The sequence below is a fragment of the Pseudopodoces humilis genome, chromosome 6 (genome assembly GCF_049639895.1).
Source record: "Pseudopodoces humilis isolate 2021_Gansu_Grassland_sample_001 chromosome 6, ASM4963989v1, whole genome shotgun sequence".
NCBI classification, from domain to species: domain Eukaryota; kingdom Metazoa; phylum Chordata; class Aves; order Passeriformes; family Paridae; genus Pseudopodoces; species Pseudopodoces humilis.
The window spans coordinates 11,976,831-12,261,986 of record NC_142205.1 but is presented as its reverse complement, the minus strand read 5'-3'; the positions used below and the strand labels follow the sequence as shown (position 1 = coordinate 12,261,986).

The 285,156-nt window shown below is 37.8% G+C and overlaps 4 protein-coding genes and 1 long non-coding RNA gene across 7 annotated transcripts; 2 read left to right on the top strand and 3 right to left on the bottom strand.

Moving 5' to 3' along the window:
* Positions 1-48,467: 48,467 nt before the first annotated feature.
* On the bottom strand, positions 48,468-83,853 carry C6H4orf50 (chromosome 6 C4orf50 homolog). Its single transcript, XM_088056557.1, is given in 19 exon segments — positions 48,468-48,857; positions 49,963-50,008; positions 50,010-50,197; positions 58,656-58,838; positions 59,232-59,288; positions 61,514-61,690; positions 65,977-66,123; positions 67,888-67,992; positions 68,757-68,836; positions 68,839-68,966; positions 68,968-69,025; positions 69,028-69,287; positions 69,289-69,805; positions 71,589-71,829; positions 71,832-72,683; positions 77,760-78,455; positions 79,951-80,089; positions 81,310-81,461; positions 82,909-83,853. Coding segments are annotated over 18 exon segments (4,293 nt in total). The 5' UTR covers positions 81,339-81,461; positions 82,909-83,853.
* A 681-nt stretch (positions 83,854-84,534) lies between these two features.
* On the bottom strand, positions 84,535-229,048 carry JAKMIP1 (janus kinase and microtubule interacting protein 1). Of its 2 annotated transcripts, none has more exons than XM_088056484.1 (23): positions 228,914-229,048; positions 174,535-174,729; positions 163,206-163,480; positions 155,143-155,637; positions 143,420-143,629; positions 142,653-142,772; positions 140,742-140,888; positions 139,991-140,131; positions 136,819-136,878; positions 128,942-129,070; positions 127,588-127,716; positions 125,637-125,720; positions 121,941-122,003; positions 120,657-120,755; positions 117,534-117,635; positions 114,632-114,685; positions 113,621-113,686; positions 111,251-111,319; positions 108,022-108,099; positions 106,268-106,471; positions 90,229-90,294; positions 87,408-87,452; positions 84,535-84,952 (listed from the first exon to the last, which is right to left on the bottom strand). In XM_088056484.1, the coding sequence occupies exons 3-23, from the start codon at positions 163,332-163,334 to the stop codon at positions 84,920-84,922; spliced, it is 2,523 nt and encodes an 840-aa protein (XP_087912610.1). In that variant the 5' UTR covers positions 163,335-163,480; positions 174,535-174,729; positions 228,914-229,048; the 3' UTR covers positions 84,535-84,919. The 2 variants fall into 2 exon arrangements, with proteins under 2 accessions (XP_087912610.1, XP_087912611.1); XM_088056485.1 differs by having other exon boundaries at positions 84,934-84,952; positions 87,408-87,483.
* LOC148184110 (uncharacterized) lies at positions 108,251-112,563 on the top strand. Its single transcript, XR_015772671.1, has 4 exons — positions 108,251-108,376; positions 108,527-108,649; positions 111,060-111,204; positions 112,440-112,563. It is a non-coding gene; the product is annotated as an uncharacterized LOC148184110 (long non-coding RNA).
* LOC148184109 (uncharacterized) lies at positions 133,036-133,215 on the bottom strand. The gene has a single exon (XM_088056486.1). The coding sequence runs from the start codon at positions 133,213-133,215 to the stop codon at positions 133,036-133,038; it is 180 nt and encodes a 59-aa protein (XP_087912612.1).
* Positions 229,049-249,365: 20,317 nt separating the features above from the next.
* WFS1 (wolframin ER transmembrane glycoprotein) lies at positions 249,366-282,675 on the top strand. 2 transcript variants are annotated; one of them, XM_005517851.3, is made up of 8 exons: positions 249,366-249,523; positions 251,367-251,558; positions 268,849-268,931; positions 272,670-272,814; positions 273,637-273,807; positions 274,388-274,468; positions 278,188-278,333; positions 279,996-282,675. In XM_005517851.3, exons 2-8 carry the CDS (start codon positions 251,372-251,374, stop codon positions 281,802-281,804), a joined length of 2,622 nt encoding a protein of 873 aa, XP_005517908.1. In that variant the 5' UTR covers positions 249,366-249,523; positions 251,367-251,371; the 3' UTR covers positions 281,805-282,675. The 2 variants fall into 2 exon arrangements, with proteins under 2 accessions (XP_005517908.1, XP_014118673.1); XM_014263198.2 differs by lacking the exon at positions 249,366-249,523 and adding an exon at positions 249,606-249,866.
* The last annotated feature ends 2,481 nt before the right edge of the window (positions 282,676-285,156 follow it).

The window sequence follows — 285,156 nt, the reverse complement described above, 5'->3', positions numbered from 1 at the left end:
GACATATAGGAACTGTCAGGAATCCAAAACACAGCTATGAGCCAGGGATGGCTCAGGTTACCCACTTCATGAGCAGTGATACAGCCCATAGTATTCTGCTAACTCATATTAATGCCACTAACTCAGCAGAAGCTGAATGGAAGCTCCTTCACCAAGAGGAGCAAGAGCTCGGGTGTAACAATTTCCTTACCCTGTTAAAAGATCAGGTTCCTCAAAACTGAGACTTCCTGGGTTGCTATCCATGGATACAGCTGTATATAAAACTGTATTTCAGAAGCTCTGTCACCATTTTGAAGTTAAAATAAGAAAATTATAATGTTTTTAATTTAAAATATGCATACATTTAATATACAAAATTATACAAATTATACATGTAATTAACATAGAAAAATACATCTTGTTAACAAGATAAAATGTCAACATATCTTACATAATCTGTGAGAGTTACAAATCTGTGATCATCAAGTAGACTTTGTGACTTCATTACAATTCTGTATCCTTCTAGTTACACTGAATATTAATACATATGTACATTTGATAACAATGGAAAATGTCTCAGAGTGGAAATCTTTGCTGAAGGTTTTAATGTAACAGTTAAAATATGAGTGGCCTCTTTTAAACTATTGAAGCTTCTCACACAGCCAAAACTAATGTGACACCCAGTGACAGGGTGGTCATGGATCAGAGTTTAAACTTTTTGCATTTATTTACAAACACCCCTCCCTCCCCAGTCTGCTACACCTGCTTAATAAGTATCACACCATAAATCCCAGACTTTTTGTGCATTCTTTGGTACCTCTTCAAATGGATCCAAATCTGTGGCCCTAGCAACTGCTCTTCATGACTTCTGGTTACCACTCCACTGTTGGCTGTGCAAAAATGTTAAACAGCTTTACAGCACTAGAGCTCAAAAGGCAGAATCTCCGTACGTTATTCATCCCAGATTACTCATAAATACCTCAGGAGGTGGGGAAATATTTTTGTTTCAGTCAACAAATGTGTTAAGTAAGTCTTCACTCCTTATTTAATTTACATGGTTTCCTTTTCCAATTCCAAACAAAAGACAGAAGCGTATTTTATAAATAAGCTATAAAAATCTGTTCCATGCTGGGCCTTGTCTTACATACTGTGAGCCACGTAATGATTTTCTTTTAACTATTTACAAATTATTTAAAACTTGCTTGTCATCACAGGGAGCAAAACAGAAGACCACCACCAGTCTGATTTTCAGGCCTTTTTCTTTTTCTTCTTTTTTTTTCTTTTTAATTTAACTCTTTATCAACAAATTGTTCTTAATTCCTAGAAGATAAAATTCACTCATGAGTTAAAAGCTTATTCAGCTTTTCCTAAGAGCTGCTTAGGACCACCAGTGAGTGATACATGAATTGCCTCATGCAGGCTTTTTTGGCACTGGAGTGGTTTTCATGTTAGTTACATTTTCCCTCTTTTTGAAAAAGACCACAGTTCAGAGAGTAGAGAAATGTAGTTGTTTGGCATTGGTTAGTGCACACTGCGCAGTAACCTCTCACATTGGAATTTACATTTGCATATTCATATTCCCAAAGCAAGATTCTATGTTACACAGAGAAACAATAGTGAACAGAGATTTATACCACAGATCCCAGCAACTCCAAATCAAGTCAGGTCTCCAAAACCAGTTATCTCTCTTTTCCTCTCCTACAACACTAAAGAGAACATGATGCCCACATATCTACCACGTGTGAGAATTTCTTAAGCCAAGTAGAAGCAAGCATGAAATCTTGGTCCCAAGAAAGCCTGTGGAAATTTGCCAATCACTTCAATGATACAAGCATTTAATCCAGTATATTTAAACTTTCTTCTTTTTTTTTTTTCTGCCTTTAACTGCAACTTGCAACTTTCCTAGTGTGAATGGGTCCCAATGATAGAATTTGTTAGCTATATTTTTAGATGATATCCTATACAAGAAATATTATACTCTCTTTCCTAACATTTCTACAGTGGCAAAAATTCCTGTCCATAATCCCATGGCTACTGATTTCTAATGCAAATATATTTAGAGCCAAAGGCACAATATATTTTAAAGGAATTCTTCTATAAGCAGGAAAGAGGTTTGAACAACTTTCTGTAATCCTAGGGCCTGTTACCCCTCTGCCTCCTTAAGGCACTAAAGGATTTCCAAAGGATTAGTGGCAAAACCTAGCATGCACATATCCCTCCCTCCACCCCATAACCACAGTAAATTCAAATATTAAAAACCTTCATCTGCAAGTGAGAAATACAGGTAGATTTATGAAACACAAAAATCAAAGTTTCCACTTTTCAAAAGGCCACAAGGACAAAACATCAGCCATGCTTTAGCAGGTGGTTTATCCTGGGAACTCTGCTGTGTACGTGACACATTTCCCAGCAACTGCATTATTCTGAATATAACATGATTATCACGCCAGAGTCAATCATTGTACTTGCAGCATTTGCCAACCATAGTGGTGTGAAGAACAAAATTTGGGATTTAAAGGTCGCCTAAGGAGCAACCTGTAAGCTGTACTTTCAATATCCTCCAATGCTCTATACAGTAAAATATACATAAATAAGTGAACTGCCAAAGAAACCATATTTTCCATGTAACACTGTCCATCTTGTCTATTTAGGGTGACAGAAGGAGATTGCATTTCCTTACAGAACTTAGCAGCATCTTAATTTTGACTAAAGAATTTGGCCAAAACAACATTGTGCATATAAAACAATCAGAACAAAGCACCAAATTTTTCATTCTCTGAAGGTTTACCATGAAATTACAACACATGTAAAGCATGTCCTGGCAACTCCACCATAGATAGCACATTACACAAGTTAACTTCTGCTTAGTGAAAGAAACTCAGTCTCTTTAACAAGTAGACAACACTTTTCACCGTAAGGCAACAAGAAAATAATATCTAGGCTCTCTGTCTTAGCTAGCAATCTCACATTAGAAGTTTACTGCTTTCTTCCAGTGATTTCAGGTAAAGTTGGGGTTTTAATTCCAAATCCTCAGCCACATGAAACACATCCACTTGTCTATTAATGTAATTTACAAGCAGACTTTTCCAATATTGGTTGGCCAATTTTTGTATGAGGAGGTAGTAGAATTTCAAGGAGATTGATGTGGTACAAACCACAAAGAATGAAGAGTGCTTTACATTCCTTACACTAATTGTTCTAAAATGAAACCAAAAGGTAGAAAGCTTAAGATGTTACAAAATGGACATCTTCATTATCAACATTCATCATTTATGGTGGGGGATTTTGCATAAATACTAGGAAAGAGGCCTGATATTTTAGTTCAACATTTAATTCAGAAGAAAGAAGTAGGGTTTAATTGCCTGAGTGTTGTAGAAATTATGTATGTTTTCATGTAGATAGTATGCAAATGGTAGAAACCTACACATATGTCATTGCTTTATTTTAGGAACTTGTAGTTAAGCTTCACGTTACCATGACAACGTGTCATCTTGTTACTAATTGTAATAGAAATGCACATTACATTAATCTGATTTGGGATTCCATGGTTTATTCTTCTTCTGCTTTCTTTTAAAGGATATCTGTAATTAATGGGCAACTACGCATTTTAAAGACAATGCATCCTAGGGGTTACCTCAATGTTAAAAAAAGAAAAAAGGGAAGTGCAAGTCATAAAACAGTTACCAAAACTGAAAGTGCATCACAAGGTAAGAGTTTGGAAGCAGCTGCTTCCATTCAGGTCATCACAAGTTTTGCCACTGGCTCAACAGTGCTCTGTGCCTTTAGAGGTACAGAATGGAGGGAGGCACCCACAGGACTCCTTATGTACAGGTCTGGTGCCTGCATTCACACCTCCCTGCCTTCCCAAAGGGAACTCAGAGGTGAGTAGCAGGGGTTGTGGTGTGTAATCTCTATTGTGCAGCATGGCTGCAAAATGTGTTTGTGTCATGTGTGCTGCTACCAACCAGAGTGCACAAATGTGCCTGTTTCAGGAGAAGCCTGTGTGCCTGCAAGTGTTTTATCTGAAAGTTAAATTCAGTGTGGCCCATTCATGTGGTTGAAAAACTCAGATTATTAGGACAGAGCACTTTGATGTTCCAAGTGCCTCTCAGCACACATGAAGATCATTCCCAATTCCAACTTACCCTTGTAAAAATGCCATTCTATCTCATTTGCTAAACAGTTTGTACCCTCAAGTATCACATCCTCAGATATACTAAACATCCCAACTCAGATCAAAGGCTCTTTCAGGAATGCTCAAAGCCACACAAGGCTGAAGATATCACATATCCACATAAGCAGACCCATGAAGATGGAGATTGTGCTTAACTTGGTAATTGCTTTAAAATGTGAATGCTGAGATCCCAAGAAAACAAAACGAAAAACAAAACTCGGTCTCAAACCACACATTGGGTTGGCGTGCATGGCCAGCTTCCACTACAGCAGGTGGCTAAAATGGTGCAGATGGTAACTTAGGGCAACTTCTCACTTTTTCCCATAACGGAGCAGCTGCAGTCACCTTCAGGCCAAACCACATTTCATCCATCCTTCAGAGCTCTACTGCTTCTTCTGTGTGACTGATACATTCTTCCCTGGACAAGAGGAAGGAGGACAAAAAAAAGGAAGGAAAAAAAAAAGACAAAAGCATAAGGTAAGTATCTGGATTTTCACAATTTAAGGAATTGTGTGTTATTCATCCAAGGTCAAAATAAAGCATTTGGGAAGCAGTGGGCCCAGCTGTTTCCATACAAACATAGCATAATGACAGCACATTGTAGAAATTGAACTGTGCAAAACATGTTGAGACGCTCTCCCATGATTTACTGCTTTAGGTGAAAAGCACATTCCATGCTTTTCTCTTTTGCTAGTCCTCCTTGTACACAAAACAAACTTCCATTCATCAATATGATGATTCATTCCCTGCCATCTTCCCAATACCATTCCATAACCCACTTGGCAGTGATCTATAGAAGGCTCATGGATAAAGTTCAATTCATGGGATGACAGCCATCACAAATCCAACTTTCCAAGTCCTATTTCTATGACTCTTCTCAGACAAATACTCACCATTTGTGTCCTTCCTCAGATAATAAATTTCAAAGCCTGCAAAACATTTTATCAGGCTTTACAATTTGCAGTGAGGCTGTCATTATTACTGTTAAACTTCACCAGTGATGCACTGCCTGCATACTTAACTCTGGATAAAACTAGGTATCTACTGGAGAAGCACATATCTTAGTACAATAGGAGTACAGGAAATGTACAAGGAAATTATAATAACATAGAGTTTTGTTAAAAATATTATATTGCAATTAATATTATAATAAATGGCTGGTGACAGTAATTAACTGTCATTACTAAAATGCATCCCAGTCACCAATACACCCCTCAAAAGAGAAAAATTAAAAACTAGGAAAGATGAGAGCCTTTATGGCTTATACATTGGGATGGAAAGATTTTTTCCAAGCATGAAGAACAGAACTGAAAAAAAATCCTGCAGAGTGAGGAAAAGTAATAAAGGGAAGGTCATTATTTTTGGAGAAACAGCTAGATGGATTATTGTAGGACACAAAACCAATGAGATATGCAAGAGTCAGTCACTGATACAGAAGAGTGTCAGCTGGGCAGGAGGACATCAAGGATTCCTGGTGATGAGAGGCATTTAAAGCCTTTGCATACTCCCTAGTTCAGCTCTCCATCTTGGATCAGAAACTGGTAAATGTTCAGACTAGGTTTTCATTCAAAACACCAGAAGCTTTCTGCAACCTTCTTAAGACATTATACATTAATTCTGCTTCCTCTGTAGGTGCATCCAAACAAAATTGGTTTTGGAATTCCTTCTCTTTGCACCATCTAGTAAGGTCCAGGCTGTACTGCAAACTAAGAAAATCCACTGCAGTTCATTCTTATCTCCAGGCAAAGAGAACACTACTAGACTCTCCATAGATCATCTTCATTTTGATTATGTCTTTGTAGCCTACATGCAATCAAAACAAAACCCAACAGAACACACTTTCAGCCTTTGCTAGCCACACCTTCCAAGGATTTTTCAGGACATCAGGTACTTTTTCATTTCTAATTGATATTACAAAAAGAAGTATGACTTCGTACCAGCAGAGCTGGCCTTGTATTTCGGGATGGTCTGAAATACATCCCTGTCTTTCCTCTTCTAATAGTAGATGAAGTCTCTTTTCTGTGATCCTATTGCTGTGCATAGGCTCTGGGGAGGATCAGGAGGGTGAGTCTCTAGGTCCTCCTAAAATTTACCTTTATTTTAGAAGACAGAGACGTTGCCAGTCTTGTTCCTCAACTGGTTGCAGAGGAGCTACCCACTGCTACCAGTTGTCAGTTTATTAACTTCTTCAAAAGAAAGAATGTCCCTAAAATATCAGGGATAGTTGTCATGGAAAACTATGCTTAAAAAAACTATCACTGAAAACTGGTGTGGTCAGAATAATGGAAATCTGATTCAAACTTCATTAATTCAATGAACTTACGTTTTTTGGACTTTAGTGATCACATCTTTTGTTATCCATCAATTTGAATTTAAACTAAGTTCTCTAATTTTCCAAAATTGGGGTTAAAGAATATTTGTCAAACATGCACTGCTAGACTAAGAGCATTTACAAATGTAAAAGTCATTATTTGCATAATATTTCCTTCAATTTATATTTTATTTTTCTTGCGACAATAGCTGCCAATTATTGTCTCATTTTGTCAGACTCTTCACTTTCACATTCTTTTCATCCTCTTTGTCTGCCCTTGCTCCTTCTCATGCAAATTATTCACCCCCTCCTTTCATTGTCCACCTGAAGCCTGTATGAAACCTTGTGCTCTTTGCAGTTTTATTTCCCTGACAAATTTATCCTCCACCCTTCTCTTACTCTTTTTCTTCATACCATCTACCTAACTAAGAAGTGTGGAACATAAACCACTACTGAATTGTTTTGTAATTGCTCTGGTCAGGGAAGAATTCTCTCTTGTGAAATGCTTGTGAAAAATAAGAAATATCTTCATGATGATACTTTACCAAAGAAAAGTATCAACCAAGCATTTCCAGGGCTAAAGCACAAAGGTGGTATTTCCAGCTGTGTATCACAGAGATTAAAAACCAGCTGAGTCTTTATCAATACTGTACCTAAGAGTTTCAGCACAGGTATTTCTGTTGCTCAGAAATTTGCTGGCCTCCCATTCTTTGGTAGGACTAAAGCACATGCCTGAGCAATGATGTGGAGGCTGGGCTTGTGCTCCTCCACATCACAAGCAAAATCAATTTCAGTCACCAACACAAAAAACTGCTAAGGTAGAAGGTCATTAAACAAAACTGTTTTCTCTGTGACATTGGAACCTCAAAGGAAACCTTGAAACATAAATGTGATGACTGTGCACTGCTCTCTAAGCCAGGACCAAGTACTGTCCAGCATAACAAAGATCAGTGATCCATATTCATGCACTCACTTGATGTTCTCTAATCTTTTACCACCTCTGAGAGCCACCAGCATTTATTTGTTCTAGCTGCTCCCAGTCCATCACATCTGTACTTGTTCATCATATACTAAGTACCAGGAAATTGTAAGACCACGGGAAAGAACCTCAGAAGGTCATTTAGATCAACCTACTCAGAGCAGAGTCAGTTCCAAAGTCAGAGCAGTTTGCTCAGGGTTTACCTAATTGAATCTTGAAAAACTCCTGGGATGGAGAATGCACAGCCTTCCTGTCCCACTGCTGCGGTGTCTTCATGAGGGAAATGCTTTTCATATATCCAGTCTGAACTTCTCTTGTTTCATCTTATACTCACTGTGTCTCACCCTCTCCCAGTGCATCACTGTGAAAGGCCTGTCTCTGCTCTGCTCTGTGGTTCTGTTTCTCCCAGAAAAAACTCTTCTGAGTTGCTTCTTCACAGTTTCAGGAAGGCTGGTATGAGGTGCCCCCACAGCCAGCTCTTCCCCAGGGTGAACCAGCCTAGGCCCCTTGGCCTCTTCTCACAGGACAAGTGGTCTGCTCCCTCAAGTATCTAAACTACCATTTTTAAGAAAGCTCAGAGAACTCATTGGTGGGAAAAACCTAGCGCTGACCACCTCCTAAAGAGGACTCCTCTACTCCAATCAGCTCCCTGGAGAGCAGAGCTCTGTGCCCACTGCCAAGGGTCCATGGTCTCCATCCCCTGCAGAGCACAATGTGGATGGAAGTCATCTTCCTCCCATTAAAGTACAGCAGTAAAAACTTTGCTAAATATTTCAGAGTGTGCACCGAAGTTGGAAAGGAATGAGCCAATATAGAGATTTTAAAGACAAACAACATCTGGAAGGAAGAAAACTAAGACCTGCAGAACTGTACACACAATCCTAAAATCTCTATGGCATCTTCAGAGTGCCTGTGCACATTTAGGTTGGAAAAGACTTTTCAGACCATTGAGGCCACCTCTAATGAACGCACACAAAGGATTTGAAGTTAAATAGTTCCTCCCATTTAGAAGACAGAGATAGTAAAAGGAGGATGTTATTTTATTTTGGTCATCTGAAAGAAGATATGAAACATGGTGATACCACTGTAAAAACATATTTTAATTATGCCTGATTCTGAAGTGGGTTTGGAAGGTGGACCATCATGCATTTCCAACTACTCAAGTTTGGCTTCAGAATATCAGTCAATTTCCGCAGTGTGTAACCCAGCATTGAAGATCTCAAGTCAGCAGTATACAGTGACTGTTCAGTACCTCAGCCCTGATATGCAGGGCCAGACACACCATTATTTCCGTTGGTTTGTAGCACTGGAGGTATTTAAAATGAAAAAATTGCAAAATTCAAGGAATAAATAATATTTCTTTATATCCAGCGAAGAAATGCATATTTTTCTATTTGTGAAAAAATATTTGAAGAAGATCCTATGCAACACCTTAGAAGAGTTTCTGCTGCAAACAGAAAAGAAGTACTCTGCTGTGCCTCTGCCCTTAGCAAGGGACACAAATCATCCTTTCTTTAGAACCACTGAAGCACCACTGGTTTCTATCACTATGCAGGAGCTACAGTAGCACAAATGAGAGAAAATTCCAGGCAAGAAGGCCTGTGCTACTCTTTAACATTTTATAATGAAATGACAGATATTTTACTTGGTCTAATTTATATAATCATGAGCATCCAGTCATTTTATCATTTCTATTAATTACAGAAAATCAATGTGTCTGTGGCAAGCACACACTTTAATAGAAAATTATCTATCCTAAATAGTTTAATATGTATTTTACAGTACCTTGTTTTAAATATAAACATCTTCATTTAGAAAAAAATTTGGTTACTTGCAAATAGAAAAACTAGGAAAAAAAGAAAGTGATTACAAGAAAGGAAAGGTTGCAAAGCTGCATTTTGCCATAACACACATGGGATCCCTCAGCTGTTTGGTAAAGAAATGCTATATAACTAAGAGCATGACCTGTGCAAAAACATTTGATTTCTGTGCTTGGTAAAAAAAAAAACAAAAACCAAATGGTATTCAGTGTAGTCTTCTCATTCACAAATTGCTGGTTCTAAAATGCACTTTTACTTTGCAGCTCAAGAGGTGTGAATCTCATTAAACTCTCAATGAAGACACATCGATCCCAATTATAACCAATGGTCAACAGAGCTTGCCTATATCACAGAGGAACAAAATTGCATCCAAGGGGAAAAAACCCAGCAACCAACTAACCAACCATGAATGCTGAAAACCACAAATAAATTATATTCTCTTCTGTTAGAAAATTATTATGCATCTCTACATTCTTGTGCTTAATAAAGGTATTAAATACTAGAAAAGATTACATATATAGATCTCATTCAACATAATTTCTCTGGCTTCATGTCAGTTTCTTTCTTATGAAACTAATGGTGTAATTCTGGAAAAATGAATTAATGAATGATAAATGAGCCTTGCCTTTCTCAGCTCTACAGAAAATACATTATTTTCATTACCAGTAGAATATGGGCAATATACAACAATACAAGCAGTGCTGCTATTTAATGTTACAGAGCTCCTCATAAAAATGTCACACACACACAGGCACTCATTTTCACATTGCCTGGAGAAGAACTTCGGAGTCTTAATTAAGGTTGGATAACTATAGTGAAGAGGACTTGCAAATGTGAATCTTAGAAATGTGCATGGACAGTTGTGCTGCACCTCATTCTGGGAGTTAATTTCTTCTGTTAATGGCCTATCTATATATATATAGTATATTTGCTTTTAAAAAATGTCTTCTAGAACCATATCCCTGAAATCCTCTGCAGCTCTGAGATGCAAATGCTTTCAGAAGCTCCCTGATGTCTAGCCTCCCGCTCATCAAATATTCCACAACTTTGCAGGCAGGGAGCAGTAACATACATACACACTTCTGAGATCAATTGCTAACCCAAAATCTCCGACATGCAGCCAAGGATAGCTAGCTTGCCAAAAGGTTTAGGGTGAAACGTGCTGATATGACGCAGTTCAGCAATTTAAAATGACAGACTAGGAAACCTTGAAGACTGATCACAGATTGTTGGAACACACACATAAAATAGGAAAAACCAGCTGGATTTTTTTTTTTTATTTAAGATAGTGTTCACCCAGTGCTAGTCCTTATTAAAGAGTGGCCTTATTCCAATTTAAAATAAGAAACAATTAAAACACCTTTGTATTCAAAGGCACTTCCACAATATTACATTTACTTTGCTGATTTGATTTTCCTGTAATGGCATTGCCTCATTTAGACAGCTCCAAACCTTTATTAGCCTGAAAACCTAACAGCATTTATTAAGCACAGGTGCTTTTTTGTGGTAAATTATGCACATGAACTTAATGTTATTTACATTTCCCTCATTAAGACAATCATAATGGATTTAAAGGCTAATGTAAATGAGTTATGTAAATAAAATATAAATACATAAATATATAAATATAATGTAATATAATGTAAATCATACTATAGACACAATAACAGCCTGACATACAATGGCAGAGTAGTACCTGGTATGTATCAGGCACATTGCTTTGAGAAGCAACTCACAACAATAATGCAAACCAGTACAAGGTAAAAGCAAATTCCAGAAGGATTACCAAGTCAAAAATGGAGAAAACCTCCATTGTATGCATGTTTTTCTGAAGTTAAAGAAGTGAGCATTATCAAGAAATTACCTACAGTAACGGAGAGTAGGAACAACCCACAACAAGTACTTCACATCTAATAGAATTCACTGTGTACTTTAGTACTATAATGCATCCAGTTACAACTGGGACATGCAGTGTTCCTTCCAGTGCTGCAAATTAACAGACAGATTGACCCACAAGAGTCCTACACCTTCCCTCCCCTGGAAAAAAAAACAACAAAAAAACAATAAAAGTGTGTTCAACTTGGTTAATTTCACATCCTTCCCCTTTCTCAGGGAAGCACCCTTAATACAGAAATCATCATGATTAGATTCTGCTGGCAATGTGAAATATATGCTCGCAGAGCAGCTGTAGACCACCACTGGAACAGATATATTTGCAATAGGCAGTAGCCATGAACCTTGAAAGTACAGCCATGAAAGACCAGCTGGGATTGAAGAGCACACATTGTGAGCAGGACAAAGTAAGGCCCTTAGAAGTGGAGGCTGTTTGAGCCCCTCAGTCTCTGGAACGTGCTACCTCCTTCCCAGATGACCCTCCCAGGCAGTTCTGTTCACATTTGCATGGTAACAGCTGCACACAAGACCAAGGGCTGTATTCATCTAAGGCACAGCACCCTTTGGGCCAGAGGGGCTTTGTCCTGGGGATACCAGTGATGCCTGCAAATGCAGACCTGGACATTGTCCTTCAGGAATAGTAATGATCTGAAAAGAACTGCAAATATCCTACAGAAAACCATTAATTTAAATTATTTGACTTAGGGGAAGTCACAGGTTTTTTTGTTTCATTTTTTTTTTTAAGTCAAGGTCATTAAGAATAGCTCACTCAATATGAGACAAGATTTTATGACTCAGAGGAGACTGGAAAAATCAGCAGCAACACTGCATATTTAGAGTATAATGTTTAGTCATCAAAGACACTTTCAGAGTTATTGCCTCCTCCTTAGACACATTTTTTTAATTGCTACAGCAGAGCTGCAGCAGTAACAAAGAAATATCTTCCCCTAAAATGCACAGTCATAGGAGTAACTGATCAGCAGGTCTGCCTTGCTGCTATCAGCCTAAGAAAAACAGGCAAGTGAATTCACATTTCAGCAAAGCAGTATCATTACAAGTCTGTGAGCAAATTGTAGGCTTTCTGTTCCCAGATGAACCCACTGCAGCTTCGTGTATGAACCTGCACAGCCCTGTCAGACAGAGATAGAGGATGCACAGCTGTGGTTCAAGGATCAGGAGGGTGATGGTACTTCTGAACACCCCGTGGCAGAGCCAGACACACCACTTGTCACCTCCAAAGCCTCCAGACTAACAGTGCATCTTGCCCAGCCACAAAAATCTAAAGACTGCAGAGTTTAATAACTGCAACACATTGCAGTTGAGTTGCAGTTATTGCAACATATTTTAATGTACCACCAACAGTAAAAGCCTAGATGGTTTTATCACCAATCAAACTCCTTGGAAATTATTCAGCAAAAGAAAAATATCTGCTACTCCCACTGATATTGACAGAGGAATCAAGTTTCCCTGGTCCAGCTTTATCCCTGTGATGCATGCAGCATATGACCTACATAGAAGGAATTCAAACTTTGTTATAATCCTGTCCCCCTGAGCACTGAAAAGTTTGGAAATCAGACAAGATGAACGCAGTGGCCCAGATTCTCTCTGTCATTTGGACAATTTTGCATTGCATCATTAGTCCTAATTCACCCTGCAGGGGCCACAGTCATGACAATGAGCCACAGGGCCCATCATCCTCCAGCTCTATGTCTAGGAAAAGCAAGAGGATGCTCACCTTCCAGTGCTCCCCAGCTGCTAAAATATCCCTCTCTATCTGTAGATTATAAATACAAATTGCAGCAGATTTTAAGATGCTGTAACTCACATTAGCAATATCTACTGAATTTTGAGTACATGCTTAGGGCCCATGTGCCCAGAAAATTCTCCTGTGCACACTGGACCAGTATCTCTACTCAGACACAGACCTCAGGGTCAATCCTAAAGCAAGCATGGGAAGAAGGGAAAAAACACAGGTAGCAAAATGTATTTCATCTACTTTTCCAGCACTATCATTCTAGCCACTATGTCAGTCAAGAGACTTCCTGGAATAATCACATCTTCCAATACCTTCAGGACAACTGAGGTTTGTAGGCCATCTGACTACAGGCAGGCTAGTGCTGTGTGAAGAGCTGCTGGTGACCCACATCCCAACTACAAAGATAATGGAGTGGTGTAAATATTTCTTTGTCCTCTCTTCTGCCTCAGTGAGCTTTGTATGCACAATATCTGCAGCAAAGGGATGCAGGAGCTTCAGGACCAGGTGCTGACATGTTAGGATTTCTGCATGGGGTTACTAAAAGTGTTCAGAAACATTTTTAATGGCACATTGGCCTTTGATGACACTGCAGAAATCACACCCGATTTTCTGCCAGGCCCTCTTCCCTGTTCTTCAAGTGTATTCCTGACAAGTTGACAGAGAGTGGGAGTTAGAAAGAAGTTATTGCTCCAGGATTATCTCAGAGATTGCAGAGCTCCTAAGCTGCTGGCTCCTCTACAGATCTCATTAGGCAGGATGCCAAGAAACTCAGAGCAGAGTATCTCTGCCCATAAACTCCAAGGCTGCCAGCTCTCTGTTAGCTCACCAGGCAGAAAGAAAAGAAGCAAGAGCCTGGAAGCTCTGGAAATGTGCAACTCCTTGGCACCCTAGGCAGCCAGAGGATCCAGACAGAATTCCTCAAGCTGGGGACCCCTTAGCCTGCTGTCTCTAGTTCTAGATAGCATTACCTTCAGACTAGATGATTATCATAGGTCCCTTCCAACTGAAAATATTCCATTTTATTCACTAAGAATGGGGAAAAATACAAATTTTCATTTCAAATCAGAATATGATCAAATTAAACAAATCCATCAAAAACCTCTGCAAATTGGCATGAACTTTTTTTCATGCTGCACCACTTCAATAATAGGGTGTTATGGCTGGTGTACAACACATCTTGTGATCCCATTCCCCGAAGGTACAGACTCAGACTGTAGCATTAGTCAGCAGAGTCATCTTGCCATATTAACTGCCCCTTCTCCCATCCTCTGTCCCAAGTATGTGAGCTCTGCCAATTTAAATACCAAGCCCCTTAGGGAATAATATGTTTTGTGGAGTTTCCCATTGTAAACATACCTTGATTTTCTATCTTCACGTAACCTAAATTGAACAGGATTTATTTTTCTGAAACTCCACAAAGCTCTATATGCAGGTCAGCAGGCTTATGTAACAGTGATGCATCTGGCTCTCTGTCCCACATAAGTAAGACAGAATATGCTGTGACTGCTACCTAACCTTGTGCACTGCCCAAGGCTCATATCCATCTTTTTTTTTCCTGTTAAGGGAGACCCAAGCTTCCAAACCTCAGTCTTCCAAAGACCAACTTTTCCAAAGACCTGTAATTGTTATATGTTCCCCACAGGGCACTTCCAAACAGACACACTGGATCATTTTCATGAGGCTTTTTTTTTTTTTTTTTAAATTCACTAGTGCTCATCCATGCAAGTTAGTTTTGTTTCTGGAAAGAAGGTATTCTGATTGAATTCATATTAGTTGTATTTTAATATAATCTATTAAAATTTGCTGTTATCTTGTGACTTCACTCCAGCACATATTCTAGCAGCTGTTTCTTGCTCTGCATTTTCCTTTTTTCCTTTGACCTTTTCCATTTTGTCACACATTCACCAGTCACCCCAGTGAAATGCTCATGGAAGTGGTCAGGGATTCATACATGTATGTCCACAGGGCACAGCATGGAATAGTCTATCCAGTCTCACATCTTGTAAAAATCTCTCCATTAAAACTAGGTCAAGGTATCTTGCAGGGAACAGAACACAAGTCAGCATAAGTGCCCAGCTGTCATGCTAAGAGGAAGCATGCACAGATCCACAACACACTCATACATAGTTGAGAACAGCAAATTTGGCCTGCTGCAGCAGGCACAGTGATGTGTTTTATTCAGCTATCAAACACATGTAGACATCTATGTACATCCCAAGTCTAGACCAAGCAGGTAACTCTAACTTGTAACTCTAGCCTCCAGCTAGTGTGGAAATGAAATCACTGACTTTCTATAAAGATGCAAATATGGTTAAAATGCAAAGTGATCCACCAGGAACAAGGAGTGCAGCCCACACCTGCAGAATGGTGGATGCATCCAGAATGGCCCTAAAGAAAGACCAGAGGCTGTTCTAACAGACAAGTCAGCACATCTAACAAGCACAAACCAGAACGACCAAACAGGACTTGGCACATAAACCAGCAGGCTGATTGACAGACAAGCCTTTGACACCTCTCAGGGACACCGATGCTAAGGACCGTATGTGAAGGAGGATTTCCCTCTCATTACTCCCAGGTCTGAGACTTTTCAGAATATATGGTCTGCTCTGCAGATATAACTTTACACTTTTTTTGTTTGATGGTTTGGTTGGTTTTTTGTTTGGTTTTTTGTTTGCATCTAATTCCATTTCTACAAGTAAATTATTGTCACATGACCAGGACAGTAATTCAATATCAAATTCACCAAAAGCAATGGTTTTCTCTGCAGAAGTGTAACTCCCTAAATCCACATCTGTAATAACATCCAGACCATGGCCTGTTCAGTTCCTGCACAGAGCAGGCTCATCCACTGAGCAATCTGATGCTTAGTTAATATATGCAGTGCTATACTGAGCCCAGTTAATCAACACCATCTATTCTAAAAGCAGGAGAAAAAAATTCTGTATGTCTATCACACCCCATCAGTTTTCCCCACTCACTTTAAGCAATTAGTTTCAAAGACTTCCTGACTAAATTTACATAAAATGCATCCTTCCCTCCTACACTTTGTTAAAGCATTAAGCTGTAATTTTATAAGGTGTTCTTGGAGATTAAGTACCAGAGATTACACTATGCCTCAAGCACAGACCCAGGAATTTATAAGAGCAGCAATTTATGATTTCCTGGATCACCTCATCACCTTCAATCGACTTAAATGCTTGTGGAGCAAGAATGTTATTTATTGTCAGAGATTTTCTGGGTCTGTCTGCAGAGAGATGGCTGTGGTTGCAGATGGAATAGGCAGATGAGAACAGCTATCAATGGACATAAAACTGCAGCTGAAAGGTCAGCAAGACTCTTTGCAAAACCTATGAAAGAACAAACTTCAGTCTTTTGCAAGGGGAGAAGGTGAAATGACCTATCTGGGTTTGAGGTCCAGGCTCCTGATGGTCAAAATGTTTGGTTACCAGGGTTTTGGTTTTTTTCAGCCACAACTCCAGCTGGCACAACTTCATGAGCTAGCTCAGTTCTAGACTGATGAATTAAGCAGGTGGTGATGTATTTGTGGCTTTCAGTTAACGACTTGGTCTTGCAAAACCTCCTCACATGGATCTGTTCAAAGTGTTGGAAAGGGAACAGCAAATTCAGGAGACTTACAAGATGAATCCCAAAGTTCTAGGACACAACAGTTGTGCTGGCAACAAGTTACTGCAAACAGTTGCATAAGCTGAAGAGAAGCAAAAGCAATAGTTCCAAGCGTCTGCTTTTAGCATTATATTTACAGCTTCTCCCCAACTGTGCATATATTAAGCAGATTGCAAACTTGTAGTGAGTAGAGGGAACAATCTGGGTATTTATAAGGCAGTTAACCTTTGGGAATGACCTTTGTATTAAGATTAAACAGGTCTGCTTTACATTCAGAGGACCAACATTTTCATCATTTGGAAAAAATGAGAAAATATCTCATAGCTACCTGTAGAGATAGCCAGAAAGAAGCTTTTATCCTGAAAGATCTTGGCTGATACCACTCCATGAAGTCAATGCAAACCTGGGACAGCAACACAGCACAGACATTGGCAGAGATCAGTGACTCCAGAACACACACCAGGCTGAGACGGTTCACCATGTAATATTCCCATTGACCTTCTTATCAAAAGAAATATGCCATACCTAACTTTGCTCAGAAACCACCTGCCAGTATCAACTATCAGCTGGACTCCTCAGCCACAAAACTTATCTAGCATTACAATGGAAACAAAGAAACAGAAACAGTGGTTGGTGTGACACTTATTTTTCTGACCTAACTTCAGTGTTTTCTTGTTTCTAGGGCAACTCACAAAACCCATGAAAGAAAATCCCTGTCATGATGGGAAAATAAGATTTTATTTTTACATTTGGTAAACCCATCCATTAAGGAAAGGAAATGAAATGAAATTGAGAGCTGCAGTAACACTGCCATAGGACAAACACAATGTTGTCATTGACTACATCTGTGGAAACAATTAACTAGAAGTACAAACCACTGCTGTTTACAGAGGTACAGGGCTGATTTACTTGGGTTATTTCCAGCTTAGCAAGCAATTTAATGAAAATATTTTAAATATACTGTGCATACTATACTCTCATGATGTGTACTTTAATTTTATTGGCTGATTCAAAATTTTCTTTCTGATAAAGTACCACAGAAGCCAGAACTTGCCTTCCGCTCATCTTCAAATACTAAAAACAAGTAAAGCAACTTTTTGGTCTTCTCCAGGGAGAACTTACGATGGTCCCTAATTGTGTATTAATACCATGAATCATTCAAAATCACAGCAGGTAACAACAAACATTTCATTAAGCATAATGATACAGCTAAACATGAAAAACCATACAAGGAGTATAATTAACAACTAGAAAAGCAGAGTTCAATTAAATAGCAAATCCCACTGTTGCTTATGCACTTCACTGGTGGATGGTTAATGCCACTAACTTCAGAAGTGAGAACTGCTCTTGCTCCTTGAGACACAAGGCTTCAGAGATTCCCTGTTGCTCCATGGGAAGACAGACCAGGAGGTTTACAAGGACACCACTACAGCCAGTCCCACTTCAACAAGAGAGAGAAGTCTACATCAACTTTCAGTTTGCTCTTCTCATTGGGAGTATTTGGAGGGAAATTTGAGGCAGGCCATACTCCTCTCCCTCCAGCACATTTGTCCAGTACTTCTTGCCCCAGATGATCAGAGTTCACTACATTATTCACTGTAACCATCAGTAATTCCAGCCCTGTTTTCTAAACGTTAAAAATGAGGCTCAAGCTTAAGAAACATGTCCTCTTGCCTTTTGGCAAAGCACAAGGGGCACTTCAGGGACCAGTTAGTATCTCCCCTACACTGCTGCCTGACTTAGTGTAATTTAAGGTGAGTTGTAATGATGTATCTAGAAGAAACGAAAAAATCAATTCCAATCCAGAAACACAAAAAATGAGGCCTAATATTTTCGGGGTTTGACTTGTTCAGATACAAATTTCAAAAAGTGAGATTTTTTCAGAAAAGAAAGCAAAGGGAAAAATATCACATTTCCAGAAAACTAGTGAAGATCAATCATTCAGCAAAGTACAGATTCTCTGCATCCTCTGTCTCATTAAACTACAACAAAATAATATAATAAAGGCAATATAATTAGTCATGGCACATGCTTCCTAAGAAGACTGTTGCAGTGGTTATGAGGAGAAAATTCAACTCAAAAAAGAGGAAAAGTTAAAATATAAGTGTCCGCTGCAGTGCTCTTTAACGATTACAGATGACCTTCTCTTTTGACTGAAGGCCTCAGGTTGGAGATAATGCATCTAGCATATTACCAGCTATACCTCATTCATTTTCCATTTATATTTCCTATCTCCCCAAGCAACCATTATTTAGTGATACAGAAAAGACAATTCAAATCTTCCTTGCACCCAGAAGTCATTTTATTCTAAGTGATATGAATTAAGGGATGTTGGCAAGCTCACAGGGAAAACTAGACCTTCGCTGAAAGCATGAACTAATTTTTAAACAAAATGATTTGTTCACACTTTATTTCTTCCCACCCTTCCTCACTCTGTTATAAATAGATTTTTATGTGATGTCTTTTGAAGATTCAGCAGCAGCCCTGGGATGAACCAGTCCAACTGGTATGTTCCTCTGATAGAAAGCAGCTCCCCAGACCACAGCTTCTTCCATTTCTCACATCTGTGCACAGGCTGCAATGAGGAACAGAATGTGCTTTCTCTCCAGTCATCCCCAAGCCAGCATTTAACCTGCAGTATCTGACACCAGCAGTATCAAAGGTCAGTTCTCTGAGCCATTTTTAGCCAAAAAGCCAGAAGTAGATTGTCGCAGGTAACCATGCAGACATTCTGTATCCCATACCTTTGCTTGAGCATACCAAATCATTGGGATTATGTGGTGATAATCCTGCAAATTCCATAGGCCTGAGATTGAGAAAGGGCACCAAGCCCATGAAGAATGACACTGGGCAACTTGTAGGTACCCTCACTTCACTGACACTTCCTAAAGAGGCATTACTGAGAAGTAATGAGAGACATTCTGTGAGAATGTGAATGAGTAATGTGAGACATTCCGTCTTCACAAATATGTAAACCAACCTCTTTTGCAGAAGCAAAAGAAAATACACAAATTCCTTCAAGCTTCCTCTATCATTGCCCAAGGGATTTAGTCACAGAGTTGGACATTCAGTTACTCATCTGATTTAGTGCCCAACTGCCTCAGATAGGGGCCATATCTATCCTCTTATTGCTGGAGCCCAAACCCTGAAATGAGCTCAGCAGTGCTTTGTGCAAGGCTACATTTTTGTAAGACTAATACACAGAAAAACTCCCTAATCTCTGACAGGAAGAAAAACAATGTGGATACTTCCCTGATCCTGCAAATCCTTGGTTACACAAGAAACAAGCAACATGGATAAGATCTTTTCAGGGGCAGAACATATTTTATCAGCAGAGATTGATACACGATACACTATACGAGCATACATCGGGGTTTACACCAGTGGGAACTATTGGGAGAATTTTTATTGCCATGGGTTTAACATTATTCAGTCTGCTGAAGTAATGCCCACCTTGAGAAGCCTAATTGGGTGTCAGCTGCAAGGAAAATGCTTGTCCCCTCTCCCACTTTTGGCAGCACCAAATACTCTGAATTGAAATAAATACCAGTGCAAGCAAATTACAAATACCAAATATTCCCTGTGTCCTACCAACAAGGGGAAAGCACTTTTTTTTCCAAGTTTCCTTCTATCTAATTAAATCAGAGAACAAGAATAGAATATTCCAACTTATTAAATTACTTCTTCAGGGATTCAAACCAGCAACTGCTGTCTCATGAGCTGCCCTGCAGCTGTGCAAAGAACACAACAACCAGCTAATGCAATAGCCATCTCTAGCCCATGACCTGGAGGAGGGAGCGGGTACAAGTTTGTGTCTGAAGCTGTATGCTACATGTTCCACCCCTTCCCCTTTCTCCAGAGGAGAGCTCATTTCACGGCCAAACTTTTTAGCTGGTTCTTGAGCACAAACAAAACCACCTTTGTGCTGGGAAGGAGGCAAGGAAAGCAATACAAGTGGAATTTCTGATGCAGAATCTTTCTTTCCCTTGTTCTCCCTGCAGAAAGCTGCCAAGCCAGCAGCAGCCTCTCGGCAGGAGCGGGCTGACAGCCTCAATAAAGCAAGCAGCAAAACTGATCTGGCTTTTCAGGGCCAGACAAAAAGGAAAAGAGTTGGGACCCTTCTAAAGAAATGAGAGGTTTCCTTTGTAGGACTGAAGGCTGAACAAAGGCTCACAGGAGACTAGAATTTTAACTCTTCCCTTATTTCACTGGTATAGGCTCAAGTGGTATTTTATAGGCTTAGCCAGCAAATTCAATTAGTAGCACAGATAAGCTGTGGCTACAGGAGTATTTTTAGGGTTGGTTTCCAATGAAAATGGAGTAATCATCATTACTCCATGATGTCTGCACTCACTATTGCCATTACCTGCATTCCTGCATTACGTTTGAACCCAGTGGCCATACTTAAAAAAAAAACAACAAAAAACAGCCTCAAACTTCCTACAAGAATTTCCCACAAGAAGGAAATGCTTTCTGAAAACTCAGAGGCATAGTAAAAGCAAACAACTGTCACAGGAAACCTCCTCACTGTACAAAAGAAGTACAAAAGTTAGGATTTTCCTACCTGTAGAGTTCACATGGGTCCTCTACCCATGTGAACCAAAATACTGCAAAGCTTTTTCAGGGGTTGAAGCCCATGGAGTAACTATCAGAAATATTCAACTCACAGGCAAATCTGATTTAGAATTTTTTTGCTTCTCACTTGAAAATTCTCATCCCTTTTTCACCAAGACAGGTCCCCATGAGAGACTAGCACTAGCATTTAATAATGCCTGTAACCAACCTCTCTGTCATCAGGTTGTTTCTCCTGTTAGACAAAGTGTCTGGTCCCCACTAGCACCGAGCTGTGTCTTCAACACTGCATTCAACAACACGGGCTTACCTCGGCTTCACAGAAAACACCTTTTCTTGGTTTTCAAAGTATCTAAACAAGATCTGCATCTAGAGAGCAGGTTCCACACACAGGATCCATAGCAGTCTGTCTTTTGACAGTGTGACTGACGACTGGAACAAATGAACATCATCTGTGATACAAATCATGGGCCTTCCTGTGAAGAGCATCGGTAATTACTAACCTGTTTCACAGGAAATTGGCTTCAAGTGCCAGCCTTTCTCATACTTCTCAAACCAAGGCCCTAATCCACACCAGACCAAGTGTTCATTCAATGGATCTAAGAATTACATTTAGCAGAACGCTGTTGCAAGCACCCCTCAATTATTTTATTTATCAAGATAGCCAGATCCTTCACTGTCTTTGCATTGGTAATGCAAGGTTACTATAGCAACATCTGCGACCTGCATGATCAAGATAGCAGAGAAGAGCTGATGCCTGGATTAATGTATTTGTAGGCTTAAATAGGAACTCTAAAGATTAAAGACTAATAGTCTATGAAATTCATATGTACTCTACTCATGATGTTACATTTATCCCATTTCCTCTCCTTTTCCAAAAACACTTATCTCTAAATACTAGAGTATGTGATGCAATATATTATGACAACACTATTTAAACTTGCTGTTTATATTCTGTTTTCAGTTCAGTACATAATTAAAGTTCTTCATCAGGTCCTAAGACTAATGTATATTTTATATGATGCTTGGCCAATTTATTAGCATCTTGTAGAAGCTAGAGTTCTTGCCCAGATTTGCAGATTATTTACATCTCTACAGTATTTCAAAAAGAAAAACATTAAGAACAAGTTATCCAGCTAATGCAACATTAAACACATAAATCTTCAATTTGCTTTTTATTTTCCTGTACTTAATAGGTTCTTTTTAAGAGTCAATGACTTTCATTCAGCTAGAGACTTACCTGCCAGCAGTCTGCCACAGGTTCGTAACAGATCAACACACATTTAAATGTTTCCTTGACAGCTCTTGTGTAGACAAGAAAAGACATTTCTCCTGAATCCAAGGCTGGATGAAAGCTGCTCACACAACCAGGATGGTGACATGAAGGAGGTTAGACATGGAGGGAGATACTGGGGAACTCAGGTATTTTTTTTTTTTTATTTTATTTTTCTGGTTTGTCGTTACAGGCTTCGCTCCTGTAAGAATTTCAGCCAGGAAATATAGTTTTACTCTGTGTGTTTTCCATTCCTCCAACTGCCTGAGTGGGCACACATGATCATAGATCAGAAAAACATGAGTAGTTCTATCCAGTTTTAAGTGCTTCAGGTGCAGGACAGGCAAAGAATTCTTATTCTAAGTAATCATTCAAGCAAAAGAGACAAAATTGTGGGCCCTCCAGTGAGACTTCAGCAGCATATAAATCATATGGTGATTTTTCATAGGGTCACAAAATGTCACCATGAGACAGCAAATGAGTGCTCATTGTTCTCTCTCAAGGAAGTCTCTTATTTTTATTTTTTTTAAATATTTCATGCTAATATAATTCTTCTCTGAGACAACTTATTCTACCAAAGGCAGCAAGATTACTTTTCCATTTTCAGGAAGGAGAGGAACTGAGCTTCAAAGTGCAGTGCCTCAAAGCCATGCAACATAGAAACCTCCACCATTATCAGTGGAAGAACTGATGGGGATGAACTAAATCTACTGTAAGAATATTCCATCACTGCAGTCTTGATACAAAATGCAGACTCCATTTTGGCCTTGGAGTCTCATAGAGCAGACAGCTTAAGGGATTCTTAGACTAAAAAGCTCTATCATAATATGGTCAGTTGCATTTGGGGTTGGTTTTTTTTTTTTATGCTTGTTTTTTTTTTTAGTTTTAATTTCTTACTGTTGGTGATTCAGCTAACAAAGAGCTTTTTTATCTCCTGCATTTGGCCTTTTCTTTCTCATTGTTTCAACTGCAGTCTGTAGACAGAATAGGAAAGATAGGCCCTCACAAGTCCAGTAAAAAATGTTGTTAGTTCACAGCCATTTTCCAACAAAAGCATTTCAAAGATACCCAGTTGAGACTGCAGAGGGAAGAAGCTGATTACATTGGGTCCATCCACCTGGTTTCCCATTATTGTTAGAGTTCTACTTAATTCCAATCAACCTGCGTAATTGACACCAACCCAAAAATCATTGCACCATATGTCAACTTCACACTTCTAACTTCTAGACTTACTTCCCTTTGATATTTTAAGGCTTTTGGCTAAGATTTTAAAAAATCACCTTCCCTAACCTCCTAGCTATAATTAAATGGCCTGGTTTTATAAAAGTGCTGAGTGTGTCACACTGTCACAGAGGCCTGAATGGTACTCAGTGTTTCTTGGTTTCAGTTTCACACGTCACAAGTTAATCTTCAGAAAGTCTTAAATGCATTTTCTTGCAACACTCACATCAACCACCAAGGAAAAATCTTCTTATGCTCCCAGTGTAACAGGAAGAGAGAGGAGGTTTTTTTATCCCCTCATCATTGTATTCCCTTGTGTCTTTGCAAATGAATATTACACCTCTCCTGCTAATATGACCATACATCATCTCACCTCTTTGCACCCTCCTGTGTTCTAAGCCTTTTATTTTAATTGACTTAAGAAAAGGTTTTATCAAATAGGACAGCACACTATCTATTAAAATATACCAACATAATTTCTGAAAACTCTCTTAAAATCCTAGCCTTTCTCAGCTTTTGTAACAAAGTGTCAAATAGTCTCTAAAACCAACACAAAGACAAGGAAAAATATACATAAATGTATGGAAAGGGATGACTGAAACTATTAAAATTTATTTTTGTGTTAAAAGTTTCCCTCACTTTCATTGATAAAACTAGCCTAAAGTATCTTATTCAAAACACCCATCTAAAAAGATGCCTAGTAAAAGCCCCTAGTGGTACAAAGACTGGATTTTTTTTTCCCCATTCTACCAGGATTTGCACCAATAGCAATGTTGACATCATCTGCATTCTAAGGTGATTTTGTAGGTCACTCTTGAGTCTAATCAGGGGTCTAAAGCACAAGAAAATTTGGTTCAGTTTCTTTCTTATCCCCAGACTTCTTGGAAACTATTGGAGAAATCACTCAGGCTCTCTGTGTCTTGACTGTCTTCTTGTAAAAACAATGATGTAACAACTACTCCAATGTTTAAACACCTGCCTAACCCCTCAGTTTATCTGCACCTTTAGTGAACTGTCTTCTGCTACTGAAGTTCATGGAATTTCCTTGAAGATACACTCAAGCAGTTTTGCTGATATGGCACTGTAATGTACAGAGCATTACCACCTCTATGGTTATATTAAAAATATCTGAGGCTATATAGTAATTTATATTTTATACTCATGAACCAAGTCAGTATTTTCTTTCTTAAATCCCAGGCAATCATGTTCTTCCTTTGTTAGAGAATCCATGTGGCCCCGTGTGTTCAAATTGAAGCCATTAATCTCTCCTGTTTGTCACCTCCAGATTAAAGTAGTTTTGCACCCAGAGACAGTGTAGTGTGCTCCTGATGCTGGAGGAAAGCTCTCTCTCAGGAACCTCTACTTATGTACAAAGGGTGAAAATTGAATGTTTTATGAAGAGCATCACAAGTAAGACGGAAATAATGTATTCCTTCAAGCTTTGATCCTGCCTAACTGAACTGCATTTCACTATTGACTTTAACAGGAGCTATTTTGTGCTACTAAAAACATGCAAGTAAGTATTTAATATACTGTTAGTATCAAAAACTTATTTGACTTAAGTTACACCAGCTTTTTCAAGATTGTATGATTATCTCAACAAAGACCATATGTTTGCAATTGTCTAAAAAGTATTTGATTATGAAATTATCTTTTGTTTTGTGTGTTTTTTCCCTTAGAAAATGTCTGCTTTTAAAGGCATTTCATATTTTGTGAAAAATATTTGGGAGAAAGAAAATATTTTCTTTGGTAATTTTTAAATATTTTGTTAGAGAGCATTGAAAACAAGTTTGTCATCATATAGCCCGACCTTCTGAGGTGTTTGAAATTACCTCTTGTGAAAACAGCTAAAACACAGTAAAAATGTAAAATTATCATTAATATGTTGTGTTTTGTCTAACTCAGCAATTAATGAAGTGCAATAGGAGCACAGAGAACAGAAAGCTGGTATTAAGGACTCAGTGGACACAGTGAACAAGTTTTGGGGCTTGATTTTGGAATAGCTTTAGTCTGATCTGATGAACTGAAAACTATCAGAATCTAGAAAGCATTTTTCAGCATAGAGTCACTTAGAAGAAATTAGTTTTGCCTACTGCACTATTTTGTCTATACTGCAGCAGAGGGAATGACCAGGGGATTAATTTCAAAAGTATAAACTAAACACTCAGGGTAACACATGCAATCTGAGTGCAATTTAGGGATTAGAATGTGAGTCAAACACTTGTTATTAAAAAAAAAAAAAGCAGCACCATCCATCAGCACTTACAGAATTTTTGATTTTAACCAACAACTAGTTTTCTTCATGATTAGCTTTCTCTTATATTCACTATAGTATTGGCCAAGGCGGTTTTCCTTTTTACCTGAGCCAGATCAAAAGATACCTCTATCAGAACAGGTAGGTTGTTAAACTATATTAAAGATGTTCTGAAAATATTAAATCTCCATCTGTTCAATAGGCTATGGAATATAGTCAGAGACTAAAGATTTTGTGTGAAAAATTTAAATTTAAGCTTTGCATGCATTAATTAAAAAAAAACAAAAAAAAAATTAAAAATAAAAACAGGAAACATACATAATCTACTGTATGGAAAAACACATAAAAATCACTGCTTTGTCATTTAGGTGAGTAAAATTATTTTGCCTTGACTAACATACAGCATATGGAAGTATGCTTCCTTACAGCAAGTAAGGAAGACACGCTTATTAGTCTGGATCAAGATTATTTCCTTTTACTTTTTCATATCCGTCATCAAGACTAATCCTTCCAGAAACTGTGTGAAATCAAGATTTTACAATTTTTATTTCAAAGGTAAAAAAAATTAAAAATCACAATTCAAAGAAAGTTCTGTCTCAAATGTATAAATTAGTGTTGTGTTTGTGATGTAACAAGCTGAGTGACTGCATTTTTGTGGCAATGGACATCACAGCCTCTGCCCTCCCTTGGACACATTCTGTGCAGAGACACTTGATGTGGGATGCATATCCTGGAGTAATAAATTTGCAGATCTCCACCCTGGAGACACAACAGCAAAAAGGGAACATTACCAAGAACATGAACATTTGTCACTCTGATCTGAGTAAAAAAGTCACCTTTAGACCTACATACTTACGTTACAATATCATATTTATTGGTTTAAGATGAGGGATGTGCCACAGCTCCTGTGCTGAAGGGCTGGCTTGGTCGTTTGTCAAAACCACTACAAAGCATTTCCAAAAGCAAACCAGTAACAGCATTTAAACAACTATCATTTCCTACTAAGGTAGGAAATGTGCATGCAGGGGTCTGTAACAGCAGGAATTTATTTCCACTTGCATTCTAGGATGTGTGACATAGAACTGCTCATGTCAGGGAAACCTCTGGGTAGCCAGCACTGTATAATGCCTTACCCAGCCAAAGCCTTGCTATCACACCTTGCAGAACAGGCATTCTTGGTGAGAAACTCTTCCTTCATGCAATGCCTGCCTTTTAAAGACATTTACATTACCATAGAAAGACCTAATGAAAATCTTTTTATCAGAGACCTTCTCTACCAGGCCAGCATTTTCTTCACTCTTCAGCAAGACATAATGTCTGCCTCTTACTTTCTTCAGAAAGAGAAATTGCAAATTTCTTCATCAAGTTTCAGAAGATCCTCCAAACTTTGAACTCCCTGTATTTCTAACCCGAAAGTCCCTGCACACTAGTTTTATTAAATCCTCAAAGCAAACTTTTCCATAGCTGGGTATTCTTTCACAGCGTCCTTCCTAACGGGTTTTCATGTTACAGTGAATAAAATCAGGTCCTAATCAGGTGATCTGAGGTTGCTCTTTATCTCCCAGCTACAGTAATCTTCTTATCAATCTGTATCAAATCCAAATACCTCAAGAGTTAACTAGGGCAGGAAGTTTGATTCTTAAAACTGAAACAAAACACCCTCAGCTCTCACTTTCCTTAACAATTAATCCCAGCTCCTACTCCATCTGCTGTCACTTGGAATTTGGGTTTAATGAGGCACTGAAACTCTGTTCTAGTCTGATACATGATATCTACTCAGGAATCACAAACAGATGCCTCAGTTAAAAAAAAAAAAACCACAACAAAAAACAGCACTAAATTACTTTGTGCATTTCTTCTGAATAACCAATAAATGAATGTAGTACTGATCCTTTACAGGCTCTTTGGCATGAAAGTGTCTCCATATGAAAATGTGCCTATATTTAAATTAAAGAGGCTTTTGCTACAAAGACAATAGCATGGACCCAGCACAGAGATGTTGTGGGGATAAACACTGGCATTAACTTTCCCATGAAGAGCACAACTGCTGCCTTACAAGAGCTGGCGACAGGCCAGTGCTTTTCAGAGCAAAACTGAACCTCAGATCCTGGGGCTGCTCTCCTACAACTGCGCTGGACATTTCTGGCTTCTCAGACAGCAAGCCAGAAACACCAGCAGTCTGAACACTGATTTGAAATGGACACAGAGAGGCTGAGTTTTCTAAGACAGCCGGGAGAGAAGAAATATTAATGGCAAAATAAATGAGTTTTTTACCGTTTCTACAGTCTTTTTAGCAATACTACTCACTGCACAGATTTTTCTGATACAGTGCTAGACCCAGCTAGTAAATGAGTACTGTTCCTTCGCCCCAAATTACTTAATTGCAGCAGCAGAGATTGCAGTACTTTGTCTGCTATGTAGTATGTTATATGTGGTATATGAAATGAGAAAGGAAAACACTGGGTTTTCTTTTAATCTATAATACAAGAGTGTCAGAACACTTGTGAGTAATGCAAGTTTTCTTAAATCTTTACCATTTAAAGACTTTATTATCTTCCTTAGAAATATTTGAAATGTATTTTTGGCAAAGTATTTCAATGCACTACGTTTTGGTATTTGGACACCTGCTAAAGACCTCACTAATAGTCAATAAATTATTTGTAAATTAAATTAGTTATTTAATGCTAAACATTATTATGGTTTCAAGTTTATGATCTCAATCATTTAGGGACCTAAGTGTTAAGGGCCTTGAAAAAAGTTCTCTCTTTCCTGTGGGAGAGAACACTATAATATCCTTGACATAAAAACGCTTGTATTTAACAGCCCCTGAGAAAATCCTACTCCCTTCACAGCACCTGCAAAGGAGCAATTAGTAACTGTGAGAATTTCACATGACACAGAAAGAAATGATCCTGCCTGTTGTAATTTTTAATGCCAGCTCCTAGGTCACTGGTGTGGGGTGCTGGAAGAGACCCCTGCAGCAGAGATCAGATGGACTGGGGGAAGGGGAAAGATAAACTCATTTTCCACATGGCTATACAGTTTTCCCTATTTTTCCCATACTTGTATCACCCACACATACATTTGACAGAAAAAGGAACCAGTATCTGCAGTGGAAGAAGGTATGCTACTGAATTTCCAAGGATAGATGCAGGGTGTTGACATGAGAAACAAAGGGTCAAATGAGCATTTTTAGATCACAGGCTGAATCGAACAATTCCAGATGATGAAGGGGGAAAGGACACACAGGCAAAGCAGCACAGATGACTTCACAGAATTTGTTTCAAATAATATTCGGATTTAACTCTAGCTCAGAGAAATGAACCTAATCTTGGTGTACTTAGAGTAATAACTGCAAATGATGATCTTAGAGAGCTGTCATAAGAGACTCAGAAGCTGCCTCAGCATTCAGAGCCCACAAAGCACAGAGAAGGCTGAGCAGGAGCAATGCTACCACAGGCAAACTGACCGAGTCTCATCCCACTGCTTAGGATGAGTAACTCCATGTCTGCAGGGGCTTGCTGCAGGGAGAACCACAAATGGCAGCAGAAGCTAAAGTGTGCCTGAGCAGGCACATCACATGCTGTGTGCTGGGAACCCACCTCAGTGTGCCAGGAGAGCCCCTGAGCAGCCAACCAGCTCAGAGACACTGATGAGCCCCCAGAGGAATTTCATAAAAACAGAGAGGAACATTTATGTGCAATACCAAGTACTCTTGGCTTGTTTCACACCTTTTTTCCATAACCCAGTATTTGATGTTTATTTTTTACATTCCTCCTAAGAAGTGAAGAAAGCATGAGAGCATTAGGGGTGTTCAGGAAGCAGCTCACCAATCTCTATCAAATTATGCAGGTCAGTGGTGTCTCCAGATTAAATATTAATAGAATAAATAATGTCTTTCAGCAAAGACTTGGGTTACCTTAGTACTTGCTGAACCCATGGCAGACTTCCCCAGCTCCTCATCTGGGTATAACCATGGCAGAAAACAAGAGCAGTTAAAAAGGGGATGTGAAAAGCGTATGTTTATATGATTTAGTAGAGGATAGATAACTACCTTTGGTGGTCATGAAGTTGTAACTGGTTATTAAAGGGTGATCTATGTTTCACAGCATTTGCTTTATGATGATTTGATTAGATGGACTCAACAGCAAGTCTGACTTGGAGACAAACACATAAAAGCCTCTCTGACCCTAGCACAGCTGTGGTATTCACATGGCTGACTAGAAATTGTCCCATTAAAGCTTTCTAATATCTGGTTTCAAGCTTATTCTCTGATTCATATCCACCAATTGCTGCAGAAAAGCTACAAAGTAATATATATGTAAACAAAGATGGTAATATATATGTCAAAATTGAAAAACCCCAGCTAAGTATATTAGGCCAAATCCTATAGTCATTACTCTTCTTCCCCTCCTCCACACATACATATTTAGGTAACTGACTTGCTTAAGCATCTTTGAATAATTAAACAACTTTAGCATTCAGGCAACTCTCAGGCTAATTTCAAACAAAAGAGAAATTTCTAGGCTTTCACAGGAAGCTGCTAGCTTGGTCTGCCTGTACCTGTGCTACAGAAAGCCACAGAAACCCCTCCAACTTGACCCAGTGTTCGCTGCATAAATGAAGTGGCACATATTCATGCCAGCTCCCCCCTGCTCGGGGCTGTGCAGATATATCCAAGTTCTCTTTTAAGTTGGTGTGTACATCTTCAGTGCATACAGCTAATTTGGATCATTTGGATTTAATTTCAGATTTGCATGGCAAAGTGCAACTTAATCATCAGGAAGCAGTGGATTTCAAAAGGACTGCTCAAAGAATCAGCTTAGTTGATGCTGATCAAGGGCTTCAGCCATGAAACTGAAATTTCTGTTTGCAAAAAATTCTCCTGAGTGCCACTGACCAAAAAAACTGGACACAAACAAACAGCAACTGTGAGGAAAAAAAAACTTCAACTACTACCTTATTGTGATGGAACACAAACAATTGAAACAGCCTAAAGTTCTGTTCCTAAATGTGCATGTCTATACTGACATCTTAACCCACAAGTTAATATCACATATTATTGTATGAATAATAAAGAAAATGGGACTACTATTATCATTAATGAGGCAGGACCAAGGCCTCGATAAGAAGATGGAAACAACATCCCTTTGAAAGTTCGTAAGTCATTTCAGGTAACACTTGCATAAATCCAAATGACAGGGTGACCAGGAGTAGTGATGTTACACTCATGGGGACTGTGTTTAGAGTACTGGAAAGGGCAGCAAAGACACATATTTAAAATTAATGTGCCCAGGAAGATGTTGAAGAATTGCAAAGAGTACATAATTTTAAACTAGAGGTAACAGTAGCTGAACACCCTGTGTACCCTTAATATTGCATCTACACCAAAACAGTATAAAGAAGAGAATATACTAAATTTATATATTGATAATATAATGCATTTTCAATAATTAATCAGAAATTTATTTAAATTTTCATAACAAAAAGAAAGTCAAGTGATCCTGACTAAGCACAGATGTGTTGGTTAAAATGAGCACATTCCTAGTCCCAAGTGAGCTGCAGCAATCACTGTCTCCTGGCCAGCCAGTTGCCAGGAGCTGTGAAAAATGGTTAACAGCATTGCAGGTCTCCAGAGGGAGTAAAATGTAGAAGGGGCATAATGGGGCAGACAGAGGAAACACTGAAAGAGAGAGGAAACTCTGATTTGTGAAAGAGGAAGATGGAGCAGCAGGTAAGTACCTGGAATCTCATAAGGAATCCAGTAGCATGTTTCCTCCATGAATAGTGATCTAAGCATTCAGGCAACCAAAGGGTCAAAGTACAGACTGTGAATTCTCATTTTTGTAGAAAACTATTTCTCTCAGGCCCACACAAGCTTTCAGTAGCTAGATCAATGTAAATTATTGTGACTATTAACGAATATAGGACTCCTGAATGTCACAGGTTGGAAAAGACCTTTAAGATCATCAAGTTCAACCATTAACCCAGCACTGCCAAGCCTACCAGCAAGCAAACCATGCTCCTAAGTGTCACATCTACACATCTCTAAAATACATTCATGCTCCACCATTTCCCTGAGCAGCATGTCCTTGACAACCGTTTCCATGTAAAAATATTTCCTAATGTCCAAACTAAACCTCCTCTGGTGCAACTTTGAGGCCATTCCTCTCCTCCTGTCAGTTGGTACCTGGTAGAATAGACCATCCCCCACCTGGTTACAACCTCCTTTCAGGTAGTCATACACAGTGATAAGATTCCCCTAAGCTGCCTTTCTCCAGACTAGTTAATACATAAATCAATCTCCTGTTAAAATTACATGTCAGCTTTTAATACATTTATTTGTATTGGGTAAAAGTGTGCCAACTCTTCCCTCTTGACGTAAAAACATCCAGTGCTTAGTGCACTGCCCTTGGGTTTACTAGATTTTGATAACCCTGTTTTGCTATAGACTATGTATGACTTTGGACTTAATCTCTCTGTACCTCAGTAAAGGATAAATGTGCTGTATTTCAAGGGCATGGTGAAGTGTGCTAGGTTAAGAGTGTGTGGATCCTGAATGCAATCAAAGGAAGCATTACACAGCTCAGAGAGACAGGTAAATAGCTGATACAAATTGGCTGACTCAGCAACACTGCACAACCCAAGTCCTGGCCAAATCCAAGTGAGGGACCAATGAGAGCAAGAAACCCAGCCTTCTAAAGTGAAAAGGAAATATAAATAAACATATTTTTTTCAGCTAAAAATACAATAATTACACTAAGACCAATTTTAAATAGTTTATTTTAAAATTATTATGATGACATATATTTCTACTTAGTTTTCTGGCTTAATTTTTTTGGTTTTTGGTAAGGCAACAGAATAGATTATATGTCAATGACCATTGTGCAAAAAACAACAGATGTGGGTTTGTCACCAGAAATGGTTCTATTGACTTTATTGAGTGTTTCAAGATCGATGTGCTGTATTTGAAATTCAACACTCTTAAAAATTAGCATAGAGTGTTTTCTCTGTCTAAATGAAACTAAAGAAAAAAGCATAAAATTTAAATAAAACTTATTTACTGTTGAGATAAAACTTTAAATGTTCATTTTTATTGAACCTACCTTGCATTCTGCATTGTAAGTTATTGCAACATCCTAGTTCATCCTCATCTCTGAATTGAACATCAGGATGCCTCTCTCCACTGTTAAATAATACAGACCGAACCAACTAGTAAACTCATCCCTGGAGAGAAAACAAAAATCATAGCACAAGAAGAGTGTTTTCATTAGCTTTTTCAATCACTGACATAGTGTAAAAGCAGGCACTGGAGCTTTTGTTTTAGTGAGGAAAGTCAATTTAACAGCATCCCCAGCTCAGCATGACATTTCATCTGAGTTTGTACTGTTAAGTCAATTGTTACCCCCCTGGCCAATACAGCATTCCAGCTACAATGCAGTTTCAGATAATGCTTTAAATGCTTTGGTTCAACAAGGACACAGCTTTCTAGTATCAACCAGCCCTGATCAACACTGTGATTTTTCCCTACTAATTCTATATTTTGGTGATTAGCAAAACATTACTCATCTCAGTCACTGTCTTCAGCATTCAGCAGTCTAATAAAATTTGCATTAAAATATGTGGTGGTACAATTTCTTTAATAAAAGGGGGCATACAAAATAGTGAATGAAAAGAAGCAGGTATAATGGAATGGGATTGAATAAGAAGACAGTATCTGAAATAAATAGCTGCTAAATTCACAAGGCAGGAATGTGAGAAACACAACACTTCAAGTAGAAAAGGTTGACTGTCTTTCTTAATATTCAACAGTAGAACAAGTGAGAATTTGGGATAGAAATGTGGCTTAATGACATAAAGACTTTGGCTTTAAAAGTTCTATCAGAATGGATAGCAACTGAAAAGGGAAGAGGAAGCCTGGAGAAGTTAATTGTGCATACACAGCTTAAAAGGGTTGACAACTAAAGACCATCCCACTATTTATCCTATGTTCCTATGACAAGGAACACAACACAGATTACCATATTAGTTGTACCTGCAAATTTTTCCTGTGGTCTGGAATTGGCCCAGTGAGCACTCCCTCTTAATTAAAAAAAATAAAAAATAGTAAGCAACCATTTACAATAAAGACTGCAATGTTGAAGGTTTTAGGACTTTTCAAAAATGTTTACCCTATATATGACATGAAACGCCTTTTGAAATTTGATTTCAAAAGCTAAGAGTAAACTAAGATGCTGTTTGCTAGATAGATTGCTATGCAAACTTTCTAGTGAAGCTGGATTCTTGGGTAAGAGTACGCTTAAGTGGAAAGGGAAACCAGGAGTGACAAGACCCAGGATGCACGGACTGGTAACAAGTTCATAACAAAGTGGTTCTTAACATGTAACTAAGTAGTGGGACTCCTGTCCATGGGATACTGCTAAGAGAAAAAGTTTATACGGGTTCAAGAGAACCTTGACAACTTAAAATCCATCAAAGTTCTGAAGGAATAGAAACCAACTCTGCTTCAGGAAGTCCTTGAGCAGACAATGATGAAAACCCTGGAGAGAACCAGTCTGTCCCCATCCTTTCCCCAAGGTATCTGCTTTCAGCTGCTGGCTCATTTTTTAGGAATCTTCCTTTTCTGACAATAAGCATATTTCTATCCTATTCCCAAAAAGTTTCCCTTCTTTAAGCATAAAAAACAACAGAACAATCTGGCTATCTGACTTCACTAGCTATGTTCTAGTATATGCCTGTAAAATACATGAGGAGGTAACTTTGCAAGTAAGAATGAAGCCAATTTTTAGGAAATTATGCCTTACTGTAATTTGAATGTTGTAACTTATTTGCTCACAGGACATCTATGGCATGTGAGGGGATAGCACACAGGCACAGCGTGCACAAGCCTGTCCTGCCACGACCCCGCAGCAGCAAAACCACTTTTGGCAGCAGTAGCCACTGTCATCTTGTAACTAAAAGACATGAAAAAGGCCTAAAATTTTATGATGCCACCCACTTTAATAATGCATTAAGGACAGAGATATTAGCCAGATCTAACTGTTACACATCACCAGGACTGAAAAAGCCATGATCTGTCTGGATAAAACCTTAGAGTGCACAAAGACGGCTCTAAATGCTCTGGCAAAGGAAGGAAATTTCAGCTGGCTGTTTAATTTCCATTAGCTAACCAGACACTACTTCTGTCTCACTTAAAGATACTTTAAGAAGAAGAAAAAATGAAAATCCACAACTGCAGCTGAAGTGACATGAAAGTAACCAACATCAGCTCTCTCTATGGAAACCAGGTGTTGCGTTTGTCACAGCTCATCTTATGACAAGGCTCTCAGCTGAAAACACGTTGTCATAGGGTTTCCGTCACAGCCAGGTGACCACACAAAATGAATGGGAATTCCAGCCTAGAAAACATCTGTTTCTTCATTCTGACCCATTCTCTCCCTCTCCCAAGAAGTCCTTCAGCACCTGGGCTCAGCCAGGCACAGGTGCTTTCCCATCTGAGTCAGCCCATCTGAAGATTTCTACTTCATTTGTAGAGGGAAAAACGCCTCCAGCATGGTGAGACTGAACTTCATATGAAAAATGTTTACATTGTTATTGAATTCTTGAAACTGGGGAACAGAAGGAGGCTCCATTCTTCCTCCTCCTCTCCCCATATTCCCCTCATTTTTTCTTCTCCCCTAATCCCCATAAGAAGAACAGCCTAATGCATCACATTACATTTTCTTCTTCAAATGCATCTCTAAGAAATTTAATAAAATCTTGTTTTTCTCCCTTTCAATTACTACATGAGCAACATATACACAAGACAATCAAGAACTACGGTTCATCCTGAATATTATTTCACCTATTTTGCTGAAAATGCTTCATGTAAATCCCAGTTTGGAGAAAGACAAGCAATTACAGTACTTATATTTTTTTCTGATATAGGTCATTTAGCAGTATATAAAGCCTTCCAGCCCTGAAGGAAGCTGTTCATATCCTCACCATGAATGATAATGTTTCTGGCTTTAACTATGTTTTACTGAAGAATTAAATGTGTGCTAAGGAATTAAGTATATATATGATTTATAAAACATAATTGTCAGAATTTTCTTCTTCCTTACACACACGTGCCTGTTTTTCTCTTAGTGCTTCTGCCTCAACACAAGTTCATCTTTTTCCACCAGCCTCCACTTCTGTTCCTGGATAGATTCTTGTTTCCATCATTTCTTCTCTTAAATATTTTTTCCTCTCCCTCCTCACCTCCTTTAAAACGAGTGTGAAAGAAACTTCTACCCAACTCGGCCCACCAGTCTTAAATCCCTCATAATTTCACTGTGGCTTGTGGAATAATGAAACTCCCTGTCCCCAGAAACCTGACCAACACTCTTGTTCACCACCTCCTGTCACTCGACTCCTGAAGAAGACAGAAAGCCAAGCCAGCATGGAATCCTTTTTTCCAGCTAATCCTTCATTTCCAACCACAAGAAATTTCAAAACTTTTCAGCAGAGAGAAGATCTGAATCACCTTAGTGGGAAAACCTTGTGTTTGGGGCACTGGTAGGTGAGGTTTGGCAGGGCCCCCCATCCCCACATCAGATGCAGACTGTGAAAGAGGCAAGAGCCTTCCCACCAGCTGCCTGTGACATGGCTCAGTTCTGGTGCAGATTGTTAAAGGTCAGAACATGGAAAAAATCCTGTTTTCTGCAAGTTAGGAATTGTCTTTTGGATTGCACATCCCAAACATAAGTATTATGGCTTGGACTCACTTCGAGTCACCACATAAGCAGGCAGAGCTTGCTTTCTCTCAGGTTACCAACAAGTAGACTGGACAAGGGAAATTAAAAAAAAAAACAAAAAACATTGAAATCCAAAAGCCGTAATTCACTGTTTAAATATGTGATTGACAAAGCACTGAAATCCTCTGAGGACCAGACCATGACTGAACTTTAACTGAATCAGAGTAAGCCTCTGGCTTCTGTTGAAATTGGAGTGTAACCATCCTCAAACTTCTTTAGACCACAAGTACCTGCAAGCTGGAGGTCTCAATTTACAGCTGTTTGATAAATGTGAAAATTAGTAAAAATTCCAGGTGCAAAATGCTAAGGAGCAATTGCTGCTAAAATCACAGCTCTGGTACTGAATTAGTGCATTTGGAAGCCATCTGTGCTCTTACAGATCTGATTACAGGTGGCAATTTTGCTGATAGTGGCATATGATTATCAGTGGCAGGAAAAGAAGGCAGTTTTAACTCTGAACTGTTCTGTGGATGAATTTGCAATCAAGCTGTCAGGGCACAGCTACCACAGCAGACCAAAAAAGAGAGAATAAACAATATCCATGGCTTACTAATAAGAAGAGGATGAAGGAGGTGTGGCCCTAAAACACCAGGCACTGATTCATACCCTTTTCCTATGTTTTGCACCTTTCCTCAGCTCCAGGCAGTCACACATTATCCCATTTCTGCAGGATTCCATCATATGGGCTTGGCAAAGGAGAAAAAAATTCCACATTTGTTTTTCATGAAGAAAATAGGGTTGTCCTCTTAAACTACAGTTGTTCCTGCTTTTGTGTGCAGGGATATTGGAAAGAGATTTCTACGCTTCTCCAAAGGTTTTAGACACAAGCACTTCCAAAACAAAATATGATGCAGAGAACAGAATCACTTTTCAAATAAAAGTATTTCAAGGAAAAAGCATCAACGCCTACATGCTTACTGCACTTGTGTACCTCATGACATTTTGGGAGGGAGGAATTCCTGCTGGAATGACTGTGCTCACAGAGGGGAGCAGGGTACAGACCCCTCTGCCTGCCCAGGGTGCCAAGGTAAAGCACCTCTGATGTTTTGCCTCTGATACACAAGTCTTATCAAAAGCTAGCGAAAAATTATAAAAAGATCCAGTAAAAAAAATATCCAGGATCCAGTAGTCCCAGGGCAGAGGCGAAACCACAGCATTAACCATTGTCACCTCATTGTACTAAAAAACCAGTTTCTCTTTGGGTAGCCACAATGCCATTATGATTACAGTGATCCTCTTAACGTTTAGAATACTTGACTGATCCAGAGGGAGAATCCTGAGGTGGAATTTGCTTAATTTAAGACAGAGACTGCATGACTTGGATCCCACAACAGCCTAGAGTCACGCTTGCAGACTTCCATTCCTCCAGCATGGTCAGGCACAGAGGAACAATGATAATTCCGGTCTCATTACAGCTAACTTGCTTTCTGCTCCAACAAACAAGGTTTCTTCTGGTTTAGGAAATAAATTAGTAGCTATCTATACAGAATAATGGGAGTCAGTCTTTCCTCTCTCTTACTGATTTCTGGGGAAAAAAAACCCACAAAAAACCAACAACAAAACAAGAATATTTGACCCATATCCCAACCCACCTAGAAATAAAGGCTTCTTAGAGGATCCAAAAAGAAAAGGAAAGATGAACAACATGTTTGTAAGTGTAATAATATATGTCCATATGGAAGGAAAAGCTAATCTGTCCTTTTCTGTGAAAGAAACTCAATAGATTGCCTAGAAATAGGCAGCTCCCATTCCCCTTACTGAGGGAAACAAATGCCATCCAGATGGAAATTATCAAATGGATCAAACAGCTACATTTTATTCCCAAATGATCTTTGTTCTACTTACCACTCATTATACCAGGAAAATTATTTTTCCTATAGCCCAAATATAGTAAAAAGAATATTTATCATATGCTAGTTCAAAATGCTCTGTATTGAAAGTTTCCCTGATGAAATATCGATCTTGACACACAAAAAGGGTGAGAAGAAAAGTGTCCTTCCTAATGAGAACACTCTTTAAGATCTGTGGAATCTGTTAATTCCCATTAAGCCCACACTGTCCTGGCAGCAGTTGGATCTGCAGCTGCTTCCTGATGCCCAGGGTGATGAAACACCCCTTCAGCAGCCCTGTCACTTGCCAGGTTTTAAAAAGGGAAATGCTCCCAAGTCCCAGTGAAAACACATTGAGGTCCTTTTTTTATTAGTTAGTTAGTTTTATTCTTACTGCCCAAAGAGTAAATACTTCAACTGCCAATTTGCATTGAATAAAATCTAAATTTAAAAATTACAAAGGATCCTCATATTTGGCCCTAAGTCATTATGTAGAGCATGTATAATCAAATTCAATATTTTATGGGGCATTTTCAAGGACATAAGAGGCATTCATTACCGCCTAAAAGAAAGAAAATGAAATCTGAACTCCTAATTTTTTCTTATGACTTTGGAAAAATTCTGTAGCATTTTATGTGGTAAAAATCCTATCTGTTTAAGCATGTCTTCCTATAAATTTATGACTATATATATGGATAACAACCATAGTCTCTTATATAAGCTCTAGCTATTTAATTATAATATGATCTTCCTTTAGCCTGAAAACCTACAGCAGCACAAGTACAGTCTTATATGAAAACATAAAATGTTTAACAGCTGTGGCTGACTGACAGGATTAGATCACGAGCATCTAATCTAACTGGGCCATGTAACACTACCTTTTATGTCACATTAATCATTGAACATGAGCTCAATCGTGTCATAGCTTGATCAAGTGGGCCTATAAATTAGGCAATAAATTAGAAGTTGATTTTTTAATGGTGTGGTCACTAACAGATAACACTGGGTTCAGGTGCAGCAATCCAAAAATACAAAGTATCCCACAGCTCCCTAAGTATTGATAATCAAGGAGGACTTCAACCAGCAGTGTCAGATATTTTGTACAACTCTGTGACTTGGTAATTAGTCCCAAAACAGTCATTCTGAAGTGGGAAGAAGCCCCCAATATTAAGCTTCCAGAGTAAACAGTTGAGACATTCAGAACAATGTATTGCTACAACCTCTATTCAACTGAGAGCTCAAAAGTAGTAATTCATAGTAAGTTGTATATCATGACATTTCTAATAAAACTTACAGACAAGACAACCTCTTCTAAGGGAAAAGCTAGGCTGGAATAATAAAATACGAACGTTTTTACATTTTAAAAGGGTCTGATTTATCCACAACAGAAGTTATTACTCCTAATAAGACTGCTAAGGCAATTGTCTTATTCATAATCTGTTTATCTATAAAATTTACAGTGTAACCCAGTACTAAAGAAGACAGTATTTTTATTTCAAAAAAAGGAGTGTTTGCTTTCATGCTAGAGTTTAGAATTTCCCTCCCCCCCAAAAGGACCACTATTAAATCAAAGCAAGGCCTTCATTTCAAAATGGTTTATTAAAATGAAAGATGTCCTAACAATCACATTATTCCTTCCCAGTTATCCAGTTTGCCAGTGCAGAGAGCAGCAGTCACTCTTAGCTGACATGTCACCTTCTGTAGACTTGCAGGAGTCTGAGCAATTGCTTTTAATTTAGGAGCAGCAGAAACCACCTCCCTCCTGTGCACTCTGCAAAGCTCCCAAGGAAGCATACCAACAAGGAATAGTTTTAATATCACCTTACTTAGGCCACAGAAATTATGAAGAACAACACAAAAGAGGTCAGAAGCCCTCTAAAGGAAGCACTTGTGCTTAGGTGATTTCCCAGGAGAATGGCAGTGCTGCAGCCACTAATCCACTGCAGAGAATTCCCCATAGCTCAGGCTGCATCCATGTTTGAATACAATATTTTATAAGCTGCTGCTGTCTGTTCTGCATTGTCCTCTTCTACACTATTCAAGAGGAAGCATGCACAAGTGAAAAGGAGTGCACAGTTCACAAATAAAGAACAATGAATCTCGGTTATTATCACGCAAAAGCTCCCCAGTATTAGCACTACACCCGGCATATGCTCAATGCCTCCCTTGATAAATGCTGCCTCTGATCTCCTGGGGTCCTTTGGAGAATCTGTCAGGTCAACAAGGCTTCAGGTATACATGTTCATTCTATTTCCTGTATAATCTATTTATAAACTGGTACCTAAACATCTTACAGTGAATCCAGAATTTGTGGCCATAAATCAAGACAAAACTATACAGTTAATCCAAGATGTAAGTACAGAGGAAAAGTCCTCAGGCAGAACATCAAAAGAAAAAAGAAACCCAGATAGAACACCACAAAAGATAGGTTCACAAGTATTAATGTCCCTTTTCTCTTCTATGGAGACTGCTCTGGTGTTCAGAGAAGCCGCCTAGGACTTAGGAGGAAGACTGTAAGTCTTTCTCCTGCTAAGCACAACCAGGTCACCGCAACCGAGCAGCACATGACTGTGGTCACTTCACTACTAAAGTATTTTGGGCAGGAATCTCCTCTCCTTTTTCCTGCAGTGTAAACTTGACATCTGAGGTAGTTCCATTCCACTCATCTTTAACGTCAGCGAGTTGAAAAGGCACCTCTACAGTGCAGATCATCTTACCTATTTTACACTTTGATTATGATGAAGCCTGTCCTGCAGACCAAGAGATGATTTCTCTTCATGACTGCAGGCATGCCAGAAGACTGACTCAGACTTACACATGTTCCAAGGAATCCCACTCCTTGGAGCATGACTTAAGCTTAGTTCCTGAGCACATGGTAACCAACTCCCTTCCAGGGAGACAGACACCTGACAATCACTGCTCAAAGGTCTGCTGTGTTGACTGAGATGTAAGCTTAATTCTCTAGTTTAATAAAGGCATCTTGTCTCCAGAGAAGAGCCAGGAAACGTTGAATCAATTGTCTGTTCACATGAAAAAGTCAGTGCAAATGGCAGTCTCAGAGTCATCTCTAAAGGGGACAACAGGAATTGCTGCTTTGGGAAAGATGCAGATGTCAGATATAAAAGAATCACAGAATTACACTATATTTTGATTTGGAAGGGATCCAGCAGGATCATAAAAGTTTAACTCTTGGCCCTGCACAGGACAGTTCCAAGAATCACACATGCCTGAGAGCATTGTCCAAGCACTTCTTGAACTCTGTCAGGCTGCTGCTGCAAACACTTCTCTGGGGAGGCTGTTCCAGTGCCCAGCCACTCTGGGTGAAAAACAATCCAATCCTAACTGTCCCCTGACACACACCTTCAGGCCATTTTCTGAGCTCCTGTCACTGGTCACCACAGAGCAGAGATCAGTGTCTGCCCCTCCTCTTCCCCTCACAGGAAGCTGTAACTGCAGTGAGGTCTCTCCTCAGTCTCCTCCAGGCTGAACAGACCAAGTGACCTCAGCTGCTCCTTGAGGTTCTCCTCAAGGCTCTTTGCCATCTTTTAGCCCTCCTTTGGACACTCTAATAGCTTTATATCTTTCCTATATAGTGGTAACCAAAGTGGCACACAGGATCTCACTTCCACTGCTCATACACCTTCCTTTTTCACCTTATCTCCAAAGGAAAATCCCTGCTCAGCCAAGCCAGCCTTCTGCCTCATCTGCTTGGCTTGAGACATTTAGGAACTGCCCACTCCTGAGCCCTTAAGGAGATGGTGCTTAAAAACTGACCAGCAGAGATGGACCCAATATCTGCAAAAGATTTTTCTCAAGGGACCTTACTCACTAGTTCCCCGAGCAGTCTGAATTTTGTTGTCCTCATGTCCAGGGCTGAAGTTCTGTGGGCACTTTTCGTCCTGTTTAAAACAAGTTATTTTAAACTCAATCACTTAATGGCTGCTGTGGCCAAGACAGACACCAATCTCCACTTTGCTCAACTCCTTCTCTGTTAAAAAGCAGGAAATCAAGGAGGGCATCTTTCTTAGCTGCTTTTCTTACGATTTAGAGGAACCTCTTAGTTCCTCAAAGAATAATTTATCAGTGCCATTGGCCTAGCTAGGCAGTCTATAGCAGAGTGCCACAATGACATCCACATCATTTGTTAGCAAGCAGTAGTTTTTTTCTGGCTCTCCTGAGCACCATCACACAAGGTACTTTCTGCATGAACCCAATTCAGTCCATGTAACAGACTGTGATTCTTGTCCACACCAGCTGTAGCTTTGTTTCTCAAGTTTCAAAACCCTGAAGAGGTCATTGCCTCCAACATGCTCTCCAACACTCATTCAGGGCCAGCCACCTGCTACCCACCAGTAATTCTCCAGAATTACTGCACAGCTCCTTCTGCGGTCATCTGCTCTTGAGCAGGTTCACAGGATACAGACAGTATACTTCTGCCTTGGAAAATGACGAGACATCAGATCATCTAGGACCCATATAAAGTAGATTTATTATTTATTTCTGCCAAGCTCAGGTACTTCAAATGAGTCTGTCTGCTCATTCCTAAACAGCCATTTGCAAAAGATCTACCACCCACAAAAGGTCTCTAATTAACTGTTAATTCAGCAGCCACATCATATTGGTGATTATAACCAGCACAGAAAAGGCACGTAAGATTTTAGGGTGACAGGGAAGAGCAGAGCCCAGCCCTTTGCTATCCACAGAGCACCTACATTATGGAGTACATTTTCTTCTACAAATCAGTTCCTCTGAGAGACAAGAACTGCCTTGTGTCCCCAGGCAAAGCTCTCTATGCAAACAGTTTATCAATACCTTTCAGCTAGGCAACCTCACCACGAGATTTTAAAGCCCATTTACCAGAAGGGACTGTCTGCAGCCAGCTGGAAATAGAGATGCGGCTGCTGAGAGACAGAGTCCCCAGCCCACAGATGGAAAGCAGGGAGGCAGCACTCAGCAGATGGTGGGGGCAAGGGACAGCCACATCCTCCCTTTTTAGCTGCAGGTTTCAGTGACGGTAAGAAAGAATCACTCACAATTTTCAGCCTGGAGCCACATTATAAAAATCAAGCAATGTGCTCCAGGTGCTTCCCCCTTAAAGGAGGCTTTGCCAGCCAGCCATACGCTGACAAGCCACAGCACTTCAAACTCCAAATTGTCCAAATACAATTAATACAAGTCCAACAAAAAAAAAAAACTCCCAGCAATTCTTCACTGAAATTCTCCTTTGCTCCATGTTCTCACACCATAATCATAAACACAGTGACTAGGCAGAACAGCTAGCATCTTAATTTCTGAGTAATCACTGATTAAATATTCCCAGTAACCCATGAGAAAAAGATCTCTCTCTCCATCCTTAGATATTTGGCCTGGTTCACTAATGGTTTGAACACACAGTCTCAGTGCCTGGGAAGTCAGGCTTACAGCTGCTCTGGACCACCAGGCTGAAACTGAGCTGCTCTTGCACCCTGCTGAACCTGACCCACCATCTGTAACAGGATCCTCTAGCTCTTTTTCCTTTTTCTCTTTTTTTAAAGACCTGCTTACTTCACAAGTCACAGCTTTTTCTCTCAAGAACTTTCCACACTATATTAAGATTTCCAAAGGCAGATAGTTTACATTACATGAAATATGACAGTGGCCACAGTTCAAGAGCCCTTTAACAAGGTTGCAAGTCAGTCTGGCTCCCACCATAGGAGCTTGACACTTTCCCTAGTGATGTCTAACTCCAACTCAGAAAAGGCTCAATGGTTTATGCAGATAAAAGCAAAATTGTGCTAACAATATTTTATGCAACCACTGATCTTTTTTTCCCCACTCTTTCAGCAGCAAAAGAGACAAGTGCTAAACTGCTATAGGACAATGTGTCCTCCCCTAGCCTGGTCCCACTGTCATCTACATTTGGGCTGGCATGTGGGGCACACAAGTGAGTGTCCTTCCCATGGAATCTAGTTTATTTGGAAAGGAGAAGACAGATTCATACATACCTGGATTTTTAATGTGCAGTGTAGTCAAGGTACAACTAGAACTTCCACTGCATAGTCTTAGTTCCCTCTCAATTTAAGGTTTAAATTCAGTCTTCAAAATAAGAATTAAAGAAATCAGACTCTTCTCTTGTTCTTACTTGTATTTGCAAATCCCAAGAGAGGAGAAAACAAAGCAAAAAATGAGAATAATCTGTAGAAAATCACTTCTCCTTATTATTTTAAACCATATTTATTTATGCCAAACTGCGTGCAATTATACGTATATATGTATATATATATATATGCACATAAATATTTTATACACATTTATATGTAAATGAACACATTATTCTATGGTTCACCATTTTCCTGACTGATAGGATGATCAGGGCCAGATAGATTGCAGACAGACTATATTCCCAGCTAAATGTAATAGGCCATTCTTTCTGAAAAATCCAATTTTCTGTCCCAGCTTTTGTTGTTCTCCTTACTCCCAAGAAAAAGGTATTGTGAGAAGGATGGACCTAAGTCAGTGCTACCAGCTGCCTGACCTGATGAGAATACATTTGTGCAAACAGATGTGTGAGGTTTATTTGGTTTAATCAGGCCTTAAGAGAAAGGTTTGCACTGTAGAAATCTTTCATGCATTATCTGGTTTTAATTAGGGGCTTTAATATCCATCAGTTTACGGACTCAATAAAAAGGCTGTTACTACAAAGGTACTAGATAGTGCTTTTACAAATCAGAATTGCTACTCCAAAAAAAAATATACAGGCATTCTTAGGGACTAGAACGAATTTAATCATGGGTGACTTGGTTTTGTTCTGACTCCTGAAAGTACCAGTCCTGAGGATGAAAATGAGTGATCATAGACTGAACGTAAGACCGGATTCCCAAAATTTCTGATGGGCATGAAAGCTTTTCATAGCACAAGGCAAGCAATACATGGGGAGTGGCAGGCTTCACCAGCAACTCTTCTGCATTTTCTACAAATGTTTCATATACAAATGTTTCATATATATATATATCCTAGAAAATAGCTTCCTATGCTGTTTAAAATGTATCTTTGGGAGTGGAAGAGTCTGGATGGGGAGCAGGCTCAGTGAGCATCAGTCAGTAGGCAGCATCCTGTCATCCAGCTTCCTTCCAAGTGTCCTCATCATCCAGTCAAGTACAGATAATGCCAGCTGACTCATGCAGGTCCATGAATGGCAAACAGCAGACCACAGGTGACTCAACACCAGCCAATTCAGATGTGCTCTGCAAGCATATTGCTACTGATCCCACTCAATATAAAAAAAACCCCAGAAAATAGTTTACAGATTAAGGGCTAAAATTAATTATCCTGTATAACACACTGAGCAAGCTGAGATTCCCACAGGACCTCAGCAGGACACCAATATAGGAACCATCTGGACTGACACTGTACATTTTGGGTCAGGTTCCTATAAATGACCATATTTAAAGAATTTGAGGGGCTCTGTTTGATGGTGCAATGTACCCTCTCATCATCCTGTACATCAACTACTGTTTACTGTTTATTACAACTACTGTTTACTACAACTACAAATAATTATTTGGTATGATCTTACTATCATTTCTCATTTGTCCATTCAGTAATGGGAAAAATGGAGTAAGACAGAGGTTTAAAAGAGAAAACCTTTAGCTGACTCACCTTTCCCAGTGCTGCTGCATGCAGCTCTCCAAACTGATTGCTCCTAATTTATTGCAATTCCTTCACTGTAGTGCCCAAACTCTCACATTTTTAATTAGGATAAATGAAAAGCAGCTGGAACAGCTGGCCAAATGATAACTTTGGTATCTGCACATCTTTAAACAATGCTTTGTAGTAGGAAGAATGAATGTCTTAAAAAATTAAAAACCTCAAGAGGCTACAGGATTTTAACTGAAATCTGTCACTTGTGAAGCAAAGCAACAAAGTGCCAGCACAGAATCCATTTGCTGGATGAATTGCTTGAGTCCATTTTGAATTATAGTGCTTCAGTGCAGGTAATATCCTTGCAATTATCTGTTCTTCCATCTACATCTGTGTGTTTGCAGCCCCTTTTTAGGAAATTATTAGTTCCAGCAGGAGGAAGAATGGGGCCAAATAACCTAATTAGCTTAAAATGAAGTCTGAACACTTAAAATAAACCATACTTATCTGTGATAGAAAGGGACTGGACTGACAAAGGCTTAATTTCATGGATAGTCACTATAGCCCCAAACACAAAGTAGATTGCTTCACTAGGATAACAAAGACTTATTATCATATTATCACAGAGTATTATTATTAATACCATTATTATTAGCACATTTCATGCATTATGATCTGACCTTAGACTGAGCTGGCAGGTCCTGTATTTTACTGTCAGCAAGATAAAGCTCCAGAAAGTTATCACAATGGCTAATTCTTAAAGCATCGTTTTATCAACATAACAGTTACCATGTTCAGCATTTACAACCTAAAATTCAATATTTGCACATCAAAATATCTTAATACTTGACAAGGCAGTTGATGGCAGTATAGCAGGTATATCTGTCTTCAGAAGTTCTGGCCAGGAATCAGGAAGAAGAGAAAGACACATAAAAGCAAAAGCCCACATTTTGGAGTCTCACTGGTGCCTCCTGCTTAGGCAGCACTCAACAATATCACTTCCAGGGACTATTGCCCTTGGCAGCTGGTGTGTGCTTTCTAAAGATATGCTGGATGAAGAGCAACTCAGTTACTGCTGCAAGCAACTGCACTGTTACCTTACTGAACAACTGAAGGCAGGTTTCCACAATAAAGTGTGAGTGTATGTATTAATATTTCATCAAAACCAGGCATTTCATTTCTGGCTTCCAAAAAACAAATAGTAACATACTATGAACAAAGGGAGTAATCAATGGAGGCAGAGGAAAAGCACAGTAATTGTGACATGCATTACTGTTTGTGAATGCCCTTGTCTAATAAAAGTGATGAAGAATACAGAATAATGATAAAGATGTATGAATAATGGATGTTTTTCAAATGTATTAACTCTGGTCAGATCACAACATAAATCAGTATTTTGCAGAATTTACAATCATGCTTGGTTAAACTTCCCAGAGCCAACCAGCATTAGTGCACTCATGTACTTGCACAGACACACTATTTCCTCCTCCTTTTCATAGTCAGGATCCACCCAAGGCTCCTGCAGCCCACACACAGCTATTTGTGAGCAGACTCTGAGGAAGCGCTGTCCTGGCAGTGTCAGCACAGGTGTCCTGGCACCCCACACACTCCTCCCCACAGCAGGGGCTTGGCAGCACCAGGTGCAGTGTGCATCATCCATCCTGTGAACTCAGATGTTTCTGTACCCATGATGCCCATGAAGTGCCCTAAAAAAAAGTGGCTGTGGACATGTCCAGTGAAGCTACTCAAGGTAAGCTGCAATTTGTTACTTAAAAGCAACAACTGAAGGATGCTGTTTTACAGATACTAGCCCCTAGCAATACATTGCAGTAGTTGGGCCTATTAAAAAAAAAAAAGGGTAATTTAAAAAAAAAAAAAAATCCCAATAATAAAGAAACACAGCAAAATTACCCTCTAATTTTTGTAAAATTAATTTCTAGGAAGTCCATGACATTACATTTCCTGAAATCCCAAAGGAAACAGTTACTCAAGGGAGATCTTTCAGAGATCAAGGAGTTCTTTCAGAACTTGCCACTGCACTCTGAAGAAATAAGTTACACATAAAAGAAAAAGTGATTTAATAGATTGTTCCACAGTTTCAGTTAAAAGAAAATCAAATCGCCAACAAAAGGTGAAAAGAAAATAGGGAGGCAGCCTGGCTAATGAAATACCCATGTGTTTCAATGATTTCAAATGTTCTATGAAATTTTGACCATAAAAAATATCACAGCTCTTTTCCATGTAAATTTTCCAGCCATCTCAAACTACTTGCTAGGCCATGCTAACTAGTGAAATATGTGACTTAAAAAAAATTATTAATACTTTTGTATCAATGGGAAAAATCACATTGCCAAGATGTTTACCTTATTTTATTTCTGCAGGTTTTATTCTTTTCCATGCAGCTGACTTTTCCCCACAGGGTATCGACCTTTATTTCTTGCTGACAACACGTCTGGCAAATAACTTTCTGCTGTGGTGGCTGAGGTTGAGCCATCTGTTTTTTCTCTAGAGAGCCATGCCTTATTCATAATGGCATTTTTGTGTTTCATTCTCTGGGGAATAGCACCTGCACGCTGATTTCCTATTTGACCCCAAAATATATCATCATGTTTCGACAACCGATCCCTCCCCTTCGTGGCCCAGAACACACCATGCTCCAGGGACACGGCAGCATCCTTCATCCCTGACAGCAGAGGCCAAGGGGTTTCCTCATAGATCATGGGCAAGCTGGGACCAGCCCACGGGTTTGGGCTGGAGGGGACAACTGAAGGTATCTGAGGAGGAAAGAAGAACAGAAACCATAACCTTGGATGTCCCAGTGTGCTGCTGTATGCTCTTGTGGAAACAGGATGCTCTATGCATTGCGGCTGATTTAAGCTGTAGCCTCCTGTATAATTGTACAAGAGGCCCATGTCCTGCTTTCATTGGGATTTCATTAAAGCTCATATGATATATAAAAAAAAAAAACCTCTGAGTTCACGAAGATCAATCCAAGAGCTACTTGCATTCTGCTCTCCATAACAGTTTTCTTTTATGGCCATATCTTCACTGGTCTTTTTTATGTGTGAGTGTTGAGAGAGAAAAGGACCAGGAAACTTGAATTGTCACATATATCTCATGGACTAAGTAACATGTTATCAGAATTCTGAGTCACCATTTCATTGCATAATAAATTACTTAACTAAAAGGAAATCTCAGCATCTTGCATGTTCTTTTCATTAATGCCAAAAGCAAAACTATGCTTTTAATTGTTTCATTGTATTTATTTTAATCCAAGATTATAAAGGAAATTCATTAGAGTATTATTTTTTAACTGCACCTGGCTCCAGTAATTGCATATTTGAATTTTGTTTCCATACAAGTATGAAGAGGTTCTGTTGTCTCAGAGAGGCTAAAATCTCTTGCGTGTTTAGTTTAGCAGCAGACTGTCACAAATGCAATTGCAATTGATCAGTTCTGCTCTTAACAGGATTCCTGCAGTTAATGGAAATTACTATAAAGAGCTTCAGGGCATAGGAATAATTGGATCACTAAAAAAAAAAAAAAAAAACAAAAAAAAGAATTGGAGGGGAAAAAAGGTAGGACAAGATCAACATAACTTTTTTTAAAAAAAAATCCAACAATTTGCAAAGATTATCTTACCATAGAGTGTACCATGATGAAAACAAAATCTTTTAATTATTTTTACAATCCCCAAGCCCCTCTTAAACAATAGTAAAGAAAACACATAATGAAAAACATTAAACATTTATTATTGTCAGCTTGTCTAAACCAACAATCAACTGTGCAACTCTGGAAGGAATCATTCAAACAACTGTATCTTCTGCCAAGAATAAGAGATTTCACTAAACTAAAAACAGTGAGGAAACCTTTACTGACCTGGCAACTTTTGAGATGGTTTTCTCTTAGTTCTCAATGCAATGACCTCTGGGCTTGTTACTCCGACAGAAGAACCAGCACACACGTGTGGGGTGATGGGAGAACTGTGGGGGCCATCCATCCCTGGCTGAGGGTTTGCAGATATTGACCCAGTCATCCTGTTCCCTTTGGCACGTGCCACATGATCCTCTGGCTGTCCATTAGCCTGTGAAACGTCTTTGGAGGAAGGCAGCATCTGCAAGAGAAAATAGCATTTTAAAAAATTCAAGATAGATTAAGTTTTCCAATGCTGCTCATTTTGGATTAGTGGAAGCCATTTGGATGAGTTCACTAAAAGAAACATTCACAGAAATTAACTGTAAATAAACTACATTTTGTAAAATACAGGAAAAGATAACATACCAATTATTTCAGATGTGGAGCACTCCAGCACCCCTCTAAATAAAGAATCCTGCATTCAACAAGTCATTCTCAAAAAAATACCAAGAAAGATCTCTAAGCTTTAACTGCAGCTGAAAATTTACCTTGAGCTATTAAATTCTAGATTAAAACTAGGAAAAAATTCCTAATTTTAAAAATTATCTCAGTTCTCTTGAAGAATCTCAAAATTTCTAACAGGATTCTTTTACACACATATTTTCTCACACTGCACAACTAGTTCAGGTCTGTATACCTCTGAAAGCTCAAGAAAGTTAAGCTGAACAGACTCCAAAAGTGTGTTAGTTCAACTGCATGAACTCTTATGCAGATCTTATTCAAAACAAAAATAATATTAATTCAGTTGATCTTATTTCACCTCCAAATCAACTTTAACACAATAGCAAGCTATCCTTTTAGAATATCTTTACTGAGCTGCAGACAAATTTAAGACAGAAATGGTAGTCTAATTATGCACATTTTCGTAACAGCTGCAAGCAGGAGTAGATCTCCCTGAATACAAATTACTACTATAGGGCAGTAGCATTTAATCATTCAAAACCAAATTTATTATAGCTACCATATAACTGTTGCATTTTTTCTTGTGATTGCAAGCCCTGCCATTTCAGCCTTTTGGTTTTTGAGGAGTTATTTCTTTCTTTCTAAAATTAATACACCTCATTATGCATAACACCTCATTGCCATTAGTCCTCTTGCAAAAGCTCCAGAAAAGAAGATACATATATATGCCAGGTCAGGAAGAATTACTTAAAAGAAAACACATTTTACTTAATATATTGTTTTTGTTCTATGCATCTTTATTGAGTTTTAGCTACATCACTTGTGTCCATTAAAAAAAGAAAAATCAAAGGACTCCAAAATGCAGTAGCAGTGTAAGATTGCTCTGAAATGATCCAACAGAAAGATGAGCATTTATTGACAAGCTCCTGCATCTAACTATAGTTCTGGTATGACATGAAGGAGAACACGGTGTTTTTGTTGTTGCCATTTCACCTCTTGTTCCTGGCTCCCCACCATGAGCAGAGAGAACCAGTTCTGTTGAATTGTGTCCTTTGGTCTCCTTAAAGCTCCCAACACAAGCATGTGTGGCCAGCTGAGACACTGCCCAGGAGCAGCTACCTCCTGGATCCTTTATTTCAGGCTGTACAGGCCAGGGAACAAGGCAGACACGTCCAGGGATGGAAGAAGCACTCATATTGGTCAGTTTGGGGCACAGAATTTAGATTGCTGCTCTTGGCTAAAAGATTTGCCTTCTCTATGCTGATTACAGAGGGGGTCTGTGATACTATCTGGGTATTGCATTCATTTAGGCAAGGTGGCATGAATACCCAAACATATCCTAGCATTGCAGGCACAGATCAGTTGGAAAGTGAAAGCTATACATTTGGATATTCCCCTCTAAACACAGGAGCCCAAGGCAGCTCCAGAGTCCTTGGTTTCCAACCAAGGTTACAAGTGCAGTATCTCTCCCCGTCACTCACAAAAAATGCCAGCTGGCTTGAAGTGATGAAAGGTCAGCCCTGAAATGTTTTGAGGCATGAAGATATCAGATCTAAAATTATTTGATGAGAATTTCCTCACTACAGGAAGCACAGTTAGAGGCATTTGTGGTGATAGATGAGAGTGAGCAGGAGCAGAACAAGTTCTGGAGCTCAATGACCCATGCAAAGGCAAATCACTGTCCTGCTCATAGGCAGGGGAGCTGGTAAAACTGCCAGAAAAAATAACACCACCAAATCAAAGCTGTGACACTGGCACAAGTCATTTCTAGAAAAATAACCTCCTTGCAGGGTCATTCCTTTCCTTCAACTCTTTAACCAACAAACCCTTTTGCCTCTTGAAATTAGCAAATTCTTCTGCAGCCAAAGTAGTGACACTCAGAACAAAGCAGGGTTAATGCAAACCACAGTGAGTGAAGATGCTACTACCCTGACAAAGATTTCACAGTATAGTCTGCACTATATTTGAAAGTTGATATGATTCTCTCAAAAGACTCATCTCTGTTGTGTCAAAAGACTAGCACTAAATATTGCATTCCTATAGCACTAAGGATGCAGCTAAGCAAAAATTCTGTGTTTTTCTCAATGCCCAGACATTAACTTGTTCTTTTTCAGGTAGGTTCTTCTTTATTATTACTGTTTTTACTATATTCTATTTTCCTTTTTTTTTTTGTTTGCTTTCCTTTCAATTTTCCACAAATTACCCCACCCAGGAATAAATGAAAATATTGTGATATTTGACCAAACTGAGAAGAGTGTAAACTTACATAATGCCAAGTTCTAGAAAGGATTGCTATTGAAACCAAAGAACATCAGCTTCCCCCAACACTACAAAATCATAAGCCAGTGGTGTCAAAGAGAAGATGAAAATGTTTTATCTGCATATTTTTAATTGTAGATTTTATGTTAATCTAAATTTTATCACTTATCAGAAAATAAAGGAAGGTTATTTTTTAAAGCTTTTCTTTTTTTAAAGCTTTTATTTTTTTTTGGCTTTTATCATGGCTTCTCCTGTACCAGCATGTGCTGCTCTGGAGAAACACATGCTGTTGCCCATGAATTACAGCAAAAACCACTGCTAAAATATCTGTATTATGCACTCAAGAAATAGATCTAAATCTTGTCAACTAAACCAAATTTTAATTTCAAAAGGCAATCTTCAGTAAGAACCCTCTCCTCAGCCACCACAAATTCTTGAAATCCCCTCTAACTAAACAATCACTTATACAATTATTGAAAAGCTTAATCAGTTATTTCACTGGTAAGGCCAGGCTGCCATTAATGTTTTAAAATATGTATTTCATGCCTCTCAGTATTATTAATAATTTCTCTAAAAGTCAAAAATAACATATGTCTCAGCAATGGACTTCACCCTTATTTAAAAAAATTCCTAAATAACTAATTCCACTCCTTCAATCACTTGGAATTCCAATGATTCAGGCATCAATGTCCTTGATTGAATCACTGTAATGTCAGGTAAAAAAAAAAAAAAAGTCTCTTCCTGCAAAAAAACCTTAGTCTTGAAAGACTTCCTGCTCTTGATCAGCCTTGTCCCAAAAAGACTGAAATTAAATTCTTTCTCCCTTCTCAGGGTGGGACTCATCAAACCAAAACATATCTCCCCCTGGCCCCCTTGACAAGCACTGGAGTCCAAATTCTACAGCTCTTCCCACCTTATCACAGGGTCACAGGATGGGTCAGGTTGGAAGGGACCACAGTGGGTCATCTGGTCCACCCACCCTCCCTGCTCAAGCAGAGTCATCCCAGAGCACATGGCATAGGATCGTGTCCAGATGGTTCTTGAATGTCTTCAGCGAGGGAGACTCCACTCCCTCCTAGGGCAGGCTGTGAGTGCTCAGTCACCTCCACTTACCTAAAGCAGGTACAGAAAATGGGCAGGATAACTCCTTGGAAGGATGTCTTTCTCTGCTTTAACTATGAAAATAAATAAACTACCACAGATGACTGTCAGAAGTACAGACATCATACAGGACATGTATCTCACCCTCAGTGCCAGAAAAGTCTCTGACCTTAACAGCCACACACAAACCATTTTAAGGAAAAGCATCAGAGAATTTTATTTCAGGCCTATTATCTTCAAATACAATTCACTGGAAAGCGCAAAGTGATTTCTTGCAAAATAATGAGTAGAAATAGCAACTCACAAACAAACAAACAAAAAACATTGTTCTACCAAAACATATCTCAGAAGAAATCCCTTGACAGAAAGAAGAATTAAGCTATGCTGTTCTGCGCATTTAATCCCTACTCTGTAGGACAATTCACTGCACTGGACACATTCCTTGCCTGGAGCTTTCCATCCATAAGGTTTAAGATGACTGCAGGAAAAGCATTAAGCACTATCATTTATCCCTACATTCCTTGCACAAATTCCCTTTCAGCCCAAAGAAATGAGGGCAAAGAGCCACAATGGTTTCAGATCCACTATGGAAAGAATATATATCATCAGGTCAAAGTGTTTCAGCACAAGAGAAATTGGATGAGCAGCACTTTCCATTACAGACATCCAGACAGAGGCTGTTGGCTCAATCATTTGAGGGAAAGAATTAAACATACTCCTTTTTCTCCACACCTAGCCCAAAAGAGGAGAAAAGGCCCAAAGTATTGCACAACTGTACCCGCTGGGCTGAGTGCACATGAAAGGAGAGCCAAGCTCACTTGCTCCTCTGTGTGGTTCTCTGATCCATGAAAAGCAGCATGGACATTGCCTCATGTTCAAGCCAGCCAGACTGGGTAAAGCCTGGTTCTTAAACTGCAAGTAGACATCTAAACTCAGGAAAAACAATCAAGCCTCCTCTTTCACATGTTCTATTACTCATCTGGAACATCTTCTCTTGCTTCCTACTTTTACCATCCCAAGTAAAGCAGCTGTTGCAAAGCCAAGTCCCAGTCCTTTTTTGTTAGATGTTTTGTGAACACGAACGTCCAAGATCAGTTGATAAATGCTGTCCTGTGTTCTTTTCACTGGGAAAGGCAGAAAAAAGGTAACTGTTAATGTGAATTAATTCTAAAAAAGCAAAAAAAGAAAGATGAGACCAAGGTCCTTCCAATTAAAAAAAATCTGCATTCAAAAGGAGGTGATTTAAATGGGACATGACAAAAGGCCAAATGTGGACACACAATCTGTATCTGACATTGGGCACCTGAACCCCAGCTATGGAACTATGCCAAGTGCCATGTGTACCCACTGGAGGCAGCCCTTGTCCCAGGAATGTGTCCTCTTCAGCTACATGCTTTTTGTTTTCCAGACACAAAACAAGACAAGGTTTTAAAATATTTCTATTGCCAAAATTTATTATCGCTCCATTCCGAGGGGCTGAAATGGTTTCTCAAGTCTTTTAAAAAGAGAATATATCACAAAGCCTTAGAAATTAACTTCTAATTTCAAGTCCATATTAGACATACATTGTCATTCCAACACTTGCCCAAAATATGATTTTTTTCAAAGCTGAGAGGCAGCATTTGCTCACGATCCTGCACAGAATTTTTGCTTTCACCAGTGACATAGGTGGTGGATGAAAAACAATTGAAGTAAAACCCCTTCTGTGCAATCATATATGTTTATTATGATAAAAACCCACTAAAATTAAATTAAACTAAATTGCTTAATTAAACTAAATTACAAATAGAAAACTTCATGGTGTACAGTTTTATCATGAGGAAAAGTAATTCAAAACCTCTTTACTGGGATTTATTAAGAGAAGGAAAAATGAATTTATTTCTTTAGCGTGTATCTGACCTCACTGAAGAGTGCACTGCTGGGACAAAAGTATGAGATACTACATGACTCAAGAAAATTTTATTTCTCACTCAGAAACATTTGAATGTAATGCTGGGCTGTGAAAATAACCAAGAATGACAAGCCTCAAAATGTATGCTGCTCTGCTGAACTGAACTGATGGAGGTCTTGAGTTAGTCAGCAAAATAAAGCCATAGGGACAAGGGAGATTTACCACGTCTGACAGCAGAGCCTTGAATGCTGAAACTGAAACCCGAAGAGAAGCTCCAAAGATAGTGGGTTTTGCATAACACCATCTTTGTGGTTTAGTATTTTAATTGAGATGAAAATTAGTGAGAAAATACTTCTGGCAAACAGAAGGAAATGACCAACCATCCACTGTGTCCAGAATAAGCAAAGAACTGAAGTTTGCCTCAGTCTGTAAGCACAAGTAACTTGGTGGTGCCCACAAGTCCCCCATTGAAGCTGGGACATCCCAGCACCCAGCTGAAGCAGCTCCATCCCCTGTACATGTAATTCCATGTACAGGTGAAAAAAAAAAAAAGGGAAAAAAAAAAATAAGAGTTCTAAATAGAACTATGAACCAATTTTTTCTCTGAGATCACATCTCAAAGTTTTTTACTGAACTACAAAGCCAGACACTGAATTGAGTACAGAGTCCCCTTTCCCTTCAAAAGGCTCTGGATCAGCTCTTCATGCATCACTGCAAACTTTGAGCTGAAATTCATCAAGTCAAGGCACAGAGTTTTGCTGCCAATGTATGACAGGCTTCCATTTGTTACTGGGTCCAGTAATGAATAAAGCCAATTGCAAATCTTTAATTTAAGAAGGAAAATAAAAGAAAAAAAAAAAAAGGCAATCCACCAGGTTTTGTATGGCACAAGTCAAATGTTAAGAATGCTGTAGGAGTAAAAAACTGACACGAAGGAAGTAAAGAGCTTTCAAAGGAATTTTATGTAAGTGGATGTTGGGCATAGCTCTGGAATCTTAGATGTGAAGTCCAGTGAGAGTAAGAGTTGAAAGCAAGAAATAAAATTTCCAAGATGAAAAGTCAGCTCACTTCAACATATGTCTACAGAATTCATACAAGATCTTTTAAACCAAAGGAATGTATCACATGAATATGAAACAGTGTCTTTCTTTTTTTTTTTTTTTGTAACCAAATTAGCAGTAGTGAAACTTGGATATTTTTTCATTGAAGTGTCTTCCATTGGAAACCTGATGCACAGAAATATATGTTTTTCATGCGAACATACAACTCTTCCTTGGTAGGAAAGTTTCCCCCTATTACATGTGGAACTACTTATACCAGAAGAGCCTTAAGATCAGTGTCAAGACACCCAGCAAGAGCCAATCTGTTCTCTGCATTATTAAAAACCCCCAGGCTTGAATCCTATTTGTGCCTGAGCCTAAGTGAGACCTCTGGCTACTACAGTGTTAGACACCATGGGAAGGGGCTTGTGCTCCACTTAGTATGAACAGCTAAACGTCTATCAAAGCAGGGAATTTAATGTGGTGCTCTATGCTGCAGGTAAGTTCCCTGGCTATCAGAATATATATTTAATGTAATTCTCCCTCATTGAACCTGTGTGAGTGTGAGCAGTATTTTGGTATTGCGTTTGCAAGCTTTACTAATGCTCATCTATCACAGCAGTGTCTGAAAAAGTCTGAAGGCAGTGGGGTACTATCTCCCTTCTGACAGGTGAGTTCCTAGCCACTGTCACATCAAACACTCCTGTGCAGTGGGAACTTGGGTGAGGCAGTGGTGGACCCACACAGGAGGTACTCAAAGGAGGCACAGGCAGACACAGAGTCCTGTCCCACCCTGTAAGCAGGAATCAATCCACCCTTTCCTTAACACGCAGTTAAATTGCTTTTTGCCACAAAAGTAAGTATGACTGAGTGACTGTTTGCAACACCTAGTAACACTGTAAGAATAAGCACTGTCAACATGATACAGAATACCACTCAGTGTTTAAAAATGTGAAATTATCAGAAAAATAAGCCTGTGGATTTACTATACTATATGCCCATTTTGAGCATCTTCTGCTGGTGAAAACGTCAAATGTTGTTAAGATAAATTATTTTTATGTATTCATTTCGCAGTGCATTGTGTTAGCTGAAGTAAAACATATAGTATGGACTAATATTCTGTGTCCTGTTGTGACAAGCACACAATATTATACAAATGTGTAACACGCAGTATCTCCTCCCCCTACCCCACTTTTAACCAAAAAGATTCTACTTGAATGTATTTGACATAAACATTACCAAATATTGTTTGAGTACATTTACAGGCTTTTTTTTTTTTTTTAAAAAAAAGAAAAAAAAGAAGCAAAATCAAAAGGAAAAAGAACTTGTTGATGGACTCTGAAGTACTTCAAGGGAATTCCTGCTTCTTCAGGTTTCCAGATTGGGATTCCTGTCCTTAAAAATTTCTTCAAGTAGTTGCTACTCCAAAATTAGAAAGTTTAATCCCAGTATCCAAAATATTAATGACAATATTGAACAGAACCACGTGTGAAACAGGCTGCTTCCCACTTAAGCCTTGCCAGAGAAACACAAGTGACTAACTCCCTTTCAAATACAAATGTCTTCTGAGCTGACTTAAGTCTTAAAATATTCACTGTTGACCTTCTTTTCCTGACTTCAGAAATATGAAACAATGCATCATGCAGGAAAGAAATGCAAAATCCATATTTAAAATGAAATTGGGTAATATGTGCTGCACTATCCATCAGATACTTAGTCAAAATATCAGGGGAGTGTTTCTTGCATAGAACATTGATGCGCTTTGCTTTAACTCCTGAAATTTAGACCCTGCCTACAGCAAGAGTAAAATGGCCAACTCCACTGATTTGTCTGAAGCAATACTTATATTAAGCAATGAAATATACTTTATAATTACACACTAAATGTCACTAAACGCTTTGAAAAACACCACTTAATTCAATAGTGTACACAAGAGGATCCTACAAGGAAGTATGAGAACTTACCTCTTGATCACACCTTGGTGTAAAAGCAACCATGTACTCTGCCAGGGTCATGTCATTTACCAAGTTCTTCATCTCTTCATCAAAGGCAGAGTTAATAAATCCTTGCCTGTGGAATTCATCATACATTCTCCTAATGAAGCTGTTCCTTTCCTGGCACTTTTGGGTGAGGCAAGCCAGCTTAGCCTGTGTGGCATGAACACATAAACATTCCATGGTTCTGTCATTTCACTCCCTGCTGAGACTTCAAGATTACATTTTGTGTCTGATCTGTAATTCCACATGTTTTGACCCAAATATATAGATTGTATTCCTATGTCTCTACATTATTAAATGCCTCCACACCTTCAAGAGCAATAAATATGCACAGACAAATGGGAAAGAGATGTTCCCTTTCCATGTGCAAGGTCCCCCTTTTGACAGGCTGAAAGCAACCTTGCAGTAATGTCAGTGAGCCCTTGACTAAGGAGAAGCCCAGTAGTACCCAGCTAATCAGGGACAACTGCAGAAGGAAGGCACAGATGCCTGTAAGCAAAGGGATATCCCTTGTTTAGGTCCTGAATCAGGGAAACACAGTACCTTCAGAGGAGCTAGAGTCAACTTTACTTCAGATTTTCTCTTCTGCAGTTCTTTCTCCTGAAAGGTTAAAAAATATCCTGCATCAATTTATTCAAGAATAACTTTGAAATACTCTAGCAGTTTGTTGATATTTGTTTTAGACCTGACTCTGAGGTGTACGCTTTGCATGTTTGTGTGACCCTGCGTCACAAACAAGATAAATCAGTGAAAGGCATTGGTTGCACACAAATAGGCTCTGGCATACAAACACTGCCCTACTCACCTTAGCATTGGTCTTAAAAATTAGCAAAGGCTTTTGGATGTTCTTAGATGGAGCCTTATATCAGTGAGGATATTTAATCAAAGCAGCATCACAGTAAAGATTTGGTACCCTTCATTATGCACTCAGGTTCATATTTACTCTTGAATCTTCCAAAACATTCTTCGGGGAAAAATTTTCCCTTTCCTTACCAACATTGTATTGTAAAATTAGAGAAAAGGGGAGGGATTTTCTGCATGTATATTCTACTCTGAAAAGTGAAAATCAACAACCTTTTACTCTGACACAGTTGATACATGTCCTCTACTAGGAGGTGAAGTAGAGTGCGCCAGATTACTTAGTCAGTTCCTTATGATTAAGATCTACTGATGGTAACCCTCCTTTCTGATTATGCAGAAAAAAATACAGTATCTTGCTACATAAAATCCATCACCATTATGAATCAACACCATATTTTTGTATAGACTTTGTAGAGATTTTACTTTGTAAAGTACAGATTCCTTTGCATTTATTTTGCTTGACAATTTATATTTCTGTAAAGTTTACAGTAAATATATTATATTCATCATTAATGACCCTCCTTTATTAGAACTCAGTTATGCAGAAAAAGACCACAAGGTCTTCAGATAATAAATTGTGGGCTTGGGAGGAATCAAAACAAGCAGGACAGGGGAAATATTTTTTCTTTATATTTTTTCTTTACATTGGAGGAACAAAGAAAGAGCTGGCAGTAGGTCCCTGCACTGGAGACACTCAATTCTTGATGAGGCAGGGAGCAACACATTTTGCTGATGCAATAGAACAATTAGGATTTGTCCATTCATATGGACAGCATGTCTCACTCTTTACTCACCTATCATCTGATATGACACCAGACACTACAAAACGGTTTTATTTTATCAGCATTGTTCTTCTAAGAGACATCCCCTAACCCATGCCTGAGAGAAGGCACTAACCCTCTTTACAGAACTGGTTTAGAGCAAACCACAGCACACAATGAGGCTAGGAAAAACAAAACAAAACTAAACTACCACCAACAAACAAACAACACAACAGAAACCAGAATTGTAGAAAGATGGGTTTACTTTGGAGAAAGTAGAATGAAACCTGTTCCCAGTAGGGAGAAGACAATCATCTCTTGTATTTCAGAGTACAGACAAAGGAGAAGCATGTTCTACTCATTGTATCAGGCTATGAAGAACAAAGAGCACTATTGAGAACATGCCATTTACTAGCTGTTTCAGAGCCTGATGGGCAATTACAATTTGGCTCACACTGTAACTATCATAGTTCCAAAATATAGTTCCCAATAGGAAAGAAAATTTAAGGGAAAGAAGTCCTAGGAGAAATTTTTTTCCACCCAAGAGTTCAGTAGCTGTAGTCACAGCAGCAGCTTTGCTGTCACACTGTAAGGCAGCAGCTTTGCAAATCTTAATGTACCCACTCTGGTTTGCCAGATGAAATATAATGCACAAGAGTGAAAACTGCTTGTGGAAGTACATTTGTGCATACATGGCCGTTCTCATCAGAGTAACTATGGCAAAAATCCAAACCACACACCTGAAAATGTCTTACTGAAACTTTTAATGTGTAACCCTAGCAGATGAGCCAAAAAATGTTAGGAAAACTCTATCAAATTCTATTATTAGCTTGGAGTTTCCTAATCTGATCTAATGGAACAAGAGAGTTGGGAATGTTAAAAAATCCTGACAATTTTAGTCAAGGAAGTGGCTCTGTAAAGAATTTCAGCATGACTGTGCTTGCATTACACTATGGGGATTAATTAGAGCAGAGACTGAACTTTTGTGATCATCTGTAATTTTTCCACAACACGGATTACACAAGCAGTTTACATATTTTCCTTATTTCTCCGAAGTCAGGCGTACTTTTACATGGAAACCATTTAACTATCCTCAGTTTCATTCCCAGGAAAGAAGACTATTTTGCTTCTCCCCTTTGAAAACAGAGATGTAGAATCTGAAGTCTAAGCTCACATTTAGGCACACAGAGAACAACTTTATACCTTTTCACACAGCTGAGCCTGAAGGAGTTTCACTTCATTCTGCAAGTCACGAAACTGATTTTGTAATGCAGCCTGGTCCCTGAGCTGGGCTTTCAAGGTCAACACTTGCTGCTCTAATCTCTTACTGGCTATTTTATTCACCTCCTTTTCCTGGGCATCCTTCAATGTGTACACAGGCTAGAGAGAAAATATACAGATTTTCAATTCAGGTGTATAAAACAACAAAAATACTTTTAATCATGTCTTACACCACAAAACTTTTCAATCAATATAACTACCTACCTTGCACACCAAAAGAAGCAAATTATTATAAAATATATGATCCCAAAACTTCATGAACATATTAGCACTAATATTTTGCACTAATCTTAAACTCTTCATATGTAAAGAGTACCTGATCCCTGTGAGAACAGGTATCCAATTGGATTTTCACAATATTTCTTCAAGTAAATATATGTATTGTAATGATTTAATAAATGGGGAAACTGGGGAAAGACTGATGAAATGACTAACCTGTGGTAACATGGTGTGAATAAGAAAAAACCTCAGAAGTTCCCAGGCTCCTGCTTCAATGAGAAGTTATATAATATGTCCCTTGTTTTTCTACATATATTTATCTCAGAGAGGTAATTCCACTGTCCCAAATATTTAATTGTTCTGGAATACTATTAATAAATTAATCAGACCTTAAGTAAAAAATTCTAAAATATAATATTTTTACATTCAAATGTAAAAATAATGATACAGAAAAAATGGAAAGAGAAGCTTCTGAATTTAACTCCTCCTCCTCCACTCTCCAGTTTCTTTTCTCCCCCATTTTTTTGCACTCAGATTGAAAGGATTAGTGAGAGCTTTAGTTTGATGGGCAGCATCATAAGGTCAGCTCCTACAAGAGACACTGCCAGATAAAATACATAGATTTAGAATGAGGAAAATCTGAAGGAGAAGGAAGTATCTTGAAAAACCCTTATGCTATTATATGAAAAAAAATATACTGAGTTGATACACACAGCTGGTCAAGATTTCTGATAAATATCAGTATATAAGCAAGTCTAAAAGATTCAGCTAAAAATAATAGTCAGACCCATGATATATTGTGGTAAAACCATATAACTTTCTGACAAAACAGAATGATGGTTTGTTTTAATGGTTACAAACATTGATATGACTGAGAGATAAGCCTATACTCAGCCATGATGCACAACACCACAGTAAATTTTTCACAGCCTTTCTGACAGCCCTAACTACAACACACTGGAGGCACCATTCCATAGGGAATAGCAAACTGAATTGATAGATCACATTACTCTGCCTGCAACCCATCTTGGCAATACAGAGAAAACCAGAAATATGACACTGTCACAGTGTTCCTCCTTGTGAAGTGAGTCCTCTGTGCACAGCACTGGAACAGGTCAAATGCTTTGTACCAAACTTTTTGGCTCCCTCTTGTGTCAAGAGAACAATAGGAACAGCTGGACACATCAAGATGGATTAGACCAGGACTGTAGGGATAAAAACCTGAGGATGAGTCCATGACATGGTATTTCCCTCATCTTCTCTCCCACATGAAAAGTATGTTAAAACCAAAAGGGAAACACTCCCTAGCTGAAGATGCTTTATGGGAAAAAAGGTGGGGAAATAAAACAACTGTGTGAAGGTTAGAGGCAGAGAAAAGTTCCCTCTTTCCTTTTGCATTTGGCTGACCTGCTAGCACTTTTCTGTAGTTTCAACACGTGAGGTATACAAGATTTATATATGAGCACTCTGTCAGATGTCCCATTTTGCAGTGACCATAGATTATATAAGTCAAGCTCCAGAAGGATGAAGGACCCAGCAGCTGGGACTGGTAAATAACCAAAGGATAACTAAGCCTAAAACACAGCATTTAACCACTGCATTCTTGTAAAACCTGGCAAGATCATTAGTCTTTGGAGTTGGTACCTAAAACCATTAAAAATAAAACCAGTATCTTCCTCTTATGTGAATTGTGCTTGTCTGAAAACTCAGTGAGAAAATGACAAGGAATATGACCTTTCTTGCTACAGGCCTTTGTTGCAGACGGTCATCAGAAGTTCACTGGGGAAGCCTGGTGTGCATTTTTTTTTTTTTACTGTGTGCATTTCACGCAAAATTCTTCTATTCATTTTTAAAGCTGTAAACAGTAGCCTGCCTCCTTCCTGCTCGCTTTCATATTTCTCTTAAATTCAACCACAGCCCCAGTGCTCAGAAGGCTACCTCAACATCCCAGAAAACTCACCCAAATGCTCTTAGGCTAAAGCATATTCCACCTGTTCAAGAAGTTCTAAAAGACACACTCAGAACATGACATTTCAAACACTATGGGTTCTAGGCCCAGAGTGCTCACATCTTCACTTCTTTCAAGCATTGCAGCAAGAGGTGTTCCAGAAAAATGAAGTTTAAAGCAGGATAAAGCATAAATTCCTGTGATTTACTGTATGAGAGTTTATTAGTAACTTTGAGTAATGAGAAAGAGTTTTGGTCAAGGGTGGCAAGTAACTGAAAACAAAAACTGAACCACCAGTCAACAAAACTGTCCTCAGGAAGTAACATGATGCTAGAAAAGTAGATATGATCTTTTTTTGTGACAAAAAGTCTTTTTTTTTTAATCTAGAAAAACTTGTCTTTTAAGGCTTCACCCAAACCCACTATCAACAGCTTGCCGTATATTAAAAAGTTTATTTTAAAAGTGAATGATTGAAATAAAGTTGACCTTCGTTAAGATACATCTACTCTATTTTCTATTGTTCTACTTGCTAAATTGTGCCAATAACATCAATATTATTTGGTTAAAACATAATGGACTTGAGTTATGCAGATAATTAGTTCTGCCATCAAACAGTGCAACTGAAGGATAAACTCAGTTCTGTGATGTACATGGACTGCATCTTTGACCCTGGAATGAGACACCTGTATTCAAAAATTTGACACTAAGCCTACAAGTAATTCAATTGGATGAAGAAGTCAGACCTAAACCAAACAGCACCACAGTACTGCATAAATATACACTACTGATCAATAAACACTAATTGTAAGTTTGAAATCAGAAGTTGTTGGAGGGATTTAAAAGTGGTAGGGTTTTTCAGAGGAAGGCTGACCTGCACTTTTTCCAGTGTAAAAGCATTCTGTCAAGGTTGATGAATTTTATTTCCATGTGAGTCACAGGAATAATTAACATCTTACTTCATTGACCAACATAATAAACAATAATTGCCCCAGACTATCCCTAAACAAAGCATTAACGCTCCATTTCCCAAAAATGCACCCAAAATCTTAACTGCTAGCTTAAACAAAACATGTGACACATTTCTTTTTTTTCCAAACAATTTGGAAGTTTCTTCTTGCTTGAAATCAATTCTATTGTACTAGGATGCTACATGCCAATACATCACAATGATATGAAGAATCTGTACTTTTTCATTTAACAGTCAGAACTCAGCTGTTTAAATAAATACCAACCCACAGTGCCATGTAAGCTATACAAGCTAACATGAAACAACTGCCTAGGACTTACAGGATGCCCTAAGGCCTTTAACTGGGATAAACAGTGACATTTAGGCATCTGACCTGATCTCAGAATGTTTATGTTTTCCTTATATTTTCCAGAATTTGTTTCTATTTTCTTTAAAGCCGTATCTATCCAACCTGTTCAAAATGAATTTGCAAATATTTGTAGATTGCTACAAATGTGCTTTTCCAGCTGGTAGAAATTGCATATTTCTTCTTTGCAGCTCACCAGTTAAGGAGGGAAAAAATGGTTTCAAGTGTTAGCTGAAATGTCTTTATAAAAGGGGCTTCCAGAAGATTATTTAGTAATTAAAAATCTTTCCATAAAACAATTTATTTTGGTGGAAAACATAAACCTGTATCAAGACAGAGCACCACCTGAAAATTAAAAAAAGTTTAATTTACAGCAAAACCAGAATTTCCACGATACAAACACATTCCAGTGAGACAGAAAGATTTCCTGGATTTTGGGGACACATATTTGGGCCACATGCATCTATTAAAGACTTTGACTTTAATCCACACCATCTGTTCACAGTGTCATTTTGTCTGTCCAAATCCAGCAATCAGGCTACAATCAGGCTACAAGGCCTGAAATCAGGGCAAAAAGGCCAAATACTGGAAACACTGCAGATTGCAGTCCAAGACCTTTCATTAAGGCCACCTAAAAATGACTTTGGGTAAAGACAGAAGAACAAGAGCCCTCCTAAATAAAAAAGTGAGTTGTTTATACTGCCCATGCAGAGCCATGACTCTGGACTATTCTGCAGACAGATGGTCTACCTTGCATAACATCTGCTCCCTTTTAAATTTCCAGTGGCTGGAGAGGCTCTACACTTGCTTCAAATCTATTCTCAATACCAATAATGGGTGTTTTCTGCAGCCAGAACACTCCCTCCCAAGGAACACGCTTTTCTCCATTCCTTTTACATACATACCATTAATTTGCAGTGCTGCTTTCCCTGTATTTTGTCCCCAAGTTCTTGCTTAAGGCAATCTAATTCTGAGAGAGCCTGCATCAAGCGAGTTTTGGTTTCTTCATACCTTGTTTCAGCAAAACCAAGTTCTCTGTACCACTTCTGAGCCTAACAGGAAGAACAAAAATTACTCAGTACAATTAGTCCAGCAGTATCCTTTTCCAGTACCAGCTTACAACCACAGATTTGAGGCTGCTCTCTACATCATAGCTTTTGAATTCTTATAAATTGGTTAAAATAAATTAAGTTATACAATACACTACAATCTTACCATAAGACATTAATGCAACTCTAGAAGTATGTCCTATAGAATATCTTACTAGAGATATGCCAAAAAATATTATTTTATTTCTAAATGTGAAGGTACAGTGAATAATCTGAATAAAGTTTAAAAAAGCAGTGGTGTAAGTGCACATGATTTCAGAGATTACATCTTTGAAAGCCCTCAGCACAAAGTGAAAGCAAGTTTTTTATTAGCTGGGCGGGGGAAAAGGTTTTCTTGAGGAATGTGTCCTGGTTTCAACTGGGACAGAGTTAATTTTCTCAGCAGCTGGCAAAACGCAGTGTTTAATTCAGTTTGAGAATCAAAACAAAAATGTCAAAAATGAAGAATGCAAAGAAGAGGAAAAAATTCCCTCCATATGTCCACCTTTAAGTTTATTCTAGGCTGCCTTTATTCCACTTGCACATATTAACACAGTTTTGAAAACAAAAGCAAACCCAAACCAAAAACCACAAACAAGCCCTTCAATAGATCTTGCCTGATAGCAAGCTCTTTCCTTCGTATGCTGTATCATCTTTTCTCCCTTCTGGAAGCAAAGGTTTCACATTATTTTAAGTAAACTGAGAAAAATATTTTACCACACAACTTCCTTATAACACACAAAAGGACCCAAGTTAATCAGATTTTACAAAATAAATAAAAATGACACTATCTCTTTACATTCAAAACACAAGGTCAGAAGTCCTTGTCTAACCATCCAAAAGTCATCTACATCCACCCCTTTATTCCGGTTGCCTCACTTGAAAGCTGGGAAATCTTATAAAGCAGCTGTCAGAGGACAATAATTTCATACAACCATCACAAAAACTCAGTTGCTATTTTTCTTTTATAAACTCAACACATCCATTGCTGCCAATGGTTTGTTCACAGGGCGTGTGAGTGATGCCTGTTACAACCCCCTAAACTGACACTTACCATAAAAACAGTACATTCTGCTTAGATGTGCATGGAGTGGAGACTGACTAGTAAAAAACAGGAATGTGAATACGTAGTGCATTTGGAAAGGAACGCTGAAAGCTTCCTCAGATGGTGTCAGAAGTGCAGATTTACTTCACACAGACACAGAACTACCCACCCACACAAGTCTCCAAGTAGGTGCTGCTGGACTTGGTGTTTGCTACACAGCTGTGGAGAGAAGGGGCAGCACGCCTGACAATGCCTCTGGATATAGCAATCCCCTGACAGTGCCAGGCTGATCTGGCTTCTCATTCAGAAACTACTTTCAATTCCTGTTTGCAGTAACCCTCAGTATTTCCACTGCCTTCTCCTTCTTCTTATTCCCAGTGATGTGGAGGGAAGCAGCTGCCCAGAGATGGGCAGAGTAGGAAGGTTGTTGTGTGTGCCTTTATCAGGGCACTCAGCCTCTGCCACAGTGTGCTGCAGGAATGAAATTCACTTGATGTCCTGGCCAACCAAGAGTGACTGTGCCATCCATCACTCAAAGATCAGAGGAACATTTTTGTTCTGAAGATCAGAGACTTCCCTATTTTGTAAAAATGTTAGAACCCGGCAGAAAGAAGACAGCCATGTAAGAAAACACAAGAAAAAACAAATATGCTCCTCAGAAGTACATCAGAGTAGATGGTTACCTCTTTCTTTGATTTTTCTAATTCCTTTTGCTGTATTTTTAGTTCCTCTTCTGCCTTTCTGACTTGTTCTTTCATCATACAGTAGCTTTCAAACATGCTGCCCTGGACAGACAGAAAGACATGATGACTCCTCTCACCTGCACCAAATGGCACACAGTCATTTATAGAACAACATAAGGTTTCCTCCTAAACTACTACAAAAAACTTGTATGAAATCAAGGTATTACATATAAATATTTCCCTGTTGACTATTCTTAAGTGAAGTAGTAATTCTGCATTTATAAGTACATAGCAATCTCCACAGAACTTCACTGTGGTGTAAGATACACAACTACAGAGGAAAACCATGGATGAGAAATCCACCACAAGTAAAGATCCTGCCTTTAGAGATATGTTTCATATGCATCAAAACAATGAAAAAAAAAAATAAATAGACCCAATAAGAATAAAAAATAGTAAATGAACATGTGCACACATTTCACCAAGACATGATTTTTTCACCATAACAACAAGTTTCCTTCTGTTAGGACAACTTGTGGTAGAATAAAAGCTTCTTGTAAACGGTTTTACTCCTGCAATAACATAAATACTTTTTAAAAGGCCTGAACAGTGGAGTCTTTTAAGTATTATTTTTAACTTTGTAGCTTGCTGTATCACTCTACCATTCTCAAATACAACATTCCAAAAAAAATCCTCTCTGGCATTTTGCCTTCTATTTCCAAGTTAACTTGAGCACCTCAGCTCATGTTAGAGGTTACAGTTTCCTCCATCACAAAGTTAATTCAGGCTTGCCCTCCAAATGACATTCGTATCTCCCTTCCTTTAGAAGATTGTGCTTGATAGCATTCCTTACTGTTATTATTTATCTTTTCCCCAGGGGAATAATCTGAAGGATCTACAGCTAGAACTCCCTGTTCTTCAGTTTGTACTACCATACATGCTGTTTCAACTTCTCTAGCTTAAGACCAGGTTGTTTGCTTTCTTCTTTTAGTTTTACTATATTTTTCTTTGTTCCTATACGTTTCTCTTTTCTCAGCTCTTCATAGGTGAAACCCAAAGAAGATATTAATTATTTTATTCTTTTTTTCTAAAATAAAGTTTGCATTTGCTTTCTGAAATTCATCAAGCTGTTCTGAAGCTTCTTGATTGATTCTATCTCTTTTTTCAGTACACATTTTTCCTGTAAGTCACATTTTGACTGTAAGTCAGAAATGGTTTGCTAATAGCTAGTTTTGCAGGCTTGGAGTTCTGAAACTAAAGTCCTGTATTTGTCTTGCTTATACTTCATCTCCACCAAATGTCCCAAAGAAGTTTCTTTTTCACCTTCTGAAAGAGCTATTCTTCGAAAATTTCTTTTTTTCTCTTGTTAAAATTCATTATACTTTGCTACATAGTTCTTATAATTTAGCCATTTCTTTGAAGCATCTGGTTCTTTCTTCTTTCAGGACAGAAAGCATCTGGAAATACCTCATTTTCCTTCCATTCAGGGATAGATTGATGAGAAGTTTATTTGATACAATTGCCGACGAGTCTTTTTCAGAATTGCTGTTTTTCTCTTCAACATATGAGAGATTCTTAGAAAAAGTTGCAATGTTCTTATTAACTAAGTTTTGGAATGAAACAAAGTTAGCCTCATCTCCTAAAACACGCTGAAAATGTGTATCCATCAGCTCTTCCAGGAAACACATCATCTAAGCGTATTTGTCATTCTCCTCTTGTAACATACTGACTCTCTAGGAGTAATTCTCATTCTGTTGCATCAGCAGAAATATCCTCTGAGAACACGCAGCCACTGTTTTTTCCAGTACAGATATTTTCACATTACATTCATTTCCAGATTCCAGGGGTGACAGATGGCAGAAACACTCATAAAAACTGTTCCCTGGCTGGAACAGTTTGTGTAAGCACCCAGGCCTCTCTTGCAGAGTGTCGCGGTTTGACCGAGGCTGGTGCTCAGCTGGGCAGGAGGCCATGGGCTGCGGGGGTGGGACCTGGTGGAGCCAATCAGCTGGCTCGCTTAGAAGAGCCAATCAGCTGGCAAGTTTGAGGAGCCAATTAGCTGGCTAGTTTTCAAGATTGACACCCCGTTAAACCACTTAAAAGAGTTGAAAACAGCTCTATGGAAAAACACATTTAAAAACAGACAGAGCCTGGGAAAAGCTCTCTCTTGGCTTCTGGCCTTTGAGCAGGTAGCTGACCCACCCAGCCCCACGGGGCCAGTCCTGGCCAGGCTGGACTCTGCTGTGGCACTGGTTGGGCCAAGATTTCTGCTGCTGCCAGGCCATGCCACCAGGACTATCCCAATGCCATGAGCAGCTGTGTGGCCAGGACCAGTGCCTGGAGTGGCCTCTGTCTGCCCGGTCCAGGAGCAGCCACATGGCCAAGAATGCATGGCCAAAATCAGCACGACTGGGGCAGCGCTTTGCAGCTGCAGCTATCTTGACATGACTCGCAATGGGCTTTGCTTGCTCAGCCGCTTTTAGCCAGCCATGGCTACATGTACAAAAGGACAAAACCAGTGGCAGCAGTGTTCTTTCTTTTCCCAGCACCCTGCATGAAGGAAAGGCGCAGGGGGGGTAACAGCAGCCAGCATAGCTTAGCCAGTGCCAGCAGGGACCACATGATCAGCAGTGAAAAACACAGCAATTCCTCGATTGTGGAGCCTGGATGAGATCAGCCTTTCAGCACTGCAGAATTCTTTATAAAAACTGTTTCAATTGATAAAGCTTTAGAACAAACGAACTTACAAACACCAATTCTCTCCCAAATCAGGAAAAGGAAAGGGTGAAGACACACAGAGAAAACAACATGGGACACTGAGGTCAGTAAAGGAGTCAAATTCTAGATGGGAGGGGATTGAGGAAATGCCTTAGTCTTTGTCTGAAATTCTTTTGTAAGGCTATGGTGAAGATATGTTTGATCTATCAGACTCTTTCCCTGTAACTCATGGAATGCACTGGGAGGATGCAGTGTTCTAACCACAGCCATGAAGAGAGGCACCAATGCTGAAGCAAGCAGAGGTTGAAGTAGCTTTAACAGACAGAGATGAGGAACCTTGCCCCAGTAATAGAAGAAAACCTCTGTTTCCCAGAGATGGATGAAGAGAACTTTTGCTTTATGCTAGAACAGCTTATCCTTAAAATAGTACCCCGTAAGTGGGCCCATGAGAGCAGCTGTGGGAAAGCTGCAAGGCATGAGAGGGACTTTTACACTGCGAGCAGATTTTCCTTTCCTGCATGTCTGATTTGCTGTGACACTGAAGCCATAATAGAACTGTTTCTTGTGGAGAAGTCTCCATGGCATGGCAAGAGAGACTCCTCTCCCTAAGTGAACTGAAGACTATTCTAGAGGTGGTAAACTGACTGAAAGTTCCAGGTTTTGTCTCTTTACATTGTCATTGGGAAAGAAAAGAGAGTGTGGAGGGAGGAAAAATGTTCTGAAGGTTTATTCTGATTTTCTCATTATTTTTTTTTCCTTTTAGTTATGTTAATAAAGTTTTCTTTATGCCCTTTAAAGTTTGAGCCTGCTTTGCTCTCCTAATCCTTATTTCACAGCAGAAAACTAGTAAATAATTCCAGTGGGTGCACTGGCATTTGGCCAGCACTAAACCCACTACATAAATTGCTCTGTTGGCTGGGAAATTCAGATTGGTGAACCAACACTTAATTGGTGTTTCTGCCCAGTTTCTGAACTGAAACCACTATGCAGAGGAAGCAGCAAGTTTAGTGGATACCACTCTTCATCTGACGAAAAAATATTCTGAGAGTATGCATGTTGCACGTTTTTAGCAGCTATCTTCTGACATGAGAAATTCTCTTTTGGTTCACATAGTTTCAAGGTCTGATCTTTCCCTTTTTTCAGGCCAGTATTGCTGGAGGGGCTTGTTTGGTGAGTTGGTTTCTGAGCCTGCTTTCCTTTCCCTTCCATTTCAATTATGTCTTCTGTCTATCACATCCACTATTCAGATCAGGGATGCAATTTTCTGAAATATTTTCTTCTTTCTGCATTCATTCAGGGCTCCCTTCAAAACACTTCTTAAAGTCTTTAAAATCAACAGATGAACTCTGGGTACCCTGTGTGCTATGGAGACTCTCTCTGGCTTCCACTTCTTGCTTCCAAGGACTGAACAATTCAGATTTGTAGGAAACTTTACAACTTTCCTCAAGATCACAGGTCACCTGTTGTTAGGCATCGTCATTCTGCATTTCTTCTCTTCTAGCTCCCCCTGTAAAGATGTTTTGGTGATACTTTTCATCATCAACATCTTTATCCAGGCATTTGGTTTTACTTACGTTTTTTGTTAGAATTTGCTTGTTTCCCCAATGTTTTTCCACGTTGCATTCTTCTAGAGATGTTGTGAAAATTTCAGCCACAGTGGAAGGCAACTTTCCATGAAGAAGTTCAGTAGCTCTGTCATAAAATCCTCCTTCTGCAACAATGCAAAGACCATCAGACCAAAGATCGGTATTTGTCTCACAGAAACTCAAACTCCTCACTTTCTTCTCAGTGGTGAAAGCCGTTATGTGGCATCTTCCAGATGCAAACAAGCTGAGTTGGAGCTTCTTCCTCATTAAGATTTCAACCACAGAAGCAGGGAATGTCTTCACTGGTAGAGTTATAGTGTGTTCATCCATGAGAAAAAAGGTTTCCTCATCTTTGGTTTCCTTACTTGTCTCATCATTGGGTAACTTCTCAGAACAAGGGGGAAGCAGTCCTGATGCATGATGACTTGGGGTACACCTGAGCAAAGTGAAACTGTCCTCTAGAGTATTTGCCCTCTGTGGTCCAAGGGTGACCTGATGATAGCAAATGAGAAATGTTTCAAACTGAAAAATATAAGCTAAAGTACATTACTAATTATAATTTGTTTTTTCCTTCATCCACAAAATACTCCATTACAGATTGATAAGGAAAAAAAATCATACAAAGGCTTTTCAAATTATCTAAAGTCTTGCAACAAGAGTAAGGTTACAAATTAGGTATGAGTAAGTAAATAATCTTCTTAGTACACACCTGTATTCACCTTGTAAAGCATCTGTAGTAGTTATGATTTGAAACTACTTTTAAATTCACCTTTAAATACACCAACTCTTCATTTTCTTTCCAATTTCACATGTTCCCTGCGCACAAAGACAGCAAGAACAGCAGTAACTTTACTTCTCACCTGCTCAGTCTCAGCTAGACCAGCAACTTTCGCAAAGGCACTGGAACTACATTCCAAAACAGGTACAAGTTCTTCTGGTAGCTCTTCCATCTGCTTCAGTCCATCACAACTACAGACTGGTGCTTCTGTTATGGTAAAGCACTGCACAAATGTAATGGCACTCCCAGATAGTTACACAAAAAACAAACCCAAAACCATCCAAGCAGATGTTTTGAATAGAAAAATATTTAAGTGAGAGTATGCTCAAAATTACCTTCTCTACCAGCAGCATACACCACCACTGATACAGATACAAGCATGATGTTAAACATGAAAATGAGCTTCATAAAATCCCCATAAATATTGAGGTCTAAACCAAGGTGTATTTGGGGTTCATGGTTTCCAGTTCCCAAAGCATTTAGAAATAGAAAATACAAAATTACAATGGGCAGGTGAAAACTTATGGATTAAATTTACTGGTTAAAATTACTCAGTGCAGGTCCACATTTACATACACTAAAATTTACTATAAAATTTCCATTAATTTATGTTGGAAGAATTTACCTTATAAAATCTACCAAAAAAAAGCTTTCACATTGTTTAGTCTGAAGAGCAAATCTGTCTGCTGCATGGCATTCCCAAATACTATACTTCATCCAGGACATATAAAGTACCCCCTCACTTCCGTAGTTTCTTGGAAGTTCTGGGTTTTCTTGTGAAAGCTCATATCTAAGTAGTGGCAAACAGTTATCATTTCATCTTCCCCAGATACAGTTTACAGATTAGGAGGATTTTCAAAGGGTTTAGGGTTTACACCTTCTAAGTCATATAGGAATGAAATCATCTTCACATTAATGGTGCAAAAATGAAAGCAAAACCTCATATTTCTTTGCATACCAGACTCTTTATCATAGAGCAGCACAACTGGAGTTTGAGTAGCTCTGCTTTTGTGTGAATCCAAGACTGATCTCCATTTCAGATTCTGAACTTCATCCTGAATTAGATCTCCATTCTTAATGGGAAAAGAGGGAGGAGAAGGAAAAAAACCCACAGGTTATATACATATATATGGTGTTTGTGATATGAAAAACAGGGATATAAATTTTCTTTGCCATTTTGCATTAAAAATACCCATTATTTCATTATAACTGCTATTGTTTCACACAATTTTCTAATTTCAACATTTTCCAGTAAATGCTATAATTCTAAAGTTTCCTACAGTTTTCCCTAATATGCTGGTTTTGCACCACACCTTCATACTTTACAAAGCAGTAAGGGAGAAAATCTGAGTCATAAGCATGTAATATGTCAGATCACAGGTGGAACAGTGACTAAATTATATGGCCATCAAAAAAGACTAAAGAAAGTTCAATCAAGTAGGGAATAAGACTAATAGTTCAGTGCCCAACTACAAAGACAATTGTTCATAGGCTGGAAGAACTCAAAGTGGAATAATCATTCCGAACAAAATTTTGTTTGTCCATTGATAATTTAATTGCTGATTTCATATTCTGTTCTTTACGTTTGAGTCCTTGATTGAATTTGAAAATGTTGACACTTCCTGATGCAAAACAGATACCCCTACTGCTTGATAACAGTAGATCACATTTCACATGCACTGTGCTCATTTCCAGAGAACAGAAGACTCAGATTTGATTGTCTCAACAAAACACGATTGAGACAGTAACCAAAACAGCTACACCACAGAAACTAAGCCAACACAGGCACTTTTGTCTTCCTGCACTGCTCTGCATCAAATGCCAGCAGAAAATAAATCTGGTCCCTTTGCACTGAGCTGCAGTTTTAAAATACAAATGGATGGGAAAGGCAGTGACTTCCAAGTCTTCAGTTCCTAGCCAGTCAGAAAGGGCTGCTGGTTTTCCACAGAATCACCATTGAGAATAATTTTTATTTCAACCCAAGTCAGCTGCCTCACTGTTGTGCTCTATTAAAAGATGTTGACTGGGACACACAACTTAAGTGAAAACCACAACACTTCCAAGATTTCTTTTATTTTCTCAGTAATATTGACTAATAGAAGGGTTTGGGTTGAAAGGTACCTTAAAGATCATCTAGTTTCAATCACCCTGCCATAAACAAGGGCACCTTCCACTAGACCAGCTTGCTCAGGCACTATCCAACCTGGTCTTGAACACCCCCAGGGGCAGGGCATCCACAACCTCTCTGGGCAACCTGTTTGAAACCAATGCCAATTCCTTGAAACACAATCATTCCTTTCCTGCACCTTCTCATTTATTTCTTTAAAGATACCAATTCTTGATTGATACGTGGGTATTGTCAAAAGAAAGTTACACAAAATGATGTATAAGATACAATGCTCAGGTGGCAGAACATCACACTGAAAAATCAAGACCTCAGCTGTCATGTGAAAGCTGCAGAAAGGTGCATTGCTTTGTTTTTTCATACTTTTCCCTCACCTTCAACAGACACCCCTAATGCTCACATCTAGAAACCAATAAGTCAACACACAGCCACATGTAACAAGCTGCTTTTTGGTGCATGTTCATTTCTCATTCAGGCATATACTTCAACTGGAATACTGCAGACAGGATGCTGATACTGAGTCTGGAAATTCCAGTTTTCTACAAGATTTACGTGACTACATTCCACCATGAGATGCAGTTCATCCCTTGGTGTTCAGCCTAATTGGATCTTGTATTGCACATAATTTCTCATTTTTATAGCTGTTGATGGAGTATGATGAGCTCAAATAGGATTTTTCTTGTCACTGCTTTGGCTTAAATACTACAAGGTCGAGGTAATGAGACTGAGAAATTCTATTTTAATACATGCTGGTTTTACAGAAAAACACCAGATGTCTCCCTCCTCCTTTTATCATAGATATTGAAATTTTTTTCCCTGCTATCTCAAGTCATTTTCTATTAGAAAAATGCAAATGTTTTTGTAGTACAAAAATAGGAGGAAGAGACAACCATAAATGCAGAAGGGACAAGATTTGATGCTGCTGATGCTATACACAGCATTTAAAGAACACTATTTACTCTGCAGTAAAGTAAACATAAATGATGGCCTGTTCATTTATACCAAAGACTGGGTAACTGAAACTCTAACCTCCTATGACACCAGAAATGTAAATTAATATTTAGAAAAGCAATGGTTAGAAGAATGGTTCATGTAGAGGAAAAAATAGGCCTTTATTAGAGTACAGCGTAGAAAGAGTCCTGTTTCTTGATACTTCCTGGATTGGCCTCAGGCAATTAGTTGTGTGTCTTGCTTTCACATCTTTAAATAACTCAACTTTTTTTTTCTCCTTTTCTCAATTTTATCAAACCAATGGTAATTTTTCACTACTTCTCCTCTGTCCCTGAAGGCCTTCACTCCTCTTGATTTTAGCTGTGCAGTACCCTCATAGTGCATTTGTTTGTTGTACCTATTTACAACTCAGTGCAAGTCCCTCAAGAAGTATCTTAATATATATTTAAACCGTATTCTTCATTCAAAAGGATAAGTGAATACACTAGTTAAAGTAACTATAGCAATGGCTCAGGGTAAGCAGTTGGTCTTTCTGCCACCTCAGGGCAGTTACAGAGACGTGGGGTGAGGTGTAGCTTCCGAGCTCTCCTCAGAGGTCACCCACGTGCAGCTGGTTATTGCAGGATGATCTCACCCCTCTCTCACAGACACAACCTCCTGAAGCTCACTGCTTTGGGACTGTAGAAACACTAACGGGATAAAATCACCAGGCCTGCAAAAGTGCATTCAACTACCAGGTTAAAAAAATTTGTCTGTATTTCCTCTAGCTTTATGGATACAAGATCCTCTCTAGCTTCTCCCAGTTCTGGAAGTACTCACAGTCCGACTGACCTCCAGTATAAAAGGGTTTTGTTCATGCCTCTTACCTCTTGGTTAACTGCAGTTAAAATCAGGAGAGTTCTTGGGATATCAGGTCACAATCTGAATGAGGCATAGCTGATCTCATTTTAAATAAAGTCTCAGAATAAAAATACCCTGCACCTCAGTGCATGAAGAATAAAACTTTGTTTGAGCCCACTCTGTGAAAATAATTGTTCCTTGTCAGCAAAATGAATTGGCAAAAGCTGAATGCCATATTACAGCATGAGCAGAGCTTTCCCATGCAGAGCTGGAGTGAAGTGCTTGAAGCAAACAAGTCCTATTCAGTGTATTCAGGGCATATCACAATGCTACAGAGCCACAAACCATTGACTATCTCAGCTCATTCCTGGTCATGAACGCCACATCCATTTTCCCTTGTTTACCATTATCCAGAAAATCTCATAGACAAGATTTATTGTCAAGAGTGCTTTTTGCTCCAGCATTTGGGCATGAATAACATGCAAAAACTCATCCAACCATATGTGTCCTCCTCCACTGAGTGGTGTCCACAAGGTCTCAGAAGTTCTTCTGGGCTCTACTTTTAGTGCCAATTGAGACTTTTTGCCATGAGCACATCACTTCAAAGGTTAAGGAAAAAAGGTTTGTTGAGTGTCCTCAGTGTGCACCTAACAAAAGCTCTGATGTGATGAAGTTCTGATTACTGATTCTTCTGGGTGTGAAAGAGACATTGGGAAGTACTAATTAATAAACAATAATAAGAAAAAAGAATCAGGCAGGATAAAGGCTTACACTTGTATCTTGGCTGTACCTCTAATGACAGGTGTAATCCAAGGTGATACAAAGATAAAAGCTAATTACATTTTGCATTATTTTTACTTACCAGTTGACTTACCAGGTTAACCCTGTTGTCCCCATCCACCAATCTTGTAAGTTCAGAGTCCTTTTCTTTACTCCTTTTCAACTTCACAGTACTTTGATCTTTCAAAGTTCTGTTTTCATCTAAAAGCTCTTCCAATTTTTCCTGTAGTTTGATTTCAGATAATTTTAAACTATAGATGTGATGGTGAGATTCTTCCAATTTTGTTCTGAGAAAGTCTTCAGTGTTCTGAGAGAACTGCAGTTCAGTCAGCAGGTCTGCCTGTTCTCTTCTAGTGTCCTCTTCTTTCTCCCTCAAGGACTTCAGGTTTTGCTGAAATGCCTTGAGGTGGCTTTTCACATCATGCTCCACATTTTCAATACAAGTCTTCCACTCCATTTCTTCCACACCAGGGTGTTTAAAGCCCTGAGTCCCACTGCACAATGACTGCAGCTTCTGCTGGAGGTGCTGCACCATTCCCTCTTCTAACTTGGATGTCAAAAGAGCAATATGGGCATTAAGATCTAGGACTTGCTTTTCCAGCCTAGATACCTCACCCTGAAGGTAACAGTCCCTTTTCCTCAGTACTTCTGTCTGTTGTCTCTGCCTTTGTTTGTAGTGCTCAAAATATTCTGACTGGCTTTTTATTTCATCCTCTTTTGTCTTCAGCTGCTCCTGAAGCCAACGCAATTTTTCCTTGTGCTTCTTCTCCGACTTCTTTTGGTTTTCAACCTATCATTTCAGTGAGATGTACAGTTAACATCTTAATATTAAAGCTCTTGTTCCCTTATATTTTTTCTTAATTTAGTGATAATTATGCCCTTGTTTTCTGAAAACTCAGGAATGACATAAGTAGAATTTTTTAAAAGCCAGTAAAATACTGTATTTAGAGCAAAAATAACCTGTTTAGTCATTTCAGCCATCACTGAAACATCTCAGTAGGAAACAAAAAAACCAAACTCATCAACATCTGCAACTACATGACATACAGGAAATTTTTAAACACATTTTTGCATGTTCTAGTACATATTAAATCAAAATGAACCTTAAAAATGTAATTCATATATCCAGCTCTGATTTACACAGTGACAGATCCTTAACACTGACAGTACTGTAGCACTGGGGTGTTACAGGCAGAGAAGCTGTGGTTCTGTTATAAAAAACAGGACATACACTTTCCAGAGCCCAGGATTTTTCCCTTTGCTTTTCACCATACCTATCATCTGTCAGCTCCTCTTATGAGACTCCTGAAAAAGGAGAAAGAACAGATGTCCTTTGAAACAGTTTGAGAAAGACTTTGGTATTTTCCTTTGCACTACAGTGTGTGAACACAGAGACTTAGAGGTGAAAGATGCCAAAGAAAGGCAGAGAGGCTTTCATGAGTCCCGTACTGCCCTTGCTTTGAGCAGAGTAAGAGCCACCAGTATGACAGGGACATTGCAGCAATTTTGAAGCAAGACTGAAGGCACAGAGACATGAAGGAATAACTTTGGTCTTTCAAGGGCTTCTTTAGATCAGTCACTTTGATCGTCAGTACTTTCCTCTCTGAGGTAGTCACTGGCAAGGACTGGTCAGAAAGAACACTAGGCTGAAAAGTCAGGTAGATGTGGGCTAGTATTTTGTTTTGTTAACTCTTGATGGGAATGTATGTATAAGCTTCCCGAGTCTTGAAAATACATTTCACTTTTAATTACAAAAGCAGAGACTATTCTTCATTCTTGTGAATCTTGCCACATGGTACTAGTGTCCTGTTACTCAACTTTAACCTAAAATGCTGAGAAAATGAAAGTGTATCTTATGATAAACAGAATCAAAAGACATTGTATCACTGAAGCCTGTTCCTGAAAATCTTTCATTCCTTCTCCATTTTCATGAATCCATTGCAAGAGCAAGGTAAAAATGCTTGTTGTATGGGGCTCAAGAGATAAAGTCTGACCTAAGAAGAAATACACTGAGTGAGTCCTAAGGAGAAAGTAAGAAGGGGAGCATAAATTTGATCAAGGACCTGAATGAGAGAAAAAACAGCAGTGCCATCAAAACCAACAGAGAAATAGAAAGCTGGAAGAAAAAAATCTAAAAATTCTTCTGACTTTTTTGGTTGTAGAAAAAAAGAAAGGCTGAGATGATTTGTTGCTTAAAAACAGAGGTCACTGGAGATGAGCTGGACTTATAAATTACTACCACAAAGAGGAAGTAAACCAGGTCATTTGCAACAATATCCCCTCACCAAGCTGATCAGGTCCTCCTGAATGTCTCGCAGTTTCCCTTTAATGCGCACATTGGCATTTTCAACCTGGTCCAGCTTCACATACAGTCGATCAATCATCACAAGAAGTGTTTTGTGTGACAGCTCCAGCTCTTTCATCCTGTGAGAGAATGAACATTTTGGCTAAGTAAATACCACAGTACAGTTCCAGGTGGATAAGCAGCCACAAGCAATGCATCGATTTATCTTTATTTTTGTATTTGTCTCCCAAAAATAAAATAGTAACAAATTTTTGATCACTTACAAAAGAAACACTTAATTCTTAAAAAGTCTACTGGGTTTGCACATTATGCACCCTTCTGGTGACTTAATAAGAATATCATAAGCAAACACATTTACAGGATTTTTATTCAATGGAGTTTGGTATGCTATATGAAGTAACAACTTACCATAATGACAACCACAACACTTCAGTCCCTGCATGTACCTGATCATAGGACTATTGTAGGTTCACAGTTAGTGAATTCAATTTTTATGACAGTAAACGTTTCCCATCAAAATTAACATTACAAGCAACCTACAAGTACCTATGTTTTAGGAGATGAAGTGAAAATATCTCACTTGCAACATGCCTTCAGTAGGTACAAAAACCTACAGTGCAAAATTGTATTGACTTTGTCTGCAAAGATGGATGGTGACAAAATAGAGGTTGGCTTTGCTTGTTGCTAGTCAAATGGTGGCACAAAATCATGAAGTGTGATATGAAAATATTTTTTAAAAGTTTAATTATTATTTTGAAAAAAGTCTATTGTTAAAAAATTTCTGATAAAATTCCTTGATGAATTCAAAGCAATTAAAAATTACACAAATAAGTGTTTTAATGCCATTTACATTTCCTATCCTTTTTAATTTTGACATTCTTTAGAACAGTGCTGTTGCTGACTATCAAAACCTTATTATTCTAGTCAAATGTATAATTAATGCTTAATGGCACCTTCATCTACTGTAATGATCAGCATTAACACACTGAATTAGATGAATCTTTCTGAAACAAGGAACTTTTTTTACATGAAATTCCAAATTAATTCTTATTTTAAAATGATAGGAATTTGCACCACATGAGTATTTAAGAATGAAACATCCCAAGAAAGCTGCCTGGTTGTTTGTAACAATATGTTAGACCATGCTGTAAATCTTACTTAAATAATAATTCTTAAAAAATTATTATTTCACGTATATTCTGACAGCTATAAAAAGCACAAAAAGTCTTTCTTTTTGCTGGTTCTGCATGTATCATTTGACAACCAGTACACAGGGAAAAGTGAAGAATACTTCTGTCACATAACAATAAATTTTAATGCAAACCCTCCTTTCATTTACCTGTTTTTTAGGATGGAATCTGACTCCATGTAGTCCTCTAGAACACCTTTCAGTTGTTGCTCTGACTTTTCCAGCTCTTTTATTCTGTGGTTCAAATTCTCTTCTCCAGCACTGTTTACATTTTCATCAGGTGTGCCTGCATCTTCTAATTCCTGGAAAACCCAGGAAGTAGCAATTTTAACACTGAAATTCAGGATACCAAATCCTTCATTACTGGGCATTCTAATACAGTAACAAAATTCTTGTTCTCTTCCAGATGAAGGATCCATGATGAAAAAAAAGTCCAAACTGGATTCTCAATGTAGTACAGTCTAAGCATGCAATAAGAGTCTAAGCCTCTGATGATCAAATGAACAGTCCTTCTTGATTCAACACATTTATTATTTATGAGAAAGTCTCATTTCATTAGCCACATTAGTATGTATGAAGGGAGTTGACGTTCACAGCATGAGATCCTCATAAAAGATTCAATTAGACTAATTAATAAAGGAATTAGGCATCAAAGTTTTGAAAAGAGAATAATCTACTAAACATGGGAGTTCATAAAACTGAGTGTGTTTATTTTGGATAAATGTATTACATTATTATTGTTTCAAGACAGAAGACTAAAGAAAATATATTTCCTATTCAAAAGCCTTTCTGTAACTATTTCAGAGAAAACATTCTGTTTATTTAATTGGTATTTTGGAATTCTATATGCAGTATTTTACTTATGTCTACTTCACCTCTCACAGGTCATGAAACCATAGCTGAAAGAAATTTTCAAATTTGGGCTTGAGAAGGCAAGCAAAGGTTGGTTCTTTTCTTTTGCCTATTTTAGTCATAGATCTAAAAATTCTTCAGAAACTCACTTCAGTAACTACAGTCCTATAACTGTGTCCTGGTTTCTGCTGGGACAGAGATAATTTTCTCCTTAGAATCTGGCACAGTGCTGTTTTTGGATTTAGGATGGGAATAATGTTGACAACACTCTGATGTTTTGGCTGTTGCTCAGGAATGCTCACCCTACATCAAGGACTTTTCAGTGGCTCATGTCTGTCGGTGAGGAGCTGCACAAGGAGCCAGGAGAGAGCACAGCTGGGACAGCTGAACCAAACTGTCCAAAGGGATATTCCACACCACAGAGCTTCATGCTCACTAATAAACTAAAGGGAATTACCCAGAAAGGGACTGATCTCTGTTCAGGAACTGGCTGGCCATTGGTCAGCAGGTAGTGAGAAATTAGCGTGAAGAACACTTGCTTGCCTTGAGTCCTGTTAAATTCTCTCTCTCTCTCCTTATAATTACAATTATTAGAATTAGCATATTATTATAGTAATATTTCATCTCAATTATTAAACTGTTAACACCCCACCCTGTTAACACATTGTACCCCTCCCCAGCTCTATGGTAAATACCAATATACAGCAGACAGTAAGACTGCAACTACCTGTTTTCCAAAAGTACAAATTCTGCTAGCTCAGCACAGAAGAAACCCCATCATAAATGCAATGGACAATGTCAGCCCAATCAGACAGTTTTCTTGAGAAAACTGTCACGTGTAAATTACAATGAAATAACAAAACACACAACAAAGTAAGGAAATGAAACTGTTCATACCTTCTCTGCTTTGTAAGAAGACCCACTCCTGTCGGTGCAGTGCACTTATCATGGCAGCCCCATGCTCTGACTATCCCATGTTTGTGCTTGTAGTTCCATATTCAAATAGTGATGAGCAAATCTGTGTCTATGAAAAGTGTTTCTTTGCCAAGTGAATCCTTGTTCCCTCATTGGCACGAGGTTTGATTATCTCAAGCTCTGTTTACCTCCTGTTGTGGTCCATTGCTTTTGAGTGATGCTAGAACTCTCTCTTGCAGTGAAGGCCTTATTTTTCCACATTCTGTCATCACACTGCTAAAAGACTTAACTAAAATATGAAAAATTTCTATTTGAAAATATGATTATCTAAATGCTTGTTCCTTTTGAACAATATATTGTAAGCAACACATTCTTCTGGGGATCAAGATTCCAGACTTTTGCATGATCCTTGTTTCCAAGGTGAATTGTGCTTTCTACCAGGGTTATTCCAACCCTGACATCAGGCACAGTTTGCTGCATGTGACTGAATTAATCTCATGGAGTGTCTCAGCTCCTTCTGCAGGTAAATGCTCTTGTCCAGTGATTCTTTGCACACAGTACTTCTCTTCAGAACCTGATAATTATCTGAGAAAAGAGGCTGCTTTTGAGGCTGATTCCCTCGCCTTCAACAGCCTTCTCTGTCCTTCCTTCCTTAGGTGTTCATTGCCTTATGTTATTTTTGTCAATCATAACTTCCACTTCATGTATTACTGTAGTCAGCTAATTCATATTGGAGTTCAGTGTGTCCATGGTAGTAAACTTGTTTCTCTGTGGCTTTCTACACAAATATGATTTTCAAGAAAATGTGAGGGAGGAGAAAGTTATCTTCTAGTCTTGTGCTCTTAATGTTTTCATCTTGCCTCAACATTTCAGAAATAATTAAAATTAGCTATTTCTTCATATTGCCTTTCCAGTTCTGAAGTACTGATTTGCTTTTCCCTCATTGAAAGAGTAGTATTTTTTCATTTTCTAACCATTCTCTTAAAAAGGTCTTTGCAACTTCCATTTTTTCAGCGTGTGCTTCACCTCAAATTTTTTCTTGAAGTTCATGTGGTCAATGACTGTTTGTCTACCTCTGCTGGTTGAGGTTGTGCCATTTTTGCTTCCTGGTAGCTAATGATGATGTTTTTTTATCTCACCTGAGAGGATGCCATGATTTCCAAATATGCATGTTCAACTACTTCTCTGCTTATCACATTTATCTACATGCCCATTTCTCCAAGTCCTTCCTTCCTCTCGAAGAGATAACTGAGCACAGCACATCATGCATTCTCTTTGACCTCTCAGGCCACCATGCAATCTGTAATTTTCCCAGAGCTGTCTTTACAAGACATTACCTTACTTTTCAAGAAACATTCAAAGAATCATATTTCCCACACAGTTCTCACCCACTTTAAAGTTTTCATACTTCAATCTACCATCTCGCCTTTCTCCAAAACCCTTCCTTTCTGCACCTGTGGATTTCCAACTTAGGAATTTAATCTGAATTTTACCACTGCAGGGTTGTAAATCTTTATTTGTTTCCAACTTTGAACAGTTTGCTTCCTGTCCGCTATTTACTATAGACAACTTAATGTCAAACACTTAGCTTTTTTAATATAGATACTAAAAAGGAGATCCTGTGTTTCTTGGGTGAAATGCAAAACACGTTTGTTGAAAGCATGCAGTATGGAGACAAAAATCTCAGTACTGTAAGAAAACCATTTGGTAGATAACAGTTCACATAGCAGCCAGTAATTGCACTTGTATTTTTTCTGCTGTTTGGTTGGTGTGAGAATATAAGTTCTGTTTATATCTTTTTTCCGTGTTTATGATGTGCTGGTCCTTATTTGATTGTGAAATCATTCCAGCTCGAAGCCATATCTTAAAAAAAAAATCTCTAATTTTGAGTTCAAATATTTTGCAGCTTCAAGTATTATGCAAACTGCTTTATGAAAAAATGCACCAATTTAAAGCCGCTTAATAAATATTTTCTGTATTTTTGCACATGGACTCAGCTTTTCACTCCATAGGGTCTTTTAATAGCCTGTAATTGAAACAAAAACCAAAACAGAAAACAAAAACAACAAAGAGAAGTCTGCTGAGCTTTAGATAAAAACATTACTTTAGAAATACATGTTGGTATCAAACTAAATTCACAGGCAGCACAATGCCTTTCTGAATGTTTTATATTACCTTCAGAATAACTAGAACCAAAATTATTATCAGTGAATCACCTGGTTTGCCTTGAAATAGTTAACAGTGTTGAAAAGTCCAACTATAATTAAGTATCTTAAAATTGGCTTTTCTATGTTAGATTAATCAGAGTATAATAAATTCGCCTCTGGCAAGATGAACTAAAGGACACTGCCCTTCACACCAGCACCACAATGCGATGTGCAATCCTAGAAATCTCAAAAGCGGAGTACTTGTGTGGCTACACAGTCATTACCCTTGTGTTATCTCCTCAAAATGCTTGTCACCAAGCTTGAATTTAATTACTAAAGTACTTACTGTTAACATGAAGAGTAGCACATTATATCAGCACAAGGCATTTTCTGGAGGCTATTAACATTTGCAATTTCTTTTAATTCTTGCAAATTCTTTTAATTTTTTTTTCTCTTTTATCTCTTTAATCCAAGGGGAACCCAAAATATTATCAGATAATAGCAGTGTAGAAACCTATCAATCCCTTGAATGCATAGTATGTCAAAACATTTTAAATGGAATTTTAAAAATGCTGGTGATTTTACTGTTTATTGTGTGTTTATAAAGTATCTCTTGACTTGGCCAGCATATCTTTAAACATATTTAAAAATGAATGTATTCATCCAGATGTTAGCACCTCTAATTGGCATTGGTATAAAAACCTGGATGAAATTCCAAAGACAATAGATTGATGAATTTTTTAACAGTACACTTCGAAACTTATCTAAACCAAAATAACATTTGTTTTATCTGATCTCATCCAAAAATTCACTTCAAACTGTGTAAAGGTGAATAGTTTACCACAAGGCTTCACCTTTCTTCAAACACTTCTCTATAAGCATATACTCAATTTTTAACAAAATAAAAGAAATTTCAGAAGAAATCCTGAACGTTCTGAAAAATATTGCTCAATTTCAATTACTTTTCAACTTCTAAAAATCAAAGGAAAGCTCCTGCACTTTTAAGAAAACAATAATACCTGAGAATTACATTCCACCCATCTGCATCTGTTGCCATTTTATTGAAAAAGAAAAAGCATATGCAGCAATGCTTGTAATGAAAGCCCCAAGCAAGTTCCAAAGAGCATCAACAGAAAGATGATAATTGAATATACTGGACCTGAATAAACCCTAGGAAGAGCCCATAATAATACAGGCCTGATTTCTCAAAAGTACTTGAGATCTGGGCAGAAGAAATTATTGTTTCATGCTAAAAATTGAGTCTTGGGGTAACTATTGTCATCATTCCTTTTTCATCACACAGTACTGATAGCAGTTTCAAAGATGTTGATTAAACTCCCACTACAAGGAGATTTCTTGAAGACAATTCATAACAGATTACAAAGAAGAAAAAGCTTGGAAATTTTGTAAAGGTAAAAGCATTGTGTACATCAGGTTAAAAACATAAAACAAAAAGCAAAAAACAGAAACAAACCCCCCCAAAAAACCCAACAACAGTAACAATACAAATACTGTATAATATTCAATAGGTTTAAAGCACAGTTTAATCCTTAAACACTTAGGTTGTTGAGCTACCATCCTTCCTGAAAGGCAGTGTGGAACTTGCATTATTCCAGGGAAGAGGACTGGACCCATTTTTAAAATTGCATTTCCCTTTTGTTCTCTGTGAAAGGTGAGTACTGGCACTATGGCTCCTGCTACAGCTGAAGAAATTCACTGCCTTTTGCAGGTGAAAGGATCAGGACACTGTGGAAGGACAGTGAGAATGATGGCAATGTCTCAAGGGAGAGCCACAGAGGCTTTTTATCCTCACCCTTTCCATGTTGTGTCATTCACACTGTGACCTTCAAATCTCCTCATAAAAGGGACAATTTGTTATTCTTCTATTATTCTCAAAGTTATTTCATGGCGTCAAGGATCAAAATCAGCTCCTTATTTTGCATGGGTGGTTATGCTCACAGGGCTTCTTAGAAAACAAAACTTAAGCCAACCATTGTTTGTCACTTCTCCATCCAGCATGACAGAAGGCAGGAACCTAGAGCAATATCTGAAGTTTCAGACAAAATATATCTGCTCTGCAAGTATGTAAAGCACTCACTGCAATTATGGTAGTCTTTGATTACAAAATCATTTCTCACTGAAAACCCAATGACTTTCTCCTGGAATCTAGAAATGAAAGTATCCTAATTGAACGTTATAGATGACTCTTCCTCCCTGTGCAGGTAAAACCAGTTTGCCCTTCCTCATGGTTTCAGAATCTTACAAACAATCCCCAAAACATGGCAAAATCTAGGAGACAAAAACTGAGTACAAAGAAATATAAAGAATACCAACCACACGTCTCGGCTCAGTTGTGTCATCAAGGCCACAGAATGAATGCTAGTGAAAAAAACAAAAAAAGGAACAAAAACTATAACATAAGATCAAAAGAAAATGAGGAAAAAAGAAAAGAAAGAAGATGTAAGATATGTAATATGAAACCCAGTGACATTACAGCAGTTAGTCTTACATCATTAATTGAGTTGATCTGAAAGAAAGACACAGTAAACCAATCTTACTCTAAAAAGTAGTAAAAAAATCAGTATTTCAGGGCAGCTTTACAATGGCAAAATCTGTGGATTTTTTCACTTCATATATATTATGTTTGTCTTTGTGATTCACTTGAAGAAGTACTTATAGTTACACACACTAAAGCTTTCCTGAACCAAGACTTACCAAGCCAAGGGCACACCTAAATGCAACTGAAATAGCAGAAAATCAGCTATGAGAAGAGCACAACATGCTTAAACAGCATTTGTTCCTAATATATCAACACACAGATTAAAACTGAGATTTTATATAATTCTTCTGTATAGCCTCTAGAAACAGGAAGGACAGTTTGCTGAAGAATCTATAGGGCAGAAATACTGTAATCCTTATGTTCTGACAGATTTTTACACAAAACTTACAAATTGAATCCCTTCCTAAAGGAAAATGAAAAGTCATACTCATGACAGAGTAACTGTAAGTGGTGCATCACCCTTAGCTACCACCAGGCTCAGCTATAAATGCTGCTATTCCTTCAAAAGCATAAGATTTCTATCCACAAGAAATTATTGTGCTCAGTATCAGTAGCATGTAGGTATCAGTCTGCACCCTTTAACACATTAAACCCTTAGAAGAACAATGAGGTAAAATTATTTTAAAATTATTATATTTAAAATTATTATATTTAAAATTATTTTAAAATTATATAATAAAATTATTCACTGATTCCCTGACAACACAATTTTCGATTGGGCCATCGGAATGGGATTTAATCCCTATTACATTTAAAAATAATTTAAATGTAATAGGGACAGAAGGAAGTCCTCTACCCATCCAGAAGTTGAAGGTTAATAGAAAGAGATGAAGCTTTTTTGAGGTCTCTTGCTAATGTAACATTAAAGCAAAGAGGATGTTAATCATTTTAACTCATTACCAGCTTTCTGCTAAGCTTGTGATTAAGCTCTTTCTTTTCCAGTGCTTTTCTGCATCCATCCGGCTGATGAACCAGCAGAGATAATGCTATTTTCCATTGCCAAAATTATCAGTCTGGCTAATCCTATACCTGCTGTGTAAACTGTAAAGGCAACGCCTTAATGGCTTCCATTTTGGCAATAGCAACATCTAGAGATGTTGATTTTTTTTAGAATAGGTGGATAAACAGTAATATTTGAAATAATTAATATGTACAAGTATTGTCTATCCCTCAACACTTCTCTGCTTTGAGGAGTTAAGTGTGGCACCTTAGACATCACTGGCTGCTGGGCAGGAACAGCTTCAGGTATAGACGTGGTCTGGGACAGAAGAGGGCAAAGGCAGCAAAAGAGCTGTTTTAAGGGTGAATCCTGCCTGTGTTTCTCTGCTAGTGCAAACATGGAGCACTGCCCTCCCAACACACACAGTCATACCAGCCCCGACCACGCCACCAGGAGCTGACACAAAGCAATAACTAGCAACAGCACCACGCAGCCCAGCTCCTGCAGGCTCTTCTCCTGGCTCTTCAAAAAACCCAGACAGATACCATAGTCTGAAAAGAGCAGGACAAGGTACACCAGAGGGGAGACAACAACTGTGGGAGCAGACGGGGCCAAGGAAGATGCTGAGGGAGTTGGAATAGTTGCTGGAAGTACAACCGGGAGGACTGCCATGTCCTGAAAGCAGATGAAGGGATGCTGAGATCAGAGAAGGATGAGGAAGAAACTTTTCCACACCCAGTGAGCTGCTCCCCAAAGCTTGTCTCTGTTCTGCAAACCCCACTGACCCCTTTCAACTCCCTCCAGAGTCCTGCAAAAGCCTTCCTTTTACCCTTTTACCCCATTCTCATCCCAAGAGAAAAAAAACCGACTGAAAACTCCACTAATGTGTCCATTCAGCCCAGCAGTTGGTTTATGCAGGATTACATACCCATAAATGCTGAAGAAAATGAACGTGGGATGTGACTCATGCTGGGATCTAGACACTGGTTCAATAAAAGTAACATAACTAAAATACTCTGCTGGGTTCTAGACAAAGACTCATTGTCAGTCCATCCTCTGCAGAGCAGCCTAAACTCCACAGATATGGGAAAAACCTGAGCCCATAGTCCATGAAAGCTGTGCCATCTCTTGCTTGGGCAACAGTGACACAAATGCATTTGCTGTCTGAAACCTTGATCAGAGCTTCCAATTCTTAAAAAAAAAAAAATTGGATCCATTATATTAACTTGTTTCTCTATTATAGCAAATATTCCTTAACTGTAGTGTTTCACAGCCACTTCAATAATTTTATTTCTCAGTACCTGAAAGTTTTGCAAAGCAATGCTATCCAAAGAATATGGCTGAGCTAACCGATTTTTTTAGAAACAAATCTTTGTTCTTTCATGATCTAAACCACAGCAAATCCTCCTTCTACTAGTCTAGAGTCTCTCCAGACTCCTTGATTCCTTCCTGTAACTGATAGAAATCCTGGATAGGAAATAATTTTGAGTAGATTAGGGACAGAGCTGCATTTCATGCAGCAATGACTCAAACTCAAATTTTATCTTGTCTTAAAATAGATTTTGTGATATTAAGTACTATTAACATCAGTGCAACAGAGAAAAACAATTTTGTATGGAAAAAAATCCGTTGGTACTGCCCAGACATAAATTTACCTTTTCCTCAATTTCTTTGAGTTGCCTCTTTTGAAGTTCTATTTTATCTTCTAGATCTCTAATTCGCTGGAACAGAAAAAGGAAAATAGACATTATTATATCTAACTTGAAAAGCATATAAATCAAAAAGATAAGAAATGGGTTAAAAATAAAGAGAACAAATGCCCATTATTAACATAACACTTCCTTTACTGTTATATTAGGCATGTCCATGGCAAAATTTTCCATGTTTCCATGAAACAATGGCATTTTAAACAAGCTGCATGTTCAGAACATCATGCTTACTACCAGAAAGTCTACTCATCACCACTCATTAATCATCAATCATCAATCATTAATCAAATCATAATTTTAACATATACACACAGACAATTCCATTTTGCACCCAAATCCTTTTTCTGCACAACTGCCAGTTTTTCTGCTTACCTAGACAGTCAGCAGATTACACTATTGCATTTCCTTTTAACTCTTTATTTTCTTTTCCTATAAAACATAACCATGCTTTAGCACAGTCAAGCTACACCAGAGTCTCGTTCTAATTAGGAATGGCGAAAAGAACGACACAGACTCTCAAGGGAGTCGGAACAGGAGAAATTCTCTGGTTTATTACTTTAGGCCTGTTTTATAGACAGATACGTGGAAAGTACAGAAAGGAAACTCTTATTGGTTAGCAAATCAACACATCACCATCATTGGTCAGTGGGGCACAACACCCCCTGACTTTCTCTTGCAAGGAAAACAAGAGGACAGACAAACAGCACCTGGCAGTTGTTTTCTGTCTCTGAGGATTGTTTTGAAATCCTCCTGTGAATTTCCCAGGCTAGTTCTCAGGCAGGACTGAGAGGCCATGGGGCCTGCAGCCTGCTCCAAAGCTAGCATCCACACCAGAGAAAAGAGAATGCAGAGATTTTCAGTTTATCACAAAGATACCATGCAGAGATTCAACTCTGTCCTATTACCAGTCACCTCCTACCAGAGACAGATGGAATGTTTTCTTCATTATAGCTCCCCATATTTTATTTTTAAGGATTTTTCTTATTCAGTTTCACAAAGATTCTTCAAAAACATGACTGCTGCTGGGTCCACACATCTTATTCTTTTCTGTATCACATATCCCCTTTTTTCCTTTCTGTAAGTTACACTTCTTCTTATTTTTTATTTTTCTTTTGATGTTGAGTTTAGATGCATTTTATTACACTTTCAGTATATTGTACTAGTTACAGAAAAAGTAGGTTATAAGTAATTTTTTCTATAGGCAGAAACCTGAAATCTTCTACTAAAAGTCACTTGTGATCAAGAAACAACTTCATACAATGCGATTTTTTTGGTGATTAACTATCCAGTCTCAGCCTGGCCTACAAGAGCTGGAGGTGTTAGCAGTTCCTGAACTTGGAAAGACAAATTATCATCTCCTCTAACATGGATGGCATAGGTGAATAAAATTAATGCAGCTGCTGCTGCCTCACTCCCAAATTATTTTATGACTCTCAAATTGATGTGAACAATAGCATCTCTTTCAAAACAACATCCAGTCATTACCTACAAACCTGTATCAATTGATGCTGGTAATTGCTTACTTGCATTCAGCTCTAAGACCTCAAATAGGGGTAAATGCTCCACACTCATTATTGCCCAGGACAGCTGCAGCACAGCAGCAGCTGATCCACTGACCAGACTGGTCTGGAGAAACACAAAGTTTGGCTTGAAAATCACAAATCTAACCTGGAACTATTCCAAAAGTGAGGAACACACACAACCCTGCAGTTCACTTTTCCTAGGGTATACTCCTCCACACAAATACTGAAGACAGGCCACGAGCAAAAAAAAAACCTTGCTATTGTTGCTCCTGTTTCAAAATGGAAGATTTTGCTTAAAGGCTGTTTTGAATATTATACATTCAGTGTAAGTCAATCAAAATCTATACTCTATCATATTGCAGTGCTCAAAGATTTCCCCAGATAATACAGGAACCAGCATGAACTAGATTATCCTCATGTGACATAAGTTAATGCACCTTTGCTGACAATCACAAATGCCCCTAGCACAGCTGTATTAGCTGGATTTTTTCCTCTATTGAATTTGAATTTATTTGTAGTTCATCTACACCATGTTCAAGGCAAGGCTATCTTTCAAGTGATCATCCTTATATACTATATGGACTAGGAATGTTACAATCACTGCAAAAAACCATGGGATGAGAAGCAGGCAGATGGAATCACCCCCAAAATCTCTAATCCATCAGGTTAGACTCCTGTTTCTCTCCTACTCATTACAGTTATGCCAATTCGTACTTATAACCACATCCCAACCTGTCTGACAGACTTCAGTTCTCTGGGGGTTGTGCTATGCTCTCTGGTGAAATTTGACTGTAGCAAGGTAAGTGGAGAGAAGCAATTTTAAAAAATACCATTTTCATCTTCAAGATTTATCATGTAAAGGTATTTTTCAGTAACTCCTGAGAGTTTGCCTTTAGGAAAAAAAAGAAAATAAAAAAGCCACCAAACATCTGGTGGCTTTCTCACCTCAGGGTTTAGAGCAAGTGTTCCTCTCTAAAAGAACAAGTTAATTAGTATAAGATGGCATTTTTAGGATTTGGGAATTCTGTTAATTAAGTAAAAATCGAGATTTTATTATTCCCTTATGAACATTTAATCTTTTCAAGATTATAGCTATCCAGCTATTTTCTTCAACTATTCAGAATAGTTCTAATAAAAGGGCTTCCATTTTCCAATTCTCTCCCGTAATGTTATATCTTGGGAGATGAAAAATAGAGAATAGTTTTAAGGTGCGGAAGCATAAACCTTCTTAAAAACCACTTAAAATACAAAGACAACCTACCAGCTGAAAGGGAATACACAAAGGACTGAATTTCTTAGCAGTGAAAATCTACAAAAAACCCTCAAAACAACTGAACTGGTAACAGTAAGGCAGATTGTGCTGGTTTTGGCTGGGATAGTTAACTTTCTTCACAGTGGCTGGTATGGGGCTGTGTTTTGGATTTGTCCTGAGCACAGGGTTGACAACAGCGAGATGTTTTTGTTACTGCTGAGCAGAGCTTACACAGAGCCAAGGCCTTTTCTGCTTTTCCCCACTCCAGTCTGGCAGAGAAGCTGGAGGTGAATGGGAGACTGGGAGGAGACACAGCCAGGACAGGTGACCCAAACTGACCAAAGGGATATTCCAAACCATGTGACATCATGCTCAGTATATGAAGTGGGGGGAAGACGGCGGAAAGAGGGTGACATTTGGAACGGTGGCATTTGTCTTTCCAAGTCCCCATTACATGTGATGGGCCCTGCTCTCTTGGAGATGGCTGAACAACTGCCTGCCCATGGTAAGTGGTGAATTAATGCCTTGTTCTGTTTGGCTTCTCTGCTCAGCTTTTGCTTTCCCTATCAAACTGTCTTTATCTAAATCCGTGAGTTTTCCAGTTTACTCTTCCAATTCTCTCCGGATCCTGCTGGTGAGGGAGGGAGGGATGGAGGGAGGCAGTGATTGCGTGGGGCTTGGTTGCCAGAGGGGGTGAAAGCACAGCATTCTGTTTGGTGCCCAGTGTGGGGCCCCAAGGGTTTGGGATAACAACAGGTTCAAGTGGGATAGACTGAACTCACATCTCTTAGTGCTGTTTGGCCAGGAACCAGCAGGTTCCTGCTCGTGCCACGGGGCTTGATTACCTGAGTGTGTATTAGAATCTACTGCTCAGTAGTGGCCACTTCTTGCTTTCCCTGCTTGCTGTAGTGCTGTAGTGCTTACCAGCTGACTGCACTGTGCCTGGGAACGCTGTGATAGCGGCCGTGGCACAGGGCCTGGGCTGGCAGGTGGCCAGGGCACTGCTGCACAGGGTGGGGACAGCCAGCAGGGCAGACCCATGTGTGCAGATGTGCACTCAGAGCTGCTCCAGCCTTGTCGCTGAAGGGTAATATGCTGGAGGCGGGTGATTGTTTAAACAGCTTGTATTCCTCTCATATGAGTGGAAATCACAGTGACAGAATACTTTTTGCTGCAAATGAGTAAAATTTTGTAACTTTGCTGCATAAATAAAAGAGTTCAAATCTAGACAGGTCAAAAAAAGTTGTTTTAAAACACAACCTTGGGCTGGAATTGTTCATCAGATATCAAAGCTTAGGGTTGTTTGCTCCTAGTTGTTTATTTGCTTTTCCCTGGAGGATTATCCAAGAGGATGAAGTGGGTGTAGCTATTCCCATGAGTATCCTCTGATTGCTCAGGGACAACACTGGAAGATAACCAGCATAGTTCAGCTATTTATATATCCTGAAAAATCTGATTTAATAATTTATTTCCACTTAACTGTAGAGAAAGCCTTAAAAATATATACATGTATATGCAATATATTATCTGGAAAAAAACAACGGATTTACCCTTGCACAGAGTATTTAACACATAAAAAGAATAATTTTCCCTTGTTGTACCTATCTGCATTTACTGCATTATTTTGATGAGAAAGAAAACAATTTCCAAAATACAACTTTAAAAATACATGTAAAGTAAATAATTGTAGCTGTAACAAAAAAGTATCTTCTAGAAGTAGCAAGATGTGTTCATCAGTCAGAAGCTACATTTAATTACTGAGAAGGAAATTACACAAAAGTTAGTAATACCAATTAAGAGCAAGACAAGACTGCTTGAGATTCAGTACAAGCCTTTACATCTTTATCTACTGTTCCTTTCATTTGCAAGAATTACCAGTCAAGAAGCTGTGGACTCACTCTCAGATTTCAACACTTGATTAGATGCTTTCAGTATATTCTGATTTGTTTATGTTCACAAAAGTGTGACTGTGACAACAAATCACACAGAACTATTTGTTATCAGGGAATTCTACATACTTTTATGCTTCAGGGTATAAATGGAGGATCATTAAGTTGAGCTTTTCCTGCTATGTGCTATAGAGTTATAATGGTTGTGCTATAAAAGATACATTCAGCTCTACCCATGACATGGCATGCAGGAACCCTGCAGAGTAAATCACGTATACTTCAACAGCACAAAAACATGCAAGGAAGCAACAAAATTGACTTTATTTTGCTATCAGAACTTTGATAAATCTCAACTAGAAAGAAAGCCACAGGCTATTCCTCTCTTTATTTCCTTTTTTAAAAAGAGAGGCACAGAAGATACAGATAGGCAAGCTGAATCCAGCACAGTGTTTGCATTTCCTTTAGAGTCCCTAGCTTGGTCACAGTCAGAGCGAGGATTAGGGACAATGTAGAGTAGTGCTCTGCTGGGTTCTAGCAACTCCTGTTCCTGCAGTTAATATTGTGCCCCTCAGTCACAGGAGTGCACCTTTTTTGGGACTGACAGGATTCATGACAATCACCCTGTGTAGTCAAATCATGGGGCCATACAATGGAGTTACTGTACGCAAACAGCCATAGTCAGGCAAAAACAGGGCAATAGGAATGCAATCGTGGAAGAGAGGAGTGTAAACATAAGGGATGGACTCCTAACACTGTCCACCTAGCCTGCATTCAAAACCAACCTGCCAAAATAATTAATACTCATTTCTCATTGATTTTTTTACAACAGCAAATAAAATCTCATCACAAAAGTTCTGGATAATAGATGGTGCCTTTGCAAGTACTCCCTGCATGGAGCTTCCCTGAGTTTCAAAAGAGGGTTGGACCAGCCCCCCCATTTCAGGATGGCAGGCACCTACTTGACAAATAAATCATTCTTCATCAGTGAAGTTTGCTGCCACTTCTGAGTAAGTGCTCCCAGGCAGGCGTGGTGCAGCTGAGGGCAGTCCCTGTGCAGAGCTATCAGCAGATGGCTCTGCTGGCCAGGCTATGCTCAACAGCAGCTGCAGCTATGCCACGAGCTCAGCTCAGCTCACAGACTCACTCACACTGCCAGACAGCCACAGAAAAAAAAGACGCCTCAAGATGCCTTATTATTTAATTTTGATTTGAACAGACTTTTAAGTTCCATTATAAAACTTTTCTTAATAGCAGTTACATATGCAGTACATATACAAAGGTAGGAGGTACAGATGTAACAGCTTGAAAATGCTAACAAATTAGGTAAAGGAGACACATCCAGAAGGGTCAGGCAGCAAAAGTACACATTTGGAAGTCTGTAATGCAGAGACAGGCAAAGACTGCCCCTAATGTGGCAGGCACTAGATATGACATTATGTTACTAACAGAGTCATAAAAGGGACATTTACCATCAGTCAACCACAGTTATATAAATTATATGTTCATTGACTGCAGGCCTCTCCAATTTAATTCCTGGAGAGATCTCAAACACAAAGGGCTGTCCCAAAGCCCCAAAACATTTGAAAAATTTGACATGTTTTTCAGCAGAAGATGCCTAATGTGCAGAAGATTCCTCATAAATGCTTATAACCCTCCATTTCCTTCTCATGATAGAAACTTAATTTTTCTGGGAAACAGGATCCACTTCCTGAAGTGCAGAGACTCACTTAAGCAATTCTCTTTAGTAAACTTGGATGACAAGAGCCTTCCAGTACTGCCAGGGAAATTAAAGGAAGTCAGCTCTTCCTTTCTCAAGTAGCAGAGGACTGTGACACCAAGATGGGACTACAAATTCCTACTCCCAGCAGGTCTGACCTTCCTACAGAGTGGGAGTGTCTAAATTTGCTACAAACATTGCTTTATAGGCAGGTTGGTACCTGAACTGGCCTCGGTGGATCAATTCAGGTGTCTCTGCACCTACATCTCAGTTTTCCCAATAGCTGGAAAATTTCCAGCAACCTTGTTTCACCCTTGTACACAGGAGTAATGACAATAATCAATCTGCATCCAAACTCAGCAAGAGGCTAGATAACCCTGGATGCAGATTGATTATTCATTACTCCCTTGCACAAGGATGCAACAAAAAGAATAAAATACTATTTAAAACTGAATTGAAGACAAAGAGTCCAATGAAATCATATTAGTACACTTCCAGTGGAGAACCAGCCAGGTTCTGATTTCAAAAAGCAAATTTCTGTAATTTGTAGCATGCTTTGGTTCCTGCAACTATACTGCAAGCTCAAGGTTGCAAGCCACATCTCTGGGAAGTCTGAGGAATCTAAGTTCAGGCAAAATACAAGCAGCATGACGGTGGATGTGTGCCTGGAAATATTACTAAGCAATAATTTCAGTAACACAGGCTTAGAAGACTCACCTTGTGGTTTAGCCAAAATGACAATACTGATCCATTAAAAAAAGGTTAATGGCATTCCCACACAGAACACATGAAGTACCAATGCCCAGCATGTGTTTTAATAGCAATCCATCTACATTAAGTACCATTCCCATTAATACTGTGCCCCTTGTAAAGGAGCACTGAAATAAATGGAAATCCTTAGGCTGAGCTCAGTGAGCCCTGGATTGCAGTCTCAGAGCTATCATTTTTATACTGGAGGCAATGCTTCAGCACAGTAATGATTTCTCATAAATTTGAGTTAGACATGGGAGGAACGTGAGCAATATAAAGAAAGAAAATTGATCTGAGATGTACAGAAGTGCCCCACTGCACTTAAATGTCCGATCCAGATTTCCTCCCCTAAGCAGACAAAATGTGTGCACTTCCTCATTTGATTAAACTTGTCTTTCAAGCTACCTCAAGTTCTGATGAGAAATGTACTGTGTCACTGCAATTTCATGGTGCCTTTCATAGATTTTGGGGTTTTTTTACTTGATGTCCCAGATGCCTCTTTAGTTGCAAAAATAAACTGAGAATTTCTGCTTTTTCTCTCTACTGGGCAATGATGTGGGCTAGATGAAGTGGATTTCTTCATCCAAGTGCCTTCTGTCCTCTCCAATTCACCCATAACACTAGCAGCCATTCACAGTCCTGAACCAACACCTTGGATGGCTTCAAATTCTCAAGAAGCTTTGTGGAAGGGAAAAAAAATCTATCAGGAAAAGTTCTGTGATATAAATTTCATCTTTCAGACAATGATGACCACATCATCCTTCATTTAGGTGTCAGACTGCAGAACTGATGTTCTTGTTCCCTAAATAAGCAAGTAAAAAGCCAATCCATATGAATGTACTGTTTTACAGACAGCAACACCAAGAAGATCAATTGATCTAGCTGCAAAATATCCTCCTTGCCATGGTAATGTATTTGTGAAAATACAGAAATGTCCTAATCAGGGGGGTTTAGAAATCACCTTAACAGTTCCTGTGACACACTCTTATTGGATTTACATTCACCAGCAAATCCAAGAAAACAATTTGATAATTTTAGCACAAAGCAGACAAAGAAGGATTTGCTAAGCTGCTTAGAGCCTGGCCCTGAAATGTTGGAAAGGTTCAGGTTAATGTACATTCACAGGATAGGCACCATGGATGGACTGTATCTGACATGAACCATGTTTTGAATCTCTGAAGCCCATCTTATGATCAAAAGGTATCTCATTCTATAGAAAAATTTAGCATGGGAAATATTTTATCAATCTGACAGAGGGAAGAATCAATATTGTTTCATTGAATCATTATTTTAAGAAGATTCTCATCACTTTTAAGACACAGGTATGTATGACCTTCAGTAGTAACTACATTTCATGTATAAATTTAAACAAAGATGAATATGAACTAACTTGCCTTTAGCTATTATTCAAATCACTAAAGTGATGGATAAACACATTCTTTTCTTGGGCTTTTTGAAATCTAATGCATTTTAACAGCTGTTTAAAAGCCTGTAGTGTTTTAAAAATACAATTTGCATAGGCAATAGTCGCATTACTCAAGCTGTTGGATCTGCTTCTGCAAGGGGTGTGTATTCAGAAATCCAAATGTTCCCTTTAATCCCATATTCCTAGAAGGTGATTTTGCCTAATGGTCATAAGGAAACAAAAATATCTCTGCAAAAGCATTAGCTTAAGCTGGTTTTGTTGGCATCTTATTTTACTTCATGAAGGAAAACTTAATGTAAATTTCAGCCAGTTGCATATAATAATAATAGATTATTTTGGATGGACTGTACCTCTCTGATTCTCACCATGATTTTATTTGCACAGCAGGTAAAAATTTCATTCTTTTCTCTGTTCTGCACTCTCAACCATTATAATCCAATTAATAGTTACTGACGTAGAGGAATTATTCTTTGTAATCTTTATTATGCATCTGTAGTTTATTTGCCTTTCTGAGGAGAACAAACCTTTTAGCAGCTGCACTGATGCATTTCTCAGCATATGTATTCAGTCACATTTGTAATAGTAAAGCAGTGAATTTTATAAATGCATTCAGCCCCAAATAACTATCTGTTATAATCTGATACAAATTACTAATTACAAATGTATGTAGTATTTATTAGTAAACTTGATTCATTTTTTTAACACTGAGAATCTTTTAATTTATGCAACAACATACACTGATATCTAACAGCAGAATATCAACAGTCCTATAGCTTTTCATTAGGGAAAAACAGTATTTAAGTCATACTAGATTTATATTTACACAGAATGGCTATGCTATGTGAGTTCAGAAGGCAAAACACATTCAACATCTTAAAACTGACCCTGTGACAGCCTAGACACATAATCAAGCAGAAAAAAAAAAAAAAAGTACAATGTAATATTTATCTAGTATTAAATCTAGATTATTTTACATTCAGATATTTAAATAACAAATTCCCATGTAGGTAATCACAATGATATATGTATGCATTGTGCATAGGAAAATACACTTGTCCTTAACTTCTATAAAAAACTTCACATACTTCCATTTTTAGATTTGCCTTTCCTCAGCTCCCATTGGCTTTTCCTAAGAAACAGGATATTCAGTATTTCAGATAAGAGAATTTCAGCATTCAAATTTCAGATAAGAGTTTTCTTGATACTAGTATTATTGCAAGGCATACGGTTGCTCTTACTTTGAGTAGAACCTCTATCACACCTTGTTTAAAACAAGGACAGCAGGCCTTTCAGATATATTTTTTTAGGTATTACAACACTCCTGCTATCACCAATTATTCAGACAAGTAGCATCACTAAAGCAATAAGCAAAGCAGACACAGTTGAAGACTATATAAAGAAAACATACACAGGGAAACACTGTAAGATGAACATATAGAAATTACTAAAATTAAGTCTCATCTGCCATGCATGTCAGCTGCGGGAAATTACAGCATTTTATTGTGATATTGTCATTATAGCAGCAATAATGCCCTGAAAGATTCCATGTTCACTCCTGCATGACAAATCAATACCACAGGTCAACTATGATTAGCCTAGTCATGATGTGCTTGATGAATATTGATGACAGTTATACAGCTGTGGTATATTAGATGCTTTTAAGAGCGATTAATGAATATAAAAATTGCATTATCAACAGTAATTTATTACATTTTAAACAACAAAGTACAGACCATTAATACTAAGCAAAAAAATAAGAAAAAATCAGTGGTTATCCTATGTATACCTCTTCATTTTGTATGCAAACAGCTAGCACCTTAACATTTGAGATTCAAAATAAAAACATTAAACCATTAAATCTATGTAGATTCAGAGGAAAAATTATCTGAGCCTCCCCAGTTATTATTATAGCAAGGTTCATAGTCATACTTCTACCTAATTCCTAAATTGTGTGACACAGCTGTGAATTTTTGACCAAGCCAGCCTTTCTGGCACAAGGCAACATGGCAGAGGAGGGGTTGTCTTTAACTCCTCCTCTCTGTCACAAAGCATTGTGCCGAAGAGGATTTAAGACAACACCTCCTTATGTCAATCAGTGAGGTACACTGAGCACAGCATCCTCCCTCCCTCCGTCCCTCCCTCCCCCAAAAGCCATCCTGGCAAACATTAAATGTTAATAATCCTCCTTGGGTGAGAAAAAACACCAACCACCCCCCTCCCCAAACAAATATCCATAATAATATGATATATTATCATATATAATGAGACAATATGATCATATAGATATGGTGACATCCAACCCCATGGATTTGCAAACAAACGACTCTCCCAGCATGGAAAAATTGTTTGTATACAAGAGAGCAGGAAGAAATCATGGAGCAATGGCATCTGCCATAGCTTTGTTTGGCCTTTAAGCTGGAAGAACTGTGCTCTCAGAAAAAACTGCTGGTCAGAAAAAGAACTAAGAAACTTAGTGAGAAGAATTAGTTTGGTGTTTCAATTTCAAGTGATATTTTGACATTTCAGGATGAAAAAAGCTATCGGTGCTCCTGACTTTTCCCTGGTGTCCATGAAAAGCCACCAAGGCATGGCACCAGCAGTGAATCCTTCTCTATGGAGTGGCACACGGAGGTCACTGCCTGCTCTGTCCTAAAGCTTGGCCTTCTTCTAGTAAAACATGCAAACAAAGTGGTAATTCCTGCTCTTCTTACAACTGAATAATCCAATCTGGTCACAGGAGTAAATGCCCTAGTTTAAAGAAAACATAGTTAATTTTTTTACAGCTGTATTCCAGCTATTTAAAGCTGGAATTGCATGAGTTCAGCAGTTCATAGATGTCCTATATTCAAGTCTAGAACTGAAGTAATGATTTCTTTTCCTCTGTAAAACTGAGCTTCACCCAAGAATACTGTAACTCAAATTACAATAAAACACACTCAGCTTAGTACAGTACTACAGTACAATTTAGGGGAAAAAAAATCACACTTTTTGATGACACAATGAACTAACCTATCTTTTATCTTTCTTTTCTTCTAACAATTTTATAAAAAGATAAGACTGCTGTGGGAAATTATTGGACTACATTAATAAAATCTGTCTTTCATATAACTTCTGACTGGCAGCAGCCATTTTTGGAACTGAGTGTGTGTCAATCTGCCATCCTTCAAGGATTTTCTATCTTCTCTTTGGATTTAAAATAACTTCAGATGAAATCAGAATAAATTACATTTCTATTATAAATTTTATCCATGTTTGAATACTGCCAACAGTGCAATTTGAATAACTCTACCCTAATTTAAAGTCTGCTTTTGCTGACTTTTCCCACTTTCATACTCCAGAAGCAGCTACAGTAAAACCAACCGGAATATATTTTGGTTTTTAATTTGATTTATATAAAGAATAATTTGACATTTAAATAGTTACTAGTTTTAGAAGGCAAGACAATTACAATATATTTTTAAGGTGAACTAACCATGATGCTTTGTGAATCTTCTGTACTGGGACTTTTTGGCCTGCTGTTGTTTTTTGTTTGGGGTTTTTTGAGTTTGTTTTTTTGTTTTTTTTTTTAATTTGCTTAATTAGGAAGCTGATATCACTACTTCAGAAACATGTTGTATTGCTCTGTTTAAAATATCTTTTCTCAGAGATGTATTTTATTGCTACACAACACATTTTCTTCTCCCTCTAGAAATTATTTAAAGTATATACATTAAAAATTACTTTTCTTAACAGAACCTGCTAGTAATGACCTTCATATACTCAAAAAAAAGTGGCAGTAAAGTCATGCCACTGCACTGACTAGAGCACAAATGTTACTTTTAAATGCAGTCCTGCTAAAAATAAACCAGACATTGATTTCCAAAAGGTTGTAATTGCAGTGTAGCACAATGAGACTTTTTTGATGGCAATATCCACACATGCCCTATTGCTGGAAGCAAATATCACAAGCTGCTCATGACAGATTTTTAATTAACATGTTTTACTTCCTGTGAATAGAGAGGATGGTGTAAATCAGAGCACCCTCTCTGACTTAGAGGGAGTACTGCCAACATGCTTCAGCTGAGGATCTGTCCCCCAGACCTGCATGTTGCACTCTGGGTTTAATGAACGTGTTGTGTGCCTTAGCAAGCAGATCTAACCACACAGTCTGTCTAATCTGGCTCCACAGAGGCCTGGTTTCCTTAATGCACAATGGGTATACATAAATGGTTCCATTTATATACTAATGAACAATAATAATGTGGGGCTATACATGCCCAAGAACAGAACTTCCAATGTAATACAGAGTCTAACTTCCTAAAATATATTTATTTCACTGGAACAAAGTCAATACCCAGTGGCCAAGAACTCAAGCTTTACATCTGGACAAAGAAGAACACATAAAGCAGCACAAGCTCACACCTGGCAGCCATTTACCCATTTCCTTATGCCATCCCCGTCCCTTTCAGACAGTTATTTCCCCAGGAAGGACATTTACCAGCTCTGTAAAACCAGCAGCTCACACACTAAATCCTCAAAGTCCCTACATGCAACAATTAATCTATAATGAAACCCAGCATACCAACCTATAGCTTTCACCGCATGCCTTACCACTTCTGCACCCTGCATGTACAGTCAAGGAGCATTTATAGGCAGAAGGAGGGAACTCTTCCTCATATGTCTTTGAACCCCCACTCTGTGACACAGAAACTCTGACTTGGAGAAGATTGCTGCCAGCCTGCCGGATCAGCGGAGTTCTTCTGAAGCCCTTGTATCAGGCAGACCAGAAGGTAATGAAAGCAAAGAAACAGGCCTTCTGATGTGATTGAACTTCCAAAGTTTCATCGGCTTTGGGGTCTTTAGTACAAGGTTTCTGTTTCAGGGCAAGTTTGGGAGTGTTTGCAACAGAGACTCTGTGTTAAGCCTTGCAGGTCCATCACGTTGCCCTGTCATTCCCTGTAACCTCCACTTCAGCAGAGGAAGAAGTGTTAAACATACTGTAGAGGCACAGCAGACTGTAAAATCTAGCCAGGTCTAGACTATTGTTTTGCCAGAACAAAGTGCAGTGGGTGCTTGCTGATGTCACAGTGCCAGCAAAACCTCTCCTGGATGTAAATATGTGTGGAAAGGAGGGTACTTATCAGAGATGTACTTAGTGCAGCTTCATGCATTCATTAGGATTCTGCCAGCACAAGTGGGGTTTCATTTCTGTAACATTCAGCTTCTGTCATTTGCTAGTGAGATGAAAGTAATCCAGTGAGAATTAGCCCTCCAATATCCCAGGCAAATTAACTAGCATCTTTGCCTTTGTTTTTCCTGTTTAATAGGGAATGTGTGTGGGGGGAGAGCATGTGTGTGTGTTAAAAATAGAAGACTAAAATACTTAGATGCTTATTAAGCAGTGGAATTCAGTTTAACATGTCCTGCAGGGCTGTAACATTAGCATGTCTAATGAGATGGGCACAACACAAAACTCTAATGACATCCTGTAAAACGGATCTGAAGACAGGTACATAAACATCCGTAGCTAATGAAGCTATGTTTATGCTAGCATTTTTGTTTTCCTATGCACTCATCATATTTAACCTTATGTTGTTATGCAATCTGTGAATACATGAACTGGACTAACAGAAGATGTGCTCCAGATGTGCATAATATATAGTGCTCTAATTGATAGAAAGCAGGCCATGGAACAAATTGGAACAAAATTTAAATTAAACCCCAGATATGCATAAAATATGAATTTTGAGTCCTGTGGAACAACTGTTTCACTTTACAAATCTACTTTTATTTTTTCCTATCTATTTGCCACTATTACATGAGCCCAACTTAAAGGCTCTGCCCATGTCCCCCAAAAACACACTCTAACAAGGGACATGAAATGTGTCAAACCACATTTCTGGTGAAACCAAAGGACCAAACTATATCTTGTCTGATGTTAAAATCTGAAATTGTCAATCATTTATGTGTAGAGGCATTACTCAACACACAATGTCATTCACACCCATTAAATGTCATCGAGAAACAATATTTACCCAACTGAAAGTGCTATGTTATTGTTCTGAGTAGAACACCAAAAGTATGGCTAGGAAACTGGACTGCCTAAAAGACTAACAAAAAATTAAATTCTCACTAATTTTCAGGTACACTAATAACACTAAGTTAATATGTTCTGGCTCCATCCTTATTTACCAAATTTAATATATTTACTCTATTCTCCCTTTCTGATGCTTTTAGTGCCATCTGGTACCTACCTTCTCCAGCTTTCTGTGCACCACTGCTGATGACTACAAATAGGTGACACATTAAACAAGTTCATCTCCTGCTCTTAATATTAAAGATTGCAAACCAAGGGAACAGAGTTAAGGAGCAGAGAAAGGAAACTTCTCGGAACTCAGAGGAACTGCCACCGTAAGCACTTCCCACCACTGTAGGATAACAGGAGATGATCACAACAGTGCTGGGTCACATTACATCAGTTTCATCTACATTCATTTACAAAGCCAACCTGAACAGAGAGAGGCTTGGACTAAACTAAAAGCAGTTCTTGCCCCAGAACTTGAATCAGCACCTGAAATAGCAAAAGAGTTCTGGACACATCTGCATAGCACATTTTGGCATTTACAACATGTAATTTCAGACTTGCACAGAAAGTAGGCAATCAGACCTCAAGATCTAGGACAACTGCCTACAACTTCCAGAGTCTACTATAAAAGAGAACCAAAATCCTTGGAAGCAATTATTTCTGCTGTAGTAATTAATTAACACCCTGAGATATGCAGCTCTCTTCTTTCACTGAATATTTGCCTAAAAACACTAGTAATGCTACCAATACTAAGTAACTGCCTCACTTATGTAGGCTAGGACCTTGCCAAATTCAAGTGTCAGTAAGTGTACTTAAGGAAGCAGTTTGGACAGACAAGGCTTTTCTGAATGAACTTAAAGGAGCGAAAAACTTGCAAATGGCCTCTAAAAATATTTCCTGAGACTTCCTCTTTTCTAAATTTTACTTAAAAGATTTCACAAGTAGCTAAAAAAAAATAAAAATCAGGGAAAAATAAAAAACTTGGATTCCTGTAACTACTGTTGCTGCCCTTACTCTTTTCATAGTATTACACTCTAACGACCTTCCATTCTGACTGTTTCTACTTTAGGCCTTAAACTTGCAACAAGCTCCCACCGGAGTCCTGTGGAAGACTGTGTGGTGCTCACACATGAAAGGCTGTGCAACAGCACCTCGTGGTGAGACAGACACTTGTTCTGTGTGTGCACCATGCCCAGGGCAACCAGGTCCTGCCACCGCACGGCTCCTTGGCACGGGGGCTGTACAGAGACCAGACTGAACAGAACTCCACGAGGTGAGGGTGAAGCGATGCTGTCGTACGGGCAGTGGCGGCAACCACAGAGGTAACACCAACACCAAAGGGGAGGAGGGAGAACCGGGATTACCTGCTGGGCCTGCTGCAGCATCTCCATCCGCTCATGCAAGATCTGGCTGTCAAATTCGCGGCTCTGCCTCAGGATCTGCCGCCGCACCTTCTCCACCGCCGCCCGCAAATCCTCCCGCTGCGCTTCCGTCAGCGACTCGCTCGCCCGCCTGCCTGGATCCTGCTGCAGGGCATTATACAGCGTGGCTTCCAGCTCCTGGATTTTCTAATGCAACCCAAATCACACACAGACAGGCTGACGTTTGAATCCAGCAAGCAAATGACCCACCAAGAGCTAGAGGAGAAGGCTAGCAAGCGAAGGCTGAGGCAGGATGGACACGGACAGGTAGACAGAAAGCAGCAAGCGTGAGCAGTGAGGAGCATTCCACACAGAGTGCACGCAGCCTCCCGGCACGGACTGACACCCAGGAAATGGCTCCTGTTCTAGCAAATCATCCATTCTTCCGTTTAAGAAAGATTCAGAAGATAGGTCTGCATTCAATACCTGGTAAAACTCCAAATCCTGATGCTGAACATTACAAATTAACTTAAAACTAACAGATTTCCTTCAACTGCAGCTGAATTGTTAAGCCATCCTATAAAATAAAAAGACCACAGGAAGAACTGTGAACAGGAATCTCGCTCTCCCTCTCTGTGGCCCTAGTGACCTGATACCCATGGCTCCCAGTCTACGTCACTGGCTTAGTTCCAAGTTGCCATAAGCAGTGAAGGAAGGAACACTCATCCTCATCCGTCTCTTGCTGTCTGCCAGACTCCTAACATGATTCTCATGCACTGACCAAAACTGCAGTACTTTGCAAAGCACAGAACACAGGAGAACTTCACATTCACATGGAGAATTGTACTCCCGAGAGGAAAGGAAGGAATCGTGGCAGTTTTTCCTTGATTACTGGGGTTAGTATGATCCTATCAAAAACCAGCATCCAGACTACCAATATTTGGATCAACAGCATCTGACCACATCCCTTTGGCCCTCATAACACCTTTGTGAGGTAGGTAATTCCATCCATATTAGTGATGCATAAACAGCTGCACAGAGAGGTTAAATGGCTTGCCCAAGGTCACAGTGCTAGAAATAGTACCTGCTTGCTTTTATCTCTGTTATCTGCTCTGAGCACTAGACCTTGCTTCTTCTCTGAAAATATTTTCCACATAAGAAACATTTACAATGTATAAATAGTGTTTCAGGCCATTGTATTTTGATTTCCCAAAGTCTCACTATTACCAAAGTTGTGTGTGCAGTTTCACCAATTGCTGGGTAATTCCTAATTATTGTTTAGCCTGAGAAAAGGCAAGGTTGCAGCTTCCCTTTTGCAAACAAGGAAGGGTAAGGTTGGATAGGATTGCACAGGAAGGCATCGCATTGGAAGAAAAGGCATTCCTGAGTTAGGATAGGTTAGCAGCAGTAATACTTACAAATGCTTCAGGAAAAGAAATATTGGAAAAGTTCTAAAGTAATTTCTGGTGTATTTTAGCAGTCATGTTTTTTTTTCATACATAATCTAGCTTTTTCCATTCCAGATGTACCAACAAGATGTTTGCATATCATAGAATAAAAAATGCAATGCAAAAATGTTACACTTGTAAGTACTATAATCCATTTCCTAAACTTTTGTTTAAGAAATAGTTGATTTCTAGTCTGGCAGGAAAAAAAAAAAAAGGATCCTATTTAAAAGTAAAAGAAAAAAAAAGACAAACCCTGCATTTTATCAGATCTGTTCAAACAGAAAAAAATAATTACTGTTCTTTTCCTACCATGTATGCCTGGTCCAGAGCTTGCTTCCTGTAGTCGAGTTCTTCCTCTAAATAACCCTTCTGTTTACTGAACAGGTCCTGAGCAATAATAAAAACAAGGGAGTGTTTGTTCTTTATCCTAATTAATGAAGAATCATAAATGGCATCATTTTTATGCAAGCTTTCCACTCGAAAGCAAAAGAAAATCCATAGCAAATGACCACATTCATCCTAAGGATATTTGGAATATCAAATTTACTATATTAGCACTTCAAATCTGTGTATCATATTAACAAGCTGTACCTGGAAAGCACAGACCTCTACACCAGTGTACAAACCTGCCTGGACCTGACAGAAGTGCACAGAGCACCAAAAGGTGAGTGGGGATGTACATGCATGTGGTTCAATAGCTGTGACCTACACAGGGCCAAGAGGGGGCACTTTATGAAAATATCCCATGCAAATATTACCCTTAAGGAAATAATGGGGCAAGCCCTAATTGCTGTTGTTTAATCTGTTCTTCTAGGGAGGAAATGTGAACATGCAGGGCCACAGCTGGATTCTGCAGCACCATCCCATGACCTGTTACTGAAGCTGAAGTAACAACTCGGTCTTCAGCTTGTACAGGCAGAAGGCCAACTTGAAACAGGTGAAGTGATGCCCAGAGAGGTTGAGTGACTAGCTGAAGAGCTGAAGAAGTTTTCAAGATACCCAAGATTTACAGGGATTGTTTACTTTTGTTAAAATTCAAACTCCTCAACTTTCAGAGTTCTTATATATAAACTCCACAGACTGGGGTTTCCAAAACATGATGTTTCAACTAAGTTGTGGACATTCAAATGGTTGCCTAATTAGTCAGGCCTTTAGAGTGTTTTGAATCATAGAATCATGGAATGGTTTGGGTTGGAAAGGACCTCAAAGATCATTTTGATCCAACTCCCCCTACCATGGGCAGGGACACCTTTCCCTAGACCAGGTTTGATGACAGTAAAGAATATAAAATAGTTACTTATTGTTATTAACTTTTCTTTCAAAGCAGGTTTTCACACTCAGAAGAATTAGTAGTAGAACAAAAGGCAGAAAAGCCATTTGACTGAATTTAGTATTTTCTATCCTTCTTTTTTATAATCAACAAACTTTTGCATTTCCTCAACATATAGAATAAATGCCAAATTAAATACACAGGATTCTTAAGATCACTGATTCCAGCTTTTATTAACAGTATTAAAAAATTCAGATATTGTTGCTCTGGTTAGGTTTACTGGGTATGGGAATGCCTCAAAGTCACTTACTTGGCCAAATTTTGCCATTAGACATGAATGTGGACTTCTGACAACTTTTCTGTCAGTTGCCAGTGTAGAACTGGTGACAATAGCAACATGTAAGACCGGTATTAGAGGATTCAGAGGAATAAGGTGTTATCTGTTCTCTGTATAAGAAGTATAATATTTACTATTAATTTATTTTGTAAACTTGGAGTTCTTTTAATTATCTATTAATTAATATGGAAGGCAAACTCAAAGTTTAAGTCATACCTCGATCTTGGGGCTGGAATTTGGTTTGGAACAGGTGGGCATCTGTTGCTATGATAGTCATTTTGCAATCTTCTGCTCCAGCATATTCTAAATATGCCACTGATACTGAAGGGAAAGAGCCTCCAGCAAGTCCTGTAGGACATATATTTCAGCCCTTTGTGGACATCTCCAGAATTCTGAGTTCAGAACTCTGGAGAATGTGATATGGTATTAGACACCACATTTATGCAACTGAATCACACCATGACTACCCAGGTGTCTCATTTTCTTACATGGATGAATTACAGCAACTACAAAGCTGCTGTAGAGGATGAAATACCACCATGCACTGTGAGTGCACAGCAAAGGACAGGCCTGGCCCTGACTTTCTTACAGGTGTCTGACACCACTGAGGTAGATTGACTTGTCTGAGACTATAAAATGGGTCAGAGCTACCACCAGACCCCAGAACAGCAATGCAGCTGCCCTGATCATGTCAGTTCTCAAAAGGGATAGTAAAGGCTGCCCACAGAAGGCAAGGGGGAAGGAAACAAGAATAGGACCTCAAACCCCTAACATAGGTTTCAAGGACAGCTTAACCAGTGCTCAGTCCTTTTGAAAGTATCATGCTAGAATATAATTTCTCAGCTCATTGAGTTAATCATTATTAGCGATGCAGATTCTCAGACTGCTGTGCTAAACAAATAGATACAAGGGCTATCCATAGTAAGATTTGAAAATATAGATAATAAGGGGGAAGATTATATATTAAGTCATAAACCCCCTGTTTTTTCCATTTTTCATTACAATTTCCATTTTTCTTTACGAAAGAATCTAGTATTTGTGGCCACTTTCCTTTCCTCAAACCTTTTTATTTTTCCCTAACTTAAAAATAAAGAAATACTAAATGTGGAAAGTATCTTATCTGTGTTAAAGTACAATTGGTATGACAGGTTACACTCAACAGAGAACACAGTCTGAGCACTTCTCTTTTTGTTTGTGGCTCAAACACACACTTCTTCAGTGGCCCTGGGCAAATCACTTAACCTCTCTGTCTCATTGTCCCATTCTTTAGGATGAATGCAATGCTGCTTCTTTATCTACCTGTCAAAGGTGTGGTGAGGATTAATCAGTGTTTGGTATGCCATTTAAAGATGTGAAGCACAGCATGCATGGCAAACCAGTAAAACCAAACACTCCTTCTAAAATTGTTCAACATATGGAAAAATAAGGTCAGTTTATTCTTCAAGACAGAACTGCTTTCTGAGAAAACATTCTGTCTTTAGACATGAAGGCTGTGGGGCAAGAAAGGTCATCTGGGTAAGAGGTCTTGACAGCTTGTCCAGAAGCTGAGTACCAGAGAGCAAAGAAATACCCTTGCCAATTCAAACATGACCCCAACATTAAAAAGATGATGCTGCTGCCTGACAAATTAATACACAAAGAAAGCACAGAGACAATTTCACACTTTTTGGTTAATGTGCTCTCCAGTTATGCCTTTGTACCCTAATTTGTATGTATTTTTGCTATTTTTGTTCTATATAGATTTGAAAGTTCTGTCTCACCCCAAAGAATACAAGCAATAGATTGTTCTAGAAGCCACTTGCCTATTTTACCATGAAGCCATCTCTGTCAAGCAGAGAAAGGCAGCAAACCTGCCTGGGATGAAATATAGGCACATTCCCTTGAGGTGAGTTTTAGCTAAATGAGTTTTACTTCTAGCTGTTGTTTCTTACCTTCTCATTCTCCAGGTCTAACATCTTCTGTGTCAGTGCAGCTTCTGTCCCCTCTATCTGTTTCAACCACTACAGCCGTGTGAGGAGGAAAAATAGAAAATTATCAGAGATTTTGGAAAAGGTTCTACCAAACATTTTGCAAGTTTGTTGCCAGCACTTCTAGGCATATGCTCCTCCCATGCTAGTTATTCACTCTGAAGACACACATGAATAAACAGGTTGTGAGAGCACAGGCAGAATGGAGGACTGCAGTGAAACAAAACAGACTTGGGTCAAGAATGCAGAATCAACCTGATTGTTTCTTACTCAAATGCTTGTTGGCCTGATTTGTGAAACCATCGTCTCATTTCAGGCCTGCATTTTTCCAGAGGGCAATTTAAACAAAAGACAAGGTGAAAAACTCACCTTCATTCTGCACAGTTTGCTGCACTCTTTGTGGGAAGAGGCTTACTTGTAAAACATTGGTAATGTAGAGGGAAAAATAAAACAGACAGACAGATGGAAGCTCTTGTAGTTGCTGCTATGAATTCCTTACCATTATGGTGACATTCAAAACAATCAGAATGAAGAAAGGCCATTGCCTTCCAAAGGTAAAAATTACACATCGTAATAGCTAAATGCATGGATGCAAGTTCTTGCTTAATTACTACACCAGGATTATGTTAATATTTCCATTTAAGTTAACTGGAATGGATGGGAACGGTCAGTTCTGAATTATTCATTTCATTTCCCTACTGGTCTTCAAGAAGGACCCATGACTAGCTTACAGAGAGCAGATTTGCCACTGATAATTATTGCTTTCCTCAAATGCCTTGTTTACTAACACTAGACTACTCATATATGCTTTAAGTCTTTTGGTAACCTTTGCACATTAACTCCTTTAATTTTGTGTTTTGGTGAATTTATTAGGCCTCAGACTCAAAGGAATTAATGACCTACTATAATGCATAATGACTTTTTTCCCCAAGATTGACATAGGAAATTACAAACACGTAAACTGATGAAACTTATGAAATATGAATTCATTACTTCATCATTTTGAACCTCCCACTATTTATGAGACTGATGAATAAAATTGGATATTTGTTTTATCTGCTTTGCAGGTTAGCTTTCTACAGAAAAAAATTAACAGGAACACGATATTCCCCAGAGATTCTGTTTTCACAATTATTTTTTCTTCATTTTGAAGGTGACAAGCTGAAGATATTCCTCAGGAAAGCCTCACCACAGATGTTCAGCAAGACTGAGCACTTTGAACCTTTGCAATCAATGGAAATGGGAAATCCTGAGCATCTCTCATAGCTACCCTCAATCAAGTGAAGGGCTATTTGCAAAAATTAGAGGTCTAATTTTTTTTAAGGTATGCAAATTATATGCAAAACTAAATATTGATTCTGATCTTCCTATGCCTGTTAGCCTTTCATGAACCAAGGGGCATAGGAGATACAAAGAGTATTTTTGGGAGTCTATATGTTAGCCTTTAATAGTGGGGTTCTTCCTCTTTCATTTCCTGGATGAGAAGTGCTAAAATCATTACCTTCTAACGCCACAACACAGTGAAAACCATAGGGATTTTAGCTCTTTTCCCCATTTTTATTTTGCTGATAGCAATTACTCATTTAAATTAATGAGTCTTAAATTACCTAATGTAGATTATTTACTTTAAGTTATTTAGATAAGCAGATTATCAAAATTATATCAATTAGAGCAATTATTAAAATTGCTCAAGTTTTAATTTAAAATATCTGATTCTGAATTTCAACAATACATCAGGAAAGATTTAATGGAAACATATGAAAAGGATGCACAGAGCTTCTTCAGAGAAATATGCAAGTCTTTCTTAGCTCTAAATGTCACCCCTTTCATATACAGATTATATTCTCTGGAAGCAAAGAACCACCCATACAGAAATGAGTGACCTGATTGATTACTCATCTTGTGCAAACTACTTTTTCTCTATGTGCACTTATTTACAGAAGAAAGGACCACTGACTACTCTGAGCTTTTTCAGTCATCCACAGGAATGAGCCCAAAAGGGACCATGGGCACCTTACAGAGGGCACCTTACAACTGCTCCCAGAGCACTGAGGGCACCAGCACTTCGGGGAATGAAGTCTCTTGTGTTAAGCTGATTTTTAGTACTCTACGCTAATGGAGTATCTCCAAAACATGTTTTTATTTTAAAACTGGGTTTCTTTCTTAAGTTTGGCTTTACTTGTGGCATCACAATCCCAACATTCATGTGAGGATGAATACATGCTCCAATCCAGATGACCTGAACGGAAAAGCCATGCCTCCCTGGTAAAGTTATGAGGTATTTTAGAAGACACGGTCAGTTTTTAGCAGAGAAAAATATTTACTGAATTCTACCTTTTCACAGAGGGAAAGCACAGTCCCAGCTTGGATTATTGCAACCTGCTCTTCATTTCTCAAATTCTAAAATACAAAAAGATGCATTTTAAATTGGATTAAAAATTCATCCTTTAACACAAGCAGCAAGTTTTAACCATGCTTAAAAAAATAAATCAGTTATAACATTTAGGATTATAGACATAACTAAAAATGATCCCATGACTGAAAGTTAAACCAAGGATGCTTAGTTCTGCTCTATTTCAGCATACCAGCCCCACAACACTTTTTCAACAGATCATTCAATGAGACAGATCACTCAATGAAAATTAAGTGGTTTCAGTCAGGGATTTTGCCATTTTTTCCCTGTTTTTGCCAGGGTCTTGCAGCAAATGAATCTCACCTTCATGCACTTCAGGCTTCCAATTAAAGAAAACAATGCAAAGAGTGCTATACAAACCTCCACAGGACTTGCAACGTAACATGCAAATCTAGAACTTAAAACTAGTATTATAAAGACCTCAATCTGTTAAATCCAGCTATAAACAGGACTCAGCTCTCTGGATGTTTGTGCCCCAAATGTGTGACTAAGATTTTATACTGTATTTAGCAATAAAGAGGAAAAAGGAGAGACAGTTATCCTTGCCTTTCTCCCAGTAAACCCACTCCTGGCAGTGACAGCCTTCACAGCAGAAGATGCTACTATTACTACTAATGAGGGATACTTCACACCTTGGTCTGGCTTTGACTCCTTGTTTTACATCTTTTCACTTTGCCTATTACAGTGTCTATTTTCTGTATCATTCAGTCAAGATCAAATCCTATCTTAAAAAAATAATCTTTTCACTACCATCAGTTTAACCAAAAATTTCATGTTGTAAAAGCCATTCCTAACCATTCATATTCTTCATACAAATACAGGCATATATAAATCACCATGTGCACTCTCTTGGGTGTTAGTATCTGCTGTGGGAAAAATGCTTTAAATTAACCATGAAACTGGAGGTATATTTAAAAGTAAAAAAGAGTTACCCCATTATCTCCAAGAATATCTAGCTTCTTCATAAGTTCAGATATATTCACATCCTGAAAAAGATGTTCAACACTTATTTTTTATGAAGTAGGTCAGAAACAGTTTTTATATGCTACACTTTATGTACCCTTTATTCACGTCTGTGTGTGAAAAGACTTCAAATGTAAATAAGTGAAACACAGTTTTGCATCACAATTACAAAAGTAATTACTGATACTTTAAGACAAAACCAGAAGTCACTCTCAATTATAACAAGCAACCTGGATGTCTGTGCATGAGGGCAGAATGTCCCTGTATCATTCACAATTGTCATCCTGCTAATGTGTGTAGAGGAAAGATCAAAACTGATAAACAGGTTTAAAAGATGTAAAGAGAAAGGGTTCAAAAGACTTTTTCTGTTTGTTTGTTTGGAGTAGAGCATCAACCACGTAAGCTACAGAAGTTAAAAGGACAGAGAGTATGAACAAATTGCTAAGGTTTGCTTGGTGCATTACTTTTTATTTTCTTTGTTAAACAAAACCATGGAGTTTCAAATTAGCCTTACAGTGGCAGAAGGGAATGTGCACAGTGGGCTGAACATCCTCCTCCAAACATTTATCAGCTCATAATCATCTTTCTGATTAGAAAGCTGAATTTTTTCTGCCACTCATCTCTCAGATAATGATAACTGAACAACCCATCCTTATTAAGGCTCAGCCACTGAAATAAAGAAAACTACTCCTCTGATTCAAAGAAGAGGAATAAATTCATGGAATCACATAATCATAGAATATGCTGAGCTGGAAGGGACACATCAGGATCACTGAGTCCAACTCCTGGCCCTATACATCATCATCCCCAGGAGTCACACTGTGTGCCTGAAAGCACTGTCCAAACACTCCTTCAACTCTGTCAGGCCTGCTGCTGTGACCACTGTCCTGGGGAGCCTGTTCCAGTGCCCAACCACCCCGAGTGAGAACCTTTTCCTGATAAAATTCACATGATGTCTGTAATTAACACTGTGCCAGGATCAATTCCTAGGCCCCAGAACTCTATTTAGTTGTTGGAAAGGGTCATGGAAGTGTTTAACCAGAGATAATTGCATTCTCCTGAACCATCCCAAGTTTGGTCTGCAAGTTAACATGGACCAGGGACCATTTCCACTGACAGCCTGCATGCAGCCATGCCGTCTGAAGGCAGGAAGTCTTGAGAGCATGAGAGCATGGGAATAGATCAGTCCTTGTTATTCAAAATGTTTAATAAACATACATAAAGCAAAAGAGCCTTTTTAAATGCTGCAACCCTCAACTTCTACTCATATTCAGCAATTAGAAAAGGGCAACATGTCACAGGGCCACATGTGGTGTTCAAGTTTTCCTATCCTGAGAAGTCCCCTGCCTCTCCTCCCAAAAACTTCAGGGGTGTTCCCAAATGCTACATGAGCTATTTAACTGTGCACATCACTAACTCTGGGATGGTGCAGATCCTAATACACTTATGTTTGGATCAATGTTAAAAACAAAACTATTGATTATGATCAGCATTGGCAATGCTGAACAGAAACTTCTTTAGCCAATGAGTTACACTAGTGAAGAATGGAATTTACTAAGTCATGCAAGTTCTTGCATCTATTGAGCCAGAAATAATCGTTCTAATAATTTATTTCCATATGATGCCTGAAGGAAGAATCAGAAACCAAATCAGATTTTGCATCATTCTGGAATCTACATTGCTACTGATGGCTAATAATTTTGAAAAGCACTGAAAACAGGTAAAAGGTCAACTATTTCAGTCTGCCCATATTAGATGTCTGCCCCACCTTCCAGGTAAGTGAACTGAAAGGCAGATTGAAAAGAATTCACCTGTTAAGGCATATCACAGATGACAGTGGAAAAAAATGGGAATTACGGATTCTGGTACACTGTACCTGCTATGGCCAACATGCAGATTAGAATAACAGGTAAGCTAAAAGTGGGTCTGGCTTTGTTTGTAGGTGATATGCTAACTGAGGACTCTTGGTGTGCTTTGGGAGATGAGTATCCAACCAAATCTGTAGGTAAGAAGCAGCTTTTAACTCTTTTCTTTCAGACTACTCAGCTTCCTAAAAATATGCAGGGACAATTTCTGTTTATTTCCTCTAGAGATCGTACTGTGCTTATTAAAGCACTGAATAGGAACAAGCCTCCTGTAGGAGGACTTGTAAACACAACTAAAAGTTCGACCATAAAACACTAGTGAGTGGCACTGAGATTATGCTTTAGTTACTTGTACAAGTTACCCTGGCCTGTTGTGCAACATTACTGGCAACACAAGTCTGAATTCTATCTTAAGTGAGCCAGCATGCAAATCAAGTTGCATAAATATCCTGTTCATGGGGCAACAGGAGTGAAATGAATAATTCTTGCTTCTTTATATCTGAAGGTAATCAAGGGAGATTCTGATGTTTATCTTGTTCTGAAAGAGTTCCACCTATCTGAATGAGTTCTGGGTCAGGCACCTCATGCTTCAAGGTCCTGGCAAATAACTTAAGCATATTCATTCAACAAATAAAAGCCTTCACTAACTTGGGTGTAAAATAAGGACTGAATGTTATATTTCTGAACTCAGATCAAGACATTTAATATCATGAACCATGTTCTGTAGCAAGCCTACAATTCAAGACAGTGAATCACATCAATATCCATATTCTTCCCTAGACCATATGTAAATTATCTTGATTGACCAGCCTTCAGTTTCACTGAGGAACTCCTGATGTGACAAGATCATAGTCTTATGAAACAATTTTCCCAGATTAAAATACTTTTTCTTATTTTTTTTTTAATTTTCTTCCCTGGTAAGTGTCAAACCATTTGTTTGGATAGTAGACTGGTCATTCAAGAAAGGCTCCTAGCCATCCAGTTGTTTCTAGTGCTCTGCATATACCTTTATTCCTTCCTGATGGCAGAACAGTTGAAGTGCACTTCCATTGTTTTCAGGGAAGGTAGTTATATGAAGATTAAATGCTGGTGACCTTCGCTCTCTCTCCTGGGGAAAGATTTGTTTAAAAACAACATTTGTGATTATATGTTAACATTTATTCCCCATCTTTACATAAGATACTTGTACATGAAAAAGGCAGATTCCTGCTCTCATTCCAAATCTATCCTATTTTCTCTTACTTTTACCATATTTGAAGAATTTTGGCTAAATACAAACATAGTGTTATCTGCCAGCTAATTCCATGCACACAGTTTCTGCAAACCTACCTGACACTCCCCAGCTGCAGAACCCTTGCCACACTGACCCTAAGTGACTGGAACCCTGAAATACTCAGCAGGTTTTTATGTTGATTATAACCTTATTTAACTATTGCTTTCTTTCATGGAACAATAAAACAATTTAGAAAGAATCTGCAGGGAAAAAAAAAATTGAACTCTATCATTAAATAGTATTATTGAAGATTTTCTCACTCAAATTAAACCTGTCTGTCTGTACCCTGTTTATTCTACAGTCTGCCTTCCTATTAGAGCATTTAAAATCCCCATTCATATTCATCCCACAAGCCAGGAAGTCAGAATATGTTGAAAGGCAGCACTATTCTACAGTTAAAATATTCTTTGTGCCAAAATAAAAATTATAAATTCCCATTAATCTAAAGCTATACTATATCTAAAACTTAACTAGTCCATGTACGTAACTTCCATGCACTTCTTCAAAATACCAACCTATTATTTCTTCAGAAGGCAGAAATAACATAAAATAATTAACAAGCATTTTTACCTAAACTAAATTTTAATGTGCCTGTGAAAAATGACTGGACTGAAGGCTCTGGGTAACAAAGGCATTGGGTCATACTCTGAATTCTCTCTGGCTATGAGAACATGAGCAAGAAACACCAGATTTCACCTCTATATTACAAGGGGACACTTTGTCACCATGAGCTTCATTTTCTCAGAGAGACCACCACTATAAATATTATAGTTCCTATGAAAATCCAGGTATTACTCCATTTCCTAAATCACAAATGAGGTGTTCTAATTGATATGGCAGGCAGACTGCATCTGTTCACTTAAGCAAGTTACAAAGCATGGCAAATCTTGTTCATTAATTAGGTTAAACCTAATTTGAAACTACAGTGTAGACAGAAAAATCTCCATAGTCTATGCAATTTTCCCTCTCAGAGGTTTTGTTTTAAATAATACTTACATCAACAGTCTAATTCTGAAATGGGCTTAAATAATGATTTAGCTGTTGTAAACCAAAACCAGAACTTTAATTCTTACCCAAATTCAGTTATTATTTTAGATATTGTTAAAAATTCATCAGTTGCTATTGCATTCAACTCACCTAAACTTGCTTTCTTTAATTGATAAATAAATTATTATGTTTTATAATTTACCTTAATTTATCCTGAAATAATTTAACTGCTCTAAAAAATACTGCCCTGATTACCAGAAGAATTGATGGTTTTCCTAAAGCATTGCATTGTCAGTCACATTTGTGACTACATGCTTGTCTACTAAGGAAAAAATCTTTTTGTGCAATCACACAAAAATACTTCCATTGTTATTCTGTGAAAGAAGTTTTCCAAGCTTTGGCACATGACAAAACCTTACTTGACATACTGAGCTGTTTTTGATGTGATTCTCCCATGTGAAAAATACATTCATGAAGGATGTATTGAAGAATATTTTTTCATTCCTTGAGAAATATTTTTTTGGACAGTTTTACTTCTAAGAACAACCACACTTTAGGAAGCAATTTCTAGTGCCACAGCCAATTCAAATTCTAAATTGTTCTCTGTTTTACTTTACAGTCCTTTAATGAAATATAAAGATATATATTAGAAAGCATATATATTTTTCTGAACATCTACTGAAATTCCAATAACCTAAATTCATAATTTTGAATATAATGGGCTATGACACCAAAACATATGGTTGATAAAGGATGAAGAAAAGATTAAGAAATGTCAGACAAAAAGAACGTCCACATAACAGGAAGACATGACATTTTCATCTTTATCAGAGAAGTTACACATGCCGAGATTTTTGGTGAAACGTGCTGGGTGATAAAAATGGAGGAGTGACAATGACAGGTTTCTCAGGGAGTTTATTCTAAGCAGTGTTAAGAATGCTGGTGATCTTTGAAACTGAACAATGTGTCATCAGGCAGTAAAACCATGTGACAACTGTGCATCACACACAGATACTTTACTGTTACTAAATTCAACATGAGCCTAATTTGTGAGGGGATGAGAACCGCTGCTTTCAATTCTAGTCACAGGCTGCATGTTCAAAGTGTTAACAACAAATAATTTTGCTTATTTCATTTATGCAAAATATAGAATTTATTTCCTATAGGCAACATATTAGTTGAACATACAAAAGTTGTATTTCTGCTTTACCCCTTTGGCATTGCCAGAAGTTTGGGGTTTTTTTGCATTTTTCATTGACTGAAGCCAATTATTTCCACTCCATGACCACTCTAAACCATGAGAAAATGGATTTAAGGTAAGAGGAATTCTTTGGAAGCTACTATCAAAATGTTCTTTTTAAGGTAAATTTACTTCACATGAATGTTGTCAATCTTAAATCAGTGTGATTTAAAGCAATTATACATCGATGTGATGGATGTGTCAGATCTTTAGTCAGATCACTGCATGCAAGATGTGAGGAGGTGTGTTAATTTAATCAGTGCCAGCCAAGGCTGTAGTATACATACCAAGTGATTTTACATGCAGGAAAGGAGCAGTTATGGAAATGAAACAAATAAAAAAGGCAAAATATTGCAAAACAAAATATTTTATTAGATGAAAACCAAACTATATGCAATTTATATTAGCTATATTACATCTTTATAAACATTAGTGAGCATTCTCTCCAAAACATATTAAGGCAGTGGCATCAATTTCATTATCCCAAGATACAACATTTAAAAAATAGATACCTAAGTGACTTCCCTTAAACATGCACCAGACATCAGTAATCTTTACAGGAATTTCAGCTTGGGTTCAAACATAATTTCTGCTCCATTTGAGAGTTTGCAACAGAGAGAATCTCTTACTTCAAGTTCTAGCACTCTGAATTCTAACAGCTCATTCTGGTCTTTTGCATCTTGCATCTCATTCTTCAGCTGATGCTCTTCTTGTTCCATTCTGTAAATCTGTGAGACAAAGACAACATGGCAACAGCCTGTTAGCACTAGAAAAGACACTGCACAGAGTTACAAGCCAGGGGTTTAGACAAAACTGTTAATTATTTCAATTTTTCATTACATATCAGGCTGTGTTTTAGAGATAAAAAGAAACATCAGAAAGTATTTCTGAGAACTATCAGCAGAAAATGGTCAATGTTCTCTTAGAGTAATAATCTGGCAGTAGCACAAAACTGATATGAATAGAATATTGCATCTAAGTAAGTTAAACAGTAGAAGTTTTCTTTTAAAATCCATCAAATGAAACTGCATTACATTAACATTTGGGTAGACTGTTCTCATTGTCTTTGCCTAATTAGACATCTAGTTTTTACAGTATATGAAAGACAATAATGGAGTGGTTTTAATGACTACTTTTTAATTTGCCAGAATTTTGCCTTGGGGTACTAACAATGACAAAATAGAAATTCAATACTGGCTACTAATTACTCCAACTAAGAGCTTTGGTCTACTGTCTAGTTTAACTGGGTGCTCTTTTTCTTTGTACAAAACTAAAGAGAAGTGTAACATCTGGCATAATGTACTTTAACATTTACAGTGCCCATGTAAGTTACCAAAAAAATTAAACCTGGCTGTAGCTACTTTTAATCATGATTTTTTATTTGGTTATCTTATTTGTACAGTATTAACATTAAGCTACTAATTAACAAATTTAGTTCTTTGTCTTCCTGAGTTGACTAGCCAGCTTTCCCACCACTATCAACAAAGAACAATGCAGATGCTCAGCGCTGAGTATCTCAGACAGTTAATATAATAAGCCTTAAATCAATCAGTATTACTTAATGTATGGAAAAACTATAAAAAAGTTGAAAGGAGCAGGCAATTTTGTTAGTGACTAATAATAATAATAATAATCATCATCATCATCATCTTTGTGTAACTGTGTATTTTGTTGGACATTAGAAACCTCAGCCAGCTTGGGATGTACTGGTGGCTATCCATGTAACTCCACAATAAAGAGCAGCTTCGATTCCTGAAGAATATAAAGGCATATTGGTACTTTAATCAGAGACTTTTATTTAAATTTCTGTTTCTGGTGATAAATAAAGCAATTTCCTGCTTATTTGATAGTACTTAGTGCACTCAATTTCTTTTGTGACAAAGGGCAACAATGCTGAAAATATTCCCACATACCTTCTCTAGCAACTCCTGGTTTGTTCTAATTAACAGCTGCTTTTCTTCTACCCATTTTGAATCCTGCGAGGAAGAAGAGGATTGAAAATACATATGTTTTGTTAAGCAAGACGAATTACTATAATAATTAGATTTCAGGCATCATTTTACATTCAAGTATAAAATGGTCACTCATTGAAAATGAAGTGATCATAAATATTTCAAGGATGTACAGCATTTTATACTACAGTGAAAATAAAAGTTCTTTCCTTTCCTGTAGCAGTCTTTTGTTTCCTAATATGTTCCAGCTAGCATGTACTTTAAAATATTTACATGTAGCAATTGTGGGTCACCACAGCTATATACTTCATGTCATTTTTAAAACATTTCTTTTCTCAGCTAAACTCAAAACTACTGCTTTCTATTGCAAAGGTTTGGAAACTTTCTTGCAAAATCATCCCATTTTATGTAGCTCAATACAAATCCAAAGAGAGAACTGGACGGAAATTATTTAGTTACCCCAAAAAGAAAGCTACAGCAATATAAACTTAATTATCCTCTGTGAAAAATCTGAGAATCTGGCTAATACACAGAGCTCGTGACAAGAAATTTAAGGCTATCGGGGAAGTGGTGCAACACATTGGATACTCCATTTGAAACTATTTCTAATTAATTGCTTTTTCACCAAAACACTTCTTTTCTTTTAGGTTTTCCCATGGCTTCAAAAGGCCTCCTCAAATATCCTGTTAAACAACCAAGCTACAAAAACTCATGGCCAGCCGTAGCTGAACATTCAGATTTAATGGATTGTAACAGCCAAACTTGCTCGTTTCTCCTGTAGAGAAAACTTTTTACATAACCTTGCTCATTTTGCTCTAAAAAGTTTATTAAAACTATATCCAACACTTAATATGCCATATTAACTCTAGATCAAATTATCTTCTAGGTTCAAGGGATGATTTATTTAAAATAATGACTTTACTAAAGTATTAAGGACAATACATTCTTTTTCAGGAAGATATTTGTACACTGATGTTGCTCAAGGAATCAGTGAAATCTGGCTATCTCAGCCCATCAAATATCCTTGAAATGTCAATCTGAAGTATTACGATATTACATTCAGTCAAATTAGCATTTTTTTAAACATTTAATTTTTCTACTTACTGTGTACTACAATTTCATACTGTACTGTTCTCTCTCCCTTTTTCCACTCATACAAAAAAATGCATTTCATTTAATACATAAGCTCTTCATGGTTGTGATATTATAAGAATAACATACTTAGTACTGAAAGGCATTACACTTGTCAAGAATTTTTGAGGCAAATGAAAGAAATGTTGAAAATAAAATCTGGTATCCAGTTTAGTATCTGAATAGCATTTTACTAAGCTCAAGGAATGAAGAGTTGCATGCACAGACTTAGGGTGGATATCCCAGTGCAAGGATATGATAAACATACCCACAGGGTAAGGTTCAACAGCTGTATCAGACCTGCAGCTTCAACTACTCCAGTTCACACAAGTAGAAAAAACAGATCAATCTGCTCTATTGATAATAAATTTCTGCATCTTTCTTGATGGAACTACACTTCCTGAGAAAACCTGAACCCTTGTATTTACACACCAGATCACTGAGACAGTTGAGCATTCATCCATTTGGCACATTGCATACTCCAATACTTTTAGATTTATTATTTACCATTATTAGTATGTTGTAAGAATTTCTTCAATAATATAAAATTTCTTATGCATGCACCTCAATGTACCATGCAGAAATGGATTATTAGTTTTGTGTTACTTCTGGGGGAATACTGGCAGGTCCAGCCAGAAGAGAGATTAAGAAAAGCCATTGACAGTGACTTTGAAATTACACATAAATTATTATAAACCAAGCTTCACATAATTTTTTAACAATAAGCTTCTAATCTCATGCTCTGAAATTGACTTTAGGAAATTTTCTGGAATAATACACTTGGATCTTTGATCTTTAGATTCATTATTTCTTTTATGAACACACTTTAGGGGCTGGCTCCCTGAATGAACATTCCACAATTATTATTAAATCATCATCACTACCATGACCATCTAAATGACAAAGTAGTAATAAAATATTCTTTTAAAAAATCACATAGTGCACAAAGAATTCAGTTTATCATCACAACCATTTATTTTGTTGACTGTAAACACTAACAGGTCAGGCAAACCAAGCAGGTGCTAGAGCTCCCAGGAATTCATTGTGATCCCCACCGTGGAAAGCTAATGCTGAGTGTACAAACCAGCCCGCTAGAAACAACATCACAGTGCTCCTTGTCACATCCCTGTTCACCTTCTCAGGATTACTAAGAGATACAAAGTTGGTTCTGAATCTCAAAGTGACATGGTTCTGAATCTCAAAGTGACAACTCATTAAATTCTAATTTCCAGATATATCTTTTTGACATAATTATCTTGCAGAAAAATCACAGAAGTAATTCCTTACATGGGTATCCAAATTAATTTATCTTATTTACATACAAAATACTTACATTATACACTGTACAGTCAACAATCTTATTAATGTTTTCAACTACACAGCAATTAGCCCACAACATCTTTCTCATCAACAAACCAAAACAGCAGCAGTAGATGCTTGAGAGGTCTTTGGTTTCATTCATTCTTCCACAAGTTCGGTGGGCCACCATTTTTAGATTGGTAACATATTTTCAATTTTTAGTAATGTTGTATTTACATGAAATTCACTATGCAAATTGCAATTTGTGTGGAAGCTAGCATAATTTCTTTTTATCCTTAATTTGAATATGGTCCCCAAACCTTTGTATTGATACAGAATATTAGAGAAAATTTTTCTTACAAAGAATAAACCATAAAAATAGTGTTATCATTCATTTAGCATTATATGTAGGTTGTGTTAACTGCTACAGGATCATCAGTCTTTGAAATGTGTATCTATAGCTAGCTCTATCTTATTACTATAAGCTACCTGCAAACTTAAATTCTTATTTGAAACAATAAAGCATAAAATAATATCTCCCCAATTTCTACTGCGTATTCTAACAGTCACACAACTGAACAACTTGCAAATGCATGCTCATAACTCTTAATCAGACTTCCTGAGGGCCCTAGACAATATTAAATATGCATCAGTAGACACATCTTTGGTGAGTATTTACATATATTATATATACTGAAGCATAAGGCTTGATTTTACTTTGTGTGATGCTTTGGGAATCTGAAAGCAACTGGGCCCTCTGAGACTTTAAACCCAGGAGAGTAACCCCACAAGTAGCTTCCAGTAACCTGACAGGCTCAGTGTTCATAACTCTAGTGTGTCTGGGTTTTTTAAAAAATTTTCTCTGGTACATATAAAAAATATTCCCCAGTAGAAATATAGAATATTTATTTTATTAGAATTTGTAAGAAATACTAACAAAAGGGAAAAGAGAAAGCCCTTCAGGAAATGACAATGGGAACAGAATGTGCATGTACACGTGGTTATTTTGACATTATGCTTTAGGGTATTATGTGTCAGAAAATGTGTCTGTAGTGACATTTTCTTAGACTGCAAAATCCTTTCCTTTATTTAAGCATTCTAATGCTGCAGTAGCAATTAAGCTGCATCATTCACACCAACACACCAGTAAGCAACGAAGATGGCAAGGGCACCACTGCATGCAACGGAGAACATGATGTGGTAGAGGACATTAATAGAGCCTTTTACCTGTCCTTTCTCGATTAGAGCTTTCTCCAGGTCCTCAATTTTTGCCTGACACCTGAGAAGATCAGCTTGCAGTTGTTCACGAGTCTGGGGGGTGGGAGGGAGAGAGGGATAAATCAAAAGTAAATATATTTTCTACTACTTATGGGCTGTCTCATCAGCTTTTAATGTTTTTCTTTACAATAGTTGCTTTTGTGTTTGTGTTACAAAATATTTGAAGCTGTCAGTTTAATAAGATTTTTCTTTCCCAGCTTAAAAAGATGTTAACATCCCATATTCAGTGCCAAAGTTCTTAGTAGGGGAAGAAAAAAATAAATTTAGAAATGAAAGAGCTCCAAGAATCTATCCATAAGCTTTAGTAACTTAAGGCAATTGGGAAAAAAGGGACAAGGGAGAAAGAGAATTGCATTAAGCACTGAAAAAGGCCGTTAGGTAAATGAAATATATTGACCAAAACCAATTTACATATCCCATAAAGAGCATATACTGGTCAGTTTCCTCATTTACATGATTATTAGACTCACCCCTACACAACAGTGGGTATTACCCCCTAAGTCCAGTGATGCCCTAAAGGGGACTGGATCATACAAGGTACTAAACAAAACAGGATATAAAACAAAGTATGTTTCTGGAGACCCTCAGCTACTGAAGCTCCTTGAGCTACCACAAGTGTTTTTTCCACTCTACTTCAGGTACTTCCCCACCCAAGCAGCTTAAATACTCCTACAGGGATTTTCTTCCACATTTTTGGGTCCTTGCTTACCTTAAGCCTCATCTAAAAGTAATAGGAAATGTTCATCCCACCGAAATAAACCATGCAAAAAGCTACTTTCTGACTCACTCAAGAGATGGACTTGCAGGGATGTGGCAAAAAAACCAAACTGCCATTAAAAAGAAATAGCAACAATTTCCAAGTCTACAAAAAGTACAATCTGTAAATGCCTGCAAAATAAAATTTTAAAAAGCCCATGAAGGCAGAGAAAATATATAATGTCCTTTCATAACTGGCAAATAGATGACTGCCCCTGAAATCCTTTTTTAATAGTAGATGGAGTTATGCCCCCCATCCTAATTCTGTCTTGAGAAGTGATCTTCAAAGTCTTCATAGCTTTCCTTGGCTAAGTGTCCTACTTAAAAAGATAGTGTCAAAACTGACTAGCCTTTTCTAAGATGCTAAGAACTCTTAACAAATAAAGCCATAAAACAGTAATTCTACTATTTTAAGAACTGTATTTCACAGGAAAAAAATAAAAAGTTAGTGTAGGGTGGTTGAGTACTTTCCCACCAGTAGTTTTTAAACACATTAAAATCATTGTCCTGCATTCTTAGCAACACACTGCAGTGGCACAATACAGTGAAGGCCACATGTAGCAAGGCAGTAAAATGTAGTAATTCCCAGTATTTAACATGTTTCTCCATTTTTGGGGTTTGGGAAAGTTGTAGAGGAAAGAAGGTCAGGGTTTTTTTAACTGGAGACTCGTGTTCAACTTGGTGTCCATAGGAGGCCCCACTTCCTGTTGTGCAAAACTGCTTTCCAGTGAGCCAGAACCAATATTTGGGTCAGATTTTTGATTCAGATTTGGGTCAGATTTTTAATACAGTCATATGATGGAAGTACCTAAGTACCTGTAAAAGCCAAGTTAAAACCAGTACTCTATCCTGTGATTCATTTAAAATCCATCATGTCGCTATCCAAACTGCAAGTTCAAATGGGTTATCATTCTCACGGCATAGGAATCTTTAATATAACACATGCTAGAATAAAGTATAATGACCTCTTTGCTCTGATTGCACCAGATGAATCTAAATTATCACCTTACTTATGATACCCTCTAATCCTCAAAAACATTGGGCTTTGCATTTCACTGACCTGCAAAGATACCTCCTGCTATTACAAATTGTTTCAGCTTTTTCTATTATTTCAGAGTTAAAAGAATTTCAGTTTAGAAATTACCCTTGCTTCTCTCTCTGCATCCAGGGTTCCACCAACTTGTTCTTGGAGCAATGCATATGCTCTTTGCAAAGCTTGATACTCTCTTGTTAGCTGGCAAAACCTGAGTTCAGCTTCTTCTTTAGGTGTGCTCTTAATGAAGAGGAGGAAAAAAGTGGGTTTGTATAAATATATATAATAATGGGTTTGTCTGCATAGATGACAGATTTGCAAATATAACAAACAACACAACTCATACTCAGTCTCAAAGTTTAATAAAGGTATAAAATCCTGAAACAAGTGGAAACGAAAGGAAGGAGGGATGAAGAGTAACTGGGTCTACCACACAATATAAGGACAGTGTGAGTTGCCATGTAAGACAGCAATGTACAGAAATGGGAAAACTGTCTGGGAAAGATGAGAGGATAGAGTTTTGTGAAACACTGTCTTCAGCAACTCCAGAGCCACAGGGGCTTCAAAAGGTATTTGTTCTATTTTTCATGCAGTCCATCCTTCCCTCCTTACACGCTTTCTCTACAATGCCAAGGTAAATCTCACTGACACAGAAGTTACATTTCAAAAACCATAAGACATATTCTTAAACTTATTCTTTTATTATGAAGTATTTTCAAAGCCTTTATTTTCCTTGAGCTTTTAGCCACTAACTTTAACACTTATAAGGTCTTTCCTGCACAGCTGAGGACAAGAAATGTCCTTCACTTTAATTAATTTTTGCTCCAGGAACTTGAGTTCTAAGGAAAAGAGATTATAATATTATTAGATATTAAACCTAGGAAAAAAGGAAGCTTCTCCTGACTGAGAAGTATTAGGCAGAAGTTAGTGAACAAGAAAGAAAGATGAAAAAGAGCATCTAATTTGTGCTTTGTGCTCACGCACACGATCTTCCAAAGTAGGCCAGCAGCACTGTATATCACAGAGCTGAGACAAAACATGTCACTGGGTATTTACTACCTATGATCATTTAAGCCTTCATGAATTGCAAAGGCCTCTCTGAGTATTATGAGCAAAGAAAGAAAATCCCGATTGTATCAAAACAGTCAAATAAATTATAAGGTTGAAAGGCAAACTATTGTCTAGTAAGTACTGACTTTTGGCAAAGCAATGTGCCTGTTCATTTTCTTTTGACTAATAAGAAAGATTTTGAGAAAAAAAAATATTTCTCAGCCCAATATCTGCCAAATCTATCAGGCAGAGTATTATCTTATTAATTTTATTGCAAAGTGAGTATGTTACCAGACTTGAAAAAAACGCAAAGGAATTATCTTCCAAATCTTTCACAGGTCATGTGGTACGATAGCTGAAAGTTTGTATTTATACTTCAAGAAGTAGAAACAAGAATGAATCAGTTACCACTTACATCCTCCAAATCTTCTTCTGGTGTTGCTGGTGTCCTGTCCGTTTTATCTGTGTTGTATGAAGTTACAGAAGAAGTTTCTGAATCAACAGATTCTTCATCAAATCCAAAAAATGTCTCCACAACATGCCTCTGAAAAATTAGGTTTTTTAGTTACTAGCAAAACAGATGAAAAGCCCCAATAACCAAGTAAGCAATGACCAAGGTCTTCTCTAATGATTCATTTATTATTTAAGAAGCAAGAAAGGTTCCAGTGCAAACTCTTATTCTCTGATTAAGTAAGTTACTTGTTCAACATCACTTGTGGAAGAACCTCCAAAAACAGAACTGGACATAGAACAAAGATGAGGTAAATACCAAAAGAAAAATGCTTTGGCAAAACTGTAACACCTAATTACCAAAATCACACAAGTCCTTACAAGATTCACAGCAGAGAAATCCAATATCTATTCAGAAGAAAGTAAGCCAGTACAGTGCAACATATAAGATTTGCAACCAAAAGGGAAAAAAAGTATTCTGGAGACCAACGCAGAACAAATTTAAGTGCTCATACTAATTGCAAAAAGAAAAGAAAAAGAAAAAAACTATTTTGAAAAACACTACTTAAAAGTATAAATTAATGCTAAACATTTATTTTTTTCAATATCATCATTCTCTTTTTTTTCCCCCCAAAAGTTTGCTCAATACTATGTCTAACCAAAAAGACATGTCTAGGGAAAAGCAGCATTGCACTGCAGATTTAAAAAATTTTACTCAACATTATCAATTAAATGCTTGCTTATAGAAAATTGGAGGAAAATAGTATCTAGTGGAAATGAGTACAATATCAGTAGTGAAAAATGTGATTTTTTATATAAACATAGTCATAGAATGCAGCAAATTTCCACGGAAATTCAACTGTTAACTAGAAAAAAGAGGTTTTTAACTGTTATTAATAAATAGAAAGCATATCTTCTTAGACCACACAAGTATTTTAATAATCCAACACAATTTCAGAGAAGGAAGAAAACTGAGAATATTTTTTTAGAGGGTGTTGCTGAAAAATGGACTAGAGTTATGAAGCAGCCTAGACAGAGAAGGTAGTGGAGAGAGGTGGCTGTAAGAAGATCAAGATCTCTATATGTTTTGCCACTGCTTAATACTGAAGCACGAATCTTGATGTCACAGTTTGCTGTTTGGGTTTTTTTCAAATACCTATCAGAGGTTGTCTATGAGAAGATAATAGCTGGTTCATTAAAATAACCATAAGGATTAAAAAAGTTTCAGTTGTTATTAATTCCAAACATCATGAATCCTATATTTCAGCAAAGCCAAATCACCTGAGTGGAATTGTAATCTATCAATTTAATTCAAGATACTGAGAAGGTTTTGACTATAATGCCCTATCTCAGGATGATTTCCAAACATTTACCTTTCCCTGCAGCTTTCCAGACTTATCTAACCTTCCACATTTTTCTAGTACATCTATATAGGTATGGTCTTCTCTTTCCCACAAAGCCCCATAGTGCTCACTACATTCTTTTGGTTCAGCACAGCTCTCATCAGCAGTCAAAATACTCTGTCTTGATTTAAGGAGTACCAAAAAAAATCAAGCTTTTAGGTGTGACTTTTTGCCTGCATGCATGACACCAGATACTCCATTTACAGTCTGCAGCCCTGGTCACCACGGCCAGCCAGGTCACAACCTCATCACTCACAAGCTTAACAAGTCCATAATAGTTTCACAGTACAGCTAATTCCACTCAAACTGCCAAAGACAGCTCCAAGGTCATGTCCTCAATCATACAACTGCTTTACTTAAGATGAGCCCTTCAAACAGTACTGAAGATTCTTCTTTCAGAACTCAAAAAGCCATATCTTTTCCAAACAGACTATGTTTATCCACATTTGTGCAGATAAATATGATGCAGCACAAAAGGCAAAGAGCTTCTGAACAACCTTGAGAAACAACTTTCCTTTTGCAAACTACTAGGCCACTACTTTGTGAATTCATAAGATCACAGTTATAGTGTTACAGGGATGGAAAGACATTACTCTTTCCTCACTTCTTCAGGAAGCACTATGATTTTTTACCAGACAGAGCTATGTTCTGGGTGCTTAAGACAAACAGTTCCCTGGGATAATTTAATCCTTTTCCAGTATTCACCAGTTCACCTTTCTGCCCTACTTAACAAAACAAAGGACACAAGGAATAGGTTTAAGCTCTATTCTAAAAATACAAAGACATATCCAGAAAGCTAATGTATTTACTCACAATTGAATTACAAGCATTTCAGACTTCTCTTTCATAAGTACAAAGGTTTACCACAGAAAACAAGGGCTGATTAGTCCTTGGGAGATGGCTCATCAAGCTTTTCTCCCCCACTGAATACTTGTTGCAGCTTACAACCATGTAACAATAATACTACAAATTAATATTAGAAGTTGAAAATAGAGCTAAAGAAATGGTGCTACTACAAGTTGTAAGGAAGACAAATTCACAAGCTGAGTAGCCAGCTCAACTCACTTTCCTGAATCCAAACTGATCTGCAGATACAGTTTCATGATCAAGAAGGTATGGTTTATGGAGGTAAAGAAGATGGTGGCAGGTAAAGAAAAGTGTCAAGTCTCAACCTTGAAAAGGCTGGCATCTTCTAAAAGATGGAGAACAAATTTCCAATTTATTATCATATGGCACAGAGGTCACAGTACCACGAGGGTCAGCAGCAGCTTAGAAGTGACAATAAAACCTGCCATACCTATGGGATTTTTTCACTACATCTCTGCTGTACAGTCACTTTTAGGTAACTCAGATCAAATACTTTTCTTCCTTTAACCCTGCATGCAGACACCCACCCAGGCCATTTCAAGAAATTAAAATAAATTAGCAAAACAACAGTGATTTTGATTTTAAATAAGGGTATATCGACAGGAGAAAATACTTAAAGCAGTGCCATTATTGTGAAAATATTACCTGCATTTAAACATCTAACTTGTAGCAAAAGTGTAGGGAAGAAAAATATGCATATATCAATAAAGAAACCACTTGATTATTAGATGTGAGGGAATTCTGAAAAAAAGATTAGTACTTCCCATCACACTAAAAAAACCCATCACTTAAAGAAGAGTTTAAAGTCTAAAACTATTAAGTGCTATAAAGACTGTCTGTAATATTTGGAGTTAGATGTGACTATTTATTTTCAAGACTCCTTCCTCTTTAGAAATGCTGTATATTTATAATTTTGTGAAGCAGATACATTCCATAGCAAGAGATAAGGTATTTAATTATTGTATATTAACTCCACATGTGTGAGTTGCTTCATGACATAATTTCAAAGTAGCTAGTTTTACTGTTGTCATCTAGTATCTGAAACAACCAACTACAAAAACTAATTCACAGCAAAAACAAACGAATTAATTCACAAGGGAACAGCTGTAAAGAGAGAAAAAAATAAAAAAAAATACTCAAAAGAAAGACATGTGAGTCATAAAGTTGTTGATAAACGCTGTAATAAATAATAAAGCATCAATAAGTAGATCATCTCCAAGGGAGATTCCACACATGGCTCAAAAGCTGAACAACAATGGTTTCTGAAAAGTACACAGAAATGTGCAATACTCACTGGACTTTTGTAACAATATAAACTATGTTTATTCAAGTTTCATTCAAACTTTTTTTACAAATGGGAACATTCTCAATTAACATGTTAGAGATTCCATTATACTTGGTTGCGCATTTGTTATTTCTAAATCACAACTTCTTAGCTGAGAAAACAGTCATGTAAATTGCTGAAAAATTCTGATTTGAATTCTCATTTCCTGACTACTGCCATGAATTTAATAGCAAGTATTTTTCATGTGGATTTATAGTGATGTTTTCACATAATTTTAAAGTAAAATTATGCATTAGGTCTTTATAACTCAAGTATTAATGCTTCTACTGAAGTAGTGAAGTATGAAGTATGAAGTATGGTGCTCAGTAAACATCAAAGTTTAGAATACTATAAATCAATAGTGACACATAAACTACATTACATGCAGATTTCAATATAATCTGAATTCTCTGTTGCTAAAGTAGTTTCATTTTACATTTAAGTATCTCATTTTAAGGGACTTAATCAAACATGATGAAAATGATCCAAGGTATATTTTCTTGTAATGCAATCAGATGTGCTCATCAGTAACTTCTTACCTTCATGCTTATATGTAATTTCTTGGCAGCCAGAAAAATAGAGGCACACCAAAGCACAGAGGCAGAGAAAAAAAGAAAAATATAAAACAAGAAAGATGAACTCCATCACACCAGTGTGCAGACTTTCCACTACTGCAAACACAGTTCATTTATTAAAGTTTAAAAAAAGGCAAAATCTGTAGAGTCCTGCAGCTACCAAATAAGCTGGGTAAATGTCTTACTTTCAAATTAATGACTCTATCCATCATCCATTCCACATGTCAAAAATAAACAAAATATTAAAAATACTGCTTCTGAAGTTTCCTGGTTATTTAACAACAAAAATTGAAAAAAAAAATCTTTAAAAAGCACCTTGGAAAAAATCAGGTAACTGACTATATAGAGTCACTACTTCTCTCCTCTAAAGACCTTGCAAGCACAGAGGTTATAAAGCTCATCCCACTTTGCTGCTTCTTTCCTCAGGGAGCCCAAACCAGTTGCTGGCATCATTCCATTGACTCCCCTATGCTCCTTGGGAATTAAAAGAGTACTCAGTGAGACCTACAGTAGCAACAGTAACCTAGTGTGCCTACAGAGCTCCAGAAATAACACTGATATCTAATTGCAAAACCAAAAAATACAACATTTTCAAAAGCTTCTCAGCTGATGTTCGGGGCTGTAAAGGCTACTGGCAGGTCATTCATACAAGATGTCTCAAATATGGGGAAAGGCATTCCAAGGATTCTGTTCCAGATAAGACAAACAACTGCCAGGAAAATACTCATTAGAAAACAAACCACAGTCTCATTAGAGAACCACAGACTCATTAGAAAACAACCACGGACTCTCTGCAGTCAGACCATCCCAGGAATGAAGGACGCTGGAGTCTAAAAGCACCCATTTAGGAAAATCTGCAACAGATGAGTGTACATCTTCACCCTGTGTACCAAGTTCCTGGTTATTAGAACAAAGGAATCATTCTATATCTTCCAGAATGAGCTTATCTGACCACTTTCATGATATCTCATTCTCATGTGTTATTTCCTCCTGCACTTTGTCACAAGGAATGGGACACATTTGGAAATAGATACAACTCCACCAGTCAAATTTGTTAATTAACTGTGTTAATGCTAATTTTACATTTAACAAATCTTAGAAAAGCAAAGCCAAAGACTTAGATCAGCAATTTCTTTTTCTGAATGTTTGGTTACGACAGGTTAACACATAATTTCACTACTATTCCATACAGGTTATATCATCTGTATGAGATAAAAATCTTGCACAGAAAATAGCCAGAAATACACTTATGCTGTGCATGTCTGTACAAAAAAACAACTCATCTTAGTTGTCTTTATAGTCTGTGGAGAAAAACAGGCAATTTTAGGACAAAACTCGTATGCCCTATTTAGATATCTACTTCCAACCACTTAATGTTGCCCCTTTGTCCAGAGCGAGATGTCTGTATCTCATGTCCATTACTGACATATAACCAACATTTGCAACATTCGGTTAAATAAATTCTACAATTTTCTGGGTTCCTGATACAAGCTGTAAAAACAGAGATGATGAAGATGGTAAAATCCCAACTCCTCTGAGTAAGCACATAGCCACTACTTTGCACATAAATTGTTTAAATTAAAAACTGTTGGAAAACTGGGAAACACAGCTACCTTTGAGGATTTTGATCCTCACAGGACCACACAGGTGGCCTGGAAGGAAATCAGCCCATATGCCAGGACTGGATTTTAGAAGTTAACTCCAACCATGGTTAAACTGTGAGTCAGCAATGCATATAAATGTGAATATTCTACAGGTTTATCCACTGGCAGGTAATGACACACTAGTATTATTGATTACTTATTTCACTGCTTAAGGAATTAGCTCATTTAGAAAGTTTAAATACAGCTATATATAAACTATATATTAACTCTATTAACTAGTGTCTATATATGGTGTAACTACTACAGTACATATAATCCCATTCAATTTTCTCTTACAACTCTCTCCTTTTTCAGCTGTTTATGCTTTATAGTCCTGCTTTTCCTTTCAGGAGATAACATCACATAGAATTTCAAATGCTAACTACAGCCATTGAAGAGCGAATGGACAGGGGATGGAATAATCTGTAGCAGAAATATCTGCTACTGATTAATTTGTTTTTTCTGATATATCTATCATACCCTAAATAAGAAGCACACCCCTACTCACTCTGCTGCCCATATGCATACAATTCTTGCAGTATACTCTGCAGAATTCCCCGTATTATAGCACTCTTAGCAAACAGAGAATAGCATTGCCACAAAATCTTTAATGGTATCATGCCCATTCTCTCCAATTCTCATGTTTTTCAACTCCTGCTTTGGTTGATAAGGAAAAGAAGGGAACACAAAAGCATCCTCAAAAGGTTCCTCAAAACAGAATTCAAAGGAAAGGTACAGAGACTATGTCAGCTGAAGTTCTACTAACACAAAGCATTTTCAAGAAATAAATGCATATTTATTGAAGTTTTCAGCCTACAGAAATTCTCATCACCAGTTACCAACACCTAAAAATTGACTTAACTAGTTTTGTTTCACTATTTCACAATTTAGCAAATGACCTTACACATTTTACTTACAGAGAGATAAAGGCTAATATATTAGAGAGAACTATAAAAAGTACAGTATAAGTTACATACATATATATATTTACAATTGCATTCAGTTTTTAAAATAGGCTTCAAAACACAAATTTCCAGTTATACTACATCAAGAAAGAATGGTTTACACTTGCTATAAATATATTTGGCAGGATCTATTGTTACTTCTGATTTTTTTCTTTTTTCCTATGTAAAAGACACATCATTATTAGAAACAGAATTTGAAGAAATTACCAGAGAAATAGAGTCCCAAAGGACAAATTTTTCAGAATATAGGCATTAGAGTGCAGAGCAATAAAAATGTACCACCTGGGGGTTACCAGGAATAGACTATGCAGAACACACTGGCACAAGGCACCCATTTATGACAGAATATATCTTAAGCTATCATATAGATGCTAATGATATCTCCACTCTTCATTTCCATTTTTTCCCTCTTACTCTATTTCCCACCTCCCACACATATGCTCCAGGCTGCTAATGTTTAACTTCACAAAAAACATTATTCAGCAAATTACTTTAAGCACATTACAAGGAACTTTACGGGTACTTTCTGAAGCAAAACTTTTCTGATTTTATAATCTCAATTTTTGTCCTGAACCTTGTATTCTAGAGCAGAAAAGTTATTAGAGCATAACAGTTGGAATTGTCTTACTACTTATATATCACATACAGAAATATTATTTCAGCAACATTGAAATTACATAAACATGAATTACTCTTTAATTGTGATTTAGCTCTATGTTGGTACAAATAGTTTAAAGGGGGTATGTTCTTAAAAACAGACTGAATATTTGTCTTTTGTAATTGTATTTGTTTCAAGCCACTAAGTCATTATGCCTCAAGCCACTTGAATATTTAGGTTACAGTGGCTAAAAGTGTAATTTTATTGTTTATTTAAAACAAACCCCAAAACAACATCACTTGTGTGAACAAACTTTTGAATTACCCTAAAAAATTAAGCACTCACCAGAGTAAGCAGGAGACTTATATGGATTTTTCTCATTAAGCAGAGCTTTAAATTCAGGCAGTATTTGAAAGAGGTGTTGTTCACAGCAACAGAAATGCATGAAAAACCGAAGGTTTGCTCACCTTTGGAGGCTTCAGACTTTTCCTCCTCTGTTTTTTAGACCGCAATAACCGTTCTCTTTCCTAGAAGGAAAGAGAACATTTTGGTATGGGTTTGTTTTAAAACTGTACTTAGATATGTCTAACACAGAGAAATATCATTAACATTTTCTTTAAGCCTCTGGTAAAGCTAACACGATGTCTTTATCCTTTTGAATAACACCATGTTACACCACACTGTACTGCAGCTTTATGCCTTTAGCAAACAAACCTTCAGCCATGTACTTCACGCATTTGATGGGAAGTTGGCAAGAAAAGGCTTTGTTAAATACTGAGTACAGATTTCTGACAGTTCTTCTGACTCTTTTACCAAGAAGCTCACTATGGAAACAGAATTCAGAGTGTCACTCCAGCGTTCGACCATCCTGAAGAAACAGGTCGGTAGCCAAAAATTAGTCCAGTCTTAGTAATTAAAAGTCATTATATCAGACATATTCTGATATAGTGTTACATCTGACTTATCCTTGTCAGGCAAAAGTCTCAAATCCAAAGGCACTCTCAGTCTGTCAATTTAGCCGCTGTCTTTTTTTCTACTCCGGCTTTGGTGCAAGATCACAATAAACTATGCCATAACATGAGGAGGTCATGACTGGAAATGCAAGATTTATGTTCATCTAAATCCAAGAATACTGCCTTAAATTCCAAAGGAGAAGAGAAGGAAGAGAAGGTAAAAAAATTCGAAGGAGCAAGCAAAAAAAACCCCAACAACACAGGAGGCAGGTGCTCTGTCTTCTTGCTTTTTTCTGATTCTTTCCTTAGCTCTGTATCTTTGTTTGCAGCACCTCTATTTTTAAAAGACAGACTGCAGTTCCAAGTGCTTCTTTATCAGTTATTGCTCACTGCATGGTATTATTCTATTCAGTTATTTGCTTTGCTTTCAGTTCAGAAACTGGAAAAATAGGAAGCTCACAGTAGAAATCACAATAAAATTATTTATCAGCACATTGTTCCAGGAAATAAGTTTTGGAAAATGCAAAATAACTGAGAGAAGTACAACAACTTACACAGCACCTTGAATACATGTGGTTTGAAAAATAAGGAAAAGTAATGACTGCCAAGGTACAATGGTGCAGGTACTTCAAGCTGCAGAATAATGTAATATTTTCAGCTTAGAAAAACAGACAGTTGAATTTTATACTGTTAAAGAAGAGTGCTGTCTTCTCAGATCCTCACTTAAGGCACAGTTCCAGCTTTAAGTGGGGTATTCTGCCTCCCAAGCAGGTGTCCAAACAAATGCAGTGCAGAATGAACAAACCTGAGAATCCCAGTCCTTCCTGTTTCTAATTTTATTTGTAAGAAGACTGCTTAATTTACTGCCTCAATATAAATTGAGCTACTAGAACAATAATAATTCCAATTAAAAGCCACTAGCATCTTTTGCAGTCATCTGAGTTTACCTTGACAGCTTTCCTTTTAAGGTTTGACCAGAACACCACTGTTGTGAGAGAAGTCATCTTGACAAGCTTTCAACAGCATCAAAGATACCCTACAGATGACACTGTTAATCAGTTCAGACAACCTTACTGCCTAAGACTGATGTTCTTATTTCCGTGTATCATACTGGTCTCAGCTGGAGTTAAGCTGATGATTTTTATATTAATCAGATATGGGACATTTGGGCCATTCTTTGTAACTATGATACATTTTCAGTCTGTAGAGTAGAGGTGTGGTTTGGGCCAGAAAAGAGAGCTCAAAAGCAACAGTGCGCAGAATTCCACTGCATTCACATCAAAGGCAAAGGCTCAATTAGTTTGTACTGGAACCAAAGTCTCCTAGTCAAAAAAATTAATTAATTTCTGCAAGTGGAATGGTATCTGTAAATAGGAAACAAAGCAAAAATGAAACAGTATTTTAAAATATTTATTTATTTTACTTTCACACTAAACACAAGTTAGTATTATTTGACCAAAGTCAGGATACAATATATTTCCTCATATCACTAGCTGAGACAGTAAAAGAGAGTCCTTTCACACCCACTTTGGACTGAAATATAAGTGAGGTTGTATCTGCCATATCCAGCACATCTAATGTCATACCACCATCCCTGTCTATGCAGTTTTATCTGGAAGCTAAAGCAGCATCGCTCTGTGACCAGACCCTACATCATAGCATCTGAGTAACATCCTACTGCTTGTGACACTGCACATAGATATTGAACTTTGGCACTGATTTCAGAGAAAAATCCTGGGTCAAAATCTCAGAGGAACTGCCAGGAACTGAGACAATGCTCCACATAGCACCATGACACACCTTCTTGTTTTTGCTTTTTGGTGCTTCTATTTTTATTTTCAATGATGTGTCCAATTGTTTCATTTTCTATTTAGACAGAAGGCTCTTAAATTCTTTTTATCATTTTGTAGCAGTCAGTAGTGCCACTTGAGATGTCTGAGTCTGCCTGAGCTCCAGATGCTGCTCCAGAATGGCAAGGGCTCTCAGAAATTATGTGTAATTTCTGCCAGCACCAGGAAGGTTTATCACAAATTGCACTAAATAGCACTAGACACCTCTAACACAACTTGAAAAATTCCTCATCAAACACAACTTGAAAGGTTCCTGATCAAACACTGCGAATATCTATGAGCATCACCTTCAGAAGCCTTCAGAGTCAGAGGGCAGCAGCTGTGCAATTCTAATCCTAAACCATGCTGCTACCTTTGGTTTGATGAACCACACAGAGTTCTCCCCATCTGTATTAAATACAGCTTGTATAGCCAGCTCAGCTAGAGATGCTTAGCCAGGGGAAATTAATACCAGCAGGTTTCTTTCTTTTAGGAGAACTTCTAGATCAGGGGAGTGCTTGGGTTTGCATCCAACACATTTTAGTCATTAAGTTTTGGAAAGTCTCCTTTACTTAAGTTCCTCATTTGTTGACAGCCAGTTTTGTAAGTAATGTCAGTGGGCTGATGATGCACCTTTCTTCACAAGCAGCTCATAATAGGTAAATATTTTTAATACAAAGATTCATACACATTGCAAAAAAATTCATTCGCTACCTGAGAAAGAAAAACAACCCTTTGACACCAAAGAACTATTTCTGTATCACTACTACAACTGGAGTTAAAACATTCCTCTCAAACAGTTAGCTTGCCTATAGATGTGTGTGCATGCACATGTGTATACCAGTCATAAACATTACCACTGTGAGATCATCAATAACATGCTGTTGTTCTTTGACTTGCAGTCTAAGGAATTCAATTTCTTGTTCCTCTCGTGTGCTGCTGAGATCATTCAGAGACGTGTGCCTCTTCAGTGCTGGTTGTGCAGATAACTTTTCTTTCTACAGAAACAGAAAACATAAAGAATGTTTTAAAGTGTCTTGCTACAACAAGAGAAAAATTCTCATGTGCGATGTAACAACCAAGAATTATTTGAACCCATCAGTGCATACTCCACCAAAAACAAGGCCTCTTTCAAAAATAAACCTCTCACATTCTATATGCCTCTGTGTTAATCTTTCACATAAGATATTCTAAAACAGAATCAAAGAACAGTCTGGGAAAAAAATTAGCAGACAAGTGAACTCAGTGATCTAGCATAGTGCATGCACTCAAATTCAGCTCTAACTTCTAATCATAAAGGCAGTATTTATTAAAGCTGATTTTTAGTCATAGCTTTTTACAGCCTGCAAAAACGTTTTATCTATCTGTGCTCCTTTCCCTTAATCAGTGTGAATTGATACAACACAAAGCACATGCCACTCTGAATTTAGAATATGAGTATTCAGCTGTATTGTCTGGATTTGACAGTTGCACCATCCCACCGTGGAGATTGATCTGTTTGCGTTAGAATAAAAGCCTCACACGCACTTCCACCTCAAAGTGACTGTGTGCAATATGTTCTCATAACATGACGTCGGAGATGATTACTTACCAGAGATGGTTACTTACCAGTTCTACATTTTCCCTTGATAAATTTTTTATTTTCTCTTCCATTCTCTGGATACATTGTAACATGTCATCATTTTTTTTGCTCATCCTCTTATTTTTTTCTACCAAAGGCTTCAGCTGACTTTCTGTCTCTCGAGAACGTTTCAGCTGCAAATGGGAAAGGAACAAAGTTAGCTGTGCTTTAGTTTACCTCTGAAGGAAAGAAAAACCAGGTGTGTTTTCACTTGCCTTTCTTAATTCAGAAAGTTTAGCTCTTCTGCTAAATGGCATCCAACATAAACCATCTTACTGAACTAAGAGCTACAGCAGTCCAAACAAGTAAGATGTAACATTTCTGTACTGTCTGCCAAAACACTAAATCTGATCACTGGGTTTTGCTCTTGGCAAACACTTACAAATATCCATAATGATTTCCTTATAAACTAAGCTCAATATATATAAGCTTCTTGTAACCAACTAGGTCTCTAGACAAGTTGTTTTCACAAATTTAGCTATCCCTTAAGAGGAGGACACTTTTCCTCCTCTATTTTAAAAAATCCTTTACCTAATGCATAATTAGAGAAATGAGAAAGTCAGCCAGAGGGCACAGATTCAATCTCAGCATTCTGCTGACATTTTCAAGCTGCTCAATTTTGCTCCTGTGGTTTTATGATGTTACACAATTATGTGAAGCAAATTACTGCTCTTCCTTGCAGTGTGTATTCAATATTCCACTGTTTTCACTCCATGAGCTGTTTTGTTTGGAAAAAAATACCTATTTTTCTCAGTCAAAAGCTTTTAAATTTGCTGAGTTTTATGTGGAAAGGAGAAAGAGGTAATATTTTTTTCCTGAGATAAACTCACTATTTGGTTTTCTGTTTCATTCTTGAGAAAATTACTTTTCACCGTGCTCAATCACATGGCCTTACTGATACTACTGATGTTATGTGTACTACTGTTTCATAATATAAAACCTGCTCTAGATCTCTTTCAAAATACACTCCTTATGCCACTGAATCTAGAACCAAGAAGAGTACTTGACTGAGTCATACACACCCTCCATCTAGAGGGACACTGAAGGATACATTACAGTACTTCAGCATTCTTCAGGGATGTTTTGAATTATTTAGGCCCACAGAAAGGATTAATAAGAAGGAAGATGTCAATGTTTCACAAAGACATCAATGTTTCACTCATCTATAGGGCTGAAACACAGCGCCACTTCAGCCCTCAGCATAATTTTAGAATCAGATATATAGGTTCCATCTTTTAGAATGAAAAATCTTTTATACTGCTACTAGAATTAAAGCATTAAAGGACATGTGTAAAAATTCCTGTTGTGAAACTTACCTCCCATTGCAGTCCATGGGAGTTTTACCACTAACCTCAGTACAAGCAATAAAGTAGTGATAAAGGCTAATAAAATTCATTCTTAAAATTCATGTCATATCCTTTCTTGTGTAAGTTACTATCCCTCTCCTAGGATAATTTCACCTACTTAAGAGACTTCCCTTGAGAAATGGCAGATTTTTCATCACTAGCACAAGAAAGCTTTTTTAACTCCTAGCTAACACAAGCATGTCACAAAAACAAATTTCAGAAGGATGAATACAGCAATTTAAGTGCATGGATTATGCATGTTTTACACATCATTACACTGTGCTACAGGCAATATCCTAGCTAATTTGATTACTATGACCCCAAAGTAAATTTGTGAATTTTTACTTTTGGGGAACAGGAAAGATTCCACCCATGTGTTCTACGGTCAGAAGATTAATTTCTATAGAAATCTCTGTTACATTTAGATATAATTGACTGAGGCCAACCAGGACTAATTTGTAAATTATTTACAACACTGACTTTCCAGCGTTCAATCTTTTGCCATAAAGATGCCCTCCCAGTCACCATCTGTGTTATTACTAATTAATTTACCAGTTCATTTCTTTCATCTGCTAGGAGAGTATTTCTGTCTTCCAGCTTTCTTATTACAGCATTCAGTTCAGCGATTTTTAACTGAAATCTCCGCACATCTCGTTCATCCAGATGCTGCTCCTTTACATTAAAAACATACCGATTTATAAAATTACTTTTTGTAAAATGTACTTACTGTACAAACTTACTGTATACAGTTTAATATCATGGCTTAGCAAATGTATTGTGTAAATTTAGAACATACTCTTACATCAGTGTCTGGAAAACTTACTCTAATTAACTGAAACACTAAATAATAACATCCTGGGAAAATGCTTCATGAACAGCGTCTTCTGAAACAATCAGAAAAGCAACTAGCTAGGTAAATATTTCCTATATATCAGGTGACTTCTCACCAGATTTTTTTACTCTCAGCTAAAATAGTTCTAGTGTAAAGGACATCGATTGAAATCACATGGCTCAGTTTTTAAGAAGTATAGTACCTATTTTTAATGGTTAAAATATTCCTAAAGTAATGAAATAGTGAGAAAATACTGAGGTTCACAGCTCAAGATCACAGTGTAAATTCTAGAAGTTCTATATCCACATATTTCTCAATATTCTTTGCAATTTAAGAGGTCCAAGGAGTTTTTAAATCTTCAGTAAAACAGCGCAGTGCAGCACGAGGCCATTTACCATTAACTGGTCCTAGTAATAACCACAAAACCCATGTAAACACCCAGGGAGTTATCCAGAGCTGGACTTCAGAGAAAACACTGTTTTCTTACCGGACTTCCCATCAGTTCGCTGATATCTCCTACTCCCGCGGGAAGCTCCCTCTTAGGACTGCTGTGGTATCGCTCTGCCTCCTTCACTTGGACAAGCTGTTCATCCAAAGCTTCTTTCTGAAGGAGTAGTTTCTGTGTATGGCCTGCCTGGACACCAAGGTCCTTCTCCAGAGCCAGAATCACCCTGTCTTTGCCTTTTATCTCGTCCATCTGTAAAGAAATAATGCATGAATGAAGTTTCTGTAACATCCCCAAGTGCTCACTGCATGAAAATACACAAATTTGCAAAAAAAAAGTTCTGTGTCTTTCAGAATTGCACCAGCACTGAAGCTGTGGTTGCCAAAAAGAAAATATATCTCCTTTGTAGCCTTTTTCTCTACCCTTAAAAAAGGTTCAGCCTTAACTTAAGAGTTTTCTTGGTCCAAACAAACAAACAAAACCAGATGCAAACATATAGTGAAACAGAATACACAGCCCCTGAAAACATCCACTTCATCTGAGGATACACACTTCTATATGGAGAAGAAAAATCTGCCTTCACTGTGTTTCAGTGAAGAAACACAACTAGTACAAGATAAGACAAACACACCCTTTAAAACTCACCTGGGCTTTGTTTCAAAACTTGAGCCACACACATTTGCCCCATGTTTACTCCCTCTTTATTAGTGAATATCATGTGTGGTGAATCTCTTCACAGACATTTAAAATTAGTAGCATATACATGCACAATATTTAAACTTAAAATCTTAAGCATACCTATGTATTTTATGTGCCCTTGCTGTAATATTTGAATGAGAACTAGTCTTTGTGTTGAAGGAAAAAAGTAAGTGCACAGAGACCATTAGAATAAAGAGCAGGAAGAAACAGTTCTTAAACACCCTCTCTGGTTACTGAACTATGTGTTCACACATCTCCATACCAAATAAAGCACATTGCTCACACTGATCTACTGCAGCTCTCATAGGATTTGTCCCTCACAGCATCAGTGTTAAATTCACTTTGGTACTATTCCAAATGCTAGAGGAAGTGACAATCTGCAGCAGTTACTATAGAAACAGATTTCTTAACAAGTACGTTAACCATTAACAATATATTGGAACTATTCTGTATCTCCTCCACTTTACAAAACTGTTTTCCTGGCCAACGCAAATGCATGGAATTTTACAAGTAAGAGTATCATAATCTTATTTGAAAAATAAAATAATGAACTGGTTAAATCATATGTTTGTTGTTTATTGTAGTCCTACATCCATAGAAGTCCTTTACATCAAGTTACACCAAAAGAAAAAAGAAGGAAAAGGAAAAAAAGACATACCAGAAGTAATTTATAGTTCATTCAAAGTGATTTACAGGATTAACACAATGAGATTACGTGATCAGATGCAATTTGCTTCTTCAGGATTCTTGTCTTAATCCTTTCATAGCCTACAAAGCACGTGAAATTAGTTTGTGTACAGAACCTGACTGGCAGGAGATGGCTTGGCTGAACCATGATCAAAGATAAAAAGGTCAGATTTGAAGTGAATAAGCTGGTCTAGACTAGTCTGAAATTCTAACTGGAACTGACAAATATTGGTTCTGACGGAGATTTCTTCTCTGATTTAGAAAAGTTGCTGTGTCCCAACTCCTTATACAGTAAATTAAAAAAATACTTGCCAGTATGTCAAATTGCATTTGTGAGAATTCCAAGTATGCCAAAAAAGGCCTTGCAGGAAAAGAATGACGTTTTTATTAATGGAAGAATTTGCAACATGCAGGATTTCAGAGGGACGGTGCAGTGAACAACAATGACAAAAATTAAGCAGCTGCCTCATTTACTGAATGCTGTCTGTCAGGCACACTGATCTATCAGGGAGCCCTTGGGAGGAAAAAATGTCATGTAACTAAATACTGTGGACAGTTTTGCTTTCAATTACACAGGTGTTCACACTGAACATCCATGTAATTGATACAGGAATTTGCCCAGGCAGGAACACATTCAGTAAGACCCAAACTTACATACACAGCCCTAATTCAAGGTATTCAATTAGTAGCATATTTTGTACTCTTCCTGTTCTCACAGCTTAATGGCAAATGCAATGACATAGGCTTTAAGTTGGAAGAAAAAAGGAAAGCAACAATATTGGTATGTCTTCTACTTGAACTGACACAGAACTGATCCTTTGGAACAGATGTGACCAGTGCAGTCACAACCATGTCACCCTCCTCTCATGCTTCCATTGATCAAAGCACACAAGCTCACACAAATTAGAAAGAAATGCCACGAAAGAGCATGGCTTTGAGGTGAGGGTTAAGGGAAACCTTAATAATTCTCCTCAGCTTTTCCTACTACTCTTTTTCCTACCACAAAAATCTACATGTGGTGAATTTTTCAGAAAACAACAAATGTCCCATGTTTAAGTCAAGCATAAAAGTCTTTGAAAGACTGATAAAATAAAATAGCAATGACTGCAGATCCTGTTTTTATTTTGGGTTTCCATTTTAAGTTACAGGTATGCACTAGAGAACCTCTTACATAAACGTGCACACACACACAAATATACAGAACACTGCAATAGCACTTGGTTTTTATCTGCACAGACCACCAGAACAAAGAATTTCTAAGCAACTAACTTACCACAAATTGGTAAAGATGATTAGAACTGCACCAAGAATTCCTCCAAATTGTGCATCAGAAGTGTGGGGGTCAGTACAACTGTGCTCTCTTCAAGGGGATGATTGCACCCTTTATTCATTCAGTGGAACTGCATCAACCTAGTTAATGTCTCAATTTTCCTACATCTGCTGCAATCTGATCCTAAGACTTACTATCTTTTTCAGCCTTGCCTGCTTTCTTAAGAGAGAGTACAAATTGGTCCAGAGTGGAAAAAAAAGGAAAATAATTATTTTACAGCAATGCAACATCCCTGAGTTCCATGTGGAAGAGAGGGTATGTCAGGGGCCAAGGAGGCAATGAAAGAGGAGTCACATAACTAGGAAAAAGAGAGAGATGGTTTAGGTTTAAACTGAACATAAGCTGCCATACAAAAAACTTTAGTTTAGCCTAGTATTATATATTCTCATACTTGTAAAAGCTCAGACAAAGTCTCCATGTCAGTTCTGTTCCACTGGAGAAGCACTGGAGCCACAGTTTGTTACATGAAGGAAAAAAAAGTTGGCAGCATAAAGGCCAGCCAACTGATGTAATTAGATATGGATTAGGTATGTATTTTAGACATAGGTATTATGATCTCTATTTTAGTGGGGAGAAGCCTATCTGCATATCTTCCATTAGGCAAATGAAAATCAAAATGGATTAATCCAGCTTCCCTGTTGCTTGCTATTTTAATCAAGCACATGTTGTGGAAGCAACAATGTTGTAGCCAAGACTGTCTAAGAATCTACATGGCCTTGGAGAGTCAGAGGATTTTTTATTAGACTAAGTGACAGAGTAAGAAAGATAAGAAAGCTTTCAGGCACAGAAGCCCTCCAGCAGATTGATTAAGAAGTGTTTTCATGTTTTCTACCATGGCACTGTACTTGAAGGACCAGCATGTGACAACTGGAACCTGTGTGCACTAACTCCTACCACTGCTTCCATGGATTCTTGCCTGCTCTGCAACTCATTTGAGACCTCTCAACAAGATACAGAGGATAGATACAATCTTTTCTTCCAACAAATTTAGCACAAATTTTTATCCCAATCATACATTGGGATCACACATATTGTATAAATCAAATGCATAATCCCAGAAATTCCTTCCAAGTGTTATTTAGGTTTCAAATTTGTTCTCAGTTTAAAACAAATTTACCCACTTTTTGCAGCTACCAAGGAAAACAGGGTCACATGAACTCTTTTATATCATCTTTTGCATGGATTTTAAAGTACTTTAGAACACTGTTTATTTTTCTTTATGCATTTAAGGGTGGTACAAGACAGTACAAAAAGTCTGTGGTAGGAAGGCAGTGGAGCAACATGAGGTTAGGAGGTATTTTCAATTATAGGCCTTGAGAAGAAAAGTAGCAGAAATACCCTCTGAAAGAGGATTTAAAGAAAATAAGATCATTCACAAACAGCTGCAGGGGCAAATTACTGAGAAAACACCTTTAGCAGCATAAGTAACTCTTGGTTAAAATTAGAGCTTCTTAAATATAATTTTTTCAGGGGTTTTGTGCTGCCAAATGTTAGATGCTGAACAGAGACACTATCTGCATTGTGTCAAGGAAGAGCTAGCACTTACAGCCTGTGTCAAAATTACCCAGGTTCCTGAGAACATGTATCTAACTGCCCCCTTACAGCTACGAGAAATGAGCAGAAATGAGTCTTTTAATAATATTTATCAAACATGAAAGAGAACAAAGCCAGTCATTAGAAAAAGCATCCTCTGCCAATTATGCCACACTTCAATGGCTACAGTGAAAGAAAATCAGAGACCTTTGGGGGAACTTTAGTCTCTCATGAAGTTGAAAGAGAAATTCCCAGGGAATTAAAAGCCACATCTATCAAGGCAGTGACACATTCAGTTTCCAAAGTGGAAAAAGCCAGCTGCTGCATTGCCAAGTGTAAGACCTTCCTCTTTACCCATCCTTGTCAAAGTTATCTCCTAGCCAACTGCAGAACAAAATTCTACAGTGCTCTTCTCCAGTAGAAATTTAATTCACCTTTAAACTAAGTGCCTGACACTGAAAATAGAGCTATCATGACAGAGGGATTGCTGGTTACTATGAAGAACAAAGAGAAGATGCTACTAAAAAAAAAAACAAACCAAAAAACCCAACAGGTAAAGATTGAACCAAAAAGAATTAACATCTTTTTCATTTATAAAGGGACACTAAGACCTAGCAACAGTATCCCAAGCTGAAAGCTTGTGTGGAGAAAATAATTACAATATTCCAGAGCTGTATACAGTATTCCCTACAACAGACATGGTCAGCTATTTAAATAAATGTTTTCTAGCTATTTGGGAAACTTAGGGAGGAAAGGGCAAGAGATGCCAACCATTCAGTGGAGTAATAAGGGTCACAGACAGAAGTGGATAGGATTTAGTCTTTATTTCATGTATAATTTTTCTAAACCAACAGTCAATAATTACCTCCAGCAGCTTTTCCCACATATTTTTCTGAAGTGTGTAAATTTCATTAGAAGTTTTGATAAATTATCACTGATATATTAGGAAACACCACATGGGCAGAAAATTCCAGAACTTACTGATAAGAAGTTTCTCATGTCTCAAAAGCCAGTTACAACCTCTGCAACTGATTTTTCCTATTACCTATCCTAAGTGTTCATTGACAGAACTTGTAATGAACAAGTAGACAAAAAGATAAAAATGTAGCAAAACTAAGTAATACAAACTTTAGGATTTTTTTTTTCTTGTCCTGGTGCTACACCATATGTTACTTTTGTGGGGTTTTAGTATTGTACCATATTTTGTAAGGAGACATATAAGTCAGATTTGTGACCTTCCTAACCTTTTAGAAAAATATTAAGAACAAATATAAAATGCTGAGCCTGCGCTATGAAAAAGATTTTGTTATATCTGCTTGATTCAGAGAAAATACGATGTCTGGCTGCAATGCTGCCCTGCGAGCTCCTAAGAGAAGAAGCATAAATCTTCAGAGGACAGAAAGCCAAGTATTACTTGCAGTCCTACAAAGCTGGAGGTGGTGGGTCTCTCCTGCAGATTAGCTCAGCCTTGGAATGCAGCTGAAACACGTGTCTCAAACAGATGGCAAAATCCAGGGAACAGCCCACAATTTGATATCAGCAGCTGTGTGTGAAATACATGCGGGGTTAAGCGGCCAAGAAGAAGCACGCTGCAGCTCTACCAACCATGCACAACTGCCTCAGATGATTCAAAGTTCAGCTTTCCAGTCTCAAAATTTGAGACTGGTTAGGAATCAGAACTCCTGCACATGTGCCATTGCACAAGTGAAGTGAGAAAAGCCAGGCTCCACCCTTCTCCTCAGGCCAGCAGGGAGTGCCCCTGGCAACCCTCCCTCTGCTCCAGAATTTTCAGAGACAAATGTCTCTGCATTGCCCCCAGTGATGAAAGTAACATAAATATACAAATTCCACCGCCTTAAAATGGCAAAATCCTAGTAATGGTAATGCAGGAGAAGATTAATGTTATCAGAAAACTGTTCCCATCAGTAGGTAACCTGGGGTTCAGTGGAGTCTTACTTTTGCTTCTATTATTTCTCATGTCAATTGCCCATATGAAGAAATGGAATGCACTGTTCCCCAAATTTGTAGATGATACCAAATTCAGCGAAGCTGTTACCTAGAGGATAGGAAAAGCATTCAGAGGAACTTTTTGACAGGCTGGAGAAATGAGCCAAGAAACCCTCATAAAGTTTGTGTAAGATACAGTGTCTGGCCCCAGGGAGAGCTCAAGCGCCCACAACAGTCGGACACAAATTGAAGCTGGCAGTTTTGCAATGGGAAGAAAGAAAAGAGTTAAAATAGACAAAAGGAAAGATCTCTGCGTCCTGTAGGGCAAGTTGGATATGGGTCAGTGGTGAGAGCTTGCAATGACTGAAGTCAACTTGATACTGGGCCAAACCAGGAGGGCTGTACCAGAAGAGATTCAGCCTTTTATTGAGCATATGGGAAACTACATCAGGAGCACCACAGCCACTTCTGGGCTCCCCAGCACAAAAAAAAGAAGGTATGACAAACTGGCCTAAGTGCCCTAGAACTGGAGGAAGGCCAGGAAGACCACTATGGGGCAGCAGCATCCAGCATTGAAGGAATGGTGAAGGGGCCAGGCTTTCCCAGCCAGCAGAAGGAAGCAGGCAGGATGTGTTGCAGTAGTGGGTATCCATTCAGCCATCCAAAGGGGAATACAGTGATGAACAAGGACATGTTTCTCCAAGATACACAGCAAAAGTACAATAGTGACAATCAAAAGAAGAAAGAAATCTCACAGTGACAGGGCTTTAGGGCAGGCTGTTATTGTTGAACTCCATCCTGGGAGGTTTTCAAACTGAGCTGGAGGGAGCTCAGAGCAGCCTGATCCAACCTTCAAAGCAGCACTGCTTCAAGCAGAACACTGGACCAGCTGACCTTGAGAGGACCCTCACCATCTGAATTTTTCCATGATTGTATTATAGTCCCAATGCTAAATCATACTAAAGACATAGACACCTTATTAGTATTAGTATAATCCATACTAAGGAGAGACAGACAACCATATCAAGAGTTGCGCAAGGTTAGAAAATATGAAATTGTGAAGGACATGAGTTGAAGTTTTTGCTGTCCTAAACTGGAGCAACCTAATTCTTAATTCTGAAAAAAATATTTTCAGAAGCCTTCACTTAATCATGAGATGCTGTGCTACACACAGACACAAAACTGAAATATTAGTGTTTTAAAAAATCAATATAAATGATACATGAACTTATTCCATAGCAGGGTTTTTCTCTTGAAGAGAAGTTTCAGTGAAATTTACTGGATTTCTACCTTTAAAAACTGCTTGATCTATTAGTTTGAATTATATTCTTTCATGTCTTGCATTATATTTATTTGGGAAACACCAGACAAAAGTGTTCCACACTGGAAAGAGTTTTTTATTTATGCAGCAATATAATTCGGACAAAGGAGATTAAGGACACTTAAATAGTGCATCTGTGTCCATAAATCACTGCTGATCAGGAACTTCTGAAAATCACCCCTTGAAAACAATGTCTTTTACTTTGATGGAAAGTAAAATTTTAGCAGCAAAAGGATTTTTTTGCCTTGTAAATATGAATCTGAAGTACTGTCACATTACTCTTCAGACAATTTTTATAAGGCTACTTGAAAATACAATTAAAATATGCAAATTTAATTCATCTGGTGTACTATGTGCCATTTTAAACAGGAACCTTATTGTACATCTAATACAATCAGTGGAATCTTAATGATTTTATGGTTAAGAAAATTTGGTCTATTTTATATTGAAGTCATTCAGTTAATTTAAATTCAAGCTGCTAAAGAGTATTTAGGAAGACCATATGTGTAAAGATTTTAACAGGGTAGAATGGTATTTAGCTGTAAAATAAGTAAGAGGATTGGTGTTAAAGACATTTCCAATAAAAGAAACAGTGTTTACTGAAACATACACCACAAAATGCAGGGTTCAAGTGTCATTTGTTCATCCCAAAGTTTAAATATTATATTAAGTATTCACAAAATAAACATTCAGGTTTTTTCTTATTCAACCAATACTAAAAATTAGTAGATAGGTGATGCCATAATTCAATATCCTTTTAATGATTGGGCTTTTGCATTTCTTTTCCAAGGCAAGCACTACAAAGCATCCATTAATCTCTTTTTGCCACTGCAAAAACAGCACCTAGAGAAATGTGCCTTGAAAAGTAAGGGCCTGCTTAAAAACGGTGTCCAAGTGGTCCCAGAATGAATGCAACCTCTAAGTAACTAATATGCTATAGTACAACTAAGAACCTCTAAGTAACGTGCTATAGTCAATAGCCATGGCTCCCCTCCCACCTGTGCTGGGAACAGAGTAAGGCTCGTCTGCTTCCAAGGATCACCAACAATGTCAGCAGGCAATTTCAGGATTGTCAGGCAAAAGAGAGCAACTTTACTTATCTCTGAAAACTAACTTCTAACCTGATTTTAGAGCCAAGCAAGTCAGTTTAATGGTAAGATTAATCAAGGCCTAAGAAAAATTAGCTGAAATTGCTATTTTGTCTACTTTTATACAGTTCACTCTGTGGAGCAATGCAACTGGTTCAGACTCAACTACTCAGCAAGTATGGGCTGAACAAAACAAGTAACAGCTGTTCTTGCTTTCTTATCTTATTCTCCAACATGTCTCTTTATTTTCAAGGTATCCACTTCATTTGTCCCTCCAGTCTGCTACTAGCTGTTTTTACTCCTGGTTTCATAGCTGCCAGCACATTGTGCTGATGCATATATACAACAAGGATGTATTTTCTTGGAGGGTGGGAGAATAAAATACACAGCAATTAGCATTCCTTAAATGAATGAAAACATTTATATCACTTTTACATTTTCAATTACAGGAAATGAAAAAAATATCAAAATCATATCACAATATGATTTCATACTGCATATAGAAAAAGTGTGTTATTTTTTTGCCAAATAGGTATTTTACTTTCTCTTATTAAGCACTAGGATCTTAGCCATTCAGTCCTGTTTCTGTTGAGATTTGTTGGGTATTTTTCATGGCTCAATTCAAAACTGTGAGAACAATCACCAAATTGATTCATCATATTTTAAAAAATATGGTTAAAAAATTATATCCATATACACAAAGGCAATGGATTTTGTTTTTTTCTTTTCTCATAACTTATTTTTTAATAACAGCTAAGAATTTTACTATTTTAGTCAGATTAGTCAAGGCTCTTAAAGTTAATGGCAAAATACATTTTTTTTTTCTGGCTGCAATATCTGTAAGAAAAACATTCACAAAAGTAATCTGTGATCTGAAATGCAAAATAAATCAGCCAAGTCTGACAAGACAATCAGCCTGCATCCTGAATTACTCTATCTGAATTTGAATTACAGTATGGCCAGCCCATTTAGGTCATTAATCCCAAAGATGTTGGTTTCTTAATAGTGCCACAAAACACTGCACACATACAAATGAGCACATTAATTGAAGTTCAGTTACAGAGCTGTGCTAATATTAATAACACTGCCTTTCACATTCTTATCATTTAATCTCACAGAATGGTAGAATGGTAGAAACCAACCAAGAACCCCAAGTCCAGAACTGGTAGGATTAATCTGGAATTGAAGCATCTCTTGAACTAATTAAATGGAGGGGAGAGGAGAGAAGGAAATATCCAAATGATCAGATTCTAAAATCCCACATGCTCTCTCAAAGGAAAAGAGGACCTGTCTAGGAACCCTGCAGTATTTTTACCTCATCCCAGATTTAAAGACTGCCCTGTGCAATAATAACTACCTAAATTCCTAAGAATTCCTAGAAGAAACTCTTCCCTCAAAAAACCCCAGAAACCACTGAATTTAAGGAAAAAATTGATATTCATTATATGAAAGGAATGGAGGCACTAGAAGGCAACACCAGACTCATGGAGGAAGATACAAACATTTCCTGAGAAAGCCCATGAAACCAGTGGCAGGCTTCCTCTGGTGTGGGAAAAGGAAACAAGAGTTACCTACACTCCTTCCCAATATACTCACCTTTTTAGATGTACTGAGTAACACAGGCCCAGCAAGGCTACAATTAAAATTTTGAATGACTTCACAGGGTCTTTTCTAGTGCCAGACAGAAAACAGAGTGCCCTTCTTTATCACCTTTGCACAACAGCAGGCTGAAAACCTCTACTCTTGAAAGTGAAGAGCTAAGTGTTTCCTTTTAAACCCTTCTTGGAGGAGGTTAAATTCATTTAGAAAATGGTGTCCAGTAAAACATATGCCAGAATATATCAATCTTCTCTCTTCTTTAATACTTTTTATAATTGTCTGTACTTCATAGCCAAAATTTTAGAATTTTACATTTCTAATACAGAACAAAATATGAAAGAAATACACTTGCAGAAACTCCACACTGTCAATCTTTGCAATGATCTTAATTAATGAACAAAATGATACCCCTGAGACTCAATCAACATCCAATTAATTTAAAGCATAAATATTTACTGCATTAAAAGCTTTCATTGTCTCAGACAGAAAATCAGCAGCATTAAACAATATTACAGTTTTTAGCTTGTCCTTATCCTAACTTTTCCTAAGGAATACAAGAAATAAGAGGTAATTTCTGTTCAAATTCAAACCAACAAGGTATTTTCCTAAGGAAACTGATGTTTCATTCTATTAAAAGTCTGTACTATTTGACATAATATAAATATTATACTTCTTGTATTTTTTATTTTATTTGCATAGCTATCATACTGCTAGCTTGTGCAGATAAACAATTAGATATATACATATATATAAGATACATATATATACATATATGTACACACACACACATATATTATATAGAAAATATCATGTCACTAAACAGAAGTGTCACTTGATGAAGACCTCTCCAAGTGTATTACTGTGTACAGTCCATCTTAGATTCTTTATATTTTACAAAGCTGAATAATTTGGGGCACCCACTGTCAGGAAATATCACCTGGATTTTGATTTTATACAAACAGCATAGTCTGCCATCTGTGCTGAAGTCCTAGGGTCTATGAAGCGTGAAAAAAGCCTGCTGTCCTAGGCCCTAACTTTACTGGTGCAATAGAAAAAACACAAACTCTGAAAGGGCAACAATGCTTAAAACTGAATGACCTGGATAAAGACGCAGAAGAAGTAAAGATACTGTCTTGTTTCAGCACAACTGGTTCCTCCAATTTAAATATAAAAACTCTATATTAATTTAATGTTGCCATCTCTCAAGGCATTCTTGCATTGTCCAATGAACAATCCCTGACTTGTTTTGATCACCAGGAGTGTAGCTGTGCAGCTAGGAAGGGAAAGTCTATTTCTTTGATCTATTGAGAAAATTCATCCTGGAAAGTCTTGGTTGACTTGTATTCTATTTGGGGGAACATAAAGGACTGTGTTGGATACGGAGCCAAGGTTCACCTTTGCTGCAAGGAAGAGAAAGTGGTGGAAATAGCGGCCTGTTGTAGCACTCAGCACTGATGGAAGATACCACTGCCAAAGGCTGCTTTGATATTTATGGGCACATAGAGAAATATACCAATAACTGCTATAAACTGAAACAAGCAGCGTTACTTAATGAACTTACCAGCCTGCGGATCTCCCTCTCACATTCCCGCTTTATTCTATTGATCTCATCCTGGTGGGACTGATAAGCTGTGCGCAGGTCTGCAGCCTTCATTTTGTCTGCCTGCATAATGTTGTTCAGAGCTTCTTCAAGCTGCTTTTTGCCAGATTTCAGCTCCAAGATCTCTTGTTGCAGCTTCATTCGCTCCCCGTCAAACGCCTTGCGAGCCTCCTCCTTTGCCTCACTCAGCAGCGCCGTCTTCACTTTGTCAGCCGCCCCGTCCCGCAGGACATTGACTGTAGACTGCAAACGCTGAATTTCACCATCTTTGATTTTCACCATTCTTGCCACCTCCTGCTCATGCTGCCGGATCAGTAGCTCTCTGACACTCTGAAGTTCCTTCATTTTCTCCTCATGGAGCTTGGCTTTCAGTTCAGAAATATAAGCAGTGTGCTTATGCTGCTCCTGCTCCCTTTCTTGTTTAACCTCTTGGATTTTTTCTCTCAGTTTACCCACCTGGAACAAAACATAAAATATTGATTAATAAGCACCACTCCACTTTTTGAAGTCACCAAGGAAGCTGCTTCTAAACTGTTCTTAAAAACCTATCCTGAATATTCAAAAGCAAAGACTGCACACCTCTCTCCAGTAAACAAGTAGAGAAGCAGGGCTGGAAAAAGGCCGTGTGTATGTCAAGGAATCTGCTTTAGGGATGTGCAATTGGCAATGAGTTCTCACAGATTCAGGGAATAAAATAAAATTGATCAACATACAATCTAGTTATCTCCTTATTTCCTATACCATTCTCCCATACCAGACCATTCTCACCCCTAACCCCTCTACTGAGCTCTACAAGCAGACGGAAAATGAATCAAACAGGGAAAAGAACTTGTGTTTATGACGGAAATACTTTTATTTTGGATTTCTTAATTTCTTAGCTATTTTAATGGGAAAGTCCTTATTAGATAAGCCAAAAGAATTGTCCTTTTGAAAAATCAAGTCTACTCAATGGGCCTCAGATCTCACCCCAAAACTGAGACTATTCATATCCCCAGATATTTCAGAAAATATAGGCCAGTGAATCTAAGGGTTGGGGAGGGAGTAATGAAAAAATATTATAGACTATTATAGTAATATCCACAGTGATGAAACCTCATTATAAAATGATGCTCAGCAGGCTGCATGGAAGCCAATGCTTTTTCCATGTGGGATTAGATGTTAATTTAGAATGAAGAGGGAAACTAGAGAGAGGTTCACTTGTCTATTGCAATATACCAGAAAGGCTATAATGTATTTCATCATGCATAGTTACAGTAAAATCTTTCTACTATCCCCATTACAGAGACTCCCAAAATCTCTATCCGAGGCAGGTTTCAAAACTTGTGTTTTAACCTTGACTGAAAATACAAACCTACATAGCAAATAGTGCTTCATGGTAAAAGGTGTAGATAATATTTTAACAGAAGATGGGCATGATATATTAGTAAAGGCCTGTCTGCACAAACCAGCCTTTGGAATAAGTCATGTATTAAAGGCTAAAGTCATTGAAACTCTCCTGCAGGAGAGAGAATAAAGCAAAACAATATCCTTGGGTAAAGGAGAAAAAATGTAAACCTGTGTGTATTAGCCAGTAGTAACTTGCTTAGCCCACAGACCCTGTAAAACCCTATAAAAGGTGTGCTAAAGATAGAAATAAACAGTGTTCACTTTTACTTCTGTGAAGACTCGTGAATAGCTGGCGGTCTCTCAATAAAAAGGAGGCTACCAAGCAGCAAAACATTAGTCACTGCCACATCTGCTTCTATCTATGCTACACAAAGCTGTGATCTGTAGTCATATGATGCATTTAATTTACACTAAATTAAGGCAGAATTGCAGCTTGGTCAGATAGATGTGCAGTCAGGATCAACCCACCATAACTTGTCCTGCACTCCTCAGACAGCTGGGACAGCAGATTTTTCCTGAGCAGATGTTACAATCCTCTTATTTTGAACAGTGACTTTGAGAATTAACCGACTTAAACTTACCCTTGATTTAAAGAAAGGAAGAGACTGGACCAGGAAAGGGAGGATCTACATTTTTATGAAAGTAACCTAGAAGCACTGTTGACTAAACACCACCTGGGAGAGCACTATAATTACAGATGTTAAAAAGGTAATAGTTCTGAATCAGACACTGTCACACACAGATTTTACAGATGTTGTCACTCTGTTCCAGGATGATTCTGAGAATGTATCTTTATTAAGAGAGACAGAGGTTGGGGTTTTTTTCCCAAATGGTAAATCTGGCTTTTGGAAATTATCTGCAGGGTACATTCATGTGTTATTTCCTTCGGTGGGATGACATTTCATTCCAAGCCTAAAGCAGATAGCAGTGATTTTCAGCGCTTGCATTAGGACACCAAATTCCATAGGAGAGTCCATGGCAGGGAGGTTGGAATAGATGATCTTCCAAGCCAAACCATCCCATGATGCTGTAACAAAGCTAAGTCACTTACTCATTACCTATCTGCTATCAGAAGTAAACAGACTAGTTTATAAATAAATCTGCAAATTAAACAGCACTCATTATTTACTTACTGCCTTACTGATGATCCAAGAAAAATTAAATTAAACTGACCAATGAAACCTACTAATGACAACACAGAGAAACAAAGTGCATAATAGCACATACAAACACAGATAATATACCTCCAGAACTACAGTAATTTTTAATTAGTCATATTGTACATAAAGTATACAACTGAAAGGCAGTTTTCAATACAACACATTAATGAGTTTAAGTTCCTGAACGAATTTTTAATAAATGAATTTTCACATTTTGGAGGAGCACTGAGTCACACAAATTAGCTATTTGATCAATGTTTTCATCTTTCACTGAATTAAGGGAAAGCAAGGCAAAACATATATGCTTTGTTGCTGTGTGGGAGAACATGTATTAACCACTCAGAGTAACTGAGTACTATCACATATCACTACTAACTTTACCTAAAAGCTTCAGCAAGAGGAATTTAAAGAATTACAATCCTCAAAAAACCTTGGATTGTTACACAGCATCTTAAATGCTTATTACACCCCATAATCCAGAAAGAAAAAGATACATCCCAATTCTCAAGATCTTTAAAAAGTCTTTTCTAATTACTGCTTTTTGTCAGGTAAGATGGAAAGTTAGATCTGTTTCTCAGATCTTCTCTGAAAGCCATAATCTGTCCTTCCTGCACCACTCAGTCCCTCTCTCCTGCACACTGCGCAGTTCTGCACTCGTCTGGCTTCCAGAGCAACTGCCTGAATGAAAATAGTAGTGTGGCATTTTCCCGTATGCCTGAGTCTCACTTTCCAAATGAACCTAAATTTTAAAGCAATTTCTCTTTTTTAATTTCCAGCACTCTTTCTGTTTTGTTTTTTTTTCCCCTGAAGAAAGCTATTCTATCTAATAAATTAAACCAATAGGGAAACAAAGTCAGGCATGATATCAGGGCACCAATAAACCTTGTTATCATCTACCTTTCTAAATTAAAACTTTAATAATTGGTGCACATTGATACAATGTTTTTGTCATAGCAGAATTTAGCTTCTCCAGAAAATAATGCTAAGCATCACTGCTTCCTTCCTTTCTTATGTCTAAAAAGTGCCTGAAAGCAGGATTTTCTTTAAAACAATGTAACTATATTTTCCTTGGATATTTACATCTTGTTTTCTATGACAAGTTGTTTTGCACACTTGAGACAGAAAAATAATAGTTTGGCTTTATGATCAGACCAGTCAATGAAATTATTTCAAAACTATGCATTTCTAAAAGGTAATAACCTATTAAAACATATGTGTTTCCAAGTGCTACCAAACCACTGCCCCAATTAAAATGTTATGATAAGAATTTACTCAGGACTACCTCATTTTTTTCTCTTGGATTTAACTGCAGGGGTTTTTAATTTGTGGCACAACAGTCAATCACAGGAGGAATATTCTTGACACTGCTTTTTGCCAGGAATTTCAAACGTGAATGCAAAAGAAGATAAGGTAATCAGGAATAGTCAGCGTGGATTCACCAAGGAGAAATCATGCTTGACCAGTCTGGTAGTCTACAATGGAATGGCTGGATGGGTCAGTGACGGGGGAGCAGTGAACACTATCTACCTTGACTTCATAAAAAAGGCTTTTGACACTGTCTTCCATAACATCCTTGTAGGTAAGCTCTGGAAATGGGGCTTAGAGGAATGGACAGTGGGTCAAGGTAGGTCAAGAACTGGCTGAATGGCAGAACTCAGAGCATCATGATTAGCAGAGTAGAATCCAGCTGGAGGCTGGGGAGCACCAGGGATCAATACTGGGTTCCAGTCTTATTTAACTTGCTAATGAATGACCTTGGCCCTGTTGAGGTGCATCTGGAGTATTATGTTCAGTTCTGGGCTCCAAAGTTCAAGAAAGACAAAGAGCTACTGGAGGGGGTTCCCAAAGAGGGGGCCACAAAGATGAGAAGGGGTCTGGAACATCTCTCTTAAGAGGAGAAACTGCAGGAGCTGGGCCTCTTCTTCTAGAGAAGAGAAGACTGAGACAAGACCTTGCCAATGCATATAAATATCTTGAAGAGTATCAAGATGAGAGTTCAGGCTCTTTTTTGTGGCGCCCAGTGACAGAATAAGGAGCAATGGCCATAAACTAAAACACACGAAGCTTCGCCAAGCCACCTCTTCCCAGAGGTGAGATATGCAGTAGCAACTGAGATGGAACATCTCATTTATCCTAACTCCTAGATGTTGTGATCTCAAGCTTATAAATGTACAGTCACAAGTAGAATATGGATATCTAAAAGCAATAACTGAACTAGGAGAAGATGGACTGACAGCCAATATTACAGCACCTTTCTGTCAAGAACAAAGTATTACTCAAAATATCGAAAGACTACCTTCTAACTTTTCGTAACTATCTTAGTGGGAATAGGTACTTTGGAATACTCGTTCCTGAAAATTGATGGATCTCAGCACACGCATTTATAAACCCACTGAGCTGACTGCCAAGCTCACTCACTGCAGCTCCTTGTGCTCATAGCACTGGACTTCAAGGTTCAGTCAGAGTGAATCCTGCCCCCATTCATGTTAAAATAAGTATAATTTTTGTGCTTTGGTCAACTCCTTTTGTTACTCATTACCTCATTACCCAATGTTCTGATCTCTTCCAACAAAGCTTTTTCACTAGCAGAGTGAGGGTATGTAAACCCCCGCTCAGTTCATGCATTTCCTTCTCCAGGCTCTCCATAGATGGCAGCAAACCTACAGTCCAGGAGGACATCCTATATCCAACAGGGCCCCCAGAGCTATCAAGCAGGTGTTCCCACAAGATACAGTACATGGGAACTAAGGCAGGGCCACAGCTTTTGCTTCACCCCTTAGGCAGCATAAATTAACCCAGCTACATGTGTCCGATGGCCAAACCCAACACCAGTAAGATCAACAATGATGCACATCCAAAAATGTGCAAACATATAAATTTTGGATCGGGTATTGCATAAGCATGCAGTAAACAACTTTACAGAAGAAATTTCTTTACATGGATCAACAACCAATGAAAACAAGACGTATTAAGAAAATATGTACAAAGTTTTGAATGTCTCTTGGGTAAAATTTTATTTCAGAGAAAGCAGTATTTTTCAGGCAAAAGTATGCTAAAGCTAATTTCCATCTGTGATGTCTCTCATCAATTAGAAGGTTCAGATAAATCATTAATATAGGCATATACGTGAGGGAAAAAATAGTTTAGGAAAATTAAATTGAATAAATTGGCCCCACAAGAGTTTGTTACCTTTCCTAATACAGTTTATATCCCATGGGTCACAAAGCTGCCTGTTTAGCAGCTTCAATACTTCTCTCTTACCTCTACACCAGCAAATCTAATTTATTTAGAATTCTCTAGGTACAGTTATTTTTACTTTCTGATACCAAGAAATAATTTCTCTTGGTTTTGTTAGTATTTTTGAACTACAGTCTAAACAGGAAAAGTCGCTATGGCTTTGATTTACTCATCTTGTCAGTCAAGGCATCCTGTAACTGCTGCACAGACCAAGAGTAGGCCGGGAAATAAATCACGTGCTCAGTTCCAGTAAAATGACTTAGAGCAAGCACCACAGCAAAGATGAGGGAAAGAGGTTGAAGATCTCTTCCCCTAGCTGCATCCTCACAGAAACGCACCCAACACACTGCAGAATTTACTTCAGACTGCAATGTACACTGAGCAGGATTTTAGAGCACTCTGGCTGTAATCTCCTCTTTCACAGATTTCATATGTTCATATGTTCACCCATTTCTGCACAGATGTGCACAATACACAGATCTGCAGCAACAACCTCAATACACTAGAAGATATTAGTTTTTTAAGCTGAAGAAAGGTGAACAAGTAAATAACCAAGCAGAAGAAAATCTTCCTAGACTAAACATAGTGTAAGAAGACTAGTTATTGAAAATGTTCCTGCAGCTGTCATGGTACTTACACCTCATTCTTAGTTGAATCAAGAGTTAAACTTGATGCTCTTACAGGTAAAGACTGGAAGTGTATCAGAGCTAAACTCTTCCTAGTGTTCATGTAATTGTTTTTAAAATCAGTGTTATTTAAGGACTCAAAATTAATTCATTCTTCTGTCTATGGTATAACTTTATAATTATGTGTTCTTTTAATGCAATTTAAAAAAATTTAATAAAATTCACATTCATATTTCTACAAATAAAATTATACAGAACAAAATAGGAAATAAGATAACTAAAAAGAAAAATTTACTAGTGCAAATGTAATCTACTATCAACTCATAAGTCTCCAAATAGAAACACTGAGACACTAAAAATGACAGTGAAATAATGCAACTTACTGACCTCTAAATTATAAAGGGTATTAGCCACGGCTAAATTTCATGGTGTGTTGTTTTAAAAAGCTCAGGTAGTTTGTGCCACTTGTTTTAAAATTTGTTGTGACTGTATCAATCAACACCAAGAGAAGTTGGATGAGGAAGCCAACAGCAGAATCTCTGACTTATCTGTTAATTTATCAATACCCCTGACCTGTAAGAGATTTGACTTTTTGCTTTAGTCTGTGAAGAAGAAAAATTTCCAAGGAAATACAAATTCAATTGGCTGGTATTTTCTGAACCTATTGCATCAGTCAAAAACGAATTATGGCTTTATAGTTTCTTTTTCCTCTGTAAGAAAAAGGTTCTGAAGATTACATTTGGGAAGGTTTTTGAGTTTACTTTGTAAAGTAAAATGTAAAAAATAAGACCTTTCAAAGTTGAGTATCACACAAGGATGTTAATGAAAGCAGAATGTGCAGAAATGTTGTTATTCAGGTGTTCCCCATTTTACACTGATAAAAAGAGAAAAGTCTAAAATAAAGATAGTTTATATAAAGAGAGCACATTTTCAGTGCATATTTTCTGTACTTGGTAAGTCTTTGAGACTCTTGGAACTACAGTATCCCCAGTCAAATAGAGATAAATCCACCTGCACATGGATTCATCTCCAGAACTGCCTTGTGCAAAGTCAAATGCATTAACTGATTTTAATAAATAACAGAGTAGAAATAACCTTACTGGTTTGTCCATATTTTAAACAACCTACAGAAATATAAATAAGTGACTGCTAATCTTCATAAATACAAATGTATTTGATGAATTAATGGCTTCTCCTATGTGTCCTCTTGATTACTCAAATACCTTTGAACATATGCTGGATAGACAAATATTGATGGATCCGTTTCATTAGCAATCAGATGCATCACTGAATAGCACAGAACAATGCCACACATAACCTCAGCAAATCAAATCAGGACTCCTACACAGCTTCCAGTTAATTGATATTCTTCATATGCATTTAAAGGGACATGCTTTAATAAAGTGCTGATGTTTGATTTTGAAGGTGATTCCTTTTACAACATACAATTTTCAGTAAGATCAAATACAAAACTCCCTTGTCAGTAAGCTAATGCCATTTGTATTGCTGTGATTGCAAATTTCAGTATCAAACACACATTTTAGTATCAAACTCTGCTGGTTTCTAACAGTGCTACTGTTATAAGAATGATCACAAAACAGAGACAGACAAATACCTTGGTTTTTTCTTGCTGAAATTCTATCTGGATGTTGGTTAGTTTAGTTCGCAGCTCCTCATTAGCAGCTTGCAGGGATTCAGTCTCCATGTCGGACTTCTCTCCCTTGGCACGACTTTTCTTTGACATAATTGTTTTTGAAGTTTAAAATAAAATGTTTGCTCCACGCTGAGCTATCAGCTAGTGCCTTCAGCTTTTAGCATTTAAGAGTTGTGCAATGGTCAACAAAACCTTTCATACAAATCTCTGCCATCATGGGAACAGTATCTCATGGCCTGGAAGAAGCAAAGTGGTTGGAACAAAGTTAGTCTACAGCACTGAGCAGAATCAAACATCAGACTTAACATCCATTTCTAAAGCACACTGAACTTCCTTGAATTATACTATACTGCATAGTGTACCAGAGTTTGAAAGAAACAGATAAGAAGTAACATAATATTTCACCATCTCTAAATTCTATCCACTGTATTCTGATGTACACTGAAACAAAAGTATTTAGTTATGATGAATATAGCATATAAACAGAAATTATATCTTATTCAAGACCTAACTAGAACCATGCCCAGGATTCCCATGAGGAACAGAGAAGACCATAAATTAACTGAGGTAGTGTTTCAGTGGGAATAGTTTATTCTCTGCAGCAAGAAGAAAGTATTTCTCTCCCTAATGTATAATGCATAATTGTATTATTTGTAATTATTATCAAGTTTCACATCATCAGCATCTATTTAAAAGGTATCACAAAACTGGAAAAACATTTAAAAATGTTTCTTAAAATATCATATATGTAACCTGCTTATGTTCAGGGCTGATACTGTTTGGAAAGCTATAATGGAAACAAGAAGGTATTTCACTTCATTTTCATTTCCCAATATGCTCTAAGCTTAAAAAGTATTCATTCAATTGTTTAAATCAGCTTTATGCACTATTCAAGGAGAATATCAACAGCAGACAAAGAACCCTAATTACGATAATTAGGAAATCCCATGATTAGTTTGCTTCATGACTAGTTAGTATAGAAGTTTAATCTGTGATTTCTTAATTTTCTTTTTCCTCTCTCCTCTCCTCTCCTCCAAGAATAACCTGGTGCTCCACAAGACCAAACTGTGGAACAAACGCTATCAAAGCTGAACCACTTTTCAAACCCATGTCCTCTGTGCATTTTTATATATTTATATAATTTCATCATTAAATTTTTGACAAAGCAGAAAGGTTCCTACTTTAAAACTGAACAACATTACTGGAATATTGTATTTCCATGAAAATTGTTATCAAATTGCCATCAAACAATAATCTGCTCTTCCCAACCTACTACTGGTGGGGAGTTATTTTAGAATGAAAATTTTTATGGGAATGAAAATTCCATATACATACTTTCTAAAGGGTTAAGGACTAATACCTCAGGTATGTAGAGACAACTAAACACCTCAGTTTTATGCTTCTCTTCAAGCACTGGTAAACAGGTGGTGAGTTAAAAATCGTGCTTAGAATGACAAATCCAATCAGATGAAAAGTGAACAGAACTCAGGACACTGAGTCTCTGTTTGGTGATATTTCTATTCACTTCTTTTATTTGAAAAAAAATGAACTTTACCAATTATCTGCTGAAGTAACTTCAGTAAAATAGTTGTTTTTCTCTGTAATATCAGATATCTTTCCTTCAAAATATAATAATCTATCAAGTTATGCTATTCAATATAATTTTTGGTTTTTCCTTATATTCATTATATGAAGCATTTATATATATAATCTGTAAAAGAAACAGGAACTTATATACATTTTAATTTTATTATGTATCAGGCCTACCTAACAAAACGAAGAAACACTGGTGCTATTGTGATTTTACACATAGTAGCTGGTTCAAGAAAAACAAATCAGCAATATTCTTATAGTAAATTTAAAAAAAGGAACTCTGGTAAGTAGAAGAAATGTGAGGAATTAACTGTTTCTAATAAAGGAGTTTCATGTTATTAATCTATGGAGTTTCTATGATGCTCAAATTACATTTAATACTCAGATTACCCGTAAAAATTAGAGAGTTCAGCATTATTCTCTGAAGTACTCTTTAGAAATAAAAAAACTCTCAAGGCTTTGCTCTCAATCTTTTTCCTTTAACTCTCAACATTTGAAAATTGTACTTTTCAAGTAAAATAAAAGCTTAGACCCAGAACCTGAAGAAAATCACCCTCTTCTCTTATAGGCATTGAGGGGGGTGGGGAGAGAAGTAAAAGCACCACCTCCCAACCAAAGTAAACATAATAAATTCTCTAAAACCACAAAACAAAAAGATATAACCAAAAAAACACCCAACCAAACTAGCAAAAAAAAACCAAACAAAACCCAAAGCAAAACAAAAAAACACAAAACAGAAAATGCAAACCAAGAAACAACCACCAATCAAGCTGCATTGGTGGGTATAGAAAAAAATTTCCATTTTTATTCTTCCCTAGATACATCTTCCCAACCTACCTATTTCAAAAGCAGGAACTATGGCAACACCAAACCTATCTATATACTCAGAGGCACATAGCCCAGACACACAAGGGGCTGAAGCACAGACTGTATCCTGATTCCCCAATGAAAGGCATAAAGCCAGTGAGTGCCCACATTCCCTCCTAGCTGACTAGCCACATTTAATATTTGGATAAAGGTCAGAACAAAACAAACAAGCAAACAAAAACGAAACTCAAAAAAAAACCCCAAACAACCAAACTTGTAAACACAGTGAGAAAAAATGAAGGAAAAAATACTCCACTCTAACAAAACTTTACTGACGCAGATGCTCCAGCCAACAACCTATTTATTAACTCCCCATACGTGTGCTGAGAGGCAAATTCATGATGCCACCAGAACACAGTCTCACAATCACTCCATGATTAAAAATAGCCACTTCCTGCACTCTGAGATCTACACACTTCTTGCAAACCTTGGAATCATTTAAATGTATTTTATATTTCACACTAAGAAAAAGGATAGGAAAGAGTAACGGATTCTAAAGCACAAGTCACGTTTTCAGCAGTCCCTGGAATATACCAAGTTTCTCACTTTACTTGATAGGTATAAGGACAATTTCATAGAAGAAAAACAACAAAATAAATAAACTTGATTGCATCCAAATCAACTATTCAATAGTTTGGGGGATTGTATGTAAAAGATCAAAGTATTTAAAAATGATTTCTCTTACAGATGGTTTGGAAATCCATTAAAATCTTAACATAGTAGAAAACCAATCAGCTGAACAATGCCCGAACTTCCAATTTCTCTTCTATTTGTTTAGCTGGTTTAAAAGTTGCTTTTTATAACTACCTCAATCTCTTCCCTGGTTTTATCAAACAAGATCTCAGACTATGTAATTAATTGCTATATGATGATTCTAGATGTTAAATACCTATAAAACTTATTAGAAAAGAAAAATCAGTTACTGTAGAAAAGTTAAAGTGTAGCATCAAAGAATTTTGATTACATAAGGGTAAGGAAAAAAGTAACCCAATACTTTCTACTGAAAAGAAAGTCAATTTAAAGAAATACAAGTCTTTAAACATGATCCTGTAAAAAAATATGGGGAGGGTCATATCTTTAGTGCGTTAGTCTTTCAGTAACAAACAGTAATCAACAGGAAAAGTAAGTAAACCCATAAAATCAAGTAATAAATATGGATAACATGGTAACACAAAAAAACTACTAAATTATATAATGAAAAATTCTGAATTCCAGCCTTATTTTAGACTTCAGCAACATTATTCAGCTGCAACACAATTTGGAAGGTGAAATTGTCAATGAGTCATCTCCGCTGAAACACCAAGCCGTAACTCGGGTACTGGAGGAAAATAATAAAGCCTCTTCATCCAGACACTGTATCTTGACATAAATAGTGTGCCATTCTACTTCAACTTTTTTATTTTGACCTTTCTCTTATAATTCTGCAGAGCCTATTGCAAGCTACCCATAACCCTCACTGTGCTTATGAACATGAGATATAAGTATGTTCTCAGCATAGCACAATTCTGTACATTCAAGAAGTTTAAAATAAATTTTATTACCATAGCATCTGACAATGGCAAATGCAGTGGACACAGGCACAATGTTAACTTCAGAAGTAACTTGCAATTCACCTATGTTATAATTTTAAAAAGCAGTGATAACCAACCAGTGACTGTCAGGGAAAGACAACATTCATAGCTGCCGATGCCCAAAGCACATTTCTCACAAGGTTCAGATGACCTACATTTACTGCTTCAGTTCTCAGTTCTCTGTAACAAAACGTGACTGAATGGATAAAAGCAGAAGAACCTCTAGAGGACTGTAAAATAATACTCATCCCACCGATAAATCTAAATGCAAATTATCAGTATAGTTTTCTAAGTATATTGTAGACTGGTCACCTTTCTGATACCCCTTTGTTAGCCACCTACAAAGACAGATCTATTTCTGTAACAGTAGAACCTTTGAGGGTTATTTTAAATCATAGCCTGCTTAAGGACATAGAGAGTTTTCTTACAGTAGAACACTTTGTAAATGTCACTTGTTTTTTTTCATGGATAAAACCAGAAAAATTTTTATTGTTAACTAACAGCCCACATTCATTTTTTCAGATTCACAGTCTAAAGTCCTGAGCCATTCTTGCTTTAATAAGAATATACCTTATAGGGCCACACTTTATAGAAAGCAATCACCAAGAAACTACAAGCATTTTTTCACTGTTTTTTTGCCAGAAGACCTCAAAGTAACAATCCTACAGAACAGAGCTTTCCTTGGCAGAGATTAGAGTGTAGCATGAGTTAGGCTTTTATGACACTTGCTCAGATTTCCACAGCAGGTGACATTCTGCAGATGAGCACAGGATCTCTAAAGCAGTCAACTCTTCTGTCCAGGTTAGCAATTGCTTCCGTATTTTTTTCAATGGCATCTCAGCAAAGATGATCTGCGATCCTGTCACTCCACAGTCTTTCAGAAAATTCCCTCAGGAATCAGTACCCACGTTTTAACTTCCCACCATGAATCACTGCCTTCCAGGCCCTTATACAGCAGCTAACAGAACTAATGTGGCAAGTTCCTAAATGAATTTCACCAATGTATTCATTTCCTCTTCAGTGAACTGGTTGCCTGTGACATGTGCATCTCTTAAAACACATGCAACTAAGATATGTATCCAAGTCACTGAACACCAAAAAAAAAAAAAAAGAAAAAAAGGAAAAAGAAAACCAAACAAACAAATAAAATTTTTAAAAGTAAATATATCAAACTCATTTAGACCCTATGCATGCACACACACACATGTCTATACCTTCTAGTAACAACCATGTGACACTAAATTTTTATTTCTGAGTGGTACTACTCCATGCCACTGAATAGCATGCAATATATTAATGGCTTCATTCTAGTGAAAGGACATAAATAGCCCACCAAAAGAAACAAAAAAAACTAGCTCTTAGTTTAAAAGTAATTATCACAAGTAAAAAGGAATGTCTGAGCCAAAGAGGACACAGCACAAGGAAGGGAAGGGATCCTGCACTACACAATACTTTGATACCCTAGGAGTTACTGGAAACTTAACCTTAATCTCTTCTCAGAAAGAGCTTAATTCCAGAACTTTTTTATTTTTAGTAAATGAAAAATATTCACTGGCTTTAATGAATGTATATTATTAATATTTACCCAATTTCACTTATAGCACTGTTTCAAGGATTTATCAAATCATTAATCATTGAAATCACTCTATTAGCCCTATTAAAAGACAAAATGCTACAAACAGGAGTCCTGTGACACACATAAATAAAAGAGACACTAGCACAGAAAGGCAAAGTTCAAATGCAACTAAAAATGGTAAAACAGAACCCTCCCTCCACAAGCTTCACAACTCAGCTCTGTTACACAACCACAGTGCTTTAGGGTGCTGGGTTCACTGCACCTCTGGAGAGGCAGCTCTAGGCAGAGTTGTTCCCTGATCCCTGGGCCAGTTCCTTTCTTTCCAGCATGGACAGCACATGCATGTGCACCCGATGCCTCCTGCCTGGCACAGTGCATGAGCCCCTGGACCTTCTCACTGTGCCCTGGGTATGAGGCAGGGAGATCCCTGTGCCCTCACTGAGGAGCAGCATTCCCATTAAAGCAGAACATTTAAGAGCAAAAACAAAAGGAGGAAGAAAGGGCAAGTTACAGCATTTCTCAGTTAGGGCTAGATAAATGGCAAGTACAGAGACAGATTCTCATATCTTTACTGACTATCACTGACACTCCACAAATATAATCAACCTGCCAAATTTAGGCTTTTGGATTATACTTTGTTTAGCTACTCACCTGATTTTTGCAGGAAGCTTCCTTCAGGTATTTTTTTAAACCAATCATTATTATTATTTTTACTTTATTGTAAAGTCACTCTGGGAACTGGCTGATGCAACTGCATCACCTGGGATAAAATATTTAAACTAAGTGTTTTAGCCGGACAGTAGCTTCTTTCCTCTCTCAGCTCTCTGAAAGGGAGCTGTGCAGTGGCTTCAAACTACAGGCACTAAAAAGCACAGCTAGATACTAACACAGCAAGAGCCTAGAGACAAACTTTTGTTTCTCTCTCTGGTTAAACAGGACAGAGACAAACATGACAAAACACAAGAAAAGCACAGAGGAGAAACTGCACTGTGAACTCTTTGTGCAACCATCTTCCCATATCCACAAAGAGAGAACGCTTCACCACCGTGAGAAGACTACAAATAAAATACCCTTCTGGTAACTGCCAGCAAATTTGATTCAAACCATTCCAGACTTGTTGGAAATGTTGTTGGCAAGTTGGCCACAAACTTAGACAAATGTGCTCTCTGAAGATACTAAAAGTTGAATGTGGTAGCCATGAAGAGCTGCAGAAAATATATTTATCCAGATGTTATTATGAAAACATCATAATTTTAAGGATAGCATCCCCCAGAATGTTAAAAACCAGACTCATTCAGTCATGGTTCACCTTAAAAAGTGGGAAACAGGCAAGCAGATATAAGTACGAAACTCCAGAAATATTCTGTGATACACCACTATAGACTGTGACACTTTCTGTTGTCCAGATTAGACTGCCCCAAAGTATTCTGAAGCTCAGGAATTAACCAGTGCACACACACACACACACACATATATATACATATATATAAATATATGGAAATAAAGCTTCCTAAACACTTCCTAAATTTGGGATAATGTTATTCAGAACCAGACTTCTTGCACATGCAACTTTGAGTGCTTTGGTATGCAAGTTGTGAATGCAGCTTCTGGGGGTACGCAATTTATGGGGGCACAGCATTCCTAGCAGTGTATCCTAAACTGCTGAGTGCTGTCATAGTCAAGCTGATGATTAAGAAATGATTTGTTATTCATTCCGAAGAAAATATCCTTATTATTATATAACATCTCTCCTTCATTGAGAAATCAAAGATATCATTTCACTATACTGTTTCAGAGAGCAGATTGTGAAGATGGTACAGTGTTTTGCAGAAAGTTGAGGCTAAGACATGTCACCTAAAGCTTACAGAAGTCCCAACAGTTAAATGGAAAATGTTTATGCTTCATTGCTTCAGAAGACAACCTTCTTCTTGCCATGGTGCCTGCAAAGAAGGCTATTCTCTGGAAGGTCTAAATGGCTGTAAATCATCTGTGACCATGGACAAAAATCTTTATTCAAGTTGTACTATCATGTAAATTTGTCACAGTTGCAATCCCATCTATGAATCCAGTTGTGTAAAAATATGTTCATATAGTTTCTGCTATTAATTGATCTTGGTGTTCAGTTCTCTTCCTCTTCCCACCTCATCCCCTAAAAGAGGTGGTAGAGGGAAGCCTCAAATTTAGGTTACTGGCAATGACTTTACAGACAAACTTAGTCTTAATGAAGACTCAGTGAAAAAATATGGAAATAGATATTGACAAGAACTATTTTTCTACACCATCTCCCTCAACTTTAGGTGAAAGTGTGAAAAAATATTTTCCTTTAAGGATAAGGTTAGCACAGCTATGGTAGTAACACTGTAATTTTTCACCTCCTACACAACACAGGTATAGGGGAACAGGTAAAGAGGAAATGATGAAATGCTGCCTGTTTCAGTGAAGAACATGAAAACCAGGAGTTCTTAAGTGAAACCATGCTCATTCCCCTCCCAGGCCAATTCAAATGGCTACACTACAAACACATACTATTTATTAATTCTTTTGCAGTAGAGACACCTGGAAACATCAGAAAGATCTTCACTAACACTTCCCAAGTGTTGTAAGGAATTAAGAACAGAAAATTACTTTATGTTTGCTTTGAGATGTGCAAGTCTTCACCAGGAAATAACAAGGTTATATGTTTCCTTTCACTATCCCAGAATGCACATTTTTAATTCTTACACTGATAGCTGGAAGTTAATTGAAATGCCCAAATACTCTCTACCTCTCTTCTACTACAAAATCTCACGTTTTTGTCTTGTGTTGTAATAAGATACAGCAAACTTGTATAAATATAATATGTGCAGATGTGCACAGGATGGGTTTCCTTCAGAAAGGATAAGTTGAAGGTGTTGAGATAAAAATCAGTGTCCTTCAGTATTTTTTCTCCTAGAAATCAATGTTTACACAATGCTATGCATAAAACAGGATTTTCCCCACATGTATACATATATTACCACAATAAAATCCCATTCTCAAAGCTATTTAATATTCGAAACATCATTTGGAGCTATTCACATTACAAACTAATTGAATCAAAGAGCTGAGAAAAACAGAAAGCTAGAAAGGCAACCATGACCAAGAGAGAGCCTACTTATCAAGAAAAAGCAGTAGGCATGCAAAACTGGTATATCCTAAGGAATTCTCAGAAATGCCAAGTTTATAGCCTTTCACTACTGTTTATTGAATGCACACCACATAGGCTACAAGTGTCTCACAGTTCATACCTTTTCTCCCCATTCATACTCATTTATGAACATACAAGGAGCTTCAGAAAAGACTGAAGATCTGCTGTGCTTTACTTCTGGACAGCAAGTCTGATATATTTGAGAGCCCTTTCCATGGTGTCAGGAAAGTTTGCTTAGTTTTCTTTTTAAGACCTCTTGCAAACAGCACATAGATGATTACTTTTAGATGACTATGTGCAACGTCACTTATCTCAACACAACCATTACCAGCCACAGACTTATCTAATGGCAAAATGTGTGTGGGAATTCTGCCAGCAGCTGCACAGCCACAGCCACCCAAATCTACTACCTTATAACATCTGCAAGTAAGAAAAATTCTTTAGACACAAACATGTTATAGTACTTGTTTTCTGTGTCTGGAAAATAATGGATCTGTAATCACGTGGCAGTGAACATAAGTAATATTTGTACAGAGGATTAGTCAGCACAGATTGTTTGTTCAAAGGATGTTAAGAAAGAATGGAAATGTGAGAGCAATACTGAAGCTTATCTCAGTTTTCAGCATTCACAGAAAGGGGGGAAATACCAATCTGTGATAGATTTCATGTTCAGTCAGCAAAAGAAAGAGCGAGCCATTTAGAAAAATGTTCCTGGCCCTATTGCAAGGCCAGGCATGCTGTAGCAATCCTAAATTTTCACAGAAGCAGCCAGTCATTCTCTAAAGCAAAGTGCCAGCTCACAGCTGCATTATATAGCAGCACCATTCCTGCTTGAATCCTTGTGTTTGCACTTTCAGTCTGAGGATACATTTACCTTCACAGAAAGCCAAGTGATAATAGTCATCAGCTAGGTTTTGAGTTGAGCATTTTAATTCTTTGCAAAATCAGCATCATTTACTTCCTGTTTTTATTAAGTAGATATGGAGATAATATTTTTTGATAAATATATGACTGAAGCTCCTCATGCATTTACCATTAAGTGTTAAACCCAGTCAGAAGAAAAGGATGAACTACCCCCAGGTACAGAAGAGAGAATTTAGTAGTCACATCAGTTTATCTGTTACCCCCAGACCAAATTTAGTTACAAAATTAGAAATTGAAATTAAAATAATTATTCTCTATAGTGAAAGTTAATTACATTTGCAAATATTAAATTATTTTAGACATAGCTTTTCACCCTTTTTGTTTCTTTATAATGACTATGCTATAATGAAATTCTGTGAAGTGTTAAAATCAAAGATACTGCAATGAGTAGTAGCTGTATTTGAGTGTCATAGAAAACAGATGGGCCCTAAGACTCATTCTCTATCCTACATTTTTTACTTTATTCTTTCCTTGTTCGTGACTTTTTTATTAATGATCATGCATTCTACAGTTGTCAGTTCCCACAGCACTTGCCTTATTTAGTGTCATACTTTTCTATTCAGAGAAGGAAGTGTTCACTGTGCACTATACTAAATATAATAAGGTATATTTCAAATCAAGCAAAGTTTGTGATTAGCAAAGAGGCAACAATTTCGATATGTAAACTATAAAACAGCCATTGGGAAAGGACATTTCCTGGGTTAGTGCTGCTTTGCTTTTCTTTCTGTACTACAGCTTTCTGGCAAACCTCAATTATATTCTCAATATCTTTCTAGATAAAAATGTCTTTTCTAGGGACCAACAGCATTTTGCTGCAGAAAGAACAGTTACACTGAGTGGGGGTTTACTATTTCCTAATCTTTCTAAGCCTAAGAACTCTGTCATCACTGCAGGACTACCACGAGATGAGAATACCAAAAAATAAGCATGGGGTTAAACTGCCATGTTTACCATACTTCTCTAATAGGAAGAACAGGTAATTTCAAGATGATCCTTGAAGCAAACAAAATACTATCTTAGGGTTTATGCAGGCATACATAACTGCCTGCTGAATACCCAGATACCATACACATTATAAACAGATAAAGTCAACAGAACGTTGGGAAAGTTGGTCAAAGGAGCTTAGCTTTCTTGACTGAGATCAAAGCAACTAAAGCCCTTTTTCTTCACTAATGGTGACAGATATAGCTGAGGTAATACTGTGGTCAACATAGCAAGCATAAGATAAATATAAGACATTAAGCACCCTTCTGTACTGCATATCTTAGACGCCATGGGTGGTGATGCTGGGGGGGGGGAACAACTTAAAAAAATTAATAAAGAAATCACAATATCAAGAATCTGTTCAGTGAATCCAGAAAACACCTCTGTAAAGAGAACGAAAGCACCTCACAAAAAGAAAAAGCTTCATATAGATTTGGTTTATTATATTGCCTGTGAAATCTGGTTGTGTTTAAAAGTCTCTCTCAGTACAAAAATAACTTCAAACTTGAGGCTTCAAATGATATTGTCTCTAATAAAATGATAGGATCATATCTGTATGGCAGATTTATTCTCTTCCTACCCAACCAACATGCTGGCAATGCACAATACCTTTCTCTTGTCCACAGATTTCTGAGGAAGCTGTGTTTGATTTTAAATTAAAGATGTGAAGACTGAGCAGCACCAGTAGCTAAGTCACAAGTTATGTTTGTTCTGGGACTTTCCACACCACAGCTCCTAGTCCTGTTGGAACGTTCTCCTTTTCATCAGCAAGGAGGGCTTCCTGAGCAGTATTAGTGACATCATCTGTTTAACAAAAGAAAAGAGATTTAATATAGATCAGATTTCATTAGTAGATTTGATGGTAGCAATGCAGTGGATATTTATTTACACAGGGTAGCAAAATGCAGCAGCATCAGGTGTTATATAAGTGTGCAAGTGTGGCATCTTCTTTCCATTAAGAACACATATGGAATGGTGGCCCCTGCTAGATGGTCCTCAGTGAAAGCAGGATGGAAGCTGCTAAGCCCCCTGGCAATTAGATGACATCAATCCAGACTGTTAACTCTGCCTAGCTAACACTAGATTTATATTCCATTTCAACACAAGTTACTGAGTTTTGGGATACCTAAATTGTCATGGTGGCCACCTATAAATTTTCACATACAGACTGTCCACTGCCATGAATTTTTATAAAGTATACCAACATAATCAAGTTATCATGTGTCATACTGAAAGGAAGACAAGACTTGAATTTTAGAAAACCTGAATTCTGTTCTTGAAGGTAATGACCACCATCTCCTTTCTGAAAGCAATCAAAAGACAATGGACAGGACCTTGATTTTGTCTTACTTCATATTTCTTTATAATACTTCAATGTATTTTGATCACAAGGGGAAACAACAGAAGTATTTCAGTTTTTGTTGATGTTCACTGCATGTTAATTTGAATTGGTATTTCCCATACACAGAAAAATTTACAGAAATTAAATTATCGTTATGGCAATATCTTCATGGAAAATATCACCCTGAAAGCTTAATAACTGAAAGCAATTCAAGTTCCTTAATGAGTATCATCTACCTTAGTTTTCCTAGTCTATAAACACCTTTAACTACACCTTTGACTGCAAAGTGAAAAAAAGAAAGTCAAGTCTTCTCAGTACTAAACCTTCTAGTGGTATACCCCTTGTGTTAGAGGTTGAGGACAAGTGAATTGAACAAGCCAAACAGATTTAAGCAATGTCTTAAGCAGATATGGCCATACGGGGGTCCCCAAAGCAGAGGGTTGGCAGACACAACACAGAACAGGTTAAATTCTTTGCCTTTTGGGCAAGAGAGCTGGAAGTCAGACAGAATTCTATATATGAACTGTGCTGAATTGATGGATATAACTATTATCGCGTACAATGTTCCTATCTTCACAAAAAACTGTATTTAACATAAAATACATCATGATTGCATCCAAAGGTACCAGTCCCAAAAACGTAATTTCTAAAGCACATCCCTTGCTGGAAAATACTGCATTTCTCTCTAGGGGTTTGTTTAAGGCAACACCATGTATTCTGCTAGTGGCTTAAAATCTAAATCCTCAGGGAATTTACTGGCTTATTGTTCAATGAAGACAGGCATCTAGGTAGTAGTTAATGGAGAAAGGAAATTTGCATACTCATTTCCTTAGGGCCAAATTCACTGCTGTGAGAGAATACTTTTGAAAAGGATGAAAGTACAGCTAGGGCCAGATCATGGCAGAAGATCAAAGTGCTGAACAGCTTAGTTGGCATATTTAAGTAGCACAAAACACTGGAAAAGAGGAATTCAATTTATTTATATAGTAACAAACCTCCTCAGGCCAAGCGCCTCTATTTTTTATGACGTCAGATATGTCTCACTTCGCCCTATCTTCATCATCTTTTTTGAGCTGTCCTATTCTTAAATATTCCAATATTGTTATTCCACATAAAACATTTTGCTGCTTTCTTCTGCCCTTCAGTTAAAAATCTGAATACATTTGAATAAAAGGGAAATAGATGGTTTCCCCATATTAACATGCAATATAGAAACACCTAAGACAAAGTAATAATTTACTTGTAATAGGCAAGTAGGCATCAATCAGGCCAATAAGATGATAACAAAGCAGGCCAATACCCACAAGAATCAAAAGGGGAAGAAACCCAGAAAACTGCAGCTCCGAATTGCAAAGCTTTCTGGGTAATTTGTCTACACTGAAAAATGTACTAATCTTTTATGCTATCTACTAATTCTGTAATACCAATTCTTCTTAGCAGTAAGTTACTTGATCCTTAAAAGCTTATTGTTAAGATTAATAGCTTTTTTAATTTACTAGTAAACCTGGAAACAAAAAGTATCTTTTATTTATGGCCAGCTGGCCATAATGTAGCAAGAATAGTGTTTACAAAAGTTTTGAGACAGGAATGAAACAGAGATCTAGAATGTGTGTAAGTTACAGTAATAAGCATAAATAAAAAGAAGTAGTATACTGATGTGACAATATCTGCTTCCAAAAGTGGATGCTTCAGTAGCATAGCATATGAATGAGATTAAAAAAGAAGATTAATTGGAAATAAGTCCTGCAAAAACTGGGGCAAATTTGAAATATTTAATTACGCCAGTCAGTACAAGTGGTTAGAGTGCTATTCACCGTGAATTACCAGCAACCACTGGAAAACTACAACCTAATAATCCTTCAGTAATCTTCCTATAGCTTCTTAAAAGATATGGTAATACGAAAATAACTTAAAATAATTGGATACTTAATTTCTCATTTCCAGTAACTGCTAAGCTAAATCTATTTCTAATGGTGAAGAGGAAGGAAAAAGAGGAGAAGCTATTATTGTGGAAATATATGTATTAATCTACAAACAAACAGAGCATAAACTACAACTGCTCAAATTAATTCAGAATGCAGAATATACCACCCACACCAAAAGCACCTCAAAGAACCAAAACTATTATAGAAATAATTCGACAGATGAGCTGATGTTTGATACATTGCTAATTTCACTCAGTGCAGTGAAGTCACCAACATGTTCATATCCTGTAGTTATGGCAGCACTTGCTAAATAAAGAAAGTTGATTCAGTTATGTTCTTTATCATATAATGGCTTTCTAGAAAAAAAATAATGTTATAAAAATGAAGGTTTTTTTCTATGGAAATAACTAGTAACACTTGCCAACATTTCCCAAATAGTTAGGAAAGGATAGAAGATATTAGAGACTGTTTGTTCAGGTTTTTAATATCAAACTGTAATACATAAAATCTTTGGTCAGCATTCTGTTTTTCACACTTTTACCTCCATCATGTCAAGTAGCACTTCATCTTGAGTGCAAGGTAAGTTTAAAGGTACAAGAGTAAACACTGATGCCAGTCTCCAGCCTTTCCTTGAGATTCCCAAAATAGACAACGCACTCAGGTTCTCAGAGATTTTAGCCAGATCTGTTCACCTGGGACATGTTAGTCCATTTTAACTCTTAAACAGAGTGCATTACTCACAGAAGTTTAAAAAAAAAAAAAAACTACTAAGGTGTATAGCTAGTTTAGGTTTCTTCTTGGAAAGCGGAACAGCTGAGGACAATTCCTCTGACAACTGGGGTAATGTTGTGTACAGTACACATATGCAGGGTCTGTGGACTGTAAGGGGTGAGGATCTCGAAAGAACACCTTGATCTGTAGAAGAGCTGTACAAAAGCTTCCTTCTGTCCAACACACCTCAAAGAGAAACAGGCAGGGTCCAACTATAATCCCCAGAGCAGAAAAAAGAGCAATCACATCCTTGGCATATGGTAACAGAAAAGCAGCTTCCCTGAATGGTTTGGAAGGCTTCACTATGTCTTTGTACAGCTGATCCACATTTTGAAGACTCTTTGAAAACAAGGCTTTTTGGCTTTAAAATGACTAAGCATAAAACAAGATTGACCCAAAAAAAAAGTCAGTTTCTTTGGGAAAACAGTGCTAAACACATCTGTGAGTTCTCTGCAGTAGTTTCTAGAAATTTCAATTGACAGATGCTTTGTAATGAGAATATGTACATTACCACTGGCTTTTTGTCAGAAGTTATTCTAATCGACAGCTCGAGGAGGCGGGGGAGGGGTTCTTTCATACAACCTCACGTTCAAGGATTACAAAAGCATATTTATTTCTATGACATTTTACTATGGTGCCTTGTATTCTACTCTAAAGCTTTCTATCCATAATATTAATTTTATTTACAACTTTTTAAGAGATCTATTCATCAGGCATGCAAGGAGACTGCATCTTCGCCTTCCTGCCCCTGCTCTTGGATTTCTACAACTGTGATACTTACTTTGGTACCAGATTTCCTGGGGTTTCCAACAGAGAAAAAACGTTATTTACACATAAATAACTGGAACAGATGCAGCCCTTCATGAATGAGACTTAACATTTTGAAAACCAGGACCTGCCAGCAACATACACTTATACCCAATATACATCACCTGCTCTCTCCTTTGACCATCCAATGTCTGCCTAATACACAGTATTACAACCAGAAATGTGCTGCCTTCTTCTATGGCTGCACCAAAAGCAGATTGGGAAGAAAGAAAAAAGAAAGAGAAAAAAAGAAGAAGAAGAAAAAAAAGAGGTATTTAAAAAAAAAATCCCCTGAAACCAAAGACAATCTAAAGGGAGGCTTCAATGTGAATGCATCATGGCCCAAGGAAGAAATAGCACAGATCATGCCACAAAGTCATCCCCTTTCAACACAAAGACTTATCAGCAGAAAAATCCTGTGGCATGACCTTTATAGATCACTCTACATATCCTGAGCAACACACTTTGAAAAATGTGCAACCACAATCTCCATTCTTTACATAGTGAACAAACTTAAAGAGCACAAAAAACTTCCTTTTATTTCTTATTTTTAATATCAACTTTGAAATTGATATAGCAGAAATCAGACATGATAAGCAGCAAGTTCTTGGCTACAAATACTTCTTTCATTGCTAACAGAGAATACTGATGAAAACTTTGCTGATTTTGATATTGCAAAATACATCTTTAGTGGACAAAACACAGAACTTTTCTCTGGATATTAGAAGCAATGACAGATACAGAAGCAGTCATTCACTTTCCTGCCTCCTTTATATTACATCTTTCTGTTTTGGCATCCCCATAATAAGGAACCCTTTGGGATCATTTGAACTTGTCAGCAATGGTGGATTACCAAAATTAGGTCAGCAATTCAAATTTGTTTCCATGTTATTCTCTGTGCCTTGCTGCAGATTACTATCCCACAACTCCCAGATGGAGAGCCTACCAATGACTGAAACAGTGCTTTCAGAGGAATTGGTATCACTCCTGACACCTTGCTGTTTTAATTGGATTGTCAATGCAAAGAAAAATCTTCCCATTCTTTCTCCTCTTCTCTGAAGTAGGGGGCAATAATAGGAATTCTTGAGCATGTGTTTCAGAAGACACTGAGTGTGACTTGCTTCTACGGTTGATTTAAAACCATAAAACACTTTTGGAAAGTAAGCAAATTACAGTGTTTACTAGATTTTATATAATAAATAGAGTGCGCAAACTGCAGGACAGTGTTGCTTCTGCATGCAGAATTAGGCAAATCTGTATTATCTGTGTTACACAGTGCTTATGTGTAATAGTCATACAAGAACTTTTTCAGAAATTAAGATGAACGTGATGAAGTAGCAATTGGAGAGAAAGCTATCCATGTAAAATTATGTCCTTCAAGCCTACCTAAAATTTAATATTAAAGTAATGAATTACATTAATATGAATGTACAGTTATACATAAATGAATGAATTATGTTACATTATTCATTACATATCAAACACACTAAAGCTTTTAAAAAACAGATTCAACTTTCGATAGGCATGGCCAGAGACTACACAGCCTTACTAATGCTAAGAACCAGTCTTTTTATACCTTTTAAAAAAAACATAAAATGTTTTTCCCAACACAGATTCCTTTGCTGAAGGCTAAGCCTGGTGACACCTCTCAGCCTGTTTACAAATGTTCGTGGGCTCTTTTTGTTGCCAGGTCTGTCAAAGGAGCCAACCTACTCCCTGGAGGCTCTCCCATCCAAGACCCTTTCTCTCACACAAAATAAGCTTCTAGACACATTCCATTCAGAAAAGTGACCTTAGGCTACTCAGACATTACAAAATAGACTATTCTTCAACATTAACATTAATTTTTATGTTACCATAGGATTCAAACAAATGCAACAGAGATGGGAACACCAAAGTTTTATATAATCATCCATAAAGCATCTTCTTACAAAGTATAAAAGTGGGGGGTAACACTTCAGTAGGAGTAATGTCAAGTGTCGTAAGAAACTTTCAGGAATTATTTTCTTTATACAATCATAAACACCAGTGAGTTTTGAGAACTTTTAAGAACAAAATAATGCTATTCAACACACCCTCTTTAGGCTTTTTTGACTGATTAACAGATCCAGAGTCTCCAGCTATGCACAGGCTTCAAAACCAGTTCTGTGTAACTCCCACCCCTTGGCTTGACACCTCTTGCTCTGTCTGCCTGTGCTACACCAGCAGGGAGTCAAATGCAATAAGAATTGAAGGAGATGTTGTGCCATTGCTCTGCTTTGCTTTGTGCTCATTGGCAATGCTCTGCTTCCACATCAGTTTCAAGCTACCGAGTAACTATTTTTGTCCTCTGGACTTACCCAGAAACCAGTTATTTTGCCTTAGTGTTATTCAGCTTACTCACAGGCATAGGCTGGTGCAGTAAAGGTTTAAAAGACCATTTTTCTTCCCTACTCCCACACACAGTGTCCAGTGCTGCCTTATCAAAGTGATGTAAGATCACCAACTCACTCTCTTCTTCAATATTTTTGATATTAAAGATTTTCCAGTTTTAAAGCCTGAATGAGGATCCTTCATACATTTCACCAGTAAAACAACTACATGTATTTGTATGCCCAAAGTCCTTCATACAACTGAAAAGCAAAGGTTTCACTCTCCAAAAAGAACTCCTTCTTTTTCAATGGTGCTCCACAGGGCCTAGTATTTATAAAATATAAGTCTAATATGAGATTTATTGGGCTATTCAGGCCTTTTAGCTTCTCTCACATATTGCTTGTTTATTTGCTGTTTTGCCTCAGCAGTTCATGCAGTATATTAAATACACCTGACATTCTATTTATATGATTACAAGAAAATACATACAATGGCCTCATAAAGAAACTACTGGATTCCTAAATCTAGACAACCTGAAATCTGTTTCCTGTCTCTTAACTGAAAATCTTTTATGCAAATGCTATTCCAGTTATCAAACTTAACTTTAGCATGATTAATTAAAAAGTAACAAATTTTCACATCAGCATTTGTAATGAGTTTGAAAATTGCCAAATGTGACCGTTGCTACAAGTAATAGTGTTAGCTTTTAATTTCCTTGTGTACTTTAAGAAATCTGCACTGCACCGTAACAGTGATACTTCATGGTATGTGTTCTATTTTTCAGAGATTTTGACAAACTACTCACAAAACTCTTTTTGCAGCTGCCACAGGGCAGTCCTTCCCTTTATAAGCCAGATCCTTAAAGTTACAAGAAATCTTAAAATACATTTTTCAATAAGGGAAGATTTGAAATTAGTACATTTAAAATTTCAAGCCAAATGAAAGCTAAGTGCTGTGCCAAGGATCTTTGCCAGCTGGAATTTGGTATCATGTGAAAAACTGAAAAAGTATAAGCTTTTGCTTTACAGTGTTACAAAGATCTTATCGGATCACAGACTTCCCTTTAATTTTTTTCATTCATTTTAGATAAATTCCTGGCTTTAGGGGCTGGTTGTACACAAACACTTGTAACTCAATAATTGTTGGGAAGTTAGTTCAAAAAAAGGCAGATCAGTATATAAACAAATCAAGTATCTGTAAATCTAAAATATCTAGAACAACATAAAATTATCTGTCAGGAGGGGGGAAATAGGATGTCAAAGACCTGTTACAGAGACAGTCCACCATAGTGCTACTATCTCTACTTCTATATGTATATTCCTAAGAACAGACATGTATGCATAAAAGAAGCCATATTAAAGGTTAAAAGAAACACTAAGCTGGAAGAAATTTGATTTTTAAATTTCAATACCAGCTTTTCCTATTACTCTTTCTGCTTTTTAAACAGAGGCCTCTTAATTTTGAATCAGTGTTGCAGGGTCAACTAGAATATGCTCTAAAATCCAGGAAGCCAAAGATAAGGTCATTTGATATCCTGTCTTTAGACAAGTTATCAACCCTCCATCCCAGCTCTCTCTTTTCTGTCCCTTAACACGTATACCCCAATCTTCTTTTTTATTATAGACACGCAGTGTCTATCATAAGATTAGTAAAGCAAGAAATGAACAAAATCATTAACATCAAATCTGCAGCTTCACTGAACTCCTCACCCACGAATAAGTGAGCAGGTCATTGCTGGTGCTCCTCCTTTGCAGGCAGCACATGCCAAGGGAAGAGGTTTACACAAGGTCACCCAGTGACTCAGCAACAAACTGAGTGGAGAAAGACTCCAGGCAGCCCAGCCTTGTGCTCCATGTCAGCGGCAGCTCAGCCTCAGCAACAAACCTGCATTCCCAGAGCCGACAGCAGCTATTAGCTCTGCTCAGGCACAAGCTCAGTGACCCCAGGTTTGTAGCCTATTAGTAGTAAATGCTTCAGTTCTAACAGCGAAGTTACAAATGCCTACATTTTCTCTATGAAGCACACAGTTGGTGCGCGCACAATACAGATTTCAGGATGATAACAAAAATGACATGAACTTGTACATCTGCAAATTCTGTGCTTCTCAGTGATCTCTTGCAGATTTTTACAAAGACTTAACTTTTAATAAGTATCAGAATCCAGATAGCCTATTATTCCACCTACTCACAAATGGGATATTTTTCTGTTCAGAAACAGCGTGTTAAAGTGATTTGCAGGAGGAGATGGTAAAGGTTTCCTTCTCCCAGAAACCTCAGCAAGTTCAATTAAACAATGACAAGCGTAACAGCTTGAAGCAGGCACTGTTTGATACAAAGACATCACTGTCTTTCAGTAAAGGACCTCATGCTAGTTTTACATGAACAAAGAGCTGCTTCCAATTAAAATCATAGTAATGGGGGATGGAAGGAAAAAAATCCACCCAAATGCTCTCCATGTACTCGCCTTTATGAAACAATTACCTGGCAATGAAGACATCCTTCTCCAGCCATTTTGCCAAGAGCACTGTAAGAGAGTGCTCTAATATGGCATGATGGCTGCTAAATTCTAGTTCTCTGTTAATTCCAGTCCAGTTATTTACCCAGCTGAATTCTTACTGAGGTCTCTGCTGTGAGGATTTCATGTCTGATAAAGGCACACTTCACAACGTACATAATTTTACAGCTGTTACTGAAAATGCATCTTCCAGTCTAGAAGTATTTAGATATTCAGAGATGCAAAGAGATAGTGTGATTTCTTAAACTAGGCAATCAATATATGTTTGTAAGTGCAATTTATCTACCATAGGTTTTTCAGTCCCTAAGACTGAGCACTATTTGTCCCAGTTACTCCTATGCAGAGAAAGAGCAAAGGCTTTTGTCATTCTCAGTTCAATACATTTAGTTCTTCACCAGCAGCACCAAAGCCACACCTCACATGTACAACAGAAAGCCCAAGACTATGGATAACAAAACTACAAACCCAATGTAAGTTTCTTTTAATATACTTGATTATATTCTTCCTCTGCTCCATCTTCTCATTCTACAGAGAATGAACTCCCTTCTTCCTGCTGGAGGCAATACTTCACCACTTCTTCCTGTCCTCTTCATCTCATTACTATTTTTGTATGCCGTAAGTACTAAATATGTTTTCTTCTAGAGATATTCTGGCTAACATACCTATAATAAAATAAAAGTCAGAACAGGTCTTTTTAGCTCAGAATAAGCTGGTCTTTGAAGGTGGCCCCTTGTGTTTCGGACCTAATTAGAAGGCCGACTGCACAAGACCTTGTCTAACTCTTCCTGGATTTACATCAGCTGGATTTAACAAAGGCCAGGTGAATGCCCCTGCCTGCAGGCATTGCCTTGCCAGAATAAAGAGTCAATGACCTCTCTTGAGGAGTAAACATCTGCAATCAGAATCAGGAAAAATATGTTGGAGCAATTTTGGTCATCAATGAACAGAAAGACAGGAATCCACTGAGTTGTATTTTGACAGAGCTTTTCCTTCACTATTACATCATGAAGTTCTGCTTCTAGCCTCCCCAGCAACAGCTGAAAATACCAGCTGTGAAAATCTGTGTCCTAAAATTATGGCTGCCATGGCCTTCTCAAGATACATTAGAGAAACTAATCTTGTTCCACTAAGTAAATTAAAAGTAGAAACACACCTCCCAGAGCTTGGCATCTGAAATCCTTTTCCCTTCCTTTCTTCACACATTTTTCTCCATATATATATATATATATATATATATATACATAAATTCACATACACACAGCAACACATATGCTGTACACCAATACAGAATGTTGTCATTAAATGACGTAACCAGAAATGGCTACACATTTGGCAGGAAAAGTTCATGCATAACACCCTGGTCTGAGCCTCAGATGCAGTGATTCCACCAAGCATTACGTTGGTGTTCACTAAGGTGAGGAAGAATTTGAGCTGTAAAGTGCAATATCCCAGTAAAACATCCATGTTCCATAGCAGTGACACAGGGATGAGGCAGCCTGTGGGAATTTGTGCATACAAGCCATATCCTGGTCGGGTGGAGTTTCCTGCCTTTGCTACACTTCCTTCAGCACTTCAGAGATCTGTTCATACAAACGTGTAAAATACACACCTTCCAAGAACATGGGTATGGAGACCCATAACAGACATAAACCTGTCCACAAGGGAGTTCTCATTATTGTGACATACACTGAGCTTAAAATCCTTGCTGAGCTGACTGCACTAACACAGCTCAGCTGATTTTACTTTGCCAGCTCATGAAGTTCAAACTCAGCATCCCTAACTGCAGCCCAGTGCTGTTCTGTCATTTCCACACCTGTGCAGAGTGAACTCCCCTTTTAGAGTAAGTTCCAGGAGAAATTTGCTTCCAACCTTTTTGCTCCATAACAAGCTAATTTTGATATTAATATTCTAACATGATGTTTAGAAATATCAAGTGAAATTCTTTGGAATACCAAGCATACTGTACCAAGTAATTTTTATTTACGATTCAGTTAGGACAATTTATGTCATAAAATCACCTGCAATAGTATCACCTGATTTGTTTTCCTGACTGTTAAAAAAATTAATCTATTTTTCACTATCTTTATAATACCACCTTTAATGAAAAGCATAAAATAACCATAGAATCATAGAGCACTTTGGGTTGGAAGGGACCTGAAAGATCATCTTGGTCCAAACCCTTTTGTCATGAGCAGGAACACCTTTCACTAGACCAAGTTGCTCAAAAAACTGTGCAACTTAAATATTGAACAGAAATATTTTAAAAAAAACTTCTTTGTCCAGTTTCAGGTTGGTTTTTGTTTTTTTTTTTCCTTTGGTTTTCCCACACTGGATAAATCATTTGGCTTTACACCACCTTTTTTTACTGTGTATTTAAATAAACACCTCCCAGTAAATGAAGTTTCAGATGAAACAGACTGCTGCTGGAGTCAGCAAAGATATGGTAGAAAAAGAGAACTAACATAAGCATCCTACTACATCAAAGTATCCATATTTATTAGGCACAATGGAACAGTAAAGGCAAGAAAAGTGCAACCATCAGCAGAAGTGCATGTTACTGATAAAATATATTGAGGAAGCCACATAAAGCTGGCTTATACTTAATCTTTAACTACACAGCAATAATTTATATATCTTTATATATATGAAGATATATGTATATTTAAATGTATGCATACACACATCCAAGATTTTTCTTTTACCAAAATGGGAGTTCTTACACATTTTCTCTCTAAAACATTATTAATAACATGTCATTTAGAAGTCCTTTAAGGGGTTAAAATGGGAAGATGTATACTTAGAACTTTTATTTCTGGCACAGATTTCCTTTGTTGCAAGGCAGACCTATAGAGCCTGAATGCTGTGAACATTACCATTTATGTGGTGGTGTCCTAATTACCCCTCTCTGCCTACCATCTAAAGGTCACAGTGCTGGGTTCTTTTTGGTTCAGCACAGCCCAAAGGCTTCCAAGGAAGCTGTTCACTAGGTTGCATGTATCCATTATGATTTAAAATCCAACAGACATTACAGTTTTTCATTTCCACACATATCACTTCAGGCAAACCTGCATTAAATTTTTTCTCTCATATGGCCAACGTTCACCTAGAAGCTTTTTCAAATCCTTGTGGGATTCGTCACAATACTCTTTAACTAACACAATTTGTTTGCTGAAAGCATGGCAGCTGCTGTAAAACAAACAAAATTCAATTAAACTTTATACTAAAATATTGCTAAGTATGAAATGTCACTGTATTTCAGATTTGATGAGTTCAAAGCTAATTAATTTCAGACCAATGAATACTTAAAAGAGAAATTATTTTTAAAATTTAAAAAAAATAACTGGGATAAGCCTTATTGAATATATGTGTGACATAGCCATCTAATTATCATCAATTTTTAAATACCAACCCAAGCAGTAGCATTTGGAAAAAAATAAAATTAACCTGTAAGATGACTGATGCTTTTACTATTGGTACTATTTCACTCAGAGGGCTACAGAAAGTAAATTATCACTTTATTCCTCAAGATAAAAGATTCTGCCTGCTGTTATACAATAGGGTAAATTATCCCTTCCCATTTGGTTTTGATGTTTATAAAATATGACTTAGTACATTGATGACAAGGAAGTCATCAGCATGTTTGCAGAGAAAGGAAAATGATTTACACAGACACAGCTAGAGCCTCCTATACATAAACTACTTGTTACATTAAGCTCCATGAAACTCTGTAAATGTATTTGGAAATTTTAGTGCAATCTGCTCTAATTCCACAGGCAAGAGGCATGAAATAAAATGGAAACCCCCTAAAACTAATCTTTAGGATTGCATTAAACCTGAAGAATATCTCCAATTATTCTTGTTAAGAAACATTTATTGAAAACTTCCTAAGCACTATTTACATAATCCCAATAACAAAATGTTGAAATTTAAAAAATTGATGATTGAACATTTAGAACTGAGATTTTTATTCACAACCAGCACCACAGATTTCTAAGATACAAAAAGACAATTGATGAATCAGTAATGTGTAAATAAAAAAAAAATCCTGGTTAAAAGTTGCTACATAATATTCTAATATAGCACAAAACTTATTTTTACAAAACATACTATATTAACAGCATTTTTAAATAATTAATGGTCTCCAAAAGGAGTCAAGAATTAAAACAAAACGAGAAAGTGGTGGTTTTTTTTTTTTACAACAAACGTGAGCAGATAGAACAACTTTTATTGAAGTCAGATCTTGTCTAAACTACAAAAACAGGATAACAAGTTATAAAACAGCTGGCTCCTGCTAATTACTATTTCTAGATTTATTGGATTTTGGCCTAATTAAGAAATTTAATTAAAGTCCAATCTACAGCACAGATGATAACTGTATTAAGCACAGCAGCTTGCTGGCTTTGTTGGATCATTAGCACCTCCCGGTGAATGTCAGCTGCAGGGGAGAGCTGGGGGCAAACATCCTGAGCCTCAGCCCTGTGTCCAAGGCAGCTGCCCAGCTCAGGGAGAGCCTCCAATGCCCTTCCCAACCTGGAAATCACCACCACTGATCACAGCATCACACACAACAGACCATTTCCTACAGAATTCAGGTAACTGTAAACCAACAAACACATCGAGCAAAGGCATTAAACATTTTTCGTCAGTCCTAACACCAGCGTTCCCATTTCTCACCTGGCTGCCAGGAGGGGCTAAGCTAACAAATCAAAATCCCCTTTAAAGAAAGCCAAAATGAAGCCATGCATCAGTTTACCTAGACTTCAGAGAAGTGTTTGGCACTGTCACCCTACAGCATTCTACTGGAGAAACTGGCTGCTCCTGGCTTGGATGGGTGCACTGGAACAGTCGTCTGGGCCCAGAGAGTGGTGGTGAATGGAGCTACATCCAGCTGGGGCTGACAGCAGTGGTGTCCCCCAGGACTCAGTGCTGGGGCCAGTCCTGTTTAATCTTTATTAACAACATGGACAAGATCAAGTGCACCATCAGTCAGTTCACTCAGGACACTAAATTGGGTAGGAGTGTTGATCTGCTGGAGGGCAGGAAGGCTTTGCAGAGGGATCTGCACAGCCTGGATCAATGGGCTGAGGCCAGTGACAGAAAGTTCAATAAGGCCAAGTGCTGGGTCCTGCACTTGGATCATAACAATGCCAGGCTGCAACACAGGCTGGGGCAGAGTGGCTGGAAAGCAGTCTGGTGGAAAAGGACCTGGGGGTGCTGGCTGACAGCAGATGAACGTGAGCCAGTGAGTGCCCAGGTGGCCAAGAAGGCCAACGGCACCTGGCTTGTATCAGAAATACAGTAGGATCAGGGCAGTGATTATCACTCTGGCACTGGTGAGATCATACCTTGAGTTAGGAGTTCAGTTCTGGGCTCCTCATGACAAGAAAGACACTGAGGAGCTGGAGAGTGCCCAGAGAAGGGAAACAGAGCTGGTGAAGGGACTGGAGCACAAGTCTCATGAGGAGCAGCTGAAGGAGCTGAGGGTGTTTCATCTGGAGAACAGGAGGCTCAGAGAGAGACCCATCACTCTCTCCAACTACCTGAAAGAAGGTTGCACCCAGGTGAGGATCAGTTTCTTCTCCACTTAACTAGTGACAGGACAAGAGAAAATGGCCTCAAGTTGGAAATGACCAGAGGAAATTTACATAGGAAAAATTCTTTTACTGAAAGGGCTGTCAAGCATTGGAACAGATTACCCAGAGAAGTGGGGGAGTCACTATCCCTGGATGCATTGAAAAGATGCATAGATGTGGCACTTAAGGACATGGTTTAGTGGTGGACTTGGTGGTGCTGGATCAACAGTTGGACTCAGTGATCTTAAAGGCCATTTTCAACCTAAACGAGTCTGTAATTCTGTCTATATATAATGTTCTATATCACTTCAAACCATGGTGTATGATGTGTAATAAAACACTTTTTATCTGAAAGAAAAAATTCAGTATTAAAAATGAATAAGCTTGAAACACCAAAGCCTAGAATTATGTCTAGAAAAGTTTAGCAGAGGAGCTCCAAGAAGGGATTGTTACATTACCACATCTTTCCCAAACTATATAGAAGGTGCCAAGTAGCACCGTAGTGGGCTGGCCCTGGCTGGGTGCCAGACACACACTCTTATCATTCCCCTCAACGAGTGGAAAGAAAATATACTGACAGATACATAAGGTGAATAAGAGCAGAGTGATCACTCACTGAGTACCACCACAGGCAGAACAGACTCGCCTTAGAATATTAACTGAATTTATTACTAACAAAATCATACCAGGACAATAAGAAGTAAAATTAATCCTAAAAACACCTTCCTCTTCCTCCCTCCCTCTTCTCCAGCTCTACCTCCTCCCTTCAGTGGTGCAGGGAGACATAAACACCTTTAAGCACTTAACAACATTCTGTGCATCTGTCTTAAAAAGCAGATAAACTGCAAACAGACAGGTATATTCAAGAATAAACTTTACATGTGAGATGATTACCTTCATTACCTTCAGTCTAAAGTACTGCATCCAATTTCACGCAGAAATAGACCAATTATGGCATATAGACAGAGGCCACAAGAAACATCCTAAAAGGCATGGCTGAAAATAATTGGAATTGTTAACCTTGAATAAAAGAAGAGAGCAAAGTGTTAAGAGTCTTCATATCTGTAAAAGGTTGTAACCAGGAGAAAAACTAATAAAATCGTCATGGAGTTCACTTGGAAGCAGATGATAAAGGGGTAAGACGAGATTGATACTGTGAGGGAGAGGGAGAAACCACTAAGACTGCAGAACCAGAAGGAGATAACCTAGAAAGAAGCAGCCTAAAAAGACATATTACATCTTTCTGAGAAGCCATCTCCATCAGGCAGGCAATTAAGAACAAGTTGAACAAATATATAGTGTTGCTTTATCTATCCATCCTACTGCTAAGAGCAATGAACCAAGTAATGTCTAAATCCATTTTTTATTCCTTTAAATATTTTTTTCAATGGGGGGCAGGGGGGGAAAGCAGTATGGATATATAAATTTATTGCTACATGGCATGTCAGTTCATAGGAGTATTTCTCAAACGCCTCTCCAATAATTTAAGGGTCACTTAAAAACCAGACTAAGATAATTTGATTGTTTAGAGGACTCTCAAGGCATTCTGAGAGGGCCACGATCTAATATTCACTACACTGGCCTTATTACCATACTTGCAATATTTTTTGTGGACACTTTAAACACAGCACTGCAGAGACAGCTTCTCTCTTTTTAAGGGGAAAAATCAGAGCACCAAATAGAGCACCAACTCCAATCTAAACCACACACTGTCTCCTCAATGGTTTTAAGTTTACTTTATGATCAGGTATCTTTAGTCACCTAGGCTTGCACATTTTACTCAAGAAATAAAATTGTGCTTTTCTAAAACAAGCAACCTAGAAGTTTTCATTGAATTCAAAATGTTAATGTCTCAAAAAACAAAACACCCTGACCAACTAAAAATCCTTGGCTTTCCATTGAACTATTTTTAATAATTTCTGGTTAGGGTTCATCAAGAACTAAAAAGAAAATGGCATTATGTACCTTACAGCTACAGATCTACACTGTAAATCAGATTTAAATTTACCCCCTGAAGTAACTGTTGAATGAGGCAGAAAATCCACTATGTTTTCCTATCCTCGCATATGCTTTTTTGAATTCTATTACCATATAAATGACAGAGCTCCAAAACAATTGAGAACTACTTATTTATATTTTGATGAGCTGCCAATCAAGATGAAAACAGCACAGGCAGTGCAAGAATGCCAAAGATTTATTAACTCAATACCTTCTGAAAACAGCTGTACATGACATACGAAATACATGCAAATAGATGTGTTCACATATCCTGGCACATTTTTAAGAAACCAGTGAGTAACCAGTTAGGTGGGTGGGATATTTGTCTTTCTTCTTCCATTCACATTTTTAATTCTAGTTCTCCTGGCAGTACACCTTGCTCTGATACAAGACACCAACAGGTGGTAGGACTACTGCATTTTTGCTTTCCAGGAAGTCTCTGGCAAGACTAAGCCTTCCTAAAGTGACAGGTGATCACCTCAAAGTTCATAGCTGGTGTCAGGCAGCTCGGTGTTGACTATCTGCTTTGGGAAGCTAATAAATGAAGCCAGTATGTTGACAATACTGACTTTGTAACAAATGTACTTTTTATTCTTAAGCCATTGTTCGTCACAGAAATATGCACAGAAAATACAGTTTTTCCACTGTATTTAACAATGCATGTCACAGTTGTTAACTTCATTTTAGTATTTTGTTTTAGATACCACCAGTCCTGCCAGGCCAACACAGCTCCAGTGGGAAGAATGCCCCTGGGGTTAATTTCTTTACAGGCTCCATCTGAATGAACCAGGTCTGAGTCAACTGATTATTTCAGTGTGAGGGTCTGGTAGGAAGGAAGATTCCAATTTTCTATTATAGAACCAGATTAATGCTTAAAAATCAAAATTATTTTTATTCTTCTGGTAGTACCATTGTTTGCATGCTTGGATAGCCATGAGGGTTATCAGTGTGCAGTGTTGTTGGACAGAATTCCTGCTTTTCCAGGTGACAGGGTAGGGTGGCAGCATGGCTTGTCAGGACCTCAAGAGTTGTCTGTTTCAATTTCCTGCTCAGGGGGGCAGCTCTGAGGTCTAAGGCATGGCTCAGGGTTTATTTAGTCAGTCTTGAAAACCTCCAAGGATGCATCCAGCAGACCACCTACAATGTATCCTCCAAGACAACTAACACAGATTTTATTTGCCCTTCCTGTATTCCTGATTAATCTACTGGACACTGGACCTGTAATTACTACAACCTAGCCCAAGATAATACCCACAGACCAAACACAAATCACTTTGTTTCACTTTTTGATATTTTTTCGTCATTACATTTGATCATGTTATCCTTCCATTTTAATCCGCTAATTTGGTGAAAGGATAGGCGAGATTGAGAGGAGAAATAAAACTATTTGTGTAAACACACAGGTGGTGAACAACTATCAGTTTTCACACACTTCTGAAATACACCATAAATATTTTAAATGTTATAACATCTCTACAGCTTTATTGCTAAAAAAAACCACCACTTTGTCATAGGTCTTAGGGCAGATGGGTCAGAACTAGTTGTCACATCCTTCATCTGAGTCAAAAAAAATCAAATACAAATGAAGCAGAAAAACAATCCTGCTCCAGTGAAGCCACTTTAGAGACGTCATTCTAAACCCTTGCAGATTAGCAGAGACACTAGAGCTCATGAACATTTAACAGCTGGCCATGTGCACAACATTTAACATGGGCACAGTGCAATGAGGAGGAGATAATCACCCCACAGAAACAACTGCTACAAATTTATTCCATCTCAATGTGTAGTTCAACTCAAAAAGCATCTGCCTTATCACCTCAAATCTTGGACAATGGTGGGCCTACTGGCACAAGCATCAGCAATGATTTTTCTTCATGTGTTTGAGGACAATACAGACAATCTGTTCAGTAAGTATCAGTACATTATTCAATAAATAATTGATCAGTATTCTAATGACTCCTCTATAATTATTCAAGCTCGTAGGCAGCATAACTTAACAGAAAAACAAACAAACAAACAAACAAAACCAAAACCAAAAAAAAAAAAAAAAGAAACATAAAAAACCCCCACAAACCCACTCCCCCGCCACACTAAGAGCTTTAATTTAACTGGCATTGCTCTGGAAATGGCAAACTTCCACTGGCTGAACAGAATACTTAAATGCTGTGTTTGTTCAACTAACTGCAAGTGTCTACAGTCCAACTACAGCAGCTTTGATACAGAAAAACACAGAACACAAACTCCTGTTCACTACAAAAGACTTGATAATACTCAAGACTTTCCAAAACCAAATCCTTCAGCACCCAGAACTGACCTGACATGTTGAGAAGTAGCACATTTGCTTGACAGATCTGCCTTTATAAAGTGCATTTTCTAAGTGGATTAAGGACTTGGGAATTGTTGATACTTTCATAGGTCACGCATTTTATCATGATAAAAAATGAAAACAACATAAAATTGCCATTGAAAGATCTGATTTTGTACCTTACCTGCTTTGTTCATGATTGACAAAGAGAATTAACACCTGCTTTGCACTTTCTATATATCAGCATTGTTTACTGGTATTAGAAGGAAACACTGAATGTGTTTCTTGCACGTTTTATGACACAATTTGACTATGGTGTATCAGTCAGGTCACCACACTGACTTTTTTTTGTTTGTTTTTTGTTATATATTCCTCTGTTTTACAAGAAAATATTTTATGATCACTCTGCATTTCTGCCTGGATTAATTGATCCTTGTCAAGGAAACCCATATTGTAAAACTTAATCAAAGAACATGTTTCTCTATTAATATACATGAGGGAGAAAGGGGGATTTTGAAACACGCTTGGTAATCAGACACCCAACTGAAAAGAATAAGGTAATTAATTCAGTCTTTAAAGCTATCTCCTCACTTACAAAAAACATTACACAAGTTAAGCTCCTGATCTTGTCTTCAATAAAGATCTACCACATGCAAAAGAAGCTGGAGGACTTACTACTGACATTAATGCTTCCTCACTGCTCAAAGCTAAGATTTTGGTCAACAAAATGTCTGTATTTGGATATTAAAATAACTTCGATAGGGAGAAGCTGGACAAGTACTGCAAATAATGTTGGCAGCACTTCAGTCCTCCTTAGTCTCTAAAATGCAGAGACAAAAAAAAATAAATAAGCAATGACACTCTGCTTCTTTCTTATGTAGATAAAATGGTAGAAAGCTGTACCACCCCTACAAGGACTGCAACAGTCAAAATCATTTTGCCCTGACCAAAAAGGTTAACAATGTGTAAGAACAGATACATGAGAAATAAAATGCCCACAGCTGGTATCTGCAAGATCATAATCCCACATTGGTACCAACTGTGCTACAAACATCCAATTCCTTTATTTTCTCTCTCTTGCCATTATGTTTCTAAGACAAGCAGGAATAGCCTTTTAAACCATTAATTTCAAGAAATCCAAAATCAAACTCTGAAATAATCCTGAATATTGAATGAAATTTTAGACATTACCATTTGAAACATCAGAGCATGACTAGAAAGATACAAGATCCATCACACGAATACCAATATTCAGTTGTCAACATCTCACATATAAAGAATATAAGGAATAGTCTTGTCAAAACAGCAAGTATGACAGTCAAATTGCACAGGTGAATTTTCATACTAAGCATTTAGACTATATAGTATTCTTTCTAAATATGCAATGGATTTTAACAAATCAGTGCACAGCATTGTTTTTTTTGTAACTATAATACCACTTATGGCACCTTTCTCACTGGAAGCTCTAAGTAAAATTAGTTATCAAATTATAAGAAGGAAATTAATTTGAAGAGAGAAAATTTTGTTAAGAGATCCTAAAAATTGTATATCACATATGAAAGCCTAAGAGCTGTGAATTTAAGGAAATTATCTCACTTCCACAGTAATGCTAATAAATGAAAAAAAGACACTATAAGATTTTCAGTACCTATTAAAAATAAAAAATGCACAAAAAAACATACAAAATGAAAAATGAAAAAAAATATTTTTAAGTGTCTCAGAATACAAAGAACCTAAGGGATTCCCTTCCTTTCACCAGCCCCGCCCAAAATAACATTGCATCTTCACTACAAAGACATAAGCTGGAAAAATATGCAACAAGAAAAAAAACTGATACAAATATAAACTTCTTTTATTTTTTCAGATATGAACAGCTTGCAGATTTTTGTTTTCTGTGTATAGCCTACCAGAAGTCTTACTGCATTACTGCCATTTACATGTGAACAGAAAGGACAGAAAGATTCAGTGAAAGTCATCACAAAAGACCCCCTAGAATTTTTCTGTCATAGCAAGTAAGTCAGAAGAATTCAGTTTAGGATATGATGTCTTTAAAAATTGAGCAAAATCTGTGTAATATCCAAGTAGCAGTCTGGTCAATCAAGCCATTGGCCCAAACATGACCATTCAGGAAACATGTGAAGAATTCTTGTCAAATCTAAACCTTAGTAATCTTTACTGTAGGTGGGAGAACGAGACTATTTTCTTCTGTGTTTATTTTTCTAAATTACTCACAGATTCACCCTCTGTATTTTTTATCTGATATACAATGGTAGACAAGAACACAGGCTGGTGAGGAATGTAAGCATAACCAGAGTGGCTCAGACCAAGTTCATCTTGAACACTTGAACACTTGAAGTGTAGAGTACTTTTTCTGAGCCTAACTGTGTACTAATCGAATACAGACACCTCATCATAAATGTAAGAACAAAGCAAATGAGGAAAAAATGAGGCAAAATTCTGGAAGAGCTCCTATGCAAAAAAAAAAAATTGTGTAGATCTCTTAAAGTCAGAAAAGAAGCAATCTGGATGATATTCATATAGATGTTTAAGAATCAACAGGAGGATCACATCAAGGAATCACATCCTCTTCTAGGAAGAAATTATAGTAGAGTGCAGACTTAGAAAAAAAACAAGGGAGGTGGCTTTTCAAGGAACAGGCAACAATGTAGTGAAAACAACTGAAAGGACCTGTTGCTCTAGAAATGTGTATGATTTGAGAGGGAGAATGGACAGATTTCTGCAGAAAAACCACCCAGTAATTGTTTCTAAATACAAATAAACCATATTCAGTACACAAAACCACTAAGCTGTGACAGCTGGAGAATGGAAAAGTAAGTGGGAAGTGTCTCATATTCTTGTCCTACCTTTAATTCTTTCTTACCCCAGACTCGGCTTAACAACACTCAGGATACACCACATACTGTGCTAAGATAAAATTCATTATTACACAGAAGATCACTTCTATTTAATTGTTGCAAAAACATAAAAAAATAGGTCAGCTCAAGATTACAACAGACTTTACTTAAGGTTTCTGCTTCTTTCTCTGAAACGCTATGGTTCTGTTCTGTTCATCATCTGGGAGCAGGTATCACACTAAGGATTTGTGCATTACAGCCAGAATTACGAGAGCAGGCTTCCACTATTACAGCAGTTCAGCTGCAAATAATCAGTATTTTACTAAAGAAAAAAAAAGAAAAACAAAAAAACAAAAAAACAACCACCCCACCTTAATTTATATCTTATTTTTCATAAATCTGATCATTTTAGTAAGACACAAGTTATTGAATGACAGAGAGATTAGCAGAAGACCATTTATGAATTTTGTTTTAAAACATCTTGTACAAATATGAGTTTTACTAAGTGAAGTTCTAATGATTTTGTCTTAAAAGTACCACTTGAAAAAAAATGGTGCTGTCAGTTTCTTTCTGTTTCCAAGCAAATTCCTCATACAGTTTTTTTAATGGATAAGGATAGAGAACAAGCCTATTTCTAGTTAAAAAAAAAAAAAAAAAATATAATGGACATTAAAGCACACTTTGGGAAGAGGAGGGATGAAATAACTACCTAAAGACTGGTTACAAGCTTTGTATTATCACGTCAAGTTGTCATGTTGAAATGCATAGGAAAAAAACACAAAAGAGAAAAGCAAAAGCAGTCTGACAGTAATTTATACAGCAGATTTCTTAAAGCTGTAGGAATAACAAGTCCTGTTTGATACACCTGGCTTTTTCCACTCATACCTTGAGGCCTTTTTCTGGATATCACTGAACTACTTCTTAGTGAAAGCTTAAGAAAATTCTTAGCTAAGGTATGGCATGATTTTTCTTACTCCATGACATTTATCAGGGCTGTTCAATTTTCTGAAGAATTCAGAAAGGTTTAAAACTCATACTGCCAGAGTTGATGGTGAAAAAAATATTAAAACAGTGAGGTGAATAACAATTCCTATACCTCAATAATTAGAACCAGCAAAATTACTATCACCTTTCACCCAAAAATACACATTTTTATATAAATCAGACTGTCTTAGAGCTTCACTCACCCTACTTCTATTGAAATCCTAAGCCCTTGCACCTTGAAACCTCACTAGAAAAGCTGTCAAAAGTTGTTTGGTGTTTGATTTTTTAAATATACACATATATGTAAACATATATCTTTTCCTGAAAGTTTCAACAAAACAAAACAAAAGAAAACAAACAAAATAAAGAAGAAATTCTTATATTTTCTATGAGGAATCCTCTGAATAGGGAATTGAGGCAAAAAAAGACTTTAAAACCTCCCCAAGATTACACAAGCAGTCTGTGAAAGAACAAACTAGGACAATCCCATTAAATCTCATCATCAACAACTGTTACTAATCTTGTTATGAAAGCCTTACTTCTGCTTGAGGTAAAGCACAAATTTCTTATTTGCCTCAACTTTCCTCTCTTAATATACCATTAGACTTTACAATAAACAATAAACACTATGTATGAGTATAAAGGAACTTAGAATCTTTCTCAGAAGTTGGCTTTTTTTTTTCCTGAAGATATCAATCTATTTTATTTCTAACTACTTTTTCACATTATGAGTAAACTCACCCAATGAGTATAAATTCTGTCTTTGGGAACAAAGGAAAATCCTAAGGCATACATCAGGATGTGGTGTAACTCACTGTCAAAAATACAGAAGAACACTTTTAGCTCTCAAACCATTTTCATTGCAAAAAAATCCACAATTCAGAGCACATCTGAGGCTTAGTCCATTCCATTCTCTCTAATTTTTAACAATTAATTACAAAGATTTCATTTTCTTTACAGAGCAGGGTTATGGGCTACAAATGAAAATAAATTACTTGTATTTTCAACTCCACACCTGCTGACATATCATTAGATCAATTATTTTTTCATAAAAGCCTAGCTGCTAATCTAGACTTTGCTAATACTTTTGCTTGCAGAATTGCACTTTTTTAAAATAGAAGTCCCAATCTTCATGCAGAACTTGCATCAACATAAAATAGATCAAAAAGCAATAGAGATACAGCTTCTCTGCTAAGTTGCCATTTAATTTTTGGATATTTGGAAATTTCTGATTTACAAGAGTTGTATCTCTTGCTATGTTAAAGACTCCTGAATCTGCAGTGGTGCTTAGAAGAAAATGTGAGGCTGGTAAATAGCTAAAATCAAGAACAGCAGGAGAGAGAGCAGGCAATGGTGTGAAGGCATCTATCATGCAGAAAGGAGAGAAGGGAGGAAGTCCTCCTGGACAATCCTGTGAGAGCCAGCAGACTCACTGCTAATAATTGCAGCTACTAGTGGTAACCAGGAAACTTTAATGCACCTGCATTCATTCTCTGCAGTATATTTAAGTCACTAGTTTCATACAGATCCACACCACCATATTAAGCTTTCATCCTTATGTCCGGCAGAATTTAAAATAAACAACAACACAAAACTAAAAAAACTAAAGCTGATCTCTTTGCTGAAGCTGCAAACCAATTCAGCTGCCTGTAGAAAGCATTAGGAGACTGCAGTATTCCCTACAAGGCTATAGATAGGACATAAAATAGTCATAAGATTGCTAAGTAGCAAAGCAAGGTATCAAAATCTTCCATCTTCAAAGGAGTCTTAGGCAAATAAATCATCCCCCAAACAAGAGGAATATGCACCCCATTTTCAAGAGTTCAAATTCCTATCTGCAGTTGCTGTGCAGGTGTTTCCTTGTGCAGGATGTTCAATTTAAAGCACCAGAATTGCATGACTGAAGGATAATCAGGTCACAAGTACTCTAGAGAAAAACATAACTGATACTTTGATCACTTGCTCTTCATACAGTGGAAACATAATTCACAAATCTAGCCTTTCACATAAAAAGCCTGCAATCCTTGGATTACACTGGAACATATATGCACTTATCCTGACCCCAAATATTAAGTTCCTGTAGGAATTTTAAAGTGGTAGCATTTAAGAATACATAATAATATATTTTCATTAGAGGCCAGTAACAAAACCTGAAATCTTTTTCCCCACAAATTTATTTCATCTATTTCCCCTTATACACATAACACACCTTTGTACCTCCTGCTCTCCCTAAGTAGCTGCCAGCCCTGAAAAGAGAGAACAGAAGAAAAAACACATCACAAAACAAGTCTCTCTCTCTCTCTCTCTTTATTAAAAAAAAAAAGTGTGTTTCTGTGTGCACACATAAGAAAAAAGAATTCCCTTGGTGCAGAAAACAGTATATAGAATGGACTTCTAAAGAAATAACAAAAAAGCAATGTGTTTCAAACTAACAAAAAGCTTAAGGAGATTCACTCCACACCTTGAGAGATTATTTACTGCCCAGTTCTTACCAACTGAACAACCAGCATTTCTGCAATTCAGGATACACCTGGTTTCTTGGATTTCCACTGTATTTCTAACTGGAATCCCTTTGATGAAAAAAAGAGTTTTAGTTTTGTTGATTTGCTTAGTGGGGAAGGCAGACAGTTGTCAGAAGGATTTTTTCCTAACTGGGAAGGCAGGTAGCCCAAAAGCAAAGAAACCCCAATAGCCAACCAGACAACAAACCAGTTAATTCTTTGCTTTATAAATTGCTCCAAAAGTGCCAGAACAGGTGCTGATGAATTTGGTTAATGAGATAATTTTCAGTCTGTTTTTTCACTGGCAGGCTGCCCCCTGACATGGTGAGCTCTTTTTATTTTATAATAGCACCATAAGAATCAAGTCACACATTTAAGACCTCCTGCAGTTTCTGGCATGCATTCATCTCACAACTCTTCAGACACTCCACTTTAGAGCAGAAGCTAATTTTCTATTAAAATTTTGAATTACTGATCCTGAAAGTGTATAATACACTTGTATTTCCAGCACTACCTATTTTTCACTTATTGTAAGATGTGAAAGGGAGTTCTATTAAATATATTAGAATACTTTGTCTGATTATTTTCCCCTTTTCACTAGCTGTGCAGATTTATCCCTATTTTTCTGTAACCATCTACACATAGTTGTTGGATTACGTCTGCTGTTAATAAGAACTTACTTTATGATTGTTTCCTGCATGTAAATTACCTCTTTTGGCAGAGATGGATAAATAACAAAATCCTAAATAACAAAATCTCTAAGTAAGTTACAGGATTTCTAGCATCTTCTGACTACTTTACTTTGCTTGACTAAGTGTAGTATTTCCTCAGTTGTTATTTTCCAATGTCTTCAACATATTATTTCTCATTATATAAGGTCTTGCTGAGAAAACTTCAGAAAATATATCTAAATGTTAGTGAGTACAAAGGGTTCCCCAAATCTTTCTTAAAACCTGTGAAGATATGGAGAATATTCTCAGCTCTGAAAAAGATCCTGTTCTGGTACTGGACACTTACATTATAAGCCAACAGGAGACTAAGAAAAAAAGCCGAGGAAAAAATCAAATTTTCCAAATATTTGAAGATCAGTGGGATGTCCTAACAACAGCAACAAAATCATACAATTGGTAAGATAACGTTACATTACATTACTGATGATTTATGGTGGAGATAATTATTTTCAGTAGCATTGTTCCAGCTTTGCTCTTGCCAAGTTTTCTTTTAATTTGCCTGCATAATTGAACAGTTCACATATGACAGCACAACTGGGAAGCCTCTCTAAGCTTCCCGTAAGTGTGAACTAATCTGATGAAATCCTGAGAAGCATCCTGGGTTACCATCAGACATTTTCTGTCCAAAGAAATTAAGACCATTATGTACAGTGGAAACAGGAATTCTCTCAGGGAAGGTGAGGCATCACCAGCTCTCTACTCTGGTATTTCCAGGTGAACTTTACTAACATCGCATCCCTCCAGCCCTTCTTAACCCTCTCAAAAATCAGCTGAGATGACTGGTGTAAAACTCTGTCAATACCTCAGTAGTACAAAAACATCACACACTTTTATGGCAACCCATGGTTGAACAGCAGCATGCAGTTGAGATGCAGAATGCGCTACTGCCATACCCTACAACCCTCCTCCCCCAGAAGCCTTTCTCGGTATTTCAACAGGACATAACCCATGATAATGCTTTTAAAGTGCAGAAGGAATAAAAAGTTAAGTACTCCTGAGAAATATCTTGACTGTAAAAAATGAAACACTTAAATGGTAATAGGTTATAAAAGCAGAATTACAATACAGCAATTCTGTAAAGTGATTTCCTTCTTATCAAATGTATTCTTTAAAAAGAAAAATAAATGCTTCCTAAACTACGAAGTACCAGAGAGAAGTAAAAAAACAAAATCTTACTGGTAATTAGAGTAAGCAATTGAATTCCGACAGTAAAGGATATTTAAAAGCCAAACACTTGATTCACAGTGTTTCTTAATTTAACAATTTTTTACAGATACACATAATCCAGGAATGAGGAAGAAACTACTGAAAACCCTATTTTCTATCCTGGTTAAGCTTCCTTTGGACAGTATACAAATCCTGCTTTGAATTATTTTATTAACTTCCTGGCTCCATCAAGAACATTAAAAACTTTGCTATTGACTTCCATGATAGTTTATAGCACAAAGTGTCACTGTAGAACATCACTGAAGAAACTCAGAACAGTTGGGTTTTGCTGTTTTTAAACAGTTAACTCATTTAATTTGAAGCACTGTTTAAGAGAGAGTAACCTTCTGCATTTCTAGAAAAGATCAGCTTTACATCTTGCTGACCATCTGCAAGGTAACTAACAATCTTAGAAATCTGTCAGCAAAACACTGATTATAGTCCAACAATCAGGCTGGGAAGTTACCTAAACTATTTGGATATGTATGTATTGGAAGAAAAAATATTTTGGACTGATGCTTTGCTTTGTCTTTAAAACAAGAAAGGAGCACTTTCTGGCAGAAGTGGGAATTGCATATAATTTATTTGTGGAATAGTGTGTCTGCTTTTTGACTGAGTGTGAGACACACCAGAACTACATTGGAAAGCTGCTCTATGCTTTTCAAGAATAGCAAAGTTATTTTTTAAAAAATAGTGTTTCAAAGAACACAAATCCAATCCAACCCTAGCAGAAGTAAATATGCCTGGAATAACTCGCTATCTGGGACAAACTTTCCTGTTACACAACTCAAGAGAAACAGAGCAGCTACTACAGGACCCAAGGGCATTATGCAAAAGCATCTACAACAGAGTCCATTTAAGAATTAAATGGCATATCTGACTCAAGTTTTATCTCAGGAGGCGGTTTATTTCTTCACAGACTGAAGAGGTATGAAAAGATCTAAGAGATGTAAAGACACTGGGCAGTTAATTAGGAAACTTAAAAATACTAGGAGGAGGTAATGCAAGCAGATGGACAAAATGCTGCTTTCCTTGTTTCATTTTGGTTATTGGTAGCCACTGTTAGATACGAAGAGGAATACATGGGAGGCACTAACACTGTGCATCACACAGAACAGTTTGGATTAAAAGAGACCTTTAAAGGTCATCTAGTCCAAACCCCTTGCAATAAGCAGGGCCGTCTTCAACTACAACACCTTGCTCAGAGCATCCTCCAACTTGGCATTGAATGTTTCCAGGGATGGGGCATCTACCAACACTGGGGGCACCCTATTCTGGTGTTTTGCCACCCGAATTGTAAAAAAAAAATAAATTCCTTATATCTAGTCTGAATGTACCATTTTTAATTTAAAACAATTACCCCCTCTATGAAACGGCTTAACAAATCTGAATGTGTATTTATTATTATGAAAAAATGAAAAACATATTTCATTTACTTTACAAAACCAAAATCACTATAAAATTTTTGTGTTATGAAATAGAAGGGCTACACTACTTACCTAAAATGTTTCATCGTCACAAAATTGATATATTTGCACAAATTGTCCTTCAAACTCCCGTAAACCACAGAACAAAATGCATCCTCATTTTTCTACTTCCTCCATATGGAGTATATATCAATGTTCCAATTAGTCACAAGAATAACCAGAGTTCTCCAGCAGTTTTTAAAAATGCTAATCTATGTATCTGCCTATGAGATCTGAGAGCTTACTACTCTGCCAGAATGTCATCACAGCAGAAGATACTCCCTCTTGCATTAATTCAGGCGTAGAAGGGAAGTAAAACTTATATGGGACAATATGTGGGTTATATTCATAACCCACAGCCAAGAACTTAACTGCTGCCTCTTCATTCCTGACTTAACACTTTGGAAAATGCTTCAAACCAAAAGAACAATGTCCCAAACAGATGAATAAGTAGTGTAAGAAGTAACATGATATGATCTTTCCTGTCTAAATCAAATCCTGCTACATGATAATGTGATTTCATCTAACAAAATTAAAAAGGATTTTTTTCATTCCTCCAGCAACAGCATTAATGCATCTATGTCAAAAAGTATTAAAAATCTGTCATTTATCATCCTGCAGAAAGACTGCTTTGCTGTGGAATATGGACAGAAACAGAACAGTTTTGCCTTCCTGACAACATAAAGTACCAGCAGAACCTTGCATAACTAGATGTGCTGGTTTGCTAGGGATGTCCTGACTCTGCATGGCATTCCCACCCTCAGGCATTAACCTCCAAGTCCTGCCTCGCTTTCCAATGGACTCTGGGGACATTTGCCTGCACCAGGCTAGAAGAGAACAGTATCACAGCATCACTTCTACCTCCCACTACTCTGCACACTATCTGCCTACAGGAAGATATGTTCAGGAGGAAGAAGTTAGAATTATTCTAACAGTCATTAAATAATACAATTTCATTTTGTATTACATCATAGATGAGTTAAACAATGTAATGATACAACATTATCATGGCACAGTATAAATCAAAAATTTTTAAAATTCAAATTAGGAAGTAACAATTCTTATTCTACAAGAAAAGTTATTTAGGAGTCTGTTTGTAGTCTTCCTCCTAAAGGCAAAAGACAAAGTTTAGTACCGGCATCATCTTTAGCATCTTTTTCCTGGTGACTGCAAACCCTTACCATCTACAGTTCTATACACAACTGATATTTCTTCTTAAATATGCCTACTTTAGAAAAAGTTTAAAATCATAAAATCCTAGAATCACAGAATGGCTTAGTTTGGAAAGGACTTAAACTTCATATAATTTCAACCACCCTCTCATGGTCAGGGATCAGGCTGAACATGACCCCATTTAACCTGGCCTTGAACATCTCCAGGGATGAGGCATCCACAATTTCTCAGGGCAACCTATTCCACTGCCTCACCACCCTCACAGTGAAGAATTTCTTCCTAACATCTAATTTAAATCTTCTTTTAGTTTAAAACCATTCCCCCTTGTCCTATGACTATCTGCCCATGTCCTTCCTCCCTTTTGGGTCCTGGAAGATGCTGTAAAGTCCCACTGGAGCCTTCTCTTTTCCAGGCTTAACACCACCACTTCTCTGAGCCCGCCTGCACAGCAGAGGTGCTCCAGCCCTCTAAGCGTTTTTGTGGCCTCCTCTGGACCCACTCCAAGAGAGCAACATCTTCTTGCACTGGGAGCCCCAGGGATGGACACAGCATTCCAGGTGGGTCTCACAAGGACAGAGTAGAGCAGAATCCCCTCCTGTGACTCCTCCTTTTTTCTTGCAGCCCAGGATACAGTTGATCTTCTGGGCTGCAGGTGCACACTGTGGACTCATATCCAGTTTTTCCTACATCATATTCCCCACGTCCCTCTCTGCAGGGCTGCTCTTCAGTAGTTCTTCTGGAAGTCTGCACTAATGACCAGGATTGCCCTGACCCAGGTGCAGCACCTTGCACTAGGACCTGAGGCTCTTGTGCTTGTCCAGGTCCCCCTGGACAGCAGCCCCTCCTTCTGCTGTCAGCACCACAGTTTAGAGTACAGTCAGTAAGTAGTTCAGTGATAATACAATTGTTCCACTTGAAATAACAGAAATTTAAAAATAAAAATAAAATTAAAAATAAAAATTAAAAAAAATTAAAAATAAAAAATAAAAATAAAAACTTAATGTTCTTTCAGTGTACAAACCCTCTCAAAATTGCTGACCTGGTACACACAATTGAAAATGAAAATTCGGTCATCTTGTCTGCCATCCCCATCAGTCCAGTGAGTTTACAGTATTTGGAGAAAAGAAAAACCTTGAGAGAATTACTACAACAGGATAAAACTGAAATTAGTACAGTGCTTCAAAGGACAGTACTGCTAGAATACCAGAAAATGCTATGTTCATATCCACAGAGAACATATTTTAGTGTAATTTTATGCAGAGCTGCAAAGAATTACATTTACTGGCTTTTCTGCATTTCAGAAAGCTAACTTGAATCATTTACTCAATTGGGGCAACTAGCTTTGCAGGTGGAAATGAGATGTTCCCAGCTAGAGGGGAAAAAAAAAAACAAACTCCAAAATAATCCTAAAATAAATTCTTTCATGCACATAGAGAAAGGATTTGACACTGGTTTACATAGGTGCCTCCATTAGTTTGAAATTAGACAACAGAAAGACAATAAATTAATTGCTTCACTGTTTGGGGTAGAAAGAAAACTTTACAATTTATTAAGGAATCAAGTCCTCTCTTAACAACAGTGTCACACAGCTTTGTTTTACTTTCTGAGGTTCAGCTACAGCTGAGAACCATCACCAACTGCTGTCACTTAACAGTCTTTTTAAACATGGTTAATATGAAACACTTCAAATTAATGATTGAATGAATGAGGAGCAGTTGATAAAGAAGCTGCCATTAAACTTTTCACCATTTTTTGATACAACTTATAATGTTTTCTTTAATTATGTCTCTGCTATTCCAATGTTATAAAATAGGGAATGTGTAAAGAATTTCTTAAGAAAGGATGTTCTTTGATGTTTGATCTTTGTATACTTTCCAGTCTAGTCAACAAGAAGGAAGATTTAATCTGTGAAACAGAAAGCAGCTACCAAGCAAGCTCTAAGTGTTAGCCCAGGTGTTAGAAAGACAAATTACATGTGGGTAGAATTGCATTGTTAAGGTCTAGGGCTTGACATGTTTCAATGACCTCAGACCTAGAGGGAAGTTAACAAAGCCTGGGAAGAAAGATGTACCATTGATAGTGGACAGAAAGAATGCAGAATTTACGGGCTGCAAGGACATTTGGCAGAACTCCCAAGATAAGGAGGAAACTAATAAAGACAACTCAGCAACTGCGCTGCATCAGCTCCAACCAGGTGCAGGGTAATTCTGGCAGGGGCAGATCCCAACCACCAACTCACAGACCACTGACCCAAGAAACTCCCCAACCCAAAAGAAGGGAAAGATTGAGCATGTGGACTAATTAGCATGAGAAGTGAGAGAATCATTAACAGAAGATAGAATAGTAACTAATAACAGAACTATGCAACTTCCAGCCAATAAACATTAATGTCTTTTTATGCTGAAATGTATAAACAGTAAAAGGTTTTGATAGTTATTGTGTTTGATTTGTGGAATACCACTGAGCACCCATGCTTGTGAAACCCTGAAATAAACAGTCACTGTCTCTCGCAAGTGTGCAATTATTGGCTTGTTTCACACAAGGTAACACCACCACCCATTGCCCAGTGAATTAAGATCAGTGCAAAGTAAACATCTTAGGTTATAAGTACTCCCAGTATTCAAGTTGCTGTCATTTAAGCAAATTTTGGAGAAAAACAGTAATGGTTTCCAAGACTGCCCAGAAGCTCTTACTGAGAAGGAAAAAAATAGACATGGCTTCTAATTGAAAGAACATTGTGAATATTTGAGGTGGCAGTACACTGGACTGCTGGAAGGTGCAACATAATAATGGTGATTGTATTAAATTTCAGTTAATGATTTCAGAGTAGACCTGCAGAGGGTTTGGCAATTGCAATGTCACAAAACATCCAGAATATGCAGCCTCGGGCCTTTCCTCTGCCTTTACAGTAAGGGGGAAGTCCTCAATTTCTTCTCTACACAATCCTCAGCAGAAAACAGGCAGTAAGCTGCATTTCTGTGACTAAAATTTCTTACAGCAGGCATCTCCACTTAATAATACAGCTCTAAATCCCCTTTGTGGTTCAGATCCCCATGGCCTTTATTTAAAAAATAAAGCAGGTGTTGATTTTTTTTATCTTCAGGTGCAGTTGAAAGACCATACTGTAACAGCCTTCACACAATTATAATGATTGTAATGGTTTCCCAGCAAATGACTAATTCATTTTTCTCCACTGAGAGCCCCAAACATTAGTCTAGAGATCTAGGTCCTTCCCTAAAGACCAATAAATCTTTAATTATTTTATACAAAGTGACCTAGTTTCAATAGAAAACTGGCATCCTGTAATATTTTTAATGGTAGTTCTATGGTTAGCTCTGATTTGAACAAAAGACTTGTACATACACAGAAAAGGCCTCTACTGCCTCTTCCACTGATGATATTTGAGAGCAAAAAATCTTTTTTTTTTTTTTTTGAATTGCATGAGTAATTGCATTTCTCAAGGCAACCAATTTGCCAGCATTTCTTAGTAAGAAACACTTACTGCTATGGTTCCCTTTGGTGACACAGAGTAAGTTAAAAGCAGGTGAAGAGTGACTAGTTTAGCAATAAATAAAGTCTCTATTAACTTGGAAAAATTCAACACCTATGAACACACAAACCCAGACCCTTCCAGAGTGCAAGTTACTATGCAGACATTTTAAGAATTTCACCTTTAGGTCTGGGTAATTCCCTGTGTCTGTGAGTGCAGCCTTTCCCCACCGCCTCACTGGAGCAGAAGCCACTGATGGCCGTGTTGGAATGATCCGGTGCTGTGGCTGCAGAAAGCCCATCAGTCCTGCAACATCACACCGACATTTACAGAAGCACACACTGTCACAGCTGTGCAGAACACAGCACAGAAGCAGTGAAAATTATTAAACTCAGCAAGGGCTGCTGTGGAACATCAGCAATTAAGCCACCTATTTCCCTGCTGTTCTTGTGGGAAGTGGTCATGATTAACACAGAAAAGGGCAGAGGAATAGGATACAGGAGATGAAAGCTAAGGCATGTGCCTGAAGAAAATACCTTGGTATGATATAAAATTATTTCTTTTATATAAATATATATATATATATATATATATATATCTCTTGAGGTTTCTGGTCAGCAGTATTAGTAGTAATCCCTACAAGGATGCACAGTGACAGGCGCTCATTCCCTTCCTTGCAATTTGCTGCAATTAAGGCTATAGTTTCATGGACATTTTAAGCCAATGTAAACCTTAAAAAGAAATAATTCTGCACCTAAGCCAGCACAGCTGTGGTAAACCAAAAGAGAGAACAAATTCAAGCTAAAAGTGAGGCATTTTCCCTACTCTATGTCTTTAACATTTACTGCTTTCTCTCTGAGCCAATTCTTCTTGTAATCTGTAAAATGCTGGGGCCAGCACAAGGGAGAGTTTGGCAGAGAAAAAGAGATTGGGTATGGCAGGGGAGGAGGAAAACCTCTTTCCATCACAGTGTTGGCTTCCAAAACTTTTATAAAATGAAGGTCTAAACTGTATCAGCAGACACTTAACAGTTTTTCATCCAATTCTGCCCACTAAACATCTCGTGACATTTTAATGTCCAACAGCTCATACAGGTTTTTCTTTTAATTTAAAAACTCATAGTCCAAGAGATGTGATAATTTTTTCCGTATCTATACATACCCACAGTGATCAAGCTGCAAATATAAAATTAGACATAAATTACGAGAAATACAATTAATTGCACTTTAAAACTTGTTGCAAACAGACCCAAGGACCAATTTTGACATTATTTTGATTTTAGGCAAAATTCCTACCTAACAAGTGGCACTTTCTAGTCATCATTCTTGTTTGAAGGAAGAAATTAAGACCATTTAACTTACTCCCTGTTCCAAAACACTGTTAACTGTGCCCTCAACCCTTTACATTTGCAATAAATAGATGCATTTGGCAAATGGAATTTTAAATCATCTGAAGTGGACAGACAATTCCAAGAATTCCCACTGTTATCAGTTACTTAGAAACACTACAGGGATTTCTAGAAAGAGGAGAGATTGAAGAAAGAGGATCAATGTAATTTGTTTGGACATTAGATGGTACTGTCATAGAATAATATTCTAGGCTGAGTTGGGAAGGATCCATCAGGATCATTGAGCCCAGCTCCTGGCCCTGCACATGATCATCCCCAAGAGTCACACTGTGTGCCCAAGAGCATTGTCTAAACTCTTCTTGAGCTCCGTCAGGCTGGTGTTGTGACTCCTTTCCTGGGGAGTCTGTTCCAGTGCCCAGCCACTGTCTGGGAGAAGAGCCTTTTCCTGATACCCAACCTAAAACTCCCCTGACACAACTTCAGGCCATTCCCTGGGGTCCTGTCACTGTTACCACAAAGAGCAGATCTGTGTCTAACCCTCATCTTCCCCTCATGAGGAAGTTACAGAGGGGAGGTGCCCCCTCAATCTCCTCCAGGCTGAACAGACCAAGCGCTCTCAGCTGCTCCTCACATGGCTTTCACCATCTGCATTGCCCTCTTCTCCCAGTGTTCTGCACCTACTGTTGGATTTTCCAATACCAGCAAGACATTTATAGAGTAATGCAAAAGGAAACTAACAGGATATTTGAGAAAGCAGTAGTATGACTTGGTAAGATATAATAAGGACAGAAATGGACAGATTCTAGGACTAAGTAGGATGACCCAAAAAAAGACAAGTTGTGTCTCAAAAATTAACTTTTTTTGTCCTTCTGAACCATAGCAAAGAAGGAATTCAAAATGATGATGGTGATGATGGTGATGATGATGATGATGATGATGATGAAGCACACTGAGAGGTGCAAACCTTTCAGTCAGTAGTTCAGCAAGAGTGTTGGAAGCTACAGAATAATGACAAGTATGCTAGAAAAGGCAACACATAAAATTCTAAGCCCTTTACATATTTTTGTTGCTGCTATTTTTGTCACTCATACTTTTACACAAATCAAAATTCTATGTCCATGCTGTAAGATTGCTGTTCTTTTCCTGCTCTCTGGCCCAATAAAGTCACCATGATCTGGGAATTTTAACAAATACCATTCTTGGTTTTAAGTGAAGAGAAGACAAATTGATATTTAGGCTACAATCCAAGCATGCCCATTGACACAGTGTATTTACAAACATTACAAAACCTGAAGTCAGAAGATAAGATGGAGTAACACCCTGAGATCTTCTGAACTGCTATCTTAGCAGTAAACTTACAGAGACAGATATACACATGCTATTTAAACTCAGGTAATCTTGAGAGAGATAAATACATTTTTTTAAAAAATTAAATTTATTTCACACTAAAAAAATATTGCAAGTGCTGCAGTTCAGTGGAACTCTAATTACACCACCAAAAGCAAGACACATATGAAACGGTCAGCAAAAAGCATTAGAGAAGGCCTGTCTCACAGCAAGGACCATTTTGAACTAGAGATACAAAACACAAAGCAAGGCAGCCGTGACCTGGATTTTACCTGAATATTTTCACTTTTCCTGCCTAGAAATAATTTGCATATCAGCCAATAATATAAAAAAATGACATATAGTGAGCAAGCCAAGACTTCTAAGAAATAGAAATTACTGCCCATGAACAGTAAATCTGATGCATTTAGTAACTACCTAACGCACACAACAGCAATTCAATGCAGCTCATCTACACATTCTTCTGCCTGAGAAATTCCAGACAGAAATACAACTGCTCTCTGGCTGCTGGCCTTAAAAACCACTCTCTTACAGCTTCTGTCCACATTTTCTAACTTAAATATGAAACTTATGGCGTCGCAACCCTATTACTAATCCATGCGTCACATGGCAAATACTGTACTCTAAATAATTTCGAATGTAAATTGGACAAATTGACTTCTGAGAGAAGGTGTCTTCATAGTAACATCTGCAAAGTATTTTGACAGCAAGACATTCCTCACAGACTATAGTGGGCAATTTGTGTTCATTTTCCTACTCCAAAACAGAAATTCTTTGGAAATAATTTTGTTATTATTATGGTACTTATTTCTAGAGCATCTATCAAGCATCAAACATACACCCAAATATACTAAGAGCATTAATTACAGTGTTAGTTGAAAAGTAATCAATTTCAAAGTTAATCTGGACAAAGTAGCTTACTTACAGCATTAACAACTATTATTACTTGAAATTCCAGAAATGCAAGGAGAACCTAGCTGAAAATATGACTGCTTGTCACATAAACATGCTGTGTTTATCTAGGGACCAAAAACACAGCTGTGAAAATACTGCAAGTCTTGTCCAGATGAAAAAAACCCAACCTAAGCTGGTACAGATAAAAAGCTCAAGGAGAGACAGACTCAAACTAGCAAAGCCACATCTTGTTAAAGCATATGTCACATGTCTACAATACTTTTAACACATGCTAGAACATACTGGATGCATTATCACATTAATTGCCTTGACAACAAAGCTAGAATTAATAGTACAGGGTAGTCCTTGTTCAAAATAACTAAAATTCAATAGGAAGCAATGGAAGTATCAGCTGTATTTTCAGATGCAATCTGAGAAGTTTTTCTGGGAATCTAACAAAAAAGCCAAAATTGTTTAAAGTTTACTGGTTCACTAGAAGTCCTTCCAAATGCTGCTCTGTGCCTGGCAAAATAATTCAAATAAAGGAAAAAATAAGGAAATCTGTTTTAAATAAAAAGTGTTTGTAAAAGAAGTTATTTGAAAATAAAACCTTTCAATTTTTAAGGTTTATTTTTATTTCCCTTATAGGTGAGGATTAAAAAAGAATTTTAAAGCCAATGGAAACAGAATGTGTTACAATAACCAAGTATATTTGTCTCACACAAGTTTTTAAAAAACACCACATTTTCTCCAGTACTTATCTTCAACACTAGATTTAGGAAAGTTCTTTTTTCCTAAAAATACATTATAACAAGCTGTGCTTGGTCTCAAGTACTAAATTTCTCATTGTTATTTAGCAAAAATGCACATTTTTTTACTATTGTTCCATAATACCTCAGCTTCTTTCTACCAAAAAACCCATGATGTACACCAAAAATATTGTCCCTTTCTTTTTATATTTCTAATGCATGGCATAAAACAACTTTATTTCACTATTTAGAAGACTATCATAAAAACAGTGAGGTGTCTCTAAAGGAAATACTCCTGTGAGAATTTGGTTTATTCTACATATACCATGTACGATTTCCACAGTCATTACAGTCCACTTTTCATTAATTAAGCAAATTAAGAGAATTAAATTAATTACTTTATGTTCTCACTAATTAATGTAAACAATCTGTTTAGGATGCAATAATACATAAAACCCAGAGAATTTACTTGCAGCAGTGAATTAAAAGAAGGACTGAGATTCCCTGTTACTCACAGATTTGTTTTTTTAGAAATAAATTCACTACTATGACCTGAACTTATAACTGGACTGTACTTGGTGGACACAGAATAACATTATCAGACTTGCACACATTAATGCAAGTTTATGTTGAAAAAAATTTCAACAGCAATTATGAATATGAATTATGCTCATTATGTCTTCAGCTAAGGCTCTCACTCATTTCAAACCATGCTCTCTGTTCTAGATGTGCATGGGCACCTTCAGCAGACATGGCACTGACAACAGAACCAAACTTCAGCTCCGGTGTGCCCCCACACATTCACAGATAAAATGCAAGTCTATGCTAAGAAATGCAGCTCATGGTGTAAGAGTTACAATCATAGACTGGTTTGGTTTGGAAGGGACCATAAAGATCATTCAGAAAGAACCTCACAGTGCCAACAAAAGGCTTTTTGAGATCAAAATGTTAAAGCAAGTCACTGGCAAGAATCTTTTCAATCTATGTGACTCCTGTATATAACCAGTAATATATACAGGTCCATCTAAATGAACACACACAAATATGCATCCTGCCAACGGTATGAAAAAATGTCATTTCTGACTGCAGGTCAAGGTAAGCCCCTACAAAGAACTTGATCAAGATGTTTAAAACCTACCTGAACTCTAATGTTAGATAAAGGGCATTTTTGAGTATTTTTTTTTGTTTGGGTTTTTTTTCAGCCTTTTGAATAGTAACCAGAAGTGAAAATAATGTCCCTAGAAAATTGTGCTTAAAAATAATTATAGAAGTATAAAGTAGCAATATAAAATAATAACCCACATCTCAATAAGGAACACTGCTTTTATAAACTATGTCATGAACTTCTAATTTGAGTGCAAATCTAGCAGTTCAAAGCAAGAGGCCAAGGGAATCTATCTATTCCTATAGAATGAATAAATTTCCTTTGCTCTCTTTGTGATTGTGAAACAATGCAAAATTACGTATTTTATATTACAGATCTTTATAACTAATATAATCTCTACTTTTGCTGAAATACCCTTCAAGATTATATCCTAAATCACGAAAAGTAAGTAATTCTTTTAATAACTTAAGATACAATAGTGAAAATTGTGATGTACCTATTTCAAGTTTATTCCAGTTTGACTTGATAGTTTCTTCATTTTTGAAACCCCACTCTAAATATCAGCAATAAATTCACACTGAATTCCTTTAAAGATGGAATCTTATGTTTTGATTGTCTTGTTTGAAGCATAGCACTGAAAAGGTGGGCAACTCAGACTACAGCTGATACTGATACTGCTGATATGTAGATTTTATTTAGATTTTATGGCAGCCACATATTAGATTAAACTACAGAACTATATTTAACCTGAGAAGATAGGGTCCCATTTATGTAATCCTACTTTAGGAGCTTCTAATGAGTTACTGCAGACTAACCCAGATATGCCTGCCAGCAAGTTCTCTGCTCTTTTATGTCAACTCAATGATGAGAGTACAATTCCATTGTAAAAATTGCTGCATAGCATGAAGAGTACTCTTGTTGAACATGGCAATCACCAATATAATCAGTAACCTAAAAATAAATATCTGCTTAATTTAGCCTATATTTATAACACAGACTCTTTATTTGTGTTATATTTGCTATGTAACTATAGTCAGTGTTATTAAATAAGAGATTCCTATGGGAGGGGAATAAGTAGTCAATGGAACTAGGTAAGTAAAAAAATTGCTAAGTTCTTCAACACTACAGCATTTACTAAAGACAGCAGATGCCTGCATTTACAAGTCAATGAACACATGCAGAAGTTACTGAAAGATGCTTCAGGACTCAAATTATACATTAAGTGAGTTATTATCACAGTGGCCTCTTTTTGCCTTGAAAATCTACTGACAAGGCTGCTCATCCATCTTAGAAATGTCTTCATCTTTCAGAGAGCACCCTCTCAGAGTCGGGCATCCCCAGCTGAGGGTCCTGCTTCCCGCCACCTGCCCGGCAGGCACATATGGCACACGGGGATCAGCGGGGCCAGGGCGAGCGCCACTCACGCGGCAACATCTGCCAGCTGATCAAAAGTGCCATTAATGAAATGCTAAAAGCAGTTCAGTTCACTCCTGCATGCTGACAGACAGCTGTAGTGACAAAAGGTGTATGGGAAGAGCACCACATTAAGATTATAGATGGGAAAAGAGGCAGGGAAAAGGATGAAGCTGTTCAGAACATGCTTTCTGACATAAATCATCTACTGGAAACACCCTGCCAGAAACAGTCATACTACTGCTTGAAATCAAGCACAGCATGAAATTCAAAACTGATGTAAGAAACAAGGACAGGAACAGTACTAGTAAAAAGAGAAGAAATAGTTAAAAATAAAATTTTCAATTTGTCATTGCATTACACAGCTTCAGTTACTGTTGTTTACAGATTTCATTGGGTTTAAAGGGTTCTTCACTTGAAGTTCATCTCAACAAATGATCCCAACACAAAAAATATGTGTATAAAAATAGTTCAAATTTCAGTGTCACTAGTTTCTTCCTCCACACTATATCTGCTGATACTGCATATACAGGAAAAGCACTAAAAATGCAGTTCAAAGAGATGTTGTTTCTGAACATCACATTTTCTCTGGGGCACTAGGATGCCTTTCTCTGTTATTATATCAGGTCCACAGATTTCAAGATTCAGAGCAGAGCAACTATACTGTAGAGTAGTGTTGAGACATGGCATTCCCAAAACCAAACAAGGCCAACAGACCATAAACATAGTATCTTGGCTTCAAATGCTAATTATTTCCCTGCAAAGCTAAAGCTGAAGTCCAGTGGGAAGTGCTTTTAGCACTAATTTAGCTCTTCACAAAGGAAACGAAGAGGTGCCTCAAAGATAAAGAGTTTACATTTATTTTACTGAAATGTTTTATAAAAAACTTAATGACAGGAAAACAACAAATAATGGCCTTCAATCCAGCAGAAATTTTGTCATTGGCTTGGTTGTTCACATGAACTACATTAATTTTAATGCAGCTCTCTCTGGGAGAGAGTGGGATGTGAATCCTCCTCCAATGACCCGGTCATTCAGATGAAGTGCAGAAAAGGAGCCAGGCACTGAACCATCTCACAAGTGCCTACATCCTTGGGTACATCATATTCTGCATAAAGAGGTGAAAGAATGAGAAGAAGTCTAAAAGTTAATTTTCTATAAATGTGACTTCAATAAACTGAAAGACTGATTTTTAGCATTCTTCTCAAGCTCAAGAAAGCTAATCTGTATGTTCAAGAAGAAAGCAATTCAAACAGTAGAAAACCTGGCATTAAACAATGACTCAGCATGCTGACTGAGCCTCAAGCTCTGAATAAAGTATTTATAATATATTCAAAATTTAGAAGGGTGGTTGCACTCACTCAAAGAGAAAAATAAAAGGTATTAGTGAGCCAGCAGCAAGCCCACTAAAAGCAAAAATTAGAAATTAGAAAATAAGTAGCTTTCTATTTAAAGAAAGAAGAAAAGGTCGCTTTTCTTAATGTAAGGGCAATTCAGAAAAAATCATTTAACAAAAACACTGTAAATACTCTGGAAATTTAGTCATCCAACATGACAAGATCTTTAAGTAAAAAGCTCATGTTGAATTCAGAAAAATAAATTCCATGCTTAGCATCAGTAAAATTTATTATAAAATATATTTCTTTGGCATTATAAAGGTTAATTTGAATCTGATTACTAACATTTATTATTACAAATGCATAAGATAAAGACATATTATGAATATTCATGAAAGTGCATTACACAAATGTAAGATGATCTGTGCAGACTGAAATATATATTCTATCCTACAAAGAAAGATAATCTTAATGGAAGAAAAGAAGCAATTATGTAAAAAGGAAATGCAGAATGAAACACATACCAGAAAGAGCTGAAATTCAAGTTACACAGGAGGCTTAGGTGCTTCATGAATAAAGAAGGAAGAAGACCTCAGTAAGTGAGAAATCATGCTCTGAAGAAAAGAGAGGAAGCATATCTAGGTATACAGATACGCAGGTATACAGTAATATGCAGATTATTGTACAGTGACATAAAACATCAGCATATAAATTCTACTTATCAAAAATAGAATGACTTTTAGCCAGGTTAGAAAACGCAAAACTGAGTTCCAACTTACAGATTAACACTATGAACGTGGCATCTTCCTACTGGCTCAGTATCTTGTTCGGAAGGATGACAAAGGAATTTATTCCTTTCCTGCCATGTGGATAGGCAGAACAGTAACTAAACAACCATCAGTTTTCAGTACACTGCTTGCTGCCTTATCAGGAACAGGATGATAGTTTTGTCTCCTTGACATACTTCCATAGCCAGCACTCCAAACACAGACGCAGGAATTCATATTCCCTTGGCATTAAAAGATGAAATAAATCTCTGCACAGAGACTATTATTCCCCACACATATACTCAGGAACAGAAGCAGAGTCAAATTCTGATCCAGCTGGCAGATTGTCTCTTTGCTAGCTGCAGTGATATCGACATCAGTTCTGAACTATATTGCTCAGCATCACTACAGGCATACCCAAGGAAAAAAATCACTCAAATATGCAAGTCTGGCCACATACTGCAAGTTAAGGCCCCCATGAAACCCAATGTTCTTAGAAGTGCTTGCTTTCATTTCTTGTCAATAAAAAAAATTGATTGTTTACATTATTTTCAACACAAACACCACAGCAGTCTACTTCACCATTACAAAACCAGAGAAAGAAACACAAAATTTAATGGAACTGCTTAAGTAGTGAAGCTCTGATATTTAATTGATTTGCTTGAAACTATGAATTGCCAAAACCAAAACATTTTTTTTAACCTGACAGTCCCATTGAGACCAATATTGCATACTACAGTGCAAGTTTACTCTAAGCTGTGTATTAGCAAAAACACTACTAAGAGCATGCAGAAAAGATATTGCCAACACAGAGCTGCCTTTGAACCTACCTGCTTGCCAGGACAGGATAAAGCTTCATTTTCACATCTGCATAGGTACTACCCAGTCTAGTTTGAAGCCCAGATGACAGAACGAAGGGTTGACAGTCTTCTGTGCCACTCTACAGCTCTACAAGTCAGGATTTCCTGCAACTCATTTCCAACATTCTTCTTGGACTCGGGTGTTTATTAGTTTATGTTTATTTAAACAGCATTTAAGTCTTCTGCCACCATTTCTCAACATCTTGCTCACCTGAGTCAAACAACCCTAGATACCACAAAGCAGAATATTAGCTAACCAGAGAAACACAGAACACAGAACACTGCTCTGATGGGATCTATAAGCTTCATACAGCACAGAAAATGGTGCTGGGACATACTTTAAAATATCTGAAAAAATAAGTACTCCTTAATCCAGGAGACTCTGAAGTCTCTGTAGAGGAATGTCAAGCTAGAGTGCATTTGGTCTTGTTTAACTGGCTGTAAGTCAAAAGGAGAGTAGTGGTCAAGGAAGACCAGGAACAAACCAGGGGATCTGCAGTCAGAGAATGGTGAGGGCATGTGCAGGACCAGGTTCCAAAGGGAATCATTTTTACTGTCAGTGAGTCACAACATCTCAGTGGAGCACACTGAAAATACTTACCTAAAAAAAATAGGGAAAAAAATTTAGAACTACTTGGCAGTTTTCCATAGAGGAGAAATTATTAATAGTCACAGAAGCCTTGCTCAGGAGTTTTAACATGTGTTTCAAGTAATCCCCCTGCTCTTGATGTTTTGTTTGTCCAGTCTAGCACACTTTTATGTTTTACCCCAGAAGTGTCCCAAGACAGAGCTCCAGTGTACCCCAGGTCTCTAAGTTGATATCCAGATAAAGCCTATGTGGAGGACAGACCTCCAGTTTACTACAACAGATTAAGAACAATCAGGTTGACTCTCACCTCTCCCAAATTTATGTTAAGATTAAATGTTTCTCATCTCTGTAACAGTGGCTTTTATAAAGACAATGAGTAAGGTCTTTTTTCCTCTGGAGTTGCATATATGCCCTTTGCACAGCAAGTTACAACAAGGACAGCAATGGCCATGATCCCCTACCAATGGTGTTTGATGGTGTTTGCATGCAGCACCTTCAGCCACCTAAATGCATGTGACATGCAGCATTTCCACCAAACACCCTGGAGCCAAGCACAGATTTAAAAGCCACAGCAGAAATTAACACCAAAGTTCTCAGAACATTAAGACAATCTGATAAGTTACTTAGAGAAAGTTAAATCTTATTTGCCAAAAACAGGTAAGACCTTGGCACCCAATGCATATGTGAGGATTTCCACAATGATGTAGGAGCTACCAAAGCAAAAGCATTATTTTCCCTGCTTATGTGTTCCACGAAACCTGGAAGCTCTAGGGATACACATTACTGACAGAGTTACTCAGAAAGACTCAGATCAGTCTCAAAATCGACTCTTCATTTTTTCAGTAGGCAGGAGCACCCACCACCTGTACTACTCACTGCAGCCTTGCACCAAACAGTCACTTCCAAATATCCAGCTGATGGCTCACAGACTTGTATTGAACTGATAAACCAGCAGTCTGAGGACAACAGTCACTGCCTTCTTTATTGCCTTAGCCATCTCACTGGCGACAATGACAGAAACACTGCAAGAATTCCCCTGCTCCAAAGGCACAGCCATTTCTTGTCATCCAAAACCTCTTAGGGACTGGGATGCAGTTAGAATATAGAATATACCCCCTGTCCTGCACCCAAAGTATCAGTTTATCTAGTCTACAGCAATTACCAACACAGGCAAAAACGCTTAGCCAGGAACTGTGGTCTGCCAGGTTAGCACACAGAAGATCTCCATGATCAGTCAACAACACCAAGTTCAGAAACAAACACAGAATTATTGCTTGTGCATCTAAGAGCCTTCTACATGTTGTCTCCACCTTCTGGAAAACTTCATCCAGGTCTGAGGTCTGCCACCAAAGAGAACAGACTCAAAGAGACAGCACACACAGCTGGAGGTCAAATGCATCAGTGGATGAAGAACAGAGCTCCTGAACACTGAAGCCTAATGAAAAATGCTAAGAAATAAGTTCTAGGGCAATTCAAATAAAAGGGCTTGGCATGTGATCTGAAAACAAAACTGAGGTCCTAAGTCCTAAAAACACAGGTACAGATGATACAAAGCTTTGTTACATGGATGTTCACAGCTAGGTTCAATGAGTCTCAGAACTACAATACAACTTGATTTATTGACACCGTAATTCATAAGTGCACTGTGTTAGTTTTATACTAATATAAAGAGTTAGTACCACAGAAGAAGGTCTGTGCACTTCTTCAATCACGAAGTTTTCCTCCTGTGGTTCCAAAGTCACATTTGTCTGCTAAAATCCTTAGAATACATACAAGCACCTACTTACAGTCCCACTTTTCAGGGCAGGTTTCATCAGTCAGAAACACCTGCAGCATGGGCTGTGCTAAAAGCTGAGGAAAAAAAAATCCAAACTTTAGATTTCACTGCAGGTTATTTACTGCTGATTAAAGAATGATATATAAGTAATCAAAGCCAAAAAACTGTAGCAGCTCTTCCCATGCACAGAGGTCAGGGTCACAATGAGTATAATTCCTACTGTCAACCTCACTGCCTAGACTGGCTGTTATTCACATCCAGTGTAAATTCTGAACTCATGCAATAAGGGTAATAAATGTATGGATGCTGGATCTCTGTTATACAGACTGTAGCTGAGATCAGAATCAAATGAGTCAGTATCAAGAGGGTTCTTATTTTTCTACTTAAAAATCAGCAGCCTTTGCAAGGGAGAAGCCATGACACACATTTATATCACCCACAGGGTGGGGCACATCTCAGGCCATATGAAACAGGAAAAAGAAAAAATGGTTTGTGTAATTCAAAACCCCCAAAAATATGAGTTTCACATTGCACAGTTTCATTCTCAAATAATGTATCTCAAACTTAATGATTCCTTCCACATTAAAAAAAAAAAAATCAGAAAACAGAATGACATGGCTTAATCTGTGCAGAACATGTACTCCTCCATCACGACAAAGCACAACAAAATAAGAACATGTAGCACTTTGACATCAACAAAGCTGCCTACAGAGACACCCACTCTTTCTTATTTTCTCTGCAGCATATTCTTTTAACTCACTCATTTCCTTCTGCATATTTCTCACCATTCTTGACTTATCTACTTCCTATACAGCTTCTTCAGGCTTGTTTTCACATGAAGTCTGACCAAGGAAATAGTTACTCACCTACAGACAGTTCAGAGTTATAGCATCCATTTTAATTTTTCCTTCTGCTATATTTATATACTAATAAAAATAATTTCCTTGAGAAACAGAGACGTTATTCCAGAGTATATGAAATAACTAGAGCAGGAGAGTTATTCTGCAGATCTAAGCTTCATGCTGTGATAGATTCACACATTTGGTCCCACCTCCCCGTAAGGAGCTGGCAATTACTGCATTCCAGTAAAGGACCATGGATTTTTTTCCAGCTCCCTTAGTCGACATGCAAGTTACAGCTGATTATGGCAGCTGAAGCAGCAATGCATTTTTGCATCAGATATCCAAAGGCTAGACATACTGGACTGGGTATGAAAGAGTGAACATGCAGTATATATTGGAGGGGTTTTCTGCAGTTTAGAATTATCATTCCTGACAATCATTATATTTACAGCTCTGCTTTACTGATTTTATAGATCTAAATCTTAAGAAATACACTGTATTTATTACCTCAAGTGATAAGGGAACACATCCCTCTAAAGGTTTTAGATCCTTCTCTGCTTTGTGTGAGGAAACAGCAAATAATTGGAATCCTGTGCTGCTTTTGTGCTTTTTGAAGGACTAGCCTTTCCTCAGTTCCTGGACAATATAAATATAGTAAGTACACTAAGTACTGTGATTAGAACTTAAACACTATTTAAATGAGACACATCTCCAACACATCCTCTTGTAAAGCATAATTTATTATTATTATGCAATTATGTTTAAGTGCTAGTATGCAGGAATCTTTTATTTTACCTGATTCATCAGATAGGCTGTCTCTACAAACAGATTTATCTGTATATTAATGCTAGGAGTATTTTCTGAGTACACACAAAATTCTCAGTATTTAAATTTTTACTTTTAAAAAACACAGTTTTTTACTCATACCTAGATTCCTAATAGCTCACTAAATAGACAGACTAAATCTAGCTGAGATATATCTAACTATGGCTATGGTCATGGTTCCCTTTTTGATGCAGAAGCAGGCATCTATTTCTTAGACTACATATAATCTAGGAAAGGAAAAGGTGAAAAGATGGAGAAAAAAAAGTTCAAAAAATATTAAAAATCTTTCAGGCTTTCATACATAGTAGACACTAGCAAAAAAAAAAACAAACAAACAAAAAACCAAGCAATAATATATAAACAAAGTATTTGTTACTGACATAAAGGCAGGGTTGGTACAGTTAGCTGAATGCAGGAAAGCTTTGGGGTTTTGCTACAAGAGATAGTAATAGCTCCAACCTCCTGGCTGGTCAAATACAGAATCTAAAAAAATTCTGAGAAATTTCAGCATATGATGGCAATCTATTAAAAAAATCCAAAGAAAGCCAGACAAAACCCAAAATAAACAAACAAAAACCCCACCACCAAACCAATCTAGAAAACATTAATAAAGGAATATAATGAGTCCAAAGGGATATAATGAGTTGTAGGAACAAAACAGTCAAAAATATTCATTTTTCAAGGTGACTCATTGCAAAAAAATACAAGTTCATACCATTCATTGGTGAAACTTGACCAAGAATACAAAAAAGGCTCATCTAACCTTCACAATCAAGCATATACATCTTAAGTTCTGGAGCAGGAGATTTATCTTCAAGACTTCAACAATTTCACATATGTAGTTTGAAACTGTCGAACAAATGCAAAAATTAGTCATAGGGGACTCAGAGACAGCAGAAGCATTTAAGGCTCATTTCCGTAGGAAGCCAGGCTACAGCAAATGTAATTAAAGTTTTTAGTAAGGGTTTGTCATTTTACTAAAAACTCAGAATTACCAGAACAGACAATAAATGTTGGGCACAGCATCCCATCCTCCCTCCCATCCAATGTCGTAGAGGCCAATGCCCCATGCAAAAGCTAATAGAATGATTATCTTGGGAAGGATTATACTGCACAGAGAAGCTGAAGTCTGCCTTTGTGAGTATTAAGTCCATCATCCTTACTGGTCAGCTGAATTATTTTCTTTTGCCATAGTGCAGGTAAGTTATCACTTAGTCTTCTCAAAGTGAATGCATCTCAAAGAACTTCAATATAAGAAGGTAGGTTAAAATGTATTTTCAGATTTTTTTAATTTTTTTTTTGTTTGTTTAAAAACTAGGGAGTCTAGACAGGGATTCAAGAGGAAAAAATAATTAATTCTTTTATAAGAAATAAAAGTCTGCCACACTAAATTACTAAATTATAATATAGTCTATACCCAACAAGCTTAGCAATAAATGATTGAGCCATGATCTGTTCAACAGGAAATGCCAAGATGTGACTCAAGTACATCAATGTAAGGTAAAAGCATCGTGGAAGTGCTTTTTTGCACCTTGATATTGAAAAACAGCTCTATTTTTGAGATTTCACTTCTCATTTCTAAGTACTTTAGAGAAGAAGCATCTCCCAACACACTGTCTCCATTCTGATAGGGACATCCAAATAGTGCAGGAAGTACTACAGGAAGCAGCTACTCCAAAATCAGAGAAGTACTTGCATCTTAGGGACTCAAACAGAATGAGAACCACTGTCTCACAAAGTAAAACCTTCACCCTAGAAACATGTCCTGTTTAGACTCAGGGTAGACATGTATCACATCACCACAAGTATTTATAAACATAGATAATAAGCTTGTTCAGAGAATTAGCAGTTCACAAGGAAACAAGGCTTCTACCTTTGGTTGGTACTTCAAATGCGAGCTAGTGAGAAGAAATGCAAAATATTGGACATTTTTTTGCATAAAGAGAAGCATTATAGAGCAGTAAATAAAGATGCTGGATACTGTTCTAGATAGAAAACAGAAATAGAAAATAAAATGTCAGCCTCATAATCTGTGGCATTTTGGAAAGTCTTAGTAAAATAGTCTACTTTAGTTAGATACGATGTTCCTTGCTCTGACTGTTGAGGAAGAGGAATAAGATAATTTTGGGAGAATGCAAAGAGGATTGTTCTGCAATGGCTCACACTTACTCTCACCATATAAACAATAATAATAATAACAGTAACGGCATCTCAGTGTCAATTACACCAACATGCCACTTGGCTCACCTCATCTTAAAATAAATAGATAATATTAGGATTAAATTTTAGTATGCTATACTCACAGGAAAAAATAAAAAATCACCTCCTCACCTGCACAGCAAAGTCAAAGTCATCAGATATGCAGACAGTGCCCATAATGAAGGCTGATAACTATGCTGACCATAGCCAAAGAGACACCATTTATTGAGGTTACACCAGGAAGCCAAGCATTTCACCTGCATCACATGCTTAGCATCAGCACTAAATCAAAAGTGAAACTGCAAAATGCAGTTGTGTGACTCTACAGACACTTCCTTCCTGGATGGCAAGGTAACAGCTATCACAAGGGCAGCTCAAAGCTTTCAATAATAATGTCTTGTCAAATGCAAGTTAAATTTAAACGGCACTAGGAAATATGAAAAAACATACTTTGTGAAACAGCTCTCATTTCCCTTCATGAGAAGGGTGCTAGAAAATGGGCAACATGGTGTTAAGATGGGCTAAAAGTGAGAAGAAAACTGAACAGAAACTTCAAAGAGTTAGGAGAGACATCTTGATCCTCCTACAGTTGTAGCTACATTCAGAATTTAGCAGGGAACAAGTAAGCAACACATCAACAAATATATTAAATATAAATAGCTTCTCTCTTAATTTTACACTGATTACAGAATGCCAGCTTGCAGATTAAATATATAAGTTTTTAAAAACATCTGCAAGAAACACAATTACTAATATTTACATCCAAGTTCTCTTATTACCAGAACAAAGCAAAGATGTCCTTCAGCCAACTTCCACTAAAAAAAAAGTCAAAACAAAGCAATGTTGACTGTGCTTTTTGAGGATGACATAACTACTATAAAAATGTCTATTAATTACTTCTAAACATTTCACAATTTAAGTGATTTTTGCTTCAATTTAAGACTTTCTCCTCCAGAAGCTGGTTTCAGTTTATTGGATTATTCAGCATGTTAACAGGACAGCACCAAAACAACTTCATGTGTATGTATGTTTATATTTTTATAAAATGTGTATTAGGCAACCCTCTCTTAAAACCAAGAATATGAAGATAAATTAGAAATTACCACTCTATATATTTGTCTTCATTGTAATTTCCCATTGTGAACAAGATAGAGTGACTACAAGTTTCTGTGAACTAACAGAACAAAAATAAAATAATAAAATTCCCACTGTATTCCTCAGTACATCAAGCTCCTTATCCATTCCTCTCTAACTTAACAGCTCCAGGTGGGAGCTTCCCAAATACATCAGGCTCTTTGTGTGCATTTGTGCATGTGTTTGAGAGCCTGTATGGTAAAGAAAGAATGCATCAAATTCAGAGGTAGCTGTGGAATTAAATGCCAGATCTATGAGCTTGGAATGTGTTGAGAGGAAAAGGGGAAGGCCTCACCTACCACAGCACACGGCAGAAGCTTCCCTTCAGCTGCCATTCTTAAAAGACAAAGAGATTAAATACTGCAAGTAAGGCAGTAACCAACCAAGTTTTAGTAATCTCTAAGACCTACAAAAGCATTCCATCTGCCAAAATTCTATGATTTACAGTAATATGCAAAGGATGGAAGTATTGTGGAAAAAAGAATAAATTAAAAACTAGTTTAAACTACTACGGTGCTTCCATTTTGCCCCACCGACAAGGAATCTGTATCACTTTTATTGAAGTACTATAGATTTTTCCCTATTACTGAAGTTACAGCTAATAAAGTTTGCTATTTTAAAAAACCTTAGAAAAAATTTTTAAATTATTTTTAATTAAAAATTAAATTAAATTTAATTAAAATTAAAATTAAATTTAAAATTAAACAGAAGTAACAAAATTTGCATACAAGAGTAAAACTTCCTAAGACAGAAAAAAACCCACACTTTGAGATGATTAACTCAAGACATTTTATTGTAACGTGAAGAAAACAATGACCATGAAATTGATTTTCTTACTAATGCTGAGTAACATTGCAATAAGTACCCTAAAATCAACAATTGTTCTAAATATGGAACTTTTTTTAATGAAAAACAAGAGAGGTGGAATGTGTTTGTACATATCAGTACACAAAGCTGCAATTAAGGCTGAATATTGTACCTTCAAAATGAAGCAGAACAGTTAATGAAAATTGAGAGAAAAAAGTCAAGATTACAGACAAGGACATGAGGAAGGGTTTGATGTTTTCTTTGCTTGATAGCAGAGCAACTTTGGCTCAAAGTTAATAAATAGAGACACAATAATCAGTGGTACCTGTCCAAATACTCTCTTACACAGAGGCAGCATGTAACCAACCTTGCTTTATGAAAAGTGGCAATCTAATCTCACATTCTTCAGTATTTTTTGTTCCCTGACACGTATTTATGCCACCTCCATCTGGCCTTGCACTATCCAGAAACACAGCCCAGGTCCCTTTCTTTCTTCATATACTTGCTACTCCTACATCTCCCATCTTCTATCATAATCTCACCAAAATGTTCTTCTAGAAAAAATTTATACATGAAAGTAACTATAAACATTTGTGAACTGACAAATAATACTTAAAAGCAGAAACTGACAGCAGCGCTAGGATGAACTGCAATGAAGGTGGTGATGTGCACATTAATGCACTAACTATGGAAAACAAAATGTGAGCTTGAATGAGATGGACCTCCAAGAGAAGAATCTTGAGGAACCTCTGCTCCATCACTGCGTCCTGAGATTAACATTTTAACAGAGCACATCTCTTTCAATTCAAACCTCATTTATACTTCAACACATGGCCTCTTTTGAGGGTATTTCCAACTCTTGCATTCCTGTATTGACAATCTAAGACACTAAAGGAACATTAATTTAAGTGGAGAGTGAGCATTGCTCAGAGCATTTCCAAAAAGCAAATGGAAATAAAAAGCCTTTATCTACGTGCAGGAGAACTTCAATATGTTAGGCAAATCTCTACTACCCCAATGGCCTCTTACAGTACTTGTGTCTCAGCCTGTAGCAGACAAGCTACTCAGTGAAGGAGTCCTAGGGGCAGTACCTTGAACTTGCAGAGCACCTCTCCAAACAGTGGTCTCTCCACCCATAAGAAGAACCACCTCTTCCATGAAATCCAAGATTCTTGGCCCTTCTGTTTAAATCTCCAGTGTATCTATTCAAAGATTAGATTCGTATTAACAACCTAACTACGTGCACTCATCCAAAAGCAAAAAACTCAAACCTTAGAAGACCCCACACTACCTCAGGTGCAAGAAACAGTCATCCCAGTGGACCAAGAAGTACAAATAGAGCAGAGACTGAAAACAAATGTTCTAATCCATACAGAGTATCCCAGTTTCTTTATCACAGTAACTAATTTTAGCATTATTAACAGTAAGGAATGTGTTTTTTCAATGCAGAGCAAAAACACCATCTCAAAAGATAATTAAGGCAGAATTTAAAAGTCTTTAGGAAAACCTTCCTGCCCGAATGCATCATGAATTAGTGCATCTTACAATCACAAAACATTTATTTTCAGCAGGTTTTAGAAACCAACACAAAGATATTCACCCCTTGCCATATAAAACCTGAAACCAAACCTGGCATCTCACAGAGATGAAAAACAGCAGACCCTAATAAGCGTTACAGAATCCAACTCCTGCATAAATATATTGGCACATCAAGCTTACTGTCAGTGAGACCAACCGTGTAAGAAGAGACATTACTGTGTATACATGATGGGTTCGAAGCATAGGGCAGGGATCTCATGGAGCAAAAGGAATCTCTGAATGAAGTGGGTCTCAATTCCTTCCCCCTTATAAAATTTGCTAGAATTTATTTTCTCTCTTCTTCTAATAATTCTGTTAATTTTAAAATAAATAAATACAGTCAGTTATAATTAACATCACTTCTTATAATTGTTTGATTAGGCAGTGTGCTGCATGGAAGTCATCAGGCAGGCTAGTAAATACATAAATACCTAACAAAAATAATTCTTGCTTGTTAGTTAAGCCTGTGTTCATCCTCTAATTTAGAGATCCTGCAAATCTGCAGTGACTTGCAGGCCTAGCCACTGCTTTAAGGGCTGATAGAAAGAACTTTTTTTTAAAATCTCATCCATTCACTAGAACAAACCAGACTTGATGGGGAACCAAGGGAGAAAAATTATAGTGTGTGCAGATACTCCTCTGATCCAGCCCCCTGGAGTGATCTGTTCTGTAGTGTTGCCATAGAAAATGGAAAGGAAGCCTCCAATTAGGGACGAGGTCACATTTAAGTGGAGATATTATGTAAATATCAGCCAGCCTGCACCCTGCAAAAAAAAAAATAATAAAGGCCTCATCCTGCCAGCCCTCCAAGGGCAGGCCTCGGGTTTACTCCCAGAACACCCCTGCCAGCAGGACCCGGCTCGCAGGAGCAGGTGCCAGCCCCGGAGGCTGCCCCGGGGACCCCCGGCACCGCAGGTACAGCCCGGGAGGGGGGCGGCCGGCAGAGCCCTGCGGGGCCGGGATGCTCCGGACCGTCATCCCGCGCTGCCGCGGGTACCGGCGGGGATGGGGGAGCACAGGGATCCCCCCCGGAGCTCTCCCGGCCCCTCCGCGGCCCGGCCCGCTGATGGCTGCGGGGGAGTTGCGGGAGGGCGGGGGCCGGCGGGGTCCGGCCGAACGGGTCCCCTCGGCGGGCGGGAGCCGCCTCGCCCGCCTGGGGACAGGCAGCCCCTGCCCCGCCAAGGACCGACCGCCCTTCCCGAGGCTTCCTCGCCCGTCGGGTCACCGGCACAGACGGGCGAGCGGAGAGGGGCACAGCCTCGCCCCGCCCCGGGATGCACTTTTTTCCCTTAGGCACCTCGCACGACCGAAGTCTCCGGGCGCGGCAGCATCCTCCCTTCCATCCTCAGTCCTCCCTCCCCCGCAGCCCCGTGCCCGCGCCGCCCCCGCATCACCCCCTCGTGCCTCCCGCCGCCGCCACTCACCCACTCCGCGGCCGGCGACGGCGGCAGGGCCCGGCCAAGCCCTTGCCCGCTCCTTGCCCGGGGGGATCCGCCGGCGCGATGCGGACGGAGCGGCGAAGCACCGCCCGGCAGCCGCCCCTCGCTGCCGGCGCCGGGCCCCCCCCCAGCTGCCACCGGCGGCCCGCCCTCGGGGGCGGCGGCGGCCGGGCCTCCCGCGGCCCCGCCCCGCTCCCGCCGCCGCCCCGCTGCTCCGTCCCCGCTTCAGCAGGTGCGGGCACGTCCGGCACAGAGGGCCGAGGAGGATGGATCCATTTAATTTTTTATGTCACGCAAGAATTAGACACGGAGTTGTCAGATCAGCTCAGCTGCCGGACGCGTGTAAATCCTGATGCCATTTAAAACCTCGTTCTTTTGTCAGAATGAAGGAGAATATCAGCTTGAAGTTCCCGGGCCCAGGCTTTGCTGACTCCTCTGTGCTGATGTAGACCGGCTGTGAACGCACCTTTAGTAAAACGCTGTTCGTGGTTATATTTCTGTTGATCCAGATTCAGCGATGACCCAGAGAAAGCAGCAGAAATGTGTTTCTGTGAGCCAAGTATCAAGACATCAGGGAGTGGGAATGGTCGTGATAACTGGCTCAGTGTTATGTTGGCTCACTTCTACAGTGTTTGTGTAAATTGGCCCCGAAACAAGGAGAAAATAAACAAGTTTACCACTCCATTTGTTCTGCTGTTGGTGGTGCTGCAGCGCTAAATTTGTACTTAGTTTCAAAGGACAATATGGCTATGGGAAAATAGATTTGAAACAGGAAGCACAATATACAAGGGACATCAAGAAATAAACAAGAAAGCATCAGCCTCAGAACATGTTCAAAGAAGTAGGTTGATGGACCTCAGCAGAGAGACATCTCAGGGCAGCATCACAGGCACAGAAATTTGGAAAGGGAACACTTCAGTACTGCAGATAACGGTAACTCTATTGATGGCCACACTGAATGACTAAAATACAAATTGGAATGCACATTTTAACAGTCAAGGCAATTAAATAGAAACACCTTTTGAGAAAGGGAATATGCATTGCTGAGCAGTGTGAAGCAAGACTTAAATCTCTTTCCAAAGGGAGGCATTTCAAACAGGACCTAAGGAATTCTTGTGTCCAGCATAACTCAAAAGTTCCTTCTCTGTAGAGAAAATGCTGCTTTTGATTTTAAAATCAATACAAATGGAATGTCCCAGTAGGTGTTAATTACTTCATATAGTTAATTTGTTACATTTTCTAAGAAAAATTCAGGTATAAATGTTTGATACTAAGGCTTTTAAAAAATGCCAACACATTTACTGGTGGCTGTGTTCCAAGTCTGGATTAATGAAAAACCAGAATAAGCAGCTTGTTATGCTTTAGCTGCTGTCTAACTGTTCTTCATAAGAGTAGGAATCTGGGGCCTTAGTTCTGGCCCTGGTCAGGGAGAGAAATTTTAGCTTAAATAATATATGCATGGCATTATATTAGAGTTATGTCTTGCGCTAGGATGCAGTGTTGTGTTCTGAAAAAAGGCAGGCTTTGCTTGTAATGGGTTGGTGCATAGGGTTGTTACATGCAAAATATTTCTTAGTAAACAATTTTCACTTGGAGGTAATTGAAAATAAAGAAGAAAGCATTTATATCTTAGCTAGTACTTTTTTTCTCAGTATTTTTTTATTAATAGAAGTATTTGAGCTTTTTTTCTTAATTAACATAAATTTGATTTAATTTAAAAGTAAGGTGATTATCTTGTCTGCACAGAGTCAAAATTATGACTCTATAACCTGCTTTTCCATTCAGCTGGAGGGCAACCATCACTGCATGAACCCTAAAGCATCTTTTTGAGAGCCTGGAGTTTGATATCCACTAATACCTAGAAACTGAGGATCCACTGCCCTGTCTGCACTGCTCAGGTTTATAATAAAGATGGTCCCATCCCCAGAGAACTAGTGCTGTTAGTGGTCATGGAATACCAAGATACTGGCATATTAAGTGAAAGTAAAGATTTATAATCTGGCCTGGTTTTTCTTTGCCTGTTTATTTACAGCAATGTTGTATCTTACTGGAAGAAAACTACTGGGTCAAGCCCAAGTTCACACTGGAATTCAGTGGGTCAGCCAAAAATCAGTCCTGATATATCCTGGTAACTGTGGTGTCCCTGCTGATGTGGGAAGCTTCTGAACAACACAAACAGAGTGTGAAGCTGTGAAATACAGAAGATGTCTGCAAAGGAAGAGAAGTATTTTTCCCAGCTATCAGCTGATTTATTACTACTGATTGTTTGGCCAGTGTTACCAGCTTCTTACCTCTGCTATTAGTGACCAGTAAAGCAGACTGAAGTATTGAATCTGAAAAGAAATAGGCGTGACATCAGCAAGAAAATACTTGGCTCTGTTCTGAATTCCTTACAAATTAATACAAATTCTTCATTTAGTTCAGGAGGAATAAAACCTACCAAAGCAACAATTTAAAAATGCCCTAGAAACCTTCTGGTAACTTTACGATTATTCAATTTAGAATTAGAAGCACTTTGACTTTATTGCACTCATGCTGCAGTAACTATATTAAGTAGAAAGCAAAATAGAATTTCAAGGACAGGTCATAATTGAAAAGTTAATTCATTTTTAATATTGATATTCACACTTTAAAGGGCTTTAAGCCTTCAGACTAGGAGAAGAATATCAGAAGCAGAAGACACCTTGCTCTAAATTTGCCTTTTAATCCTAATAAAAATCTCTTGTAAACAGAGGTGGTCCTCCTGTTCAGTTAAAACTCAAAGTGTGAGAAGTTTTTAAAGCTTCAGCTCTTTGTGTAATGCCTAAAGTTTTAATGCTCTTTTATTTAAAAAAAAATCCAAGAGCACATTTGAAACTGATTTACACAGAGGGGACCAGACTATTTGCTGCTGTAAATGTAAAAGCAATGCATTGATTATTTTTTTATTGTTGTTTTTATTTTAATAGTATCAATATTATTATTTAGAAATCAGAAATACTCAAAGAACAGGAGTTTTTTCAAACAGTATGTTTTTCTCCCATTGAAATGCAGCCATCTGCAGGCAGTTATATAATAGTGCATAGCAACAGTACAACAATTATGTACAATATATGGCTATATTTAAACCTTCTTACAGCACTGATTATTATAAATGTTAATACTGCACAGGACGAGGAGGAGAAAATTTCTTTCAGGGGGAACCTTAACTTGACTGACTATAATTATGCACTTTAAAGGATTTGGGTGTGATCTTTTATGGGAATGATTTTTCTAGAAAAGCTGAATTCAAGACATCTCCTTCCAGAAAGCCTGGGAGATTCGGAGTCATTGAATTGGAATGAGGTTTATTCTTCTAAGTTATTGTGGCATTGTGAAACTTGCAGTGGATTTTCATTTAAAACAGTCATGTTTTAACATTCATTTAAATTTTTTTAAAAAACCCTATTTTCAGATTCAAGCTTGCTGGAAAGAGCTGGCCTGATTTTCTGTAGTTGAGATATGTTTTGCTCAGAGCTGGCTGCTAAGTGGGATGGGATGCCTGTGCTCCCTCTCTGCATTCTGGGTGAATCTCTGGCAAGGCTACCTTGGCCCTGGAGCAGAGGTGCCTTTTACACACCCCAAGAGAATCTGTCTTGCTGTGCAGTTGTGTACAAAATTGATAGTGGCACCAACATAACACCAAAAATAAGATCACCTACTATGCTGTTGAATTTCAAAACATAGGACATGTGTCTGCTGTACCAAAAGGGAAGTGCTGGTGTGTGCGGCTCGCAAGGTGGGACCGTAAGGTTTGGCCAAGGTCAGAACCTGCCCACAGCTGCCAAGAGTCATGTGTGTATCGTATAAATTCTTCCTACAACACGTAGTCAGAATCTAATCTTTTACAAATGGCCAAAACACTGATATGACAAGTTGCAGTGTATCTTCTTGGAGATGTTTTCCAACAGGAGATCAACCCTGTTGATGGGTTCTGCCTTAGGTGGGTGATGGTGTAATATCCAGAAATAGCTTGTGTTACAAACTCATGCTTTTAAGAGGGAATCATTATCATGCATGGGTATAAATAGCAGCCTAAGGAAGTAAACTGCAATTAGGAGTTGAAATATGTTGTTTAACAATCATAAGTTGTGTTTCTGCATTGTACTGGATAGGTTGTACAATATTACTTTGTTTTGTGTGTCAGCACGTGTCTGAGCAGATATCTATGCACTTTTAATGTTTTCCTGCACCTGTTTTAGAAAAGTCACTTATTCCCTAATAGAGGGGGAAGAGTCTTCTGGGAATATACACCCTGAAATTAGGATTTATTATAGGCTTTATGTACAGCTGACTTGGTTAAAAGCTGCTCTTCTGGGCAGTCACATATCAAATTAAAAATGACAATATAAATAGATGAAGTTAATGACTGTGCTGTGGAATATGGGAATAAAGCATTCAACTTGTACTAAAACAAATGGGAAAAAATGAAGATTCACAATATATTAACCCATGTGTGGTCAAAGATGCTTCTATGGAAGCAAGCACTACTGCTTTGGATGGCAGTTGATATCTCATGCTATGCTACCTGCAGAGCCCTCTTTAATGCATATGCTGAGATGATTAGCTGTAATAAGGAGAGGCTAGGGATTAAAAGTGTAAAAATAACAGCCATTATACTTCTTAGAAGGAATTCTCTGAGGATGTGTGCCTGTGGCTCACTCATGCTTGCTTTACTACATGATGTACTGAGCTAGTCAGAGCTTTGTTGGAAAAAGGCTTCTAAATATGGCTGTTAAAATCATGAAATTTTGGTGGACCATTTCTTCTCTTCATGATTAGTTATTAATGACCACCTTGACTTTCTGAATACAAGGTCTTACTGTATATATCAATACTATTATATAAGTTCATCAATTCTTGGGTTGTAGTATCCCTCTTATAGAAACTTAACGTGAAAAGGAAAAAAGAAATTAAAATACCCTTTACTGATCTTCTAATTAATATCAGAATTTAATCATATTGAATATTTTAGTACTGTTACAGCAGTTTATATGCTTAGAATGTAGGTGTACTTTTCTTGCATCTGTGGATTCAAAACTGCAGGTTCAGGACATAATACAAGGTTATGCATAATTTCAAAGGATAGCAGCCTGTTGGAAATGCCCTTTAAGATCTACCACAGCTTCTGTTAGGCACACTCATGTAAATCTTCAATTAGTATGCAAAGTCAAGAAATATTTTACTGCTGTCGTGAAAGGTCTTGTTTGAGGGGAATATTGAGGAATTCCCCTGGATATTAGAGATATTAGAGAATGGAAAAAGGTTGCTCTCATAAAGCTGACCTTTGAGAAGAAATAAAGGGTGATAGGCAAGTGAACAGATAGTCTGATAAATTCCTTCTCTTTTCCCTATTAAGAGATAGGAGATGTGTAAGATCTGCTGTCTTTCACTTGGAATCAGCTCTCGTCAAAGACAGAGTAGGACTTTGAATACTAAATGTATTTGGAGGTAGAAACTGGATAAGACCAGTTGCTAATCAAAGGTACTGGAATCAGGGAATATACCTTGTGGAAGATGAAATGAGCCCTTTCATTACTCATCCCAGAAATGCATTACCATAGTCAGTGAAGATACCAAAACTCCTCCTGTACTACCATATTCTTGTAAATGCTCAGAAGCAAAATAACTGAAATTGTTCCTTGCTGCCTGACTTCTGCTGGTGCAGTACTTGGATGCTTTTGTATGTAATAAATGTATGTATGTAATAAAAGTCTATTTAACCTCTGTTAAGTGTATGTAATTTCTGTTTAGTTATTTATCTCTGTTAACTTAGTGGGCAACAGAAGAAAATGAAAACATTTCTCAAGTTTAAAAATTAATTGCATTAGGTATAATGAATATTATAGTAAGAAAAAGAAATTGTATTAAATGCCCATATAGTTTTGGTCTCCTTAGACCACCTTAAAGCCAATTTCACCTAAATTCAAAAAAACAGGCTGCAATAAGCAGAAAGTTTAGATAGGATTAATGACATTAGCACTGTCTTTACAATGGTTGTCCTTAGGAAAGGTACTAAATTGATTATTGCCTTAAAGATCACTGCTCAGAGTTCAGTAATAACTTGAGTAATTAAGGGCGTGTAAACTTAGACTTCTGTCCAAATAACATTATATTTTATATTTTCTTATGGCCTCCTTTTTTCTTTAGAAAAATAACTGGGACTGGAATAAAGCAGTTCAGTTGGAAGGGCCCTACACCAACCCTCTAGGCCAACAGCAATAGATGCTGGTGGAGATTGCCAGTACCATTCCGTGATGGAGGGTGGAGTCACATGGGAAATAATGACTAAGAAAAAACGGGACTGCATGTCAAACAAAATTTAATTAAACTGTGTAATTGCAGTCTCAGATAAGCGATAACACTATGAAAGTGTTTTGAGAACTCCCATAAGATGGTATTATACATCCAGCAGTTTGAGAAAGGCTCTCAGTTGTTGTCTAGCCACGGTAATGTCATAGTGAGTTCAAACAGTTCAAGAGGGAAGATGATAGCAGAAGGTATTAGTAAATTAGGCTGTGAGAAGATTCAAAGGATGTATAATGGAGGAAGGGGTAGTCAGCAATAGAGGTGACCAAAGTGCTGAGATCCTGCAGCTCTGGCTGTGTATGACCTGCTTGTTCACACCCAGGGGGCTCATGGCTGTGCTGCTGCTTTCAGAGGCAGCGTGGTCAGTCTCCATGCGGGCTCTCGAAGGCTGGCTCTAGCCACAGTACTATGTAACATGGACTTTATCCTCTGAGGCTTTTCCATTGGTGATGATTCATGATTTACTTCAAAAAGAGAGGGCTGCCAAGATGACAAATTTAGGCTGCAGATCCTGCGTGCAAATTAATTCTCTCTCTGTGCAGTCTTTCCAATTTCCCAGAGCTCATCTAATGAGGCTGCAGGGCAAAAAGAAGCAAAGAGAACACTATTCATACCCCAGAGCTCAGTGTATGAAATGTCTTTAATCTGGTAAAGAAGGTAAAGCTTGTAAAGCACCCTAAATATGCTCAGAATTTCTGCATTATTTCCCTAGCTTATTTTTTTTTATTTATTTAAGATGACATTACAGCTGCATTTGGAATATAGTCTGCCTATCTCCTCCAGAAGCCTTTCTTGCTCACATGGAATGAGTCAGGCACAGTGTGTATAAAACACTTTGTGGTGCCAGACATGAGGCAGTGTCAGGCAAAGAATTTCTCTGCTTCAAAAAAGAAATGTTCTCTTGCCTAAAGTGAAAATGAAATGGAACCTCCAAAGGCATTTTCTGTTCCTCATGTACCTATCAAAGGGTATAACAGTACTGAATTATTTAGGTAATTTTCCCAATTAGACTGTGTTCTTTTATGAGTCAGTTCAAGTGGCTTGGGCCCTAACCATAAAAAGTCTTAACATATTCTAAAGACTTTGAGAATTGCCCAAAAGAAAGCTTTGAGGTAAGTTAAAAATTTATAGCAAAAAAATTTTTGTTAAACCTCAAATTGCATTTATATAAAATAATCTTTTTAATCTTGATGGATATGCTGGTTTTTCTAGGGTATAAAAAGATAACTTTTTTTTGCAGTGGCATGTGTGGGGCTGTGTTTGGGATTGTGCTGAACACAGGATTGATAACATGGAGATGTTTGTGTTATTGCTGAGCAGAACTTACACAGAGCCAAACCTTTTGCTGCTTTTCCACACTCCACTCTGGCAGGGAAGTTGGAGGTGAATGGGAGACTGGGAGGAGACACAGCCAGGACAGGTGACCCAAACTGACCGAAGGGATATTCCAAACCATGTGACATCATGCTCAGTATATAAAGTGAGGTGGGGAAGAAGAAGGTAAGAGGGGATATTTGGAGTTATGGTATTTACCTTTGTTTGTCTTCCAAAATCACCATTACACGTGATGAATCCTGCTGTACTGGAGATGGCTGAGCACCTGCCTGCCCATGGGAAGCAGTGAATTAATTCTTTGTTTTGCTTTGCTTGTGTTCACAGTTTTTGTTTTCCCTGTTACACTGTCTTTATCTCAACTCATGAGTTTTCCAGCTTTTACCTTTCCAATTCACTTCCTGATCCTGCTGACTGGGGGAGTGAGCAAGCAGCTGCCTCGAGGCTGGTTGCTGGATGGGGTGATACCTCAACACATAGCTTAAAAAAAAACAAAACCAACCTCCCTTCCCCTTCTCACTCCACTAAAATGCCAGGTTAGACAACAAAAGGGAGTCTAACTCAAGAATTAAATTGGTCATTTTGTAAAATCCTCTGCCCCGAGAGCTTCTTGAAGATTTGTTTCTTATTCCCCCTCTGCTATTGAAAGTTTAATCATTAGACCAAATGACACCTTGATCATGTGTAAAGAGCAGATCTCTACTCATGAAACTTAATTAACACTATGATTCACATGTCAATAAAACCACAAAAAATAAAAGGCAGATGTATTACCAGCTTTCAAATTGTTAACTGAATATTATCAAACATTCTGATAGCAAAGCATTATACTGATTGGATATCTAAATTTGTCTCTAACTAAAATAAGTCTCTGATCAGTAGTCTTAGCTGTGTCCAGCAGAAAAACCTTTTTAGATTTTCTCACCAGTCTTAGTGAGATTAACAGAGTTAGGAAGTAATAAGGGAATATTCTAAATATTCTAAATAATTCTAAAAATTCTAAATATTCTAACCTTTAACAAGTGATATATTGCAACATGAAACTCGAATTCAGTACTTGTCGACATTCTGAAGCTCCTCAAACCTTCTTTAAAAGAAGAGTTGTTCACAAATTGTGGTAATCTGAAGCATAAAGAAATGATAAAAATCTCAAAGTTGGATGAAATGTTGATACATTATCTGAACCGTTGTTCTCTGAAGCATTATTCCTAATACCTGGATACCCCTTACTGCAATTTGTATTGCCTCTTCTTAAATAACTCCTCTGATGGTGGTTGCACAGATGGCCTGCTACAGTGTTCTTGTAAAATTTTAATATCTAATCTAAATCTCATATGATGCAAGTTATTACTTCTTCTTCTAGCCCCTTTGAATACTAAAAACATTCTCTTTGCAAAACATTTTGCATATTTTGAAGTGTCTTCTTTGCCAAGGCTAATGGCCTTAGCCTTAAATGAGACTAATTTTCTCACCTTTTCCTTAAATTCCATCTAGGTTTTTGACTCACTGTTCTCCACTAGGCTTTATCCAAGTGATTTGCCTCTTTCCAAACTATGGACCTGGATTTTGAAGTGTGGCAGCTGTGGCCTTACAATCCTGAGTAGTGAAGGGATTAGCTCCTGTATGCCTTGCGTGTCACAATGACACTTGCTTTTATCTGAAATAGAATGACATTCCCGATTTATCATTTTTTAATCTACTGTAATCCCCCGTGTACTAGTACACAGCCAGTTATTCTTCATCCTTCTTTGGCTTCTTGATCCATCCTGTTACTGACCTATCCCAGATCATAGATTAGCTCTATAAAATGTAACATATTGTGTTAAATTCTTGGGTGGTTTGGGTTTTTTTTTCCCAATCTATTTGAATCATTGTAATGATAAAATAAATGAAGAACTGTAGCATATTGTCTTTGAATATCAGGAGTCGTTTTATTTAATCTTTTAAAGGATCAATTACAATAAAGTGGATCCTGAATCAGTATAGGGAAAGAAGTTGTAGAGAAATGGGTTTGAATGTCCTCCAGTACTATTTTTTTAATCATAGAGTGACTTTTTCAATAGTTTCCTTTGCTGTTAACAAAGTTAGCAGGAGACTGACTGAAGACAATTGTCAGCAGTGAGATGTGGGAAATGTCACAATTTGTTTGTTTTAGGCTGTGTTGATAAATTCTAATTCCATTCAGAAAACTAGGTTATCTCCTTCAGTGAAATGTACCTATGAATTCTGAATTCAATACAGAATATAATGGTATCTTCTGATTATTATGTTGGAGAAAACAGGGAAATGCAAGCAGGGGACTGCAGATTTTCTCAAATGTTGAAAATTTGCTGGTATTCCTTTTTATGAAAGCCAGAATTACATGATTTATTTCTTCATCATGAACAGTATTTCTAGGAAGTGTATCTCAAAAGTCTATCTGTGACTGATGCAAGTACATTATAAATGCATCTATCAGTGGAGAGGAACAAATGATCCATACTAAAAGCCAGATACTGTTCTGCATAGCTGTTTGGTTTGGGGGGTTTTGGTGGCTTTTTTGTGGGGGGAGGAGGAGATAGGAAAAAATACTACTGTAGCCTTTAATATCAGATTCTGTGTTCTTACTGTGAGCAGTCTAAATGGGGACAGATGTAAGTACAAGTAACTTAGCTTAACTAAGAACATGAGGTTAGTTTTTAGATGGGTTTTTGCTAGTGTTTAATATATTACAAATTTTGTAATGTTTCATAATACCTGTAGTATTTGTGTGTCCACAAGCTTGGATGGCCTTTTCTTCAAATATATCATTTTGCCTAAAAAGCAATAGTAACTTTTGCTAGATCTTTGTCTTATTAACAATTTTTAAAGTCCTTCAGAAGGGTAGTTAGGTAGCTCTTGCAGATAAAGAAACAGAGCTATAGAAAAGGGCAAATATGTGGCCTGAGTCAAAGCAGCAATTCAGTCCTGATTCCAGGCACCTTGTGGGAAGGAGTTGTGCTGGAGAGGTTCATGGAGGACTGTTTCCTGGAGGAAGGACCCCACACTGGAGCAGGGAAAGACTGTGAGGAGTTCTTCTGAGGAGGAAGGACAGGCAGAGACACGTGTGATAAACTGACTGCAGTCCCCCTGTGCTACTGGGGGGAGGAGGTGGTGTGTGAGTAAAGTTGAACCCAAGAAGAGGGTTTTTTTCATTATCCTACTGTCATTAGATTGGTAATAATTTAAAATAATTTTTCCCCCAAGCTGAGTCTTTTTTGCCCACGAGAGTAACTGGTGAGTGATACTGGTGAGTGATCTCTCCCTGGTTTTATCTCCACCCATGAACCTTGCATGTTCCCTGCCCAGCTGAGTGCAGTGATAGAGTGACTGTAGCCAGCACCTGGCATTTAGCCAGGGTCAACTCACCACACTGAGTTTGTTAATCTGCGTTATTTGTTAACTGTTCCAAAATTAAAAAGAAAATTTGCACCAGAAAGTGTGAAAAAATTCAGACCAAAGTTGCATTTGTGTGCTACTCATCATCCTAAGGCCTGCTTGGGTCCAGAAATGATGGAGACATATTTCTGCACGCATGCCTGCGTTGGAAGAAGGGCAGGTAAAATCAAGGGTGATGTAATACATTAAGCAGAAATATACCATTTATCATTAATACGTATGGGGACAAGAGATTTTTGCAAGGAATTAGGATGAATGGGATGAGATATATATGCCAGAATCTACCAAAGAAAAGTAGCAGGCAAATCAGTGCATCTTAATGCAGGTTTTGCTACTAGCACTTCACCAATAGTCACAGTCAACTAAGAGTCAGTGCAGGGTTTTTCTCCTTCAATAATAGGATAGGAATAGAAATACAGGATAGGAATATAGCAGCTGTACATCATTTATAGAAATACACCTGGATTAAGTCTAGAAAGAGTATTTCTTTTGTAGCTGAAGATGTGAATTTGATCAGTCTAAATACGAACTAAAATTGTGGGACTTCTGTGAGGTTTAAATTCCCACAAGTAAATTAGTATTTCACACTGTCTGGTCTCTACAGTTTCATCAAAAGACAAAATTATTTCAATTTCTCAGGAACCAAGTGGAATAAATGATTTGTTTTTATTATTTACCTTTAAATAGCTGCTAAGAACACAGTGATGATTGCCCAGCACACTGCTGTCTGTTCCTAGACTTTTTGTAAGCACTCGTACCTTGAAAGTTCAGAAAAGTAATTTTCTATCACCTTATTAGAAATCACGATTTTCCCCATCTAATTAATACACGGCATACGTTTCTACCATCTAAAATAATAGCAAATTATTTAAAGAATGAGGAGTTTTATTGCCACCTGGTGGGAGTCTTATGTGTAACATGTACTAACTGCAGACAAGATTGGGAAACTGTTGAAATACCTCAAGCTGACCAACACCATCCTGCAAGAATAGAGTCTAACTACATCTGGCATCATGACAATAATTAGATGATTGCATTTGCTAAGAAAAACCAGCATTATTAAAGACCCGAAATCTCCTTTTCATCTCAGGTAAAGGCACTGTTAAGTTACTAAGTTCCAGTTCTTTTGATGTTAAACAAAACAACTGGAGTACTGGCATATATAAATAAAATCTGAACAAGATTTCAAATGTGAAATATAGTAGAAGAATATAATTTTCATATTATATATGAAATATAACAGAAAAATTTTAATTTAAATTTTTTGGGAAGATAGCCTAATGGACAAAGAACAGAGGTTTAAATATGTATTTTAAATTGACAGAACCCTTTCTCTTTATTATTTATGTAACTGACAATGAATAATGTGAACTTTGCAGATAATAATTCTGAACTTCTCCATTTAATAATTCTTGACACAACAGAAGGAAGGAATACCATCCAGATGGACCTAAGCAAGTTTGAGAAATGGGTCCAGGAGAATATAATAAATTCAACAATCCAAATGCAAGGTGCTGCACTGGGGTCAGGGCAATTCCTTCCATGAGTCAAAACTGGGAGAATTCATTGAAGGAAGTGTGTCAGAAAAGGACTTGGGGATTCTGGTGGACCAAAACCTGGACAAGCCACAGCAGTGTGCATTTTCAGCCCAGAAGGCCAAGGGCTGCATCAAAAGAGGCACAACCAGCAGGGTGAGGGAGGCGATTTCTCCCCTCTCTACTCTGCCCTTAAGAGACTCTACCTGGAGTGTCATGTCTAGCTCTGAAGCCCCCAAAACGAGAAGGGTGTGGACCTGTTGGAGCAGGTCCAGAGCAAGGCACAAAGAAGGCTGGAGCACCTCTAGTGCAGACAGGCTGAGCATTGGGGTTGCTCTGTCTGGAGAAGGCTCAGGGTAGACCTTGTACCACTTTCCAGTATCCAAAGGGAGCTTAAAAAAAAACATGGAGAGAAACCTTTTATACAGGCCAGTAGTGATAGAACAATGGGGAACAGTTTTAAACTGAAAGAGGGCAGGTATATATTAGGCAGAAATTCTTTACTCAGAGGTTGGTGAGGCACTAGAAGAGGTTGCCCATCCAGCCTGGCCTTGAACACTTCCAGGGATGGGGCTCTAGGAAACCTGGTCTAGTGGGTGGCATCCCTGCCCATTGCAGGAGCAATGGAACTAGATAATCTGTAATGTCCCTTCTGAGACATTAAAGGCATTCTAGGGTTTTATGAGTGTGCAAAGAGAATTCATCTTACCTGACATGGAATGTTAGGAAATGGTTACCCCGGAAAGTCCTGCTTTATGACTAAACCCCCAAAGCCACAATATGACAGAATTTGATCTGATATGACTAATAGCACATATTTCCTGTCAGGAATTAAATTTTCAATGTGACAGTCTTGCACATTTTTGAAACCTTAATTAAATCCTGCATAATCTCTAGTACAGAATTCTTTTACATTAAACTTGCCTAAAGTTTAATTTGTTTTTGTTTAATCTCAGTTGCCTAACTGAGATTTAGCAAGACAGTTTTTCGGTCAGCAATTCAAACATAATGTTTTGTGGCTGGAGAACAACATGTCCACGTTTGCTGCTATGTAGCAGGTGGAATCCTAAGTGGGACAGAAAGTAATTCATAGAAAAAAAAAAAAAACTTCCAGGGTCTTTTGCGAAGTATTGACAGTTTATATTTCAAGACATGTGAACTTGTCTGAAAAAGGAATGATCATTTCTATTTATCCAAAGTAAGCCCAAGATTACTTCCTTCTGAAATGCCTGAATATGCTTACAGCTTTAATTCTTAAGAGTCAAGGATGGAATCAGCTAATTCTAAATTCTCATTAACTACCAAATTGTAATTTAACACTGCCAACCATATTAATATGTAGTATTTCCTACTAAATTACTTTCTATAATTATATTCTCCACTTTTTTCTCCTGTAATTTTGGAGAAACCAAACAGAAAATATCTTTATTTTAAAGCTTTTTTCCTGCCCCTGATTCATGCAAATTGTTCTACAGAAGAGAGGAGGGAAATGGTCACTTCAATGTACTTGGCTGAAGAAAATATATGTAATATATGGATGTCAATTCTTAACTACTGAAGTTAATTCATACCTATAGTGGAGTCAGGGTTTGAAGAATCTGTACATTTTATAGCAGTTCTTACAGAAATTGTTGCATCACTGCCTTCTGATTTATATCTTTCATAAGAAGTCCAGTGCAAGGCTTCAGAAAGTAAAAGCAACCTCTTGCACTTGGGAATGCTGAAAACTACCTGAACCTGTTACCAAATGTATCAAACTATTAATGGAGTTTTTGATAAACAAAAATCTGATCAGAATGGCACAGGAATGAAAAATCTTAAAATTCTTTATTTGGTATGGCTGAAGGAATGTTTTCAGGTTCCTAGTTTCCTGTTCGTGATTTGCATACTTAATGCAGTGCAAAACACAAACAGGAAACCATGAATCCAAAACCATACAGTGATACAGTCAAACAGATGGCATACACACGTGTCTTCTCATCCTGGTAATAGTACGAACGCATATGAAGTTCTTCATGCAATGCCTTGGACCCACTGCATTGTCTCATCCAGTCACACTAGAGGTCACTGTGAGCAAAAGATTAAGCTTAAAAAGGCAAGAACACTGATGGATCAATTTACAGGCCAAAATTTGTAGCATACCTTACAATTTCAAAGGTTGATGCAAACCCATCCATGTTAAATACATTATTTGAGGGGAGCCATGGTATTTATTGTAGCCTCAATTACTGACAAACTACTTACAAACTGTTGAAGAAGTTGCTCCTATCAAGAAATCCATAGTGCTTGAATATGTCCAGTTCAATTTTAGACCAAATATAATTTCTGGCAACACCAAACTGATTAATGATAAGAGTTTCAGACTTTGTTGATACTTCCTGCTGTTTTTTCACATATAAAATTTAACGTATTACTCCTTCCCCCTAGGTAAACTGCCTTCCTTTCTCTAGACTGTAGCAGAACAGTACAACTTTGATTCAGGTGCTGCCTCTAGAGTTCATGAGCTAAGTCCCATTTGTATTGTGGATTAAAAATGAAATCGGTAGTTGTCTCAGAGTGAAGCTGTGAACAGAAAAAATCTAGAACATTCAAGGAAATGGAAAAGGAGTGTGTTCCCCTTTACCTGTTCCAGGGAACGCACCCAACCCAGGACTTACCTCCCAATAGCTGCTGTGTCAGACCTTCACAGTCTCACCTGCAGATGGGTGTACCTGTGCCCATTTTTAAAAACTTTTCCTCTTTCACAGTGTATGCCCATAATTGGCGAAGATGGCTGAGCAGTAAGTGCAAAACTGAACATCTGGTGCCACATAAGTCACCTATGGCTTCCTTTAGTGTAGGAATTCATTTGAAAAGGAAAATGTTAACCCTTTCCTCATGGCTGAGAGAGCTAATGGGAGAATGAGAGTGATGCTTTTCTATATAAAGCAGTGATGATGAACAATACTTTTCTGCTGCCACCCAGAGTATTTGGCACAAGGTCAGTGGAATAAAGAGATTAAAAGAGCAGTGGACAGGGAATGATGCTCACATTACCCTTTCATGCATTTCAGTGCATGAAAACAGTACTTATGGGGAAGCTACTCCAACCCTGAGATAACAGAGGCAAAATTTAATATGCAGATCTGGGAAGAAGAGTCTTCATTATCATCTTCACAAAATTCTTCAATTTCTATTTTACCTGCTTTTTGTGCCCACATCTTGTGTTTTTACTTCCGTTTCCTCCCACCCTCACCTTTTATTAATTCTTTCCACTGTATGTCCATCCAAATGGCACTAACATCTTAAGTGTTCACATCAAAATGTTGATTCTCTGGATTCTGTGTCCCTTGTCTCAGTATGCTTAAAGTGCTCTTTCTGACAGAAAATAACTCCCACTTTAAATTAAACACTACTTAAAGAAAATAAAAAGAAATTTGGTTTTGAGGTCCTTAGTCTAATGAAACAATATTACCCAGATGCTCATGAGGGATGCTGCAGCTTTTATTGCAATAATACTATGGTGATGTAATGCTTCCATCAATTAAATTATACTGTTAAAATGTGTGTAAATGTGTGTAACAGAGTAAACAACAAAACCTATTATTTTTAAATAACAGCTCTTGTCTTAATTGTTAAGGCGTGACAAGAAAAAAAGAGATTATTTTTGAGACAAGTTTTAGGACAGTTTACTTAGCATCACTCAGACACATTTTCATTTCCATAATGTATTTCCTTTCATAACTACTTAAGATGTACATGGCATTTTTCTGTGAATTTTTCAGCTCTTCTTACTTTTACAAGAGCACTACTGACAAGATTTTTGCTAGGATTAACGTATTCCAGAGTAACCATTCAGAGTAACTACGCCAAATCTGTTTCTGAGCATACCACGGATTAAAGAAATTCATTTGCAGAGGTGTTGTGAAAAATATATGGAGCTGAAGGCTATTCATTGGAATGAATCACACTTCATGCAGGTCTGTTTTCTTAGATGATCACTGCTTTCTCTCTTCCTTTTAGGAAATGTGAGTTGTTTTTCCTCTGATTTTTCCTAATGAGAAACTACTTGTATGCCAGCAATGCTATAAGAGTGATCTCATTTCAGTAATATAGCTAAATCAGTTCAAGTTGAGGGATTTAATAATAAAATGTATTTAAATGTTGCTTAGCATAATCTTTTGCTTTTCTAGAAGACAGACTTTTCTTAAACATTTCAATACTAAACACATGCCTAGATACAGAAATACAAACTTCACAACAGAATGTGAAAATATCAGTTTATATTACATGCAGTTTAACAGAGGCAACATACAAGTTGCTCAGATTATTAGATATCCCAAGTATATTTCTAGAACTCATGGATGATTATATGGAAAAGCTGTTAATTTCAGCCTGTATCTCAGTACTACACCTCAAGTGTTCAGACAGCCATTTCTGTTACATTTCATCATCTCAAGTAAAAAATGTTTACAGAAACCAGCTAACACCACTCTGTAAACCTTCAATATACTTGTAAAAGGATTATTGATTCTCTAATACAGAAAATATAGGGTTTTTTTTATTTTGTTCTTGTTGCAGCAAGGTATTTCTAATCTGGGCTGACTTCATGCAGTTAAACAAGTGTCTAGTTCTGGACTCCGTCATGGAGTGCATGGAGGCACTGGAGTCAGTCCAGCAAAGGCCACTAAGGTGATGAATGGGCTGGAGCATCTCTCCTATGAGGAAATGCCAACAGAGCTGGGCCTGTTGTCAGAGACTGAAATTTTATGGTTAATGGCTTAAACATTGTTATGAAGGAGTGCTGCCCAACTGTATAAAGAAGCTGTGACCATCGAAGGCCACCCACCGTGAATATGCCTCCTGAGTGCAGCCTTGGACTGTGGGTTAAGCTGCCTAAGGGAATTTAAGATAAGGTGACAATATTGCTCAATCATTTCAGGTCTAGGGAAAAGCAAACAAAGCTGATGGAGAAGTATGCATCCACAAGATAGCCAAACCCAGCAGCTGTCCTGAAAATCCTCCCTGGCTGGGTTTGGGTTGGGGAGGCCATAGCCCACAGGCACATCTGCTGGGGCCAGGTTTGTACATCCCCCAACCAAATGGGAAGGAGAAGAGTGTTGGGTGCACCTAACCTCTGGTCAGAGACACTGAGCACCCATCCTCCCTCACACAGACTGGTGCAGCTGTAAAATCCCCCACCCCAGGAAGGCCACATCCACAGGACATCCACATGAGGGGCAGTCGAGGGGGTGTCATCATCCATCAAAGACCACCCCAAAGTGCTCCCCAGTCTGTTTCCTGAGGCCTTGCAGTAGAGCACTGCATGTGATGCAAAGAGATGCAACAGATCCAGAGTCTGTTGTGAGACTGTGTCAAAATTGTCCCCCTGCCCCCCACCTGGGCATTCCCACCTGGCACAAATGTATATCAGTCCATTGAACCCTATGTTTTTGCAGGACCCTCACCACCAAGAAAACCAGATGGAAAGGATCAACAGGACACCACTGGGATCCACAGAGTGTGACATGGATCACACACAGAGGGGTGATATTTTTTTACTTAGTCTGTCTCTGTCATTATCGTTCACTCCCCCATCTCTTTTTTCTATTTCTTTCTCTTTTCTCTCTCTCATTTACTGTTAAATAAAATCCATACTGCTAGCTTGGGAATATGGTCACATTTGCACCTTCATTCAGGCAGAGGCATCTCATTCTAAAAATTTTAAGAACCTGATCATAACATCTCTTCAGCCTGGAGAAGGCTCAGAGGGATCTATCAATGTACATAAAGACCTGAAAGGAGAATGCAAACAGGACGGGGCCAGGATCTTTCCAGTGGTGTCCAGTTAGTTACAAGACCAGAGGCAGTGGACACAAATTGGAACACAAGAGGTTCCCTCTGAACTTCAGGGAGTGTTTTTTTTACTGGGAGGGTGACTGAGCAAGAAGGTGATGGAGTCTCCGTCCTTAAAGGCACTCTTAAAGCCACCTGGACAAAGTCCTGGGCAACCAGCCCTAGGTGGCCCTGCATGAGCAGGAGGGAAGAGCAACTGACCTCAGGATGTTCCTTCCAACCTCAACAATTCTACTGATGCCATGAGTCATAACCGAAATTTAAATAGGTGCTATGCCCTGTTATTACAGTACTTCCATGCTTCTTCTCTGTAGCTGTAACAATTTGCAACTGTGATAATGCGAGATGGGAACTCATCATTTGTGATAAAGTAATGCCAGTGAAATCAGTGGAATTGATAAGAAGTTGTCATCATGTCTGAGTTTGGTTTGCTGTCACTAATGTTTATCAGTATTTATACAACACGTGAGTATATAAGGTGTGTGTGAGAATTAATTTACTGCAAAGGTTTAGTTGGCCTTAACTAAGGACCTGATCAAATTCAGCAATGGCACTAATGTGCATCTTCAGTGTAGGACCAGACATAAGCAACCAAAGAATATTTTACATCAATCCTTGCTGTTATGAGGGTTAGTGGCCAGTGTGGCAATTTTACCCTTGAACCGAGCTCCTCAGGAATGGCTTCTGCCATGTGTGACTCTGCCTGTGCTGGAAAGCAGCAGGGGAAGCTTTATTTTACACTTCATTTTTAGTTACTTTTCCAGCTACCACCCTCATTTCCACCTGTTCCCTAAGCATGTTACATCCGCTAAGCACACCCACTAAATATCAAATCAATTGTATAAAAGAGTATCTCAAAGGAAATGTGAAGAGCAGGGGGAGCAGATTGCAGAACTTTGTCATATCAGAGTTAAGTCATACTGTCAGTCTAAGAAAACAACAGGTAACACATGGCTGGCATTGTGTGTTCCCGATGAAATCACATTACACTCAGACTACAAGTGATCTTCTTAAATGTGGGATTTTTTAAAATTTAAGTTTATTTGGAAGTAAACAGAAGCCTAGACATGTTTGCTTAAACTTTGTGTAAAAAAAAATAAATAAAAAATGTTAGGCTTTCCAAGGCAAGGAAATAATGATACCAGGACATTTTTTGTGTGGGGATTAAAAAAACTCAGCAGGTAGTGTCCAAGAATATTTAACTGACATTTACAAGAATGAAGGCTCCCCATGATCTCTTGCGAACTTGGAACTTGTGAAAATCAACAAGGTAATTTATATGAATAACTGAAGTTTAAATTTAATCTCCTACTTTGAATATGTAGCTTGTTTAATTGGGATTTTAAGGAGAAGCTATTCAAAGTACCATATAGGGACCTTGACTTACTTGAAGAGCTCGAAAATAATAATTATTTCTAAAAAATGTTCACCATCAAAACAACAGCAACATTTACACGTAAGCTTACAGTTCGCTTCCTGGCCAGAAGCCTTCAACATACGTGGCAGAAATGCTGGTAAATGCAATAGCAGTAACTCGAGGGCATTTAGATAAAATCGGTTACCGGGTAACCGCCCTTTTTCCCCATTCCCTTCGCTCCGGTACCGAGAAACCCCGCGCTAGGGGGAAGGTCCGGGACAGTACCGCGGCTGCCTCACACCGACCCTGCCGCCCTACACGGCTGGAGCGGGGCTGGACCCGCACCCCGGCCCCGCCGGCCTCCGCCCGCCTCACCCGGCACCGCCATTTTGCAGCTGCCGAAGCCCGCCCGCGTCCCGACACCGCTCCGACCCCACGGGTGGGCAGCAATCCCCCGCAGCTGCCACTGCGCACAGGATACTACGCCCGGTACTACTGCCCTGCCCGCCCCTTTCCCCATCGGCCCTGCGTGACGGCGACGGCCACCGCCTCCGCCTCCTGCTGTCAGCCCCGCCCGGCCCCGGCGGGGCCTCGCCGGAGCCCGCCCCGAGAGCGGAGATCGGTGAGTGGCAGCGGAGAGGGAAGGGGGCCGCGGCCGATGGGCGGGGCAGCACCGCCCCCCCATGGCTGCGGGCTGCCGGCGGAGCCCCACTCGGCGTCCGGCCGCCCGCGGAGCAGCGGGGACGTTCGTCATCGTGGGTGTCCGGTGCTGACTTCGCCCGGCCGGGCGCGGTGAGCGTCTGGGGCGGGACCCCGCGCAGGACGGCCCGAGCTGCCGGCCCCCTCGCGTCCCCCGCTGGGGCTCCCTGGCCTTCCGGAGAGGCAGGGCCGTCCGGGCACTCTCGGACCTCGCGGGGAGCGAGGCCGAGCCAACTCCAGTGCTCCCGACTGGGAGCGGCTGGCGGCGGTGGGTGCGGAGTCACCGCCGTGGGTGCGGAGTCACCGCCGTGGGTGCGGAGGTACCGCCTGCTGGCTTGTGAACAGCCCGGAGGAAAAGTTGGTGGTGCCCTTTGTAGGAGAAGCGCAGAGTAGCTTTTGGGACGGGAATGTTTTTTGCGAGCTGGCTGAGAGCGAGGTGAGCTCCCGCTCGCGTCTGTGCTGGAGAGGCACCGGTGCTGCCCGTTCTGGAAGGAGCCGGACCCGTCCGTGCCGCGCATCCCCCGCGGGGCGTCTCGGGCGCGGCCTGGCCGCGCTCGGCGTGCCTCTTAGAAAGCGCTAAGGTCAAGTTAAAAGTGGAGGCACAGTAACTTTTGTGATTGTATAATGGTTAAAAATACTCATGCTGGTTTACCGGGAAGGTATTTTAATCTCTGTGTTTTCCGAGGACTGTTTGAAGGTTGAACTGAACTGTGTTGGTTTATTTATAACTTGATGTAGAAATATAATACAGAAACGTATTTACGTGTATCAGTAAAATGTTTTCTGGTTTAGGGAAGCTTAGTCTTGGCAGCCAAGTTGTCAAATTACAAGTAATGTGTTTGGCAATGGCGGCGTTGCTTGAACTCTTAGCACCCTGTCGTGATTTTAACATCCTTTGAGTGGAAAAAGTTGTTGGTTAAGTTGTGTCTGTGGTTTTGGCTACACTACTTTCATCTTTACAAAGACATCTTCAGGTCGATATTCTGAACTAATTCTGTATTTATACAGAATTTAAAAATATTTTTTATTGCCAGAAATATTCTACAATGCTTTTTGCAAATTGCTTAACTTCAGGGAACTTGTTTTAAGCACCAAGAGTTACTATGTGTTACGCTGTAGTAGTATATGCATACCTTGCTACTTTTGTCTTGTGAAAGCTAAACTTTCAGTAGGCAGTTTTATGCAAGTTTACTTATTTAGGGAACTTTCTACTACAGAGAAGAGATTCCCCTCTTATTTTTGACAGGGCTTATAGCTAAAAGACCCTCTCATGTAAGGCCTTTCCCTCCCTGCCGTCTGTGAATAATTTTTTTATTTTTTAAAACAGGACATAAAGGTATTTAAAGTAAGTTTATTTTGAATCATGGACATTTAAGTTGGTAATGTCTAAAAACAGCATCCTTGGTGGTGTTCCTCCTCTGATTCCCCATGCAGAGTTCTACATCTCCTCTTTTGCCTTCTTATCATTATTGTCTTTCTCTGTCTCCTGGCATCTCCTTAGGTGATGACAATTAACCAGGCCTTTAATATTAAATGAATTTTTCTATTATTATAGACCTGCCCATAAAAAGTTAGGGGCTTGTCTGTATTTTTAAGCATGTACAAGCAGAACATTAAATTCAAAGAAGAAATTTATATGCAGCATTTACAGGATTGATTACTAGTTTTAACATTTGTTTACACTTGAAACCCAGTTATTATTAGTTGGGAAAAAAGCAGTCACTGTTCTGGCACAATGCTGTATATATGGTCAGACTCGGCTATAGCTGCTCATGCTTGGAATTACTCAAGAATATATAAATAAATCTTGAAGTTGCTGTCAGCCTTCTTGCTGTTTTCTAGGCTTTTTGTTTACCTACTTACATTCAAATTTTTATTCAGTTTTACATTGTAACCCTGCTTTCTGATAATTAATCATTATTTTCTTCTTTGGCAGCTAAAATGAATTCTGATCCTGATCCCGCCTCAGGTCCCTCTCACCCGCAGCAGCATCTTGGAAGGTCTCAGCTAAATGCTGCTCCTGTGGACCATAGTGAGAGCAGTCAGAGACCCAGAACATCTTCTGCAGATTCTGCAACTTCTTCAGTTCCTGGCTACTCCCGTAGCAGGGAGAAAACAGAAAGAAAGGGTAAGTATGAAAGTAATTCTTATGCAAAATGAACCTACATTAAACATTGGGAGATTGTTGTGTGTATATGTATTCTAAACTCTGTTTAAAGATACTGTAAAGTAGGAAAATAAATTTCTCCAATTTCTTTTAACCTGTTGTTGTGGAAGAGTCTTTACTTCAGCTTTCTTTGTGCACATTTTCTAGTTTTCCTATATAATTTTTCAGGTCTGTAGAAAGCAATAGGAAAGAACTTTATTTTAAAAATTGGTAGGGAGCTTTAATTAAATTTAGCACAATAATGTTGCAGTATAATTTCTTTATTTGGCTATAACTGTAGCTTTAATATGAGTTCTAATGTGGATGCATAAGATATTACTGTAATGTAGACTGAGGGAATAATAAGCTGGTACATGAAGCAAAAATTTGAGTTAATAGGAAGAGTAAGATAAGAATTTGGATTCACAGTCATGATACACTATGAAAGGCGGAATGATGGGGTTCTTTTCCCCTGCTTGCTCTGAAAGCATTGAGTTTCAAAGATGGTGGAAACAGATGGAATGGGAGAAAAGTTCTGTGTGAATTTTAGAACAAAAAATACCTGGCTCCTGTATTCACCTTCTGAGTTCCAGTTTTAATTCTGTTTGTAATCTAACACTTGTGCAAGATGGTCTTGTGCTCAAGGTCTAGCAAAAACTCCTGCTCTTTAACTTTCTTTAAGACTGGACTTCAGATTGTAAAGCTGCTTATGTACATGCCCTTATAATCACAAATATGAGTCTCTCTATTGAACGTAATATGGCTATCCAAGAGTTTCAGATTAGTAAATGTGTGACTGTGTGGCACATACCAGGTGCAACTGAGCTCTGCACGTAGTTCAGGCCAATATTATGGCTATGTCAGCAAATCAATTGTTTGCATCTAATTCAAAATTGACTGTTGGAACCTTCTGGGTTCCCTGTTCCCAATAAAGGAGAATTTTTTTTGGATACCTGAATTTCTGCATGCCTTAGTGTTCAGTACCAATTTTGTCATCTAGCCCACCTGTAAAAGAATTGGGAGATTATGGAGATTTGACACGTCTAACATTACCTACATGATTGCTAATTTAGAGTCAGTGCTAACAGATATGTTTTCTTTCTTCGTTTTCCAGTTTCTTAGTATGCTTCAACAGGGAAAGAATAGCAACTGTAATAGGAATATGGTATGAAGTTATCTTGGGCTTAGTTATACTATGAGTTGAAAAAGCAATATATAAGTTTCTGTTGTTGGTGCCCACATTCACACAAGATTCTGGAAATCAACACAAGCTATTAGTGGTGTTTTGCACATAGGTTCTGTCAGCTATTCTTTTATAGCTACTTTGGAGATTTTCTTATTCTACACAAATGTTGGACTTTTAAAATCACACTGATTTTTATCTTAGTTCTCTTTACAGTCCTGTGTATTTGCTAATGATCCGTACTGATGCAGCATCGTATTAGAGATGCTGCTTACTTATGCTCCTATAAAAAAGGGCTTTTGAGCATTGATGTATTTTCTTTTTCAGTTGTGACTCATTCCTGATGGCTTTAAGTCTCTTCCCATTAAAATATTATGGGTGCCTGGTGCCACTATCATTGCCCTTCCCATGCCCTTCTTAATATACAGCAGTATGCAGCAGAATACTTCTTAATATACTTCTTAATGTAGCAGAATGAGCTACCATTGCCATAGTGTCTTGCTGGAGTCTCTAACAACCAAGATTTTAGTGGATTTAGATAGAAAATATCTTCAATTACACATAATACAGTATTTTCTTATATGGCTGTTTTAGAGTTACGCTGTTTGTCATAGTGCTAAGTTTCTAGAACTGAAAACTTTATTAAAAGACAAGAAGTTCTGGTCTAGGGAACTTCAAAATGGACATTAAAAATGGACATTTTAGTAGGACTTTAGAAAGAAGTGCAAATAAAAATACAAATTCAAAGATGTACATGTGAAAATAAATAAAAATGTTTCCAAGGAACACCTTGGAATCACTGGAGCCCTTACCAATAAATAACATTTGAGTTTCTCATAGGTCTAGGAGAAGTGAAGGATTTGAAATCTCAGCCAGGGCATGTTGTGGTTTGATTGTATGAAAGGAAATATGCTCCAAACCAGATATTCTGGGAAGGGCTGCTCTGACTTCCTTCTTGGAAGATTAAGAAGTCAGGTAATTTTCAATAGTCACTATGATCATGACTAACTCAGAGATGGGGAAGAGGACAGAAAAGTACAAGAAGAGGACACGCTGATATACAGAAAGCTGTCTCAAACCTTACTAAATGCGGAGAACATTGCTCTTTAATGATGACTTAAATATCTTGCTCAAATTTAAGTTACTGTTACAAATCTAAGTTTGTATACTTTTAATAATTCACCTATGATTTCTGTTTGAGAAGGGGAAATGTACTATGTAGATCTCAATTATCTGGAAAGGCATTTTCAGCTCAGGGCTATCTACCGTGTGCCCTTCACCCACAGAAGGTCACTGGTGTCCTGGGCTGCAATATTGAAACATTGCCCAACAGGTGGAAGGAGATCCTTCCCCTCCAGTCCACACTGGAGTGCTTCACCCAGTTCTGGACTACCCAGTACATGAGAGACACGGAGAGAGTTCAGCAGAGGGCCACAGAGATGATGAATGAGCTGCAGCATCTCTCCTGTGGGAGACAGCTGAGAGAGCTGGGGCTATTCAGCCTGGGGGAGAGAAGGCTCGGGGGTCTATCAATGTGCCTAAATAGCTGAAGGTAGGGTGCAAAAAGGATGGAGGCATGATCTTTCCAGTAGTCCCCAGCACAAGGACCAGAGGCAGCTGGCACAAACAAGAGGTCCCTTTGTCCATCAGTGAGCACTTTTTTTTTACTGTGAGGGTGACTGAGCACTGGCACAGGTTGGCCAGAGAGGTGATGGTGTCTCCTTCCTTTGAGATACTCAAAAACTATGTGGACATGGTCACTTAGTGTGAGCAGAGGAGTTGAAACAGGTGACTTCCAGCAGTCCTTTCTAACCTCAATCATTTTGCTAATTCTTGTAATATTCTTGACACCATATCTGTATTTCTGATCTGTGCTTTTTATTCCATTTTTTTTTTTAATATACACTGTGTTTAAGGCTGCAGCATCAATGTGAATGTTAAGTAATTTGTTTCCTGGAAGCACAGATCACATCATCTATTCCTGCAGCATTATTCATATCTTGTAGTATAATCCAGCAAATTAATGAATGCCTTGGCTCTGACTCAGTAAAGCACTTAAACACACCTAAATATCCTCAGCGGCACAGGTGATTCCTTTGGATCAAACTCTTATACTGCCATTTTTTTTCTTAGCAATTTCTCAGGCTCTATTCTGCTAATGTCATTAGGTAGTAATGTAACTATCATTAGATAGTGTTTATGTTATTCCTTGAATAATTTCTTTTACAATGGGAGATAACAGTGTTGAGAATTTATTGAGCAAATTGAATCTGGATTTAATGAAAAAAAATAATCATTAGGATAATTCATAGATTCAGGTTTTGTTGTGTTACAAAAGGAGGACATTCCTATTTCTGCCCAAAACTCTTGCATTCTGCTTATGTATAGTTTTGATTTTCCATTCCTTGTGTATGTAGGAATGGAGTGAATATCAATACATCAGATTTCATGTTTAAAAATAAATGAGAAAAAAAAAAAGGTGCTCTTTCAAGGATGTTCGTGGACAGGGAGCTTATTAGTGAGCAAAGCATATACACTACTAATTAGGGCTCCTGAAATTTTAAAGCCATGGAGTCATCAGTATCCACAAAAGCAATTATGGGAGAGTTTGTGTACAGCAGGGAAAACCAGTGTCTGCTTGCTAGTGAAGTCTTTTAAAACAGACTAAGACTCTCATCTCATAAAACACTTTTATGCATCTCAGGTGCACAGGCCCCTCAGTTTCTGGTCCAGGTGCTACATACCCCTTTCTGTTTTCTGTGTTTCATCCACTCTGTAGAATCTCCTTCCTTCAGATGCAGCCTTAAACGTGAAACAACAGAAGCTTGGATGAGAGCTCTGGAGGTCCCAACACCAAATTCTCCAAGTAGGCTTAAAAACATCATTCTTGCTAGGGAAACCATTTCCTCTCCTTACACACAGAGCAGAGCTGGAAGAAAGCACTTTCAGTACGGTGACTTAGTTAGCATATGAGTACCTGTAGTAGTGCTGCTATTAATGCTTTTTGAAAGAGATGCCTGGGTCTGCAGTCAAGGTAAGTGCCCTGTATTGCTGAATGAGAAAGTAGATCTTTGTGTCCCAGGAGATTGGGATTTTGATTCAGATGAAAGGAAAGCAGAATTGAGAGAAACTTCACAATAAGGTGGTGATCAGATACTTGACTGTGATGTCTGGATTCAAACAACTGCTTCAGTTCAGCCACAGTGATAACTTGAACCAGATGACTCTCACCCCAGGTGGATGTTCATTGTGCTGCAGGTTATCTGGAAGAGTGACTATTTCTTGTGATGCTTAAGTACATTCAAACATGTAAAGTGACTTTCTTAAAAATTGACTATCTGCCAGTCAGCAGGTACAAGAGGTCATGCTAGGATACTAGAGAAACTGGGGAGAAGGTGGTAATTTTTCACTTGTGCATGAAACAGATTATTACTGGTTTATTACATCATCATAGCCAGTAAGGTTGCAAAGGAGAAATTGCAAAGCTAAGTTGCAGTGCTTGAAGAAAGGTCTATTTGGTTAAGGAACTAGTTGGGGTTTTCTGTCCATGGTTTTGCTGTAATCTCTTGTTGTAGTCTTGAGAACACATTTGAAACTGTTTGTACAGAGAGCTTTGCAGACAGAAATCAATTTCTTATATTTTGTTTGTAGAACTACAGAGTTCTGTGTGTACTTAGGTTATGAGTTTTTTGTACATCTAGGAAGAGAATTATTTTATTAATTGACTGACTTCAAATTTATAAATAGTAAAAAAATTTTTTAAACAGTTTACAGTGCATTGCAACAATTTACAACAGTGTGTCTCCAAGACATTGCTAAATGATAGCTAACAAATAGGGAACCTCTCTAATGTACAAATATTTTTCCAAGCATTACCCTCTTCTACTTAAGGTTACAAAGAACCTTTGCTTCAAAGCTCTATTTTAGCACTTCTGCATCTTTACTTTTTGGCAGTTAGCTATTTCAGCCTAACTCTTGAGGCAAAGTGAAGTGTTTGTGCAAAGCTTGAAGAAATCTCAGAAAAAAACCTTTGATTATTTGAAGGGGAGGATTATGCCTTGAAGTATTAATTACTTAACAATTTATCTGTCAGTTTATTAATGCCCTTCAAACTTTACCTTTAAATACTCAGGCTCCTAGAAAGCTCATTTGCCAGGCATTGCTGTGGGAGAGAAAGGATTCTATCCAAACAAAAGTTAATGACTGCATTTTTGATAAAATTTTGGGACATCATCATTGTTGTTGCAGAACAATGGAAAAGGGCTTTTTTGTATCTGCTGCTATTCTCAGTAACATGCTGGTATTTTTACCCTATAAGGGAGGAGAATTGAACACCCATTTATTTGAGGAAACATTCTCCATCTTTCCCACTTCCACCATTTGAAATACATAAATGGGGTTTTTGGCTGATAACAAAGATACTATCACTGCTATCAATTTTTTATATTCACATGATAAACCAGATTATGGAAGGTGCCCTAGCTCAGTCATCATTATTTTCCAGGTGGATCAATTTCCTAATCTGTTTATGATAACAAAATTTCTAGCATAGTCCCAGGGTGCTGGAAGAAAGAAGGGTAGAACGGGAAGAGCTATACTCATATTAGTGAATTATGTAATGAAATGGGAGTTGCCTATAAATTCTTTGGTGCAAAGGATTTGATATTCTTTTTATGAAAATTTAAAAATTTAATTCTAATGGCTATCAATTATAAAAAATCTTTCAATTCAGTTTCTTTCAGAAGAGATACAGTGTGTTCCACTGTGCAAACAAATCCCTGTTACAGTGCAGTAATCAAGGAGAGACTTGGAGCTGTTGCTTCTCACAGCAGCAGCCTCACTTCATTGTAAAAGTTGGAAGATGAGTCTGGGAACAGTAAACTGAAGTAAAGCTAATCCTTTGATTAGAAGTGCTTACTTAAGCCACTGGATTTGTGGATTTGCTAAAAAGTTGGAATGTTCCTTTTTTAAGGGCCCCTCTGTTTTGACAGCAAATGAAGTGCTGGAGTGTCAGTGTGGTGAAGTGCTCAAACTGCAGAATTGCTGAAATTTCATGTGCATTGTGCAGGTTGTTATGATAACTTTCCATCTGCACCTACAAAAATATGTGGGCTTGGTAAGCTCTATGGTCTCAAATTCTCATATTGTTTTGGAACTTCAGATTTATGTTGGATTTATCCCAGGTCATCCATAAAGGATTCATTGAGAGATGCCTGCATAGAAAAAGCAGCAGGACTGGCTCATAAGTTACATGTGAAATTACTTTAATGACTTTAAAAGATCATCGTACAGTAATAGCTATGCTAGAAAAATACAAATTTTAGGAATGGTTTTTCCTCCACTTTCAAAATTGATAGTCTATAATATCACTCTTTGTTTTCCACCTACATGTTTTTTTTGTTTTTTTATTGTTTTCCTGACAATTTATGTTCGTTTTGTGGGGGCACAGAAGTTGTTCCCATTTCAATTTAATGCTATTTGATGACTTGTGGTTGTGGTGTGACTAAGACTATTACCATATCTACAAATGCAATGCTCCCCTCAGAGAAAGCAGAGTTGAGTCCTAGACTTGAACAGCTCTGTAAACAAATGTTATTCCCTTCCTGCCCGTCACACCTTTTAAAATAGAATGCCTGCTAAAGTCTGAATGTGTAAGAACTCTGAATTGTTCTTGGGACAAATAGGATCATCTTAAGATCTGACCATGGAGGTTAAAGGCATAAAATAAAAACATGCTATGTACTCTTAATTGTACCAAGCCCTTACTATGCAGATAAGAATTCAGGAGGCTTCTGAATGGATGAAAGGATTTAGCACTCATGGATGAGAAGCTAAGCATCTAAAGTTACTAAAACCTTTTTTCAAATCTTTGATGTTTGTTGAGCGAAGGATTTCTTCTTCTCCAGTCAGTTCCTCTGTGTCATTGTATTTGATATGTACAAATCATGTTTATTACATGACACTCAATGCCAGCTTTTAAGTGAAATGTCAGTCTTTCCAGAAACTTTACTCCTACATAGTTACTGCACACAATACCACTGCGCTTTTGGAACTTGTGGAAAGTGAATAGGAGGATTTCTCTGGCTGGCTTTCTTGAACACTGAATGCTCAACAGTACCATCCAGTGACACAGAAAAGCTGTTTGAACCTGCATTTATTGTTACAAAATGTACAGATCAGCTTTTCTGAAAATTAAGTATTCTACCTGTGGAGGAAGGAGAGAGATCTGACATCTTTCTCTTAGGAGATGAGCCTGCACAGCATCCTCTAAAAAAGAAATTATTTTTATTTTGCATTAATTGTGTGTGCCTTTACTCCTAAGGGTGTCTGAGATTCTAGAAAGCTTGTTTCATAGTGAAAATAAAGTCTGCAGTAAAAAGCTGTATGTTGTTCCCTGAAACTGTTGAATTTGTTTGATTTTTTTTTTTATTAGCTTAGCAGATTTGTGCTTACAGAAAGAACTTCTCCTATGTAAAATCTAGTGTAACACTATCAGAGTTAACAACATGTACTTCCAAAAGGAACAGGATCTATTATCTGGGATGCAACTCCAAAAGAAATACCTTCTAGGCAGATTCTGCACAAAATGTGTTGCTCTGCTGTTTTGGTTGATATCCATAGGCAGGCACCCCCCTGAGCTTTTATTTTCCTACTTTTTCATGATTATCTATTGCTTGACAGATGGGCTTTGATTATTTACTTTGGATGTGCATGCATTCTTGTTGCCTGTTTCCTATCCCATGTTATAAAATTTCCTTCATACTAGCAAATGAGCTATTACAGAAAATCCACCACAAAAGGATTGCCTATAGCTAGTATATTTAATTTGTGAAAATTGTTAAAGCAAGTTCATTTACTCTTTTAACATAAAATAACTGCTTCATGTTTACAGCAGTGTATTTTTCTGTTGGTTCAGTCATGTTTGGGTTTTGTTGTTGTTTTTTGCTTTCTGTTTTTTTTAGTACTGTAGTAAGACCAGATGATAACAATACAATCCTGACATAGTTTTGAACAGTGTAGTAAGACCTCTACTGACTTAATGAGAAGCTATAACATTTTCTGACTGTACTATAGCAAAGGTGAATATTGGATAAATAGAGAACAGGACTGATGGAAACTGAGGTATAGGAGAAGGATTCCCTTTCAACAGTCATCTGAGAATCCCATTCAGTCATGGGGAGCTGAAAGATGTCAGTTCCTCAAAGTACTCAGCAAATACAGAGATTTTGCAGGTGGGTTGTCTTCAGCAGCTGCATGCTTGGTTTGTAAGAAACCAAATTATGCTTTTTCTTGTAGTCCCTTTTAGGTTATTTCTGTCAAAGGCATTGGAATCTAGGGAACAGAACACATTTCAGAGCTGTTGAGTACAAACTGAGGATGAAAAATTAGTATTAAAAACTGAATGTCTTCCAGGAAGCTGATGGTCTTTGTAAATATTTAGGTAATCGTTAAGGTGATGTAGGTCCTTTGGTGCACCAGCCTAAATTCTTTTGGCACAGGATTCAAAGCATGTTTTTGACCTTTTACTGGCTATTTCTTTTTCATTCTAATCTAGTGCTGGGTCATAGAGCTGCATTTTAGTTTTTTCTCTGATGAAAGCTGTGGTAAAGACTGCATTTGTGATTCTAAACTTAATTGTAGAACAGTTAGAACCTATCTGGAAGTACTAGTTTGAGCACTTTTATTAATACTAAGAATGGGATAAGCTTTGCATGTTGCACTTCAGAGGCATATTTGTATGGAAATTCCTAGACATAAAAAAAAAGGTTAAATAAAAATCCAGCTTCAAGTCTGTCATAATGGAAGTCATAGAAGAGATTTTTTTCAAATACTAATAATTCTATATTGTATATATATTTTCTGTGCCATGTCAGTCTCCGCCTACACATTCATTTGTTCATGTTACCTTGTGGAGCATGGTGGGAGGGGTGGAGTTTAGCAGTGAATATAGTTTATTCATACTATTATCCTCTCACAGTAGAAGCAGGTAATATTCCTTGTAATTTAGACAGTACTCCCTTTCAATTACAGGAAAACCTTCTTGCTAAAGCAATAAAGTGATGTATGCCTGAAGCTCCAAATACAGTGCTGTGCAATGTGGCAAAGTTCAGTTCAGATATCAATGCTCTTCATGGTTTATAGAGAATTTGTTCATATGTGGGAGATCTAATGTCAAAGAAGACATTCTTCACTCCCTGCTCCCACCCCAGTAATTTAGCTGGTAGAAATGCCTGGGGATGAAATCTTGTTCCATACTACTCCATCAAACGTCTCAATTACTCTTGTCAGTTAATAACGTGACACTGAGGGAGATGCCTGACATCCTGTGACTTCTTGTAAGTAGAAAACCCACTTAAGTAGTGAGCTTCTGGAATAAAGCTAATGGAAACATGAAGTGCAGTTTTTCTTCCTCTGGATGCCATCCAGCTTTTTCTTATACCTGAATTAACCTGTGTGTTCCAGTTTAGGAAGGCTCAGAGAATTTCTTAATACTCAGTGCTAATACTTGAGATTGGTGACAGGCTTTTTCAGGTTCAATATTCTTGTTACCTTTCTCATGAGAAACATTTACATTGTTATTTACAGCATGCCTGTTAGAGCCAGGGGGCTTTTTCTAAACACGGTGCTAGTACTGTCCTTCCTTTATTTTATTAAGAATGTTCTTTAGCTGCTTGTAGCCTAGACATTTTTGAAAAGCCTTTTTAAACATGTAGAAATATTTGACATTATACTTTTAATCCGTTCATGTAGTTTAGTTTTTGTGTCTCTTTATAGTCTATTTACCCTCTCCATTTCATTCTCCTCAGTTTCTCCCCCAGGTTATAAAGCTCTGATAATAGTGTCGTATTAGCACTGAGCTGTGTTTTTCTTAAAACACTGTTACAACTCTAAGGTGTTACGCTGAGTGATAATAGTTCAGAGCTTATTGCTGTATGTGCAATGATAAAGTGCCTTCGTGGTTTGCTGCATTTCATCTAGCCTTTTATCACTTGATTGTCCCAGTGAGGATGGCTGCCACAAACCTTTAGGTCCCCTGATTTCAGGGCAGCGTGGCTGAAAAGTAAATAGGAGCGGGAACGATGGTTAGCATCAGGAAAATAACACTTTAATAAGGAATAAAAGAAAATAGGGATGATGCCCAAGAGCCGAACAACAATAACCAGGGAGAGCTTTGTGGGGGTGACCAACCAAACACGAGAACAAAGGAAGGCACAAGGATATATAACCTTAGGGGATGAACATTCTAGCAGCCTAACCATATAGGGAGCAACGTTACCCAGTCTGTAACTTATTTAACAGAATAACAGAGGGGTTAGGCTGGGGGAAAGGCTTATAACTCAAATGAAAGATTCCCATGGCTTCAGATAGATAGGTGGCTCTTCAGCAGCAATAGTTGGCTGGCTCGTGTCCCCAGCCAGGCTGAGCTCCATACTTAATTAGTCATTAAATCCTTCTGCTGGTTTTGCTTAAGTTTTTTGGTGTTGTTTTTTTCCTGAATAACACAGAATCACTGACAGATTTTGGCACCTTGGTATGAGCCCTTTTTTCTTTCATTCACATATAAATGTATTGAATGATTTAGGCCTTAATTTATATCCCTGTGTGTTTAAATTGATAATCTTTCCCCTGGCAGAATGAAAACTGTGTTTTTCTAATTGTCATATTCTGTTTCTTAATTTCTCACTTTTCTGTGTAGCCTGCATTCTAATTTGTTTAGAGGACTTACGTGAGAAGCCTTACTTCCTATCTTTAGGGATGTAAATATGAGCTGGATCCAATCTGTCCAATCCAGTGTATCTTTTTTTCTTAATTACAAAAAAAAAGGGGGTTGTATTTTTTTTTTTTGTATACTCCTTAGCTGGAGGAACTACTCAACATATGAAGTTATGTATTAAATGTATTTAAGATCATATCCTGTTTTTGAATGTATAATTTTCTGGGATGTAGTTGAGGTTATTATTGTTGCTTTCTGGCCTTTTTGCTGCTTGGTCTTTTGTCAGTGTGTCTTAGTCACATTTATTTAAGCAAAAGATTAAGGAAACTACATTAAAAACTCTATACCTAAAACTAAAATTTGCAAGATCATTTGGAAGACTGCCTACTTAGCTTTGCTTGGCTCACTTTGCTGGGCCACCTTGATAAAAATTTTCACCTGCATCAACTGTTAGATCTTCTCATGGAATAGTGAGAATGGTATGTATTTTTTCTAGGTGTGTGCTCAGTGAACTTGGAGGTGTGTTCCCACTGGGTAGGACTGAACATAATATTTTGCTCTGCATATGCTTAGCTGTTCCTGACTGTTTTCAGTCACTTCAGGAATACTTCCTGTACTATAAAATGGGAAGGCTAATCCAGAAATCTTGTTTTGTATCCTGTCATCTTGGATCCTTTATTCTCCCCAGCACATGGGTTTTATCCTCCTCCTACTGCACATTCCTGTCACTTCTTTTTTGGAGCGCAAATGAATGCATGAAGTCTTGATCGCATAGTGTGTGTGCCATACCAGTTTCCTTCATACTCTTAGTGGGTGTTGCTTAATGCATTAATCTTTTGTTCAGTACAGTTTCCAAGGGCTTTAATATTCACTTGTAAAACCTGTAATTTCTTTTAAACTTACATATTTTGTATGAATGCTTCATTGTTGTTTTCTGTCTGAGAAAGTGCTTTCAGTTTTCCTTTTATCCTGTTCTCACTAGGTTTTCACCTTTTCACTGAAAACACTTAGAAGTCCCTAGCTTGTGTTTGTTTTAAAAATTATTTGTTGTGCATGATCGTATGACTGTCATGGGGCCAGCTTCCAATAACTGTGTGAACAAATAAAATCTGAAGATCAAAAGGCACAAGAAATTGTGATCTTTTAAAATATCTTTTTTTTTCCTTTGTTATTCCCTGTTCATGCTCTTTGTCCTCTTGCTTAATCTGAAATTCAGGTGCTGTAGCTGTGACCTAAGAAGAAAGTTGTGTGCACCTGACCAGGGGTGATATTAGCCGGCAAGGGGCTAAAACTGCCTTGAGCTGAGTAAACCCACTGCTGAGAGCTTTAATGTGTTTGTGTTGGTAGGAAAGTAAATCTACAAACACTTCTATTATTCAGCATGCACTCTATTGATCCTTTCTGCCTGAAATAACTTTAGTAGATTTTTTTGAAGGGAGGCAGTGATTCCTAGTGGTTAGAATAGCACTGAGAAAATTGAGGGTGTTCTATGTGATGGGTGTGTGCATGTTGATCCACTTTGTGTGCATATATACACAACTAAAAATCTTCCTTTATGTGAAAAGATTATTGCGTGCCTTTGAAGATTTCAGAATTCCAGAATGAAAGTGTCATACGCAATGTCACTTAAAATGCTGAAGTTTTGGAAGCAGCGTTTGTCTAAAATGTGTGTAAAACATTTTTGCTAAATATGTGATCAGACACTTTGCAACAAGTCAGCCAACTACAGTGATACTCACATGATGTGATTCAGTTGTGTATGTTAAGGGTATTAAAATGGTTGGGAATCTATTGTATCTATTACTGATTTGTGCTGGAACACTGGGAAGGAAATCTTGTGAAAAAAGTTTACTTTGTCTTTAAAGTTGAACATATTTTTTTTAACATATTTCTTACCAAGATTGTGTAAATTCACAATCTTCAAATTCACAATTCATACAAATTCACTTGTATGAATGTTGAAGAGTTTGTTGGGTTTTGGTTTTCAGTATAGTTCAAAGATGAGGTTTAGCTATGTTATTTAATCTTTAACCTATAATGGCATTTTTCTTTCATAATTTAAAATTTTAAGCATTGGTTTCTTACAATCTCACTTAGACTAATCCTCTACTGTGGATTGACTGCCTTTTTATCAATTTAATGGCTAAATTTCAGAGGTAAGGGGCAATAATTGCATCCTAGCAAAGTACTTGAGAAACCAAAGTGTTTCCTTTTTAAATATTTCCTATTTTTGATCAGAACCTAACAGAAGTAGTAAAAGTGCCTGCCTGTGACAGAATGAATGCTAAATTCCCATTTGAGCTTATAGCAACAAAGCTGGAATCCTACTTTATATGGCCAGTGTGCCAAGTAATGTGTAAAGCTTCAAAAAGTAAGTAGCTGTGTTTAGTTTTTATCAGCCTGTGTGCAACTTCCCTACATAAACACTTGTGTTTAGACTTTTATATTCTGAGTGTTTTCCCTGGAGGTGTAAAACATACTTTTTACTAGGAAAACAGAAATTACTCTATAGTCATGTTTGGCCAGCACTATTGAAGTCTATCACTTAATAAAAGGCAGTTTTAGCTTGGTCTTCTGAATGCTGTATGACTGTGAGATGTATACAGGTCTTTATGTAACAACCTGTTTTGTTGTAATGAGTGTTTTTTAAAAAATGCTTTCATAAAATGGGTTTTTAGAGACAACTTTAACCTGTTCAAAGAAAAGCCTATATATCAAAAATGGATATTTTTGTGGGCCTTCAAAAGTTTAAATGCTTTCTGAAGTATGATGACATAAATGCAGCCAAGTCAGAAATGCATCTGCATCGTACTTTGCAGATCACAAATAATTTTTTTTCTTTTTTTTTAGTGAAACTGGGAAAAATTAAAGCAGTGTAATTTCATATCTTAAACCTAAGACTTTATCACACAGAATAAAAAAAGCAAAACCACTAAAATTTTATTAATAACATTATTGTTGCAACACCTATTAACTAATTTTGTTGAATGATCTGTCTCTGGGAAGGGAGAATTAACTATGTTGGGAACTGAATTACAGAGCAGTTTGATGAACTAAGCTTTACACATTCTTGAGGTTCTTGGTGGCAGAGTTGGAACTACAGCAAATATTAAGTACTAACCACACTTCTACACCCCTGGTCTTAATTTCTTTTGTGAATGCTAGGTGCTATCTTAAACTTCTGTACTTTCTCTTGCCTGCTTGCATTTGAATGACTGTGGTATTTGTGAGCCTTGGATAACTGATAGACTTCATTGGCTTGTATTAACACACTTGACACAAAACAGCTAGAAAAGTCTATTTTAATTGTCATAAAAGATACATGAAGTATTGCAAGATGAGTGTTCCTGTCTTTTGGAAATTTTTATATTCAAGACAGAGTAAAATTTGACATTAAAAAGGCACAAGTTTTTAGCAAAGCTGGAAAATAAAGCTTCCACTGACAGCATTTCCATTGCAATACTCATATGTGGGAGGAATACACATCAAGATATTTTCTGACTAAAAACACACTTAAGAACAAGGGTGATAAGTTACAGTCATCAATTCTTATGGTATTGTTATGGGGGATGGGTATACTCCTGTGTAGTTGTTTGTTCAATGTTGAGCTGAATTGAAAGAATGTGTTGGCCATCCTTGTTTCAAAACACACCTTGATTGTGTTTTGGACCTTGTACCTTCAGAGACTGACCTGTATACCTTGTGAAAAAAGTAGATTGATAATGGCTGCCATGAGTCATTTCATGCTTGACCTGTTTAATTATCCTCATGGTTATCTTTTAAGCAAAGGAAAAATATTGCTGGTTACAAGAACTGTATATACTAAGATACTCTAAATTTTATCTCCACAACCTGTTCTTCCACCTTTACCCTACAACTACAGAAACAACCTACAGGCATATTTTCAATTAACTATCTGTTATTTATATTCATAGATCACATGTGCAAGTACATAGAATTGATAACTGGGTGGGAGGGATTGGGCAGTAGGTTGAAAATAACTGCAGAAAGTGTTTCTTTCCCCTGGCAGTCAGCTCTTCTAGCACAAACATTTCAACAAGTTTACTGCAATAACACCATTTTTTTTTTCTCATTGAAGGAGGTAGTTCACCATAAGCCTGCACGTTTTTAATTTTGCTTTTTTTCTTCCCCCATCTTTGCAAATACCATTATGTACATGTTAATCTGCAGTGTAATACAATAAAGTAACTATAACCTGGTGTTGTAAAATATACCCATTTTGTTTCTTCAGTTTCCTATTGAAGTACATTTTCTTATCTAACACATTCTCCTGAGCAAGAAGAGCTGAAAGGGGTCAGAGCTGTGCAATGCTCTTGTGTGTGCCAAGTGGAGGCACACATAAGGATGGAAAGGAAGAGACTTTGATATATAAGCTGCCAGAGAACTGCCTTTCTTATCAGGTTTCTTATCAGTTTAGCAAACTGCTTTCTGTAGTTTGTTGTTTTTCTTCTGTGTGTAAATTCCCCTTAAATAATTAACACTGACTTATGAATGGTGCCTCCTATATTATCCAGAGCATCACTGAAATATCTGTGGTGTTCTCAACGTGTAGAAAATCCTGAACAGAAAAAACAAAAGGCATTCCTAATTTTGATGCAGAAGGGCTTAATGAATTTGAAAGCACAGGAGGAAAAGGAGAAGTACTACCTTGCCCAGCTTGTTTCATTTGAGTAGTGTAGGTAGATAAATACTTCACTTCTTTGAAACAATATGCACTTCCCCTGTAACTTCGTGTTTATTGTTAGCAGAGAGCCCCTGAATGATGTTTGCTGGTGTTAATGGTGCCAGCTGGAAAACAGGCTTCTGAGTTGTTTAGAGTTAAATTATGTTGGTTATATATCAGGGCAAGGAGATTAGGTAGTTAATTTTGCTGGGATGCTGTTTGCCTATTTTACAATAATATTTCTACAGCTTTTTGAAAAGACTAAGTACTAAATTAAAATTATTTTTCATTATGTACCTTTTTTAGCCAGACAACATGTTATAATCTGGCATTAGAACTTTTCCAAGTGGAACTTGGCAGACAAAACTGTGGCATGGTGAGGAAGAAATCTTACTTCATGGTTTGCTCTTATTAAATACATCCATTTTAATGAAAGTGTTGGCTTGTGTAGCCTGTTCTTTTTGAAAATGGTCCCAGTGCCAGGGATGTTAAAGAATGTAAGTAACCCTGTTCCTCGGGAGATCATGTGGAATGGGGTTTATTTCTTCCTTCCTGCCATCTTCTGAAGAAGAGCTGATAGTGCCGGGCCCCTCAGCTGGCAGGGCTGCTGAGCAGCTTCTCGCATTGCTGCTGCCCCACTCAGGTAGGCACTGTAACTTGGAGTGGATGCCTGAAAGTCAGGTCCCTACACCTGGAAACTGCTTCCGAAGCACACTTGGCATGCTGCCACTGCCCTCAGGATGTAGATACAAAGTGTCACAGGGTGTTTGTGTGTGGTAATGGGTCTACCTTTCTAAGTATAATTTTAGATTGATTGGTTAGTAAAGCTGTAGCGCTGAGTCAGTGGTCAGTTGTCTGTTCTTACCCAACTTAAAACATACAAGTTGTATTTTTTTTTTCTTTAAAATTTTTCCTAACTAATATATGAGAAGTCATCTCATAGAAGAGTAGCAGTCCTGACCTTCATCAGCTTTGATATTAACTAATTATTTATTCATCAAGTAGCATGCAGCATGATGTTGTTTATAAACACTGGGTATCAGAGAAAGCTCTTGAGTTTTTCTTTAGGATTGACTGGTGGAGCAGTATGATGCTTTTGAAGAAAACCAATTGTTTAAGTCTGTATATGTTCAGTAGATGAGAAAAGAAAAATATAAGGTGGAGTGTGGAGTAAAATGAAAAAAACCCAAGGTTTAGCAGGTGTAAATGTTGTTAGTTTCTGTATGCTCCAGAGACTGAGGGACTGAGCTTTCAAATAGACTGTTTTAAAGGCTGATTATTTTTTCAAAATCCTAGAAAAGGTTTCAGTGATAAATAAAGAGATTGACAGGTGGAAGACTGAAGTGATATCAAGAAAAGAATAGTAATAGTACAAAAGCTGACATGTTCCACATGTGCTCATATTTTTTGTAATGAATATTCTGTTGAGAAATTAATTTTGTGGAAGTAAATGAGAAACTGTAAACTGTGGCATCCTGTGGCGTGTACCGAATAACAAGGGTAAATATGCTGAAATACAGTACTGAGATGGAGAGTCAATATTGTAATAAGTTAATTCCCACTGTTCTTGCAAAACCCTTGTGTTGGATTTTTTAGTCATGGTCATTTAATTCTTCAACCACATACAGCAATGATTTTTAAAATACTTAAAACTATTGCTAGTAAATAATTTTCTTTATCTAATTTATAGAGGGCATGAAAGAAGAAGCTGAAGTGCTCTTTGAAGAACTTCTTGAGAGGGCCAAAGCTGGAGAGCCAAAAGCACAAACAGAGGTAATTTTATATGGTTTTTGTCTGGTCTTGTTTGCTCTTAATTCCAAAAATAGCACTGCCTGCTGCAGAATTATTATCTCTTTCTCAGCTGAACTGTGTCTGTTTAGATGCTAAACTATTCAAAGAAAGGTGATGCCATATATTGAGAAATACATTGAGAAATGCTGCTTCCTTGAGAGTGAGTGGCTTCAGGTCCAACTTTTTAGCAAGGAAAAGGTACAGAACTGATTTTGCTTTTCTTCTTTTTAAAGCAGCATGTGTGGAGCTGTGCAGATAGGGACTGCTGAATGCTAATGGTTCTACACTACAGTGTATAAAAATATACCAGGGCTCTTAGGCTGCACTCTGGAGCACCATTGAGGTGCTTTAGCAGGGACAGAGGTTGGTTGCTGATATTTTCCTCATATACCATTTCTCTGTTGAATTACACATTTTAGAAAAGAAGCCCCTCATTTATTGAAATTAGCTGTGTTTACTTATTTAATGGCAGATAAAATTGAATTAATAATATCAGTTCTGTCCTGCATTTGTTAGCACTTCAGGTTTTCCCTTAGGTTTTAGAAAAATTATACCAGTTTTCCACTGCATTCCATCACTTGGTGTAGTGGTATAAATAGCTTAAAATTGTATAGAAGGGTTTTAATTTGTGTTAAACTTGGTTAGTGTTTTACTTGAGCATTCTTTTCCAAATTCAGCTTTGATGCCAAATAGGAGTGGTTGCAGTCTCCTACACGCTCATTGGTTTGGATTTTTTCCCAAGGAAATCAACACTCCTATTGTAAATAAAAATCAGAGGTAGGGATGGGAAAGTAATTCTTTTAAAGCTAGCAAAAAAAAAAAAAATGGCAGTGCTTGTTCCCTATTCCATCTCAACTTGTTTGAGGGGCAGGCTGACCTTGGAGTTGTAACCTGAGATAGTAACAAATTCCTCACTTTGAAACAGCTGGTAGCTTTGTGGAGGATGAAAGATTATCCTTGAGGGAATCATTGCTGTAAATTCATCTTTTGGCTCTATTCCTCCACACAGAAGAAAGCAAAGTCCATAATATTCTTTCAGGATATAATTTCCAATTGAGTACGAATACTCAGAAATACTAAGTCTGTGATGCATACATATGTATAAAAATTATGGGGATTTTTCTCCTTTGCTATTAATTCCACCTTTATCTCTTTAACTGTGTACATTTTCTATTCATACAAAATAATAGGATTCTTATAATAAAAAGATACAGCATACAATTTTGCTTCAGTGTGCACGCAGGATGAATTGACTGCCTGAACTGGAGCCCAAAATACAGTAATTTCTTCTTCATGTAGTCACATTTCGTGTTACTTGTGGAGAGAGAATCAGCTTTTTGTTTTTAAATCCTGAAAATAAATATATTTCTTCTCTATGGTTGAATACATTCCTTTAGAATCAATTACAAAATTGTATTTTTATTTCTCACATTTGTAGGAGTATGAATAAGAAGCTGAGATGCCACTTTTATGCTGTTTGTTAACAATTACAAAGTCAAACACTAGAAATCAGCTGGTTCAATGGCTTGCAGTTATTTTATTATTCTGTGTTTATTCAAAAATAATTCTGCAATGACTACGGAAATAAATGCACTCTGAGTGGCTGTCAACATGTATTACTCTAACTTAAACATATGTACTTTTAAATCGAGAAATAACTGTATGGCAGTTACAGAATGAAACACCCACAGCTGGAATTCTGTAATGGAGAAAAGGCAGTTCTGTGTCTTTAAACAGGGGATGTCTGCAAGGGGACTGCTTGACATTACCAACCCACTTAGCAAAGCCAGAGATGGGAACAGTCTATAGACAAGTACAGGGTGAGGGTCTGTGTTAAGATGTTACCAAATATGGCTTTATTTCACACTTCTAGCTCATGGGAAAGAGAGAATCCCAGGCTGCTTAAATGACAGATTTGAGGTTAACACCTTTTCCTATCCATTTTTCTTCCTTTGACTGCTACAGGCCAGAGCTTTGCAGCCATTTTCAGGTGGTTTGATGTAGGAACTTTGCTGTTAAAACCACAGACAAGCCAAAAAGCAATTGAGTCATAAAACAGGCTATGCTATCATTTTGCTTGTGCGGTAGTCTTTTGTGCTATGACTAGTCCCATGATCTGTTAGTTGATGTTGCAATATGTGTTTCTGTGTCCAAGAGAGCCTTAGAAACTTAAGAGCTGTGTGATTAAATGCTGCTACTCTTTAAGCTTTGCTCAAAATCTCAACGGCTATAAATATAAACATGCTTAGGAAACAGCTGTTCCTGTCAGATGGATGTTATTTGCCATGTAATTTGTTCAAGCAATTCCTTTCTGAAATAAATAGCTGTAGGTACATCTGCAGTTGAGTGATAGATTACCATGCAATTGCTGAAATATTTTATTTTTTATTGTCTCATAACCTCTGTTCTTGGTGTGCACTTCCCGTGGAACTCCGGCATGACTTTGTAATCAGTGTTTGGGTTATCTAGTCAAATTTTCTCCTTATCTCTGTATGGTTTTGGATAGCTTCACTGTATGTGCTATGGATTTAATGTCTACCCAATAACTCTCTGTGTGGAAGTTCTTGAAGTGCTCACTGAAGTATATGAAATCAGTTAAATGGCTGGAGAATTACCCTTTACTGGTTAAGAAAGGCCTTTCTGATTATAACAGTGCATTTAATCTGCATAAGGGTAATGTGATTTATTAATCTTTCAACAGCATTTCTTTAGTCAGCTTTAGTGGCAGTAACAAATGAAAGTTTCAGAGAGCCTTTCAAACAGGGTTTTTTGTTCCAGCAGGTAATAATGTGGATATAAAAAACTATTAAGGTATTGCATTAATTACTTCTAGAATGTAGCTGAAGTAACATTAGGGAGAGAGTGCAGTGAGCCAAGCAAAAACATTTCCCAGATTCTCTAGGTATACAGATAAAATATCCAGTAGTTCTGGGCATTTTCTGCCATTTAACTTTTTATTGCCTTGTGTTGTGATAATCAGAAGTGTTTCATACTATTGCATAAATTTAATTTCTGGTATATTTTCATATATTTTGATTTTTAAAAGGAAGAAAAAAGGTGGTGTTTTTTTCTTACCTGTAAAACAGTAATATAGACAACTGCTTGGTAATTTCTGTAATCCTGAATAGGAGAATTTTTATAAGCTTTTTTACTGAATTTGCTTGATGCTTAAACAGTATTAGTTTTATTCCATTCACCAAATAATCATGAGTTTGCTTTGATCTTCAGTGACTGAGCTGATGTGAGTCAGGGATTGCCCTTCTTGAAGCCTGCTTCTATGTCAAGGCCTTGTCAATAACTTCACCTGAATTTCTGATTGTCAGTGGCACCAGATTATATTACATTTACCTTTTCTGGCTCTAAAATGAAGTTAGCAGTATTGTCTGGTCATTGTTGTGTAGGAGGAAAAGAATTCAAGAAAACTTCTAACACCGTGAGCTTCACCTGATTCTGTCAGATTCCTGAACACCAATGGCAACTGATTCACTGACCTGGCCAAATGTGTTGCAATTCCTTCTTGCTTCCAGTTCTTCCAGATCTTTCCAGTTAGATCAGCTTACAGCTATGTTCTTTAGTGCTAGGAGCAAATGTTTTGACCTTTTGTTCAGAGAGAATTTATCTTAGCTGAGTTCCATGGGGTGGGAGGGAAGAAGAAAGACATAGAGACAAAGGGGAGTATGTTTCAGTAATTGAAGGAATTTTGTTTCCTATTTATTATAGGTGGGGAAGCACTTCTTGAGATTAGCAGAAGAGGAGGATGAAGAACTTAACAACTGCAGTGCAGTTGACTGGTTCATCCTTGCTGCTAAGCAAGGTCGAAGAGAGGCTGTCAAACTCTTGCGTAAATGCCTGGCAGACAGAAGAGGTATGGGTTCTCTGAGGCATCCTGCTTCCAATTCCCACATTATCTGAAATAATATTGTACTTATTTGAACTCTGAAAAGTTCAAATGATCATGGCAAAATTGCGTGAATAGTTGCTAACAGACTGCTCCGACAGGTAATTTAAAGAGCACTAATTACCAACACTGCTTATTAAAGCATTTTATTAGTTATTTGCTTGAATTTCTTTATGAAATCCATGCGTGTTCTGCTCATCCTCACCTTTCATGGAAGCTTCTTTTCTTTGACTCTGAAGAGCATAAATAACCACACACCAGCTACATATCTGCTGTTTCATGCTTTTGCCCCTCTCCAACCTCTCTTCTAATTGGTCTTGTTCACTGTCTTTTCTCACTTTAACATTCTTGTCTTCCTCCATGCTACTTCCCATGCTTGGAATGGTCTCTTCTCACCCACCAACTATATGAACTCTTACAAGGGGAAAAAAGCCCCAACAAAGCAAAAAAGAAGAACAACTTTTACTCAGTTCTTGGTGCCTTTGCATGTCACCCATGCCTATCAGCATTACCTTTTGCCTGATCCACTGTGCTTCAAAAGTTGAAGCAAGACATAGTATAATGCATGTCTTGCACAGCTTTGAAGTACAATTTAAACCTAAGCAATGTGATTAGATTTTGATAAGCAATGGACATAGAAGGCATTTGAGTAATTTACTTAGGTGGTCAGAATGTGACTGAAACTTGAGAAGTTTCAGACTAAACTGTGAAAAATTGTGAGCAAATCTATCTAATCTGTTTCTGCATGGGTGTGGGATAAGTGTGTAATGTATTTTTTCTTTTCTTGAGGCATAACTTCTGAGAATGAGGAAGAAGTGAAAAAGTTATCATCTGAAACTGACTTGGAGAGAGCTGTGCGAAAAGCTGCCTTGGTCATGTATTGGAAATTAAATCCGAAGAAGAAGAAGCAATTAGAGGTTTCTGAACTGCTGGAGAATGTTGGGCAAGTTGACAATGAAGGTTTGTTCAAGAACTGATTTATGGTACTGATAAAATACAGACCTATGGGCACAGTACAGCTAGAAACCTAAAGGGCTTTATGATCAGGAATGAGATAATAGTAAGTGTACAATCTTAAGATTGTACTTAATGTAACTCTCTCAATGACTAGCCCTCTTTTAATAACTATGCTCTCTGGACCAACACTTGCTGTAGGTCATGGGTCAGTTAAACACTTGTTTAAGTGACCATATATTTAAAATGTCTTTATTTAGCACTCACTGTCCTTGGAAAATAGGTATTTTATGGCTTTGATTTTTTTTTTCCCTCTAACAGTCATCCTGGTGATACCTCACTAGATGTTTCAATTTACAGATTCAGTCTTCAAGACATTCTGCCACTATAGCACTAAATGTTAGCTGTTTCTTTTTCTAGTGCAGTAAAAGGAATATAGAAAACTATATAGTCACTTGCTATCTGTTTTTATGTAAGTTTGTCTTCTCCCTCCTTTGAGGAGTTACCATTCCTCAGATGTTGCAGTTACTGGTTGATCACTTTAACTGACTGCTTTGACTTTCATACACTTCTTTTATTGAAACAGATGGTGAGAAGCAGCCTGGCCCGGTCCCTAAGTCCGTGCAGAAGCAGAGAAGGATGCTGGAGCGATTAGTGAACAGTGAATGTGAGTGCATGCTGCTGCTTTCAGTTTTAGTTTCTAGTTTGCTTTGGTAAACAATTTTGTGCTGGCAGACTAAGAATGTATAGAAAGTTTGGATTGCAGTAAACTGATAGTGTCAGTTTATTCTGTGTGGAAAACCAATAACTGATCTGCATGTGACCTCACAGAAGATATCACCATTACAGTCAACTACTACAGGGAGTTTGCATGTCATTTGTTATTTTTATATTCTTGCCCTTTCAGCACGCAAAAGTCTGTTCAGCAAAGAAGATTTTAATTTTCAATATTTTTTTTTAGTTCTAACTGCAGTAAGTTTTCTGATTACAGTGAGGGAATGAATTATGCACCAATTTAGTGCAGGCAGATCCTTCATTCTATTTGACTTGCTTTCATTTGTTCTTCCCTTATAATTAATATTTGTCTTTTCATATTTGTTCAATGAATGATTTAGGAAAGATGCACCAAGGTACTTATTTCATGATTTACAGCAGCTTAGTTCATGTATTGCAAAGAATTAAACCCCTTAACACACACAGGGTCAGATTTGTAGACCTAAGTCTGTGAGTTTTGTAAGGTTTGGTGGTGTGTGGGGATTGGAAATGAAAGTTTTCCTTAGTCTAGCATAACTAAGAAATGCTGATGTGCTTTTGGGCTTTTAGGAGGATGGTCAAAGAAAATGAATTATCAATCACTACAATGCAGCATGTGTAGTTTTACAAGAACAGTATTTAACATAAGGTTCAATTATTCATTGTCAGGAAAACCTCAGTTTCTTGAAATGTACCAAGTCATATGGAGCAGTTCATGTGCAGTGTAGATCAGTACTTGAAGAGCACTTTTAAATGTCAAAAAGCATATTATTTACTAATACATCTGTAGATAAGATTATGTGAAACTAAAATATCATACATGGAATAGGAAGTCAAATCTGGAGGTTTGCAGGTTTAAACTCCTTGAAAGATTAGATTTACATTTCATGAGGTAAATTTGGCCTTTACCTTCAAGGATTGTTCGTTACACAAGTGACTTGAAAAATAGCATTCCTGAGTGGAGTATTTTAGTTTTCATTAGCTTTGACAGAAGTAAAAGAGGAGCAGGGGCACATGCCTGTGTATGAATAAGGGATTAAGGGATGTGAGAAACAATATTTTGGAAAGCAAGCTTGTGGTCCAGTCAAACCTTCTGTGAGACTATGTCAGCTGTTTTTATGACTTGGCTGCCACTTCTGGCAAGCTAGAAACAGTCCTTCAAGGACAGCACTGAGTTTCATTGTCCAGTCATTTTATCATAATGCAAATGTATTTGGGTTCGTTTGAGCTATGTTGCATTGGGGTTCTTTCCATCCCTTTAGGTGAACTGGCTTATGCTGCTACTGAATGACTGCACAGCAAGTCATTTTATTCTGGATTTTTCAGTAATTCAGAGAGCTATCAGAAAAGGAACTGGCAAACATGATTTTTTGTTTTTTTAAGCCTTAAATTGCAGAAAAAATAGCAGGGCAGTAAATGAACCCATACGTAAGTGTAGGCAGAAGTGGATGTTAATATTTTTCTTTTCCTAGGGTGGATGGGGGGAGGCAGGGGAATTTGTCAGAACCAAATTGAAAAAAATCTATGAATAATAAAATAGAATCTACAAAATATGTTTTTTATATCAATTTAAGAGGCACTTAGGTGACAAAATACTAATGACATTTTAAAATGAAAAGTTTCAAACACTTAAAGTAGGAGTTAAGCTGTTACTTCTTCTCTAGAAAGCTTTTACCTTTTCATGGAGGAATAAGAAAGCTGTTACTCTCCATCATTTACTCCTCTGACTCAGAGTTTCTTCATTTACCTTTCCAGAAGGAGATTCTTCTTTCATTGTTAGTACATTGGCAATACTTGGAAGATAATTTTTAAGCTAGATATGTGTTTGCAGATACCTGATCTGGGTTGTCCTTAATGAAGGCATAAACAGAAAATTAGAGGTGACATTGTCAATGGGCAGTTGTTGCGTGCCTGAGAGGGTGCGTGTCATTGCAACTATACATAGTAAGTTAATAACTCCTTCCTTCTCAGGATGTCACATGATCCTGTAAAAGTGCTGTTAAGGTATTTTTACATGTTCTAACATGTCTGCTTGGCAGTTCTACACAAATAAGACTATTCCAGCACTGTATATTTTTTCCCAATAAGGCAGTAAATTTAGATCACACCTTTTGTGTTAGGCTTAGTCTGAAGCCCACCAAGACAGCCAAAGAGTCTCACAGATTTCTTGATGAAAGTGAAGTTGCCTTACACTCTGTGAATAATAGGAATAGTTAGCAAAAATAAATCCTTTCTTGTTTCTTGGGAGGCATGCCAGATGGTATTTTGTGGGACTTAAGGGTTCATGCATGGAGGTGGGGGAGTGGTAAAAAGTCCAAGCCAAAGGCAGCATCCATATTGTGAGATTAAACCAAAAGATAGATTGTAAAATGCTGATTTTCTGTTGAATTCTTAACATTCCTCTTCCTCTAGTATGTATCTTGAGACAAGTACTTTGTTCTATATCTCCAGTGTTCTCAGTATTAAATACTGAGCTATTTATGTGTTGCTTCTATAAATGTAGCATGTTTAAATTAAAAATCTTCTGGGCCCAAACCCATTAATGCTCTGATTTTGAATTTGATGAAGTAGTTATCTGTCTCTTTAAAATCTCAAACTAGTAAGCAGGCCAGCTTTCATATCTTTGCATCAGCTAACTAGTTAAATTTACCGTGTAGGAGATGTGTTACAGACTTTTGTCATTCAATTCTTTCATTTATACAGCAATGTAATTTGATTTAGTTTATGGAAAAACTAAATTGCCGTTAATTATTCTACTTTACAAACTGCATCAAGCTTGTCTGCCACAGAAACTAGTTAATCGATGCTAATGTAGAGAATTGGGTGCAAAGAGTTTGAATCAGTGCTCAAACAAAATAATCATCTTTTGTCCTGCTGTTTCCCTAGAGTTTTCAGTAGTAACCTCATGCCTCCCTTATGCTCACAGGAGTGGATAAGAATCTTCCAGGGCAGAGGGATGAATTTTGACTCTTTGTAAACTGAGCAAGGTCTGTTTTGTTGCTGGTAGCTGTTTTAGATACACTTAGACACTTAATACAGTTCCGAGGAGGCCCTTGTATAGCCACATAGTATATTAAATTAATATACTCTAAGTAATATATATTTAGTCTCATAGATGTAATAATCTAATATTTACCATAATTATACGTCTGTAACTTCTGAACTCAGAAAAATAACTGTTAAATGACAAATTATAAGTCAGTGTTTCAGTTGATGACATAAAAATAATTCATTACTGCTTCTGTACAAGTCTTTCTTTCCAAGGCAGCTGTTGAATATTTCTCTGAAGCAGATACAATAGTTTATGATTTAAAACTGTGAACTATTTCAGTAGTCTTTTTTTTCCTTTGGAATACTTGCAGATAAGCTACATTCATTCACTCTGTTATGCTATTTATTAGTATAATAAACTTACCTGATGATCTGACAAGATGTAGAGTATTATATATAATGCTGGCACAAGGAGATAGTTTTCAGCAGAGATCTCAGGGCAAGTTGCAAGGTAAGCCTGTGTTGTCAGTAGTTCAGTTTTTGTAGACTAGTTTCTGGCAGGAAAGAAAATTAATATTCCAGGTAATAATTAATACAGTGTTGTGATAAAATTTATTCCAAATTTTCATTTTATCTTTTTAGCTAAAAAATTCATTGCTTTGGATGACTTTGTTGAAATTACCAAGAAGTATGCAAAGGGAATCATCCCATCTAACCTGATTATGCAGGAAGAAGAAGATGATGAGCTGGCAGGGAAGAGTCCTGAAGAATTACCCCTACGACTGAAGGTAAAAAGGCAGTATGGAACAGGTTATGTTGAATGGCCTCTTAAACATTGCAGACAAAACAGGAGTGACTTGCACTTCTCTCTCAATACTGATGTTTAGTCTGTATAGATCAGTACAAGAATTGTTGCTGTAACTTCTTTTTGGACTTGACCTCATATATATGTTTCAAGTTTAGTATATATGAGTCATGTATTTAAAAGAAAGTGACAACAATTTTCCCTGTAAGAGATCAATCTATCTTCATTATATCTTCAGTGAGGATTAAAATGTACCTGTCATCACTGCCCTATTTTTATTATGAATGATGTTATATGCTTCATATCTTTCTAATTCAAATAGGGGTGCAAGCAGGTGGGAAAAATTATCCATAGCATGAAAAGGTTCTGTTATGACTGAATTGAAAAACGATGAACCTTGCTGCTTCTACACTGATACTTCTCTACACAGTGAAAGAAGGGAAAAATAAGGTGCATGCCTTCAATACTGGCATAAATTTTAGGTGAGGTAGGGGGTGTGTGGCCGCTGACCTGACATTTTTTGCTGCAATTTTGTTTGTCCATTATCATATTGCAGAGGTGGGGGGAAAAAAGGGAGAGTGAAAGGTGACACTCTTGACAAGCTTTTGCATGGCTAATTGTCTGATAGAGATGCTTTTATGAAGAACAGAGATGCCTTCACAAATAAAGAAGCTTTTGCCCAAATCACTGGGGCATGTGTTGTCCCAGTTCATCACAGTGCCACAGGTATTTGCTGGAAAATTCTTGGCTTTTCCCCTTGAACTAATAAAATTAAAAGATCTGGGAAAACATAGAAACTGTTATTTTAAGGGGGAAGGAGGATTGATTGCAGCATCTAATGTCCTTATGTAATATTTGAATGTGTGTTTGAAAAATCCAGTACCTTTTAATTGCTCTTTTGTAAAGTGTATGGTTGGTTATAGGGAGAATGTTCAATCCAGCAGTTTCTCTGTTGTCCAGTGACTGTGTTGGAAAATGCCACATAAAATAGGTAGAATTTTAAGATCCTCTACAGCTACTGTTGTGAAGTTAAAAGAATCTGTAAATGTGTAGTAATTGAGTTTAACATACTTCTGCTGCTTCCAAAATAGGTTTTGACAGCTGCATCCCTAGATGCTTGTGAAGGATTGTTTAAAGATAAAACCACAGCTGTAAAGACTTCCTGTATGTGTATATGAATCATAGGCACTACTTCCTGCAGTGTATATGGATGTATATACATATAGAATGTATAGCATAATCCTTGCAGAATGTGGCAGTTACACACTTTAAAGTATAGTACTTGGAGCTCAAGTAATGACTTAGATAGTGCAGGGCTGTAGCCATGTAGTTTATCTTCAGTATGAAGTTAGCAGAGCAGAATATTTGACTAGGAAGCCATTTAATTATATGTGTCAAAGGTAATGAAATACATCTTGCCTGAAATCAAAATTGGCTCTGAGCTTCGTCTGACTGAGTTAATCAAAATGGAGCTAATAATCTCAGACACAATAATCTTATTTTATTGGCAACATTGATCTGATATATAAATCTCTCCATGTTAGCTGAGGTTAGACAACTGGCTGCTACTGCTTCAGCTCAGAATGTCTGTGATGTAAAGATACAAAACTGCTCTTTAATAAAATGCTTCTTTCTCTTTTTCCAGGTTGTAAAATATCCACTTCATGCCATTATGGAAATTAAAGAATACCTTATAGATATTGCATCAAAGGCAGGAATGCATTGGCTGTCTACCATTGTTCCAACACACCATATCAATGCTCTCATCTTTTTCTTCATCATCAGTAATCTGACAATTGATTTTTTTGCCTTCATTATTCCATTAGTCATATTCTATTTGTCCTTCATTTCTATGGTGATTTGCACACTGAAAGTTTTTCAGGACAGTAAGGCTTGGGAAAACTTCCGTGCTTTGACTGACTTACTGCTTCGTTTTGAACCAAACCTAGATGTTGAGCAAGCTGAGGTGAACTTTGGATGGAATCACTTAGAACCGTACATTTATTTTTTACTATCAGTATTCTTTGTTATTTTTTCCTTCCCTATAGCAAGCAAAGACTGTATACCATGCTCAGAGTTAGCTACTGTCTCAGTTTTCTTCACAGTGACAAGTTACATGAGTTTAAGCACGTGTGCAGAACCTTACACAAGAAGAGCATTAATGACTGAGATAGCTGCTGGTTGCTTATCCCTACTGCAGGTATTACCTGGGAATTTTGGCTACTTGAAATTCTTAGGTAAAACCTTCTTTACAGTGCCTGTAGGCCATTTCTTTGTGATCAATGTAAGCATCCCATGCCTTCTGTTTTTGTACTTGTTCTATCTTTTCTTTAGAATGGCCCAACTACGGAATTTTAAAGGCACCTACTGCTACCTGGTCCCATATCTGGTGTGCTTTATGTGGTGTGAACTCTCTGTGGTCATTCTGCAGGAGTCCTCTGGCATTGGGCTCGTTCGTGCATCCATCGGATACTTCCTGTTCCTCTTTGCACTCCCAGTGCTGGGTGTAGGCATTGCACTGATGTGTCTTGTCCACTTTATTAAGTGGTTTTTGTCTTTGGAGCTCATGAAAATTGTAGTGACCCTGGTTTTGTGTGCTGTTCCTTTGCTCTTTCGATGGTGGACAAAGGTTAACTTATCTGTAGTTGAAGTGGTTAAATCGCTCACTCGAAGCTCAATTGTGAAACTCATCCTGGTGTGGATTACAGCTGTAGTGCTGTTCTGTTGGTTCTATGTGTATCGATCTGAAGGAATGAAAGTTTACAATTCCACGCTGACATGGAATCAGTATGGTTTCCTCTGTGGACCCCGGGCCTGGAAGGAGACTAACATGGCACGTACTCAGATTTTGTGCAGTCACCTGGAAGGACACCGAGTGACATGGACTGGGCGGTTCAAATACGTGCGCGTGACAGAAATCGACAACAGTGCAGAATCTGCAATAAATATGCTTCCATTTTTTATTGGCGATTGGATGAGATGCTTGTATGGTGAAACCTACCCTCTTTGTGATCCCAAAAATGTTACACTGGAGGAGGAAGAATTGTGTCGTCTGAAGTTTTTGACAAAGCATAAATGCCACATGAAAATGTTTGATCGGTACAAATTCGAAATAACTGTGGGCATGCCTTTCAGTAGTAAAAATGGAAGCAAGCCTATAGAGGAGGATGATATAACCAAAGATATTGTGCTGAAGGCAAGCAATGAGTTTAAAAAAGTGTTGCTGAACTTGAGGCAAGGGAGTATAATTGAATTCAGCACAATTCTGGAGGGTCGTCTTGGCAGTAAATGGCCTGTCTTTGAACTGAAAGCAATCACTTGCTTGAATTGCATGTCTAAACTCCTACCTGCAGGGAGGCACGTGAAAATAGAGCAGGACTGGAGGAGCACAGTGCATAAAGCCATTAAATTTGCTTTTGATTTTTTCTTCTTCCCATTCCTGTCAGCTGCATAATGTGCTCACATATTATTTTGGTGGTATTTTCAGTGTCCACTGCATTTACACTACAAAAGGTTTGGCTTCTTAAGAGAAAAGAAAAAAAAACCAGCAAAAATCTACCATGCTGTAGCAATGCTCAAAAAGTATGCTAATATAGAGCACTGGTTGAGTTTTGCAAGTGTACACACTGTATCCTGACCTTAAGCCCTGTATGACTGAAGTAATATATAGTACTTTAATATTACAAACTAATGCAGGGGATCACTGCTGACTAATTGCATGGAAACTGTTTTGTCTGAAATGGATATATTGCCTGTGGTACAACACTAGATGCATTCACTTGCTCAATGTTAAAAGCACTTTACTCTTTTAAGTATTCATTTTGTGCACATTTGTATTTCCACAGGTATGGTTTAGAATAGGTAGCTGACAACAGCTTTTGTTGCATTTATTGCTTGTATTTATTTGGTGTTTTCTAGAGAAAAGTGATCTTGGAGTCAGTACCTGTTAGTGATATTTGCGTGCAGCAATCACTGTTTCACTATTTGTCCAGAAGATAGTGACCACTGTTTTTTGAAGGGGCACAACATTTCACACCCCAGCAAGGTTTTATGAAGTCCCCAGGCTTCTACTTTGCATTAAATATTGTGTATTAAATTTGCTATTTGTTCTGATTGGTTACACTAAGGTATAGTCCATGCTGGTGTGTGAAAGGCAAATACCAAGGCTGGTATTGAGATGGTACCAGTAATGGACAAGCTACAGCAACTGAAAATATCCCTAAAAGTCTATAGTGGAAATGGAAATAGAATTTTTGTTTAATTGTATTTTGCAAATAAACATGAAGTACAAACTTGAATTAAATGGGTACAACATTTGTTCATTATGCTTTGATGTTGTGACCAGTTTGTGTTGTGCTGATAGCAGCTTTCACTGAAAAGTATGATTTAGAATGTTTAAAATACTCTGGTGTGAGATACTTGAAGTTGCACTTGATGATTTTGAAGCCAGCAGTAGAATCTGGTGTGCCATGTGAAGTTTTTGTAGCTGTGCAGTCTACACATAGTGCTTCCCCCTGCTTTTGTTGTGACTTTGGACCTTTTCTGGCTACTGTGGCTGCACGTCACAGATACATCCTGCCATTTCCCTCACTCCTCCACTGAGCTGGCTTTAGATTCATTTTGCCTTTGTGTGTCAGTGATCACCAGGACCAGGGGGAAGTACTAGCAATGAAAACCTGATAGAGAAGGGGAAGCTTCTGGGGACAATGAGGCAATGGCTGCAGAGCTGCGTTTGGGAGGGAGACTGCCAAAGGCACCTGCAGGTGTGCTGCCGGTGCCCACGGCAGAAGCCCCAGAGTCCATCAGAAAATCTATGAAGTAATCTTTTCTTCAGGGTGCTTCTAGCTTTGAAAATTTTCTAACTATATCTGTTTCAACCTAGGGAAAAGGAATAAGATAGCAAGTAAATGCAAATTTTGACAGCTTCCCTTACCCAGGCCCATTTTGACTGGAAATAAGTCAAACTTAGGCCTTTTTCCTCCTTTTCAGAACATCCATAGGCTCTTTAGATACCCAAACATTCTTCCTAGCTCTGAAATCTAAGCACAAAAGATTTTAATTTTTAGAACTTTTTTCCCCTTACATACACAAAATTGTGAAACTTCTATCTTTGTTAGGAAGAAAAAGGCAACAGTCTTGGGATTCAAAACTAATGTTAAAATTTCTCCTTTTAGCTTTTACTCTTTGTATGGATGTCAACTTAGTGACTTACTATGGTACATTTTGAAGGAGTTGTTACATGTCCTGAAAATGAAAAAGTGACTCAAGTCAGATACAGGAAGTTTTGCAGGAGGAGAGTGAGTACTTGATTTCTTTGGAATGAGTTGCTTTTTACGAGACAAAAGGCTTAATCTTGTTACCTCAGTTCCCATCTGTATCATAATAACTCTGAAACTTGTATTTCAGCCTTTTTTGCAGAAGTGTTAGAGGATATTGGCATATAACTGCTACTAAATATGCAAACTTAGAATTATTAGCTAAAAATCTCTGGTTGCTCAGAGGGGGAGAGCTCCTTCAAAAATACTCATATCAATATGGGTCAGATTCAAAGTTAAACAATTACCCTTTATGCACTTACATAAATAAAAGAAAAACCCAAAGCCAAACTCTGAATTATCTAGATCATAGGAAAAATAATTAATGTGCCCTGTAGTGATGGATTGATGGGGATACTTGTATTTTTCAAGTGCCTCTTTACAGCACAGGTGGGAAATTTTGCACAGTAGCACATTGAAGGTCATTTTCCATATGTTTTCAATTCTTCAGTGCAACCACAAGGGACAGAGGAAGAAAATTTTACTGCAAGACATTTAAAAATGCCTTTTAATGCTAGTTCTTAAGTGTTTCTCCTTGTTGCTTTTAAATTTTTATGGAAAAAGAGAATATGTTAATGGTAACATGATGGATTAGGTACCCCATTGTCTTATCAGTCTAGTATTCAGTGTTCTGAAACCTTTACCAAAAAAATCTTTTCTTTCTAAAGTGTGTCTTAGCTGACAAGCACAAAATTGCTGGAATTTAATAATCAAGGTGTTTTTGCAAAGGGTGCCTGTATTTACTTTGCATCTTGCGAGCAAACAGAGTACAAAATAACTTTGTTCCATTCCTGCTACAGCTCTGTATTTCAAACTAGTCCATCTTCTAGGTTGGAATCTGGCAGCTGCTGTTAATTATTCAATTAGTCCTACATTTATTATTTTCTTACTCAGTTTTCAATATACGATGAATTATAAACAGTTCCAAAGGCAGGTGCCCTTTCTCTAGGCTGGTAATTCAGTATTTTGAATTAGTATTAATTAATGGAAGAGGAGGATATTACATGGCTATTGACAGTTCTAAATTAGGTTCAGCTGTTCTTCTGTAAGTTCAGTTTTAGCATTTAGTATATACAGAATTTAGAAAAAATATTCATTTGAATTTCATCTTCAATGTAACATGAAAAAGTACTGTTTGTTCTCCAAACTGGTACATTCTTCCATAAGCACAGAAAAACAGCACAACACATACAGATACTCTGAGTAACTTAAGAGCCCACTCTGTAATGACTAACAGCATCTTGCAGGAGGCAAGAATGCAGAGTTTTGCCCTGTTCTCCCAGAGAAAAAAATTGGTAGATCTGTAGGAATTAAGATGTGGTTTTCTTTCTTATAACTAATGGATCTTTTAAGTTCCATAAAATAGCTGTTATTAACTGGAAAAATGTTGCATTTTTTTTTTTAACACAGGGTAACATGTATGTTGCCCAAAGATGCTGTGGCTGCCCTATCCTTGGAGGTATTTAAGGCCAGGCCGGATGGGGCTCTGAC

Coding starts and splice junctions, on each gene's coding strand:
- JAKMIP1 (XM_088056484.1), bottom strand. CDS start 163,334: ATGTCAAAGAAAAGTCGTGCCAAGGGAGAGAAGTCCGACATGGAGACT. Junction 140,889..142,652: donor CAGATGAAAGAAATGAACTG/GTAAATTAATTA, acceptor TCCCATTTGCAG/CTGAAACGTTCTCGAGAGAC. Junction 84,953..87,407: donor CAACTGAGCCGAGACGTGTG/GTTGGTATTCTT, acceptor TTTCAATTACAG/GCTATTAAAAGACCCTATGG.
- WFS1 (XM_005517851.3), top strand. CDS start 251,372: ATGAATTCTGATCCTGATCCCGCCTCAGGTCCCTCTCACCCGCAGCAG. Junction 272,815..273,636: donor ATGCCTGGCAGACAGAAGAG/GTATGGGTTCTC, acceptor TCTTTTCTTGAG/GCATAACTTCTGAGAATGAG. Junction 278,334..279,995: donor AATTACCCCTACGACTGAAG/GTAAAAAGGCAG, acceptor CTCTTTTTCCAG/GTTGTAAAATATCCACTTCA.
- LOC148184109 (XM_088056486.1), bottom strand. CDS start 133,215: ATGGAGTTCATCTTTCTTGTTTTATATTTTTCTTTTTTTCTCTGCCTC.